The 288358-nt window shown below is 40.1% G+C and overlaps 5 protein-coding genes across 8 annotated transcripts; 4 read left to right on the top strand and 1 right to left on the bottom strand.

Moving 5' to 3' along the window:
- Window positions 1-98839: 98839 nt before the first annotated feature.
- On the top strand, window positions 98840-119072 carry HSF2 (heat shock transcription factor 2). Of its 2 annotated transcripts, XM_067466907.1 has the most exons (14): window positions 99006-99071; window positions 101189-101333; window positions 106738-106846; window positions 107523-107650; window positions 107814-107938; window positions 108181-108256; window positions 110594-110655; window positions 110768-110852; window positions 111599-111762; window positions 112098-112361; window positions 113913-114018; window positions 114923-114976; window positions 115611-115695; window positions 118398-119072. In XM_067466907.1, the coding sequence occupies exons 2-14, from the start codon at window positions 101259-101261 to the stop codon at window positions 118685-118687; spliced, it is 1623 nt and encodes a 540-aa protein (XP_067323008.1). In that variant the 5' UTR covers window positions 99006-99071; window positions 101189-101258; the 3' UTR covers window positions 118688-119072. The 2 variants fall into 2 exon arrangements, with proteins under 2 accessions (XP_060609249.2, XP_067323008.1); XM_060753266.2 differs by lacking the exon at window positions 101189-101333 and having other exon boundaries at window positions 98840-99071.
- A 2372-nt stretch (window positions 119073-121444) lies between these two features.
- On the bottom strand, window positions 121445-134227 carry SERINC1 (serine incorporator 1). Its single transcript, XM_060753269.2, has 10 exons — window positions 134068-134227; window positions 131288-131449; window positions 130222-130382; window positions 128779-128858; window positions 128284-128421; window positions 126723-126892; window positions 126539-126629; window positions 125507-125648; window positions 125179-125409; window positions 121445-124334 (listed from the first exon to the last, which is right to left on the bottom strand). Exons 1-10 carry the CDS (start codon window positions 134104-134106, stop codon window positions 124196-124198), a joined length of 1353 nt encoding a protein of 450 aa, XP_060609252.1. The 5' UTR covers window positions 134107-134227; the 3' UTR covers window positions 121445-124195.
- A 23381-nt stretch (window positions 134228-157608) lies between these two features.
- PKIB (cAMP-dependent protein kinase inhibitor beta) lies at window positions 157609-226321 on the top strand. Of its 3 annotated transcripts, none has more exons than XM_060753271.2 (3): window positions 157609-157887; window positions 223458-223632; window positions 224655-226321. In XM_060753271.2, exons 2-3 carry the CDS (start codon window positions 223485-223487, stop codon window positions 224738-224740), a joined length of 234 nt encoding a protein of 77 aa, XP_060609254.2. In that variant the 5' UTR covers window positions 157609-157887; window positions 223458-223484; the 3' UTR covers window positions 224741-226321. The 3 variants fall into 3 exon arrangements, with proteins under 3 accessions (XP_060609254.2, XP_060609253.2, XP_067323000.1); XM_060753270.2 differs by having other exon boundaries at window positions 223455-223632; XM_067466899.1 differs by lacking the exon at window positions 157609-157887 and adding an exon at window positions 163217-163234.
- Window positions 226322-239287: 12966 nt separating this feature from the next.
- Window positions 239288-245483, top strand: FABP7 (fatty acid binding protein 7). The gene is made up of 4 exons (XM_060753272.2): window positions 239288-239450; window positions 241246-241418; window positions 243081-243182; window positions 245236-245483. Exons 1-4 carry the CDS (start codon window positions 239378-239380, stop codon window positions 245284-245286), a joined length of 399 nt encoding a protein of 132 aa, XP_060609255.1. The 5' UTR covers window positions 239288-239377; the 3' UTR covers window positions 245287-245483.
- An 11100-nt stretch (window positions 245484-256583) lies between these two features.
- On the top strand, window positions 256584-283111 carry SMPDL3A (sphingomyelin phosphodiesterase acid like 3A). The gene is made up of 8 exons (XM_060753273.2): window positions 256584-256880; window positions 264789-265002; window positions 267106-267250; window positions 268490-268586; window positions 269494-269672; window positions 270349-270529; window positions 279433-279557; window positions 281610-283111. Exons 1-8 carry the CDS (start codon window positions 256784-256786, stop codon window positions 281925-281927), a joined length of 1356 nt encoding a protein of 451 aa, XP_060609256.2. The 5' UTR covers window positions 256584-256783; the 3' UTR covers window positions 281928-283111.
- Window positions 283112-288358: the final 5247 nt, after the last annotated feature.

Here is a 288358-nt window from a genome sequence, read left to right as displayed (position 1 = left end):
TAGTTTACCTGCCTCCTTGAAGACCAGAGCGGCCGGAGCAGAGGGTTCCTGCGAAGGCCGGAGCGGTGCCGGGTGGGCATGGCCAGCGGCGCCGGGTGGGCGTGGCCAGGGAACGCTGGCGTTCTCTGGCCACGCCCACCCGCCGCCGCTCTGACCATCGCAGGAACCCTCTGCTCTGGCCGCTCTGGTCTCCAAGGAGGCAGGTAAACTACAACTCCAAAACCAAAGGACACTGCCCACCAAACCCTTCCAATATTTTCTGTTGGCCATGGGAGAACTGTGTGCCAAGTTTGGTTCAATTCCACCTTAGATGGGGTTCAGAATGCTCTTTGATTGTAGGTGAACTATAAATCCCAGCAACTACAACTCCCAAACGTCAAGATTCTATTTCCCCCATACTCCACAAGTGTTCACATTTGGGCATATGGAATATCAGTGCCAAGTTTGGTCCAGATCTATCATTGAGTCCACAGTGATTGATGGAGGCAGGTGAACTACAACTCCAAAACCAAAGAACACTGCCCACCAAACCCTTCCATTATTTTCTGTTGGTCATGGGAGAACTGTGTGCCAAGTTTGGTTCAATTCCACCTTAGATGGGGTTCAGAATGCTCTTTGATTGTAGGTGAACTATAAATCCCAGCAACTACAACTCCCAAATGTTAAGATTTTATTTCCCCCATACTCCACAAGTGTTCACATTTGGGCATATTGAGTATTTGTGCCAAGTTTGATCCCGATCCATCATTGTTTGTGTCCACAATGATCTCTGAATGTAGGTGAACTACAACTCCAAAACCAAAGGACACTGCCCACCAAACCCTTCCACTATTTTCAGTTGGTCATGGGAGAAATGTGTGCCAAGTTTGGTTCAATTCCATCGTTGGTGGAGTTCAGAATACTCTTTGATTGTAGGTGAACTATAAATCCCAGCAACTACAACTCCCAAATGACAAAATCATTTTTGTGTGAAGGACATACATTGGGTTGTTAGGTGTCTTGTGTCTAAAATTGGTGTCAATTCGTCCAGTGGTTTTTGAGTTCTGTTAATCCCACAAACGAACATTACATTTTTATTTATATAGAAGTGTGGGTCTTTGTTTTTTGATTTTTTTTTGGGGGGGGGGGTTGCACTGCAAATAATATATGTGCAGAGTGCATAGGAATTCATTCATTTTTTTTTCAAATTATAATCCGCCCCCCCCCCCCCAACAGTTTGTGGGACTGCGACCCGGCCCTCTGTTCAAAACGTTTGGGGACCCCTGCTCTAGGTGTTTAGGCTTCCAACAGAATTTCTGACCATTTAACAGCTGGAAGGACACAGCTTGAGGATGCCTGGTGTAGATGAACCCCAAGTCATTGTATTCTTTTGATATCTCGACTATAGCCTCCATCTTGTTTAATCACTCACCTAAGATGTAGAAAATAAATACCTTAATTATCATGAGAACCTCCTCTCTCTTCAATTTATCTCTCTAATTTCACCATGTGCAGAATGTCTAATGTTCTTTAAAGTTCTGTAACTCATCTATGGTCATTATTTTGATGAGATCTGTCAGGTTTTAGATATATAAATTTGGGGTGGGATGTATAAGAGGAGATTGAAATGTTTGGGAGAAATTATCTACTTCCTCGGATGTGTGACATTTGCAATGAAAATAACATACATCACAGAACTCTTTTTAGGTAACTCACAAAATTTCAAAGGAATGGATGCAAAACAGAACTCATAAAAGTTACTTTGTTAGAATAAAACTCCCAGAGACTCAGCCAATATGGCCAAAAAAATCTTTAAATTCTGCAGGAAAGGGAATAACTCAGGCCAGATACCATATATGCCTCTAGCAAGTAACCTATAAACTTTCAGAAGGACATGTACAAGGGTGAAAGAATCCTGATAAATGAAAAACAGGTGGAGGTTTGTTTTCTTCCCAATTGACATCAGCGTAATTGTTTTTTTTTTTTTCCATAGCTCTCCAAAGCACTGCTACTCTTAAGTATGAAAGAGAGCTCCAAAAAGATTTTTCCCTTCTCTCCAGAATGGGAGCTATAGTTGGTAGTTGCACTATGAGTATTATATGCTACATGGAACTCTAACTGTTGTTGCGTGTCTCCAACCTATGGCAGCCCTAAGGCCATTCTATCAAAAGGTTTTCTTGATAAGTTTTGTTCAAAAGGAGTTTCCAACTGCCTTCCTTTAAATTCCTTTTCCAATTATCTCCCAGTGGGTTCCCAGGCCCTCTAGAAATTGCACTTGCCTTGGCCTGGCCTTTTTAAATTGCCTGAACAATTTTGAACAAGGTAGGATTTTGTGTGTATATATATATATGCTGTTGTGATTTTTATGCTCATATTGCTTTGTTAATTTTATGTTTATGTTGTTCACTCTGTATGTTTTGATGATGTTACTTGGAAACCGCTCTGAGTCCCCTCAGGGAGATAGAGCGATATATAAATAAAGTTTTGTTGTTGTTGTTGTTGTTGTTGTTGTTGTTGTTATTGTTGTTGTTTATAGCTGAGCAGGACTTCAAACCCTTGTCTCTGGAGTCATAGTCCAATGCTCAAACCACTGTGGTGGTTAATAGTGGGCCCTGCAAACCCCACTTACCAATAAGCACGTGCTGTGATCAACAAGACTTTATTTTCTTGTCCATCATGATACAGCTGCATGATGTTCCTGCTCCCTCCTGTGAATTATCTCTTGGACAACAGTTAGAGAAAGAACTCTTGTCACAAATTCCCACTGCACTGGAAATCACCCATGCAAGGTGGGGGGGGGGGGGAGTGGGAATATCAGGAAGTTGCTTCTTGATCAACAAAGAAACAGATCCCTGACAATTCCAGTGTCTGTTTACTGGCAAATGGTAAAATAGGGGGCAAATAGAGATTATGAATCCATAGCTGTTACAAATGCATAAATGGCCCATAATGCAAGAAGATTTCCAGATGTAATTATTACACTTTGTACTCCCCAAGAATCGTTTAATTGCTTTTCTATCAACTGAAATCTAGCCAACTCTTGTTTCAGAGGAACTAAAACTATTTTGTTTGCATTCCCTAAATCTCCAAGGCCATGGAATAGCTTTAGTTTTCTTCAAGCTACTGTGCAGGTTCTTTTTTTCATCTCACATAAAGGACAAATTGTTTCAAAGCAGTCTTCCAGTCTGAATTTGGGCTTGCAATAAATGTCAGCCATAATGTATCTCTATAGTCCTGACAAGCACTTTTCAGAGCCTTGTTCAAAAACCATCAGTTTCCCAAAGTACTCAGTTTTGGTTAGAAGTTTTCAATGAAATGGAAACTAGTAAATAAGTGAATATAAATATTTCACAAGTGTTGAAATAGTTCTCTTTGATCGTTAGAGGAAACAAAATCTTTAAAATAACCTTTTTGCCATCAGTTTGTATAGTGATTGCTCAAAAATAGAAAGGCCAACACAATTTATCTTTGGGCTGCTGACATACAAAGTGGTTCTCTCTTCCGTGTTGTTCAAAAACTGGCACAAGATGTTATGTTCACAGTTCAAAAATTGAACACTTCGTTTTTTTTACTATGGATTAATTTCCATTTATTTTATTTTTTATTAATAGAAACAGAGTTAACCTTGATCCACCTTGTTCTCATGTTGGTTTTTGGGATGATACTTTAAATTGAAGACGAGGAAAACAAATGTGTGTTTAGGCAGGCATTTCATGTCTTCATGTGATTTTGATTTGTTCTGTTGAATTTTGTAAGGTCTTGTTTTCAGTCATAACAATTATGATCATAGAAAGGTTTAAGTACAATTCAATGACCTATACCATTAGGAACAGCACCAATCTGAAAGTGAAGAATTGACATCTCTGTTTGAAAAGTTTTGTGTGTTTTGGAAAAAACTAAAGAATTTCTGTTCTCTAGTTGCAATGGCTCATTGTCAATAGAATAAAAAAGCACCAGATTCATTCCTCAACATTTCCAAGTATGGTTGAAGTCTGATATCTGAAAACCTAGAAATCGACTGTCCATCAGTGTAGACCAAGTGATTTCCAGATCTTAACATCTACTCTCAGACTGTGACATATCCTTCGAAGCAAACCCAACCCCAGTTCTCCTTCCATTGACAGTCAAAGATATTTTTATTTGGCTAAGTTTCTCACAACTGAATGATTCCTAATGAAGGAACGTTTCACAGATGTAAGATGGAGGTGGCAATGTATGTCCTTATTACTTATCTGCTTTTGAAACAGCTTTTAATGTTGCTGTTGTTTTAATAATACATACGGTGTATTTTTTATTTTTTATTGTAAGTCATGGGGAGGCTTTATTTGTGTATGTTTAAAACCTTATTGTGAACCACTTTGAGTCTCACTTTAAGGCAGAAAGTGATAGCACTAGTGCTTTGAAGAAATATGAATGGCTAAGAAATATGTTTTTGTCAACATAATATAGTGTATAGACATAATAAGCAAAAGCTATAAACAAACGGAATAAGGCTAAATTATAACATTTGGAAGAAAGCAAGGCAACCAAGATCCATATCTAAAGAAATGCCACCATATGTTCTTAGACATGCCTTTCACATCTCCTTATATTTGCATTCTTCTTCTTCTTCTTCTCCTTCCTTCATTTATCATGACTGGATTTTTTTTTCCTGGCTGTGCATTCATCTGTACCATTTCTCTCAATGATCTCTCAAGGTTCTTTGCTTTCCTTCATCTGTGTCTCAGTTTTGGCATTCAGTGAGACATTCCAAACTCTGGAACTTAGCCTAAGAACTAAAATAAGCCTCATTTGACTGTAAGAATTAAAAACAGTCCTGTGGCCATAACAGTGAATAAAGCCAGCTCCATCTCTGGAAAGTCCTTGTGCACCACACCCTCAATGGCTCCCTCACCACCACCTTCAGCAAGTCTAGCTGCTCACTCCCACCAACTGCTTCTACTCAGCTTCCCCTTCTTAATCATTATGACTACTAGCTGCCTTGACATGTAGAAAACCTGTGAGCTGGTGAACAGTGGTCCTTGTCCTGTTCTTGCCAGGGCCTGCACTAGAACAAGAGGCAGGTAAACATGAAAGTGTAATGGTGAAGAGGAGAAGTGTCATGCCTTACTTTGTGGATGAAGAAGACAGCTGGGAGCATAGGCTTCAACAACAGGAACTTGAGGGAGAACTGGAAGCTCCGATTTCTACACCTCTGCCTTCCTTAAGGCTATTGCATACAAAAGCAGGGATGGGACTCAACCATGAGGCTTCAAAGGGGCATGGTCGGAATTTAAAATGGGGAGTATTTTTTCTTTAGTCACATTTTTACTATTGTTTTGGAATACCTTTTGTGTTTGAACTTGTATTGTACTATACTCCTTTAACCAATGATGTCTTGTGATTTCCAGTGCTTGATTCTGGATTGGTACCCCTTGGTTCGTCCTTGCATTGTATTTGGGTGCTTGCTGCCCAAAACTGGGTACTTGCTTCCTAAAACCAGAAAAAGGAACCGGTCCAAAGGCTCCTTGTCCATGGGTCCCTAGTAGGATTTGGACCCTCAGCAAATATCCAACCATGTTAGCCTTGGTGCTGCCTCTGTGGTTGAACAACACTATGGGCCACAATTCTGATTTCAACTTGTATAGGAAGAGAGCATGTTAACAAGAAGGAATCAGGTAAAAGTGTCTCTTTTGCTTCCATGCTACATTTACACAAGGCAAGCAACATGCATGCATTTGAAGATGTTGAAAGAAATGTGATACACATGTGGTTGTTTAATAAACAGAAGCTATGAAAACCTGAAAATTAAATTATTTTTCATTCCCTACCTCATAAAACAGTGTGCCTTTCAGTCTAAGCCTGTCAATTAAGCTTGCCTTCAACTGATCAAAGAACTAAGGCTTCCGCTTATTAAATCTACCAATTACACTAAGGGCATAAACCAAAAATGGAACATAATGAAACCAAATAAAGCAAGGAAGTGAAATAATGGAAGAGATCTTATGAAGGAAAATGAAAATTCAGAGGCAAAATAATCCAAAGCCCTTTCTATCTATTAGCAATTGTTTCATTGTGATCCAGTTGGATGAAATGTTCCTTCAAGGAAGTAAAGGGTGGGTGTGAGGGGGTTCAATAAAAGACAACCATTTCCTTAAATTGACATGGCCATAATAAAGCAATAACAAACCAATGGCATGCTGTTTCAGGAACAACAGAGGAAAGAGGAGTTGTGTCGTGGAAAATTTTAAAGAGCAATTTTCCATTGCATACAGCACATTTGAGTATTTTAGAAATATAAACCACCTGTAGCAGAAGCCCTAAGGGATTAGCAGCAGTACAAGCTAGCCATTAATGTCTTGGCCTCTCTCCGGTTTTCAATACATCTCAGACAATTTTTTTTCTTATGAACGTTTCATGATCTCCTGAAATAATTACATGGAATTCATTTGTAATAAATGCCTTATGTTTCTCTATAAAGAGGCATACACACCGAGTTTTCATATCCCTTTGTGTTGCCAGAGCATTACATTAAGAGTTCTATATAAACACAATAAACATTGAGTCTGTTTATTTTAGCTCAGGAGATAAAATAAGAAATGTTTATTATGAGTATCTAACAGGCCTTTTTCACTTCATTAAAAAATTAACAAAATTTTAAAATTGTTCTTGGATGGGCTGAAATTGTCCTTGATCAAAAAAGTTAAATGTACCAAAAATAAAAGGAGGAGAATAATTATAAAAATGGCTGGTGCCTTTAATGTTTATTTCTATTTTGCAAAAACAATTGTAAATCGTGATAATTGTGTTTAAAAAAGAAAACTCCCAGTTGAGGCCCAGAATTAGAAATACTAGAATGCTCTTAAATACATTGTGCAAGCTACATGAAAATGTAATTCTGTATCAGATAGGGTAATTAGTAATATAGACATCATTTGTGTCTACCTGCCAGCCAGAGACCATGACTCCAGTCCTATCCTCTTTGATGACAAATGGCAACAATAATGAACTACTTCAGTAGACTTTGTTGACAGTTCATATCATTACAGAAGGAGGATTTATGCAAAACCTATTTGTTTCCTAGTTATTGTCACTGACCTTATAGAACTGATTTAGGAGGCATGTGTGATAATGTCCTTAGAGAAACAAACAGACCTTAATGTCATCACTTCCCTTTTTCCTTGTATACCTTTTTGTAACCCCTTTTTCTAATAAAAATGAGTGTTTTGAAAACATACAAAACACATTTTGTGTATTTTTGGTTGGATTGATTGAGATATTAACACAATAGCAAGCATAACAGTTTAATACATCTTGCCTCTCTTGCTAGTTGGAAGGGGATTTAGGGATTTGGTGAGGGATGTTGCAAACAGTAGGTTCAGTAGGTAATAGCTATTAGCTCCATGCTAAGAGCTATTATCAGCCGCCCTAAACACTTAATAGTAGCCCTGCATATTTAAGCTACCTGATAATGGCTGATGTATTGTCATCGTACTGTGGTGAGGGAGCATATGTGTTCCAATGAACCTGTGCGGGAAGCCGTCAGAGTCATGTGCTCTCAAGAAGGTCTCCCAGATGACAAGGTCACAGGGGAGAAAACAGACCAAGTTCCAGACAATCTGAAGTTCTCAATGGTGGAACAGGTGGGTGATAAAACGGTACTTGTTACAATGGCTGTGAGGGCAGAATAAGGCTATAACAAATGAGAAGCCACCATCTTCTCATCATTAATCATGCCACTGCATATGAACCTCTCTCTGTGAATACTATGTGTTGATTGAGTGTGCACTGATCTCCACACATAAAACAAATTCACACACAGGTGTCTTCCAAGAAAAAGAAAAGAAAATCAACAAAAGTTACATGGCGATCAGCAAGTGGCAATGGGGACAGGACTGTAAAATCTGGAAGCCCCTAGCCACAGACTGGCACATGTGCAGTGGCTATGGACTGAGTCATTCTACCTCAAGGTCTGACGCAGTTGAGCAGTCTGGCAGCTGTATCTATGATTGAGCAGCCTATTTAGGTCTGCTTACCCCATATGGGAAAGGGGCTAGGCTCTTATCCCTGAATGGACTGCCTTGCGGTCAAAAAAGAAAAATGAATTTTGGAACATGGAACATATGGACACTGTAGGACAGGGATCCTCAAACTAAGGCCCGGGGGCCGGATGCGGCCCTCCAAGGTCATTTACCTGGCCCTCGGGTCAACCTAAGTCTGAAATGACTTGAAAGCACACCACCACAACAACAAACCAATCTCATCAGCCAAAAGCAGGCCCACACTGCCCCTTGAAATACTAATAAGTTTATATTTGTTAAAGTTGTTCTTAATTTTAATTACTGTATCGTTTTAAAGTGTTTTTGCACTACAAAAAAGGTATGTGCCATGTGCATAGGAATTAATTCATTTCATTTTTTTTCAAATTATAATCCGGCCCTCCAACAGTTTGAGGGACTGTGACCTGGCCCTCTGTTTAAAAAGTTTGAGGACCCCTGCTGTAGGATATCACAGAGAATGAAACCCCTGAGTGCAAGGGAGCTGAGGAACTTTAACAGTGATATAAGCAATCCAAGAGACCAAGAGAGCAGGAGAGAGACAGCTGAAGGAAGAAAAAGGAGGCTGCACCTTCTTCTGGGAGGGTCTGCTTGAATAAGAATAAAGAATACATGGAGTCAACTTAGCTATCAGAAAAGACCTGGTGAAGCATCTGTGTGAAGCACCCATCGGCATTAACAAATTACTCACAATACTCCAAATTAATCTTGCCAACAACCAGTAGGCAACTATCATAAGTCTTTATGCACCAACACTAGATGCTGATGAAGACATCAAGGACAAAATTTAATGTCAGCTGGACAGACCACAGGTTAATTTGATCCACAATAGCCATCAAGTTTGCCCCCAAATTCAGACTCCAAGGAAGAAAGATAAGATGTAAAATAAACCCCAAGCCCTTCAAAAGCCTTCTAAATGAGCCCTTCTCTGAATGAGCCCTTCTCACTGAAAGATCATCTACCCATGAAACACCCTGAAAATGTGGAGGAACATTGGAATAAACTAAAGATCTCTATCATTACAGCATTTGAAAAACACGTTGGATACCAAACTAAGAAATACCAAGGCTGGTTTGATGCAAATGATAACAAGATCCAACAATTAATCAATAAGAAAAGGAAAGCCTTCCAAATATGACAGAGACACAAACTGTGTTATTAAGAAAAAAGATCTACACTAGTGCAAAAGCCGAAGTTCAAAGGACAAAGAGTTCAAGAACATCTGGTAGACAAAAAAGGCTCAAGAAATCTAACACCTCGCAGATGTCCATGACACACAGGCATACTTTAATGACACAAAGATCATCTAATGTGGATTTTGCTTTTGCATCATGCTTTTGATTAGATGGTTACCCCAGAAAATTTTGGCTCCTAGTTTGTCCCAATTTTCAATCCCTGCACTTTACTACTGCCCCCTGTTTAGAGATATAGTGTTCCAGATTATATTGCCTGTTGGCAGGCATGTAGCCACGGGGGGGGGGGGGGGGGGGCTTGAGGGGCATCACCCCCCCCCCCGAAATTCTCATGGTGGTTCGCGAAAAGGTCTTACTGGTGCATTATTTAAACTGCTATGTTTATTCATATCATGATCTGATCACCATACTCAATATATCCCATATGCATGGGGGTATTGGGGTAATGATAGAAAAGGTTTGCTAGGGTAGACCCTCTTTCACTCAGACTCAGCCCCCCCGAAACTCAGCCCCCCCGAACCCCCCCTGAAAAAAACTCAGCCCCCCCCCCCCCCCAAATCGAAATCCTGGCTACGGGCCTGCCTGTTGGCTTCATTTTTTGTCTTCTGGCACTTGCGCTTTATCTATCACCCCTTCCTTACAACTGATTGTATTGGCCTCTCACACATTCCCAGACTGCATTACTATGTCAGGTTACTAGTTGTCTGTTTGATGGTTGTTTTATATTGTGTTATGCTATTGTTGTTTTATTTCGCTTGTTGCTGTTTTTATGAATTTTAATGTGTTATTTTAACTATGTCGATTGGGATTGTCCCAATGTAAGTTGCCTTGACTCCCATCAGGGAGATGGAGGCGGAGTACAAAAATTAAGTTGTTGTTGTTTTTGTTAGAAGACATCGTTTTTGTAATTTTTATTGTTTATTGCTTTTATGGTTTTAAATGTATTATGATGTGATTTTTTTTTTGTTTTTAACCAATGCATGTATTTATATATGGCATCTAATTATGCTGATTTGTACGCTGCCCTGAATCGCCTTCGGGCTGATATGGGTGGGATAAAAGTAATGTAAATAAAAAAAAATATTATTATTATCTATTGCCCCAAAATCATGGCATTCACCCACTACATTCATCAGTTGGAACTACCAAAGGAAAAAAAATATCAGTTGCACTACACTGGAAAGAGCATTACCATAATGTCCTTAGCTGCAGCTCTAACATAGTTGAAGAAGTCCTCTTGCAAATCCTGTAATAACAAATCAGGGATGAGCTTGCAGAATTGCCTAGCTTGACCCTCGAGCATTCTAACTGGAGGTCAGCTGTTACCAACAGTGCTGTGGAATTGGATGAGGCAAAAATGGAGGGAGAAAGGGAGAAAAGCATCAAAAGGAAGGCACCCCAAACATGAACCAAGGAACATGAAAGGCACTGCAGACTACTTCAACCAGAGAAGTCAGCCATAGCAGAGCACCTGATGAACCAACCTGGACACAGCATATTATTCGAGAACACAGAAATGCTGGGCCACTCTCACAACCACCATGCCAGACTACACAGAGAGGCCATTGAAATCCACAAGCATGTGTACAATTTCAACAGAAAGGAGGAAACCATGAATATAAATAAAATCTGGCTACCAGGATTAAAAAACTCTAAAATCACAACAGCAAAACAGCAGGGAGGAAACAATCAGGGACAACTAATCACCTCTCAACAAAAGATTCCCCCAGGCACTAATAAGCCACACCAAAAAAACTGCCAGGCCATCAAATGCTAATCAACGTGGTCAGTTGAAACATTCACACCTAGCTCCAACAAACAAGAGTTCTTTGTCCCACCCTGGTCATTCCACAGATATATAAACCAAATTTTCCCAGTTCCGACAGACCTCACTACCTCTGAGGATGCTTGCCATAGATGCAGGTGAAACATCAGGAAAGAATGCCTCTAGAACATGGCCATATAGCCCAAAAAAACTTACAACAGGTTTACTCCCATCACCCCCTGACTCCTTCAGTAAACTCCCAAATACCCTAAAATGGAGGGAAAGTAATCATTCCACAACAAAACTTGAAACAATGCAACATCACTTCTTATTGTAATGGGGATGACAGTGCTACCAGTCATGGGGAAATATTCATCTCTTTCACAGCTGCCTTCCTGACTACATATTATGCAAAATTATGTAAAACGGTCATAATGCCCCTCAAAGTAAATAAGCAAACCATTTTCTCAGTTGAAGAAAGAAGAAATATTTGGTCTTGCTATCTCCTTGATTTCTCACCAGTTCCTGATTCCTGATCTAGCCTTTTCGAATCAGAATCATAAAGTTGGAAGAGACCTCATGGGTCATCCAGTCCAACCCCCTACCAAGCAGCAGGAAAATCACATTCAAAGCACCATTCAGCTTCTATTTAAAAGCCTCCAAAGAAGGAGTCTCTATCACACTCCAGGGCAGAGAGTTCCACTGAGGAACAGCTCTCACAGTTACGAAATTCTTCCTAATGTTCAGGTGGAATCTCTTTTCCTGTAGTTTGAAGTCATTTTTCCGTGTCCTAGTCTCCAGTGTAGCAGAAAACAAGCTTGAACCCTCCTCCCTATGACTCCCCCTCACATATTTATACATGGCATCATGTCTCCTCTTAGCCTTCTCTTCTGAAGATTGAACATGCCCAGCTCTTTAAGCTGCTCCTCATAGGGCTTATTCTCCAGACTCTTGATCATTTTAGTCGTCCTCCTCTGGACACATTCCAACTTGTCAACATTTCCCTTCAATTGTGGTGCCCAGAATTGGACACAGTATTACAGATGTTGTATGACCAAGGCAGAAGAGAGGGGTAGCATATTAGGGACATACATTTTCTTGAGTTTCTTCTTAGAACAAGCAGCAAGTGATCTTATCAATTTTCTCCCTATCCTGAAAAAGTCTTCCAAAACTACAGTTTTCAAAGACTGTTCAAAATTCAGTCTTTATTCTGCACATAATTCATATGTGGGTGTTTTGAAAGAAAAGTACAATTTGCTCTGCTTTAAATATTTTCTGTGCTCAGAAATATTATTTTCTGCACTGAAAATGCTGTTGCTTGCACAGAAAATGCTATTTTCTATGAATGAATTTTGTATAGAATAAATCCTAAATGCCAAAAGATCTTGCCAGTCCAGGATTCTTTTGTTTATCAACACTTGAAAAGCATACTTTTTGAACATTTTAAAACTATTTTGAATATTTCATATTTATGTATGGCTGAGATATTCCAGACATAATAATTAAGATGCCAAGCTTACTTTAAAAGGGATCCATCATTGGGAAACAGCAGACATCTAAGAGTAATTATAGCAAATGTGGGCAGCCTTCTTTTCAGTTTACAATTTTAAATGGTGAAATGATTTATGAGAAAATAGACTTTGGAAACAAAACACCCCCAGCGCTATTGCTCTTCCATAGCAAAGTCAGTTCAGTGATGCCTCCTTGACAATTTAATTTTAACAAATTGAATTACCTCTTTTCCAGCATATTCTGCTGTAACTGAGAAGCTAAAACTAAAATGTTTGGGACTAGCAACAGGTGAACTTTCCTTATTATTTTAATCATTTATTATCTTCTGGAGGTGATCACCAGGAAATTTACACTGACAGAATAAGTCAGTAAAGCAGGCTTACTATATCAAACATGGGTCTACTTCAAAGTCAAATGTACAATCCCAAAAAATAGCCAAAATATTAAAAACATAACTGATATTATGGTAGTTTTAGATAGTTACATAACTAGACACACTCATGCAGGAGATAAGGCAGTGCTGATGCAGATCACACACGTTTATATTATGATGATTTATTCTAAGCACTTTATCTGCAGTTCAGCATCATAAACACGAGATAAAAGCAAAATCATGAAAAAAGAAGAACTGAAGCCACACATGCATGTTTAAAAACCTTTTGTGACTAGTATAATGCCACTTTCCCAGCTGAAATTAAGAAGGGTTAACAGATTATTATTATTATTTACTATATTTATACCCCACCCTGAAGGGGACTCAGAGAGGCTTACAAACTATGGCAAAAATACAAAACACATTTTGTGCATTTTTGGCTGGATTGATTACTTATTTACTTATTTATTTCTGACATTTTTGTGCTTTACTCTCTCCTTCCTACTTGATCCTCAGGGCGGCCCTGTGAGGTACATCAGGCTGAGAGAACTTAAATGGCCCAAGTGAACCCCAAATAGGAGTATCTACACTGTTACGTTAGAGCTCCATTCAGTCAAGCAAAGGCAAACTGATTCCCCTGGATTCCAATAGAAGGGTGAAGGATGTGTTTGAAACTTTCTCAGTTCTCTGCTACTGTGAAAGTGTTACATTCAGTCATTCCTACTGAACAATACATGTCTCACACTGATAAACTTGCACTGTCAAAATCTTTCTTTTGGCACCAGGGGCCCTTTCACACTACACAATTATATCACTATGACTCAATTTCAACTGGCATGACTCCATCCTATAGAATCCTTGGGTTTGTTGTTTGGTGAGGCACAAGAGTCTCTGGCTGAGAATTTTAAATGCCATTTCCTAAACTACAAATCCCAGGATTCCACATAATGTTGTAAAAGTAGTTAAAGGGAAATCATAACACAATAACTGTATCATGTGAAAGGTCCCATGCTAAGTCAATGCAGGGTTGAAGTTAAAAGATAGCAAGGGATGCTGAATATTGATACAGTGCCAACCTACCAACTCTTGTCTTGGTGTTTGCTTAGTAAAAATATATTTCAAGGGAGGTACTAGAGAAAAGGGGCAATGCCAATCATCAGATTGTCACTGTTCCTTTCACATTGACTAGAGAGGTTATCCGAGGCTGGAAAGCTAGAGGAGGGAGGAGTTCACAGAAACTGCCAAGCAGATTCATAAGGGACATAATTGGGATTAAATTACATATTTGTTACAAAAATTGAGTTCCAATAGTGTTTATTGGGAACAAGCAAAAAACTTAATGCTGATCACTTTTGAGACTTCTTAATAGATAAATACTGCTTTGCTCCAAGGCAGCTACTGCTCCATTTAAAAGAATGTTTGCCATGGGAACATTTATGTGGTAAAGGTTAAAATATCTTTAAACCAATTTAATAGGAATTGCAAACAGAAGAAATAAGTAGTCAAATATGATATAAAGCTCCTGAAGTTGTCCAAGAACAGCCTGGACACTTATTCCTTCAGTATTTTGGAAAATGCAAACAGACATGTTGAACTTGTGTTTCAATGCCAATCATATTCCCAAAAGAGGACTCTGAGTAAGTGTTGGACAAACGTGGCAGAAGGCTGCTAAGTCATCCTATGGCAAATAAAATGAGATCGTAGCCAATTTTCCGCTAATAATTTTCTAAGTTTATTCTGTTGGTATGTATGTGTGTGTATACATATACACACACACATTGCTGAATTAGTTTTTGTGGATTTCTACTTTTAATTTTGTAAAGTTAATGTGATATAAAAAGCTACTACAATTTTTTAGATAATTGTTGCCTAATGAAGTGTCTGAATGTGTCTCTTAGGACTGGATGTTCTCATGTGCTTGGAAGTCTTTCTTTTATGTGGTGATCCTTTTCCAACTACTTGACATGGAGGGAGCCCAACTGAGAGTTGTGTGTCAAAAATAAGAGGGGGAAATAGGTATGAAAGGGTGACTGGAATTGGGAAATTGTTTCATTCTTTTTTTTGTTCTATGTTGTTTTCATTAATTTTCTGTGTTGTTTTGGTTTCACTTTTTTACCCTGCTTGCTTTGACTGTAGCAAGGAGAAAACTGAAAGGTCTGCTTAAAATTTTAGCCATTTTCCTCTTAAGTCATTTTAGTCTAGATCTATTTCAGTCTACTTTCAGACCTAGAGATGAGTCAGAAACCACTTTGGTTAGGCCAGGAACTGGACATAGGGAGTGTGTCCCTCTTTACCTCTCAGTGGTTTTCAATGTCATCAACTATATTATACAGTGGCTCCATTCTTCCCAAAGAGGTGCAAACCCAAATGACCATGATTGGGGGGGGGGGGGGGGTCCTGCTTAATTCCCTGACTGTGAATTTCATAGGGTTTTTCAGTGTCTGTTTACCAGTGGAATAGCATCCAGTAGCAACACAGCTTATTCTTCTTGAAACATTGTATGCAGCCCAGCAGAAAAAGATGCATTTTTCGTCTCGGACTTACACTGCTACTTCTTTTATGGGCTTCACTTTTTAAAAGCAAAGCAAAACCGCTAGAGTGCTGGGAAATTAAGAGTTGTTATCAAAAGTCTAAGAAACATAATTGGAATGAATTCATTTGCTTCCCCTTGGAATGTGTTCATATGAAGTGATTCAATGTAGGAGGGTTAATATACACACAGAGACTCATATATATATATATATATGTGTGTGTGTGTGTGTGTGTGTGTGTGTGTCATTTTACAACTTTAGCATATATATATATATATATATATATATATATATATATATATATGCTAAGCTTGTAAAATGACTTAGTTTATGACATAAATAATATATTGCTCCATTCATGAAATGGGCTAAATGCCCCTTTAAAAGGTACTGTTTACCTTTACAAGCCAGCTCTAGTTACATATTGGTATTTATTGAAATGAACTGATATTTCTTCTGATCTGAGTATAGGTCGGTCAACAAACAGGCCACTTCTCTGATACTACAAATAAAAAGGCCAAACTGGAATTCTAATAAACACAGTGAAAGTTGGGTGGGGTGTATATATGGTATATTCTTACCATCTTCTGAGAAAATAGGCATAAAATTGCACTGTGGAGACCACAACCCAACTAAAACTGAGCAGGACCAAAACTGCAGTCTTGGGTCCATTTATCATGCAATAAGCCTCATTGAACTCAGTGAGACTTTCTTCTGAGGAGAATAGAATAACACTAACAGATACAGTGCTTTCAGTGCAAAGGTTTAAGATGTGCTTACAGTGTTTTAAAGAAGTTTTATGCCTCTATGACTTTTCCAGATTTTGTTATGTGACAACCTGCATTTGGATATTTGGCAACTTCACAGGTGCCAATTCTCTCACACCAGAAACAACTTGCAGTTTCTTAAGTTGCTCCTGACATGCACGCACACACAGACACACACACACCCACACACACAAACCTTCACAGTGTTGAGTATTCTGTGTACATCAAATGGTAGCAATGCCATTTAAATTCATTTCAGTCACAGGTTGTTAACTAAACACTGTGTAAAAAAATTCAAAGGGCTGGGATGTGTTTGTGTGAGATGGTACTATACATTTCTTCCTTGACATTGATGGGACTTAGAAGTGAAGGGGTGACATTCCTAAATCAGGTAGAAAAGCAAAACTACCACTACCCCGCTGCTAGGAGGGCACTCCTATTCTTCGGACTGTGTGGATTGTGTCCTAAAAGCATTTGTCCATGTCTTTTTAAAATTAGGATAGACTTTCCACAAACTCAGGTTTCTCTTAATTTTAAATAATCGATAAGGATCCAAGCTGGGAAAATTCTTACTTTAAACACCACCTTGGCCTCAGAGTCATTCAGCTGCATTGGACAAGCTACTATTATCTCCTCTGCAAAACAGAGATAACGATAACTTTGGCTCACACTGCAGGACTAAATGTAAAGATGAAAGAGATTATACACATGAAGTGCTTAGAATACACATAAGACATAATCTAAATGCTGGGCATCAATATGACTAACTGCTTATGTGTAATATTAACCCAATGAAACCCAAACTAAAACACCATATGTAAAGAGTTTATACTTTTTCCACTCCTAATTTAGTGCACAATATGGTTAATAGTCTAAGCTCTGTCTATACAATGGGGATGGAAGCTATGCATTTGCAACATTAGACTGTTAAGATATCATTACCACATAATCACACAAATATGTCAGAGTTTACAGAGGTAAACAGGTCAAACAATGTATTATATATAACATACGGTAGTAGTTTAGTTGAATGGTAACAAGCAAAACACATTGTATAAATGAAATCAGTTTCATGCTACTGGTAATGGCTATATATTTATTTATTCATAAGAAATAATATCTCTATAAGTAAAACTTGGAAATTTCTGTCCATTGAAGGGCAATTTGCTTTTTGCTTCTCCATCCTTTTTTATTTTGTCAACATGAAATCCCATCAAGTAATTATAACACTATGACAGAATCATATTTCTAAGCGCTAGACAAATTTTGAAAAAAATAATGCTGGGATCCCCAGGTACACATGATCATAATCATGAAATAAATGCAAAAGGCAAGATAAAAGAGCAGCTACAGCAATGTGAGAGAGAAAAGGCAGGAGTTTTGAAACTCTTACACTATTTGAATGTTTAAAAATGCATTAAACGTTTCCTATAGATCTTGGAGTTGTTATTCTTGTTGGAGTTGTTGCATGACACACTGTGTTGCTCACCACTGTTGTGTTGTACAGCTGCATTGAGCACAATCGTTTTTCCCATCAATAAAGCTCCCTTGTGAGAAAGAATATATGCATCCATTGAAGACAAAATGAAGGTGTGAGAAAAAGAGCTAGTCATCCTAAAGTTAACTACCTGCAAAGTCTTAAGATTGTGAAACTTCATACTGTAGGTTCTCTATAACTGAATCTCCATTCTTTTCATCAGATGACTGGACAAACTCAAATAGCAGAAGGGACAGAGGGATGAAATGTTGTATAAATTATGTATTCAAGGCAGTAGCTGTGGTAGTCTGCATCAGTGTGGGAAAGGATATTGTAATGTCTTTGTAGCAAAAACTAGTTACAAATAGTTTTCCTCTCCCCAAGCAGTGGGGAGAGAAGAAAACAGTTTGTCTGCCTCCCACGAGGGAGGGAGGGGTCACGTGATCCCTCCAGGAGGCAGAGGGCGTGGCCTGCTATGCAGGCGTGAGCCCAACAGGCGCATTCCGCGCTTGGAAGCTGGTGAAGTCAGACGTGCGCGGGAGACGGGACCAGGGTCCGAGGAGCAAGAAGAGTCGGGAAGCAGAGGAAGAAGAGAGAGAGCCGAAGATCCAAGGGAAGAGGAAGAGAGAAGAGCTCGGGAAAGGAAGAAAAGCGGAGTGGAGAAAGAAGGGAAAGAAGAGCCAGCGCCAGACGTCGAGGATACCCGCAGGTCTGTTGCGGGGATGGGGGGCTGGGGGTTTCGCCGCCTTCCCCCTCCCCCCCCCCTTATCTCATCCATGGGAGCCGGCGTTGGTCGGGGACTTTAGGGACGGGTGTTGGGCCCAATTTTTTCCCCTTCGCTCACCCAGCTCCTGACTTGGCGGAGGCTGGGTGGGCGCTCGACCGCGGGCTGGGGGTTTATTCGGGGGTGCGCGGGCAGGCTTCGCCCCCATATCGCCCAATCCCCCCCCCTCCGCCTCCTCCGCCTTGGGAGCTGCCGCTTGCCGCGGCAGGGCCTTCGCGGCTGGCGGTGGCGCTCGGCTCCGGCGGGGTTTTTTGGTGGGCGGTCCGGCCTTAATGTTTGAGCTTTGAGCCCGGGGCCTGCCAGGGTGCGGCGCCGGGTTCGGACCCCTATCCCTCCCCCCCTCCTTTCGGAGTGCACGGCGGGGAGTTTTTTCCCCCCACCTCTGCTCATCGCGACACGTGCGGCGGCCCATTTGCGGGCCAGGTCGCTGCTCGTGTGTTGGGCATTTACCAGACTAGCTAGGCGGCGCCGCTGCGGCTTTGCTCGCGAGGTTCTGCCCGGCGAGCTTTAGGCCGCGTGAGGGTCGAATAATTAAGTTAGCCGCGTCGATTGGGCCGGCTGTTTGGTGCGAACGGGCGCCAGTTATTGGGCGCGAACGGGCGCTTTTTTGGTCTTGGCCCAAACGAGCGCTATTTCGTTCCAGCGCGAACGGCCGCCAGTTATTGGGCGCCACTTTGTTTTTGGCGCGAACGGGCGCCATTTTGTTTCGGCGCGAACAGGCGCCATTTTGGGTCACTCTTTAGTATGGTGCGAACGGGCGCCATTTTGTTGGCGCGAGCGGCCGCCACTTTGGCTGCTATTTTGTTTGGGCGCGAATGGGCGCCATTTCTTTTTGGCGCGAACGGGCGCCATTTTGTTTCACCCGCGCCAGCGGTCGACACGCGCTGGCGCCATTTTGTTGCGGCGCAAGCGGGCGCCATTTTGCAACGCACTCGCAGCCGCCTGTGCTATATTAATTCATCTAAGACTGTTATTTGCTCGAAGGTTTTTACTATAAGAAGACGCTAATAGATAAAAAATATATATATATAAAAAAAAAAAAGGAAAGAGAGAAGCCAGGATAAATTGGCCTGGGATAGAGGAGCTTTGCAGGTGCGGATATAAATTTATACATGTACGCATATATATATATAATAACATTAATAAAAAAAATGTATATATATTTATATATATATATATATATATATATATATATATATATATATGCTGAGACTAAACCCACAAGGCTTTTGATATCCAGCTGCCGATGTGAACTGCGGCGTTAAGCCAATAAATACATAGACATATATAGATATATATATATTTACATTGGTAGACTGCAGTTTATCAAGTTCAGAGCGAAACTTAAAATGCAAATGTGAATAGATCAATAGTCCCATGGGGCATGGGTTATGTTACACAGTTTTGGTTAAACGCAAGGAGGAACCTAAAATGTAAATGTGAGTAGTTCAATAGACCCCAAGGGGAGCGGGTTATATACGGACAGGTGCGCATACCACTTGCTGGGCTTGCGAGGATCCTAAATTACAGGTGTGTACCAGCTGACAGTCAGGGTCGGCTTGCAAAGTCAGTGTCATAGTAAAGCGATGCGGAATTATGCCGGCTATAAAGGACACTACTTGGCATGTTCTTGTGGATGACGAAGCCAATTTTAATTTTCTTGCAGGAATGGCGCCTAAGAAGAATGTGGGCGGCCCTAAAGGAAAGGGACCCGCAAAGAAGACTTCGGCGAAGCGCCCCATTTCGCCGCGCGCCTCGTCATCTGAGGATGAGGGCATTTCGGCAGAAGACCTTGATGCCTTAATTGCTAGAATGGACAAATTTGAAAGGGAGAGGGGGTTGGCGGTGTGGGAGGCTGGGCCGCGCCCGGCGCGGAGGGCCAGCAGGAAGCTAATCTTTAACAACTTGCTTTCCCGCATGTCTGTTTTAGAGGCCGGAAAAGGAGCCGAGGCTCAACGAAGAGACCAGGCCGGCTCATCAGAGACCATTCAGAGCGAGCAAGACCCCCCTGCTCCAGAGTCACCTCTACCACGAGCTGTCGAGGGCCAAGAGGGTTCCCTTGCTCCTGTTTTACCCCAGTCACAAGCTGGCGAAGGGCAAGAGGCCACGGCCGGTGGTGCATCAGTCTTACCTGGCCCAGTCCAGGTGGCGTCGCGGCGTCAAGCAGCCAGGGCGGTACAACAGCCCATGGCTGTGACAACGCCAGCCGAGTTGCCAGCTCATATTGCACCAGCGGGCGGGAGCGCGGCAGCTACGTCAGGCCATGCAGCACCTCAAGCCGTGACTCAGGACGGACCTTCTACGTCCTCAGGTAACAGCACCACACTGGTCTGGCCTTGGGGCAGAGACCAGACACAAAACATTACACTTACTGGCGCTGAGGTGCCCGCAGTTTCAGCCGGAGGGTCAGCCGCAAAAGCTGGGCTTTGGGAAGCCACTTTGGCCCCTATATCATTAGAAACAGCGAGGACAGGCGAATCGAACCAATTCTGGGGAACCGATAAATGGGTGCTGCCGGTAATCACAACAGCGGCCTCAGCTTCCCTGGGTTCCCATTTGTCCCAAAAGACCATAGATAAGATTCTTAGAAACGAATACATTGACATCTTTTCGCTATATTTTAGGGAGTTAGAAAAGAAAGAAAAAGAGGACTTGGACGAGGAAAGAAAAGAAAAACTTAAAAAAAGGAGGGTAGAGCAAAATTGGAGGAATTGGATAGCGTGCTACACGATATATGCTTCATTGCTGGTAGAAGCTCACCCTTACAGGGCCAAGTCCCTTTTCAAGTATCAAAACATAATATATGGGGCTTACGTCAATTACTCAGGACAGGCGTGGCTAGTATATGACAGCCGTTTTCGTGCTGAGGCCGCCACAAAGCCCAATAAGCGTTGGGACCTCATCGACAGCCAGCTGTGGATGGAGGTAATGAATTCAACCAGATCAGTATCTGGTGAGAAGGCCGATAGCGGCCACACCATCCAGAATGCAAAATCATTGCAGCCCTTTCGGCAGGGAAGCCCAGCACAGCAGATGCAAAAGCAAAAAAGTATGTGCTGGGAATTTGCGGCCCAGGGAGTCTGCGCACGCAAGAATTGCAAATTCCAACATGCCTGCACCATTCGTCAGGGAAAGCACTCAGCTAAGAGTTGTTTCAAGGGAAAACCCTCACGAACAACGCCAAGAGAGGCCCAGTTCAGCCGAAAGAATCCGGCCCAACTTAACGTTCCAAAAGGGCCCCAGTCCAATTAAACTGGGGCCCCTTAGCTGGTGGCTAAAAAAGTACCCTAATAGAGCCGCTGCAGCTTATTTGCTTCACGGATTTATGGAAGGGTTTAGAATCCCGGCCCATGGGCCACGTTTCCCCGGTTTATCACCCAACTTAAAGTCATTGCTTGGTTTTGAAAACATAGTTAAACAGAAGATCGAGAAAGAGCTAAAAGAGGGTAGGGTGGCTGGTCCTTTTACTGCACCACCCACGGCTCAATTTAAGGTTTCCCCGTTGGGAATAGTCCCCAAAAAAGCCATTGGAGAATACCGCCTCATTCACCATTTGTCCTATCCCAAAGGGACATCGGTGAACGACGCCATTCCCGATGAGCAATGCTCGGTTAGCTACACTTCATTTGATGCAGCCGTACAACTGGTGCGGCGTTACGGGCCGGGAGCTGAGTTAGCCAAATGCGATATTAAATCGGCATTTAGGCTGCTCCCGGTACATCCGGCTGACTTTGAATTGTTGGGCTTTCAGTTTCAAGGTTCGTTCTACTTCGATAGGGCGCTGCCCATGGGGTGCGAGGTGTCCTGCGCAACCTTTGAAGCGTTCAGTACGTTTCTTGAATGGGCAGTAAAAACAAAATCGGGCCTTAGAGGTGTCGTACATTATTTGGACGACTTTCTTTTTGTAGGGGAAGGCAATTCAGGTGACTGCCTCACCCTACTACACGCCTTTCAGCAGTTAGCGCACTCCTTGGGTGTGCCTTTAGCGGAAGAAAAGACTGAGGGTCCCCTCACAGCGTTGACATTTCTAGGAATAGAACTGGATACTGTTAATCAGTTTTCCAGGTTGCCGGTCGAAAAAGTGATAGCTTTAATCGACAAAATAGAACAATTTATGTTACAGCGAAAAGCCACCCTCAGAGAATTCCAACAAATAATTGGCCATTTAAATTTCGCTTGTAAAGTTGTTGCACCAGGGCGGGCTTTCCTTCGGAGGCTGTGCGACGCCATCTCTGGCATAGCATTGCCCCACCATCGCATCAGGCTGACGTTAGAAATAAAAGCAGATTTGGACATCTGGCTACAATTCCTGCGCCACTTTAACGGAGTTTCCTTCTGGCGCCAGGAGTTGCTGATACATAACGCCTTACAAGTCGCCTCAGATGCCTCGGGCGCAATTGGATTCGGAGTTTATTTTGAAGGACGCTGGTGCGCTCAGAAGTGGCCCGAGGAGTGGCACACTCTAGGCATTACATCTGATCTGACCTTTTTGGAATTTTTTCCCATTTTGGTAGCGGTCTACCTTTGGGCGGATAGGTTTGCCAATTCCACGGTCCACTTCTGGTGCGATAACATGGCCACAGTACAAGTTATCAACACACTCACATCCAAATCACGTAGGGTTATGGGCGCTGTTCGGCCATTTGTGCTGCAATGTCTTAAATTTAATGTCTTGTTTCGCGCATTCCATGTCGCGGGGCTTAACAACGCCTTGGCTGACGCTCTGTCTCGTATGCAGATGGAGCGGTTCAGACTGCTGGCACCCGCCGCGGACGCCTTCCCGGAACGCATGCCAGACCATCTCTGGAAGGCTGGAGTGACGAAGCGGCATTAGGTATGAATTTGGCGCTAGCCCCTAGTTCGCGAAAATCATATGCCAGGGCGGTACAGGAGTTTTTAGATTTTAGGAAGCATTACAACTTACCTGAAATCATGCCGGTACCTTATGATCAGTTGACCCAGTTTTGTGTATATCACAAGAGGAGGGGCTTGGCAGCACAATCTATTAGATCGAAGTTGTCGGCGCTTGCATACTGGTTTAAGGCCCAGGGGATTTGCGACAGCACCGACGACTTTCGCCTACAAAAAATTTTAACCGGATGGGCCAGACAGCGCGGGCATCCCAGGGATGAACGACAGCCCTTCACGCCGGTAATTCTGAGGGGTCTTAAACAACTTTGGCCCAGTTTGTGCACAACACACTATGAGCAGCTTTTATTCCATGCGGCGGCGTTGACTGCATTTTTTGCAGCTCTTCGGGTGAGCGAATTGGTGGCGTTATCCAAAAAAGATACCTCACACCGCGCGCTCTTAGCTTCAGATGTCAAGATTTTTCAAGAGTCTATGGAAATCAGAATTAGATCTTCCAAGACTGACCAGGGCTCGAAAGGCCAGGTGCTCAGGCTCCTGAAATGCGGGGAGGAAGATCTCTGCCCCGTGTTGGCCATGACGCGTTTCACGGCACTTCGGGGCAATGGCGGAGGTTACTTGTTTTGTCACCAGGATGGAAAACCGTTGACAAAGTTTCAGTTTTGGGCGATCACAGCCAAGGCCCTTGACCTTCTGGGTTTGGGTCACCTTAAGTTTGGGACCCACTCATTTAGGATTGGAGCAGCCTCCGCAGCAGCAGTGATGGGATACAAGAGTGAGGAAATAAAGGCCCTGGGCAGATGGAAATCTGGTGCTTTTAAAGGCTACATACGGGTAGTTTCCTCATAACTTGTTGTTATCGTTGCAGGTCGAGTAGGGCTGGTTCATAGAAGAAAGGTCCTGGTTTGCGGACACAGTTATGTGTTCTGGGCAAGGAGAGAGGCCCAGAGGACTGCCTTTGGCCAGCACTTGAGCCTCGCGGCTACTGCAACCGTGGAATGGAGAGGCGTAAGAGGCCTTCGTTGGGACGGTTTGTGCCCCTTGTTGTTTAGTGCCAGGAGCGGGCCCCCTCCTGATGTTTTGGTTATCCACCTCGGTGGGAACGATTTGGGCCTTTTAACAGGCAAAGCCCTCTTTGTGCAAGCGCGGGCTGACATTAGAAAGATTTGGCGGACATGGCCCCGGGTACACGTCGTGTGGTCTGCTATTATACCACGTCGTAGATGGCTAGATGGAGGCGACGTGCGTAGGCTGGAAAAAGCCAGAAAGCGGGTGAACCGGGCCATGCGTGTTTTCATGATCCATCAGAGGGGTCATTACATTGAGCACCCAGGCATCATACGTGATGACGAATCGCAATACCGTGCTGACGGGGTGCACCTTTCTGAAGTGGGCAACCAACAGTTTCTGTTGAATTTGCGAGAAGGTATCCAGAGGGTGTTGGAGGAATTGGTGGGGGATGGGGTCGAAATAGACATTTGACCCCAATCCGTGGCATAAATAGTTAGGGAAATTCCTGTTAGTCGGTGTGCACCTAGGGCACCCCTTTAAGGGGTGACAGGTCATTAAGTTGAACATTCACCTCCGTTAAAGGGTGAAGTGTTGTTAAATGGCCTTGAATGAGATGAGTCGGGAGGCGAAAGCTGGGAAAACAGACTCCTCATTCATTTCCCTTCATGGTGTCTGGTTTTAAGACCAGATAACCCAGGTGCTTCGCCCGGAAATTATCATTGGCGGGTAGCGTGGCTACCTGGGTTAGTTTTTCACCAGTTCCTGGCACCCTTAAGTTAGTTAAGAAGTTAAATAGGTAACGTTAAATAAAAGTTGCCCAATTTCAATCCAAATATTGGTGTTGTGTCGTTTATTCTCGCGTTTTACTTCGGGGGTTGGTAGACAATAGTTTTCCTCTCCCCAAGCAGTGGGGAGAGAAGAAAACAGTTTGTCTGCCTCCCACGAGGGAGGGAGGGGTCACGTGATCCCTCCAGGAGGCAGAGGGCGTGGCCTGCTATGCAGGCGTGAGCCCAACAGGCGCATTCCGCGCTTGGAAGCTGGCCCACCACTCCCGCCCATTAACAGTATAATTTGCGGTTGCCTGCGGAACCGGGTGGGAATTTTTTCCCCCTTCTTGATTTTTAAGGGGGGGGGGGTTTGCCTACCCTATACTGTTTAGGGGCTAGACAGAGCGGTGCGGTATTTGCTAAATAGGTTAGGCATAAATAGTTAGGGAAATTCCTGTTAGTCGGTGTGCACCTAGGGCACCCCTTTAAGGGGTGACAGGTCATTAAGTTGAACATTCACCTCCGTTAAAGGGTGAAGTGTTGTTAAATGGCCTTGAATGAGATGAGTCGGGAGGCGAAAGCTGGGAAAACAGACTCCTCATTCATTTCCCTTCATGGTGTCTGGTTTTAAGACCAGATAACCCAGGTGCTTCGCCCGGAAATTATCATTGGCGGGTAGCGTGGCTACCTGGGTTAGTTTTTCACCAGTTCCTGGCACCCTTAAGTTAGTTAAGAAGTTAAATAGGTAACGTTAAATAAAAGTTGCCCAATTTCAATCCAAATATTGGTGTTGTGTCGTTTATTCTCGCGTTTTACTTCGGGGGTTGGTAGACAAACCTGGATGACCTTTTTCACACACAAAATTGAGGGGTTTTTTGTTTTGTTTTGCTTTGCTTTGTTTTGCTTTGCTTTTTTGTTTTATGCTGGTAAAATATTGGAGAGCAGTTCAATTGTACCACAGGACAATGGTATGGGCTACAGTTAGGCCTAGTCAGCAACTACAACCAACAACAATAACAACAACAACACACCCACAGGTATTGCATTTCCTTTACAGCCTTATCACACGGGGCAAAAGAAGCATCCATCACACAACATAAGGAAAATTCTAATGTGGCTCTGTGGGAAAACTGGGGTGCAGCATAGTGGGACACCAAGATGGAAGCTGCCCCGTGTTCTGTTAGGATCAACAGGGCTTCAGCAGAATGGGAATGTATCACATGGCGTCCAGGGCACTGGGATTGCCTGACTGGTGAATCACAACGCTGGACCTCATCAATTTGATGAGGTCCTTACTCACACACACACAGAGAGAGAGAGAGAGAGAAAGAGAGAAAGAGAGAGCGAGACCACAATCTATTCATTGGTATACATTTTTGTCCATTCTTTATTTATTTCGCATTTATGATCCTGTTCTTCTCACCCCCTAGGAGGGACTCAGGAAGTCATACAGCAGGCAACCATTTGATGCCATCAAACAAAGTCATAAATAACAATTACAGTTAAAACAGCAATTAAAGCATGAATTATTAAACATTCATTTAAAATCAAACAATTTCAAATCATAGTCCAGGTCAAACCATTGTCCATAGACACTTTATCCTTGCATCTGGTAAAGTAGACCTTGTTTGCAAAGGCTAACACTACAACCCTCTTTCTTTTCAGTCTCAAAGGTGCATAGCGCAGATTAAGCCTCCATAACCTGGAAATATAAAAATCTCCAAAACCCAAAACATTTGGCTTCCACCTTCCTTTTTCCTTCTGCAACTGCCTTTGACACAAGGATGAATGGATGAAGGAAGGAGGGCAGAAGCACCACAACTGTTTCTGTGGACGTCACCATTGTCACCTTCTCAGCATAATTGGTGGCAGTGACCCCATGAAGTCACCAAACCAGTAGTAGCAAGAGAAGAAGGATGATTCTTCTCTTGATCTCATCTGCCAAGGTGATGGTGGCAGCAACAACATTGGTCCAAAACCAACCACTTTGCTTTTTTGATTGTTATCCCACCAGGACTCCTCCTCTTTCATCACTACTTCTTCCTCCCTTCTGGGGGATGTGACACCCCCAGCAAGACCTGCTAAAAGTATGAGGATGTAGAATATGTGTGTGTGGAGTGAGAAGAGAGAGTGAGCCAGAACAGCAACAGTGTCAATGCCAGTGATGCTGGTGATGCTGCTATCATTATCAAACAAGTCAGGAGCAGTTTAGACAGGAAAGTGGCTTCTGTTCACACTCATCTTTCTTGCACTTCACATTTTCATTTCCCAACTTCCCCCATCCACCTGTAACCACCCCCTTCCCCCCAGGTATGCAAGCAAGTAGGTTCTGAGTGGAGCACAGCTATGACTGTGAGGGGCCTACAGGGGTACAAGTGGGCCTGTGCAATGTAACCTGGTGGATGAAGCACACGGAAGATTTTTTTAGTTATATGAAAATGCTGGTATTGCACCCTCCCAGTCCAAAATGATTCTTATTCCAAACACTTCATATAAGGAATGAGTATTTTCAGGATTAGATAGGAAGGACATGCTCCTTGCCGAATTTATTGTAGAACTGGTAGGATGAGGAAAAAAGCTTTCCCACCCATCTATTATACAAGGGCAACTTCCCTTAGTTAGGTTTCTCTGAGACACAATTTTTTTTCAGTGGTGCAAAAATACTGGATCTAGCACAAAGGATTGTATTGGTATGGTTTTCACTAATTTCCATATTTTTAGAGCTCTGCAAGCATAGATTGATTGAAATCAAGACAACTGAATCATGATTTAATCATCAAGAAAAATACAAGTTTAAACTACTAATATCTTTCTAATGTTCTCCAGTTTCAATTCATGCATTTTCTAACCAACTGCCATCTAGTAATTTGCTATAGTACTTAAAACAAGTGAATTTGCATCCAGTTAAATTAATTAAAGTTACTAGGGATTCAATTTGGATAGTAGGGGAAAGGATAAATCTGCTGTCTCCATGACCTCCCCACCTAACAAAATCTGTGAAAATCTCCTGCATGTAAAGGGAAAGCATTTGATTTGTGTCATGTGTACCTTTGCTCTTAGAGAGATAAAGAGAGTAACTGTATTGTTTGTGTAATATCATTTGGTCCTGTGTTTAATTCAAAGGTGTTAAACATAACCACTCACTTGAAGACTATCAGGTTGTAGTATTAACTATGATGGATTATAAAACACATTTTTAAATCTTTTTTTTAAAAAAACGAACAAACATGGCAATTGTCAACAAGACAGAGATTTACTTGTACTATAGAAAGAAATGACCATGTTGTTGGTTAATATTTGTAAGTTATATAATGTGGCAGAATAACATATACAATATGTCACCTCTTGTTTTAAAAAATGCAATGCTTGCTTGAAAAGATAATTATTTAGTTCCCATACATGTTTTTCTTTCTTCAGCATAGCAGTCTGTATAGCTAAGTCCTGTACATGTCTCCTCAGAAGTAAGACCAATTGACCTATGGTTGGATATGTATTTTTTAATGATTCTGGTATAACATTTTTCGGGTAAGCAAATATAGGATTGTAACCTAAAGTCTTATATTTCACAGGGGTCATGAATTTAGTTTTCAAAGAATTTAATACATTTGCTTTTGTTACGTTCACATTTCATTTTAAGTCAATTATTGTTTAAAACTGACACTTAAGATAACTGCATTTGTTGTTAACTTACTTACTTTTAAAAAGCTGATATATACAAAGTTTGGTTTTTCATTTTTACAAACAAAATAAATAATCCAGCTTGGCCACAACACAATGGCACTCTATGGCATGCAGTTTGCTGTTTTCTTGTATTACATACCATGGCTAATATTTCTGTAGGAACTTAGTGTTCATTAAAGTCAGGAAGTATTAGTTCTGGCAAATGTCAAATCTCTAGAACAGTAAAATATTTTTTAAAACAATATTTGTCCATAATGATCTTAAGGTTCACTCACAATTATCCTCAGTGTTGTTGGATCCTGCATTCAAAAACTAACTCCTTCACCTGTTTGTACAGTGAAATCCTACTCAGTGAAAGCATTGTTCATCACTTCAAGGAAGTCAGCAACTCCACTGGCAGGAAAGACCAATGAAAACATAGATCATTCCAAGATGCACAATATGGGTTCACTAATACTTCTAAGTTCACTTCTTATAACAATAATAATGTTTTGTGTCATCCACCTCTTTTAATTTAATTAAAAATAACACAGAAAATGGCATGCCAGATTTCAAAAGAAATGCTAAAGAAATGTATATATTTACAGCATTTTCTCCTTCCAACCAAAGCAAAGGAACAGAAACTAATCTTACAATCTAGATGTCTCAGGGCCCGTCCAGACAGTATCTTTATCCCAGGAGCTTCCACAGCAAACAGGAGGGTGACCAGATGCCATTCCCCATAAACTCAGAAGCAATTGCTACAAACAGCAGGAAAAAAAAACGCGAGATTTTCAGGTGTGAGAATATCCCAGTTCTGAGCTGGAAATCTGCATCTTCAAATGTCTGTATGTCCCTGCAATCAAAACACACATGATTTTTTTTTATCTAGATTTGTTCTCGGGTTTTATATGTTTGTTCCTGATTGGTCAGTTCCTAAAAAGAAGGTGACAGTTGAGTAGAATACGAAAACTTTGTTTGTGTGGCAAAAACTTCATGAAATGTGTAGAGGGAACATTTTCTCTGGTCAGGGCAAAGTTTTGGCCTCCTCATCATCTTGTACATCTTTTCACAATAAGAGCAATCGGGAACAGACATGTATAACCTAGGAGCAACACCCTGTCTGCAAAGATGGCCCTGAAACCCAGGAATGAAACTTATAAAATGATTTGCATCTTCACATCTTGAGTTTCTTTTTTAAAAAATAACCAGACATCCTGCAGCAACCATCTTGGGATCCTCTAAATCCGGCAATGAAGCAGCAACTGTGGACAATGGAGGCAGAAATCACGGGACCAACAGGTCAGTATATGGAGCTCTTCTGAAGTCCCAGGATTTTTTGCCGCTGATTAAAATCAGCAATTTGCTGCTGTCTGAAGCACCCTCAATACTAAAGGAAAGAAATGGACAGATAATGTGGGGTAGGATACACTCTATTTTGTAAAAACCACCTAGAATCACAGACTCATCAAGCTATAAAGCACCCCAATGTCAATCTTGCCTATCACTCTGCCACTGCAGGAGTTCATAGATATAGCATCCTTTAGAGATGTCCCTCCAAACTGCATTTCAAAACTTTTAGTGGACAATCTGCCACTTTCCAAGGTAGTCTATTTGACTGCTGACCAACTCTTCCCATAAGGAAGTAGTTTCTAATGTTTAGTGTGGTTTCCTTTCTTTGAATTTGAATCCATTGCTCCAGTCCCATCATCCACATCATAGACCTTCAGACAGTCTTGATTTTACAACTGCCCCACCTATAGGTCCAAGCTGCACAGGGCTTCTGAAACTGGATCCTTTCCACATGTTTTCATTGTGGAGCAAATAGTGGTAAAATCAAGAATTATTTCTGTACCCCTGCAAGGGAGAATCCACCTGCTTACCTACATTCAAATATTTTTAAAACAACTATTACATAACCTGGTTCAACTAGAAGTTGCTCCTGGGTGTCCACTCCAGATAACATTCAATTACTTCAAGTCCCTAATACAGGGGGAAATTAGTTAACTTGATTTTACCCTATGTTAGAAAAAGTTGGGAAATGCTCCACACTCTGATGTGTGAGAACAGCTGGGACAGTGTTGCCATCCCACTTCTCCCATGCTCCACAGAATCACAAAACCATAAGGTTGGAAGAGACCACTAGGGCCACCCAGTCCAACCCCCTGCCATGAAGGAACAGCTAGTCAAATCACTCCTGGCAGATGGTCATCCAGCCTCTGTTTAAAAACCTCCAGGGAGAGAGCCTCCACCACATTCCAAGCAGCATATTCCAAAACAGCTTCATGTTGTGGGGAAAACAGGGTGGCATTTATCTGTGCCATTTTTCATCATTTCAATGAAGGGCATGGAGCTCCAGAAAGCTCCTGGCCAGTGCTCAGTGCCTTTGGCAAGGTCAGCAAAGGTGCCCAAGTGACTTTCCTCCCTCTCCTCTCCAAACCATGCAGGCACTTTGCTGACATCAGCAGAGCTTTCTGGCCACTGCTGTCATGGTGAAAACCGATATAGTTAAGGGTAACTGTCCAATGGGGCCAGGATTGCCCGACCGAATAGTAAGGACTCTGCCTCCACCACTGCCATAGTTTGGGACCAAGATTATGAAAATACCATGTCAGAATGTGGGACTAGTTCAAAGCATGAATGCTTCTGACCTGCCCTGGAATTTGTGATCTATGTAGATGGGCCCTTTGTCTGATATGCAGACAAAGGGCCCATCTGTAGGTTAGGAAAAGTGAAAGATAAAGACATTTGTCCATTCTGGATATCTATTAATCAACTTTTCTGGTCAGAAATGAACAATTAGAGCATATTCGGTATCCAATGTTCTGCTCTAGAGTTCCAAAATGACAAAACAAAGTGATTAAAGGTTCACTTCTGCTTTTGAAAAGCAGGCATGCTTGTATTTTCAACCCTGTGATCTGTGTCCATGTAGCCCCAGAGTTGTACTTTTTTCATCACTGCTATAGGTAAAATCCACCTTTACTTTCAGCCAAGGTAGAGGTCAAAAACTGTCCAATTCCCTGTAAAGCTTCCTCACTGTACAAATCCTATGCATACTTACTCAAAAGCAAGTCACAATTTATTCAATGAAGTTTAGTTCTATATGTATAAGCATACATAGGATTGCAACTTCAGTTTGTTTGCCAGAATATCAAATGAGCTGGTTACTTATTTAGTCAAAGAAAGTTTTTGACATATGAATACTTTCACTTAGTTGGAGGGAAATTAACCCAAAGTTTTAGATCCCCTTTGATTCCACAACTCATTTGACTATCATTTTCAATTTTGTACATTGCTTCAATAGCAGGATTCATTTTCCTTGCAAACATCAAAGCTTCCCTAACTACATACATACAGAGAGAGAGAGAGTTAATTTACTACTGAATGTCCAAAGCAGGGCACAGTGCCTAGAACTTGCCCAGAAGCAGTTCCCCTATATGTGAGTGGCAGAGCTCCCTGGAGAGAAGGATAGGGAGGCCTGCATTATTAGCTCTCCCAAACATTCAACTTAGCAACTGCTTTGTTGCTGAGAAAGTCATTCAGCCTGCATTCCCCCAATGAATGATTCAGAGGGGACTGGGAGTACCACAGAACAATAGTTTCTTGCCAATTGTGGATGCTAAGTTACATAAGACAACCCCAAAAGCATGATGCTACTTCTTGCAGTAAACAGCTATTCTTTCAGTAAGCTTTGGAGAATGTTTTCTTCTTCATCCCTGCTGTAACGAAAGTTTCATTGGGGTTGTAAAAAAATAAATCAGCCTCATTCAAAGGTCTTGCCTCATCTGGCTTGGAAAAATATTGCAAGTTATTTAAGGACAGAACAGTGACATCCCATACACACAGAACAGCTGGGCATTACTTCCATCAGGCTAATTTGGTTTTTACAAGGCAAGGGTTCACCCACACAGTGGCACAATAGTGACCCCTTACGGAACATTTGTTTGTGATCCTGGATTTGTGTATTTGTGACACACACTCATTTTCTTTGGCAATCTCTTTTCACTTTAGTTCATATGACTAAAGCCCTATGGAGTAAGAAACTGTGTATGTCAATAGTTATGGTGGTTAGATTGCATGTCAGTTTAATCTTTCTCTGTTCTTTTGGGTCTCATCTGCTCTGACACCTCTCTCTGTCTTCCATAAAACATATGTGACAAGAGCTTCTCTAGAAGGGATGCTCCAACTCTGTTGATTCCATGCTCTGATACCAGCTTTCAAGATGAACATGTATTTATTATGCACAGTTATTCATGAGTAAAACCACTTTCATCTCATTTACAAAAAATATTAGGTTTTGTGTATTTATTTGAAAAACTGTGTGTTGAAATGGGGAAGGCTAGTCAATTGTTCAGCTTAGAATAATAGAATTATACAGTTGAAAGAGACTGCATGGATCATCTAATCCAACCCCCTGCCATGCAGGAAAAGCACAATCAATGCAACCCAACAAATGGCCATCCAGCCTCTGTTTAAAAGCCTCCAAAGAAGGAGCCTTCATTACACTCCAAGGCAGAGAGTTCAACTATTGAACAGCTCTCACAATTAGGAAGTTCTTCCTAATGTTCAGGTGGAATCTCCTTTCCTGTAATTTCCACCCATTGTTCTGCATCCTCGTCTCCAGGGCAGCAGAAAACAAGCTTGCTCCCTCCTCTTATGACATCCTTGCACATATGTATACATGGCCATCATCAGGCCCGTAGCCAGGATTTCGATTCGGTGGGGGGGGGGGGCTGAGCCTGAGTGAAAGAGGGTCTACCCTAGCAAACCTTTTGTATCATTACCCCAAATACCCCCATGCATACGGGATATATTGAGTATGGTGATCAGATCATGATATGAATAAACATAAGTTTAAATAATGCACCAGTAAGGCCTTTTCGCAAACCACCATGAGAATTTCAGGGGAGGGCTGAAGCCCCTCAAGCCCCCCCCCCAGCCCCCCCCCCCCCCCCCCCCCGGCTACATGCCTGGCCATCATGTCTCCTCTCAACCTTCTCTTCTGCAGGCTAAACAGACCCAGCTCCCTAACCCACTCTTCATAGGACATGGTCTCTAGACCTTTGATTAGTTCAGTCACTCTCCTCTGGATCTGTTCCAGCTTGTTGATATCTCTTCTAAAATTGTGGTGCCAGAATTAGACATAGTATTCCAGATAAGACCTGAAATCCTGTGTCCAATTCTTTGAACCACAATTTAGAATAAGACAATCATGCACTAATGCACTTCTGTCCAGTGCATTAGTTACTGAGCTTACTACAATCGCTCATATTTCCCAATAGTCAGTTCTTCAGACAGTTAGGATTTTGTGTTTTGTTTTTGGACTATAACTCCAGGAATTCCCCACTCGATACTGAGAAGTACAAAGAAGTAACCTAAGCAGTGTTTTCAACAAATATGTTGGGCTAATCTGCAGGATACTTCAAAATAGCACCTATGCTAGTACATCATCAGCATTAAATCAAAGCTCGACAATGACAGTATGGCAATGCAAGTTGTACTACTAGCATATTGACAGAGCTACATTATGTTGAAGCTTTCTAGAATGTGAGGGTCATTACACCACTATGGACCACTTCACACATCCTTCCCCCCATGCCTTTTCGTCAGCAGTTGTGCGGGGGTGCCCCGCAATGCCCTGCACTCCCTTCCCCCATCCCATTGGGGGAATTGGATGAGACATGTTGCTGCACTGATCAGATGAGGAAAAGGGTAGAAAAATGCAGCAGTATTGCTTTAACTTTCATTGTGTTTGAGGAAGTGTCTTGCAATGTTTCCTTGGCACTTCAAGCCTCAATGAGATGGGGCCTGCTGAGCGTCATGTTATGGCACTCGGCAGGCCCCATCCCCAAAGTATTGTAAAGAGGCAATTTACCCCAATGTGATAAGGTGGTATATCTTTCCTTTCCAATTCAATCCAGGGAAACTGTGAAGAATAAGGGAAGCTTCCGTAAAATTAAGGGAAGTCCTCTTCGGGATTGAGAAGGGCAGGATATAAATATAGTAAATAAATAATACTTACCTACCAATAAAACAGATTCCCTTTTATTTATTTTAAGCCAATCAGTATGTGTTCTTCATTTTATTTTTGATATCATCCTTACACAAGGGTAAAGATATGTATTTTGTTACTTAATTAGTTATTTTGTGCTGCTTTTGGGCTGTAAAAAGGACCGAAATGCAAATGGTTCATACATAATGGGAATCCTTTTTCCTCTTTTCCATCCTTCTGTGTTTTCACTCTGTTTCTTACTTTCAGGTGGGGGAGGGGGGTCATAAAATGTATCCAATCACTCTTAAGGCTTTCAAGTGTGAAGTCTCACTTTGCAATAACTCCAGTCTCCAATTTCCTCCTTTTTGGAAGGGAAACCATAACATGGCCTACTTTTGCCTTCTGTGGTTTCTGAAGAACTGTCATTATTTATAGATTAATTTCAAGATTTGGCATTGTATCTGTGAGTAAATCTGATTTCCAGGACTATGAAAACTAGATATTATAATTTATTCTGACAGTCAATGTTAAATAAAAAAAACAAATTGATGTTTAAAATGTCCTGCAGTGACAAGTCTTATTTTCAAATACAGCTGTTCAGCTCTTTGTTGCACTGACACTTCCAGTACCTTCAGGAATAAACGGCAATGTTCAAGTGTATGGAAACAAAGCAAGAAGCTGAGGAACTCAGTGAAATGCCCTAAAAGGGCCCAGCTGTACCATTACACAAAGGCCAGCTCTAGCATTTATTTCCTTTAGCAGGTGCTGCAATGTTGAGATGCTGGAAATGTATGTAACCTAGATGTGCTAAGGTAGCTGCCACCTTCAGATATGATAGAAAAATGCATTCAGAGCATCAGTATTCAACTCACAGTCTCGTCAGCTATGTCGGTGGACAACAAAAAAGATTTAAATATGGGTTTAAAGCTAACCTTAAACATTTGGTATAAACACTAGGAACTGGGAAGCCCTGGGACACAAGAATTATAACTGGAGGTCAGCTGTTATGGATTTGTGTCATGGATTTTGAAGATTGAATAGAGAGTGAAAGGAAGAAACGTGCAAAGAAGGCATGTCATGCATACCCTTGATGCAACTGCTTTCTATCTGAAAATCTATGTCTTCAGTGTGAAAGACCACGTTGTTCCCTCTGGGAAACAATCATACCCAGCCACAGGTGACTGTCCATGATGATGATGATGATGATGATGATGATGATAGAATGGGAAGCAAGTAATGTTTTTTCCCCCTGTTTTGCCCCCAGCACTGGCAGAAATATAACTTAGGCCACTCTAGAAGAGCTGTTTCAGGCAACAGGTAGGACAGAATTCTGTCTCCCAGGCAATGTGGCTGGCTGCATGCCCCAAACATGCTTACTGTCCTCAGGTATGTTGGAGTAGACCAATGAAATAAGGTTCACATTCACATCTGTACAGGGATACCTCAGGGGATGTAGACACAATAGTAATTTCCGGCTCAGAGAATTAAATGCATGTTATAAGGGACTGTGGCAGTCATGTGCTAAAACAAACCATGTTACTTGGGTCCCAAATGCAGCTTCTCCTTTTGGTTGTCATCCTTGGTGGGATGGGTGAACTACTGCAGATCAATGGAAACACCATAGAATGATTTGATATGATGAAACCACCAGAGAAGAAAGTCGAAACTCAGATCAAACATATCTATATAAGTAAAGATAGTGGAGGTGATCCTTGTGAAGACTGGTCAACAACTTTAACTATGTTAGGCCAGATTGCACTATTTCAAATCTCTTTTCCTCTCATTGATCCCTGGGCCTATTCCTAGAGTCATTGCACATTACTCACTTATGGCAATAGTCTATAGAATCCTGGAATCTGCAGTTGAGACAAACATAGGGGGGTGAAATGAGGGCATTGCATCTGTAAATAAGATTCCACTCTCATGAATTAAAGAGAAAGTCCTTAGTGAATAAAGAATCAGCAAATGTGTGGTAGGAGAATTTTTCCACCATGTGGGTCTCATTATAAATGATCAAAGAATGACATGAAATACAAAGAAGGGAAATAAACCCACATAGGTCTTTGATTTATTAAATTCACCCTTAATGTTGCAGTTTGTCTGCTTTTAATAGTCTGCAATTTATATGGATGAAAGCAAACATGGTCCATTCTCTTTTTTTTAATTTCTTGTAGTGTAATGTCATGGCCAGCTACAGATGAACCGGACAAGAGCCATTCACAAACCCATTTAGCAAACGTGCTGTACTAGACAATACAGAAAGTGCTAAGTGAAGACAATTTTAAAGGGTTATACATGAGAATAGGTATTTATATTCTTTTAGTGTCTTTAAAAACATACACACACACACAAGGCTTAAATTATTGAGCCTGATCTACAGTTATGTGGGAAAGGCCATGTAATAAATGCTCAAAAATTGCATGTTCTGAAGATTATGAGGTGGTAATTACATCTGAAGTCACCGAAAGGCACAAGCAGTGATTAGTGGGATGGCAGGAGTTTTGAATCACCAGGTTTCACTTTAGGAAGAACCACTTAATTACCTGACTCTTATGTGGTCCCTGAATACCCTATAATTACCAGCACTTTAAAAGAACCCTACTGAAAGGATAGGTTTGCTGAGTACAATGGGAATGCTTCAAACAGACTTGATCTTTTAATGTGTGTTTACTGAAACTCATGAGAAATAGTTCCTATTATTATTTCTCCAAGGAACCTAAGCTGGCTCTTGATTTCACAAGATGAGCTACTGAGTTAAATTTAAGGAAGAACAATATTCCAAAAGATGAGCAGCAAAAAGGGCGGCAGAACCAACTTTGGTAGAAAGAACACATACACATGCCCAGTTACAGTATCTCTTAATGAGAAAAACATCTAAAACACAAAGCAAATTATGTTCTTTATTTGGAAATACATTTACATTTCATACTTTTTGTACACACAAGAAATTATTCATAAAATGCATAATCACTTATTCGACTTTTCATATATCTAATCTGAAAAAGAAGAAAAATAACAAGATTTACTTGTTATTTTAACCAGAAGTAACATAATTCTCAAACTTTTCCTCCACTCCTCAGATCAAACATATCATCTATATAAGTAAAGATAGTGGAGGTGATCCTTGTGAAGACTGGTCAACAACTTTAACTATGTTAGGCCAGATTGCACTATTTCAAATCTCTTTTCCTCTCATTGATCCCTGGGCCTATTCCTAGAGTCATTGCACATTACTCACTTATGGCAATAGTCTATAGAATCCTGGAATCTGCAGTTGAGACAAACATAGGGGGGGGGGGGGTGTGAAATGAGGGCATTGCATCTGTAAATAAGATTCCACTCTCATGAATTTTGCCCTCAATCCTCAAATTTATGGGGGTTCTTCCACACAGCCCTGTATCTCAGAATATCAAGGCAGAAAATCCCACAATGTCTGCTTTGAACTGGGTTATCTGAGTCCACACTCAGATAATGTAGGATTTTCTTTCTGTGTGGAAGGGCCCTGGCATTACAATAGCTGAAAACTTCAAGTGATCACTAAGTTTAAGCAACCAGATTAAAGGGGTAGGCATTGTGATCAAGTTAAGGTGAACACAGTAATTTAAAGGCAGAAGGAAAATTTTGTGTGAGGAGGGTTTTTTTGATTTCCGCTCCCATAACTACAGTTCTGAGTTTGGAGATAGTTATTTAGTATTCTCAGCCAGAAATCTCTAGAGGCCACCCCACTTATGCTCAGTCAAGAAAAACCGACTGACATGAGGAGGAAGTTAGACAGTTTTGCAAGAATATTACATCTCCATCTATATCTATAAATTTCCTACTGGCGTCCAACGGGGAAGCAAAACTCTAAAACCCCTCCACAAAACTCCACCAAAATTGCCATGCCCCAAGGACAACCCACTAGGTACAAACTAATCCAGTCAGAAATCAAAACAACACAACCACACACAGAAAAAACGGCAAAACTGAGCATGCACACTGGCGCAAAGTCCCCAGCACGCGCGCACACATGGCCGAACGGCCAACGCACTTCCCTTGCTCCCTCGCCCCGCCCAGCATGAACACATCAACGCACTTCCCCACGGCACACACACACACACAAACAACGCAACTTCCCCCCGCCCCCTTCCCTCCACCCCCTCCTTCCTCTTACTCCTCCCACGCTGCCTCCAAGCCCCGCTCCGCGCACACCAAGCCTCACCGTGCCGCATCCCCACTGGAAAGACACGCCCCCTCCCTTCGCCCCACCCCTTCCCTCCCTGAGACACTCCTGGAAGGAAAGGGGTGGGGCGAAGGTGGGGGCGTGTCTAACCGGAGAGGGAGGGAGGAGGGAAGGAGTGAGTCACAGAGGAAAGGGGTGGGGCGAAGGGAGGGGGCGTGTCTTCAAAGTCGCCCCCTCCCTTCTCCCCACCCCTTCCCTCTCTGAATCACTCCTTCCCTCCTCCCACCCCCTCTGGAAAGACACGCCCCCTCCCTTCGCCCCACCCCTTCCCTCCCTGATTGACTCCTGGAAGGAAAGGGGTGGGGCGAAGGGAGGGGGCGTGTCTTCAAAGTCACCCCCTCCCTTCTTCCCACCCCTTCCCTCCCTGAGTCACTCCTTCCCTCCTCCCACCCCTCCTTCCAGGAGTCAATCAGGGAGGGAAGGGGTGGGGCGAAGGGAGGGGGCATGTCTTTCCGGAGGGGGTGGGAGGAGGGAAGGAGTGACTCAGGGAGGGAAGAGGTGGGAAGAAGGGAGGGGGCGACTTTGAAGACACAATGATGGATCCGGACCAAAGCATTCAATACGCCCAAATATCCACACAGATGGAGTTTGAGGGAAATAGACCTTGAGATTTGGGAGTTGTAGTCACTGGGATTCAGAGTTCACCAAGACTCAAAGAGCATCCTGAACCCCACCAACGACACAATTGGGGCAAACATGCCACACTGAACCCCTATGACCAACAGAAGATACTCAAGTTTACACACAAGCATAAAGAAGGGGGAGGAAGGAGGGATGCCAGAGAGAGAGAGAGAGAGAGAGAGAAAGAGGGGAAAGGAAGGAGTGTGAGAGAGAGAAAGAGGGAAAGAGGGCGAGTGAAGGAAGGAAGAGAGGCCAGGCAGAGACTTCAAAACTCTTACTAAAGGCCACAGCAACGCGTGGCAGGGCACAGCTAGTTCCCTCTAAAAAGCTACATGTGAGAAGACACTTGGGAGGATTTTGGAGACATAGAGTGAGGAGAGAAACAAGCAAAATGTCAGCTTCCAGGCTTAGTTACCATTGGCTGAAACTTCTGTATCTGGCATTTTGGATAACTGTGATTGAACAGTATTTAAACCAATCCATGTTTAGCATGCTACTTCCTTACCCATAAGCCAGTGGTTCTCAACCTGCGGGTCCCCAGAGGTTTTGGCCTTCAACTCCCAGAAATCCCAACAGCTGGTAAACTGGCTGGGAATTCTGGGAGTTGTAGGCCAATACACCTGGGGCCCCACAGGTTGAGAACCACTGCCATACATAAAACTGCAGAACCACATTATCTGAGGGATTAAATACAAGGATTGTCTCATATTAGTTGGGCTTTATTTGCAAGTTAGCTTTATATTAGCAACCAGCTTTAAATCCTCAGAATAAGAGATGAAACATTTCAATAAACCAGTAAATATGCCAAAAATGTTCATTTGTAGCTTCTGATTCTGCTACATATTTGGTAAACCTTATCCAAAATATCATGAAACAAAAGCACATTTTTTGAATATTTACATATACATCATAAGATATCTTGGAGATGTAACTAAGTCTAAACACAAAATTTATTTTTGTTTCATATATGGCTTGTACCCATAGCTTGAAAACAATTTTATGCACAATACTTTTAAAAATAATTTTGGGTATGAAACAAAGTGTGTGTGTCTCAGCCATCTGTGTGGACAGTTCTGGATTTTGGACTATTCTGGATGTCTGAATACAACATACTCAACCTGCATTAGATCATCTTCAGACAGGTTGCTACTTGGACTGATGATCAAATATGGTCTCTGCTCCATCATGAAAGATGGTGGTTTGAAGCCATTTGGTTAAAAAAAAAAGTATGCAATGCTTTAAAGAGCAGCCAATTGTCATTATAATGTTTGTGAGTGGAGATTGCCTTCTTTTGTTCAGGAAAACACCAAAACAGGGCAACTGTCTTCTTTGTATGAGACCTGTTCATACAGCAGACTTCTGACACAAACCTTTAGACATTAAATGTTTGCTTATTCAGTTATAATGATGATATCATTCATAAATCCTTTAAATCAAAGAGATGTGGGAGATGGGCTTTCTTCCTTTTTAATATCGGTGTCTTTCCATTTGATTTCTTTTCATACGTTTTGTGTCTTATTAAACAAAAATAACATAGGAAATTACATTAAATTAGAGGAAATTAAATTAAGCAAAATCAAATTAAGTAAACCTGTTTCAGTGATTCTGAATATGTGACTGAAACCAGGCTTTGGGTTTCAAAATGATTCAGGCATCTCCAATTTAATTGAGCATTACAGAGAACTAAGGTGTTCAAAGAGAGCATTACTCTGTGTGGTTTTCCTTTGAGTCCCTCGGTGACATTCTGGCTGGACTAAAAGTGTCCTGGATGGTAACTTCCTACATGTAAGAAAGAGAGTTGGTGGTGGGGCAATGAATAGCAATTGTGCAAAACTTCTGTTTTATGTACTTATAGATAACATACAAAGCAGATGAACTTGGCAAACTGTTGTAAGAAAATGATACATTTTCCCTCTCTGAAGCTTATCCGCTAAACACATTCTTTCCAGTTCCTGCTTTTGAATAGGACTTCATAGTGAGGTCCAGCCAAATTTAATGCAGCTAATCTAACATGTGCATTTACAGTTCAATCTTATATTCAGAAATAAGTCATGGAGAGTTCAGTAATTATAGCAGGAGCAAGGAATGTATGGTGCTCCAGATATTATTGGATTGCCATTTGCATCATCCCACACCTCTGACCAATAATATTGGAGGTATCAGAACCTGTCTACTACTGATAAAAAAGGACTTCAGTTATACAATTAATAATAGCCAATGACTCTGATATCAGTGGGGCAATTAAAGTGGTACTCATGTTGGGGATAGGTCCAGTACCTTGGATAGCGCTAGAAATTCAAATATATTTCCTCACTGATATTAGAATCACCTACTGTTTCCAATGGAATCCTATGGACTTTTTCCCTCAGAAATGGGCTCACTGTATGCAATGCTACTTAGTTGTGGGCTTATTTCAATTAGATTGAAGACTGAATGTGATAAAACAAATATTTTTGGCAACATAGGTTGATGCCTCAAATACTTTGTTTCAGTGGTGCCATTAGTCCTTCTGGCAATACAGACTGCAACTATTTTATATCGACCATAATGGCTCTGGTCAAAGATAACCTTGTAACAAATCTTCTTACAAAGAAACTCTCCATACTTAAACTACTGTATATGTCATAAGGCAAACATATAAACAACCTCTAAGGGCATATTCCAAAAACTTACCAGGTTGTAGGCCTGGGTAACAACGGAAAAAATTGTTTCTAAAATCTATTTATATTTGGGGGTTTTTTTGTTTCGATATTTAAAATAATTACAAAATTTTCCTTTTAAAAAGTTCGATATTTACGAAATTTCGTAAATGGTAAAAAATTAACGAATCGATTTCCGAAACAATAACGAATCAATTCGTTAATGGCGGACGCGACCGCGAAATACGCTAAAAAACCTCCAAAACCTTCTGAAGCTTCCCTCTCCCTCTGTTGTTGACTGTTGGTGTGATATTATAATTTTTTTTCACTAATTAAACCATAAAACTGGCCCAGACATGTGGAAATAATAACGAAACGGCCTCAAAACAATAACGAAACGAATACAATATCGAAATACGAAACATTTACAAAACATTTTTGAAAATTGGTTTTTTTTAATAATTGCTCCAGAATGGTTCGTTATCGTTTTGTAATTGAAAAAAATAACGAATTATTAACGAATTACGAATTAACGAAACGAAACCGCCCAGCCCTACCAGGTTGGTATAGTCTTACAGAACTTGCCCACCATTGACCACCTCAATACCAGACAAGACTCATCTCTTTAATAAAAATAGAGTAGAATACCATTTCTCTCTCACTGTCAATAGCTGGCATTTTTCCAGCTAGAACTGATTACAATAAACCAATCTGTTTCAATACCACATTTGACGTATTTTTTGTTGATCTTAGAATCTTTACTGTGACCTATATTAAAAAGTATTTGAAGCATCCTGTTCATCTCTAGCTTTACAAAGAATTACAACCTTCTGCCACAGTGAATATCTTCCTTCAAATACAAGCATTTAGGTGACAGAGTAGGATTCTATAGAAGACAAAAGTTATGTTCAAGATGTAAATGCTATAAGTAGGTATGCAAGTTTGTTTAGATTGATTATAACTCAGTTGATCAGTTTGATCATTTCCATATAAAGCTTTAGAACAAATCTCTATAAAAAAATTCATGTCAGGAGCGACTCGAGAAACTGCTAGTGACTTTTGGTGTGAGAGATTTGGCTGTCTTGAAGGATGTTGCTCAGAGGACACCTGGATGTCTGATGTTTTACCCTCCTTTGGGAGGCTTCTCTCATATCCCACATGGGAAGCTAGAGCTGTAATGGGAACTCACCCCGCTCCTCAGATTCAAACCACCAACTTGTTGATCAGCAGTCCTGCTGGCACAAGGGTTCAACCCATTGGGCCACTGGGGGCTCCATCTGTATAAATGGAATTGGGTTGTAAAAGTTAATCCACTGATCAGATTGATTAAAGATGACAATTCTGTTTGAGACACTTTCTCTGAATTAAGTCCAGCTATTGTATAAAAAATATTTATCTACAGATGGGTTTAGACTGCAGCCTTATTTGATTATTTACTGCATCAGTAAATCAGGCCTTTCTTTTGCTTTCAAGAGAAACTACTTGGATTATGGTATATTGTAGAATAGAACCACACAATCATTTTCAGCCAGTACTGTGCTGCAGAAATGTGATTCCTGGTGGTTCTTTCAATCCAAATGTATTTACATTGACAATGTATCATTGTTAGAAATGTTCTAATGAGAAGGGATAACTGCAGTTTTAAATTTAGGACATCTTAGATGAGGATTTTTTTGTTTTGGGTTTTTTGAATTTTTTGTTTGTTTGTTTGTTTGTTTGTTTTGCATCCTATTGCTTCTTTAATGAGCTCCACACAAGTGCTATCCATTTATCTTAGGAAATTATATTGCTAAAGCTTCTTCCCCTGGGATAGTTGCTGTAAATCTGTTACTTAAAGAGCAGCAGGAAATAAGGTGATGAGATTATATAAGGGAAGGAAAAGGGGAAAGCAAGAAATTGGATTTTTGTGTGTGTGGAGTATACAAGAAAGATGTCTTTCATTTTGGTCAATAAAGCCTACCTGCTTTGGGGGGGGGGGGGATCATGCAGCTATTTCTTTCTCTCCCAAGATCAACACAGGGACAAGAAACCAGGGCATAAAATAAAAGGTAGCATTCTCATTTAGATATAAACTATACAAATTTTCACCCAGCATGGAATCCAAGTTGTCTTACAAAGGATTCATTCTTGTCAGGCTTTTAGTGCAGGCTTTCATCTTAAAGTTGAATGGAAATTTGACATCAGCATAATAGTTAACCTTCATCCCTTCTAATGCAAATGAAATTGAATTAGATTTTTATGGAATTCAGTATCTTAATATTTTAATGGAGTCAAGCATCCTTTATTAAAAGAGCTATAAAACAAATCAATGAGCATACCACATAAGATGTGACAGTTTGCAATGCTCAAGAGCTAAGCATTACTAGCATACTATCTGTAGTGATTTTTTAGAGCTAAAAATACAACACTATCTTCCCTACTATTTTGTTTCCATGCAATGCACACACATACAAAACACCACACAGAAAAAAGTTTGATTGTATCCAGCTGAAAAGGAGACAGATCATGGTCAGACTGGTTTGGGTGAGCCAATTCAAAGCTGGCTTCCTTTCTGTTTCTCAATGGCACAAACATGGTTCTAATCAAGGAGAAGATATCCCTAAAATCTACCTTTGTGATTTCAATTAAAGGGTGGCTTTTTAAAAACCCCACAAATGAAAACACAACAAAATAGAAATCTGTTGAATAATACAATTTTTCTTCAAATGATTTTTTCCACTTTGGTTGCCAAAGCAAACACATGGTCCATGTTAAGCAGTTGGGTCGACATCAATTCATCAGCTGAATGAATTGCACTAGTTCAACTGCCAGACTTGTTACACTAAATCCCACTGTTTTTAAAGCCTAACTCCTAACATCCTTTTTGCCTTGTAGAGAATTCTGAGTACAGCACACACATGCTGTATTTCTGAAAATTCAGAGGGAATTGTTCTTCCTTACCCTTTTTTCTTGTTTTTTCCTCAGAATAGATTTACCAAATAGTCCACTAAATTAAACACTGAAATTGAGCCCAAGTTACTTAACAATTACCAGTAGGGGAAAAAATCACCAGTTCCGAGAAGTTCATTTTCCCTCCCTTTCAGGAATTTCTCAGCATTCTTGGCTTGCATGTTTCCTTATTTGTTTATTCACAGGGTAAGCATGTTTCCTTATTTGTTTACCCCCTACCCACAGAGAGTCATTACACAGCCCTGATGAAGATGTGATCTTTCATTGGGTGGGAACACTCATGTGACTCATTAAGGAAAGAGGAAGTTGTGGTAGGCAAGGAAGTAAATGACTCTGAAGCAAAAGCAGCAGGAGGAACCAAGAAATACAGTGGTTCCATATGAAATGTTATTATTCATATGGCTTAAGTTTGGAAGTTTCTTATTTCTACATGAGGCTCATTGGTACAGTCCTTGTTGCAATTAGAGGAGATACAGCTTAGAGTAGATTTTGAGGTGAGAAAATTAGACAATAAAATCAATATACATTATATTGCATATAGTATAGAGAGAAAAACAATCTTGGGGTAATGTTTAATTAAGATGTACAGGTATGGTTGATCACAGTGACTAAACAAAGGATACTCAATGATATGATGATTTTGAAGGCACTGATAAAGTATATACATTCACTCACAGAAAATTAGAACTACCTATTTAACAAACCATGCATTGTCCTAGGCTTTCAGAGAGTATAAATAAAGTGGCAATAGGAAAGAGGACCAGGACAATTAGTTTTGACGCGGATGACTAGGACAGTTTTAAATGGTGTATTTTAATATTTTGATAAATGTTTTTTAAAGTTTATGTATTGTATGTGAATTTGTGTCCTGGCATTGAATGTTTGCTGTGTATATGCTGTGCTCTGCCTTGAGTCCCCTTCAGGGTGAGAAGGGCGGAATATAAATGTTTTAAATAAATACATACATACATACATACATACATTTTTCCTAAAATTTCAATCAACTGATGCATGTACTAGTCTCCAGAGCAGCAGAAAACAAGCTTGTTCCCTCTTCAGTGTGACATCCTTTTAAATATTTAAAACAGTCACATTGACTGTGAAGGAAGGATTCCTCTGCAGCAGACAAAACAAAGCTTATGTATTTTCTATGGGAGGTTTATAACAGAAAGAGTGTTAAATGCGCCACATGTAAGACTGGGAAATGAACACTCTGCCAAAATAGTTATCAATTTAGTCTAATACTTCTGAGCTCTTTTTACCTGTTCTTACAAATATTACAACTCAAACAAACATGCATGAGTTCAGAAGCATGTTCTTCTGTGTGTCGATGAACCCAAACTCTGCAAATAGTTTTGCTTTCTAGATGCTTTGCCCTCCAAGCATGCTGGGTGGCCTCTTGAATTGCAATTATTATCAGATGGTTCCTGATTTTTATTTTTATTTTAAATTCCTTGCATTTCGGCATGCATCCTTGAGTATGCTGTTTATCCCATTGTGTTGCTCAGTTTGACCACAAAAAGGCATTCCTTCTGAAGAAATGACAAAATGAATTATCAATACAAATGTTTGCTTAGAGATCCAGGATCACAAATAAAAGCACAATTGAACAATGCAGAGGGGAAGCCACAAAATGAATACAACATGACTCTGCAGATAATGGAACAAGTCCGGAAAATAATTCACTTCGGAAATTCAACCAAATGACTTCATAATTGGCTTTTATAAGTTCTACATTTTTGTTAAGTTGTCCCTTTACAGAAAAATCTAAGGAATTAGAGAGGGAGGAAAACACATTCCCACAGATTAATCCCCACCTGAGCCCAGCCCACCATTTGACTTGCACTCATTGGTAGTTTCCTTGCCCTCAAAAAGTCCTTCCTCTTGGTTTCAGTTGGATGGGGTGGAATTGGTGTACCAACTAGTGTAATTCTTTTGCAATGTCTTTTTTTTTCTGGAGATGTATTTTTGATAATGGCGAGTACTTAGCAGATAAAGGGGCTCTCTTGACCTCCCTCAGCATGCCCTCTTTTCAGTTATTTGCAGCACTCATATGAAGGCCCACCATTAGAGAAATGTTTGCATGCTGCTCAAAGGTATGGACCACTAGAGAATTTCCATGAAAGAAATAAGCAATTGTATCCAATAAATACAAATATAGCTCTATTCCATGACACATTTAAGCAAAATACTTGTCAGTTCCCCTAAATCAGATGACATAAGAAGCATTCTTCCGTAGCATTTTAGGTGCCTGGGATTATGCTCTCTCTCACACAATTACATTGATTATACTGATTCTATTATTGCACAAGCAAAATCTCATGTGTGACACAGACCTCTGTATTTCTCATTGTTCCATGCTTTAAAAGGCACTCACACTGCTTTCTCCAAAAACCTGTCACAATTGAATATTTTTTCTCCACAATATTTCTACTAAAGTCATTTTGGTTAGACCATCACATATGTAAAATGATAATGCATGTTTTATCATTGAAAAGGAAACATTTACTGTTGGAAAATACTGTGATTTTGGCACACATTTTTCTATCACTTTCTATTCCTTTTGGTTGCTCATACCCAAGTGGTGTCTCTTTCTAACAGGTGGCTACATCAGGTTACAGCTAGAATAATAAATGCAATTTTGGCTTTTTTTTCCTTACTTCAGTGTTATTATCTAAAATGTTTATACCTTTAAATATTCTGAAGGGAAAAATACATCATATCCACTTAGACATTTGGCTGTACTCCATTCACAGTTTAGTAAAACATAAATTATAGCAACTGGAGTCCACAACGTGGCAAAACTTTGGATATGGATAACATTGCCTCTGTTTCTCCTGTATTTAGACTATTAATTAACACTTCATTTTACAGGATTCTAACACTGTAGAGTGCGTTTCAGACCTATTCCTATGATAGACTTACATAGAAATTCATTATGAATAGTAATTTTTGCTTGGCTGACATAAAGAGCATCACTTAACAACAAGGAACATTGGGTGGACATTATAAACAGGTTTCCACAGAAATATGGAAACCACCAGTCATGAGCCTGTAACATATGAAGCATTGAGATTCTTCAGAATTCCTCAAGAAATTGATCCCAGTAAGCACACATTTCTGATTTCTTCTGATAGGCAAAAAGTTAGAACAAGGACAATTGTAACCTATGCTATAGTTTATTGCTTATTAAAGAACTACTATTACTCAACATTTCCCTGAGAAGGATCCTGAAATTCCTCTTTCCCAGAGGACATGGAACTCTTTATTATTTTCATTTATTATGCATCCTAGTTGATATGTCACATCATTACAGGTAGGATTTGCATTCAATATAAAGACCTCATATATTTGTGCACTATTATTGCTATCTAATGCATCTAATAGACACTAGGTTGGGAAAGACTTACTATGGCCTCATCACAAAGGCCAGGCGAAGCATCCCATTTTGCCTGGCATCGCAGCAAAAGAAGAAGGGAAGTGAGGCAAATCTGTCACCCTGCACACAGCTCCCTCTTAGCGACGCTTTCCCCATCACACAGGGGAAGTACTACCCTCCCAGAGACCTGTGCTGGCTCCATTGGATCTATTACAACATGGGAAGCTTTCTGTGTTGTGGGGAAAGCCTTTGGCAAAGCTTTCACCCCGGTTGGGGGCAGGACCTCTGCCAGAAGTCACATGACATTGTGTAATGGCCAGCATGGAGCTTTGTCCAGAAGATAGGGTGAAAGTGTCCTAGGATGCTAAATTCCCTTCATCTGATAAGGTCATAAATGTTATGTTGGGTGCATGGGGAAACAGTATATATTATGTGTTTCATATCTGTAAGTGCTATTAAGAATATTTAATGATGATGATGATGATGATGATGATGATGATGATAATAAACATCAGTTGAAGACCCCTCCCCCCCCCCCACACCTACTGTTGCTCTGGGCCAGAGTGAAGAGGGGGAGGCCAGAGGACATTTCCATCTTGTCTCCTAGATATGCCATCAGCTGGAAACCCCTCTCCCCAGCACCAACTGTCGCTCTGGGCCAGAGTGAAGAGAGAGGGGATCAGGGGACAGTTCCACCTTGTCTCCTGTGCTATTCTAATGATATAAAATAATATAATATATTGTATATACATATAATATTTATAATATTATAATGTAATGCAATATAATAATAATATGATATTATAATTATATATTTATATTACATGTAATATTACTAATAATATTACAATATAGTGGTATGATGCAATATAACAACAACAACAACATTTTTTATTGATTAGCCAGTTGGCCTTATCAAAAACAAACAGTGCAGACAGAACATACAACATAAACAATATAGCAATGTTTAATGCTGATATTGTACTATGCTAATAATATAATATATTGTATGTAATATGTACCTTGTAAGCCGCTCTGAGTCCCCTTCAGGGTAAGAAGGGCGGCATACAAATGTCGTAAATAAATAAATAAATAATACCTTTTTTCTAGACCATCCTCTCTCCTGAAGGGACTCAGGGCAGTTTGCAGACACAAAACAAAAGGCAACCATTCAGTGCCTCAAATGAAGACAAACCCATCAAAATAATCAAAATAATTCATTTGAGACGTATGTCCTATCATCATAGTATGCTGTGAAGTTGCTAGGAAATCAGGTTAAACACTTTTATTATACATTATTTATTTTATACTTATTTATACACTGTAAGACACTGATGGGAAATGTGCCCAGGCTCCCACATCTCCAACACCTTCTACAGGACAGAGGGGACTTTGCCTCCTTTTGGCCACCTTTTTTGACCATTTTATTCTAATAGGGGATCCTTTTCAACATAAACAGTGAAATGCAGTCATTTGCTGTTGTTAAAAAAAAGTCTTTTCCGGGTCCAAAACAGATTTGGGAGGGGGGTGTTGCAGTATTACTCCCAATATTTCTGGAAAGGTACTTATATCATTTGGGTTAATTTTTCATTTTTTTCTAAATGTTTTGCTTTCCAAATTTGAGTGAAGGGTGCATATAATCCATATAATCTCAGCAAACCAAATAAGTTATTAGTTAATGCACCAATTGTCATTAATAGCCTTGAAAAATGTTTTCCACAGACTCGTATGAACCTCTTCATTATATCCACCTATTTCCCCCCATTCAACACTTGGGTTTTCTATGTCACTGAAACAGGAATTGTCATATTGACTGCAGGTGTCTGTTACAGAGACAAGGCAATAAAGAGGGTTTTTTTTCTTCTCTTTTTGAAACAGTACACCCTCACATGTTTATTTCTATTGATGGCGATACAGTTTTGCCCTTTATTATCACAAAAGTGTCCATAAAGGATTTCTAACACTCCATACTGGCAATGCACATATCCCTGCTCTCCCTGTTTCTTGTCTACAACAAAGGAATATGCCAGATTCAACAGAGCAAAATGAAACCAGATCACTATTTATTAACACTGTTCAGCTGGGATTACTTTGATGACTAAAAAGCAAACCTTTTGTAGCAGCCCAGTTCTATTCACATTAATTTAGGCTGGCAGTTTCTGCTTTTGTGTTCTTCAAGAGCAAAGCATTAAAACACATTTAAGATACTGGCTGAGAGCCAGGATTTGTCTGCTGGTGCCAGAAGGACACTGCTAACAGAAGCTGCTTCTACCCAATTCTCAGAGATGCCTTCATCTCTGGGATACTCCCCCTCCCCCTCCCTGCATCACAGCTCAACCTATTTATCATGATCTCTTTCCCCTTTTATTTGTAACATGGGGGGGGGGGACTGGAAGGGTCATTGCAGGAAGGAAAGGAGCTAGACAACTATCCCTCTAACAGGGATTAATTATGAGGAAAAACTAAGGGAGTTCGGTATGTTTAGCTTAGAGATTGGATTAGACTACATCTACACTGTAGAATTAATGCAATTTGATACCACTTTAATTACCGTGGCTCAATTCTGTGGAATCATAGGAGTTGTGGTTTGATGAGGCACCAACCCTTTTTGACAGAGAAGGCTAGAGAATGACCTTATAAAGCTACAACTCTCATGATTCCATAGCATTGAGCCATGGCAATTAAAGTGGTGTCAAACTACATTAATTCTGCAGTATAGATACAACCTAAGATGTAACATGATATCTGTCTTTAAATATCTGAAGGTCACATAGAAAATGAAAAGATTTCACTTTAACCTCTGAAAAAAAACCCTTTTTTTTTACTGTAAAAGCTTTTCAACAGTGGGATAGATTATCTCAGAGACTCTCATCTTTGAAGCTCCTTAAACAGAGGTTTAAAGGACCCCCCCCCCCCCCCGTGGCACAATGGGTTAAACAGGACTGAAGACTGACTGGTTGGAGATGTGAATCCAGGGAGAGCATAGATGAGCTACCCCTGTCAGCTCCAACTCCCCATGTGAGGACATGAGCGAAGCCTCCCACAAGGATGGTTAAAACATCAAAACATCCGAATGTCCCCTGGGCAATGTCCTTGCAGACGGCCAATTATCTCACACCAGAAGCAACTTCCAGTTTCTCAAGTCACTCACTCTGACATGGAAAAAAACCCAGAGGTTGATGGATCATCTTTCACAAGTGCTTTTGTTGTGTTTTTTCTGCATGGCAGGGGGGTTAATATCCTTATGGTCTTTTCCAACTCTAGAGTTCTGTCTATAATTCTATTTGTAAATATTTTTAGATATCAAAGCAAAACAAATTTTGTCATACTCTGACCACATTGCAACTTTTTTTTTACATTATTACTTTCTCTAGTGTGTATTTTAAATTTGTTTGTCTTATAACTCTTTTTCCACTGTTCATCTCTCTGCCAAATTCATAAAGCACATGAAAGCATGCTACTTTGTTTTGATCACTACCAAGACACCATCAAAGTTTCTACAGAAACTGTTGATTTAAAATAAATTGCTAAATCATTACCTAAAATCAAATTCCAGTGTAAAGCATTCTTCCTAAAATTACATGTTTGCCTATCACAGGTTACTAAACTGCTTTTATGAATTGTTTTGATACTAATATAATTATGTTGTACTTATTGTTGTCAATATTGTTGTTATTTCTTCCATGTCTTGTTGCCTTTGCAAGTACCTTACAACAAAATGAAAAACAAATTATCAAAAATTCACAAGGTACAAAAGTTAAAAGGCATCTAAACACTCATATTAAAAGCCATATTAAAATATACATCATTAAATGTGCACGCGAGCACACACACACCCAGCATGAAAATTGGCATGGTCCAACTTTGGTGAGACAAGCTTTATACAGTCACTGCTTGAATACTTGTCAAAATAGATATCTGTACTTGTCCAAGGACGAGGAAGGAAGCAGATGTCAGTTTAAATTCTCTGGGAAAGGAGTTTAAGCATTATTTGTAAAAATGCTTTAAAAAACAAAAAAACACTTCTGGAATAAAATCTGGATGTCCTATTATAACATCAATCTAAAGATTGGGTTTCTTATGCTTATTTTGCTCTTGGTATCCACCTGGGTTTAGTTTCAGGACCCTCTATGAATGCCTAACTCTGTGGATGCTCATCCTATTATGTATACAATGGCATGGTAAGATGGTGTCCTATATAAAAAATGGCAAAATCAAGGTTTGCCTTTTGGATTAGTTGCCTATGCTAACAACTCTGCAAAAGGACAAACTAATTAAAAGCATGTTAGCGTTACTGTAAATAATTTGGGTTGGGTGAGAGTGTAGCTTGTAATAAGCCACTTGAGAATGACAAACTTTTCTTATTTCAAGGAATGTTACTGATAGAGCTGAAGTGTTATGTTTATATTGTTGGGTTACATAGCATTGACATTTGGAGCAGCATTAGAGATAGAAGGTAGTGCATTACAAATGCTATCTAATGCACTCCCACTGTGTATAGGCCTCACTTCACCTAAAGAACATGACACATGTTAATTTACCCACTTCCACAAGTCTGAAAGATCTGGCAAAACCACCTCTAAGTATTCCTTGCCTAAGAACACCCTATGAAATTCACAGACTCTTCATAAGCCTACAGGTGATTTGAAGACAAATTTATACATGGAAGCCTGGAATGAAAGAAACTGTTTAGCTTTTCCAAGTAGCTCCCATTGTCATCTACATACTTATTTTGTTCATCTTGTTAATTTTCCTGTGTCAAAGGACAAATAATGTTAGGGGGTTCCATTATTGTTATTGTAGTTTTCCAGGTTGTTCCAGAATGAAATATTCTACCACTCAGGAATAGTATCAGCATCATTAGTGTCTCAAGGCACTTCCAGACAGGCCCTTTATCCCAGGATCTTATCCCAGATTTTCTGCTTTAAACTGGATTATATGAGTCTACACTACCAGATAACCTGGGATAAACAGAAAACCTGGGATCAGATCCTGGGATAAAGGGCCTGTCTGGAAAGGCCCTCACTGTAATATATTATTCCATCTTTAAGTGGGGTTCTTTCTAATTCCAAAACTCTGTGTAATGACTGGCCATTGTAGACACCCTGTTCTGACATCAATAGAGGTTCTTGTGTGACCAGGAAGAAGAAAGGGGTCAATCTCTCCACCTTCTTCCTAGCAATGCAGGGAAAAGGTGATAGTATCAGCCTCTCAACTAGACAGTGAACTGGTCCGAATCGGTTGTCACATTGTCCTGAAGCCATGGGGTACGCTGGAGTTTCAAGCAAACTCTTTAGCACCCCTTGACTTTGTCAAAAATGGTGCAAAGCCAGTTTCACACATGATAAGCCATGATACTCACCAGAAGTACAGGAACATCATGAGGATAGCTAGAAGTCAATTTAGGATGAGTCTGAGTTTTTATACTCATGTGCAGATACAAGAAATTATTACAAACAACCTCGGGGAGGGGGGGGGTGTGATGAGTGGATGCAGAGGAAACACTGGGAAAACACTTCTTGTGAGAACTCTCATTTCATTAGATCTACCTGTAATAGTCCAAAGAACCAACAAGCAAAGTGTGCCATTGATTAGAAAGGAAGAGATAATTCAGCATACTTTATTTACCAATAGAAATTAGCAGAAGATAAATTTACTTAAAAGGGGGGGGGTTGCTCTTTATTTTGTAACATAGATGCACAAAATACACACATTACAGCTATACAGAAGTACATTTTAACAACAAATTGTTGTTACTAGATTCAAAACTTAACAGACTGTAAAACTTTTGCAAAAATGAATTATTTTTTTTTAAATTCCCCACATAGTAGGAACAAGTTTAATATACATTCCAATTATGAGCAATTTCATTTATAGTCATCTTATTAACTGGGTTTTGAGATTAGCCAGAATCTGCAGGCATGTTTTTGTAGCGATATCTGGCACCTTTTTATTGCCTAAACATTCATTTTATTCCTAATAAACTCTGCAGGGCACTATGAACAATGGCAAAGGACTGTCAAACTCACTGTGTAAATACCTCAGAGATGTATGGCCACAACAATTTCATGGTCATATTCCACCAGCTTAGACTCAAACATGTTCATTTTTATCAAGACCCCTCAGCGGTGAAAGGCTCCTGATTGTGAAACAACGAACATGATTGCATAGTGATTAAATCTTAAAATATAATGTAGCCTGGCCAGACCAATTCACCACTTAATGAAAATGAGCCCAACATGGTTGCCCAGCCATAAAGATCCGGCAGGTATGCTTTGTCTCACTAATGTTGTAGGTTTTTCCTAAGCAATAGCAACCCATTTGTGATGGCTATCAGTAAAGTATATGCCCTGCAGATATTTTATTGGTCCAGAAACGTAAGTTTACCTATAACTTTCCACAAAAAGGGCCATTATAGGTCTTCTGTTAGAATAGTTTTGCATTTTAAAAGCCATTTCCCAGATTCATGACTCCTATATCAACCTGCAGAGTGCTCAATAAAGCATTCTCTTTAGCTTCCCCCTGGTCCTGGCCTCAAAAATGTGGGGTGCCAAATGGATAAAAACACTTTCTGCTTTGCACATGTTTGGGGAACTCTTTTTATGATTCACATGTTGTGGGTCAAAGTTTTCAGAAAGACATCCCACTACTTATATTAAGCCTTCAAGTTAAATAAGTTACATGTTAATCTGTGTTGATGTTTTCCAAATTTCTCAATGGTTATCTCTATATGATTCTAAACACAGTGTGTGTATCCATATATATCCATATATAAGTCTATAAAAATCTCATTCATTAGTTGCATATTCTACCTTAACTATTATAAAAAACCATACCCTTCTCTCTGAGAAGATTGGTGAAAGGCGAGAGTTTAGTTCATTCTGGAAGAACTATAATAAGTATCAACTTCCTCTAATCTATCCATCTTCCTCTAATAGTCCAGGATGGCACTGGTACTTTTGCCTCTCAAGAATGGATCTTCATTTTCTTAACTCCATCTGCACCTGGCATCCTCCCACACACATCAAACAACCATCATTTGCTATAGTTTCCCCTTTATCATCCAGCCCTTAAAGTCAGCATAAACAATTAAGCCTACAAGAATTTTGTAAATTCTTCGGCATTATTTTCTTTTGCTCCACGCACCTGTTTTATCCTTGACTTCTCCATTGCCCATATTGAAATCTACATTGTTGGCCTCAAAATATTTCCTTAACATATACATGGAACTGACTTATACACACATATATATGGTATGTTTGAACTACTTGTAGTAGAGCATGTTTGTCATAACTGGATATTGTCGGATTGAGAGATCAACTATTAAACTGGATTGTTATTGTTTCTTATCGAGCCCCTGGTTGCACAATGGGTTAAATCCTTTTGCTAGCAGGACTGCTGACCAAACGGTTGGCAGTTTGACTCCAGGGAGTGGGGTGAGCTTTCACCTGTCAGCTCCAGCTTTCCATGTGGGGACCTGAGAGCAGCAAAGTTGTTTTCAAATGTATTTGGCTAAGAATGTTAGGGCCATACCCTTTTCATCGTTCCAACTGTAATTCTACAAGGGATTAAATCTGCAGGTTAGAGGGCAGGAATTCTGAGCACCAAATACCTTGGCGGTTTTGAAATAGCACTTTGTTGTAATAAAAGACTAGACAAAAAAGCCTAAATATCACCAAGAACATTAAAAAAACCACAAATGAACTAAACTGTTTCTTGGTGCTTTTGATGAGATGTTAGCAGTGCATGTCAGCTTGGCAGATTTCACACTTTTCTGTGGAATTTATATTATTTTTCTGGGAAATTATGTGTGCTTCTCAATTGATCAGAGGACTTGCCAGGAGCCATAGCATTCACTTAACGTCAGAATAACAGAGCTTTATTGTTCACAAGAGGAATCCTCTTCTAATTCACCTCAGTTGTACAATGTGCCTAGTCACATTTGAACGAATGTGGCAAAATGAACAGTATCTATTGTAAGATCTTTTGGCATGGAAGAATCTCCAAGTAGTAGTATGTTTCATTGATTAACCTATTGGCTGTATCAAAAACATTTGACAAACACATTCTTCTGAAGAATTTGGTTTATATCAACATTTTTTAATAAGACAAAGAATGTCCTTTGATTTTTGACAGAAGGAAAGAGGTTGTAATTCAAGGATTTGTCTCCTTTGAAAGGGATGGTGTTCTCTTGCTTCACTTTTCAAAACATAGTAACCAAACTATCTGAAGTTTATGTTACCAAGAATTCACAGACAAATTAAAATAATTCAGGATGTCATGTTATCCTAGTGAGAAAAGAAGTGACAAAAAAAACGAGGAAAGGGAATCTAAACTTTAAAACGACAAAGTTAATGATCCAACTCACTTGGAATTCACTACCTCAATAAAACAGAGATGTGTATTTCAGCAACAGTCTATTCATATTTATTCACCAATTAGTCCTTGCGTTACTAGCTGTTTGTCTTAATTTCATCTCATTTGTCTGAATAAAAGCTTCTGGTTTTATGCAACTGATTTGTCATTTTTTCATCGATTTAGTAAGGTGCCTTGCATCTCCCCAATGAGACAGATGATCAAGGGATAAATCATATCAACCATGTTTGATTGCTTGAAAACAGGGTGTAATTGTTGTTGATGTGTTTTTCAATAACAGCAGAATGGAAGGGATTAAAACCAGCAAGGTTACATTCAACAACCTCTTCTCTTTCACAAGCCCCATTCAAGAAGTGTTATGTAGATAAGAGCAGTGGACCTTACTGTATTATATAAGTTAATCCTTTCAAGAAAGAGCGTGAGCAAGAGAGAGAGAGAGTGAGTGAGAGAGAGAGAGAGAGAGAGAGAGAGAGGGGTTTGGACTTCTAGAAACTAAAAAACACTATCAACATCAGGAAATGATTCAAAAAATTAATAAAAATAGAAACCAACTAGAAATTATTGACTATAAAACTGTTAAATACCTCTTTAGAGAACAATCAGGAATTATTGTTTCAGTTGTGGAAATCATCTATGTGTGTGAGAGAGAAGGGGGGGATTTGCCAGGTGAAATAATTGTTATGTAGAAGAGAGAATTTCAGCAGATGTTGCTTCTACACAACAGCTAAAGATCTTAAAGACCCTTATTTAATTGGATAACCAGGATGCGTGTGTTTATGTTCACGTGTGAATGAGTGAGGCCCCTTCAACACTACCATATAAAATCCAGATTATCTGCTTTGAACTGGACTATATGGCAGTGGAGACTCATATAATCCAGTTCAAAGGAGATAATGTAGATTATCTGATTTGATAATCTGGATAATGTGGTGTAGAAGGGGTCTGAGTGTGTGTTCTGTCTTCTAGGAACTTGGTTTGCATTGCCCCTTGGTTGCATGAAACAGCATCCTTTTGCATTTCTCCCAGTCTCAGCAGCACCCTGAAAGTTAACAATTAACAGGGGCTTAAAGCCAGCCTGCAAAAGCCTTTTGCTGTTATTGGTTTTAAAAAGTATATTTTGGTCTAGAGACCGCCCTTTTTCCTGGGGATGAGATCTCTATTTTGGAGAAGCTCTACTGCCTTCTTCAGTTTAGAAAAAGCCTCAGATGTGCTTGTGGTCAAGCTAGGCAGCTTGGACAGGCCATAGTGAGTACTTGCCCTCTTGCTTTTGAAACTGGTGCTGAGCTCAGATAGGGGAAGACCTGCTCTTTCTAAACATAGCAGCTCAGGGTTAGGATAAAGAATCCCAGGATTTTTCTGCCGTTGGGGGAAGTTAACTCAGCAGCTGAAGGAAAAAGGAAGGAAAGAACATCTATATGATTTCACAAGTTGACTGTTTGTGTTTGTAACTTCAACAAGCTGTGCCAAGTCTGTCAAGGACTTTGAGAAATAAATATTCTGTTTGATGTTCAAATCTGGAGTGGCCTCAGTTGCTGAGAATCCTAAGCTTCTAAGTAAGACACCCGCAGTTCACCCGGATAAAGAGAGAAGCACATCTTAGTTTTAACTTTATGGTGTCTGGATGTGATGGCACAGTGTGTGTGAGAGAGATTTAGTACATAGTTCTTGTTCCATGTAAATTTAATACTAAAAGCCTTGATCTATCAATAAAATTAATAAAATTAGAATGGGCTGTCTAAGAGATTGTATTTATGAGCTAGAAACAAATACTCCCTCTCCAGATCAAAATGATGACAACAGTAATGAATACGAGCACTAACAACATTGAAACATCTAAGTAACTGGCTTCTCCTTCTGAATTTATCTTCTTGATTTGAGACTGAATGTGTGTGTGTTTCATGCAATGTCAAAATCAACAACAAAGCTTTTATCAATTTCTATTAAAGTGATTAGTTTAATAAAACTCCAAAAACTGTATAAAAACGAAATTTTGGAAAAGTAGTCATACTAGCCCTTTGTAACAAAAGGAGTAACTACTGGGCATCTTAGACTAACATAGTGCCAAAATATAGCAAAGTATTTATCACTTTCACTGTTAATCAAGGTAACCGATTGTGACATTCACACTTGCCTTAAGCAGACAAGAGTTCTTTCTCCCACTCAGGATATTCCACAGATATATAAACCCCACTTGCCTAGTTTACAACAGACCTCACAACCTCTGATGATGTCTGCCATAGATGCAGGTGAAATGCCAGGAGAGAATGCTTCTGGAACATGGCCATACAGCCCAGAAAACTCATAGCAACCCAGCGATTCTGGCCATGAAAGTCTTCAACAACATATTCATCATTTTCTTTGTCAAATTCCAATGAAGTAGGATGCCCATGAAACGTAGTTCCAGTAATGTATGCGTAGCCTAGTTAAACAGAGTACATCAAAACTTTGCTACTTTGAAGAAGATATCCCATGTCAATTTAAAAGCAACATTTCCAATTTTACTTGGCAGCAGATAAAGAAGGAAATGTCAGGGAAGCTTATCTTTACACCCATAACAATGAACATTATGCTGGTTGCAGATTCTCCAGATTCCAATTGTGGTGTTTGGCATCTCTGCAGTCAAAACATTTTCTAGAAGAATTCACTCAGGAATCTTAACTTTATCAAGCCTGGTCACCCTGTGCCTTCAATAGGATGCCCTGCCTTCAACAAAATGAGTAACATCAATATTTAAGGAGTCTCTATATCTCAAAAGCAGTATTACTGACACATTCTCCACCCCTTCCAAATATATTTTTCGAATCACTTTATCTTTTTTACAGAAGCAGCCATTGTTTCATATATGGTATTGTTAGCATTGTTAGAATCTCTTTAAAAACAACAAAATTTAATTGTTAGGAGGATTCTCATTTAAGTCTCTTGAAAGTTGTGGTGAATGGCTGTAGGGCTGTCTGTTGGTGACATGGGGATGTAAAATCACTCCTGATTTTGGTTGCAACTTCAGTAGTTGAAGGAGTCAGTCTAGAATCATGGACCCTTTACATGCAGAGATGGGTGCAGAATACCTCCCACATAGCTTTTATTAACTTTCTCCACAAAACATTCATTGTAATAGAAACTGAGAACATGCCAATGATTCAGAATCAACTGTTGGCACCTTGAGGCAGGGCTAGGAAGGAATATTGCCTCAAAACCTAGCAATGATTTAGCAAATGCTATTGTGATGCAGTTTTTAGACTAGACTGTGGGATATCCATGTTCAAGTCTCCACTAAGCCATAAACTCCACTGTGTGGGCTAGGGCCAGCTACTTTCTCTTTTTCTCTCCTTCTCTGACCTAACTCAAAGTTTTGTTGTGAAGATAAAATTATAAGAGTGAGAGGCATGTATTCCACCTTGAATTCATTTAAAAGAAAGGCAGGATATGAACTTAACAGAGGCATAAACATGATGCAATGGAGTTACCATTGCTCTGTTGGCCCAATGTAGCCAGACCATTCGCCTTACATAAAAACTCTCCTGTTTTCCACCTGGGATTATTCACAGTTAATCCTCTCTCAATCCCCTGGGGTATGTATCACTTAAAAAAGAAGTATAGCTATAGACTTTGGGGAGACTGAGCCGGACAGCCGGTAAATAAATTTTGAATCTCCCTGCACACATGGACTCCCTGCTCCCTGCATATTGCATCCCCTGCACACATGGGGATGCAATATTGTTAGCAGAAAGGTGCCTAGTAGAGCCGCAGAACTTCAGTAACTTAGTAATAGAGAACTGTATAGACAGATCACATATTTTGCATGCGGAAAGTTTAGGTTTGATCTTTGGCATCTCAAGATAAGAATAAGAAGCCAACCATGGGCTAGACAGGGATACAATACAGATCCCTATTATATGCAAACTTTTAGGGAGCTTCTACACACATTACTCCCTGCACACATGGGGATGCAATATTGAAACCTTTGTCCTTTTGAGTACTTTTCATTGTTTTTTTAAATATATTGCTTCATTGGACTTTCACACAAATATGTTCATCATTTCCTTTGCCATTTCCACTAAACTATAATAGGGAACTCAGGTAATACATTCTTTCACAAAGAGTCAGGTATGACAGGAGTACTTGTATCTTAACTCCCTGTGGGTAAAATGGGTCTGATTACATTTTACCCAAAGATAATATAACAACCTTGCATTGCCATTTAGAGAACTCCAGAGAGGAATGCCCTTCATTTACAGCATATGAAAAATGGGAAGAAAGTTAATAAATGCTGCTGAGCAGCAATATAGATCTTCTGAGTAGTGAATAAAACATGGGCCCTAAACTTTTTCTTAAAGTAACTGGTTCATACACTTGGGAAATTCTTTAGGGCTGATATACTTTTAAAAAAGAAAAATCATTTTTCTCACTACTGCTTTTATGTCTGGTACAAGCGAATCAAACCTTGACTGGAAACAAAGGAAGCATCTGCAATACTCCTGGAGTACCATTTGGGCACTTCAATACTCCTGGAGATGTAATGGATCTAGTTTCATCTTTAAATAAGAACTCAGTATCTTGATGTCCATTGATAAATGTGATGGCACAAAGGATGATAGAGGATAAGGAGCAACATTTCCATCATGCATACTTGCAGCATGATGGAAATGTTGCTCCTTATTCTATAAAGATGACTTTAAAGTTGTGCAGACCGTGGTAATGGAACTGCATCATATGGATAATATGTCGTGTTAGTAGAGAGAGAACTCCCTGCACACATGGGGATGCAATATTGAAACCCTTACCCTTACAACCTTCCCTATCCCGTTTTCCTAACTTTTAGTGTGTTTATCTTTTGGTGTTGTAGAGGTGGTTGGTTTGGGGTTAGATGAGGGGGTTAAGTGCCCATGTCTTTGTATAACCATTTTTTTTTTGTCATTTTAGCCTATGTATGCTTAAAAGTTAATAAACACATTTAAAAGACAGACACACACACAGAGAGAGAACGAGAACAGACACTGATTTCCACCAAGTATGTGTTTAGTCAAGCACTGTTTTGGGTTGTTCTCAAGTAAATGTTCCAGTGTGGAAAGTCCACTTGGCTCCCTCCCTGCCCTCTTTTGATTGGCAGAATGAAGGTCTTTTTATTCAGGTAGACCTTTGAATTTTAAATGTAAAGCAATACTATGTCTGTGTAAAGTGGTGTGCTGTATTTTAATATTTTATTGACAATTATGTTTTAAATATGTTCTAGCGTTTTAACTGTTTTAAAACATTTTTAAAATACTGTTTTTAAAATTCATGTTTAACTTTCACAAAGTAATGGTTTAAATTATTACTTTTAAAATTATTAACTGCCCTGAATTCCATCTTGGGGGAAAGGCAGAATATAAATTCAATGAATACATAGAATGTGTATTCATATAAATAAACTGTAATTATTCTTCTCAGTCCAAGTGCCATCTTGTAAAAGTTGCCCAGTACTCAAGAAACAAATTTTAGACAAATTTTGAATATTTTTTGTATCCCCAGAAAATCTGTGCAGGATTAAACTTGAATCCCTAGCCTAGTCTGGAAGCACCCTCATGTAACTTGAGGGACAATTTAGAATTCATTTCAGCCAGTGATAATCAATCTTAAATACTTGGCTTTTATACAAATGATGTTAATTATGACTGAAGCTCCTCTTTCCTCCCGACTTCTACTATCAGAGGAATATTTTTATGTGGACTTTACATTTTTTTTTCTGTCTCTCCATTTGAAAGCAAATAATTAGAAGTGGATAACTAAGTGTGTGCCGGCATAAATGTTTTAAACCAAGCTTTTAAAGTGTCAAATTAAGACAACTGTTTGCTAAAAGGAATTCCATGTAGTTAGCAGGAAATCTGTAAGAAAAAAAAACATGCTTAAATTAGCCTTAAGGCAGCACATATTTGGGGATAGAAATAATATTTTTAAATAAGCAAATGTTTTGATGTTAATGTTGAATAATTCCTCTAAGTTTTTCCATTGCTATCCAATTCTTAATTTAACTGAGGTTTTGTATCTGTATGTTTTTAAGATCTTGTGTACATATTCTTTCCTGCAAATACTTTGCTTATAGCCATTGCCTTTCTACATTAGAGTGAATCTACACTTTAACTGCTATGGTTCAATGGTATGGAATCATGGGAGTTGTAGCTTTACAAGGTATTTGACTGTCTCTGACAAAGAGTCCTGATGCCTTTCCAAACTACATCTCCCATGATTTCATAGGATTGAGCCATGTCAGCTCATGGTGTCAAACTGTATTAATTCTACAGTGTAGATTCACTCTTAGACTACTACTGAAATTGTTTTTCTCCCAGGAAATAGTTGCATTGCCATATAGACATCAGCTCTACATGATGTCAGAGTGAGAGTAACGCTATCCTTATTGCATGATGGGTCAAATATTGGGTATATGCAGTCAGTCCGACTTAACATGCAATGACACAAATACATTCTGTTTAGAGTGTGAGGTGGGCTGATTTTTTTCAAGGTGAAGCATATACACTAAAGTGCCTATTTATATTTTCAAGTAATTTTTATTGCACATATAAGATAGTTTGTCAGTTTATTTTACTCCTTTTATGCCAGATGGAGACACGGTCTCTTTAATAATGTAAGAGAATAGAAGTACATAAGCTCTGCACCTATCCAGAGACTCTCCCCCTGTCAAAAAAAGGAATGCAAAGTTAGCCTTCCTCGTGGGATTTCACTGAAAATTGGAAAAAAAATAGCTTGCTTTCAAAGAGCTTAAATGTTGAAAGGGGGTTTGGAACTATTAAACTTGTAATGAAAAGATCTGTGGTTTAAATAAATTTTATTTGTGAAAACTGTGTTCTGTCACATTTGGGACCCCACAATATAGCATTAGATGCTAAAATTTCCAAAGGGATCTTGAAACTTCAGGATTTCTGAAAAACTTACAGTTCCTGCAGTAATGGGGATATGGTGAAACCCATATACAATCATGCTCCCCAAACAATCTATGAAATAGAGATACATTAACTCCGGTTGGCATTTCACCTTAACCAATTACACTAATACATTTATTTATTTATTTCCTATATTTATACCTGCCCTTCTCACCCCCGAGGGTAAGTCTATAGAGAGGTTCCACCCACATGAACATGAGTAACCTCTGTGTGACCAGGAACATTAGGCTATAAAGGTTCCAAAAGGTTCTATTCATGGCCAAGTAAACATACCAGGTCCTCTATAAATTTCCTTTCCCAACATCAAGAAGTCAGTTTCTTAAAGAGCATATAAGTATGGCAACATAATAAAGTGCTGGAAACTTTGCTAATATTTATTCATTATCTGCAATTAATAAATATTAGCAGCTTTCAGCTACAAGTTTGTAGTGAAGGAAGCTTCAAGCCAAAAGGCTCGATCTACTGAAAAACAAGTACAGTATATATCTTGGCTGGCTTCTCATCCAAGTATACAGGCAATATTCAAAATAGAAGTCATTACTGCAGAAGACTGCTGCCACCTACAGATCAGAATAATGAATTGGGTTACAATTACAGATTAAGTATCCCTAATCTGAAATGCTTGATTTTTTAAAAATATCTTATCCTGGATTGTAAAATTTGAAATACAGCAAAATTCAAAATTATCCACAATGCGATAGTGACATCTTTCTTTTTCATGGTTCAGTGCACACAGATCTTGTTTCATAACCGAAATTACAAAAAAAAAAACCCCAAAAAACCATTGTTTATAAAATTACCTTCAGGCTAGCTGTATAAGATGTATGTGAAACATTTATGGTCTCAAACATTTTGGATGAAGGATACCTAACCTGTACTAAAACATGTTGGGAGTCATCATTAAAAAGTGGCATCTTCATGAACAAACAATGGACAGAATCCTGAATTTTGGGGTCTGTTACTTGAATTAGTTGTCTTATGAACACCCTTCTTGAGGAATCTGTCCACAATGATATATGAAGAAGTGGTACTTAATTAGAAGAGTTTGCACAGTTAATTCCAGTGGTCATGGATATAGGGATATGTTTTTATTGAAAGTGTGTAATATCTGTCAACTATAAGGTAATATCTTACATGTTAACATGTACATTTGTAAGAGATTAAATAAAGTGTTCCAAGATTCAAAAAGCATGTTGGCAGGAATAGAGAGATCAGCACATCTCAAATATTTCTTTGTTTCCAATGCTGTCAAAATAACCAACTAATTCTACAGTAAACTAATAATGAAGTCTGATGACACTCCTGTGTCAATGACATTAATATTAGAACCAAACCTCTGGAACCGGAACAAGAGTTTTGTCACTCATTATAGTCCCAGCTAATTACTATTACCCTTCATTGTCACAGCGGTCAAACGGTCTTGATTGAATTCAAAAGGAACCCCGCATTTACTTCTGCAGACCAATGGCTACAGAAATATAATTTTGTATGATCATCACACAAAGTTCAGACAGTTCCCTTTATCATATGTGCATAAGTCATCTGTAAACCACAGAGCTTTAGCTGCAGATGTTTGGCTTAGCAGAAGATTACTTCATTGCTTGTCTGTTCTGCATATTGCCAGCATCTATCAACGCCCCTTCCCACCAACGTCACACAAATCCTTCGATCCATGGAGACAGGAAAATACGAGTGACAAACAGTTATGGTATTCTGGATCTCTTCCATTCAAAAGAGGCAGAAGTCACCATATGTTGGGGAGGAGCCTTTGATGAATATTTCAGGGTACTTTGTCTATACACCTAAACCTCAATTGTGTCCTGACTGCTTTCCTAGCAAGGATTACCATTACTGCTTATCTGTTTTCTGCACATAGCTATATTCCAAAATGTGGACTGGTACTTAGTTTTAACATTTTCATTTATTAGTTTCTATTGCTATATTCCAGACCCTAAACCTTAAAGGATTTTGCCCCCCGCCCTTCATCTCCTCCTCATCCACTTCAACAACAACTGTGCTAAAAGGTCCTTTATCTAATAAATCAACTGTTTACTGAAAGTAAGTTAAAGTGTATGCACACCAAATGGAGGACAGCTGTAGATGTGCAGCCTAGAAATTTGGACAGTTGCACAAGCCCAGAAAATAAATTTGGTCATTTATAATAGAAGTCAACAGTATATAGCTGTAACTGACTACTGTCTCTATTTTGCTCCCAGCGTGCACACACTGCTTTTCCTAGTATGCTTGTTCAACTAAATTGTTTAAGTATTTTCATCTGAGTAATGTGTTTTATCTAAAAATAATTCATCAAATGAACCAAGTTTTAAAAATCAGAAGAGGAGCTTTTAATAATTAATGTTTAATTGTATGGTTTTAATTGTATTGGTTTATTTTTACATTTATATGTATTAGCATCAAATTGTTGCTTGCTGCAAGACCACCCTGAGTCCCCTTTTAGAGTCAGAAAGTGGGATACAAATATGTGCAATAAATAATTAATAAATAATAAATACATTACAGCAACATGAACATATCTTGCCATAGGAATAGAGCAACTGCAAAACCAAAGTCTAAATTTGTGTTGGAATCAAAAGCAAGGTAAAACTGAGTTCAATCAAAATGGGTTTAAAAAGTAGCCTAGCTCCTGTTTACCACTCATGTTGGTCCATTCCATATATCTAGCAGTTAGCTATTTGTTTCTGACTAAATAAATACATCCATGGAAAATGGCAATGCTAGCTATACCTGACCCTACTCTTGTTACTTTTCTCCAGTCAGCATTTTTGCAACAATGTCAGATCCAGGGCAAGTTGTATTGTATTGTTCACCTTGTCTGATAGAATAGTGGGCTCCAAACTGAAAAAAAGAGACATGGATGTTGAAGAACATACACAGTGCTTGCCAAGTGGTCCCTCTGCAAAACAAACTTTTCAAATTAATCCAAAGTAATTACAGATGTACACCATAATTTTATAGTGTTTCATGATTTATTATTACTAAAAGAACAGTAAATATTATACCAGAAGAGGAATAAGAACAATATTAATTGCACAATACTCTTGCCTATCATACCAGTGCGTAGCAAATAAAGAAAATTGTTAAAAATGTAGAAATTTCAGCCAGTACATTTTGTTCATTGGTGGTTTTTCTAAAAAAAAACCAAAAACTGCCTTGCTCTTTATAGAATAATTGATACTAATTAGTTTCATAATGTCCTCTAACTCTCTCTGGGTTCAGTGAACCAACTCAGTCAGGACAGGAGAAGGAAAAAGCACGAGGTACTACTTTTAAAAAGCAAAACACAAAAGCATCCAAGAACACCTGTCTTGTTCCACTTGAAATTTTCCACTTGAAGACACCTGCCTTATTCAACTTGAAAATGTAGCTTATTTCAGTTGAAGACCTGTCTTATTCCACTTGTTTTTCCTTCCTGATAACAAGATTCAATATGGCAGCTTGTTTCAAACAAGGCAGGAGTCAGTATTGGGAGCCATTGAGTCTACATCAGTAAGCCTGAAATCTGTGCTTTGCTCCTCTGTGTTTGCTAAACTGTGTTCCTAACTTTTAGTGCTAGAAAATTATAATATCAATGCACAGCAAGTGAAGCCTGGTTCAAGAATAGGGTGGGACTGGATAGGGTAAGGACCACTATGTGCTAGGTATCTCAAAGTGTCTGGAGAAGAGGCATATATGCCCTTATGTGGACATGGTGGATTGGGGACCAATCCACCATGCACAGGCTGAGTGGACCTGTGCTGAAATCCTACCCTCAAAGAAATGTGCTTACTAAAACAATATTGCTATACTAAGATTAGTCCACATTCCCAGTCTTTATGCAACCCCACCACCACTATTAGTCTACATTTTCTTTTTTATGCAAAATATTCCAACAACACAAGAAATGGTAGGGATGTAGCTACTAGGAAGGGCAAAATGAGGAGTTCTTCTCAATGCCTCCTGCCCCAGAATGAAAATTTCTTTCAATCACTACATTTCTACCATTGCAGTAATTTAAAACATCAGCCGAGCATGTAAAAATACAGATTAGGCACCCAAGAAAAGAAATAGGCAAGGATTTCAGGGGAATGTGAATAGACCGAAAGAAGAGTTAGAAATGTGGATTATTCTCAGTGTCTCACTCTCTGTAATGCTAGAAATTTGGGGACCTAACATGTTATTCTGAGGGAATACAGTCCTCAATAAACAAACAAAAATAGTTGACCTCCCCACATTTTAAATTTTAAATATAGCTCCTAGGGCAATGTTTGGCTGGTGGTGGCAAGCCAAAATGTTATCCTCATCTCTTGAGGTTTACAGGGGAATTAAGAATGGCACTGTATTTGGAGGCAAATAAATTGGTAGAAACCAAGTCATGTGGCAATAGATTGCACCCCAGTGGGGGAAAATCTTGAACACTGATTCAATAGAAACTTAAAATGTGGCTTGCACCTTTATCACAAAGAATCATACTGTTGCTGGTTGACATAGCATCAAAAATATGCAGGACTGGCATACAAATCTGTTTTATTCTTTTAAAATGTGAACTGAAGCTGACCTTCCATGTTCCCTTAGCTGGTCCACTTCAGAATCAAAGAGCAAGGTAATTATTGCCATTTGAACTTCATTTTTGAAGCCCTTTGATGTAATATCCCATTCATTTCTAATTAACTGTACACATGTCTTGCAACATTTTAAATGAACTTTTGGTGTATATCAATATGCAAGGGTGGACTGGACACAATCATTATGATTAGACAGCTGTTATTTTTTTTAATGAGCCCGAGAAAGCCATAGTGATCACAAGTGAAGAAAAAATTAGCCAAACCCTTTCAGCTAATTCCATGTGAAATAGATACTACTTTTCTGTTGGTTAATACCTTCAAGTTGACTTCAACACATGATAACCCTAATGAGAAACCTCCAAGTCACCCTCTGAGATATTGCAGACTCAGAGTCGTTGCCTCCCTGGTTGAATCTATCCATCTGGAATGTGATCTTCCTCATTTCATACTACCCTCCAGTTTACCAAACATTATCATTGCTGAGTACACATTTGTTTTCTGGAAGTGGCTTTGGGTGGGTGAACTTGCACAAAAGAATCTGTGCCAAACATTTGGGAAATAACGTAAGTCCTTCTGCAGCTTCATCTCCAAGTTTGGACATTACCTATGCAGGGAGTTCTTTTCCATCTCAGCTGGTCCATGCTTGTGCTCTAAATGAAAAAATAAATAAATTACTGTTCCTGTATTTCATAAGTTTTAACCTTTTTCATTTATAAAGATCCATGTGCAGTCAAGCACAACGTGTGCACATCTCTCTCCCTGGCCTTTGCAAGACCTTTTCCAGTACCATCTTTAATGCCTACAAAATGGAAGCAACGTTGTCTTTGACCGGCAAGTAGTTTGTATTAAGAATTTGCCATCTTCTTCCCATACCTGGCAACATAATATATTAGGCAGCATGTAAGTGTCACGTTTCTCTGGGATGACTCATAGACTATAAAATGATTCAGTTTGACTCGTGAATATTTCAGTATCTACTAACAAATTGAAAATGTTAGGATATAAATGTTCAAGCATAAAAATGTCAGCATGTATTTGGACTAGCCCAATTGCCCTCCCCATGTGCCAGATAATCGCATGAACCAGATGAATCTAAAAAAAGAGCAATTATGTAACATGAACTTTAATGATCTGAAGGTATAGTTTGTATGTAGCATGCATTGAAGCTGTAACATATCACACAGCACTGTCAAGAGCCAAAACAAGATATCATCCAAACAAACAGAACCTTTGAAACAGAATTTGTAGATTGATCCAAGTATTTCTACAATGAGCCCTGTAGCCAACTTAAAAAAACAAAACCTTGAAGGGCCTATTAGACAAGTGCATGCAAGAACTAATCAGAAACACGTGTAAAGTCTATTTTATTAGAACCTGTCACAGAAGCATTACCAGACTCTAAATCCATGCCTGCATTAGCAACACTAATAACAGCAGTAATGGGAATATTGGTGGAGTGTGGCCAAAGCTGTGTTTCTTTTAAAAATGTAATTCAGATGCTAAGTTCTTATCAAAATTCACCAGTTTCAAGGGAGTTGACATAAGAGCTATGGTGGAGTTAGAGTGTAATGTGCAACAAAAATATGGAAGACTAAATCTAAATACATATTAGAAGTCCAATTATCAAAGTTTAGCCGAAATGGCCCAGAGCTCAGCTATCGTGAATATGAAAATCTTTTTAGATTTTACATTTAGAATTTGAAGCAATTTAAAAAGAAACAGCTATGAAGGATGGGTATCTTCCCTATAAATTGTGCTTCTTCTTTGTTTTATATTGTAAACTGGGGTCCCTGTAGAAATGTTATTTGTCTTGGTATTTGAGTGGCTGACCATTAATATGCTGGGAAGGTCTGGCATCTGACTGGAAAAGCATAGTAAGGTTGTCCCCTATCAGTAAGATTCTTAATCCAAACTGTTTCCTCTGGGCATTTAGCGTGTTACTAATGGAGATCTGAGTTTTCAGTTCGTTTACCCCAGGCCTTTCTCAATATTATGCTTGTACACCAGGCCGTCTCTTAAATGGAAAATTATCTAAGTATAATGTGTTTTTCCCATGTAAGTGGACTTTCATACATTTTACATAGGTCTGTCTATCTATTTGATCAGAGCTTGAAGGCTTAAATATCTTTTATCCTGCGTTTCCCTAAAGTAATATTTTGTTTTTCTTCAATTGGAATATATGTTTGTTTCCACTCTCCTGGTTTAGTTGTATCTGAGTACATCATTTGTAAAACTTTTAAGTGTTTCAAACTGTTTGCGAGGATCCACTGTTTTGTTCTGGTTCTGTTGTTGTTATATTTGTCATTTCTTCCTTTAGTGTTGGTTATTTTCCTTGGTCAATTTGCTGTACTGTGATACCTTTTCATTGTCCAATTTGTTCAATCTGTTTAATGGCTCTTATGGCTTGTTTGAATTAAATTATTAAATTCTTAAGATTCTGCTCAATGCTGGTTGCAATTTGAATTGACTCTTCCTTAAATTGTAAAAGTAATGAGAAAACCTGGAGTTGTGGCATCTTTTGGTATTTTCCTTTAACAGCAAAAGAGGAAAATACTAAATTTTACTTTCCATCAGCAAAGATAATAAATTATGCACTTGTTGAAACTGGTTTATATCTTATCTCTATATGGAATGTGGACTATTTTCTTAGGGGAAGATTGTCACTCCCAAAACTCTTCCCCTGAAGCATCATTCTTCAGACTATGTAAGCAACTATGCCACTTCCTATTCAGGAAATTGATGCAGCTTTTTACAACACCATCCTGTTTTCCCCAGGTAGCCCAGGAGCAGCCCAGGGACAGGGGACATCATCTGTCTTGCTCCTGGACATGAAAATTGCACTAGATGCTCAGCACCCAGAATTATAGCATCCAAAAGGGAAGAGCAAAGAAGGGATCCCCTCCCCCACACAAACACTCTCCCTTTTGGTGTCACTGTATTGTTCTGGGTGTCATCACTCCAGGCACCAAGCCGTGCCCAGTGTCACTTTCATGCCCAATGTGCACTGCAAATGTCAAATCAATGGAGCAATGTAAGGGTTGCAGTTGTGCAGCACCGAACCCCTTCCACTGCTGCTCAGTCATGCAGACACTATCCATCCAACAAGGTCAGTTCATAGCTGCCATCCAGCTCCAAAGCCAGATCAGGTGTGTGCAGTGTATTCTCCAACAATGCTGATATGGAGTACCCCACTCCAGATTAGTATAGCCTTTTCTGGCCAGTAAAGATGCACCCTCGGAGAAGTTTGCTTTATTTGTGTGACATATGGCCTCTAGTCATTCATAGACTAAAAGTGTTTCAATTCTCTCAAAATGGGAGTGGTTGGCAACCTAAATAACCCACTGTGATGACCCTTTGAGTTTATTACAAACTGTGTGATGCCTTACTATCCTGATGCAACTCCTTTTATTCATAATAAAATGCTTCTTTGCATACGTAGTTTTTATTGTTCATGCACAAAGCGTGCACTTTTTCCACGTGGGTAGAAGGAAAGCTTGCTTTGCTTCATCTTATTCATCATTCAGTTTCCCACAAAGGAAAAAGAGGGAGAAGGCACATGTGGTAGGGGCCAGGAATTCCTTGTTAACAAGACTTTCCATCTCTCCCTAGATGTTATTCTGCTACCCAGAACATGAAGAAACGGGATTCAAAACAACTTCAAAAACTCTTGTTGAGGAATTCACCTCGCCGTCTAGGACAGTGGTTCTCAACCTGTGGGTCTCCAGGTGTTTTGGCCTACAACTCCCAGAAATCCCAGCCAGTTTAACAGTTGTTAGGATTTCTGGGAGTTGAAGGACAAAACATTTGGGGACCCACAGGTTGAGAACCACTGGCATAGTAGCTGATCTCTTAGTAATGAGGTAAAAAAAAGTATGCATGTAAACACAAAATAGTCCAGCTTTCTTGTTCTGCTTTCTAGAAGACCAACAGAAACCTCAATCACCTCCCTAAAGAGATGATTTTCAAAGATCCCTTTGGGGGAAAAGTACGAGGATTGAATGAAAAGTAATGCCTCCACCTTCGTAACTCCTCAACAGATGGCAGTACTGGTATGCAAGTACCAGTAGACTCTCCTCTACAGTTCCATTTTGGCAGGAAACCTTAGCATTGAACAGTTGTGTTGTTAAAGTGTGAAGTATGGAACCCTGTGCAAACAGTTGGTCAATGCGACAAGCAACGTGCAGTCATTGAATTCTTGACAGTAGAAGGTGCCACTCCAAAAGAAATTAATCAGAGAATGCAAGCTGTTTATGGTGGTTGTGTTGATGTGAGTACTGTGAATCGTTGGATGAGAAAGTTTAAAGATGTTGAGGTGGGAACATATGACTTGCATGACAAACAAAGAGTTGGATGTTCTGTGACAGCAACCACAAAGTTTCACTAGCAAAAGGTTGACAGATTGATTCAGGATGATCGTCATATTACTGAGAGAAATTTCAAGCACAATCGGCATTTCACAAGAACGTGTGGGTCACATTCTTGCTGTGCTTGGCTATCGGAAGATCTGTGCACGATGGGTTGCAGAAACAGTGTCGGCTTCTTCCATGACAGATTCAGAAAGCTTGTTCATTGTTGGCAGAAATGTATCCAATTGTTTGGTGATTATGTGGAAACACGAATAGTGGTAGTTAAAGAGCACATTCTAAGGATTATTTCTATGCTAGATTTATTAAAATATTCCCGTCCAAACCCAAGTAATGAAGGTGGAGGCATTACTTTTCATTCAATGCTTGTAGTATTTACTCTCTGGCAGTACTTACCCTTTAGGAAATCCATCAGATAAAATTTCTTGCATGCAGGTATGTCATCTGGGAGTAAGGAAAGCATGAACAATCTTGTTTAGCATTTCTTTTATGCATTTTTTTTTTAAAAAAATGCTATTGAAGTTAAACTTATGCAGAACTGAAGTAGGTAAAATATATGGTATCAACTAAGTATTTGTGATTAAAATACCAGAGAAAACATTTTTAACTATGGAATAACATATGTTTTTTTGGTATTGTAGCAAGGCAGGTACCAGATTTGTTTTCATTTCATTTCTATTTATTTCTCTTTTTTGTGCAATAAAAATTGTGAACAATAAACTTGCCATTGCCAATGTCTGGGAACCATTAAGGAGCAGTAGTTCCATTTCGAAACCCTGTAGCCAGTTAGACTTAGAATAAAAGTATATAGCCAACCACAAAAATTAGCTTTGTCCTCATAAAATCTCAGAAAAAAATGTTGATGGAGGAAAATATGTGCCTGAAACCGTTTTACACAGAAATGGTTTTGTTTAGCGCCTCATTATAACCTTGCCTTTGTACCAGCACTTCAGATTTATACAGTACCTTCAGTGGCAAATGACTCTAAAGTTCTTGCCAAACAGGAATTGCTTCACCACTGAATTGCTGCCTGGATAGGATGGAGGAAGGCAGCAATTGACAAGAAGTCATAACATTATACTGCTCTTAATACAAAGCCGCCCTTCAGCCTGGCCAAGGTCCCCATGCCAAGGCAATTTACATTAGGTTGCAAATTTACATCCATCTAAACACATTAAGATTGTTCAGATTTGAACAAGGTATGTGGGGAGGGTATATCTTGTTGGCAAAATTAACCATATTTTAGGGGGCTTCTGGGAGCACAAATGTTCTTTATAGCATGTTGTGCACTCACTTCAGATCTTGTTTTAGCACAAAATTTGAAAGGGAATTAATGTCAACTTGTATATTGGGAAATTAAGTGATAAGGGCTGCAAACATGGGTATGGGCCAAACATTTTCCACCTGTGTTCTGTATAATTTTATGTGGCAGGTTGAGATGTGAATACAGTAAGAGGGTCCAGTGCAAATATGCAGAAAAAGACATTGCCCACTACAACCAACCTTCATGGTAGCTTTGCATGTTCTGGAGACATTCCAGTTTTCAGCTTGTAAAGTTCTAAGTTAGATGTCAACCAGGAAAAGGAACCTCATCTTTTTCAGTGCTCTGTTTTGTTTTGTTACAGACAGATGGACAGAAATAAATAAATGGGTAGAGCAACAATATTTTCCAAAGGTCAACTCAGAAGTCTTTGAAGTTTCAGTTTAATAACCAAATAACATCTGCCGCCAACATCATAGTGATCAACAGCAAACATACCTGCTGTTCTCTACCACATGACACATTTCTGCAATATCCCCCAATTTCCAGGGGAAAATGACTTGGTTATGGTTTTCTTTAAATATGGGTCAAACAATTCCTTGTTCAATATATTCAAGTTTTCTAAAGCTTATTTATTTATTTTATCTATATCCCTCTCTTTTTTCAGTCTGAGAGTATGACTATACTGACAAAAAAATCATACTCACCTTGTAGCTTCCATGATCCTAATACATGATACATGGCCCCTTTAGCAGCAAAAACACTTCTTTTTGAATGCAATATAATAAAATTAATTTCTTGCTCTGCAGTTTCCAGAAAAATCTGGTCTATTGCAGTGTTTTGCTTTGAGTGTACATTCCAGATCTAGGTTGCTTCAGGAGAAAGAAGAGGGCATTGCTAGATGGCAATCATCACCATTTTGTTCCCTCAGTCCCCTCCAGTGAGCAGCACTAAGCCTTTCCTCCCATTCTGACCATTCACAGCCACATTTCAAAGCACAATTCAGATCCCCACCTCAATTTTTCTGTTCCAGGGAATGGGACAACAAAGTAGTGCTGATCTCAGTTTGGCAATATTAATTCAATGCAGAGTATTATGTAGGTATTGCAGTCAGAGTGAATCTGGGGTAAATCCGACGGTAATTAATCTGAATTGCAGATGGATTATTTTGGTGGTGTAGACAAGCCCAACAACAGCTTCCAGGTAAAAGGCAATTTGAGTGATCTTGTCTGTAAAGGGTGTGCATTATTCATGGTTGGCATTCTGTTCTAGTTGGGCAGAGAGTAGTGGTTTAAGCATTGGACTATGACACTAGAGGACAAGATTCTTTCCACACTTAGCCATGAAGATCCAATGTGTGACTTAAGGCAAATCATACACTCTTTGCCTCAGAATAGTTAATGACAGGTTCATCTTAGGGTTTCCATAAGTCAGAAATGATTTGAAGGTATACAATAACAATGTCACTTGAGTTGTTGTAAGTTTTTTTAGGTGTATGGCCATGTTCCAGAAGCATTCTCTCCTGATGTTTCACCTGCATCTATGGCAGGCATGCTCAGAGGTTGTGAGGATGCCTGCCATAGATGTAGGTGAAACATCAGGAGAGAATACTTCTGGAACTAGCCATACAACCCGAAAAACTTACAACGACCCTGTGATTCAAGCCATGAAAACCTTTGACATACAATGTCACTTCAGACAGCTCTGCAACACTAGTGGAGAAGCCACAACATAGGTTTTCCAATGAGCCCATTTTCAGTCAGGTCCATTCCACATTTTTACACCACGGATACTATTGTTGGGGCTCATTGCTATGTCCCTCTTTCTTTCTGGCTCAAAAACATCTAGGATATCTATCCATTCAGACACTAGGAGCAAGGAGATCATTCAACAGGTTTATTTAGCCAAACCTTCCAGGCGGATGAAGCAAAAGAAGAAAAGTGCCACACCAAAACTAAGGGCCCTTCCACACAGCCTTATATCCCAGAATATCAAGGCAGAAAATCCCACATTATCTGAATGTGGACTCAGATAATCCAGTTCAAAACAGATATTGTGGGATTTTCTGCCTTGATATTCTGGGATATAGGTGTGGACGGACCCCAAGACACAGCTTAGCTTTGTAGTCACAACTTTGAGCATACTTTGAGCATGTACACACGAAGTATTTCATTCACTTCTCCTTCTCCTTTGTTCTCTTCTGGCGCCTCTTGTATCAGTGTTGTCTCAGCAGTCATATTTCTTTTTGCGTCTGCAGGTTATTCAGCAGCCCAATTTCCCTCTCCTCCTTTTGCATTCTCCCTTAAATGATTCCTTTGCCTATGCTCTCTGCTTTCAGCTGCTAAATTTCCACTTCCACTTTTTCTCTCTCATCAGCCCTTCCTCTTCATGACTGATATTTTTTCATCACTAGTTCCCTTCACTTTTGTACCAATCTCATTTATTAAACGATTAGCAGCTTCTTACTGACTAGTGGATTTGCATGGGCAAGGCCTCATTCCAGGGATCCATTAAGCCATTTCAGAGATCTCCCAGGATCACCTACCAGGGAAACAGGAAACTTCCCAAGAGCTATTTGGAGACCATTTGGATGATCAGCCTCTTGGAGTGACCCATCCGAACTGCTCCATCCCCACCCTTGCAGAGGCTCCAAAACCCAGCAAGTCTATTACACACTACATACTGGAAATGATTTTGATGTTACACTGCAGTCTAAATATCACAGGCAAAGACCAATGTGTTTTTTTACATATCCTAACCTCATCAAAATTAGGTATAATGTTTTTGACAAGATTCTCAGTTTATGGTTCTAATTCTTTCTTCAATATGTTTCCCAATTTTCACTCCAATACTTCAATATCCAAGGCACACATTGGATTATTCTACATCTTCATCCTTAATGGGTGGGGAGTGAGTCCAGGGATCAAGCTGGTGTTAGAACTGAAAATGTAGATTTTTATTTCAAGCAACCATATAAAGTTTCATTCTAACATCCAAGTAGATAAATATTGTATTACTTACACATGTCTGGAATGTAGAACAAGTTAAATCTTACTTTGCTAACAAGGCATCACAAGATCACAAATGATGGCAAAGTGATATCATTTACATTTTGTAATATACTTGAAACAGTATATCAATATTCATTAAACAGGTTGCAATTCCAAGTTGTGGGGGTTGGATTGTTTGTTTTTCATTAATGCCAGATAAAGGAGTTGTTTGCACATGTATATACATGTGGTGAGAATCAGTACACTTGGGCAGATTTTCATGTGAATAGCCATTTTTATTATTTTGCAAATAATTTTTTAAATGTAAGGCTAGAACCTAAAAGTGCTGAAAATACCATGGCCTGAATTCAAAGGTTGTTGTTGTTCATTCGTTCAGTCGTCTCCGACTCTTCGTGACCTCATGGACCAGCCCACGCCAGAGCTCCCTGTCGGCCGTTACCACCCCCAGCTCCCTCAAGGTCAGTCCAGTCACTTCAAGGATGCCATCCATCCATCTTGCCCTTGGTCGGCCCCTCTTCCTTTTGCCTTCCACTTTCCCCAGCATAATTGTCTTCTCTAGGCTTTCCTGTCTCCTCATGATGTGGCCAAAGTACTTCAACTTTGTCTCTAGTATCTTTCCCTCCAGTGAGCAGTCGGGCTTTATTTCCTGGGAATTCAAAGGTAGAGAAACACAATGATTGAGAAACACTAATATAAAACACTAGCTGTGCCCTGCCACGCGTTGCTGTGGCCTATAGTAAAACTTATCAAAGTTGAGGTAGATATCTGGACTATTATGAAAGAGAGGTCCGTACCTATTCCTTCCCCCTTTTCCTCCCCCTTTCTCTCCTTTCTTCCTTCTCTACCTCTTTCTTTCTTTCACTACTTGGTTTCATCCTTCTCTCTTTCTTTCCTTCATTCCCTCCCCCTTTCTTCCTTCTTCCTCCCTGTTCGCTTCCTTCTTTCACTTTTTATTTCCTTTTATTTTACCACCATCATAACAATAACAATAATGCAATGCATTGCCTCTGGGACCTGACACCTCTCCCATTCCCCCAGGGTCTCATAGGAACAATAGCATAATAATAATAATAATAATAATAATAATAATAATAATAGAAATAACAACCTTTACCCACCACGTGTTGCTGTGGCCAATCTTCCCTCTTTCTCTCCTTCTTTCCCTCCTTCCTTCCCTCCCATCTTTCCTTCTCCTCTTCTTTCTCTATCTCTTTCCTTCCTTCCCCCTTTTTCTTTCTTTTCTGCTGTCTCTCTTTCCTTTCCTTCCATCTTTCCTTTTCTTTCCTTTTCTTCTTCCTTCTTTCTCTAACTTTCCTTCCTTCCCCCTTTTTCTTTACCTCCCTTTTTCTTCCTTCCTTCTTTCCTTCCTTCCTGTCTTTCCTAGATTTTGACAGGGCAGGAAGGGGCGGGGTGGGGTTTGGAGGTGGTGTGAAGTAAAAGGAGGTAAGATTGGGGCGGGGGAGTGATGGAGCGTGGGGTTGCGTGTGTGTGTGCGGCGGCGGGGGGAGTGATGGAGCGTGGGGTTGCGTATGTGTGTGCGGCGGCGGAGGGGTGGGGTTGCGTGTGTGCGTGCGGCGGCGGGGGGAGTGATGGAGCGTGGGGTTGCATGTGTGTGTGTGGCGGCGGGGGGAGTGGGGTTGCATGTGTGCGTGCGGCAGCGGGGGGAGTGATGGAGTGTGGGGTTGCGTGTGTGTGTGGCGGCGGGGGGAGTGGGGTTGCGTGTGTGTGTGCGGCAGGGTGTGTGTGTGTGCGGGAAGCGGCGCGGTGGGGCTTGGAGTGGGCATGGTTTCCGCAGAGGGAACGTTGGCCGGAAGGCCATGTGCGCGCGCCAGGGAACTTGCGGCTGGGCGCCAATGCGCATGCTCAGTTGTTTTGCCATTTTGTGAGTGTGTTGTTGTGTTGTTTTTCATTTTGAGTAGATATGTTTGTACCTTGTGGGTTGTGTTATGGGCATGGGAATTTTGGTTAAGTTTCGTTGGGGGGTTTTTTTGAGTTTTGTTTTTTTGCCGTTTTGAGTGTGTTGTCGTGTTGTTTTTCATTTTGAGTAGATATGTTTGTACCTTGTGGGTTGTGTTATGAGCATGGGAATTTTGGTTAAGTTTCGTTGGGGTTTTTTGGAGTTTTATTCTTTTGCCGTTTTGTGAGTGTGTTTTTGTGTTGTTTTTCATTTTGAGTAGATATGTTTGTACCTTGTGGGTTCTGTTATGGGCATGGGAATTTTGGTTAAGTTTCGTTGGGGGATTTTTGAGTTTTGTTGTTTTGCCATTTTGTGAGAGTGTTGTTGTGTTGTTTTTCATTTTGAGTAGATATGTTTGTACCTTGTGGGTTGTGTTATGGGCGTGGGAATTTTGGTTAAGTTTCGTTGGGGGATTTTTGAGTTTTGTTGTTTTACCGTTTTGTGAGTGTGTTGTCGTGTTGTTTTTCATTTTGAGTAGATATGTTTGTACCTTGTGGGTTGTGTTATGGGCATGGGAATTTTGGTTAAGTTTTGTTGGGGTTTTTTTGAGTTTTGTTGTTTTGCCGTTTTGTGAGTGTGTTGTTGTGTTGTTTTTCATTTTGAGTAGATATGTTTGTACCTTGTGGGTTGTGTTATGGGCACGGGAATTTTGGTTAAGTTTCGTTGGGGGATTTTTGAGTTTTGTTGTTTTGCCGTTTTGTGAGTGTGTTGTTGTGTTGGTTTTCATTTTGAGTAGATATGTTTGTACCTTGTGGGTTGTGTTATGGGCATGGGAATTTTGGTTAAGTTTCGTTGGGGGGTTTTTGAGTTTTGTTTCTCCGTTGGATGCCCCTAACAAATTTATATATATAGATTTGTACAACGTGGAACCAGACAGTAAAGTGAAGGAAATATTAATACCTAAGTGAATAACAGAAACTAGGCACCCCCAACTTGCATGAGAAAATTGCTTTTCACTAGATGCAACCCAATAGATGCAACCCACTGAGAGAGCCATCTTTTTCCTACCCAACTTAAAAACAAAGGTTATGTGACTTTTACATGACTTGTGGCTAGGAAAAATTCTTGCTCTGAGCCTGTACCTCAGCAGGAATTTGGAATTTAAAAGACATAAAACCCCAACCAGCGACATTCTAGTCTAAAGGAAGGAAAACCAAGAAAGAAAAAGTTGACTTAAAGTAGTTTCCATAACATAGAGCCAATTCTGAATATTTGCGGGATGAGAACCATTGGTAGATAAAATGAGAATTAGCTGAGAAGGGTCAGAAAATCTTTCCTGGCAAATAAGAACAAGTCAAGAGCAGGACTGTATGAAAGTTTTTGAAATTCCATTGCTAATTCCAGGTTTTTCAGCCCCAAGCAACACATTTCTGTGGAAAATCTATTGCTTGGAATACACATTAGCCAGGTTACTTTGAGACTGTGTTTTACTTTTAACAAAATGATTTGTGTACATTTTGTTTTTGCTCACTGATGAAATGCATCACAAATGGCATACACATTTTTACTCTGCCTATGCATATCTGCCCAAAAGTCAGCTGTACTGAACTCATTGGATGAATCCAAACTAGTATAGTATCTAAGCTCAATAATACACAAGTTGTTCCAGATTTAAGTTTGCAATTCATGTGACAAATACAAACTATTGTAGTACCATTGGAAACCATTATCAAGGTCTTGAGGTACCAACAGCTTTTTTTTCCTTGGCAAGATAAAAAGCAAGTATTATTACTTCTTACAATGTATTGTTGAAGGCTTTCACGGCCGGAATCACTGGGTGTTGTGTGGTTTCCAGGCCATATGGTTGCATTCTAGCTTGAACATAGTCGTACAGCCTGCAAACCACACAACACCCAAATACTTGTTACAATTCCTATAATTTTTATGTGGCCCGTGTTTTGCACTCTGTGGCATTCTGATTCCCTCACCCCTTTTTGTTTCCCCACCTATATTGATGATGTCTGCCTCATTGGTTCATTCCCCAAGCTACATTTGGCCAGATTTTCTGCCTGATATTTGCAGAAGACTGTACCATGTCACAGAAGCTGTTACACAGAAGCATTGGCACTTCTTGATTCTTCCTACCATGACCTTCTCAAGCTTCAAAGTGCAAGATTTTTTTAATTTTAAAAATAACAACACAATAATCAAGCATTTGGAAGGGAAATACAGAAGAGGGTGTTCTTTTTCTAAATAAGACAATTTCATAAGACTAGAAGTTCAATGACACTAGTAAGGCACCATAGAATCATAGAATCACAGAGTTGGAAGAGACCACATGGGCCATCCAGTCCAATCCCCTGCCAAGAAGCAGGAATATTGCATTCAAATCACCCCTGACAGATGGCCACCCAGCCTCTGTTTAAAAGCTTCCAAAGAAGGAGCCTCCACCACACTCCGGGGCAGAGAGTTCCACTGCTGAACGGCTCTCACAGTCAGGAAGTTCTTCCTCATATTCAGATGGAATCTCCTCTCTTGTAGTTTGAAGCCATTGTTCCACATCCTAGTCTCCAGGGAAGCAGAAACAAGCTTGCTCCCTCCTCCCTGTGACTTCTTCTCACATAATTATACATGGCTATCATATCTTCTCTCAGCCTTCTCATCTTCAGACTAAACATGCCCAGCTCCTTAAGCTGCTCCTCAATTCAGCTTTGTGATTATTTGGTAGGGAAACGATGAGCATCCTTACATATCACACACTGAAATTTTCCAATAACTTTGAGAGAACAAAGACAAACTGAAAGAAGGTGTGAAAGATTGGCCAGAAACAGAACTTTTCTGAAAAGTAATTTTGCTAGTTTAAAAGTTAATGTCGCAACTTAAACATTGAGAAGTGTGTGTGTGTGTGTGTGTTTGGAGTGTCGCAGTGAGACATAGGGCACGCCTATGCCGACCTTTTATCCAGGGAGAGGGGAGGGGGAAGCAGCTCCATGGCAGTTGCAGAACACACAGAGCTGACTTGGGTTAACACAGAACTGAATCTCATTAACAAAAGTCACAGGCTGATCTAAATTCTGCCCAAGAATCTGAGGAAACAATGACTTTAGAGCCATGTAACAAGTTGGACTGGTTCCAAGACAAAACTGGTTACAACTATTTACATAGTCATCCCATAGTTCAGAGCTTGAGCAGCTCAGGGACATGAATGTTACTCACTAGGCCTGTTTGATCAAGAAAAAATTTGTTTCTAAATTCGATTCGTAATTGGGGTGTTTTTTTGTTTCGATATTTAAAATATTTACAAAACTTTCCAAAAAAATGTTTTGTTATTTACGAAATTTCGTAAATATTTACAAAACATTTTAGAAACAAATTTTTTCTTGATCAAACAGGCCTAGTAAGTGTGAATGTTGCAGTAATGGTCACCTTGATTAGCATTGAATGGCTTTCTCCCACCCTGGACATTCCATAGATAATATTAGATGATATAACTCTCCATTTGCCTAGTTTCCAACAGACCTCTGAGGATGCCTGCCATAGATGTGGGCAAAATGTCAGGAGAGAATGCTTCTGGAACATGGTCATACATACAGCCCTGAAAACTCACACAAGCGGCCTCCGCGCGCCATCCGGCTCCGGCTCCTGCGCCCTCCTCCTCCTCCTCCTCGGGTGAGCGCGCGCGCGCCATCCAATCGGCTCCGGCTTCTGCGCCCCCCTCCTCCTCCTCCTCCTCCCAGCTGTGTTGCAGGAAGTGCTAGGAGGAGGAGGAGGAGGAGGAGGAGGGCGCAGAAGCCGGAGCCGGATGGCGCGCGGAGGCCGCTTGTGAGCGCGCGCACGCCATCCAATCGGCTCCGGCTTCTGCGCCCCCCTCCTCCTCCTCCTCCTCCTCCTAGCACTTCCTGCAACACAGCTGGGAGGAGGAGGAGGAGGAGGGGGGCGCAGGAGCCCGAGCCGATTGGATGGCGCGCGCGCCATCCAATCGGCTCCGGCTTCTGCCACGGTGCACTGCTGGGGTGCTTGGGAGCGCCGGATTGGCTCCCAGGCACCAGCAGCAGCACTCAGTCAGCACAGCAGCCTCCATCCCATTAACGACACGAGCTGAAGCTCGTAAAATATATGGGGCTGCTGTTTCGATATTTTTAAACCCTTCCGGGTTTGAAAATGTGTTTTGAAATCGCTTCGAAAATGGTAAAAATAACGATTTAATTACGAAATAACGAATTAACGAACTAAAACCGACAGGCCTATTACTCACCACTCCCCTCCCATTCTTGTCATAGCAGTTATCAGTGGGTGTGGGGTAGCTCTACACAGTCCCTTTATCTCAGGCCAAACCAGAGTGGTAAATGCAAGATTGGCCCAGAGATTATTCCAATCCACCCTCTCCCCCCCCCCCCCCCCGGAACTCCAGTCACATTTTGGAGACAGGAGAGTGTTCTGACAAGCCAGCACCAGTGAACCTGGCTCGCATCATCCTTCTCCTATTCTCATTGTAGGGATGGTCAGTGAGCACAACATGGCTAGGGACTATTGCTTGTTTCCTAGAGTGATCCTGGCTGGAGCAATAAGGTGATCAGAAAAGGGAGGGGAGAAAGGGGTGCAGCCTCCCCACTCATGCATTACTCTGGCACCCCAGCCAACATCACTGACACTAGCCATATCCTGCTCACTGGTCACCCCTATGACAAGAATGGGAGAGGGGGTGGTAAGGATCCCTCTACTTGACTCCACAGCAGTCTAGGGGCTGGGCAGGAAGAATGCCATACCATTGCATTGGAGGACCTAGAAGTGATCATAAACACTTCCAGGGAAATGCTTTTGGAGTGTGGATGGGTAAGTAGTTTTGTGGTTATTGAGTCTGTGGACAAGGAGGTTGTACTGTATCTCTAACACATCTCCCCTTCCTTGAACAGCTTCACATATAATAACCATGTTTTACCTAGGAATTGCTTCAGCCCCATGATCATTCTCTGCATCCCAATCATCGCTATAAAGAGTGTTTTTTTTTAGTTGTTGTGGACAGACTCAAGAAACATATTCCAGATGTGCTTGTAATGACACCACGATCTTGGTTGTTTTATTTGGGGCTCCTTTATAGTTATGCTTAACATGGAACTTGCCTTTTCTTTTTACACAGCTAAGACATACTGGGCTGCCATCTTCCTCAAGCTACATACAACAGCACCAAAACCTCTGTCTTGGTCTTCCTATGAATAACCCAGAAACATTAGATCAATCAAACGAGCTTGCCACAAAGGTTTCCTTTACCTGCCATTTAAAACTTTGGAATGACGCTGGCACCACCTACAGGTTGAAGTTAACAGCATATTGAGAATTTACATTTCTTCCACAAACATTTTTAACTCTGAAAGTTTTTACAACTTTACTCTAAATCAGCAAACATCATCGACATTGGGTTGTTGTAGGTTTTTTGGGCTATATGGCCATGCTCTAGAAGCATTCTCTCCTGATGTTTTGCCTGTGTCTATGGCAGACATCCTCAGAGGTTGTGAGGTCTGTTGGAAACTAGGAAAATTGGATTGGACAGCTAAATTGAATTGGACACCTAAATACTGTCAGGCCATCAAATTCTAATCAAGGTGGATAATTGAAACATTCACACCTAGCTCCAACAGACAAGAGTTCTTTCTCCCAGCCTGGATATTCAACAGATATATAAATTTATGCCTCTTTGGCAAGCTGAGGGGTTGCTTGTGATTTAGACCTGTTTGCTTTCTCCTTTCCTCTCTGTTTTGATATGCACGTGCTTAGTAAGGGATTCTGGAGGCAGCTGCAATTTACCTTGCCTTTTGTAGGACAGCATAAACTACAGTAGGGTCAGCGGAAGTAACCTTGGTGCTTCTAAGTGCAAGCTTTATTGCACTGTTTACTGCAGCCACACTACAGTAATACTGGAAGTCTGTGTTCTCCAGCCCCCTTCATCATACTCCCAAAACTGTACAGATAAATTGTATAGATAAGCAGGGGATGAAGAGGGAAAAGGTGACTGGGCAGGTATAAAAAAATAAAAAAGAACTGCTTTGTCCAAGGCTTTGCTAACTGATGAATTCCTGTATACAGTTGGTGATTTTATATAGCTCTTTATAGAAAGTACTTAAAACACTGGTGTGTCAAAATGCATAGTTCAATCACATGTGCATTTTGTGCATATAAAATCCCGGATTACAGTATTTTATGTGCAGGAAACAGCAGTTTCTACATGAGAAAAATCCTTCTGTGTGTAGATATTTTTATGGGCAGAAAATTCTCCTCCAAAAGAATGGTGGCCCTAAGGGAAATTATCTTTCAGTTATCCTGGTCCCGAATTGTTTAAAGTTTCATACATTAAGATCAGCATTTTGGAGGCAAACTGGAAAGTGGTGTATCTTTCAAAGAAGAAACTCTTAGTTTCCTGCTGAATTTTTTAAAAAAGAGAGGGTGAGAAGGAGAAAAAATATGCAAGTACCTTTAAGATGAATTGGTTTTTATTTTGTGTGTGAATGTTTGTGGATATAAATTCACTTCTTTGGATGCTTCATTATAAACAATATTTACATAGTTTGAAACCAGCATGGTATAGTGTTTACAGTGTTGGACTAGGACACTGGGAGACTACAAACTGAATTCCCACTCAGCCACATTAATCCACCAAGTGGCCTTGGGCAAGTCACACACTCTCAACCCTATATAAACAAATCTTATAATAAAACCTCATGATAATTTCCCTTAGGGTCACCGTAAGTTGGAAACAACATGAAGACGCACAACAACAAAGTAGTCAGGCACAGGGAGGTTAAAGCGATCAAAGGCTGTTTGGCCGACCATATCCCCTTGTACACACCTGCCCGGGCCCTAATATCTTCAGGAGAGATCTTCAGGAGAGTCAAACACAATGAGTATGTATATCTGAGTCTAAACAGCAGGGACAGACTGAGGATTCTCATAGTGTAATTATCACTCCATTGACTGGGACTGTCTAGCCAAGTTTATGGAAATGGGTTTGGAGTCGGCGTAGGAGTTACCCAGACATTTGGTTTGGCCAACTTCAACATTCTATTTGAGACAAGTTTACAGGGTGCAGCTCAGAAGTTCGTGACATCTATGACAACAAAGGGCCTATCCCAACTAGTCTTTGGGTGCACACATTCAACAAGTCACACTCTTCGTGCTATTTTAAACTCTGAGCATAGGGATGAATGGGTGGAGATTATACCTCTGTATTGTTATGGACAGATCATTTTCTGTTCAGAGTTAGTATCATGATTATTCAGTTCCTAAATGGTGATGGGCCTATTAAAAGGGTCTACTAATGAGCCTGTGAAGCTCTGGTCAATTTATGGGATCAAGACCTGACTAGGGTTACTGATATGATAGTGCTCAAAGTCTCTCTGGTCCATTACTAAATAGGTGCCTTGGTATACAGAGGACCTCAGGGAACTGAAACAAGGATGATTATTGGAGCACAGGTGGTAGAAAACTCAAATTATATTTGACATAACATGATATAGGGAACACAATTCTTAGAAAGTGGCAATATGTGCAGCAAAGAAAACCTCAGAATGTATTGTATTTGTGAATTTGCATCTAGCTGAACTAGAGCCTCCAACAGTTCTCTATCATACTTCACAGATAAAATATCTCAGATAAGAACCAATTTAGTTGCTGTCATTATGGCAGTAGTTGATAATGGGGTGTCCAGTAGGTCCATGCATAGGATCACACTGGATCCATTCAGTTGGAATCACACCTGTGGACATTATGCTAGGATAAGTAAGGAAGACAATTTGTTCTCTCATTCTCTGCTCTTCTTCTCTGATTATATAGGAAGGATACATAATTCAATTTCTGTTACAAGATTTTATTAATGCATTTCTCTGAAGGAAAGTTTTCCATCTAATTTAAAGTAGTGGTACAATCCTTTCTTAGAAAACCCTTCCTAGATTTTAAAAATGATAGAGCAGTATCAAATTTCCTTTTCTTGGCAAGGTGGTTGAGAGGCAGGCCTGTAGCGAGGGGGTGGTTTTAGGGGTTCAACCCCCCCCCCCGAAATGTTTCAGATTTTTTTTAAAAAACCCGTTTTACTCGTGAATTTTATTTGGTTAACCAAATCCCCATGCTAAGTCTATGAGATGCAAAGAATTAAGAGTCATAGAATCATAGAATCATAGAATCAAAGAGTTGGAAGAGACCTCATGGGCCATCCAGTCCAACCCCCTGCCAAGAAGCAGGAATATTGCATTCAAATCACCCCTGACAGATAGCCATCCAGCCTCTGCTTAAAAGCTTCCAAAGAAGGAGCCTCCACCACACTCCGGGGCAGAGAGTTCCACTGCTGAACGGCTCTCACAGTCAGGAAGTTCTTCCTAATGTTCAGATGGAATCTCCTCTCTTGTAGTTTGAAGCCATTGTTCCGCGTCCTAGTCTCCAAGGAAGCAGAAAACAAGCTTGCTCCCTCCTCCCTGTGGCTTCCTCTCACATATTTATACATGGCTATCATATCTCCTCTCAGCCTTCTCTTCTTCAGGCTAAACATGCCCAGTTCCCTAAGCCGCTCCTCATAGGGCTTGTTCTCCAGACCCTTGATCATTTTAGTCGCCCTCCTCTGGACACATTCCAGCTTGTCAATATCTCTCTTGAATTGTGGTGCCCAGAATTGGACACAATATTCCAGATGTGGTCTAACCAAAGCAGAATAGAGGGGTAGCATTACTTCCTTAGATCTAGACACTATGCTCGTATTGATGGAGGCCAAAATCCCATTGGCTTTTTTTGCCGCCACATCACATTGTTGGCTCATGTTTAACTTGTTGTCCACGAGGACTCCAAGATCTTTTTCACACGTACTGCTCTCGAGCCAGGCGTCCCCCATTCTGTATCTTTGCATTTCATTTTTTCTGCCAAAGTGGAGTATCTTGCATTTGTCACTGTTGAACTTCATTTTGTTAGTTTTGGCCCATCTCTCTAATCTGTCAAGATCGTTTATAATTCTGCTCCTGTCCTCTGGACTATTGGCTATCCCTCCCAATTTGGTGTCGTCTGCAAACTTGATGATCATGCCTTCTAGCCCTTCATCTAAGTCATTAATAAAGATGTTGAACAGGACCGGGCCCAGGACGGAACCCTGCAGCACTCTGCTCGTCACTTCTTTCCAAGATGAAGAGGAAGCATTAGTGAGCACTCTCTGTGTTCGTCCACTTAACCAATTACAGATCCACCTCACCGTAGTTTTGCCTAGCCCACATTGGACTAGTTTCCTTGCCAGAAGGTCATGGGGGACCTTGTCGAAGGCCTTACTGAAATCCAGGTATGCTACATCCATGGCATTCCCCGCATCTACCCAGCTTGTAGCTCTATCGAAGAAAGAGATCAGATTAGTCTGGCATGACTTGTTTTTGATAAATCCATGTTGACTATTAGCGATGACTGCATTTGTTTCTAAGTGTTTGCAGACCGCTTCCTTAACAATCTTTTCCAGAATCTTGCCCGGTATCGACGTGAGGCTGACGACGGTAGTTGTTTGGGTCATCCTTTTTTCCCTTCTTGAAGATTGGGACCACATTGGCCCTCCTCCAATCTGCTGGAACTTCTCCCGTTCTCCAAGAACTCTCAAAGATGGTTGCCAATGGTTCCGAAATGACTTCCGCTAGTTCCTTCAATACTCTGGGGTGTAGTTGATCTGGCCCTGGGGACTTGAACTCATTAAGAGCGGCCAGGTATTCCTGGACGACTTCTTTCCCAATTTGGGGTTGGATGTCCTCCAATCCCTCATCCACTCCCTCTTGCTGAGGTTGAAGACTCTCTTTTTGTGAGAAGACCGAGGCAAAGAAGGCATTAAGTAGTTCTGCCTTTTCCCTATCCCCTGTCAGCATTGCCCCATCTTCTCCTCGAAGAGGTCCTATCGCCTCCTTGTTTTTCCTTTTTCTACCGACATAAGAATAGAAGCCCTTTTTATTGTTTTTAATGTCCCTGGCAAGTCTGAGCTCGTTTTTTGCTTTAGCTTTGCGGACCTTTTCCCTACAGGTGTTGGCTATTTGTTTGAATTCTTCTTTGGTGATTTCTCCCTTTTTCCACTTCTTGTGCATGTCTCTTTTGTGTCTTAGCACAGTTAGAAGTTCTTTGGACATCCATTCTGGCTTCTTTGCACTTGTCCTATTTTTTCTCTTTGTTGGCACGGTTTGCAATTGCGCTTTGAGTATTTCACTCTTGAGAAATTCCCATCCATCCGTAGCTCCCTTGTCTTTTAGTATCTGTGTCCACGGAATGCTGCTCAGCGTTTCCTTCATTTTTTGGAAATCAGCTCTCCTAAAGTCCAAAATGCGGGTTTGACTTGTCTTAGTTTCGGCCTTCCTTTGTACCTCAAATTGCAGGAGCACATGGTCACTTGCCCCTAAGGATCCTACCACTTCGACCGCATCGATCAGGTCCTCCGCATTTGTTAGGATGAGATCAAGAGTAGCCAATCCCCTTGTTGCCTCTTCTACCTTCTGGACCATGAAATTGTCTGCAAGGCAAGCGAGGAATTTGTTGGACCTTGTACTCTTGGCCGAGTTTGTTTTCCAGCAAATATCGGGATAGTTGAAATCGCCCATGACTACTACATCTCTTTTCTGTGCCTGTTTGGTCAACTGTTGGCAGAAGACTTCATCAAGATCTTCCTCCTGGCTTGGGGGTCTGTAGTAGACGCCTACAACGACATCTTTTTGAGTCCCAGTTCCCTTGATTCTTATCCAGATGATTTCAAGCTGGTTTCCCAGATTGCTGTCTTGAATTTCTTCTGCAGCATAAGAGTTTTTGACATATAAGGCTACTCTGCCTCCTCTCCCCTTTGTTCGGTTTCTGTGAAAGAGGTTATACCCCTCGATATCTACATTCCAGCGATAGGAGTCATCCCACCAGGTTTCAGTGATGGCTATGATATCATATTTGTGGTGTTGTGCTAGAAGTTGTCCCTCCAGAACTGCAAGCACTATCTCAGGCAAATATTGACAATTTATTCACACTGTCATTACTTGCAGCAATAGCCGATGTAGTGAAGCAACCAAGTTGGGGATGTGTGTGTTGAATGCTCTCATTAAGGAGGCCAGACTTGGTGGAGGTGGTTGACAGGGGCAGAGCTGCAGGCTACTGAAGGCTGCTCTGCCCCCTGCTGTGCTCTTTGATTCAGCGTGAGCAAGGAGGCAGGTTTCAACCCCCCCCCCCCCCCGTGAAATTTTCACACACCCCCCCCCCCCCGAAAATTTCAACCCCTCCCGAATTTTTTTTCTGGCTACGGCCCTGTTGAGAGGACAGTCATCTTGCAATTCTAGGAAGTCTATGATGATCCATATTTCCTTGACCCATTTCAAACTGCTTGGAGAGAAGGAAACAGAGTTCAGATTGCAATGGTCACCTGACTGGATGATCTTTTTCTGAGAATTGATGGAAGAGCGTGTTCAAGCACCAGCATTGACCATGGAATCCTTCTTACATGCCTGATGAGTTTGAGAATCAGAGCAACTGTGAGTCCATGGTTATAGTCCTATCTTTCAGGTAGTTTCCAGCTTATGCCACAAGATGCCATTCTATATCCAATGCTATTGTGTAAAAGCTACATAAAACTGTTGTGAGAAATCATCTGGAATCATTTTGGTTATATTAGTGTGGTAAAATAATAATAGTGTATCAGTGAACAAATGCAAAATATTTTCCATAAAAACTACAGTCTGAAAACAGCCTGATAGGGCATGAACGGTGATGCTGAATTGGAATTGTGCATCCTGGGAGCAGTATGGGATCCACCTAGATATGCTCAGCACACAGAAATCTAGCTTGCTAATTGCACCTTTTATACCTGTTTAACAGATAATGATTTTGTTTCTCCCACCCTGGACATTCCACAGATATATATATATATACTCTACTTGCTTTACTACTACAAGATCTTCTGAAGATGCCAGCGAGAGATGCAGGTGAAACATCAGGAGAAAATGCTGCTAGAACACAGCCATACAGCCCAGAAATCACACAACACCCCAGTGTTTCTGGCCATGAAAGCCTTTGACAATGTGGTAATTTCTTGTCTATACATATATTCCCAATTCTTCTTCCTGATATTCTATATAATCATCATCATCATCATCAACTTTATTTATACCCCACCACCATCTCCCCCAACGGGGACTCGGAGCTGCTTACATGGGGCCAAGCCCTAACAACAAATTACAATACAAAAATACAAATTGCAGTAAAATAAACAACAACATAATAAAGTATAAAACATCAAAGCATATAAACAATATACACAAAACATAGAAACCAAACATAATGACAGAGAGCGGGCCGCATGTACATAAAATGATTTAAAAACTCAGGGTGAGATAAAGGAGCAGAACTATTTGTAAGGGAGAACTCAAAGAGAGACAGAGAAACAAACAAACCTTCATACAAGGGGGGGGGGGGGGGAGAGAACTCCTGGGACAAGAACGTTGATGGAGCAATCGCATAAAATGATGTGACTACTCTCCGAAAGCGCAATGGCAGAGCCAGATCTTGAGACTCTTTTGGAAGGTTTCTAAAGTAGGGGCTTTCCTAATATGTCAATATTATCCTGTTCCTATCTCATTTTAAGACTGTGCATGCTCATTTCTGACAACCTCATTTCTGAATTTGGTTATAATTGGTTTCTGATCAATTGGATACAAATGCAACAAAGTTTTTTGTTCCTTTATCTAGGGATATCCTACGAGGTCTGGGCTAAGTAGTAGCACAGAGAGGTGTGGTGAGAACTATTGTGCGCTCAATACACATTCATATAGGCCTTGATGGGTTTAATTGTAAAAGATCTCTTCTGACATTGAGCAAGAGTGCTCTGTTCTTCTCCCAACAGTCCACTAGATGGCGAAGGCGCTATGGAGAAAAATGCAGTGCTGGCTTTGTAGGGCTCTGGCTTTGCCCACACTTGGCTCCAGCCAGGATTGTGTAGTTGGTATTTATTTATTTATTTATTTATTTGCTTCACTTTTATACCGCATATTTCAGCCCTTGACAGGCGACTCAATGCGATTTACAGTGCAATTAAAAACGGCAATACAACAACCGGGACGACAACGTCGCTCCACAACAATTAACATAGACAGACAAATCGACAAACAACATATATAGCGCCTCCGTTAAAGTCAGATCCATTCTCATAGTCATTGTGCCGTTCCTATGTTCAGTTACCGTCTTCCTTAGTTAGTTGCATTGCTTAGCCGAACGCTTGTTCGTAAAGCCAGGTCTTGACCATTCTCCGAAACGCCAGCAACGAAGGTGCCTGCCTGATGTCAGCTGGCAAGGCATTCCATAGCCGAGGGGCCACCACTGAGAAGGCCCTGTCTCTCGTCCCCGCCAAGCGTACCTGTGACGCAGGCGGGATCGAGAGCAGGGCCTCCCCAGATGATCTTAATGTTCTAGTCAGTTCGTAGGCGGAAATGCGTTCGGAGAGGTAAGCGGGGCCAGAACCGTTTAGGGCTTTATAGGCTAAGGCCAGCACCTTGAATTGAGCCCGGTAGCGGATTGGCAGCCAGTGGAGCTGGCTCAACAGAGGAGTGGTGTGCTCCCTGAGTGCCGCTCCAGTTAGCAACCTGGCTGCCGAGCGCTGGACCATCTGAAGCTTCCGGGCTGTCTTCAAGGGCAACCCCACGTAGAGCGCATTGCAGTAATCAATCCGGGATGTGACCAGAGCGTGGACCACCGTGGCCAAGTCCGACTTCCCAAGGTACGGGCGCAGCTGGCGCACAAGTTTGAGTTGTGCAAATGCTCCCCTGGACACCGCCGAAACCTGGGGTTCCAAGCTTAGCGAGGAGTCCAGGATCACACCCAAGCTGCGAACCTGCGTCTTCAGGGGGAGTGTAACCCCGTCCAACACAGGCTGTAACCCTATACCCTGTTCGGCCTTCCGACTGACCAGGAGTGCCTCTGTCTTATCTGGATTCAATTTCAATTTGTTCGCCCTCATCCAGTCCGATACAGCGGCCAAGCAACGGTTCAGGACCTGAACAGCCTCCTTAGTAGTAGGTGGGAAGGAGTGACAGAGTTGGACGTCATCTGCGTACAGATAACACCGCACCCCGAAACTCCGGATGATTTCTCCCAACGGCTTCATGTAGATGTTAAATAACATGGGGGACAATATTGAGCCCTGCGGGACCCCACAAGTCAATGGTTGTGGGGTAGAGCAGTTGTCCCCCAGCAACACCTTCTGAGTACGATCCTCTAGGAAGGACCTGAGCCACTGCAGAGCAGTGCCACCAAGGCCCATTCCCGCGAGGCGTCTCAGAAGGATACCGTGGTCGACGGTATCGAAGGCCGCTGAGAGGTCCAGCAGAACTAACAGGGACACACTCCCCCTGTCTAGCTCCCTGCGCAGATCATCCACTAAGGCGACCAAGGCTGTCTCGGTACCATGTCCCGGCCTGAAACCAGACTGTGCCGGATCTAGATAATCAGTGTCTACCAAGAATACCTGGAGTTGTGAGGCCACCACACGTTCCAGGACTTTGCCCAAGAAGGGAAGATTGGAAACAGGCCGAAAGTTGACGAATTGAGTGGGATCCAGTGATGGTTTCTTCAACAGCGGTTTTATCACAGCTTGTTTTAAGCTGGCTGGAATTTTGCCTTCCCGAAGGGAGGCATTAACCACCACCTCCACCCACTCGGCCAATCCCCCTCTGGCCTCCTTTAGAAGCCAGGATGGGCAGGGGTCTAGGATGCATGTGGTAGCCCTCATTCCTCCAAGCATCTTGTCCACATCCTCAGGTTTCACCAATTGAAATGAATCCAACGAAATCGGATAAGCAGATGCTCGTGTTACATCCTCTGAGACTGCCGTTAACATGGTGTCCAGGTCAGAACGGATCGAAGCGACTTTGTCCGCAAAGAACCGAGCAAAAGCTTCACAGCGGGCCGTCGAGTTGTCAGGGTTCCCATCCGACTTGGTGGGATTTAATAGACCTCTGACAACTCGAAACAGCTCAGCCGGACGGTTCTTTGCGGACGCAATATTGGCCGCAAAGAAAGATTTCTTTGCCGCCTTTATTGCCACGGCATATGCCCTGAGAAGGGCGACATACCGTGTTCGATTTGACTCGCTCGGGTCCGAACGCCACACGCGCTCTAGTCTCCTCTTCCTTCGCTTCATTGCTGCCAGCTCCTCGGTGAACCAAGGAGCTGGTTTAGCTCGGCTACTTGAGAGGGGACGTTCCGGAGCAATCGTGTCTATTGCCCTAGTCATCTCCCTATTCCAGTGAGACACCAGGGCATCAACAGGATCACCAACCAAAGAAGCGGGAAAATCCCCAAGAGCCGTCAGGAATCCATTCGGATCCATAAGCCTCCTGGGGCGGACCAACTTAATGGGTCCCCCACCTCTGCAGAGGTTGGGAGGTGCAGTAAGTCTAAAGCTGACCAGATAGTGGTCGGTCCATGGCAACGGAGAGATGGATAACTCCTCAACACCGCCACTCTGCTCCCATCCCTGACAGAAAACCAAGTCCAATGTGTGTCCAGCACTGTGAGTGGGGCCAGATATCTGTTGGGACAGCCCCATGGTTGCCATGGAAGACATGAAGTCCTGAGCCGCTCCTACTAGGGTAGTCTCAGCATGTACATTGAAGTCCCCCAGCACAAGGAGCCGTTGGGACTCCAATGCCAGGCCCGAGACCACCCCTGCTAGCTCAGGTAGGGAGACCGTAGTGCAGCGAGGTGGGCGGTACACTAACAGAATCCCTATTCTGTCCCGGTCACCCACCTTCAGGTAGACACATTCAAAATTAGTTGACTGCGGGATGGGGCCTCTGGTCAGGGGAATGGAATTCTTATAGACAACCGCAACTCCGCCTCCCCGCCCTCCAGGTCTCGACTGGTACTGTACGGAGAAGCCTGGTGGACAAAGGTATGCCCCACCTTTGACTCTTGACTCCAATGCTTTAATAAATTCAAAATTTCTAGGATTGCAGACAGCAAAACAGTGAATTTTTTTCATTCTTAGAACTTATATTTACTGTGTTTGCATTTTGTAGCTTTGCCTGCTGTGCAGGTACAGCTGTACCAGGAGCTCCAATTTTTTTTGCTTTGCATTGAATGGTTGTTCCAGTCCTGAGTTTCAGGGACTCTGCAGAAAGGTGGCTTCTTTAGGCTGCAATCATAGGGCAAGCCATGTGTCAATTATAGTTAGGTTCCCTGGTCCCGCCCCCTTTTTGGGGTTTTGGAGGGAATAGGAGCCTTTTTTGGGTTCAGTCCACACAGAGCAGCTTTCCATGCAGGACATAATACCAAGAGCTCCTGTAGAAAGCTTCGTCTTATACAGCTTGGCCGGGGAGATACAGGCTCACAGCTTGGCCGAGGATCATACAGCCTTACAGCTCCTTTGCTGAAGGACTTCATTCAGCCATCACGGAAACCTGAGTTCTTTCCCCCTGGAAGTCTACAAAGCTCTGCTTGGTAAGGGTCTCTCACGGAAGCCAGAAGCAGTTGGTACCGGGTGTAGGGGCTCCACGCCAACAGAGGCAGACTGCCCAGATTAGAAGTTAAGGATTTCCCCATTAGTTACAGTTAAGAAAATAGTGCCTGTTCCCTGTGGACAAGATTGAAAGAGCCAATAGACTGTTAAGAAAGCCTTAAAGTACCTGTTTGTTTTCATTAATAAAGAACTTTGTTGAACCTTTAAGTATTCTAAAGACTGTGTTTTAAGGAAATCCAAAGGCCTTTAATCTGAGGCAGCCCCGGCGTCCCATTGGGCACACAAAATTTATGTGCTGTGTACAGTCTGATGCACAGGTCCAGCATGCGACAGCACACCTGCCCTTTTTCCTAGTTGTCTACACTCTATTTTTACACTTTCAACTGAAGTTTTAAGTTACAGTAATACTAGAAATCTGGAGACTGGAAAAAAATCAGGGAGTAGAGTTTTTATTGACTGTCATGACTAAAGTGAAAATGGGTTATAACAAAAATGGTTGCATGCATCCAATTTACTATATTTCAGTTTCTACTGTCATCAGCATACGAAACAAAATAGATGTATGATGACATGTACATGATTTCAAGTCACCTGTCAACTTATGGCAACCCCATGAATTTCAGAGGGTATTCTTTGGCAAAGGATACTCAAAAGGTGGTTTGCTCAATTATTCAGACTTCACACAGAGAACCTGCAACTCAAATTCAATATCATTGAGCCATGGCAGCTTAAGTGATGTCAAAGTGCATTAATTCTAGAGTATAGAAACATCCTTAGTGCTCAAGCCTTCAAATAGCCCAAAATAGGGTATTTAATTTATCAGTATAGCCTTTAGATAGCCTGTGCCATGAACTGTGTATACTTTATTATCATGAAACAAGTAACCGAAGAAGTTACTTTTTGGGCTTTGCATGGATATGTGAAAGCACAATTAATTCCTATTATTTTCAATGGGACAAATCATCATCATAGGCTATCACTTGTGGCCAAATATAGTTGTCTTTCAAGTGTAGAGTTTTGGCAGTGGGTCCATTTATTTATTTGCGACATTTCTCACCCCCGAGGGGGCTCAAGGAGGCTTTACATACAGCTAATGATTTGATGCCTTAAAACACAATGTACACTTAAATAAATAAAATAGAATTTTAAAATACAATTAAAACATTTTAAAACAATACATTCAGAGTTAAACACATAATCCATGAGTGTAATCTGGGCTGCTCCAATGGTCATTGCACATTGTTCCAAGTTTATCTATTGCACAAGTTCTCTAAAGGCTTGGACACAAAGCCACATTTTGACTCTCTTGTGGAACAGTGTTGTATTTCAGTGTTGACTTTTGTGGTGAGGTGGCTGCGAAGGTAGTGGAAATTGTCAATGTTTTCTAATGTGACACCATTAAGCTGTATTTCTAGCATTGCAGAGAAATTGGCTGGTGCCTGCTGATAGAGAGGTCTTGAGAAGAGGATGCAGCTTGTAAAGGAGGTCTGAGGCTTAAGTGGATAAGTGACTGACTCTTAACAGTGGGCCAAACTCTAACTCTTAACAGGCCTTGGCCTGCTCACTCTCTTCAGGATGACACTAGCTTTGGCCCACTGCCTCTAACAGGCTTCGGCCTACTTTTTCAGTGCTTGACTCACTTTTGTGATCAAAAATACCCAGTTAATTTTTAATATTTCTGCCAGGGTATAGGGTGGCAACCTGTGTTGCACGGGGTTGCACTCCCCCTGAAACCACAGGTCCGTAGCTTGGGAGTCCTCCTGGATTCATCGCTCACGCTTGAGGCTCAGGCGTCGGCAGTGGCCGGGAGGGCTTTTGCACAACTGAGACTTGTGCGCCAGCTACGACCGTACCTCGCTAAGGCTGATCTGGCCGGGGTGGTCCACGCCTTAGTCACCTCCAGACTGGATTACTGCAATGCGCTCTACGTGGGGCTGCCCTTGAAAACGGCTCGGAAACTCCAGTTGGTCCAACAGGCAGCAGCCAGGATGTTAACGGGGGCCCACTACAGAGAGAAGTCAACCCTTCTGTTTAAGGAGCTCCACTGGCTGCCGTTTATTTTCCGAGCCCAATTTAAGGTGCAGGTGCTTACCTACAAAGCCCTGAACAGTTTGGGACCACCCTACCTGCGTGACCGTATCGTTGTCTACGAACCCACACGTTCACTCCGGTCATCTGGAGAGACCCTGCTCGTGATCCCGCCCGCATCACAAGCCTGTTTGGTGGGGACGCGAGACAGGGCCTTCTCTGTGGTGGCCCCCCGCCTCTGGAATGCCCTCCCGAAAGACCTCAGACAAGCCCCTACATTGGCAGTCTTCAGAGGGAATTTGAAAACCTGGCTGTTCCAATGTGCCTTTTCAGACTAGGAACCCCAGTACCAAATCCCAGAAGCACTTTAGTCAGAACCAAGATCACCGCACACCGCACACCACACTTATATTATAACCCCATATTCCTCCAACACATCAGCACTTTTAACCCTGTACCCCTACTCTGGCCGGCTCAGTTTTAATAATGTCTTGTTGTACTGCTATTGTTATTGTTTTTTGCTTAACTGTTTATTTGCTAGGTACTGTATTGTTGTATTGTGTGGGCTTCGGCCTGTTGTAAGCCGCATCAAATCCCTTGGGAGATGCTAGCGGGGTACAAATAAAGTTATAATAATAATAATAATAAGTCTTACACTATGTGCATGCATGCTTTAACGTTGCCTGTCGACTTATGGTGACCTCATAAATTTCATAGGGTTTGCTGAGGTAATAGTCAAGAGGTTGTTTTGCCAGTTCCTTCCTCTGCAATAGTCTACACCAGGAGACATTTTATGGACTCACCAGAACTGATCCTGCTTAGTTTCCAAGATCAGACAAGATTTGGTGCCTTTAGGGATTTTAGGCCTGGGGAAGTGGAAGGCACGAAATTGGGGAAATAAATCCAGTGTACAAATTGTGTTACTTTACATCTTAGCACGGGGGGGGGGGGTGAAAATGTATAGTACAATCTCATGGATAGTGGGGTTTCACAGGACTGAGAAACACACATGAAACGACAGCTTCAACGCTTCTCATCGTGGACGTCAGAGAAACTCTCAACTTCCTCTCCGCCAGGCCTGTCCCGCGTTGCCATGGCGACTGCCTCTTCTCCCACGTGACCCTTAGCCCAACACGCGCGCACGCACGGCAGTCCACCTCCCCGCGTCTCCCATTCTTATTAGGAGAACCTTTCCCCGATTGGTTAAGCCGGCAAGGCTACTTTGCATCCCACCTCGGTGGAAATTTCCGTCTCCCTTCGCCGGCAGCCAATGAGCACCCTCGGCGCCGCCTCCAAAGAAAGCGGGGAGGGAGCGCTGTTGTGGCACGTGAGGGGCCGAGCACGTGGGGCCGTTATGTAAAGGGCGGGGCGAGAAGGGTGAGCTCGCGGCTCTGCGCGTGTCGCGCTCGCTGCGCAGGCGCGGGCTCGCGAAGGAGGCGGGGCCAGCAACAGCGCCACTACCACCAATACTACTCGGCCTCGGTTCGTTCCAGTCAGGCACCATGAAGCAGCAGCCGGTTGCCTCCTCGGCGGCGGCCAACGCGGGCGGCAACACCGCTGTCCCGGCCTTCCTGAGTAAGCTGTGGGCCCTGGTGGGCGACGCGCCGAGCAATCAGCTCATCACCTGGAGCCAGGTAAGGCGCTACTCCCGCGGGAGCCCGAGGCGGGAGGCCTCCTTATGTCTTCCCCTGAGTGGCACCGCCATGACTTGGCGCTGCCCGTCCCCTTTCATTTCCCCTTGGTACCGTCCATTTCTCATCAGTGTCCCTTTTGTTTTGCCCCCATTACGCCCCCCCCCCAAAAAAGCCCATAATGGTTCTTCCCTTCGGTCGCACAAAAGGCCCTGAGGGGAAAGAGGAGGGGGCGTGGCCTGGCCTTCGGGGGGGGGAAGGGGCGGGGACAAGCCTCGGTCAGTCACGTGTTTTTGTTTTCTAACGGGGAGGAGGTCTTCGGCTTCTGTTGGCAAAGAGAGTCAAGGCCTTTTCGCCCCCCAACAGCATTGACCACAACTCCAAGACAGCCTCTCCCCATGAGCCCGCCTCCTTTTGCGGGATCAGGTGCCGGAGGGAGGGCGCCTGCCATAGAAAGTGACACTCCGGACGTGACTGGCCTGGCCCTGGGTACACTCGGTGCGGAAATGAAGAACACGTGTCTAACCTATCCCCCCGACACATTTTCTTGCACCCTGCCTCATCCATTGCAGGGGAAAGGCAGAGGTTATTCGCGTGTCGGGAAATGTCATTTCCGAGCCCTCCCAGATTGTCTCTTCTTTCTGGAAATGACTGTTGGGTCTACGCGCAAAGTTAGAAATAATATTAAAAAGCACGTGTCACTTTAGTCCTGAATGTTTGATGCAGAAGCTCAAACCCTCATCTTGGGACTTTGCTGAACATGTCAGTTCTGAAGTTTCTGGTTCATGCATCTCATCCGTACTCTTTTTAGCAAACTAGGTCTTCTTAAAGACACGCCTCAGTAGTGCCATCAGTTGGTGGCCCCTCCCCTCAGCAAGAATATAATAATATTGTGCTATGATAATAATATATGTTGTATATACATATAATATTGATGATAATATTATAACGTATTGCAATGTATTACTACTAATAATACAATATAGTAATATTTATTATATATTACATGTAATATTACTAATACTATTACAGTATAGTGATATAGTATAATATAGTAATATATAATGGTAGCACATCTGATTAATCACTAGCAGCAATAAATCACTGCCAACCAAAAGGTTGCAAGTTTGAAGCCTGAGTCAGGGTTGAGCTCCCAACTGTTAAATAGCCCAGCTTTCTGTTCACCTAAGCAGTTCGAAAACAGCTGTGCTGTGAGTAGAGAAATTAGGGACCACTTAAATTGGGGAGGTTAATTTATGACACCATAAAAACGCCGTAGAGCAGTGTTCCTCAACCTGGAGTCCCCAGATGTTTTTGGCCTACAACTCCCAGAAATCCTAACAGCTGGTAAACTGGCTGGGATTTCTGGGAGTTGTAGGCCCAAAACATCTGAGGACCCCAGTTTGAGAAACACTGCCGTAGAGCAAGGAGGAAATACTATGATAAAAAAGCTTGGCATCATAGTGGATGAAGCGATAGCTCGCCCTGTGACCGGAGTTGAGCAGCCTCCAGGATCTGAAGTGGAAGAACTGCTGAATGACTTCAATCTGTCTGTTATGTCTTGTATGTCAAAAACGGCATTGAATGTTTGCCATGTATGTGTGCATTGTGATCTGCCCTGAGTCCCCTTCAGGGTGAGAGGGGCGGAATATAAATACTGTAAATAAATAAATAATGCTAATGAGCTGTGCTAATAGTATAATCTATATAAATAAAAATGTAATGTTCGTTTGTGGGATTAACATAACTCAAAAACCGCTGGGTGAATTGAAACCAAATTTGGACACAAGACACCAACGAGTGACCACTCTCAGAAACATTGGAAAACACAGCAGAAGAGACTTAAAAAGCCAAAAAACAAAAAATACATTACAGAGCATGCACAAAACCACATATATACACAAACACACATATAGATACACACACACACACACACAAAACACATTTACACAGACTGGGCCACAGCAATGTGTGGCAAGGGATGGCTAATATATTATATATACATATAACTTGTAAGTTGCTCTGAGATCCCTTCGGGGTGAGAGAGGCCAGGGTATAAATGTAGTAAATAAATAAATATAAATAATAATAAATTCGATGAGGATTTTTTTTTGTGTCAGGAACGACGAGAAATTTCAAGTCGCTTCTGGTGTGAGAGAATTGGCTGTCTGCAGAGTCATTTCCCAGGGGATGCCTATGAGAGACTTCTCTCATGTTGCTGCATGGGAAGCTGGAGCTGACAGATGGGAGCTCACCCCATCTCAGGTCAGCAGTTCAGCCGACACAAGATATTTCTTGTGGAATGAATGCAGAGTAGGACTCATTTCATCAGATATTATAAGTCTAGTTAAAATACTATATAACATTTTAAATATAAAAATGATATATAGTTCTATAGGTTCATATTTTATAGTTCCATTTGAGTATAGTTTACATGTTGGGTGGGGTATTAGGTGGACCAAAATGTGGCTTTGGGGGTGGGTAGAAGAGATTATAGGTATATGAATATTCGGTTTATTATTTTTGCATCAATGTCATTTCTCCAAGTCCCCAAAATATTAACATGAAAACATTTTTAACTATATTTTTAACTATGTCAAGGATTGGCATAGCTTCTGTGTAATCAGTCTTTTTTCAGTGCTGCTTTGGTTGCAGGAGCACAAGATATATCCACATGAGCAAAATATGTATTCCAAAATCATTACATCATATTCTTTCTCCTTGCTTCTAATATAATATCAAATACTGTGTTTGTGATAATAGCATCTTGTTTGTCTTGTGTTTTGTTCAGGTTAGAACAGTGTGATAGGAATGTCTGGGTGGTAAATTTTCAAACATAGCCTTTGCATGACTAAGGCAAATAGTATCCAGATATTAGAGGCGCTCATTTCTCACATTGTCCTAGTGTCACACTCCCTACCATTCTAACAGTCACACTTTATTTTTAGTATATGGTGATCTATTATGTTTATAGATTTTATTTTTTCCTAATACTTTGTTCTGAATAGGTTAAAATAGATTCTTTATTCATTTGAAAATATCAGAAAATAGATTTATACTGCAGTCTTCCCAACCCTCCCCATCCTGTTTCTATCAAGTTAGTATAGGATTGCTACTAAATCACTTTGCTAGTACAGCAGAAGATACAGTAATGAAATGAATATACATCAGTGCAGCATTATATCTTTATCAGTAGTTGGCTCCAGTAGAAGGACATTACTGGTACACGAGACTGAATAAGAGTTGAGAATGTGTTAAGCACTGAGTTGGATTATCCTATGTCCCATGTGTTAATATTCATTGCTCTTATTCTTTTGTCAAGTTAGTATGTTTATAAAAAGGGTTGTTGCAAAAGAAAATGCTCCCAGTGACTGGTGCTCCCCCCCCCCCCCCCCACACACACACACTCACGCTTCATGTATAGGTAAGTGAGAACTTTTTGATAGGGATTATCACATGCCTTCAAGACATTTCCCATTTATGGTGATCCTGAAACAAACCTATCATAGGGGTTTCTTCGCAAAATTTGTTCATAGGGGGTTTGTCTGTGCCTTGTCTCTGAGCCTGAGAAAGTGTGGCTTCTTGAAGGTTTCTGTGGATGAACAAAGCCCAAAAATGGTCTTCATAGTCATAGCCTAACAAGCAAATGACTAAGCTATATAAAACTAGTTTTATTGTGGTGTAGCAATGACCTGCATAATAAGATGATAGACTCTTGGATTGTATTGGCTAAGGCTGAGGAATGAACCAAGAACTAACCAGGTTTTGGCTCACCTTATAAACCTATTGTCATATAGATCAGTGCACCCATTCTTACATGTTTTACCATTACTGTTGTCCAATCCAATATCAGCCAGGATTCTGCAGTACATCTTGCAGAACAGCCATGGTCTCCAAGATAACAGAGGGCAAGCCCCTTTATGGTGATTGTCAAAAATCAAAGGAAAGTGTGGCCTTAGAGATGTGATTGGACTGTAATTACATCAGACCACACAACTGGCTCAGCTGGCTGGATGTGATGGAAATTGATGTCAGCTAATATCTGGATACCAGCACTTCTCAACCCCTGCCTCCGTGTCTCCCTTTCACAATCCTGAAACAATGGAAGCTACAAGTGGTAGGATGTAATACTGCTAAAGGTACAACATCACTTTCAGCTCTAGGACTGTCAGCTGGGGGTGTTGTACTGTGGCTTTCAGTTTTCTTGAACCTTTGCCAGAGTCATGTATTCATCTTTTCTCCATTTCTCATTGTTTCCCAAGCCCAGATTTCTAGCCCATTACATGTTATTTTAGCTTCCTTTGCTAGTATTCCCACCTTTCCCATGATGTCACAGTTTACATATAAGTCCCTTTCTCTGACTTTTCGGTTTCATGTTTCTTGGTCGTCCATTTCTTCAAAGTTCACTTTTTTTCTTTTCTTGCTGTTTCTCATTTCTTGAGCTATACCTAGCCCACTGTTCCGATATCTTACCCCCAAGCTTCTTCATGGAACTGCTTCAAATATAAGAAACTCCAGAGAGCTTCACAATAGAATGAAGATGGCTGACAAAGTGAAATAAAATGAGTCAATCACAAGGACATAATTCTGTCAGTAGGGCCCATGTGGGATTTTAATTCCAAGCAAACTAGCCATTTTTTCTTGCCTCACAAAAACTGATAACATTATTTTACTAGCTGAAATAGCTGCACTAACTCAATGAATCTTTATTTCCTATATTAGACAAATTAGAATGAAAGTACCACGTATACTGAAGTACAAATTATCTCTCTCTATATGTGTGTGTGTGTGTGTGTGTGTGCATGCCAAGGGCAGGATTTGGGGCCAAAATCATGGATTTCAATATGACTCATGGATATATATCAAAAATCATTCTGTGCAGGGGTGGAAATGCCAAAGCCACCTCAGATGATCAGCCGCCCCTGATCGCCAGCATTTCTCCCTCCAAGTGGCACCCTGGTGGAGGGAGTAGAGAGCGCCAGTACTTTTATGGCACAGACTAAATTCATACCTTTCACCATTCTTTTCAGAGAAGAGAATGGTCCTTTCTTTAAAAAGAAGGTGTGGTACACCCAATGACTGGTGGATAAGTCAACTCGCATATAGGTCTAAGCAAGCAGCTATAATGTAATTTTAATTAGTAAGGGCTATAGAACAGCAACTAACCATTGTAGGTGCATGTATCTTCAAGTTGTATGTCGATCTACAGTGATCCCATAAATTTCATAGAGTTTTCTTAGTCAAGGAATACTGAGATGTGCTTTTGCTAGTTCCTTCCTTGCCTATTCAAAAATATAAATTAGTGGGACCTGAATTTAGTTGGTTAGACAACTATTGCTCATGAGTGATACAAATCTCTTCTGCCAATGGTTGTAGCCACCATTAATAATGAATATAGTCAGACACACATTTCTACTTTTATTACTGCTTATTTCATATGACATAAAATAATGCTTACCCTTGATTTTGTCCCTAGGTAACTGGCTGCCAACAGAAGATATTTTTAAAAAACCTCTTCCCTCTAAGATAATTAAATTAACAACAGAATGTTGTATTTATGCTCAGTAGCAACTGTAGCACTGTATTTTGAAGTCTAATCCTTACTGTACAACGTCTCTTTGATTTGTTCTGTCTCAGGAGGATGGGAAGTAGAAAGAGAAGAAAATCTTAGGACGATAGGCCCCATTTTATTGATTCCACATCTAGTGGACCCAGAGTGGTGTCATTTTGCTGAATATGATTAGACACCAAGCTGAAGAAATAAAGTATATGTTTGGTGGGACTTTTAGAGACTAAAAATCACCTTGTTTCTTTAGGAACATAAAATTCCTTATGCAGTATATAATTTTGGTTAGTGTTGAAGTATTTTGTTTGGTATATAGAAATAGTTTTGTTAGAAAATACAAATTGAATTTGCTTTTGATTTACACGTGCAGCTAGAAGGCCTTGAACTTTAAGAAACAACTGAACTATAATGAACCACTTAGGTTGCCCATTTATCAGGTACAGTCAACCCCCCCCCCCAAAAAAAAACCCCTAATAAATAGAGTAAGATTTTAATTCAGTCAATCAGAATGAGTTGATTTGTCATTCTAGTAGTAAAGCAGAATTAATTTGTGAAGGCATTCAGGAAATGTACCGGCTCTAGGTGATCATTATATTTTTGACATGATACACCAGAATCACAAAGAAAATTTTAAATTGAACTAATAAAATTGTTTGTCCTTATAGTTCATTTTCTTTAACGAGCACATTTTTACAATCATGTATATGGGTTAAACTGAAACATTAGATAAATGTAAAATTCTTACTTTAATTTTTTTAAAAATAGGCAATTTCATCCGAGCCAACTTGAGTGACAGAAAATATTGGAAAGTTTCAAGTTGGTTTCAAGGGGAAATGCTTTCATTTGAATCAGACAAGCATTACCATATATACTTAACTCAAAAACCATGAGTAGACATATACTTGGGTCAATGGGGCACTTCTGTCTGCTGCATCACCACAACTGCATATATTTTATATACACAGCCTACAGAATAAAAATGGATCAGATTAATTCCTGTCTCCATCAACTCCTGTTAACATATTCATAAAATCTAATTAGATGTTGTATAATTAGCATTTATGATAAAATCTTTACTATGGGTTCTTCTTCGGTTTTACTTGTCATCTTGGCAGAATATTAAAAATTTCACGAAAGAGATTACCATTAACATTTTCTATTGAGGTGGTGCCATCACCATATTGATAGCATATCTTCTCAAAGCCCTGGATTGACTTGTTCATGGTTATTGACATTTCAGATGCTCTGAAAAAGGAGACCTGCAAGACCTCACTGAAAAGATTAGAAATATGTGAAATACTTTCAAATGTATTCAGATATTAAACTAAAAGTTTATGTTTTTCTCTCTGTAGCAAATTGTATCTTTCCATATCTGTGTTATAAAGGACATATCTTGAAGCAGATGATGACCAAACTGTCTTTACGGCAAGCAGTTCAGAATTTATTCAGTGACTTGTTGGAAGTCAAACTAGATATCTGTGTGATAGCATAAACTTCTAAGAAAGAGCAGGAAGTAGATGTGATAAATCTCCACAGATATAGTAATTTCGTTTTTGTGTTTATAACCATCAGTTTTCTAGTACAGGCAGTCCCCATGTTAAGAACAAGATAGGTTCTCTGTCTCACAACCCTCCCAGACACATGTGGTGGGTACTAGAAAGAGGGTCTTCTCAGTGCCTGCTTCCAAACTTCAAGGTTCTCTCCCTAGAAATGCCATCATGGTCCTGTTCTTGACTCCTCCCCTGAGCAAATCAAACACTTTTATCCTGTTAGTCTTTCACAAACTGACTCGGGGTGGACTTCTTATGCCACATGGTGCTATTTTAAAGATTTATATAAAAGCCCATGAGAGTTCACCTTGAGAGGTACCATAACTAGGAAATGACTTGAAAACACACAACAGCAACAGTCTTTGAATGGATTTTTAATATCTAATGTTTTAACTTTAGAAATGATTCAATTGCTCTTTAAATCTTATATTTATAGTTCTATCAATGGTTTTGTATAGTTTTATTTTTATTGTCTTAAATCTGTTATTAGCCATGTGAAGTTCCATAATTGGGAGAAAGGCAGAATGTAAATGAATATGTTCTTCAATTTCAGAATGGCCAGAGTTTCCTTGTGTTGGATGAACAAAGATTTTCCAAAGAGATTCTTCCAAAGTATTTCAAGCACAACAACATGGCAAGCTTTGTGAGACAACTGAATATGTGTGAGTTTTATGGCAGTGTATAAAATTGCTTCCAGTATTATAATCTAAATTTCTAATTTAGAACTTTTAGTGTAAATTAGTCCATAAATGGATTCCTGCCTTTATGTCAGCAAAATGTTTTACTTGTTGCTTAGATTTGATAATCTGGGTACAAGCAGTGTTGTATGGCATGCAGCTGCAGTTCTTTGGCAAAAATAGTATGTGAGGGAAGCAATCGGTAAACATTTTGCATATTTTCAGTAACCACAAAAAGAACATTTGATTCTGAAAATGGTTTTCAAGCAGAGAGTAATTTCCATGGTTGACTACATGAATATATGGTTTGTCTGAGCTTTAGCCATGTCTGTCACCTATACATAAAATTAGTTTTATAAGGAATTTTAGAATAAAAGCATGTGCTTAATTGTTTTGAGGAGTGAAACCCATGTTGGTAATGGCTAAAATTATTTAAAATACAGAAATTTAGATTTTTATAGCAGTGTCAGCACTTCCGTGTCATACCAAGAACATCTAACTGTATACATATTGGATTTAATTCAACGAGCCTCTGTCCAAATAAAAGAGATTTGTTACTTTGTTGTAAATTTTGGAAGTTTTCACTTTACTATTTCTGATTTGTAGCCTTCACTATTCCAGTAGTTTTTGCATATTTTATTTTATTTTTTCCTTCTTCCAGATGGCTTTCGTAAGGTAGTCCATATTGACTCAGGCATTGTTAAATTGGAAAAAGATGGTCCTATTGAGTTTCAGCATCCCTACTTCAAGCAAGGACAGGAAGATTTACTGGAGCACATTAAAAGAAAGGCAAGTGAGACGTTTTGTAGAACCTTTCAAAATGTGTGTCTCATAGCATCGGTTTCTGAAAAAGATTATATCAGTTTGTAGTCTGGCTATTTATTAATAGTTTATAGGAAGTAATAACATCATTTCCATTAAAAAACATCCATTTCTGATGTTAATTTTATAGGTTTCTTCTTCAAGGCCTGAAGAAAATAAAATTCGTCAGGAAGACCTGTCTAAAATCATAAGTAATGCACAAAAGGTTCAAATTAAACAAGAGACGATTGAATCTAGGCTCTCTGCTTTGAAGAGGTAAATATTATGATAATGCAGTGTAATATGATTTACAGAAGCAGAGGAGAGCATTGAAATAGGGAAAGCTCGCAAGCTAGTGTCTAGAATCGGTTGTTTTCCAAGCCTTCTTGCTTTGTCCTAAAATGGTCAGTCACTTTTCCTGTTGTTAATACCACTACATTGTTATAGCTACATTGCCAAGTGTTTTATTGTGTTAACTGTTCTAACTCATTACACTGACTGTAAATGTTTTGAAACAGAGAAAATGAATCTCTTTGGAGGGAAGTAGCAGAACTGAGAGCAAAACACCTGCAGCAACAACAAGTTATTCGCAAGGTAATTATGTAACTATTCAAGTTCATTTATAATTTTTTTAAACTCTTTAGCATGTGGTGTAAAACTGAGGGTGGGAAGCAGTTAAGTTTTATTATACAGGCAATCCCCAAGTTACGAGCAAGATAGGTCCTGTAGGTTTGCTCTTAAGTTGAATTTGCATGTAAGTTTTTAAAAAGTTAACTCCAGGGGATATATATATATATATATATATATATATATATATATATATATATAGGCACACATGCATGCTTTGGATAACATAGGAAGGATTAACACCCCTGTAACATTTGTTTTGCTGCCTGTGCCCCAGTTCAGAAGATTTCACCTCACTTTGCTTTTAACTTGTATTTATACATTGATTATGGGGGACCTTCGACAAGGTCCCCCATAACCTTCTGACAAGGAAACTAGTCCAATGTGGGCTAGGCAAAACTACGGTGAGGTGGATCTGTAATTGGTTAAGTGGACGAACACAGAGAGTGCGCACTAATGCTTCCTCTTCATCTTGGAAAGAAGTGACAAGTGGAGTGCCGCAGGGTTCCGTCCTGGGCCCGGTCCTGTTCAACATCTTTATTAACGACTTAGATGAAGGGCTAGAAGACATGATCATCAAGTTTGCAGACACCAAATTGGGAGGGATAGCCAATACTCCAGAGGACAGGAGCAGGATTCAAAACAATCTTGACAGATTAGAGAGATGGGCCAAAACTAACAAAATGAAGTTCAACAGTGACAAATGCAAGATACTCCACTTTGGCAGAAAAAATGAAATGCAAAGATACAGAATGGGTGACGCCTGGCTCGAGAGCAGTACGTGTGAAAAAGATCTTGGAGTCCTCGTGGACAACAAGTTAAACATGAGCCAACAATGTGATGTGGCGGCAAAAAAAGCCAATGGGATTTTGGCCTGCATCAATAGGAGCATAGTGTCTAGATCTAAGGAAGTAATGCTACCCCTCTATTCTGCTTTGGTTAGACCACATCTGGAATATTGTGACCAATTCTGGGCACCACAATTCAAGAGAGATATTGACAAGCTGGAATGTGTCCAGAGGAGGGTGACTAAAATGATCAAGGGTCTGGAGAACAAACCCTATGAGGAGCGGCTTAGGGAACTGGGCATGTTTAGCCTGAAGAAGAGAAGGCTGAGAGGAGATATGATAGCCATGTATAAATATGTGAGAGGAAGCCACAGGGAGGAGGGAGCAAGCTTGTTTTCTGCTTCCTTGGAGACTAGGACGCGGAACAATGGCTTCAAACTACAAGAGAGGAGATTCCATCTGAACATGAGGAAGAACTTCCTGACTGTGAGAGCCGTTCAGCAGTGGAATTCTCTGCCCCGGAGTGTGGTGGAGGCTCCTTCTTTGGAAGCTTTTAAGCAGAGGCTGGATGGCCATCTGTCAGGGGTGATTTGAATGCAATATTCCTGCTTCTTGGCAGGGGGTTGGACTGGATGGCCCATGAGGTCTCTTCCAACTCTTTGATTCTATGATTAGTTCGTTGGAAAAATTATAATTAAAATTATAGTTGTTGATGTATGTGGGGTATATTGTAGGTTTGCCTTAAGATGCCCCCTATAAGTCATTCTCTTGGCAAAAAGGTCACCTAATTCCCTTTAATATTGAATATTGTATAAAGACATTCCAAGTTCTCTTTAAATTCATACCCTATTTGGTGTCACCAGTGCTGGTGAGCTTTAACTATAGAGAGAGATTAATTTTATCAATTTACTACTGGCCTCAGAGTATTTCTAAGCAAAGGAATTTAGGAGTTAGTCCCACTGAACTCAGTGGGATTTGTTTCTGAATGTGAAAAAAGCATGCTGGCATGATTTTTTTCTTTCACTTCTATTGGGATTTTCATTTTATTGGCAAAACTGCAGGTGCAGATCTGGATTTTTAAAAATATATTGGTGGTAATAGATGGGGCTGTTCTCCACTTTTGTATTGTTCTGGGTCATGCATGCCCAGTAAGTGATTCTGCTGCTCCTTTTTTTGACCATTGGTGGTAGGCTGCACATAGCTACTGCAGGATTGTCTAAAGTAGAATCCCATTTTTCCAGCTCAAGCTGTATTGAATAATTTATTGCAGATATGCTGTTGTATGCTAAGACTAAAATCTGTGTTTTTCCAGCCATGCTTCACCACCCTCTGAATGCTGATGCTACCATGGAGGGGTGTGGGGGGGAGGCGCACAACCTTCCAGCTAGTCAGAAAACAAGGAAAGATGGAGTCCAGGTGGCCATAAAAACACTTGACAATAGCCCTTTTTTGCTAGCTGCGGAGTACCATTTATTTAGGATTGTAGTCTGAGACAACATTCTGTTTTCCTTTCCAGATTGTACAGTTCATTGTTACCCTAGTTCAGAATAACCAGCTTGTGAGTCTGAAACGCAAACGGTAAATATGCTGAGAATTTTGAAAATATCATACAGTTTGCTGTAGTGGGGGTATATTATTCTTAACTTGATTCAAACATTTACATTATGTTTATATTTATTTTGCGATTTAGTCCGTTGCTTCTGAATACCAATGGAACTGCAAAGTCAAACCTATTCCAACAGATAGTCAAAGAACCAACAGAAAGCAAACACCACGTGAGTTAATTCTGAAAGATACTTTCATAGGATAGATAAGGATGTGAATCCTGGGTTAAAGAGAGAGACAAGAAAAAATAAAGACGCTTAAAATGAGGACATGGCGAAACAACAGTGTTACAATGGTATTTGTGGTGTAGGCGAGGAGACAGTGGTCTATATTTTCTTGTTATTCCTAGTTAGAGGAGCTCTTTTCTATCAGTGCAACTTATCTGTGTGTTGATTCATCATTCAACAAGTCCATTGAATCAGTCTGTTAGGGTTGTGACTCAGCAACAGGGTGCCAGCCAATCAGTGCAATTCAAAATGGAAATTTCTGTCATAATTTTCAGACAGTTTGTACATATATGCTTCTGACAAAATGTTTCCATCCTATGTTCTGAAATGAACTACAGAAGCACTCCTTATTTTGTTACTGTGACAAATTGTTGTATAACAGGAAAACCTAACTCATATTTCACTCCCCCACACTTAGGATACCATACAACACCTTACAGCTATGTGTAGCCCATTTTAATTTGTTATATAGTGAGGTTATATGCACGAATGTCTTTGTGTTCATTTGAAAACCAGATTTCCACTCTAATTGTAATCTGTTTGTAATATCATATTTAATATTTGTAATTCCAACTTTAATCCAGTTTAACTTGAACTTACTAAATTCGGTATCTTGAAATTTTGATCTTTTCTAAGAGAAGTCTAGCTATTTCAAAAAAAAACCCTTGATGACTTTATTCCTTTTACAGCTTGTAAATGGTCAGGTACCTCACAACAGGACTGATGGTTTAAAGCAGAGAGAACAGATGTCTGAAGATATTATTATTTATGATATCACTGATGATGATATTGGTGATGAAGAAAAGGCTCCAGTTACTCCAGAAACCAGTGAAGACATTGCTTCAGATTCCAAGTAAGATTCTTCTTTAGGTTAGGTATTAAATGTGCTTGATTACTACATGCATTCCTCTGCTGTGTCTCATTGTCTGCTCATGGCAGATACTTGTCAAATGTTTATTTCAAAGATATAAATTATTTTCTAGTGTATTATGTAATAAATGAAAATATTTTGGTTCAAATCTTCCATCAGCTTTAAAAATAGCTAATTGAAAATATCTGTTCTTAGTATCAGCAATAATTAGAAAGAATTTTAATGGAAACAATTTCTGATTATTGTCTTCACCAGAGCTTCAGAAGAAAGGTTATCACGACTTGATCTTTACTTGTAACCTTACATTTGTATTGCAGCTACAGTCCTGACATTGTAATAGTAGAAGATGACTGTGATGATGACTACGTACCTGTTATTCAAGAAAATGCAAATGCTGAACCAGTCACCATTCCATCACCTGAGGGTGTCAGTCCTTCCACAGATGATACAAGCCCATTAATGTCCAGTGCAGTTCAGTTAAACAGCCAGTCAGTCTTAACAGCAGAAGACCCGGTTTCAATGATGGACTCTATACTCAACGAGAATGGAGTGATTTCACAGAATATCAATCTTCTTGGAAAGTTAGTCAATTTCTTGAACCCATGTTTAAACATTTTTGTACTTTTTCCCTTAATATTTTGGCTTTCACTGGCATGAGTGTTTTAAATTACACTTGATCTCCTATAATACTAGTTTCTGAAATGAGTATGATGAATGAGATTGAGATCTGACTTCAGTATTCACCTGAGCTCTGAATTTTAGTAGCAGTTTTGAAGATCTTCAGTAATGTCAGTTGTGTGGCTATTACCTGGGATTGACCGTTTTCAGAAGTTTAGAAATATATTGTGCCTGTTACCCATTAAATTTCAAATAGTTTTATTGATTGTCCTTGGGTTTACATGGTGCCTTTTATACCATTCTGTGAGGAGCTTGGAATTGTAAGAGCTGAAGAGAACTCTTTTTCTTTTTAAACACCTTTTTATTAATATTTTACATAGCATAATAGCAAATTATCCCCTCCCCATCCTTCCCAAAACAGAAAACATTCCCTGATTCAAATAAATTCTTCAAATAATCAATTACTATTTAAAAAAAACCATCCAGATGCAAATAGTACACATCATGCCTTTCAGAATACCATGTTTCAGCAGTGGGCCATGTCTTGAATTTACATGTGTCATATTATTATAAATCTGCAATCTCAAAAATGTCTTCAGTTTTTTTTTCACCTAGTTGAGGTGGAATTTGTGTGTCAACTTTTCTAACAATAGAAAGGCTCCAGACCCTTGACTAACCAATGATTAATGGATAAACTTCGTAAATTCTTCAGAGTCATTGCAATCTCCATATTTACATGGGGAAATTTTATTTTCTTTATCATAAATTGATAAAATCCATATTTTGAAAATATGTTTTGATAAGCTATTTTGTTAATCCAATGAAGAACTAAAATGCAATTATTTTAAGGTAGCCCATACATATTTCAGTGTACAAACATTATTACAACAAATTGTTACTGCTTCTATGTGATTTTTACGGGGTGCAGATACCAATGATCTCCTTTACCATTACAGACAACAACTTATATGGGAAAGATCACCAAATCCTATCCATCTTTATTTTTCAGTGATTTGTACTCCAGGCTTAGCTTTCCATGCCTTTATTGAACCCATATGTATTGCTGTGATTGTTATATTAATCTTAGAGGCCAGTTTCTTAATTCTGTAAAATGTATCAAGGGGATTTTTCGTAAAGGTTGTAATGGTGGAGCTATATCTTTGAAGTAATTCATGTTCACCTCTAAGTTATATAATCAGGTAGTGATATATTATTCCACTTTTTCTGGTAGCTGTCCTTCTGATACTCCTCTTCTGATATTCCTCCTCATATACAGGCAGTTGTCTGAATCTATAGAAATCCTTCAAAACACTTTAAGATTTGAAGTAGTAATTTGGGCATCAGGATAAAGAATAATCTTGTGTTCATTTTTTATCATGCCCCACAAGGAATTGTTTTTCTTGTGATTTGAAAAGTTTAAAATGGCATGCAAGGTTTTGTACCTTATTTTATTCAGTTGTACATTAAATTCCTCCAAAAAACAGACTTAATTTATTGTTTTTACATTACTTTAGGGTGGAACTCCTGGATTACCTTGAGAGCATTGATTGCAGTTTAGAGGATTTCCAGGCTATGCTCTCAGGACGGCAGTTCAGCATCGATCCAGAACTTCTGGTTGATGTAAATATTCACAGTATATATATATTTGGCTTCTGTTTTCTATTTTATTAAGATTTTGTGGAAGAAGACTATATGCTTTCATTTTTCCCCCTGAGAAATTGCTGTATATAAGACTTTACCACCTCAGTCCAACATTTTTTTTTATTTGTGTGACACACATAAATGGATTATGTTTGCCTAACCCTTTGACTAGGGTCAGTAGCTTGCTAGTCATACACTTGTGTGTCAGAGACCACAGAGAACAAGGACAGGTTGCACACCTGTAATTGGTAGTTCTTTGAGTGGTCATCTGTGAACTCACACAATCCCCTCTTCCTCCTCTTACTGTGCTCTGCTTCTCCCTAGATACTTGGCTACTGCTGCTTTGGTGTCCACAGAACAAGGTTTAGGCAGGAAGTAAGAGGGTGAGGTGCCTAAGAGTGGGTGAGGCTACTGCCGAAAACCTTATGTAATAGTTCTTGAAGGTTCTCAATGATGCACTCCATAAGTGCAAATAACACATTTGTGAGAGTTCACAGATGACCATTCAAAGAACTAGTTACAGGTATAACATAACTTGTCCTTTCACTTTGCTGATAGAAGTAGTTTCCACAGCAGAACTGGGAGGTATACAATTATCTCCCTCCTCCCCAGTTGTTCTTAAAATCTGCTCTGAAAGTTAAGGAGTCTCTCAGAGGCATTTAGAGTGACTGCAGCAAGAAGAGAAAGCCCTTCTGCATTAGCAAGTATGATATTGGATTTAATCCTAAAGTTCAGAAACATCCAATAAAGTAGAAATGTGTACTCAAATGTTTCTGTAGAGAATTTTTACTATAGATAGAAAACTCCAATTTACAGTTTAAAAATCACTGACTCCATATTGTGAACACAGAATTTTAAATCGATGTATTTTTTTCTCATTCAGCTTTTTTCAAGTTCTGTGCAGATGAGTCCTACTGGTCATATCAATACTACAAAAGTAAGTTTTAACTTACAATAGCAATGGCAAATATTATGACCAATTATTCAGTTAACAGATAGGATGTTGCTATATTAAATTTTTGTCTTTGTCTTGGCAAAAATGAAATGTTCATTTTTTATGATCTTGCAATTTACTGTTTGCATTTGTCTGTAACATAGAAATATGTTGCATTTACATGTCTGTGCTAGCCCATCTTGTCTGAAATTTGTTAAAGACTAACATCAATGTTTCTAACACCAAAAAGTACACTGTTGACAAATAAAAAAACACTCAAGCTGCGAGCTGACTAAAACTGAATAATTTAATAATAATGCTTCACATGCATCATTTTACATATATTAAATGCACAATTACTTAATTTAAAAATGTTTCACAGGAAATTAAGTATATGCTGGTAGTCAGACAAGAATAATTGTTTACTGGGAGTTGTGAGTATAGAAGTATTATGATCTAGAGTTCAAGCATTGCTTCATCCTAACTTCTAGTGTTTAGAAAGTGGCACTGTTCCTCTAGAAAAATCACTGTGTCTTCTAGACATACAGTCCATGTTGTTTTAAAAGTCATTTCACAATATTTTAATGTTACCAATTTAATAAGTCAAATTTGTATAAATCATGCAATCTTGTCATAGGTAGAAACAAAGGGAATTGAAACTATGAAGGCTAATGGTACTCAACGGACAACACAAGATGTGCCTAATTCTAAGCTCAAAGCAGGTTAGTACATGAATATAAGCAAATCATAGAGTTGGACGAGACCCCAAGGGTCAAGCCCCTGCCATGCAGGAGCACACAAAGCAGTCCCAAGAGATGCCTATCCAGCTGATGCTTAAAAATCTCTGAGATAGCATATCATATACTCAAGCCACTCTTACAATCAGGAAGTTTTTCCTGATGTTTAGATGCAATCTCTTTTCCTACAATTAGAATCTATTTCTCTGTTTCCTGGTCTCTAGAGCAGCAGAAAACAAACTTGTCCCCTCTCAGTCACCTTTTCCCCAATCTAGAAATACCCAGGTCCCTCAGACATTCTCCATTGGACTTGCTTTCTACACCTTTGATCATTTTAGTTGCCTTTCTCTGGACACCATCTTGTCAAAATCCTTCTTGAATTGTGGTCAGACAGATAGTCTGACCAAAGCAGAATACAGTGGGACTATGACTTCCCTTGATCTAGACACTATACCCATGTTTTGTTTTGTTTTAATATTAACTACACTATACCCATGTTGATGCAGCTTAGAATAGCATTGGCTTTTTTTGCTACCGCATCATACTGTTGACTCATGTTCAGCTTGTGGTCTACTAAGATTCCTAGATACCTTTTACATGGACTGTTTTCAAGCTAAATGCCACCCATCCTATATCTGTGCATTTCAGTTTTAATGCCAAAGTGTAGTACCTTGGTCGGTCTTGGACGGTCTTGGTCGCCTTAGTGGATGATCTCCGCCGGGAGCTAGACAGGGGGAGTGTGTCCCTGTTGGTGCTCCTGGACCTCTCAGCGGCCTTCGATACCGCCGACCACGGTATTCTTCTGGGACGCCTTGCAGAGATGGGCCTTGGGGGCACCGCTTTGCGGTGGCTCCAGTCATTTCTGGAGGGTCGTACCCAGAAGGTGTTATTGGGGGACTCCTGCTCAACGCCACAGCCTTTGACCTGTGGTGTTCCGCAGGGCTCCATACTGTCCCCCATGCTGTTTAACATCTACATGAAGCCGCTGGGTGAGATCATCCGGAGTTTCGGGGTGCGGTGTCACCTGTACGCAGATGACGTCCAACTCTGTCACTCCTTCCCACCTGTTACTAAGGAGGCTGTCGAAGTCCTGAACCGGTGCCTGGCCGCTGTAACGGTCTGGATGAGGGCGAACAAACTGAAATTAAATCCAGACAAGACAGAGGTACTCCTGGTCAGTCGCAAGGCCGAGCAGGGTATAGGGTTACAGCCTGTGCTGGACGGGGTCGCACTCCCCTTGAAGGCGCAGGTTCGCAGCTTGGGTGTGACCCTGGACTCATCGCTGAGCCTGGATCCCCAGGTTTCAGCGGTGACCAGGGGAGCATTTGCACAGCTTCGGCTTGTGCGCCAGCTGCGCCCGTATCTTGTGAAGTCTGACTTGGCCACGGTGGTACACGCTTTGGTCACATCCCGCCTCGACTACTGCAACGCTCTCTACGTGGGGCTGCCCTTGAAGACGGCCCGGAAGCTCCAGCTAGTCCAGCGCGCGGCAGCCATGTTGTTAACCGGAGCGGGACGCAGGGAGCACACAACGCCCTTGCTGTCCCAGCTCCACTGGCTGCCGATTTGCTACCGGGCCCAATTTAAGGTGCTGGTGTTATCCTACAAAGCCCTAAACGGTTCCGGCCCAAAATACCTTGCGAACCGCATCTCGGCCTACGAGCCCACGAGGACCTTGAGATCATCTGGGGAGGCCCTTCTCTCGGTCCCGCCTGCCTCACAGGCATGCCTGGCGGGGACGAGAGAGCGGGCCTTCTCGGTGGTGGCCCCCCGGCTATGGAACTCCCTCCCTGCTGAAATCAGACAGGCGCCTTCCCTCATGGCCTTCCGCAGGGGCCTGAAAACCTGGCTCTTCGAAAAGGCCTTCAACTAAGTGCTATGTTTTTGGAATGACCACCGGAATGGACTATGACTACGAGATTGATTATGACCCCAAACTAGACGAAGCGGATTTTTAGTTTAATTAGTTGTTGTATTAGTAAGATGTTGTGTTGTGGTCTTGATCTATTGTAAATTGTTGTCCTTTCTATGTTCTGTACACCGCCACGAGTCGCCCTCGGGCTGAGAGTGGCGGTTAACAAGTGCAAATAATAAATAAATAATAAATAAATAATAGTACCATACATTTCTCCCTGTTGATATTCATTTTGTTAGTTTTGGTCCAACTCTGCAATCTGTTGTTTTTGGATTCTGACCCTGCCCCTGGGAGCTATCCCTACCAATTTGATGCCATCTGCAAAATTGATAAGCATACTTTCTAACCTGCCATCCAAGTCATGGATAGAGATCTTGAGTAGCGCTGGGGCCAGGACAAAACCCTTGTGTCACCCCCACCTGTCACTTCTTTCTAAGAGGAGAAGGAGTAATTGGTGGATTTGGCCAGTCAACCAATTTCCAATCTACCTAACAGTAGCATTATCCAGGTCACATTTTACTGGTGTTGTAAAAATGCTAACTTGGGCATAATTCAGCCTACTTAAAAGTTATTTCTGGTGAAACATGAATAAGATGACAGAATAAAATGAATAAACATACTCTTGTATTTCATGTATCTCCGAGTAGCAAATTGTACACTGTAAAGCATATTTTCAAAATAATTTTTGCTCAGTCTTATTTCTGTAGGAATAGGCAAATGCCCTTGCAAGGAAGAGTGTTGATCTCTTTTGGTTTTCTTTCTTCATCCATAGATAAACAGCTCATTCAGTACACTGCTTTCCCCCTCCTTGCACTCCTTGATGGTAGTCCAGGCTCAGCAGTGGAAAGTGCAAATGTGGCAACCGAACCCGTGTCATCCTTAGAGAAACCATTGGAAGTAGATGAACTGCTGGAAAGCAGTCTTGATCCTCAGCCGACCCAAAGCAAGCTTGTTCGCCTGGAACCGTTGACAGAAGCAGAAGCCAGTGAAGCTACATTATTTTATTTGTGTGAACTTGCCCCAGTGCCCATGGACACAGATATGCCATTGTTAAATAACTAATTTATTTATTTAGGGTGTTGTTTTGGATTTATCTTTTGTAAATTGCATTTTGTGAGAACTACTAATGTGGAACCTAAAACAGTTTGGTCACTTTCCTCACAAAATCAGCGATTGAAACATTTATCCAGGCCATCAACGTTATATCCACACTAGTTCATTACATTCTAGTGCTGTCATGTTTGGAATTATATGTATTCAGAATATAGCAGGTAATCAAATGCTCTGTATTAACCATTAACGGTTTTTCTTGTTCACTTTTGGTCCTGATGTATGACTGATGAAAGTAATTCTGGATGGAGGTTATAGCACTCCAAAGTTTTATTCTTCTGTACTTTGTTTTCTATTTTTACAACTTTGTTTAAATAAAACTGTTAAGGGACCAGAACAGGATGCATGGTGTGTTATTTACCTGCTATTGAATTTATCTAAGTTCAACTGTTACATTTCCTTATGGATTTAAAAAATCAAAATAAGATTCTCGCTATAAGATTTAATAGAATCAGAGTTGGAGGGTGCCTCGTAGACTATAGAGTCCAAGCCTTGCTGAATGTGAGATCTTACGCTAAAGCATCCTCAGCTGGAAATCCCAAACTGAGCAGGAAATTGGACTTGATGAGGCAGGCATCTTCCAAGTCCATTCTGCTCAATCTTACTTTTGTTTGTTATAGAAAAAGAAATGTCATTTTTTGTTCCCCAAATCCTGAAGCCCATATTTGCTGAAGGATTCAACATTTGTCCATGGCAAGGACATTTTTGGCTAAAAAGTAGGCACAGATATTTCAAAAAGGGAAGAAGAAAAAAGGTATTCGGGCACCAATTCTTAATAGTTCATATAATGACCATCTGGAAATAGTCAAGAGAGCCTAATGGAGCTGGACTTTCTACAGCAATGGTTCTTAACTTGTGGGCCACAAGGACGAAAATCTGCTCCGCAAGCTTCTTTCCTCTTTATTTTACTTCCGCTCCTTTCAGGCCATCTGCCACTTCTTCCCTGTCACTGACCATGGCATATGTTCTGTATCAGAAACTAGAGCTGAAGTGGTCTCTCCAATGCCGTTTTCTGAATCCACACCCCAAATCGAATCTAAAATTGACAAAACACTGATTTGTAACACTTTTAGTATGAATGTTGGAGAGTGGCCCTTGTTTAAAAAAAAAAGGTTGGGAACCACTATTCTACAGAGATGCTTATACAACACCGCTGTTTGATTTGTATTTTCTGCTTTCTGGCAATGGGAGCCTGGTAGCTCACAGCTGCAACTTCAGGTGTGTTGGCCATGAAATAATGAATTGAGTAGGTTCCATGCAACAACTCTCTACTCTGGCAAAGAACAAGTTCAAAAGGTGCATTTTTTGTGTACATTGGTACACCAGTCAGAAGAGAGAGTGTAGAGTCAGAAAAGGCAGTGTACCAGCACACAATAATACATATATTCCCCGTGTGACCAAGAAGGGAGTGGCCCGTCTGCATTGAGGTCCCTCTGAACTGCAAGAGAAAAAAATATCTAGTGGAAAATGTAGACCTGTGACTTTAGCATTGTCATTTTTTCTTCTGTATTATTTTTAACATACTTACCTAATGAAGTCAGTGGAAATGTGATGTTTTCTGGACAACAGTAATACAATGCAAATTATAAAATATATAAATAAAACAGCAAAACAAGCATCCAGATAGGGAAGTTTTTTTTAAAGGCCTAAATCAGTTATTTCCCAGTTGCCATTTCTCTCCAGCTCAAGATGCTCACTAAAAAGTGCGGCATGTTAACATAGTAAAAGAAAAGTATGCTGTGGCCACTACTCTGTTCAACAGGATTGTGCAAAAGGTACAGAGGCAATCCCTCACCATTGGCTATGCTTCCTTGGGCTGCTGGGACTTGCAGTGCAAGATTGTCTGGATTTCCATGGAAAGGATTACCGTTATACCAGTTCAATTGAAATACTTTCACTATGTGTAAATCTTAATGACTCTGATTACAGTTGAATGTGTTATGATCCTTGTAAGGGAAATTTAACTGTGTTTAGACCTTTACTGTGCTCAGAATGAACCTAGAAAAAGCTCATGTAAGTATTCGCTCTACTGGAATGGATGAGTGACTTTATTTTTCTAAAGTATGTCAAAAGATGAACTTCTCTCTGGCAACTCTTTGAGCCACTCTGTCTTGCATCTCATGTCCATGTCTGGCAGCAACAAAGAATCAAATTTTAGGGATTGAGCTAAAGTACTTCTTCCATAAACAGAATTTCTCCCATTTGCAGAAGAGAGTGGATTCATCAGAGGTTCCTGCTAATACAAGTTGTGATTCCTCCACACCATGATGTAAATTTAGTGGGTTGCAGTAGTAAGGAATGCCTAAATGCCATTTCAGTTCACCAGAAACAACATAAGCAGAAATTAATTACACCTGTTGTCTGTTTTTGCATGCTGTGTGCATTTTGTTACCCAGCATAAAATAAAATAAAGTTGTACTACATCACTGCTATTGTAGTTGAACAAAATGTGTCAGAAGTTGGTTGAGGTGTGAATTTGTATTGCTTAAATAGCTTCTGATAACTTATTTTGAAAATGAGAAATACAGTGAAATATAGGTATGCTCCAGTCTCCTTTGGTGATCTTCATTATTTCCAAATGGTTGTATTCTTTCACATTTAACTGTTTTGTAATATTGTAATATTGAGCTAAATATCAGAATTGCTTCTCCAGTACAGGCCAATGACATGAAACTTACTGGTGCAGCAGACACATTAAGATTAAAGAGCCATGTTGTGTGAATGTTTATTGACAGTATACAGCATACACAATCTTATATGACTAAATATTAAAATTATTTCCACATTTCATTCATAATGATCCTAGCCTTTCAGTATATATTACAATGATTTTGAATAGACATGGAAATATTAATACTCATAAAATGCACACCAGGGTAAAGAATGCTGAAGTTAAAACATCTGTTTTATCCCACTTTTGACAATTTTCAGTTGGAGCAAGCTATAATTATATTTCCAGTTAAAGCAGTAAACACAATTTTACAAAATACACTAAGCTACAAAACAGACCTAGAGGTTTCCAGGTATTGTAGACAAAGGATTTTCTGAGTAAAATCGACTGCTGGCAATGGACACAAAAAGGACTAGCAGCAGTACTAGATTACACTGAAAATAAAATGGCATCGGACAAAAGTATCAGTTACAACCTTGTAATGGTCAGCTGTAGAATACAGCTGCTCAACTAAAAACAATACTTGGCAATGTATCCAGAATGGTTTAAGTGAAAAAAAGGCATAGCTATCTTTGACTTTCAAACAAAGCTCAGCAATCCCCAAAAAGTATATCTGAGCCACAAGGGTGCATGAAAGCATAATTTACTGCCCTTCTGCTTAAAACCACTGGCTTCTCAAGCCAACTTCATCTTTCAAGTTCTTGCAATTATTACTAATGCTAAATATTTTCAAGGAGTGATTAAGTTAAAAAAATAAAACTCATAGTATCAAAGGAATACAAAAACAAAGCATCTAAGAACATGCACTATTAGATTGCACTAATTGTACACTGCACGTAAAAGTAAAACCAGGCAAAATGACAACTAATATTCATGGTGCACATCCATGCAAGTTTCTCACAATTCCAAATGTAACCTTAAAAAGAAATGTTCCTTTTCTTTTTAGTAAAGACCCTAAGCTTAGAACAGAAATTCGATCCTTCAACAGGCAGAGTGCATCCAACCAAATCTCTTTACACCTCTCCATCTGAAATAAATAAAACAAGAGCAGTCTGACACTAGAATTCAGCAACTCAAACCATAACTAGAGTAACACCTTGATGTTGAAGGGATACCCTCTATAGCCCAAAATGAAAAGTAGGAGGAAGAAAAGCCACTGTCAGCAGTTGGCTCTGCTGCCTATAGCCAGTTGTTTTCTGAATGTCTGAATTTGGAGTCAGGCTCTTTGAGGGGGCAAGTGTGATGAGGAATTTGTGCTGTAAATACAAACTTACAAGTTCCACCACCCACCCACCTCAGCCACAGTTGTTCTGCAGGATGCAAGAGGCTGTTGTTTTCTTGGATGCTCAAAGCAGTTGCACAACCAACTCCATCAGTCAACTAAAATATTATTTCATTGATTATTTCATTCAATTATTTCAGTTTCATGGCTATAACCACTGAAGCACAAATACATTATTTCCCTCTCTATTAGTCCTGCTCCTTCCTCCATTATTGTATTCTCTGAAACTTGTTCAACTATGGCTCATGAGCTTATTGACAAATCTGAGACTCCTTTGCTTCTGCACTGCTTATTTAGCCAAGTTCCCAACTCCCATAGGCCAGTTAATCTTAACCTAGGTAATCAATTCATATTCTGCATCAGAGGTTTCCAAACAATCATCCACAATGCAATAACCTCAGAAGTTCCTTTCTTCCATAGCCTCAATTCCCTCTTTTCTATGGCACACATCATGAATGCAAAAGTAATAAATTTTAGTATTCCATCTTAGAACAAGGCTAATATTATACCAACAAGAACATTATAATGTAAAAATTATTACTAAAATTAACTTCTGCAATCAAGTTCAAAGGCTGATAGAGACAACCCTAGCTTATTTCGAACACTGTTTGTACCTCCACCCCATCAGATTATAACATGAAATATTTTCCCAATTTACAGTCATTAAAATACTTTTGAGGACACATGCCAAGATGCAGGAGTCTCCAGTAGCTGGGTCATCTGTGGGAACTTTGTATTAAAGTATAACATTTCCCACCAACACATGGCAGGTGGCTCTGTAGATACTACCAAAAAGGAGAGAAAACATTAATTTTCAACTGCTTCTCTGAAAGATTACTGACTTAAGTGAGGGAAGCCCTTTGTGTGAATAGTTTAATGAAAAGAAACATCTCATTCTGACTCAGCCTTAGTATACAATAGCAGACATCAAAATGGGTAGGAACTTCTAGCATTTGTGTCAAAGTGGAAAGTAGCAGCAGGGGATACTGTTTTAAATGTGCCACAGATGATATCCAAAGCTGTTATTCTGCTACAGCAAAGCTATCACTTGTAGAAACAGCATTTTCAGTCTTGCAAAAGTGTCAAATACAATATTGATCTATCACAGAAATGCTTTCATCATACGCCTTCACAAGTTGATTAGGTGTCATTTGTCTAGGTAGTTTACTATCATTCGCACCACCGCTAGGCTAGTGCAACATTAAATCACCAACAGAACACCACCACCTCATCTATGTTTTCTACAAGCATTATGTTGCATGTAACTCACAAAAGCATTACTACCATGTGTTTTGGCCCTGTAACTAGTACACGTCATCAAGCTCACCTAGAAAAGAATAATCGAAATGGCAATATGGTATGATTTAAAAGCAAACATGCAGAATTAAGACAGACTAATGCACACTGATACTACACACATGTATGTACAGTTACATCCTAGTGCGAAATACTGTCAGCTTCAATAAGCAACAAAAGGTAAGCAAAGCTTATAGATATGATGCCTGGCTTAGTCAAATTCGCGGTTTGTAAGAACAAGTGGAGCCACCAGAGTCCACACATAGAGAACAATCCCAATCCAGCTGGAAGAAATCTTCACCCAGACGGATGGCCATGTACTGGTCATTGATGCAGAAGTAGGGTCAGGGCTATGAAAGATGAGGAAAGGAAACAAGATGAGTTTACTGCATCATTTACAGAACCTTTATCCAAAAATAATTACTTATTTTTTTTTCCTCTTAAAAAAGGGAAAGGCTTACAGAAGTTGTCTCCGCCCAATTTTCAGATAACACTTTCAGTTTATACTTCCATGGTATAGTCTATGCCAAGGAAACTCAAACTATGGCTGGATCCAGCCCACCAAAGTCATTTTTTTCAGCCCCTGCTGCTGCTACCACCACGCATTTACTCATAGACTGTTGGAGGACTGGACTATAGTTGCACGTGTAAGTGCATTTAGGAAACAGGGAAAGGAAAGTTAGTCACTGCCTATGTGTTGGAGAGCTGGCTGGTCCAGCCCCTGCACCCTATGCCTGAAGAGGAAAACTTCCTGCTCCAGCGCTTGGGGTGTGATGTGCAGGAACAGAAAAGCGGCAGGGTGGGGGGCTTTGAAGTACCAAGAGGGCTGGGGGGATCAAGCAAGGAGAAGTAACTAGAGAGGAGGGAGCCTCCTTCCTTCCTACATGCATGTACAGATGGGGGGAGGGGGAAGAGGACCATAGTTGCATGTGTGCGGTGATCGTACACATGCAACTATAGTCTCCCCCCACCCCCAAAACAGCCTGAAGGACCATGAACTGGCCCTCCAATTCAAAAGTTTGAGGAGCCCTGGTATATGCAACTGAATCCTTATTGTTAAAATTTTGGTGAGGAAAGGGGCAGGGCCCCATTTCTTTGTAGAGGTCCTATCTTCAGTCCTTGACTTGCTTCTCCACCCCATACCCAACCTTTGCTGAGATCAGCACTACCAAAACCAATCTACAAATCTCATACCTGTACCAGTTGGTGAGAGTCATCATGATATAAAGTGAAGCAAGGAAAAGCATAAAGTGGAAGAATGAGTAACTGTAGGTAACTCCATCTCTCTCGTTGTCAACAGCACGATTGTAATCATCCCCATCATCAAGAGAGCCTTCACTCCTCGGAAGTCCATCTTCGATCAAGGTTGACTCATCACTGGTCAGAGTCAGTTTATTTACTTGACTGTTATTGGATGTCCGGATGCTGCCATCAGAAAAAGAAACAAGTGTCATTGGATGCACGATTTGGATATTTTTCAAACATTGATAAATGTAAAAGCATTTCCAGAAGTTCTACTCACCTCGAGTACAGAACACAGAGTAAAAACAGGATCAGCCCTACAATTCCTTGAGCATCCCACCAGTGGACAAATCCAGTCTTACTTGGAGTGCTTGTGGAATTATAGCCAATTATGTTGAGCAAGCTTGGATTGCACTCTCGGTCTAGATTGGTAAAGACAGAAGTGGAAGTCAGAAGGCCTCAACCTACTCCAGACATGTGTTTCTAATGAAAGGCAAATCTCAGCTTTGGACCTTACAAACAGGAAAAATATGAAATTTTGGGCACACAACATTTAACCATCAAAGTTTGGGTGGGGAGTCGAGAAGCAACACGTAACACAGGAGCGGGTGATGTGTGGCCTGCAGGAGGCTTTCATGCCTTTTTTTTTTTTTTGCACCAACACACACACCATGCTTCAAGGAGTTTACTATCTACAGCTTATATATATATATATATATATATATATATATATATATATATATATATATATTTTCTTTATTATTATTATTCCTTTTCAGTATTTTTAATGTACTACTGTTTTGTAAATAAACTTGTCTCATAAGTTTGCATGTTCTCAGTTTGGATATCCTCACAACAGATCTAGCACTGCTCAGGCTGCTCAGTTCATTGTTAGTATTTACTGGTTTCTGGTTTAGAACTCTGGGAATAGAAGGTAAAGTTTTTGCTTTTGGTTGGTTTTGATCAGGCATGGGCAAACTTCAGCCCTCCAGGTGTTTTGGACTTCAACTCCCTCAATTCCTAACAGCCAGTAAGCTGGCTGGGGTTTCTAGGAGCTAAAGTCCAAAACACCCAGAGGGGCAAAGTTTGCCCATGCCTGCTTTAGGTCCTAGGTATATCTATGATTCTTCTGTTCCAAAGAAGCCGAAGATCTGTTGATTTTACATCCACTGATATAACGTGAATATTCTTCACAAGGGGCCATCTGAAAGCTTAGTAATATATCAACAGGCTAAGCTTATTTCAGCAGTTATCTCTCCCCTATAGTGAAATTTAGCTCAGAGGATTTGGCTTATAAATGAATGCCTCTTACCTGGTTCATTGGTCATTGCTGCCCAAGTTAGATACATTGTGTAAACTGTAATCACAGATGACTGCAACAAGCCAGATCTTGGCTGTGATTCCTATGCACAAAAAGCAGGCAAAACAGTATTGCATTAACTGGACAAAGCATTCATCAGGTTTTCAACAACATTTTACTAAATGTAACCTCATACCTGGATCTTAGGCAAAATTGATATTATAGATGCTCCAATACACAGCAGCATATTGACACTGATGAATGCCTTGTTATTAGAACAGCCTTCTGGATGAGTATAATAAACATAAAAGAGGACCACTGCCACCAGAGACAGAAGATAGTTCAGGGCTGTGGCAGACAGCAAAGCTGAAAGCAAGGGGGAAATTTAACTTTATTGGTACATTTGAACAAGTTATACTAAAGTGCACCATTAACCAAATCCTAGGGCTGAGTAGAATGCAATCTATAAACTCCTGCAAGGTAATTCCATTACTGTTGTCCAAGGAGAACAGGCAAAACTGCAACATTTCTCCACAGTTAATTCATCACAGTACCAAATAGTTAGGCATGAAAGCTAGATTCATCAGACAGACAACCCCACAATGAGCACCCAATTTGTAGACCGAGAGTCTTTCATATTAGAGCAGGATGGAGAATATTTGATGGGGAATTGAGATGCAGGGACATTTTTCTTTCTTGTTCTAAAGCCCTTTTTCTGGAAAACAGGGGAAATTAAAATCAAAAAGCTTGAGTCATGGAATATTTTTGATAAGATGGAGAATAAAATGTTTAAAACAACATATTTACTTCATCAAAGTTAATATTATTCCTAAAACTGGAATAGCAATATGTACAGCAATGTATAATATCCAGTCATTGCAGTTCCGGGCTTTTGTATTCTTTCTTCAGTTCTTTTCATGAGGATGAATGCTTTTTATCTCCTTGACATTAGGGAATACTAAAGGAGATGAAGCCATTTTCTGTCTTATTAATGATGATGGTTTTCCTGGGTGTTGTGAGAGGAAGGTGGGGTGTGTGTGTGTATGTATGTGTGTGTGTGTGTGTGTGTATATATATATATATATATATATATATATATATATATATATCTGTTCCCAAAGAAGAATCCCACTTGTAACTATTGTATGAATAAACCTGACTTCTTATACACCAGACATGATAATTTTATTCCAAACAACATTAAATAATTGTATTTTTTTATGTATACAACTTATGTCCCTGAACTAACAAAGGGCAATTCAATCTTCAAAAGAGTGTATTATCACATTTTTATCAACTTTAAAAAAAAATCTCCCCATCCCCCAATGGCTTCAATATTTCTTAAAAAATTACATCTCTAATGGGGAACCTGCATCTCACAATATGCAGCAGCACTTATACAAGCTCTTTCCTCTGTGTACTGCAGGTTTAGGAGCCTAAGAGAGAGCTTTTGCAGACTGGGTTAGGAAAGCTTAATGTGCCACATGAGGTCCATGGGCCAGAAGCTACCCAACAAGTCAGAAGCAACCTGAATTCATAATATCGGAGGATTAGTACTGGGAGAGCTCTGGAAATAAGAGCCTTATATTATCTTTTATTGGGGATGTAAGGAAGATGTGAGGGTATGCAAGGGCAGATTATTCACTCCTGCAAACAACTTAGACACAAACAGTAGCAACAGTATTTGAAATTTATTTTAAATGTAGGTATCGTACATCTCAAGTTTGTTTTAAAAAATTAAAAATGACATTGCATACCTGCATACCAGCATCTCGAGTTGCCTTCCTCCATTTTTTCCACCCAAGACTCATTCCAGGAATGGGCAAAGTCAATAAGTAAAACCAGCTGGATAAGAATGAAGCAGAAACCGCCTGCCATGCCTACATAAAACCAAACTGAGAAGAAAAATAAACAAGAACATATTAACTTTGTATAAAAAAATTGGTTTCATGGGCTAAGATTTTTTATTACTGATTAAGAGCCAAAGCATACTTTTTGTTTTAAAACATTTAATTGGAAGAAGCAGGCAAATCTGTGGCACACAGATTTAAAACCAACCATGGAAAGGTACACAGAAAAAAGAGTGGGAGAGGCAAAAAGGACAACCATTGGCAAATGCAGTTACATAACGCTAGATTAAGAGGGAGAAATTAAGGGGTTCAGCCAAAGGTCTATCTACTTCTTTCACTAAGAAGACTCAGAACTTTTGTAGACTTTCTGTTTTAAATAAACAACTTATGATGCAGTTTTACCTGTTGTAAAGGGTCCTTCAGGAATGAAAAATGCACCAACTGTAATAGCAACTGCTGCAGCAAATTTAAAGAACCAGAATCTGGAGGGGAAATCACCAAGTTAGGGTTATAATAATATTTTTGAATGTGTATTTGCAAGTAATCAATATTGTAAAGTTCACAATCATTTTTATTACTTAAAACAACCGTATTTAAACAATGCAATTTATACAGCTTGTGCAGGAAATGGTAAAACCCAACATTTCTGAAAACATTCAGCAGATATTGGTAGATGTAGATCATACCTGCCTTTTTATATTGTAATTCTATTCAAATATCTGGGTTCTAGTATTAACATCCAAAACTGTAAAGATATTGGACTTAAGTATCTCAACTAAGCTATGGATTCCACAGAATGACAGCCTTGGGTATTAGCCTCAGTTGCATTTTCCCACTGCTAAATGGAAATTTATTATAAAAGAATTTCTGAATGGTTGGAGTGATTATAGAGCCTCCTAGAGAAAAGGTGGTCAGTAATTTGATTGTGTGGTATATATATATATATATAGACACAGGGAATTTAAATTTTAAAACCATATTATTACCCTACAAATTGTAGAACAAAAAAAATATTTCAAAACAAGGTATGAAGCAAACTAATATACTTAAAAGACTGAAGGTGCCATGAGAGAGAGAGAAAGTGCACAACAGGCAGAAAGCAATTGCAAACCTCATCAGTTTAGTCTGACCTGGCTGATTAGTGAAAGACAGCATTCTGACCTATAAAAATTCACACACAGTTTCAGATTAAAATAACTACTAGGCCAGCATTCCATATCTATATCATGATACTCACAATTTGGAAAAATCTGTTGGGACAACGATTTTCAGAATTCTCTCTTACTAGCATGCTCTACAGAAGATTCTGAGAGCGGCCATGAAAAGATCTATTTTTTGCACTGAAGTTTTACTCCTAGCTACAGAAAAACTTATGTTCCTAACATGTTTAACAGCATATTTAGAACTGAAGTATATCACTGTGAATAAATACATTTTGTATTTTTCGAAACTCCAATCATGTTTGCTTAAGAATTTCTAAGAGATTCTGTTTTAAGGAAAAATATGTTTATCTCAGATCCAATGATGTTGTCCTAGCCCTCAAAAAAGTTTGCACATCAGCTGGCATTCTAAAACGCTTTCTAGTTCTGATGGACCAAAACCATTAATATCTTCCAGAAGCAGTTTCAAATAATTTCATTCAGGACTTAGTAGTCACAATTATTAAACTAGCATACAAAGAGCTTTTATACTTGGCAAAAATTTTATACAGTTTTATACAGAAATATCTTTTGCTTTTCACATGAATGGTGGTTCTGAACATCAAGTATTTTCTTTTCAACAGAGCTACTCATAAAGGTAAGAGCGTCCAGCAACACATTATAAAATTAATTATCGTCTTCTTACCCATTGTGCACTGATGCTCTTGGATCACTGCTACTCTTCACCTTGATCATCAATAAGGAGAACAGGAGGAAAAACATGGCCAAACCAAAGCAGACCCGATACACAGCTTTGTACCCCACTAGAACATCACAGTGCACAGAATGATCACAAAATCCAGGAATCTGTAAGAAATAGCACTAATCATATTAACATGAATAAATGAAAACCCCTAACCTTCAAATTCTTATGGTTACAACAGTATCATTTCACTGTCTGTTCATCACTTGGTATTTGTGCAGATAACCCTACTTGATTTTTCCCCATGCTAATTATTAGAATACTATAACGAAAGACTCATAAAAAAGAAAAGGTTGAAAACTAGGTGGCAACCTATATTCACAATGCCAGTAAGTAAAATATCTCCCAAAGGCTGTTTTTGTGGCTCCTAGGGATACCCCACTCAAACCCCAAAGTTCCCCTCAAGGAATCCCATTCTCTTAAAATTTCCCTCACATCCCCTTGATGATGTGGGAATCAATGTTCCATGTTTGGCTCTGACCAGGCTAGTTCAGGCCTGTGGCACCTTTTCAAAAGCAAATGTGACTTCCACTTCACTTTCAGATTTGGAAAGGGGTTTTTCCTGGCCTAAAACAGCCTCAACAGTGAGAAGGGGACAAGATAAAATTGCCAGAGTGTTCCCTAGAAGACAAAGTGTGAGGGATGAAGCAACCTTTAGGTCAGTGGTTCGCAACCTGTGGGTCTCCAGATGTTTTGGCCTTCAAGTTCCAAAAATCCTAACAGCTGGTAAACTGGCTGGGATTCTGGAAGTTATAGGCCAAAACACCAGGGGACTCACAGGTTGAGAACCACTGCTTTAGATGCTTGTTGTGCAGCCCACAGACACTGGGTAGTCACTCACTCCTGATATATAGACAAAAAGTATTCCAGAAATTTCCTAAACAGAAATGGCAGATATGAAGTTCTACAGCAAGTGATTCTCTGGATCACATAAGGGAGTCTAAGTAAATTCCAGGCAACAGCATTTATGTCAACAAAATCAATCTTGTTGCCTCAGAAGTAAACTGACCTTCATCAGCTGTTCTTCCATTCCTGGTATCAGCATCACGCATGCCACAGCGACTCCAAGAAGCAAAAACAGTGCATATATCAGCCTTGTTACAGTGGAGTTATTTCCACTGGGGCAGCATCGGCACAGTAAACATGGGGCACTGCCACATAAACATGGAATCTATGAAAAAAATAGTGGAAAAAGAACAAGAAAAAAATTAGGAATCAGGACTGGTTTCTGCAGTATTTCAGAATAACCTCATAACAAAGGTATTTTTCAGTAGCAAGTCTTATCCTATGTCATCCATTTTGGCCATTATTTGAGGTACAAAGTTTCTACATGAAAACATAGACAAATATGAACAGTGTTCCTGAGTCATTATTCTAACAAGCCAAATACAAGGAATAAATACTCTGATACAGCAGAAACAATATCACATTTCCATTACTCAAGTGATTGTGATTGTCCTTAAGTAAAGAAAGCCAATAATTTTAAAAGCTCCTAATCATCCCTCTCCTCTTTTGAAAGCAGTAGCCTGCATGATGCACAGTGCCAGTCAACTAAAAGCTAAAACACCAGCATTTTCCAACTTTCAGTTTTGCGCAGATATATTCTGCTGTGAAAAATAAATCCTTAATTCCCCAAGTTGCATTTAAACCTTACATACTTAGTTGATGGTAAACCCAATTTGACATGATATAATTGACTGCAATCCTAAAGAAAACAAATTCCCATGAACTTTTCCTTCCTTAACTCTATTACTCAATATGGTTTGGAATGGATACATGGACATTTGGAAAGTACATTTTTGTATTCTTCAGTCCCAGGTTAAACTCCTACCTGACTAGCTTTCCAGATTTCACCACAAAATTCAATCAATTCTTTATTATGCAGTTAAAAATCCAAAGAATACTGCAACATTAAAGCCAGAAAAACCTTTAAAAATGTTCTACTGGGTTCTACTTTTCCTAGTATGACAGCATTATTTTCCTATCCCACATCTACTACAAAAGAGATGCACCCCAGAGAACAAAATTCCTTTCAGATCTATTTCAGTCCAGTCAATAAGTGTGCCAATTTTGTATGATACTTCCCAATGCCCAGATACATTATGTATTGTTCTGTCTCTCTCTCATAGATGACATTCTTTTAATGTGGGGCTTGTCAGAACCACAATGAATTTGTCCTTCATAATTATTTCTGCACCTAGCATACATTATTAAAAAATGATGAGCTCCTATCTACATATAAATAGTGTCATGGGACTAAAAATTCAAAAAGATTATTTCTTGAGATGCCTTCAAACTCTGGTAGCTCCTGCACTACAGAGACTCTCTTAATGTTATTGGTTGAGATTCTTTTAGTTACCAAGCTTAGCTGACTGCTATCAATAGATGGTTGACAATCATTAAGAAATGACTAGCCACAGCTCGATGAATAGTGAGTCATTTTAAATGAATCCATGTCTTCCTTTCCCATCCAAGTTATTCGCTGACTAAGTATGCAGTTTGGCACCACTTTAACTGCCATAGCTCAAGGCTATAGAATATGTATGGACAAACTTCAGTCCTATTTTGTCATTCTGGGCACAATTCAAAGTACAGGTCATGGCCTATAAAGCCCAACATATGCATTGGTGCACACTGTCTGGAGGACCATTTCTCCCTTTGGATCTAGAGCAGGCATGGGCAAACTTCGGCCCTCCAGGTGCTTTGGTTTTCAACTCCCAGAAATCCCAGCCAGTAAACGGCTGTTAGGAATTGTTGGAGTTGAAGTCCAAAACACCTGGAGGGCCAAAATTGCCCATGCCTGCTATAGAATCATAGGAGTTGTAATTTTACAGTCTTTAATCTTCTTTGCCAAAGACTGCTGGGGTCTCACTAAACTGCAACTCCCATGATTGTAGCGAGCTGTGGCAGTTAAAGTGGTGTCAAACTGCATTAACTCTACAATGTAGACACACCCTTAGCATTGTATTATCAAGGTGAGAGAGAAAAGAAGAACTGCTAGATGTATTTTACTCGTATCTTAATTTAAGGGCTGATTGGGTAGGAACCCTCAGCATGTCTTGAAGATGCTGGATATTCCTCTCTAGATAACTGGTGCAGACAGACATCTGAGACATTTCTTTGCCATTGTAAAAGAATTGGCAACATGCTCCCCTCCTTTTTTTCTACAACGCCCTTCCTATATTGCCTCCAAATCTGCTGCTGCTGCTTCACTAACCTTTAGCAGCAGCAGCAGAAAAAAATATGTATTGAAAAGCATATGTGAGTTAAAAAGACAAACAATTATGATTTAAAACAGAAGGGCATTTATACAACGCCTCCTCTTTCCCAAAGGAATTTCTGGCGTCTTTGCCAAGATGTTGTATCAAGGGGTTGCTGGAGATGGGAAGTCGAGTATTTCAAAATGCTACAATCCACCTTCATGTACCATTGAACCCTTTCAAAGCTGAGAAATAAAGTGTACAAGATACTTATTATTATCCTTAATATTTCCACATATGCTGCTGATCCCCATGCTTTTAAAATTACACGAGAGAGCTATTCTGCTTTCTTAGAACAAAGGGAAAAGATTGTAGGCGGTGCCAAGAAAAGGCTGCCTTAGAAAAGACCGGGGGGGGGGGGGAGAAAAGCCTTGGAGGCCCTCACTGCGCATGCGCCTGGGGAGAAGCCTCTGATTCTGGTAGTTCTGGCCCTTCGGCGCAGCCACCTCCCCCTTTCCCCTTTCCGTAATGGGTTCGCGAAGAAAGAAAGAAAGAAAGAAAGGCGAAAAGGAAAGGTTCGGCACATTACCCAGCTCGCCATGGAGCAGAGGCCCAGCACGGCCCCCATCTTGCTCTTGGCCGAGACCTTTAAAGACGGAGATGGCGACGCAAAGCTTGTTTACTCTCCGGACCTTCTGACTCGCTGCTGACGGACTGGGAGCTTTGACAGCGCATTGCGTCACTTCCGGTAAGCGGATAGACCGCTCCCCCCACCCCACCGTTCGGCAAAGAGATATGAATGTTATAGAGTCACGCAAGCTCATGACTCAGGTAAAGATCTCGTTGCTGGTAAAAGATGAGTCCACAGTGACCATATAATGCTGTTTCAAACTGCATTTAGGGCTTAGAAAGACCGTAGTTTCTATTATTTGTTTGTTTCTCATTCTAAAGGTTTCAGTCCAATCACAGAAAGGAGGGGAAAGTGGATCTAAAGAAACCCGGAAGTCTCACATTCAAACAGCGATATATTCTTTTCTTATCTCTATGGGTCGTGATGGAGGAAGGCGGGCCTGATTAGGGAGGCATTGGGTGGGCGTGGCTTCCTCAGCAGTGGGGAGGGGGGACTCTGCACTCATTTCAGAAGCGAAGCCGAGGAGGCAGCAGGAGGATCATCGCAGCTCTTGTTCCTTTATGTACTGTGTTGAACCCAAGAGGGAGGTGGATGAAAAAGACAGGCCTTCCCACTGTCCTGACCTGGCAGGGTCAAACACCACTAATCCCTTGTGGCCCTTTTTAGACTGCTTTTAAAAATGTCCCAGTTTCTCTCTCCTCCCGTTTTCCCCCTCTATCATCAGCTTATTTCAATTGCTCTAAACTGAATTCAAAATATAGAAGTAGTTTGTACTCACTCAGCTCAAGAAGAGGAAAGGAAAAGATAGGAAGAAATATTCATGTCTTTTAGACTCAGGCAGAAGCAACCTGCTGCAGCCTCATTTCTTTTCTTTTCTTTTTTTTTTTTTTTTTTTTTTTTTTTTTTTTTTTTGTCTGCTTGGTTATCCTCATTAACATTAACTTTTGCCAGGTCGATCTATTGGACGAGTGAGTTTAATAACAAAAGACTTTCCCCATCGATGTATAGCAGAGTAACTTATTAGCAGCAACATGACCCAGCACCAGTTGCCACAAGTGATAAAAGGAACAAAAAGTTATGTCTTCCATAACTTTCTTTCCATTTCTTTCTTTGTAGTAAAATAATACGGTTACCCAATTTGCAAGAACAAGGTTTCCATAACACAAATATTTTTTATATTTTTAATAATATTTTTTCTTTGTTTCCAAGCTGGGCTTCTTTCTTATGCAGATAAATGGCATCACTCTCACAAAGCCTCCTCTCACACCAAAGTACACAGGAGCTTTTTACACACAGCAGTCTTCACACTGGAGCTTCCTCGTGCAATGACCTTCAACCTGGAGCTTCTTTCATTAAAGCTTCTCACGCTAGGCCTTTCTCCCACTGAGGGCTCTCTCAGACTGACATCTCTCACATACTGAGGCGGACTACCACTGAGGCCTACTAACACACTGAGGCCCTTCTCCCAGAGATACTTCTCACAGACTGAAGGCTACTAAGCTTCAGCTACACCTGCTTATATTGAACTGCAGCTTTTGCTGAGTCATTGCATCCATTTAACCCTTTCAGTGCTTGACTCATATTTTTGTAATTAAAAATACCTCTTTAATTTTTAATGTTTCTGGCATGAGTTTAATCTGATATTGCTTGGCCACTTGCATCCCAGTCTTGGGGTGGATCTATACTTTAGAATGAATGACACCACTTTTAACTTCTCTGGCTCAGTGCTACGGAAGCCTGGGAGTTGTAGTTTGGCATAGACTGGCATTCTTGGTCAGAGAAGGCAGAAGATCTTGTAAAACTACAGCTTCCTTGATTGCACAACATTGAGTCGTGACAGTCAAAGTGGTGTCAAACTGCATGAATTCTAGCTTCAGCTCTCACAATTCCTAACAGTCGCAAGCCCCATCTTTTCCCCCCTCATCTGATTAAAGCTGTAGTCACGCTTTATCCATTAAATGTTAGAAGGCAACATAGATTCATCCATTACACTAACATGATTTTTGTTCCTGAGTTATAAATGTCATTTCCTAATTGCTTCTGTCATAAATACATGGGGAAAGTTTATTAAACTGCAAAAAATTGTTTTTGTGGAACATCCTGCAGCACAATTTGCTATAGTTTTTCAATGAATATCTCATCGAACCACAACCAATTCAGCATAGTTTGCAACAGCCACAGAAACAATGTTTCTGGAGCATGACAAGTACTTTCAAAGTAAGTACTGTACAATTAAAGAGTAAATAACACTTTTGAACCAGTAACATATTTTTTTCCAGATTTTGTTACAAAGTGTTATCTGTGAAGTGTTATAAGGCAACTACAGGAGAAAAAGTAGTTTCCCTCTGCTTATGGTATAATTCTGGCCTAGCTCCTTGAGGTCCCTCAAAGCCACTGTAATGACTAAGTTGCCAGTCTAAAACATTTTTTTTCTGTTCAGAAGGATGTTCATGAAAAAGGGTGAAATACATAAACAGATCTCTGTCCAGTCAGCCCTGTGTATCCACAGATTGTTTCTATTGATCAAATCATACACAGCTTGACAATATTATTTTGTTGAAGTTCCAAAAAGCAAACTTTGATTTTGCAATTATAGATATGGAACACCATTTCACTGCACCATTGTATATAATGGGACTTAGTCCACCAGAGATATTGGACCGCTACCTGTTGGTAGCACTTTCTGTCATAGCTCCTTTCCTTGCTGGAGGTTTGAAGCCAAAAGGTGGTGCTAGAGGACTCCAGTTTAACCCATAGATGTTGGACTGTAGGATTTGGTTTCCAGTGTTCCATATATATATATATATGTAAAGTGCAGCAGCTTGGTGAAGCAGATTAGTATTTAGATTTTAGATCCATTTCAAACTGATTTCAGGCCTGGCCATAGAAGAGAAAGCACGTTGGTCATGCTATTGGACAACTGGATATGGGTAGTGTGTCATTGCTTCTTCTTTTAGGTCTCTCAGCAGTTTTCAGTGCCATCAGTCATGGCTTCATTCTGGATCTCACAGATGAGATCAGATGTGGATGCACTTTCTGTCATAGCTCCTTTCCTTGCTGGAGGTTTGAAGCCAAAAGGTGGTGCTAGAGGACTCCAGTTTAACCCATAGATGTTGGACTGTAGGATTTGGTTTTTGCCTACCATTCTATTTAACATATATATGAAAACAGTAGTACTGTAGAGATAGTCCAGAGTCCAGTGGCATTACTATGGGGACGACACCTAGCTCTTTTGCTTCTTTCTTTTTCAATCCAAGGATATATGGAGAAATATATACAGGTACCTGTCATCAGTAACAGTCTGGATGAAGACAAATAAATTGTAACTTAACCCTGACAAGACTGAGATATCCCCAGTCAGTTAAAGGGCAGATTAGGAAATAGGAACTCATCCTGTGATGGAAGATGTTGCATTCCCTTCTAAACACAGGTTTGCAGCTTGGATTTACTTATGGATTCTACCCTGAGCATGGAAGATCAGTTTTCTGCATGAGACAGGAATATGTTTGGATTGTTAAGGCTCGGGTGCAAACTGGCCTTAGTCATAGAAATGGCCATAGTGACTGTAGAGATGTGTTTATTATAAAGTGTTATTTATAATGTGTTTAAACTGTATTTATAATGTTTATTATAAAGTGTTATTTATAATGTGTTTAAAACTGTATTTGTGGTTTACATTTGTTGCCATGGCCTAGCTGTGAGGGATAGGTTGCCATGGTGACAAGACAAGGCAGCAGAGGAGGTGGGCGGAGCTAAAGGAGTAAAAGGTTTGAAAGTGGCAGTTAAGCTCCAGTCCGGTGGATGAGACCCGGGGAAGAGTTCAGATGTCAGTTAGGGCTCTGGGTTGTGAAGCTGTGAGAATTCAGTAGTTCTTAGGATTTGTGAATATTTCTTCAGCAAGAGAGCTGAAGGTGTTACCTTGTTAGATTGCTTAGGTTAAAGAATCTAACAGAGGGGGTTTAAAGGATCGCCAGTAAGGAAAGACTGGTGATCAGTGGTTTGTTCCGAGTATAGGGCAAACAGTGTGGATATTCACAATAGGGAACTCTGAAGTAGTATAAGCACTTCACTAAAGAAGGGGTTTGTGGAATTGTAACATCAGAAGTCTGAATGTATCTCAAACCAGCCATTTTGTAACATCAAGCCTTGTGCCCAGTTCAAACTCTCAAAACTGCAACAATTACGTTCTGTTAACAATAAAACTTGTTCTCTTTATATTTCAAACCTGCCTCCTCCATCGCTTTTATGCTTGGTGCATTCCACACTACCAAAGTCACCTCACAACACAACTAAAGATAAACAGAAACATAAACCAGCGTCTCTAAACATATTGGTGGCAGCTTAATTGATATCTAAAAGAAGGTTCCTCACAGAATATTGGCGGCATTAAAGAAGATTAATACTTCCTCACATAATTTTGTTGACAAGCGGTGGGATTAGTGCTTCTTTACAGTGACATACTGCATCCATTAGTTCCATCTCATTTGGACTACTATATAATACTGTATAATGCATTTAGTGTGGGGCTGCCTTCGAATTTTTTTTGGAATTTTCAACTGGTCCTAAAAACTTCATTTAGATCGTTAACTGGGACTGGCTCCCATAAAATCATACAGTTGGAAAAGACCACAAGGCCTATCAAGTTCAACCTCCCTGCCATGCACAAAAATACAATCAAAATACTCCAGATTGCTGGACATCCAGCCTCTGCTTAAAAACCTTCAGAGATATTCCATTGTAGCATATTCCATTGCTGAAAAGCTCTTACCTGTTGCAACAGATCCACTGAATTCAGAGTATCAGGGCCCTTCCACACAGTTGTATAAAATCTACATTGAACTGGATTATAATATAGTATGGACTCAGATAACCCAGTTCAAAGCAGATATTGTGGATTATCTGCCTTGATATTCCGGATTATATGGCTGTGTTGGAGGGCACTCAGTGATGACCTAAAAAGCTCTTGGCATCAGGTCCAGGCTATCATAAAAATTATATTTCCCCATATGAGCCTGATTGTGTTTTGAAGTCTTCAGGGAGACGTTTCTCTCTGTCTCACTACTTTCAGGGTTATATTTCGAAGGAACAGGGGAAGACGGACTTATTGGTGGTTGCCCCCAAACTCTGGGACTCCTTTCATAGGACCCTTCCACAGAGGCATGTGACACAGAATATCAAAGCAGATAATCCACAATGTTTGCTTTGAACTGGATTATCTGAGCCCACACTACCATATAATCCAGTTCAATGTAGATTTTATACAGCTGTGTAGAAGGGGCCACAGATAGTGGGTGGTTGCCCTCCTTTCTATTCTTCAATAGTCAGGTGAAGACTAATTTGTTTCAGCAGGCCTTTTAAAGGTACTATTTACTTGTTGTTTCCTTTAATGGTCATTCTCTTAATTGCTTTTAATTCTATTGTTAGTTTGTTTATGTTTATTTATTTCTTCAGTGGATACCCTGCTTATCTCTCAGGGTGGATTTTTTAAACTCTGTCAGTTTTAACCTTTGTGTGCTACCTTAAGTTCCAGGCTTGGATGAAACTTAAAAAGTAGTTAATAAATACCAAGAACATGAGGGCCATTCCAGCCATATACAAAAGGAAGCTCCACGGAAATCAACAGGGATTGCTTCTGACAGGAGATGTATAGGACTGGTCTGTAAGAAAACAAATGTTTCTGCTAAAATATAGATGAAGTCATAGTTGAGTGAAATGAAATAGTTCAAATGCTGTATGTTTCATTTCAGTGCTGCAGTACATAGAAGAACAGTTTATACAGTACAAGGATATAACCTTGAAAAGAAGAATGCTTTATGGATTACTATGCTTGAAAGTATATTCCTTTATTCTCTGAGTACAGAACTACATGGGAATGCAAGTAGTTATATCAAATGAAAAGGATTCAAATTATATCTCAGTGAGCATTGCAATCATAGCTATGAGCAATATATCATAAAAGTATATATTTTGCAAAGATTTCCAAATAGAAGTTGCATTCCTCTGTTCAGTCTCTGCAAGATTTAGAGTATAATCCTTTATGCGCTTAACTTGGAGTCAGTCCCACTGAGCTCAAGAGGATATGTATGGATTTGTGCTGTTTGGCTATCACACTGTAGTTCCTTACCTGCAAGGAGGTGCATTTGAATTCTGTGGAATTATATGAATTTTTTTGATATGGGAGGGGGTGCTCATATGGCACGTGCTGCATGTAAGGGTACATATTGAGGCACCAAGCCTCAATATTTCTCAAGACTCAACAGCTGAATAAATTGTCTGAATCTGAAACAGCATTAAAGACCAGTCTCTTCTGACAGGCCTAACCAAATGATTTTTATATTATGAATTTTAAAATTATGAACTCTAAGCCAACTGATTGTTTTAATATATATTGTTCTTATATGGTCTTTTGAGCCAATGTCATGTGTTAAACTGTTTATGTGTTTTTAACTGTTATGAGTTGTATTTTAATATGATGTTGTTGTTCTTCCATGGGGAGAGATAAATATGAAATGGTGATGATGATGCATGCACAGCCTACCATTTCACCCAGGTATATTTTCAATGGCAGTGCCATGGGACAGTGAATCTGCTCTGGAGTTTACTTCATATAGTGGATATTCACCAGGATTTGGTTCCACAATGCTCAAGTCTTGTTGTACACAATGGCATAGCATAATGAGGCCCATTATATAAAATGGCAAAATCAAGATTTGTTTTTTGGAATTTTTATTTTGGGGAAAGTTTTCAAGCAATGGATGGTTGAATTTGTGGATATTGAGGGTGACTGTACTGTAAAGGAGAGATCCATGGTGCTGAATCTTTCTCCCAAAAACAAATTCAGTACTTTGGATAGCTCATGTAAAGTTCTAATTATTAAATCTCTCAATGCTTCCACCAGCACACTAACATGGAGGCCACTAGCTGCCAGAATAGTGATAACATGATAACCCCCTCAAGGACCTCATATCACATTTACAATCCCCCCAAAAGGCCAAGGACATTTTTTACCCTTCCCATTCTGTATTCAATCTGTACCTAAAGAACTTTGTGTCTTGTGAGGGGTGAGGGAAGGGTATAAAAAGAAGGGCTGAAACACTATGAGAGAGAGATGGGAAGTGTGGGGGAGAGAAGGGGTCTACGTTGTTAATTGCAGCAATAATATGTTTCCTGCTTATGTCTATGTTTGATGTTTTTATAGTTTTAATGGTTTAAATCTACAGTTATATGTTATTGAGATATATATATATATATATATATATATATATATATATATATAGGCATTGAATTTGCCATTTATTATGTTGTAAACCACTTTGAGTCCTCCCAGGGGTGGGAAAAACAATATAGAAATGCAGTTAATAAATAAATAATCATCATAATAAAACTTTGGGTTGTTGTAGGTTTTTTCGGGCTATATGGCCATGTTCTAGGGACATTCTCTCCTGATGTTTTGCCTGCATCTATGGCAAGCATCCTCAAAGGTAGTGAGGTAGTAAAACCTTTTTAATATTCCGCCTTCTCTCCCCAAGAGGACTCTGGGTGGATTACAACAAAAGACGGCAAATATTGAATGCCAAATCCAATACATAAATAGAAACACAAAGCAGTAAATTAATCTACATCTAGCATAATAGACATTAAATATAAATTATATAAACAACACTTAACATTCATTTAAAATCATTATTAAAATGTAATACAGCCAATGTTATCTTGTGTTTTAGACCAAAGGAAAGTAGAGTATTGAAAAGACAAGGTATTCAAGGCTTCAACAATATGCCATGTTAACAATAGGAAGGCCTTGTGGAATAATTCCTGTAATAACAATACCCAGGTTTCAAGTCCTGTTTTCAGGTAGAGTAGTTAGTTAGCATCAATTCTGATACACACAGAAACTCTCCTTGGTCATAATATTAACCTAAATAAAATTCACATTCTGAAAAAAGTTGCTTTTTATCTCAACTATGTCTAAAGTTGAAAGTTACATCTGAAAGATTTGTGTAAATATGCTCTGGAGTTGTTTAGGGAATTTTTTTTTTGCCTTTATCTTTTAATCTGATACCTTAAGTGGGGCTTACTAACCTACTTAAATGGGTTTCCTTAGCTTTATCACTATAACTGAGATTAGTTTAAAATATTTTTACAGATTAGTGGGTGCTTCGATTCCCTGGTTTAATACAGTTGTAGTATCTTGGGGGAAGATATTAAACTGGAGTATTGCATTTCCACTCTGCCAGCTCCCAATGACTACTGCACCAACTACCCTGTAATATTGACATATGTTAACAAAATGTAAAGTACAGTGATTATGGATTCATCCAGATCTGAACATGTTAGATCATCTTTTCAAAACATGTATTAATAATATTACTTCGGTGTCAGTTAAATAAATAAATGCACTTTTCTCTCTCTAATTTCTTAAATAACTAAATTCATAAACTTCAGTACCACATTGCAATACAAACTATATAAAATACAACACATTAAAAATCAACAGAAACATATGAATACATAAGCTGTTAAAAACTCTAAAAACCATCTACTTAAAACTATAGTCATCCTTCATGTTGCTGCATATCAGTTCTGAGTTGCAGTATTCCCGAATGTCTGATCCCAGAGCCAGGGCTTAACTTTTTTTTTCTAAAGGCAAGGAGGGAGGGAGCCAATAGTTAGGGAGGGAGATCCATAGCTGAGGGGCCACCACTGAGAAGGCCCTGTCTCTCATCCCCACTAACCACGCTGAACCAGTGAACATACACATATACAGACAAAATTGCCATGGGCCTTCAAATCTCACATCTGAAGAAATAAGGAAGGGGGGACTATGCCTATTTCAATACTTCAACTGAAGTATTCAAATCCTGTCCTGGGCTATTGTGCAAAATACCGCTTTACAGCACTTTTCATCAGAGGAAAGTAAAATGGAAGGCAGAGCTGCTAAAGACATGAAGGCTTTTTACTCTAGTGCAGAAAGAGACAACTGTAGGGGATGTAAAAGTTGCATCTAGTTCATTCCTGGGTGATCCTAGACCAGAAATGGTCAGAAAATCAATACTGTTTTTCCAAATCTACTAGTTGCCAACTCCAAAAGACCAGGGCCCCTTCTACATAGCTGAATAAAACCCCACATTTTCTGCTTTGAATTGGAATATGTGGCAGTGTGGGCTCAAATAACCCAGTTCTAAGCAAATATTGTGGGCTTTTCTGTTTTGATATTCTGGATTATATGTCTGTATGGAAGGGCCCCAGGTGGGTGATTTCACAAGGCAGGGATTTTTCACTAGCAGCACCTCAGTGCTGAAATTTCCACCCATAGCAAACCCGTCTGGCTCTTATTTCATCTGTATTTCTAATAGGCAACCACAACTGTGTTGTTCTGTAAGGCCTTTGGCCCTTAAAACCAAGATTGTCTTTGGAGAGTGTTGGAATTGAATTGCTTTTAAAAAATGTTTTGTTTATATTTTATGGTATGTTTTATTTGCAGTGCATTGCTCAGCATTTCTAGTGGAATAGAAGGTAATAAGAGAATAATTGGATACTCTTTGAAACCAAAATATGATATGTGAGAGATACTATGTAATATGTGGAAGAATTGTCCTTTCTGAAGCCATGAGTTTTCTTTTTTATTATTTGTTATCCTGGCAATGATAAGGTATATCTAGGGGACACATAAAAAGCATTGGTGGGTTGCATAATTCTCACCCCAATCTGCCGTCATGTTCAGTATCCATTCTGACAGGCTGCAACAAAGGCAGAGGAGCCAAGAAGCAGGGACCTTCCACCAGTTCTACTGAAAGACTCTGTTCTGTTACTGTCACCAGCAACCTCTTTCATTCTGCTCAAATATAACATGCGGATACTATTGTTAACTTCTGTAGCGGCATCCTATTGAATTCTGGGACTTGTAGTTTGGTGAAGCACTGCATATTTTGGCAGAAATCTCTAAATACCTCATGAAATGATATATCCTAGGATTCCAAAGGATGAAGCCGTAGCAGTTAATCTGGTATGCAAGTTCACACTGTCAAATTTATGTAAACAGTTTCAGGGATTTTTCCAATCAAGGAGCAGGATAAAAATGAATGAAAGGAAGGCGGGACTGAAAGAAAGGAAAGGACAGAAAGAATATTCCAATCAGAAATTATCGATCCGTTGTCTGTAGCATGCCTCTGTAAGTATGGTACCATTTTTGAGAAGTCAAATTATTAGATTCTGTGGTTAATAACATTCCAACTGGCATCTATGGCAATGACTCATCCTTGCATTACCAGTTGGCATATCTTTGGCAGGATACTTCTCCTTATTTATCCTAGCTGAAAGTCTAGCAATTTGTGTGTGGTAACATATGCTGAGAGATTAGTTGTATCTTCTGTACAAACAGGCTCTTTATTTGACAAAAGGATGCACCTAAAAATAGGCTGTGGAATCTGGATATTTTGGGCTGTAGCTTAATAGGTCAAATTGTAGCAGAGACATTTTAATTCTAAATAGTGTTGCAGTTTTGTGCCTGTTCATCAGAGCTGCGCTTACCATCAGGTCCAGATGGCACTCGAATTAATCTGTGTTCTGGATACTTCCGCTGTTCCAGCTGACCAATTACATTCTTATTTCACTCCTTATCACATGCATATATTTAAAAATAGACCTACCCAGAATCTATGTCTGCCAGTCACGGGAACATTATGAACAGCATTTTCACATTTCAAGCAAAGTCAAAAGGTTAAACCTGTAAAGATTTGACGTCTGCTTTTAGAATTCCCTGCTACCAGTTTACAACTGAAACCCAAAAAAGAAAAAGTTCCAAAAGCAACTTGCCATGTGGCACAGATGGTGGAAGAGCAGAGTGAAGAGAGAGTCAAATGATTTCCTGAGGCAAATTATTGAACAGATCTTTGTCCTGTGGCCTTTCTTTAGTTTCACTGAATTATAAAATATGGAATTGAAATACATTTGAATTGTTAATTCCAAATTCCTAGATACAAACTTCATTTATTTATATCCCACCTTTGGATGTCGTAATAGCACAGAGAGAAATAGAAGCAGGGACACAGTCCAACCATCAATCTACACAACCAAGCAGTCACCCAAGTCAATGGATGGGGCAAAGTTTTGTAGTTGTATCTGCATGTTTGTAGCTAGTAGTTGTATCTGCATGTTTCTTCTGACAGCAGGAACAAGGGAGGAAATTCACTCCAGTTAATTGGCATTCTCTGATGAATAGCCAAACATGCATGCTATAATCTTTCTGATGGGTGAGGGTGGAGCTTCCCATTGTCTCTTGGCATCTTGGTGGGTGGCACAGGCCAGATTGTATTCCTTTCAGCACAGATTGATTCTCAGAGGCAAAATGCCTCTGAGACTTAAGGTACTCATCTGCGAGCTTTCATGAAACATCTGCCTCAGAAACAGATCCTGTACTCTCAGTGCATTTCTTGCTTTCTGGCACAGTTCATGAATACCTTGATATACGGCAACCAATGAGTCATAAAGCTGCGAGTCTCCTTTTTCTCCCTCAAAGATGTAGAGGAAGTAATTGATTGTGTCAGGGATTGACAAGTAGTGACAGATGATGAAGTCTCTTACTGCAGCAGCTAATCTATGGATAAAGCCATACTGCCCCATCAGCCAGCTTCACCAGTACTGATCACATGACTCATGTTGTGGATGAGAAACTTCACAAATAAATCTATATGATCAAGTGAAATATATTTCCCACCAAGGCAAGAAGCAAAGCTGAACATTTTGTCCTCCCTTGCCTAAGCTGTCCTCAAATGGTCACACTTCCAGTCCAATACTCAGCTTTAAGACTACCTCTCTTCTGGATACCAGAGGAAGACAGCTGTGCTCCCTTTCTGTGATGCATAATTGATGGTAAGTGGCACAAGAGAGATGTTGTTTTCTTCTCACATCCCATATTTGAGTCTAGGATAGAGAGTGAAGCCACTGTGTTGAATCTTATGAAGAAATTATCAGATGGGAGGGGATGGAACTGAGCCTTTTTGGTTGGTTGCAAAGGAAAGAGGGGTATTACATCAGTCAGAGAGGACAACTGAGAGAGCGGGAAAGGCAGTGAGAGGCATAATAAAATGGGAGCTAGTATTTAAGCTGCTTGTGTCACACTGAATTGTGTTCTTTTCCCTTGCTCTCCTAAAATATTGTTAACCTGCCACCTGCAATAAAATCCAGTCATTTATGAAAAAAGTGAAGTTGGCATTTTTTTCTAGACTGACCCACCCATGTTAATAGGACACAAATATCTGTTCTGCACCAATACATCACTAAAATATTGATTTAACACTTTTCCTTTCTCCAAGGACAGTTAATTCCTCCCACGAACAACCTGAACGCCTGCATAGGACTAGCATTGCTAACTCAAGGGTGAATAAACAGGCACTAAAATGAAGATCACAAACTCTAGGGAGTTGGAGAGGCTTAGAAAAAAAAGAAGACATCTCCTGAAAGGGACTCACAAGACAGTTTAGAATGAAACTCCAAGAAAAGGAGCTTGAGGCATGATTCAAATCTCAGTTATCCAGAAGCAATTTCAGCCCAGTTCAATTAGACTTGTTTTCTAGTAGAGTTGGCCCCAAGATTTTAAGGATCATTGTTTGTCACATAAATTGTAAGGCATGGAATGTGAGCACACTGACCCTGTGTGCACAATGAGTATGGCAGAGTGTTGGAGATATTACTATATTACTATATTGGGTGCATTTACAATGTTGCATTAATGCAGTTTGACACCACTTTAACTGTCATGGCTCAATGTTATGAGGCAAATAAATGTTGTAAAGTCTTCTCTGCTAAAGAATGCTGGTGCCTCACCAAACAACAAATCCCAGGGTTCTATAGCATTGAGCCATAGCCATTAACATGGTGCCAAACTGCATTAATTGAGCAGTGTAGATGCACCCTTAGTGCCCAAAGATTTGTTGCTGATAAAAATTATAGTGACACCTAAAATATACCAATCAATGGGATAATGAACCACAAGCTTGCAAAAAGTAAGCACATTTTGTTTCAGATACTAATTTTTAAAAAGTTGTTTTTCCCCAATAAAATGTTGTTCAAAGGTCCTATCCCCATCCCAGGCTTGTCTCTGCTCATTGGTGAGAATATAGCAGAGCACTTTCTTAATGACTGCCACTGGACTGTGGCTGCCTCCCTGTTTTTTCCCCTCCTGGTTTTTCCCTGTTGTGTCCTCACTAATGAGCAGGAGAAAGTCCGAGATGAGGACAGAACATATTTTTTCATTCAGATTTTGGACTGCCAATTGGCTGATGTGGAAGGGCTTTGGAACTGTGTTTGTGTGTCTAAGAAACTTCAAGCCTGGTTTGATGAAAATGATAACACCTTTGCAGAAGCATACAAAAAGCTTGACCTCTCACTGAATATTGAGAAAACCAAAGTGCTCTTTTAGCAGATACCAGCAAATCCCTCAGCAATGCCAGAAATGCAGCTTAATGGTGTAATGTTAGAAAATGTTGACCATTTCCACTATCTTGGCAGCCACCTCTCCACAAAAGTCAACACTGATATACAACACTGTCTGAGCTCTGTGAGTGCAGCTTTTTTTCCCAAATGAAGCAAAGTGTTTGAGAATCGGAGCATTCATAGGGAGACCAAGATGCTTGTTTATAAACCCACTGTCCTCCCAACCCTGTTACATTGCCTACTAAATGTGGACTGTCTACAGATGTCACACTCAACTACTGGAATGATTCCATCAGTGTTGCCTCTGTAAAATACTTCAAATCTCTTGAGAAGACAGGCAGACAAATGCCAGCGTGCTGGAAGAAGCAAAAGCCACCAGCACTGAAGTGATGATCCTCCGCCATCAACTTGGCTGGACATGTATGAATGCCTGATCATTGCATCCAAAAGTAGTTACGATACCCCAACTCAAGAAAGGAAAATGGGATGTTGGTGGACAGGAAAAGAGATTTAAAGATGGGCTTAAAACCAATCTTAAAAACTGTGGCATAGATATTGAGAACTGGGAAACCCTGGCCCTAGAGCATTCAAGCTTAAATTTAGTATAGACATCGAATCTCTTTTTTTTATTAGTGCCCTGACAAAGATGTTTTGGAAGACAAAGGGCAAGTGGTGTATTAGAGTCCTCTCACTTTTTCCCCTCCCCCAGATATTTATGGAGACACTTACTCCTTGAGTATAATAGGAGCAGGAAGAGCAGGAATCAGCAGGGAAAATGGGCACTACAGCAGCAAATAGGGAATTCAATTTTGTGCTTATTATTGTGATTTAGCTTTCACACTTTTGAAAGAGAAATAAAGCTCTTTTTGTGTTTTCCCATTTGTGGATATTTTTTAAATCACTTCAACAAAGTAGAAGTCAGCTGAGAAACACGAACAATTCAGCATGTCATGTCACATGACAGCTTACACATATTACCCGAGGAAAACCACATCTGGCAATCATGCACATTTGTTGAATTAACTTTGACTTTAATACTGTTTTACCCAGCAGATTTGATAACAGATTCATGAATATATTTAAATATATTTATTTCAGATTATCTGACACCTTGCTTATTGTCAAAAACAATCAAGCAATATGCAGCCATTTTTAATAGAGTACTCATCTTGCAGGCCTACACTTGTAGTTAATTAATCCCAGTTGGTTTTACATTCATCAGCTTTCAATGGGATGAAAGTAATAAGGGCAAAACACAAAAACCCCACACTGCACTTTGTGATCTCCTTACTTTGTCAGTACAGCTGAACTAAGGCTGTGATTATATTAATTATCAAAGGATCTGTTTGGTTCTTCATTATAGTCATCATTTAAAGTGCATGTCTTTTTCTCTAATTGTACTTCCAAATGACATTGTAATTGGCTGCTCGCTGTTGGGAGCGTGTTTGCATGCCGCTGTAGGCATGCTGAGGAAATGATGACTACTAACACATGGCCCCTGATCATCCAGTTCAGGTCCAGGTTCATTCCATAAATAATCATTAGCACACAGATCCTCTGATCCAGCTGAAATAAATTGCTGCCAAATCCCATCGAAAGCGACAAACTGGTTTGAATGGCATATGCAGGCCTGGATCAGGTTGGTTATCCCTCATTAGAATAGACCTCCATTCTGTTTATTGGTAGGTCAACACATTGCTGTGTTGAAAGAAGAAATAAACTATGTGCTCTCCGGGAGGTTAATCCCAATGAGTAGCTTTTCAAAACTCTGTTTTATCAGGGACTCACTCCAGCTTAGAGCTTGCCATGCACTAAAAATACGTTTTCATAATAGAAGACATTTACTTCTTGGAAGAAGAGGAATGACCAATCTCAATAAACAGTGAAGAGTAGAGACATCACACTGGCAATGAAGATCCACATAGTTAAAGCAATGGTGTTCCCAATAGTAACCTATGGATGCGAGAGATGGACCATAAGGAAGGCTGAGCTTTTGAACTGTGGTGTTGGAGGAAAATTCTGAGAGTGCCTTGGACCGCAAGAAGATCACACTTGTCCATATTGCAGGAAATAATGGCTGAATGCTCACTGGAGGGAAGGATATTAGAGGTAAAGATGAAATACTTTGGCCACATAATGAGAAGATAGGAAAGCTTGGAGAAGATATTGATGCTGGGGAAAATGGAAGGAAAAAGGAAGAGGGGCCGACCAAGGACAAGATGGGTGGATGGTATCCTTGAAGGGACTAGCTTGACCTTGAAGGAGCTGGGGGTGGCCACAGCCGACAGGGAACTCTGGTGTGGGCTGGTCCATGAGGTCATGAAGAGTCAGAAGCAACTGAATAAATAAACAACAGCAACAATCGAACAAACTGAGAAAAAAGCTAAATGTGATGCCAACCAAACTAGGATAGATATATTGTCTCACCATAAAGAGAGAGTCAGTAATGTGACAATAGCCTTATGATATTTGTGCCTCATCATAAATTGATTACCAAACTTTCCTTCCCCTTCTACTCTTGCTGACATATATTCTGCTCTGCATAAGCAGCTGGTCAAAATGTGGTTGTTTTCTGGAAATTGTTCCCCCTGTAACTCTAGTTTCTGACTCTTCATACATTTCTTTGCAAAAAACAAAAAAACAAAAACAAAACTTGCATATGAAACACAAGCTGGGATGGGAACTTATGGAAATTAGTGAGTGAAGGAACATCTCTACAAGAACATTAATATATTTGAGGAGAGGAGGGGGAACATTAAATAGGATTGAAGTCAGCTTGTCACCAATTGTTTTTTAAATGGCTTTGCAAATGAATTAGAACAGAAGTTAAATGAGGCAAGAATTGAGGTGATTCAGATAGCAATAAGTGTTTCTATAATGTGGTACTACCCTTTTTTAGTTGTGTTTCCAACATTCAGAGAGCTAAATCCAATTTTAGTCCAATTAAAGAAGCCTTGTTGAATCAATGGGAAATGGGTAAGTAAACACTTCCTTTACTTCTATAGATCCAGTGGATTACATTAGCTGTTTTACAGTTGCATTTATCTTCTAATGCCTGCTAGAGACAACCAAATCTTTCAAATAGCACAGTAACTCTTATGACTCCATACAGCAGAATCTTGGAAGTCTGAGATGTAGAGTGCAGAGCTGCCATGGAGAAATCCCAGGATTCTGTAGGATGGCAGTTAAAGAAGCATCACATTGCTGTAATTGTGCAGAGTACAACCAAGGACAGTCTTGGAAAGCAGACACATTTTCCCTTGCTGAGTAGCTTGTCAAGAAAAGCAAGTCTCAGATAAGAGCTAAAGAAAACTGGGATGTTATTAATTGTGAGGGGAAAAACCCTAGTATTATAAAAAGGTGTCCTGATTTCACTGCAGCTTTATAATGCTAGTCCATTTTGTACTCTGATCGTTCCAGAAATATGTATAGAACCATGGAAGAGAGAATGAGCTAATTTTGGAAATGTATGCTTTGAACAGATGCTAAAATAAAAGAAATGCAGTCTCTTTCCCTTGGAGCTGTCAACTTTGTTTAATTGCCTCTCCCTGATTCTGTTCACCTGACACTTAAAGGCTGGTAGATCAAAGGAGAACACCTTACAAGATTCGGGTTTCTGTGCAAATGAAAGCTTTAATCGTTGGGACTTTTACTTGGAAGTAAGCTCCATGAAACTTGATGGGCCTTCTTTTTTAGAGAGGAACAGGATAAACTGAGGTTTTCTATTTTGGATGGTGCATCTTCGTCCTTGTTAAGAGAGATCACCTTCACTTGTGGTTAGCTTGTGTATTTGTGCATAAAGTGTTACCAAGATGGTATAAGAGCCTGTGTTCTTTTCTTCAACTGATACTAAGGCTTCAGCATTTTATCCCTTTCTTCAGACTCTTTGCCTCCTTGAACTTAAAGAGAATAATTCAAAATAGATACGTATTGAGTTGTTCTAGGACAGGTGAGTAACAATATAAAAATAAAAAATGAAGGTAAGTCTAATAACATTCATGTTATATGCTTTGTTTCTTCAACAAGAATATTTGTCAATACTCACAGCTGCATGGAAGTTATAGCATTTGATCAGGAACCCCCTACTTCTTAATTGTAGCCAGAATCCCATTGGTGCATTCTGGTAATGGTTGCATTCCACCCCCACCATCTCCACAGAATGCACCAGTGAAGCATAATCAACCCTCCATACTCAAAAACTCTGCACCTACAACCAATCATGGGTCGAAAATATTCAGGGGAAAAAATCCTAAAAGTAAACATTTTCTCACATGCCAGATATTACATTGATATATAGGCAGGCATATCCTGCCGCAGCCTCCCCCCACCCTCCAAATAATTTCACAGGCTCTCTCTGTCACTACTTTGAGTAATTTGACATATGATATAAGAGATGCCATATTATTATTCTATTGTATATAATGGGACTTGAGCAACCATGGATTTTGGTATTTATAGGGAGTCCCGGAACCAAACCCAAGTGGAGACCAATAATAATAATAATGACAATAGCTTTATTTTTGTTTCCTGTCACCATCTCCCCAAAGGAACTCGGGGTGGCTTACACACGGAACAGAGTGCCCACAAGACACAAAAGCATAAAACGATCTATAAAACATCATTCATTTAAATAAAAGCATTGTAAAATATAGCAATCCAGATAAAAACATACTAACATTAAAGAGTACAAAATAGATCGCATCAACGCCCATTAGGCCAGGTTCAACAAAAATCAATGGCCAGGATTACTAACATGGGCATCATCAAGCTATAAAGGGCTGGGCAAGGGATAGCGCAAACAGCGTACATAGGGACAGGGAAGTGGATGAAGTACAAAACAGAGTACTATCTAGCGACCTAGGGAATGGGCCTATATCACTAGGGACTAATCCTACTCAAATGCTTACTGCAACATCCAGGTTTTCAGAACCCTTTGAAAGGGGGACAGTGTGGGGGCTTACCTAATCTCCCTGGGAAGGATGTTCCAAAATCAGGAGGCCACCACCAAGAAGGCCCCCTCCCTTGTCCCCACCAGCCTTACTTGCAATGGTGATGGAAGTGAGAGGAGGGCCTCCCCAGTGGATTTTAGAGCCTGTGTCAGTTCATAGGGGGAGAAGTGGTCATGAAGATAAGTGGGGCCTGAACCGTTTAGGGCTTTGTAGGTCATAATCTGCACCTTGAATTGGGACTGGAAACCTACCAGCAGCCTGTGGAGCTGCTTTAATAGGGGTGAAGTACACTCCCTACAATTAGCTCCAGTTAGAAGCCTGGCTACCAAGCTTTGCACCAGTTGCAGTTTCTGGGATGTCTTCAAAGGCAGCCACATGTAGAGATCCATTGTATACAAACAGGATTCTGATCCCTGAGTGCTGAGGATGGGAAGTAGCATGATGAACCAGTAACAAATAGCTGAGCAGTTAAATCATCTTAGAACATGACCTCAATGCATCCATGAGGAATTTCTAGCCTTCAGGCCTAACCTGTACTGCACAGCTCCTTGATTCTATTTTCAGGATACACCTTTTTACAGGTCTTTCTCCATAACTTTGATCTCCCTCTTGATTTGTCATGAGGAGAACCACTTGGAGGCATGCATCATGAGGCTGTGTGGCTCAGTTGGTGCTCCTTGCCTTCACTAATTATGATCTGAACTCAAGGAACTCAGAGTGAGAGGGATCAAGGCTAGCCTTTTCCATTTTCTTCCTAATCCTTAAAAAGGTACAGCTTTCATTCAGCTTGTGGCATTCCTACATATGCATTGCCCCTAGAGAGGGATCTGTGAAGCCTGGCAAAAAGCAGGCACAATTCCTTGATGCCACATGGCTTCACATGCCTCATGTTCTAAAGAGGAAGGATCCCATATGTAATCTAATCAGTTGGTGAAAGCCTATAGTGAAAAAGGTTGGTCCCTGACTATTTATTTATTTATGGCATTTATATGCTGCCCTTCTCACCCCGAAGGGGACTCAGAGCAGCTTACAAGATATATATATATTATTAGCATAGCACAATATCAGTTTTATATATTACTATATTGTACTATGCCATTATATTGTAATATTGTTAGTAATATTACGTGTAATATAAAATATATAATTATAATATTGTATTATTATAATATTGTATTACATTATAATATTATAAGTATTATATGAATCTCTCTCTCTCTCTCTCTCTCTCTCTATATATATATATATTGTGTGTGTGTGTGTGTATACATACTATGACGTTGGTAATGTACCCAATACTTCTGAATGCCCCAGTATCCTGATTATGATGTACCTGGCACCCTGGCCTCACCTGCCCCATAGAAAGATCTGGGGTGAGGAGGAATCCAGTCCCCTACCTATAAAAGATTCCTAACTCAAGGCTTAATGGCATTCCAGCTCTTTGGGTGGTAATGTGTATTACTTTACTTTCTTCAAGAATTTAGAAAGTTATTAGGACTGCATTGTAGGTCTTACCTATTCATTTTGTCAAGTTGGGCCCTACACTTAATCTGTCTTTTTATTGGAACAAAGAAGAAAATTAATTCAATAAAACTGTGCCTAAAACTGCAGTCAGGCACCAGTCTTCAAAGAGCTAGTGCTCATCTCTAATGAAACTTGCTGCAGAGTAGACATGCATATATAATGTGGAAAAAAACCCACGTTCCCCTCCTTCAGAGGTATTGTTTGACTCACATAAGAAGAAAATTAATTAAGTGATCAGAATGTAATCTTATGCATGTTTACTCAGATATAAATGCCCTTAGCTAGGAGGTGAAAGCAGTAGCAAAAATACGTTCTTGAGCATTATGCAAAGTGTATCCAGTATCCCCCTATACATTACCTTTTGCCAGTTGCATTAACAGCAACCAGAGTGCACCTGGGTGGGTACAACTCCATCCCTCACCCAAATGGGGTGCCACCCATCACTTCCTCTGAAATAAGAGAATGCATAAAAAGTATAAAAATTCTACAAAAGGGACAAAACTTTCAATTCATGAGTAGACTAAGGGCCCTTCCACACAGTCATATAACCCAGAATATCAAGGCAGAAAATCCCACAGTATCTGCTTTGAACTGGGTTATCTGAGTCCATACTGCCATTTATTCCAGTTCAAAGCATATAATGTGGGATTTTATTCAATGGGATTATCTGGCAGTATGGACTCACATAATCCAGTTCAAAGCAGATATTGTGGATTATATGCTTGATATTCTGGGTTATATGGCTGTGAGGAAATGCTCAAATATTAGAAACACTGGGGAAGGCAGATTCGTACAGCACAACATCTATGGACATTTCCTTTCCACACACTGCACCCAGTCACCATGAAGTGGACATTATCCAGTGCAGGGCAAAGGAGGAGACTTCACCCATCAGATCTCCAGTGTTAAGTACAACACTGAGCTCTCTATGCTGCCAGAATCCTATCAGATGGTGCCCAGAAACATAATGGGATTTATTACTGAGCATGGCATAGTTGGTTTGACCATTGGACTGCAACTATAAAGACTAGAATTCGATTCCCCACTTGGCCAAGGAAACCCACTGGATGATCTTGGGTAAGTCATACTCTATCAGCCCCGGAAAACCCCATGCCAGTGTCTTCATAAGTCAAAAAACTTATTGAAAGCACACAATAACAACAGAGAACAGGACAGCACAAAGTTTGCCAATGGAATGAAAAATTGTCATAGTCTCGACGTTTTCTATTGCAGTCCTCCTGCTGAATATAGGTTGTGTGTCTGAATCATGTTATGCCTTGGGTTTTGGACACCGCATGCCTGCTTCAGAAACAACACCCACGCACACATGGGGCTAGCTGAAGATGTTTGCTGCTTGAGGCAGAACAGCAAATGGCATCCTCATTCATCCAAAGGAAGGGGTGTGTATGGGTGGGTATAACACGCACAGCTAGTCCATTTATTGTGGTACATCATGGAAAAAACCTCTGCAAAAACCACCTCCCTCTCTCCTCTGCAGTAAAAATAACCATTTGCTTCCCTGGCATGACAGGCCCCAATTAGGCTGCCTGAGGCTATAGCTTCTTACTTTGCCAAAATGTTGTTGAGCCACGATAGCGCCCCCACTTTCCAGAAGATTTCTAGTTCATCAAGGGCTTAGAAATAAACACAGTATATGATTTTTCCTTTTTTTTAAAGAGCCAATCATCATCATCATCATCTTTATTTATACCCCACCACCATCTTGTACAGGTTTATGGTAGGAGATGCACTCACAAAGGTAGGTGGGTCCCAAACCATTCAGGGCTTTATAGATGATAACCTGCACCTTGAATTGGGACCAGAAGATGAACAGCAGCCAATGGAGCTCCTTGAACAGGGAGGTTGATTGCTCCCTGTAATTTGCCCCAGTGAGTAGTCTGGCTGCCAAACGTTGGATCAATTGGAGTTTCTGGACAATCTTCAAGGGAAGCCCCATGTAAAGTGCATTGCAATAGTCCAGTCTAGAGGTAACTAAGGTGTGAACCACTGTGGTCAAGTCAGACTTCACAGCTGGCGCACGAGTTTTAATTGTGTAAAGGCCCTCCTAGCCACCGTTGACACCTGCACATCAAGCATCAGTGCTGAGTCTAGGAGGAGCCCCAAGCTGCGGACCTGTGTCTTCAGGGGAAGTGCAACCCTGTCAAGCACAAGTTGGCACCCTATATCCAAGTCAGATGTGTGACTGACCTGGAGGACCTCTGTCTTGTCGGGAGAAATATTCAGATTGTTTGCCCTCAACCAAATAGACAAAGCAGCCAGGCACTGGCCCAGCATCTGAGGGGCTTCCTTGGATTCCAGTGGAAAAGAGTAGTGGAGTTGGGAGTAATTTGTGCAAGATTTGCGCAAGTTCAACGTTTCAGAAGATTGAGACTGAGCTCCCACCAGCTGTAAACCCCTAAACTTTATCATTTCTAATCCTTTAATAAATTTTATCTATTTTTCATGACTCTTGAATAGAAAATGTATAAACTGCTTTATAAAATGTATCAAGGCATAGCCCAGAGACATTCAGCTCTCCAGGACCCAGCAAAGATAATCCCCTGAGAACAGGAAGGCTGGGCAAACCCTTCCAGCTGTTTCCCAAGCCTGGTAATCATCGGACCCATGGTTTATGTGTAGGCAAAGATAGGTGTCAGGCCAAAGAAACCCAAAACTATTTGTCTTGCGATATGGTTCACCTGAAGCTGATTTGCAGGATTTATTTTCATTCACTGGACCAAATTTTGGCCTAAATCCCTGATATGCCCAAATTTAAATACTGGTGGGGTTGGGGGTGGGGTGGGGTTGATTTTGTCATATGGGAGTTGTTGTTGGGATTTAGAGTTAACCTGCAATCAAAGACCATTCTGAACTCCACCAATGATGGAATTAAACCAAACTTGGCACACAGAACTCCCATGACCAACAGAAAATAATAGAAGGATTTGGTGGGCATTGACCTTGAGTTGTAGTTCACCTACATCCAGAGAGCACTGTGGACTCAAACAAGGATGGATCTGGACCAAACTTGGCACGAATACTCAATATGTCCAAATGTGAACACTGGTGGAGTTTGGGGAAAATAGACCTTGACATTTGGGAGTTGTAGTTGCTGGGATTTATAGTTCACCTACAATCAAAGAGCATTCTGAATCCCACCAAGGATAGAATTGGGCCAAACTTCCCCCATGGCCAACAGAAAATACTGTGTTCTCTGATGGTCTTTGGCGACCCCTCTGACACTCCCTCACAACCCGCCTAGCCCTAGGGGTCCCGACCCCCAGGTTGAGCAACACTGACCTAGAGGCACCCTCTGTATCCACGGATCCCTCCAGGCGTGTGTAGATGTGATGGACGAGACCTCCCTCCCCCGCTTCCCTGCTGCTTGTGCTGCTGCTTTTGCGGCGCAGCGGGCTTTAATCCCATGTTTGTGTCCCTGCCCAGCGGCGCCTCTCAAGGCAGGATGGGCCCGGGGACAGCCCGCCAGGCACCCTTTCTCCCTCTCCTCCTTCTCCTCCTCTTTCTTCTTCCTCCCCGGGGACGGCGGGAGGGGAGGGCTTCGCCGGAGCTCCTCAAGAAGCCTCCCGAGTTCCCGCCTCCTCCTCTCCCTCCTCTCCCTCCTCCTGGCCTTCCTCTCTCCTCTCCCTCCGCCAGCTGGAGCAGCTGGTGCCTTACGCGCGGCGGCGGCGCCTCCTTCGCCAGGTTGCCTCTTCGGACGCAGTGAAAGAGGGAAGGAAGGAAAGGAAGGAAGGAAGGAAGGAAGGAGAGGCGGCAAGGCTGCTGCTGCTGCTGCCTCTTCTCTCCCCCGCCCTCCTCCTCCGCTTCCTTCTCCGTCGCTCCATTCTTTCCTGGGTTTCCTTTTCCAAAAGGGGTAAGTCCTGCAGGCAAAGTTTCCTCCTCGGGGCGCGGGGCAGAGGCAGGCGCTCCCGAGCTGAGCGCGCCTCCTTGCCTTCCTCCTTTCCTGCCTCCTTTCCTGCCTTCTTCCCTTCCTTCTTTCCTTGCTTCCTTCCTTCCTTTGGGAGCCGCTCTTATGCAACCTCTTCGCGCGCCTCCGCTCGGGCGCCTCTACACCGGAGGACGAAGGCAGCTTGACACCACTATCTGCTTGCCCAGGGCTCCAGGCTAAGGGAATGCCCAGGAGCAGGACTTTGACGAGGGCAGAGAGGGTGAAAAGACCTTGCAAAACTACAACTCCATGGGTTCCGTAGCGTAGAGCCGCGGCAATGTCAGAGCTGCATTCCTTCTACTGTGTTGATGCTCCCACAGTCAGGTGGCTGCTCATGGCTGAGAGGTGGCCCGTCTCGTTTTGGGAAATTGGGGAAGGGGGGGGGGGGAGGAGAGGGACCTTCCAAAACTACAACTCCATAGGTTTCATAGCATGGAACCGTGGCAATGTCATAGCTCTATTTCTTCCACTGTGTAGATGCGTCCACAGTCAGGTGGCTGTTCATGGCTGAGAGGTGGTTGGCCTCGTTTTAGGTAATTGGGGAAGTGGGGGGACCTTGCAAAACTACAACTCCATGGGTTCCATAGCATGGAACCGCGGCAGTGGCAAAGCTGCATTCCTTCCACTGTTTAGATGCGCCCACAGTCAGGTGGCTGAGAGGTAGCCGGCCTGGGAAATTGGGAAGGAGGACAGGACGACTCTGGATGCCTCCACACAGTAGAATGAGGGCACTTTGACACTACTTTCCCTTCCCTGGTGCCTCACCAAGCTACAAACCCCAGGATTGTATAGCATTGAACAACAGCAGGTATTGCGGTGTCAAGCTGTATCACTTCCACAGTCTAGATCAGTGTTTCTCAGCCTTCCTAATGCCCTGACCCCTTAATACAGTTCCTCATGTTGTGGTGACCCCCAACCATAACATTGTTTTTGTTGCTTCTTCATAACAGCAATGTTGCTCCTGTTATGAATCATCATGTAAATATCTGATATGCAGGATGTATTTTCATTCACTGGAGCAAATTTGGGACAAATTCCCGATACACTCAAAATTGAATACTTGTGGGGTTGAGGGGGGGGGGGGGTTGATTTTGTCATTTGGGAGTTGTAGCTGCTGAGATTTATAGTTCACCTACAATCAAAGAGCATTCTGAACTCCACCAACGATAGAATTGAACCAAACTTGGCACACAGAACTCCTAAGGCCTATAGAAAATATTGGAAGGGTATGGCGGGCATTGACCTTGAGTTTTGGAGCTGTAGTTCACCTACATCCAGAGAACACTATGGACTCAAATAATGATAGATCTGTACCAAATTTGGCACGAGCACTCAATATGCCCAAATGTGAACACTGGTGGCATTTGGGGAAAATAGACCGTGACATTTGGGAGTTGTAGCTGTTGGGATTTATAGTTCACCTACAATCAAAGAGCATTCTGAACCCCACCAACAACAGAATTGGGCCAAACTTTCCACACAGAACCCCCCTGGCCAGCAGAAAATACTGTGTTTTCCGATGGTATTTGGTGTCCCCTCTGACACCCCCCATGACCCACCCAGAGGTTGAGAAACAGTGGTAGATGCACCTTCCATCCTTTAGAAAGCCAGGGAAGGCACTTACCCAGGTAGAATTTTGTTGGTACAGGTTGAGTCCCCCTTATGCAAAATGTTTGCTCCACTCTGCTACTTAGGCCCTGGGTTCAAGTTCTCAGGAGTCAATGGGAATTGAGTTGGCATCTCTGGCTTTCTCCAAAGCAGGCTAAAGGGGTCACTTGCTCAAGAGGAAGAGATGTCAAGGCCTACATATGCATCTACACCAGGCATGGACAAACTTTGGCCCTACAGGTGTTTTGGACTCCGACTCCCACCATTCTCTGCTTAAGTAGCTGAGGGGGAAAAGGAAGGGACCTGAGGCTGTTAGGAATGATGAGAGTTGAAGTCCAAACACCTGGAGGGTAAAGTTTACCCATGCCTGATCTACATTGTAGAACTAATGCAGGCAGACACCACTTTAACTGCCTTCTCAATGCTGTGGAATCCCAGGAGTTAGAGTCTTACAAGATCTGTAGCCTTCTCTGCCTCACCAAACTACAAATTCCAGCATTCCACAGCATTGAATGATGGCAGTTAAACTGCATTTATTCTACATCTAGATGCTTCCTACAGTTCAAGGTGGTCCGGAGCCCCGGAGAGAGGGTTGGGAAGAGTAAGAATAGTACTATGCCTCGCCTTGGTACTAGTTTTACTCACATCTGAATGTTTTGGATGGTGGGTGGCCAAAGGAAAAAGCTGTCTGGACAGGCATTTCTCCTGCTGGAAGGGTTATCATTTTAAGCAGGTGGGTGAGAAGGAGGAGGAATGTTAATTTATGACACCCTGTCGCTGTTGTACTAGCTCTATGTACAAATGTTTTTATGGATCAGTGGCAAACGAAAGAGCTGTTTGCATACTACTCAGTGGGAGGATTATAATTTTAGGTACTGGAACTGCAAATACACTTGGAGCACCCCTTATTCGGATATCCAAAACATTCTCAAATTGTCCACATAAAGGATACAATTGCTTTCTGATAGTTCAGTACACACAAATGTCATTTCATGAACAAATTCATGCTTCAAAAGTGTATAAAATTACCTTCATGCTTTGTGTGTAGGTGTGTAGGAAACATAAATGAATTTCATAAAGCTGGGTTACTGTGAGCTTTCTGGACTGTATGGCCATTCCCAGAAGCATTCTTTCCTGACATTTCGCTTGCATCTATGGCAGACATCCTCAGAAATAGTGAGGTCTGTTGAAAACTAGGCAAGCAGTGTTTATGTCCAGGGTGGGAGAAAGAACTCTAGTCTGTTTGAGGTAAGTGTGAATGGTGCAATTGGCCATTCTGATGAGCACTGAATAGCCTTGTGGCTTCAAGGTCTGGCTGCGTACCACCTGGGAGAATCTTTGTTGGTAGGTGTTAGCTGGCCCTGATTGTTCATGAAAATGAACCAAATCTGGCTACCAGTATTTAAAAAAGACAGTAAATGTAGAGGAACACTCAAACAACAGGGGAATTCCAGACAGGAAACAATCAAGGCCAGCTAACACCTACCAACAAAGGAGTATGCCAGGCAAGAAGCAGCCAGACCTTGAAGCTTCAAGGCTATTCAGTGATAGCATTCACACTTGCCTCCAACCGAAAAGAGTTCTTTCTCCCACCCTGGACATTCCACAGATATATAAACCCCACTTGCCTAGTTTCCAACAGGCCCCTCAACCTCTGAGGATGCCTGCCATAGATGCAGGTGAAACATCAGGAGAGAATACTTCTGGAACATGGCCATACAGCCCGGAAAACTCACAGCAGCCCCGTGATTCCGGCCATGAAAGCCTTCGATTTCATAAAGCTCTTGCTGCCTGGATTGAAGTCTGAAATGCACTCCAGCTTTTTGAATTGGAAAAGAAACCTGGATGAAGCTGGAAAACCACCCAACAGTGGTTTCTATAGGGACGGAGCACAGCTAGTTAAGCAGAGAGCCAGATTTGGCACCAAGGTCTGGGCTGTCCTTGATGTCTTCTATACAGTCAGACCTCCATTTGCACAAATCTTGTACCCAGATCCCTCCATTCCTGTTTTACCTGAGATGCCCCCATCTGGGGGCTTTTACCCAGGTAGAATTTTGTTGGTACAGGTTGAGTCCCCCTTATGCAAAATGTTTTATCCAAAACTGTTTTGGATTTTTTTAAATACCTGTATTTGTACTGTGAAATCCCAAACTCTCCTGGATAAAACATTAATAGAGGTTGGAGGTACTCAACCTGTATCAACAAAATTCTACCAGGGTAAAAGCCCCAGATGGAGGCATCTCAGGCAGATATGTGGGGTTTAGTTTTCAAAGAGGTAGTTCTGTCAACTGTTTCAATATGAAAAGGAAAGGTGGAAGAGCTACCTAGTGTCATCTTTCAAGTTAATCCATTTATTTTAGCACAGGCTTTCCTAGATCTCAGCCTGCTTCTTCCGATGCTTTGATTACAGTGGGATGTCCTGAGTTGACATCAGTGGAATTTCACTATCAACACTATCTTTTCGAAGGAGCTAATTGTTTATTCCTGTTCATTCCAGTTAAAAATGCTTTCTAGTACAACTCCCCCTCCAACAATCGTGAGAGGTAAATTAAACTGTGAGGAAGTGACTTGTATGTGGCCGTGCAGTGAGACTTGAACACTTATTTGTAGGCAGATAATTCTTGCAAATTACAACATATACATTGGCAATGTTTCTCAGCTGAGCTGTTTGGCTGTAAAATGTAATGGACTTTGGACATGTTCAGAGACACTCCTTTTAATTATTACACATGTACACTGAAAAGACACTTCCTAGTGGAGTCCAACTGAACACACCAGATCACAACGTTGCTTGTGATGGGATGATGCTGGATGTCACCTTATCAGTCTCTTTGGATGCATCTACCCCAGTGGTTCCCAACCGTTTTTTGATCGGGGACCACTCTCCAACATTAGTACTGAAAGGGTTACAAATCAGTTTTTGGTCAACTTTGGATTTGGTTTGGTTGTTTGGGGTGCTGATTCAGAAAACGTCATTGGATAGACCACATCAGCTCTAGTTTCTGATACAGAACATATGCCATGCAGTAGTTACCGTCTGCTCACCCACAGAAAACCACATTTAATAATCTAGAGCTGATGTGGCAGTAGTAATCTTTCGTGGGTACTAGTCAGCCTCTCCCCTCCCAACATCCCTGTTGCCTCTGCACTATAAGTGGGTTTTACAAGACCAGTCACTTTCATTGCCATGTGGTTTCGAGGCAACGGTGTAGTAATAGTGAGGCCACAGACCATATTTTCATTCTTTGAGACAACTGGTGGTCCACGGACCACAGGTTGGGATCCACTGATCTACAGTGTAGAATTAATGCTGTATAACACCACCAGCACCAGTACTCTTTGACAGAGAAGGCTAAAGCCCTTATAAAACTACAGTTCCCTTGATTCCATAGCCTTGAGCCATTGCAGTTAAATTCTACCAAACTGTATTCATTCTACAGTGTAGATGCACCCTTAGTTAGGGTAAACCATGTTCATTTTCTTCTCACTTGCTTCTATTATACAGTATAGAGATGGTGAACATGTTCTGCATTGCAGGGTTGTTGTTGCAAGATGTACTGAGTTGGTTATCAAGAAGGAATGGGGCTTCCTTTCATCTAGGTCTGGGCTACGCTTCATATCTTCTATACTGTCAGCCCTCTATATCCACAAATCTTGTACCCAGGTACTCAATCATTCATGGCTTGAAAATGACTCATCCCCAATTACAAAAGGCAGTTTTTGCTATTGTATGTAAGGGACAGCATTTTACTATATCATTGTATGTGTATGTATATATGGGACTTGAGCATCCATAGATTTTGGCCCATTGTATTCCTAAATACTGTTTTCACTGGCTGGTTGTTATGTTGATATACTATCCAAAACTGAGGGTTGACGCTCCAATATTTTCCCATCACCCCTGATCCATGTTGTTGTTGTTTTAAAAAGTCATGGCCTGTCTAGATTTAAGTTACAGGTGCTGGTGGATTGTTATGGTTTTAGGTAAAGCAGGATTAGAGAAACCTTATTCCTTAGTGACAGATCTGGCCCTTTGCTTAACTCCCTACAGAAACCACTTTTGGCAGCTTCTCAGCTTCCATACAAGTTTTCTTTCCCATTCCAGAAGTTGAAGTGCTTCTCAGAAGGCTTCATTACTGGCAGGAAGGGCTTTACAATAAAATTGCCAGTAATTTTGGTTCCCCTGTTTTGGCTTTATTCACTATTGGAATGAAGCCCCTGGAAATTTCTCTGAAAGTGAAAATGGCCCTGGAGGCTGAAAGCGGTTCTTCACACTTGGGAGAAAAGAATATCTTTCCATGGAGAAACAGCTCTCTCATCTCTCTTGAGGTGGGAAAGCAGTTATCACAAATATTAATGGTGCTGACACATGCTTTGTTAGCCCAGAAGTAAAGAAGGCAGTCACTGGGAAGAATGTGTGCCTCCAAGTTGCCTACTGACTTATGCCGACCCCATGAATTTCACAGGGTTTTCTTAGAGCTTGAGGTGGCTTCACCAGTTCCTGTCTCTGAAATAAATATAACCTACATCACTTGAAATTCATTGACAGATTCCTATCCAAGTCCTAATCAGGGTTGACCCTAATTTTCAAGATTGGATGGAATCTATTTCCTTTATATTGTTTAGGCTTCAAGAAGAAAATAGAATTTTGTTATGTTGATATGTTAGATTGTCCTGGAATAGTCCACCGGAGAAGAGAAAGAATTGCTATAATAAACATAAACAGGGCAATTTCACCTGATCCTCCTTCAGTGGGGTATGGGGAAGTGCTGTGGTTTGCTGCCATTGTTTTTGTGGTCAGAGCTGGGGATCCTGTTTACCAGCAAAGCCAATTGTGAAGGCTGATGGGAGTTGCGGTCCAACATCCAGATGGCCACATGAATCATTTGACCCTTTTGGAAGCTGCTTTGTAATTAGGAACATTTCTGTTCTTCTTTGGACAATCATTGTGACTCTTATGTATGAGTGGAGGCCTGCTTTATTTACTGAGATGCAAGGGAATGTCAATTTCTTCCTGTTTCAAAAATATTTCCTCCTACTTTGCTTGATATCACTCACTGAACTATTCTAAGCTGACCATATATACTGGCATAATACTACTTGATTTAATGTCAAGTTTTCCCTTGACATTAAGTCTAGTCCTGTCTGACTCTGGGGGTGGTACTCATCTCCATTTCTAAGCTGAAGAGCTGGTGTTGTCCATAGATGCCTCCAAGGCCATGTAGCTGGTATGACTGCATGGAGTGCAGTTACATTCCCACCAGAGCAGTACTTATTGATCTACTCACATTTGCATGATTTCGAACTGCTAGGTTGGCAGAAGCAGGGGCTAACAGTGGGAGCTCACTTCACTCCCCAGGTTCAAACCACTGACCTTTTGGTCAGCAAGTTTGGCCGCTCAGCAGTTTAACCCACTGCACCACTGGGGGCTCGATTATACAGTCAAAATTAGAGGTAGTAGCAGGCTTGAGAACTATCCGGTTCTAGTATCTCCCACAAGTGGGAGATAAAGGTGGAATAGGCAAGGTTAAGAAAATAATATTTGATATGTATTTTGAAATGGTGATGGATTGTGATATTATTCTACCCGTGTCTTGAAAAAATATATATTGTGGGGGGAAAAGAGAAAAATCTAGGAAAAGGATTCCCCTAAAACCAGGGAAGAAATCATAAGTGGGGCGAAGACCTGAAAATAGTTCACGCTTAGAGGTCTCCCAGAATGCTGTCATTTGTGACTTTATAAAAGGGGAGAGGGAAACGCAATGGAATATATTGGGAAAGGGCATGGCTAACTAACTGGTTGGAATCCTGAACCAAAGTGCTCTAGATCAAATCACTTTCTTGTAAGTCCAGCTTGGACTTTTAAAATTGCTTTTGTAATAACTAATATATGTTGTTCTATAGATAATATGTGTCTTACAAAATAAGGAGCTTTGCCTCAATCAGCTGTCTTGAGCCACTCTTTCTTCCTGAGTGATTTAGATCATGTATTATTTAGATCCCCAAAATGGAAGCTGAGTCCACCCCGATGTGCGCACACAGGGAGATAGATCTGGTGCTTCATACAAGCTTTCCTTGCTCAGTGAGGAAATGTGTACTCAGACATTCCTTTCAAAAAACAACTTTGGAGGAAAAAAGGAGTTGTTTGCTCAGCAAAGTGCAAATCATAATGAGCCTTTTCTTTTGTCAAAATGGTAATGATCTCATCACTTGATCTCTTATTCATCTGAAATGCACATTCGTGCCATTTTGCGATTTGTAGAAGCAGAGAAAGTACATACTTGCTTCTGCTTTCTTTAAATTCAGCAATAAAATAATTCCATGCAGTACAACCCACTTATCCACAGATTTTATGTTCATGTTTCACTTACTCATGCTCCAAAAAATGTTCCCCCAGGAAGTGTTTGTTGGCCTCTCTAGGTCCTCCAATGCAATTCTATGCAAAGCTTCTGGCCCAAGTATATTCAAAATACAGGGTGTGTAATGTTCATGGTTTCAGGTGCCCATGGGAGATGGGGGTTTTACTTTAGGCATTTCAGTCTGTTGTAGATAAGGCACTCCTTTATGAATCCCCCAACATAGTCATTTCCAACCTGGCTCCCTACAGATGAGTTAGACTACAATACCCACTACCCCCCATTTTTGGCTAATGACAACACACACCTGGGAGACATCAGGGTGAAGGTTCCTGTGGGGTATAGCAGAACTCTTGTGTCCTTTAGTTTTTTTCCCCATTTGGGGAAACCAGACCATTATAGGGAATAAGGAACTTGGAATCAGGAAAGCAAGTAAGAGGTCTGAGAAGACATATGCACTGTTTTGCTTCCTTAATGGCATGCTGACTCTGTGAATACTGAAAGACTAAACAGGAGCTTATAGAATGGGTCTAGCACAATGTATTTCTCAGAAATAGATTTTACTGTGGCAATTTGGCGGTGTGTTTTTTTCTTCCTGAGCAAGTGAACATTAGGCTGAAATCATCCAGTGCTGTTTTTGGTGACCTGAAATGTATCTGTCTTTGCCAGCTTAATAGGTAGATTCACATGACAGCCGTGTCATGTCTTTTTAGTGCTATATGACGAGATAGAAATGTTGACTGATGCAGTATGATTGGGTGTGGAGATATAGTGGTTGCAGAAATGTTGCAGCTGTTCAATTTCTTTCTTTGCAGCTGAAGCACTGATCTTTCTTTCTTTCTTTTAGCAATCTGGATACAACTCAATTCTTTCCTCTCAATGCAATCCTTTTCCCCCACCTGTTGTACAAAATACCAACCTTTTTTTATTTTTTTTATTTGCCCAAGATGTTCAGATAAATGGAAAACTGCTAATTCCTTTCTTTGCTATGCCATAGAGAACATAGTCTTCTGTATTAAACTTTAATATTGTGCATTGATTTTTCCATTTTTAATCACAAAAAAATGATCCTGGTACTTTGCGGAATATATTTGAACGCATACTTCATGCTTGAGCCACACTGCAAGGTATACAGTACAAATGTGTTTATTAAGTTCATTTAAGCATTGTATGAAAATTCCATGAATTCCATTATGAGTAACTTGTTAATCTTCAGAGGCTGTTGCTAGTTATGCAATATCCTGAGAATCTGGGGATTGGATGTGTGTGTGTGTTCTGCTCACTACAGATACCGTGGGGATCAAACTTCCCCAGACTTCATGTTTTTATTTGAATTGCTAATATTCCTTTTGAAATCTCTGCCAGTCACTGAAATTTCTCTTTCTATTTTGACATGAACCAAAAAGCAGGATTGCACCAGACACAAGTTCTTTGAAATGCATTTTGAAAAAGTTTTCTCAGCTTCAAATCCCACCAACCCAAAACAATTCTCTGTCCAGAGTAAAAAGAATTGGCTTTGTTTTGTAACGAATATTTTTTAAAGGGGATGATAGTGAAATATAGTTTCAGAAATTTCACACCGTTTTAATCTTAAGGAAGTGACAAGCATGAAACTTTCAAAAACTGTTGTTGTTTGTCCTAAATCTAGACACGTAATAAAAGTGAAAAATGTGAATGTGTGTATGTGGCAGAAGTGTCCACTTACACAAACAGCCTCTGGCCACCACTAACAGGCTATATTTTGAAGTGCTGAGAAGCCTCCAAGGGCACTCTCTCAATGACATTGCAGGTTACAGTGAGCACCATTAACATGTAGCCCAAGCTCTTGCAATGTCCTCCCCAAATACTACAGTCCACCACCAAAGGAATGCTTTCATTCGGAGATAATTTCATCCTAGATTTGATATGTTTCCTCCATTACAGGCAGGCATCCCAGGGTTCCTTGTGTGGGATTTGCATGAACCCACCCACTGCCTCTCCCTTAACCCTTTCCTACACTTTCCTATGGTACACAGAAAACATAGAGGAATTGATCAGCAAATGAACAGACTGGAGAGGTTTGGGGGACTGACTCAACAGGTTGGAAGTTGTGTTCACCTTGCATCAAGGTAGAGCACTGTGACCCTGTTTGATAATGGACCTGGACCACATCTGGCACGCAGAACCTCCATGACCAGGTTTGGAGGAATTGATGCTGTAGTTCACCCTTATCCAGAGAACACTAAACCCAGCCAACGACAGATCTGGACCAAACTTGGTACACAGAACCAACATGGGAACCTGTGAATACTGGCTGGGTTTGTGGGTGATTGCTTTGGGAATCTGGGAATTGTAGTTCACCATTATACAGAGAGCACAGAATATACAGAGAGGAAAAGGAGAGCTTTTGATATACAGTAGAAGGCCATTGTGTTTCTGAACCTAGACGTTTTGCTGTATCCACCATAAAGACTTTTGGGCATTTATGGACTTAGCTTTTGTGAGCCCCCCCCCCCCCCAATTCCCATTTAGTGTACTTGTCATCAATGCTTGTGTTCAGTGGGAAAGGGGCATAAGGGTACTGCTTTCTGAGAGCTCTGGATCAAGGCTATGAGGAAGGGACCCATAGTGTGCGTTTTTTGGTAGCAATCCCCTGCTATTAGTAAATAACTTTTTGCTCAAGGCTCCCAAAGTAACTGAAAAATAAAAAAGACATAAACCATAGTTTTAAAAAAGACTAAAAGTTTAAAAGCTAAAATCCTAACAAATATACTTTTAATCATCTGTCAAAAGTTCCATAAAGGATGGATGCAGCAGCTTACCTTTCTTGGGAACGTTGTTCCATAATTGTATTACTACAGAGTGTGTCTGCACTTGTTTGATCCCACATTTAATTGCCATGGCTTCATGCTGTAGAATCTTGGGATTTATAGTTTGTTGAGCTAAAAATGTTAGGATTCTTTGCTCAAAAGCTCCAGTCCTGTAATGTAGGGCAGGGCTTCCTAAACTTTTCCACTTGGGATCCCTTTTGGCCCTAAAATATTTTTATGTGACTCCAGGTAAATTTTTATGTGACTCCAGGTAAATAGGTGGAAAAAGGTAGAGGGCGACCGAAAGCAGGCCTGGCCATTCTGCTGTCTACATCTCTTGGGGCTAAAGTTAAACCACTCGACAACTGCAGCCATAGAGCTATGGCTTGTCACATAGAATATGGTCCTACACAGATACTCCTGGTTAATGTATATATATTTCTCCCAGCCACAAAAGGGCAGAGCTAATTCGTACTTGGGAGGAACTAGAAGATTATATAGTAATGTTAGAATCACACTTTCCAAAATCTGACTTAATTGTTACAAGAGATTTTAATGCTCGCCTGGGCCCAGATAATCCAACTTTACTAGCCTCTAAGTTTTGGCATTTAGAAGATATGGACAACCACTTAAACAAGATTGATAGGAAATCTAAGGATAACAAGATCAACTTTGTAGGTACATGCTTAGCGCAGATGACAACAAGACTAGCTTTAAACATAATAAATGGTGACCCTAAATTTGAGAATTGTGGGGAATTTACCTATATATCAGGATGCGGAAGCAGTGTAATTGATTACGTGCTAGTAGCAAATCACACTTATAAACATGCACAAGAACTGGAAAAAGGGAGAAATCACCAAAGAAGAATTCAAACAAATAGCCAACACCTGTAGGAAAAGGTCCGCAAGGCTAAAGCACAAAACAAGCTCAGGCTTGCCAGGGACATTAAAAACAATAAAAAGGGATTCTTTTCTTATGTCAGTAGAAAAAGGAAAAAACAAGGAGGCGATAGGGCCTCTTCGAGGAGAAGATGGGGCAATGCTGACAGGGGATAGGGAAAAGGCAGAATTACTTAATACCTTCTTTGCCTCGGTCTTCTCACAAAAAGAAAGTCATCTTCAATCTCAGCAAGATGGAGTGGATGAGGGATTTGAGGACATCCAACCCCAAATTGGGAAACAAGTCGTACAGGAATACCTGGCCGCTCTAAATGAGTTCAAGTCCCCAGGGCCAGATCAACTACACCCAAGAGTATTGAAGGAACTAGCGGAAGTCATTTCAGAACCATTGGCAACCATCTTTGAGAGTTCTTGGAGAACGGGAGAAGTTCCAGCAGATTCGAGGAGGGCCAATGTGGTCCCAATCTTCAAGAAGGGAAAAAAGGATGACCCAAACAACTACCGTCCGGTCAGCCTCACATCAATACCAGGCAAGATTCTGGAAAAGATTGTTAAGGAAGTGGTCTGCAAACACTTAGAAACAAATGCGGTCATTGCTAATAGTCAACATGGATTTATCAAAAACAAGTCATGCCAAACTAATCTGATCTCTTTTTTCGATAGAGTTACAAGCTGGGTAGATGCCGTGGATGTAGCACACCTGGATTTCAGTAAGGCCTTCGACAAGGTCCCCCGTGACCTTCTGGCAAGGAAACTAGTCCAATGTGGGCTAGGCAAAACTACAGTGAGGTAGATCTGTAATTGGTTAAATGGATGAACCCAGAGGGTGCTCACCACTGCTTCCTCTTCATCCTGGAAAGAAGTGATGAGCGGAGTGCCGCAGGGTTCCGTCCTGGGCCCGGTCCTGTTCAACATCTTTATTAATGACTTAGATGAAGGCCTAGAAGGCAGGATCATCAAGTTTGCAGACGACACCAAATTGGGAGGGATAGCCAATACTCCAGAGGACAGGAGCAGGATTCAAAACGATCCCGACAGATTAGAGAGATGGGCCAAAACTAACAAAATGAAGTTCAACAGTGACAAATGCAAGATACTCCACTTTGGCAGGAAAAACGAAATGCAAAGATACAGAATGGGGAATGCCTGGCTCGAGAGCAGTACGTGTGAAAAAGATCTTGGAGTCCTCGTGGACAACAAGTTAAACATGAGCCAACAATGTGATGTGGCGGCAAAAAAAGCCAATGGGATTTTGGCCTGCATCAATAGGAGCATAGTGTCTAGATCTAGGGAAGTAATGCTACCCCTCTATTCTGCTTTCATTAGACCACACCTGGAATATTGTGTCCAATTCTGGGCACCACAATTCAAGAGAGATATTGACAAGCTGGAATGTGTCCAGAGGAGAGCGACTAAAATGATAAAAGGCCTGGAGAACAAGCCCTATGAGGAGCGGCTTAAGGAGCTGGACATGTTTAGCCTGAAGAAGAGAAGGCTGAGAGGGGATATGATAGCCATGTATAAATATGCGAGAGGAAGCCACAGGGAGGAGGGAGCAAGCTTGTTTTCTGCTTCCCTGGAGACTAGGGCGCGGAACAATGGCTTCAAACTACAAGAGAGGAGATTCCATCTGAACATGAGGAAGAACTTCCTGACTGTGAGAGCCGTTCAGCAGTGGAACTCTCTGCCCGGATTGTGGTGGAGGCTCCTTCTTTGGAAGCTTTTAAACAGAGGCTGGATGGCCATCTGTAAGGGGTGATTTGAATGCAATATTCCTGCTTCTTGGCAGGGGGTTGGACTGGATGGCCCATGAGGTCTCTTCCAACTCTTTGATTCTATGATTCTATATATAGAGAATTTCACCATAGTACCCAGAACAGAGAGTGACCATATAAAACAGGTTGAAAACCTAACATTTACTGATGACATGTCAGCATTTGCAAGGCTTGCTAAAAAGGCTGATTTACCTTTTTATAAAGTTCAGCTGAAGCATCTTCTGCAGAGTCCACTATAAACACTGCCCAGTGGATCTATGTAAATCTCTAAAACAGCCAAAATGGGTGGTATTGAAGTTATAGCTCAAAATGTGAGAGCAATATTTCATAATTCACTTTGAGAGTAGCAGTTTAGTGAGACTGTATTGAAGACTTTCTACTTAGTCACACTATAGAATGAATCCATTTTTATCCGGTTTCTGCCTCCTGCAGAATTCTGAAGTTTGTAGTTTAGGGAGGCTGATAAAGGTTCATCTCTAAACGACAAACCTCGGAATTCTGCAAGAGGCAGAAACCGGATTTAAAGTGGATTCATTCTCTAGTGTGATGAGGTCTTTAAACTTTCATTTTACTACTTCAGTACACCAGTCTTCTAACCAAAGTTAGAATAATCCACTTTATATATCCTCAAAATACTGTAAAACCCTACCAGGAAAACCTATTCAAAGCTAAAGATAAATAAATAAAATGAGTGCTAGCAACTCCTCCTGCCTTCCCTCTACTTGCCCTTTAATTTGAAATGTCATGTCCCTTGGGGCAATTCTGTAAATATTGAGTTCTTTAATGGGCAGTGAGTCTAAAGTACACTGCATTACCTTTTTGACTTCCACTTTCCTGTAGTCATTTACATTGGGGTGTGTGCATTGTCCCCTGGTGATAGCACCTTTTAGAGCTTTTAATTCCGAGAGCCGTGCCTCTTACAGGATCATTCTGCCTTGCCATCATCATTTGCCAATTTCCTTTTAGTGGAAGGATAAGTAAAGAAAGAGACAAGACCAACCTTTAGAGAGATTCTTGCTTCCTCTGTTATGACGTATAGCCTTCTGATCAGGGCCTTTTGTTTATGATCCATCAGCCAGGTTACAATCCATGTGACAGCGGTTGTGCAGCCAAGCTGATTATAACTGGATTTGGAGAATGGCTTTTACAAGGAACTGAATGAGACTTAACTGGAGTAAAGTACAGTTTATCTCCCACTTTCCTATCTCCTACTAATATGTTGGACTCAGAGAAATGTGTCAGATTTGTCTGGGCAGATTTGTTATCTCAAAATCCATTTTGTTATCTTGGATGGTTTTGAAATCCCAGATACTGGGATATTTTTTTCCCCTTTAACATCATTTGAAAAGAAGGATTTCCCCGCTTCAGGTGCTGTGCTTTACAATTAACACTGTTTGCCCTTTATTTTTCACCTTCTGTTGTTAAACAGTTCACTTTCACTGTTTATTTCATAACCCTTTGTTTTCCTTATCAAGTGGCATTTTATGATACCATGTTGGAGTATGCAAATAGAAGAATCTTTCAATTTGCTGAATTGTATAGGGGCCTTTTTACACTGCATAATTATACCCCGGGCACGTCTAATGCATGACTAAAAATTCCTGACATGATTATGTTCCTGGTAGACTATGTTTGGAGTATAGGAGGGAGGAATCAATTAGGGCCCTTTCTCACTGCACAGTTTATACCACTATGGTTCCACTTTAACTGCCATGGCTGCATCCTGTGAATTTGTAGTTTGCTGAGGCACAGGAACATTCTGTTGAAATTCCAAATGTTCATTCCTAAACTGCAGAACTCAGGATTCCATAGGTTTGGTCATGGTAGTTAAAGTGAAATCATAGGACTGTAGCTGTCCACTGTGAAAAAGTCCCAGCTGATCCATTCCTCCCACCATAAAATCCATACATTTTATGCCTGGATAAAATGCACATTAGGGGTTTTTGGCTGTGCATTAGGCATGTCTTGGATATAGTTCCATGGTGCTCTTTTCACTTAAAATTGGAAATGTTTGTCTGTAATGGCAGGGATATTCTGTGAGTTTCAGTCCAGAAAGCTGAAGTCTCCAACCTCTAGAACAGGGACTATTTTTCTCTCTGATTTGCCATGGACCAGTATTTGTGCTCAATGGCTACAGTTGCTTTTCTTGGAAATTCACCAGAAGATCAGGGCCCTTCCACACAGCCATATAGCCTAAAATATCAAGGCAGAAACTCCACAATATCTGCTTTGAAACTGGATTATCTGAGTCCACACTGCCATATAATACAGTTCAATGTGGATTTTATACAACTGTGTGGAATGGGGGCCCCAGGCCCCATCTACACTGCCAGATAAAATTACGGTTATCTGATATGAACTGGATTATATGGCAGTGTAGACACATACCCATTTCAAAGCAGATAATCTGGATTTTATCTGGCAATGTAGATGGGGCTTCAGAGGTTGGTGCTGGCCCATAGTAACACTTTTGTGAAACATAGGACACTAAGAAAACAGAGTTAAGAAGGTATCTCCCAAAAACCTTTCTCCTCAATCTCTTTCTCATAGCTCTCCCCTCCCCTCCCCCCCCACCACAAACGAAGCAGGTGTCCATCCCCACGGGTGGAAAGTAATTCTGGGAAGTGATTTAAATGCAAACATGTGAAAAAATGAAGATTTCTCAACTGCTAATTGTTTCTGACTTCTTGTTTATAACTGTCCAACCAAAGTGAGCATTCTAGTAAGTGGTGCCATTTTCATATAGGGATAGAGAAAATGTGATCCTACAAGACCTGTTGAACTTCTAGTCTTATCATTTGTGACATTGACCCTGCTGTCTAGGGCTGATGGGAATTGAAGTCCAACATCTTGAGAGTCATTGGTTGCTCAACCTTCATTTAAATCCAGATAGTACTCTGCTGATGGTCCTTATTCCTTTGATGGACAAAAGTTGGATGAATTGTGACTCAGTATTCTTTACTATTCGATGTGTGATTAGGGCTGATGAAAGTTATGATCCAACCACATTTGGAGATGTACATAGCTTTCCACTCCTGATGTAGAGAAAGAATACTAGATTGATCCTAGTTATCCATTAGGTTTTCTATCTAAAGGATAACAACTCGGGGCAGCACCCCAGTTGTGGAAATAAATACTGTGCAGTTTGACAGGTGCTAAGCTTTTTTTGTTGTTGTTGAAAGAAATCACTTTCCAAAGTTCTGTGCTTGAGATTATGCCAATAGCAGATGTATTTGCAAGGGATACTCATTTATATGGACTCAGTATTAACTGTATATCCTTTTTCTGAGAAGCAAAGTATAATGCATGTGGGAAAACACAAATCCTTCTAAATGCTAAATTCAGGAAGTGAACCTAAAATACTCCTTTTTCGGCTTCCCGTGTTCCTGATGAATATTCATTTAGCATCACATTTAAATTCCATAAAATAAAATAAATTCGTTTGCATTTAAAATCTGCACTTAGAGTGTGTTTCCTGACACACCTCAGAGTAGAACTGAGAACTTGTGACTGAACTGGTGATAAGCTGTTTACCTTGTGAGGTGAAAATGGAAAAGGGAGCCTAGTTTCTCTTCTCACACTTGGTTTAACTTAGACAAGAAAGGATAATATCCTTAAGTGGCTAGTTACCAAAGTTTGGCAAATGAACCCAAAAGCAATAGTGCCAGGTTCTCATGTCTCCCTGCATTTCCTTGTTGGCTAAAGTGCTTTCCAGTGTTCAAGGCTATAAAATTAAAATTACGGGGTCTTAAATTTTACAGTTTGGGGACTTGGCAGAATTCAGCTCTTTATATGAGCTGTGAACGCCTTAGCAGCATTCACTACTTGGCTTCATCTTGCGAGATCTGTATCGGATTCACAGAAAAGGAAAATCACGATTTTTTTCTTTCCTAAGGTGCATCCGGATAGATTGTTCAGAAGGTATTATGTATCTTCTATTTCCCCAATAAACAGTATTTTATTTTATTTTGTTATGAGATCAAAGTTTCATGCAGCAGTGGGAAAACCTGAAAGGCTTGCGGAAGAAATTCTGCATTCTTTAAAATTCCAAGGGCCCTTTCAGATAGGCACTATATCCCAGGATCTGATCCCAGATTTTCTGTTTATGCCAGATTATCTGGCAGTGGGGATTCATAAAATCCAGGTTAAAACAGAAAATTTTGGATCAGATACTGGGATATAGAACTAGTCTGGAAGGGCCCCATGACTTCTAGTTAGAGCAATGGAACAAGCTAGGATTTGAGTGAATGCACACTTCATTGTTTTTTGTTTTTAAAAAGGAAAGGTTTATTTTGGTTTTGAATTATTCTCAAGTCTTTCATTACATATTAAAAGAAATTAGGATAGAAAAAAAATTTAAAACATGTTTTGTTTTCTTCATATAGTCTGATCTTTCCTCCTTCAAAATACAAGTTGCTAGAAGAGATTATATGTAATCCAAAGAGTTCCTTTAGGTCAGTGTTTCCCAAACTCTGGTTCTCCAGTGTTTTGGACTTCAGTTCCTGAAATTCCTGACCATTAGCCAAGGCAACAGGCTTCAGGAAGTTGAGGTCCAAAATGCATGGATAGAGAACCACAGTATGGGAATCACTGCTTTAGGTCATTGTTGGTAATTGTGTGGCATGGTTTAATCCCTATGATGTTCTGGGATTAAAACTGGCTCTCCAAGCCCTGGAGTGTGTCCATCTCTGCTTTAGGGCACAGGTGGCCTTCCGGTTGTGTTTAGACTAAGGACCTCATTATATGGAAGTCTCTAATGCAAGCAACAGTGGGGGATTCACTGGGCAGCATGGCAAATCCATGGGGTTTGCTTTGTGCCCCACATCACCACTTTCCCCATCACACAGAGAAATGCATTGCTGCCTGGCTTCTGCCTGTGGTGTCCCATTCTATGCAATGAGAATGCAGGAAGCCTCCCATGTTCTCAGGGCTCCTTCCTAGGATGCTTCCACGACAGAGCTAGGATGGAGCACTGCCAGAAGGAGCCCTGTGTCATGTGATGGGCTCCATCGGGCTCTGTCTTGACTCTGTCCTGGAAGCATCCTAGGAGCTGGAGCCCAATGTGATGAGGTCCTATGATTCCAATAAGCTCTTGTTGTTGGCTATGCTGGTGTGAATTGTAGGCTGCCAACATCTGAAGGACCACAGTTAGCCATCCCTATTTTAGGTGCTCCTAAATGCTGCCAAAAAGAGAAATAATTGGGTCTCAGAATAAATCAAGCTTGAACTCTCAGTAGAAGAGAAAATGACTAATCTGTACTTTGGACAAGTAATGACACAACATGATTTATTGCAGAAGACAATAGTGCTTGGTAAAATGGGAAGCAGTAGGAGAAGAGGGAGACATATTACAGGTAAATTGATTCAGTGAAAGAAGTTACAGCCTTGGGTTTGCAAAACCTGAGTGGGACAGGATGACCAGGGTTCTTGGATTTCTATTATGTATAGGGTTGCCATAAGACAAAACTGATTTCATGGTGATTAACAATTAAAAAATGTTTACACATGCTTTAAACAGTTTCCTTCAGCTTCCTTTCAAATAATATTAGAGAGTTTTAAAACTCTGTTATCTGTTAATAGGGTGACTATAGTAATTGTAGAGATAGCAGCAGCTGATTATTAAGTAAAGGGAAAATATTTTCTGAGAACTTGGAATGGAATTGACAGCCCAACCGTACGTTTGCTCATTGAGAAATAAGTATCATGATTTTTCAGGATCTATGAGCACAAATTTGCACATTTCCTTACCAGTCATTCCAGTGATATTCAGTAGGACTTACTCAAAGGTAAATATACAGCATTTGTCAGTTGGAACATTGTGCCAATCACAATGGTAATGCTACTCAAAGTTGTATAGAATTGCACAGTAAATCTTATAATTCTCTGAACTGCAACCTCATTTTAGAATTTGGTTTCATTGACTCAGACAGAACACACATAACCAAAATCACGAATTAAGGATCTTGTGGTAGCTGCACACTTCACAACTTATGCAAATTGGAATGTATGGTAGTTTTACAAAATATTGCAGTCATCAGCAGTATCTTTTGCAATATCAACAGTACTTTTCAATTGTTCAAAATCTATGATGCTCATAAGGGTGCTACTCTTATCTGTTTGTTTTCCTCTTATCTGTTGCTCCGGTTTGTTAAGTATTGCACTTATCGGTTTGTCCCCCCCCCCCCCCCCACTGCATTGTGTAACAAAGAAAATGCATGAAACTCATGAACTGGAAAATTTATTTAGTTCTATTTTTGATTTTGTCTAATAAGTTACTTTTTTTTAAAAAAAACAACTTGAATATGATTTTAATACAACACACAGGTTAACTTGTCTGCAAATAAACAGAAACCAGAGGCTTAGGTTTGAGTAAAAATGTAACACTTTTGAAGTTCCCTTGCCCTAAATATGACCATTGGCTCAGTATTTTTAACTTTGGCATATATCTAAAGGTCAGTGTAGATGTTCCCCAAAACAGACCAAGATGGACAGCTAGAATTCTGAATAGGTCAGTCCCATTGGGACATATAAACATTGGGAGGAAAGTGGCATATAAACTAAATAAATATCAATAGTAGTAAAAAAAAATTCTGGGCTCATGTGCTTGGTTTCTACAATAAAGCAGAGTACTCTTGTTTATACATTTGCTGTATCCCTTGTTTTAAGGTATTGTGATCTTACTCAGTAGAGTTGGCCTTGAGCATTCCTCAAAAACAATCCCAATATGTGAAGGATTTCCTTCTCCTCCCCTTCTTTTGCCTATGGATTGTGCATACAGTCAAGTGTTTGCCCTTTGATGTGGAGATATCCAAAACAAACCCCATTGTCCTGAATAATAGAACACATAAGGCATAATGGAGCCTTATCTCTTTATTTTGAAAAGACCTTTCCTTTATAAAATTAGATATTTTCTTTAAAAAGATATCAGCCAGATGGTTTTGTTCTCTGAGAAGAGCAAATATAAAAAATTCAGCAGCACTGGTGTTCGTATTCTTTGCTCTTAACTTTAAATGGCTTTTCAGGAGTAGGACAGTGCGCTGAAAGCTCCTGCTAATGAAGTCTCCAGAGGAGACGGGAGTTCTCCGCTAATCTGCTGTTGGGATTTATTTAAGGCTGCCGGAAAGATGGATTGTCTCATATTACTGATCTGGCCACACTTATGTAAACAGGTAGAAAGCTCTTCTCTATGACTTTAGACTTGTAAGAAGCAACCAGGAATCAGAATGGACGGGGGGGGGGGGGGGGGAGTTGGCTTCTTCAAATGAAGTTATGATGTTCTTGGAGATGTGTATAGAAAATCCCCATCTCCATGAAGCACATTTCTTTCCTTGTCATTGCTTAGAAATGTCACCCCTATTTACTATCCTTGGAGTTTAAATGCTTAAAAGGATTTGGAAGTGGGATGTGTGTGTGAATATGTATACACACACATGCATCTTGAATAAACAGTGACTTGCATCATCTTGTCTCAGCAAAAATCTGAATTATTTTTTAAAGAATAACTGTGCTAAAGAGGGGATGTGAAGAACTTGAGTGCTTCTGATTTTCTCCTTTCATTCTGTGTGTTTGCTTATTGTTAGGCATCCAAACAAGGCATTTGAGTAGACTACCAAGGAACACCTGCAACACACAATGATGTGGCTGTGATTAGGATGTCTAAGAGAAAACACCCTTCCTACCACACCCATTGCTGTTATCTTTGTTATTTGCTTTTGAGGCTGAATTCACATTGGATGCTGGAATAAAGATCTGATATAGAATCCATTCCATTCCAAATAAATGGCTCCAAGAATTCTTGCAACAAAAGGCAGAAGAATTTACAGTGAATAGAAAACACAGAAATAGTAAGAACAAGGTGGTGTTGAACTACGGGAATCAGAATAAACAAATGAAAAATCACTGCACAATTTGAAGGAGGAAAAATTCCCTCCTCTCTCTCTATATATAAAAAGGTAATTGTACATTTTATTTTAGAACACTGTTCAAAGTCACATATATGACTAGCCAGCCCATCTCACACTCAGAATAATTTATGTGCATACTTAGGAACTAAGTTTATAAAAGATCTTTCAATACATCTCTTCTCTGGGTGTTTCATCCAGGAATCCAAATCTGGGATTCCAAGTGTTGTACTCCTACAAGATGGTGGGAAAGCACATAATCCACCAATTCTTCTGTCTTCTCTCATCTGCTTCAAATACTTTCATTTTCTGTGGCATATGAGTGGTCTGTATTTAGAAATACACTAAACCTAGAGTTTGGCTAATATGTGAAAGGAGAGTGAAGCGTGTCTTTATCCACTTAGACATTAATGAAAATAATAAAGAGGAGAAGAAGAAACAGACTACTGATAGCCATAATGCAGAAAATGTAGCAAAATTAGTGTTCAGCGAAACTATGGCTTCTTTCTTTTCCCTTGATATTTCCTCCTTGCAGTTAAGTGCTTTTGGTGTCTTTTTTGAAAGGAGTTTAAATTTAGAACACGTAAGAAATTTCCATACATACATCTTGATTTTAGTCTTTTGCCTGTATTTCACAAACTGGCCAAAATGCTAGATTACTGGCAGTGTCATGTTATAGCTCCACTTGCAATAAAAGTCTAACATTTTAAAAATTCAGATCAATTAATAAATTTATAATTAATGTCTGAATAAATTGTATTTTTTTATTTGATATACCCAAAATGAGGCAATTTTATGAGATGGCCAGGATTTATAGCATAATAATATGCAAAGTTCCCAAAGTAGCCAAGTGACTTCAGATCTATAAAGGGAGCTTAAAATATTTGCATATTTTTAAAATTCTCTCCCAAGCCCAGGTTTCTTTCCTGAAAAAATAATTCTATAAGATGGGGCATTTTCCTCATCACTTTAACATTTCCTGAATGTTACATCTCCAGTGCTGATGTTAAATAGCCATCCATTTTTCTGCAATAAAGACTCCACATTGGAACTAAGGTCTAAAAAAGGAAGTCTAGAAAATCAGCCAAGGAGAGAAGTACAACTTGCTATTTTTTCATGTCAGGAGCAACTTGTAAAAATGCAAGTTGCTTCTGGTGTGAGAGAATTGGCTATCCGCAAGGACATTGCCCAGGGGATGCCCAGATGTTTGGGTGTTTTTATCATCCTTATGGAAGGCTTCTCTCATGTCCCTGCATGGAAAGCTGGAGCTGACAGAGGCAGCTCATCCGCGCTCTCCCCAGATTCAAACCTCTGACCTGTCGGTCTTCAGTCCTACCAGCACAAGGGTTTAACCTACTGCACCCCGGGGCTCCACTTGCTAATACTTCCTCTGCATGGGCATAATGTTGTATAGTGTCAATTGCATAATGTACTATCATAATAACTGGTGGAGGCAGAGAAAAGTTTAGTTCCTATCATTTTGTTATATTGTGGTCAACAGTTAGCAAAATGAGACATGTATTTTCAAGTTATTTCAAAACCTGCCTGAGGTATAGAATTGGACCATCTAATCTGGCCCATGTAGGCATTCATAGTGAAAAGACTCCCCAACACATATGCTTCTAAAAATATAATTTATTTAGACAACTGTACTGATTGAACTTACCTTTAAGCAAGCAATAGTGCTAGCCATTTTTAAATATCCAAAGAGATGCCCTGCAGAAGATGGGGCAAGCTTGCTTTTTTCTGTTTCAGGGACTAGAATATTAACCAATGGATTCAAACTACCAGAAAGGAGGTTTTGCCTATACATTAGAAAGAACTTCTTGACTGTAAGAGCTGTTCATGAGCGGAGTAGTCAACCTCTCCCAAAAGCGCTTTATCAGTATATTTCTGCACAGCAGGTGGATGAAGTTGCTGCCACTCAGAATCCTTTCCAACTCAGTGAATCCAGGATACAAAGATAGTGAGTCCCTACCGCTGCAGAAAAGAGTCTTATCTTCTCCTTTGCTCCAAAAGCAGCAGAAAGAGGATAGTTTGGAGATGTTTTTTTTCAACTAATGAATTATTCTAACTAAGAAAGGGTAGAGTTAAGCTTTTCTCTTAAGAAAAATATGTGGTCTATAACAGGAGTGAGCAGACATAAGGTCCAGGATTTGCATGGTCGCACACTTGCTAAGCACCCATACCCCAGCTAGAAGCCTATTGACAACAAAACCTGTTCCTTCTTCACCATTGTGACCTGTAGTGTTTACCCTGCTTTGGCCCAGACCAGTGGTTCGCAACCTGGGGTCCCCAGATGTTTTTGGCCTACAACTCCCAGAAATCCCAGCCAGTTTACCAGCTGTTAGGATTTCTGGGAGTTGTAGGCCAAAAACATCTGAGGACCCCAGGTTGAGAACCACTGGCCCAGGCAATAGTAGGATGAAAAGTACAACATGCTTCTCTCTGCTTTCTCAGGGGACCTCTGTTTGGTAAGGAGGGAGAACAGGAGAGTATTCAACAATGATGTTGGATATTTATTATTTATTTACTGTATTTATACACCACCTTTCTCACTCTTGGAGGGTCTCAAGGTGGTTTACAACATACTAATGGCAAAAATTCAATGCCAACATACAGTACACATAATTAATTAACTATGAACTTAAAATCAATTAAAACAATTAAACATAAGACATACATAAAATTTAAACATTCAGACAAGCCTAAAATCATCCTAGTATAAACATTAAAATTCAATGATCCAGAAATCCTATACCATAGCCATTCTGAATTGTCAATGCACACGTTCCTAAAGTATTCTTTGTACTGCATTATTTATTAGCCAAAGGCTTGATCCCACAACTACATCTTTGTTCTCTTTCTAAAGGCCAGGAGGGAGGGTGCTGATCTGATCTCTCTGGGAAGGTAGTTCCAGAGCTGAGAAGCCACCACTGAGAAGGCCCCATCTCTCATCTCCATCAATCGCATTTGCAACACAGGTGGGACCGAGAGAAGAGCCTCCCCAGATGATATTAACCTCCATGACGGTTTATATAGGGAGATACGTTTGGATAGGTAAGCTGGGCCGGAACTGTTTAGGGCTTTATAGGCTAAAGGCAGCACTTTGAATTGTGCTCAGTAGCAGACTGGCAGCCAGTGGAGCTGGCATAATGGGGGGGGGGGGGTTGAATGCTCCTTGTACCCCACTCTGGTGAGTAATCTGGCTGCTGCCTGTTGGACCAGTTGAAGTTTCTGAACAGTCTTCAAAGGCAACCCCATGTAGAGCGTGTTGCAGTAGTCTATACGGGACTACCACGGCAAGTCTGACTTCCCAAGGAATGGGTGCAACTGGTGCACAGAATAGGTCACTAAGAAGGTAGAATTCTTAGTGACCTATTTTTGTCCAAAAGCCTTCAAAACCCTGGAGCTGACAATGCCTTTGCTCTTTAGTACTAGAAAGGGAAGCCTATCCATGTTCTTAATCTTCAGTATTTTCGTTAGGCGCATGACACAGGTTAGACTTGTAGAAATTACTTTGTTTTTCTTACTAAACCAGCAGCTGAGTGATGTGCAGACTAATGATACAAGAAAGTGGGCATAGAATGGTGAAACAAGTTGCCTCTAATCACATGCTGAATCTTACTATTTGAGTATCAGACCTGAACTAAGCCGTAATTTCATATCCAAATTATTTCTATCCTACCCATGCATGCACCAAACCTTTCTTGATCTAAGATACATGTTCTTCAAGGGAATATTCCCACACTGAATTGTTAGGGCTTTAACTGAAATGGTTAGGAAGAATACATTCTTTCTCAGTAGGCTGGGAGTCAGCATGATGTAGTGGTTTGAGCACTGGACTGCGACTCTGGAGACCAGAGTTTGAATACCCACTTATCTTTGGAAACTTATTGGATGACTTTAGACAAGTCATACTCGTCTCAATCTCAGAGGAAGGCAAAGGCAAACCCACTCTGAACAAATATTGCCAAGAAAAGCCTGTGATGGTTTCACCTCATGCTCAATAGGTAACGATTTCAAAGCACACAACAAACAAGGCTGGGAGCCACAACAGAGCATGCCCACCTCAAATTCCTAACAGAAAGGAGAACTGAAAGAAATATACACTTCCTCCTTCTTTTTGTTTTTTTGCACATCTGTTCTTGTTCATTGCACTAATTTTAGAAACAAACTCATGATTTCTTTTTAAAAGGCAATTAAGATTGGGGGTGGGGGGGGGGGAGTGTGTGAGAGAATTTTAACCAGAAGCCTGTGGCAAGACAGTGAAAGATTTAAATACAGTGGCCAAACCTACAACAAAAAGTAGTTTTAAAGTAAAATTAGAAAATGTTCTTCGCACACATATTAGGTAAAGAAGTGGAAAGCCGTAGTGTTTGAAGAAAAATCCTTTCAGAAGATAGAACGGAATTTGAAATATCACATTACTGAGATTTTATAAATCCCGAAGACACCATTGAGGAGGGATTCTGGCAACTATCTATAGAAAAGAAATCTCAAATGCACTACATAGGGCTCCACTTTAGCAAAGAAAGGGACCAAAGTGGCCAGAATGGCATACGTAGGTAGAAAAAGGCTGGAGAAGGCTTCACAAGTCAAAACTTGATGTTTTGGGAGAAAGGGCTAAGAACAAACACTATATTCTCCAACACAGTGATTTACCAAAGCAAGGGATGTCTTTCATAATCATAGTGTTTTGGGCAGAACTGGAGGACAGGATGCCATGAACAACTAGAGTGAAAGTAGCAGAATGACAGGGCACTGCAACATAGTATTTTTGAAATTTGAAATGATTTTAGCTGGTTGCATGCTTGCCTCAAAAAGACTGGGCAAAAACGTGGGATTTAGCTTCAATGTAGATTAACAATAGGCTCAATAGGATGGATTCTAAAGTTAGAATTAATCAGAATGAGGATACTTCTGTAGCACTTGCAAATGTTGCTGCAGAACAGTTTGAAGGGGTCCTCTTACCAAGGTAATTCATATTGCCTGTTAGGTGGTTCTCAGATATAATAACTGCTGTGAGGATTTTTAATAGTAGCTCACTGGACTGGTGTTGCCAATTTCTGAAGTACACTCTCTGTATTCAGTTTTCTTGGATTGTATCCTTTGCATCTGTTGATGCCCACTGTTACCACTTTTGTGTTAGACAAATTGGGACAAGTCATAAGCTGTTCCTGGCATCAGAACACATGAGTGTGTGCCTGCAAACCAATGGAAGAATGTGAGGCTCTTGTGGGTATAGCATCCTGTTAAGAAATAGTGAAGCAGTCCCAACCATTGTGAGTTATCTATTCTTCTGCTGCCTCTTTTTTGGTTGCTGTGAAGTAGAACCGAGGGACCCGAGGAAAGTGTTTGGCTAGTGCTCATAGAAAACCTGGAGAGTTATTCTTAAAAGAAAGGAGATTGAAAAGTTCTGATTAGTAAACTGCTTTTTTGAACTCGTGTTCAATAATGCAAGTTCCCTGCTACATTTCAGTGTGTGTATTGAGGATGGTATTAACCTCAGACTATTTCATTGTAATCCTAAAATCTACTGACAGTGTTCTTATTCCATCCACTAAGCACACAGTGAAGTTATTCATGAATCTAATTCAGTATGCATTGTTGTTAATATAGGCCTTCTGCTTGTCATGGTAGCTTTATCTCAGAACTCGGAGAATGAAAATACAGTCATCTCTCTACATCTGCAGTACTAACTTTTGGAAGACCTAGAATTTCCTAGAGAGGTGTTCTCTAAGGTCAAAATAAAAAAAATCATTCACAGGGGTTAGGGCATTTTATGAGGGCTCTGCGCCCCTAACTTCAGTGAATGTGGAAAGCTGACTGTAGTAAAATCACTCTTAACCTCTCTTTTGCCTTTTGACTTCATTGCAAGCACAACACGGAGCCAGCATAATACAGGCAGGCTCTTGTGTTTGGAGGAAAGCTTCCTAGGACAGTTCCACTCAGGTTGTGTGTGGGGCCTCCACCAGAAGTCCAGTGACATTGTGTAACGAGCAGTGTGCCCATTTGTTGCTGGACTGGTGGAGAAGTGTACTAGGTGCTAAAAAAACCCTGTGTGATGAAGTGGTTAGTGACAGAAAGCAAGGTTCACACCCAATTAAGCATGTGTACATCTCATAATAATGAGTGGAAAGGGATAGGAGGTAAAGTTACTTCAAGGTGTATCTATGCTGTAGAATGAATGCATTTTGACACCTCTTTCACTACCATGGCTCGGTGCTATGGAATTCTGGTGAGATTGTTTGGCAGAGAAAAATGAAGACTTGTAAAACTACAGCTCCTGTGATTCCATAGCTTGTCCATTACAGTTAAAGTGGTGTCAAACTGTATTCATTCTTCAGTGTAGATGCATGTCTTCTTGCCTTGAGTCTACACTTTGAAACTTTCTGTATACTTTCCAATTCTTGCTGGCTAACTCATTTCCATAAGAAGTTAGGGTTTTGTTTTGTTTTTTGTAATGAATCTTCATCCTTTCCCTGCTTCTGTTTTCATCATCACCTGATCCTCCAGTGGCACAATGGGTTAAACGTTTATGCCAGCAGGACTGCTGACCAACAGGTCAGTGGTTCAAACCTGGGGAGAGTGGGTTGTGCTCCCTCTATCAGCTCCAGCTCCCATATGGGGACATGAGAGAAGCCTCCAACAAAACATCCTGGCGTCCTCTGGGCAACATCCCTGCAGACAGTCAATTCTCTCACACCAGAAGCAACTTGCAGTTTCTCAAGTCACTCCTGACATTTAAAAAATCCTTCCCCTGCCTCCGTTTCTCTCTTCATCGTGGTTGTCTTCAATAGAAATGCTTATAGTACTTGATGCATTTAGGAATCAAGGTAGAGAGCATCACTCTTTCTCCAAACATAGTTGAAATAATAAAACTTTTTTTATAAGAGAGTTCCATAAATCACTCCATTATTCTTCTAGATTGCAACTGATTAATGATTGTTTGCAAAACCTTTTGCTCTCAAGAGCATTAATCGTAGATGTAAAAGAAAACTATATAATGAAGAATTTACACTATAATGAGAGCAGGAAAATTGCCTATTACCTGCAACCTTGATTGACTCTTCTCCCTGGAAAACTCATTTTTCTTTTATATAAATGTCAAGTGTTTGTAAAAATTAGTCTGTAAGATTACACAGCCCCCTTTGGTTGAGGCACAATACAAACTTTAATAAAAATGTCTCCTTTAGAGGAGAATTGGGCTTTGGGCTTTCAAAAGCTATTATGTCAAGCTGAGTGTGCCAACAACAATAAACAGGGAACTTAAACTTTTAAATAGAGAATAAAACTTTGACTTTTGTTTGGACCTTAAAGCAGTGAGGTCACTAGAAGCTGTGTCTGTGTGTGGGGGGGAGGGAGGGTGTTGCGGACTGTACAAAGAAGATCTGGACCTTTGCAGAAATGGAGGCAGTGGGAACTGCCTCTGGGGATCACCATTCACAATCCCAAAAGGCATCACCACAGCCATATCTCTTCCTGCCCCTCATTTATCTCTTAAAAATAGGGACAAAGCTTCTGTACAGAGGCACAAGGCTTGTTTATCTCCCTGGGGCTTGAAAATAAAACTTAATAATTTTGGAGAGGGCAGAAGGCTAAACAGAGATGGGGCAGACAGGAATTATCATCCCCACCCATGCCAATCACGAATTGGCACAGGTGGAATCTGTCGTCCCCTCCCCCCACCAAAATGGTGGTGTTTTGCTCTCCATCTGGCTCCCAAAATGAGAGAGGAATTGCTGTGTAAAACTCTGATTACTCTCACATTTTGGGCAGTGTGGAAGGGCCCTCAATTTTATATGAGTGTACAGGGAAATGCAAGATTCTGCTTCTTTTGCTCTTCTCTTCCTTACTAAAATAACGGAGTGAAACCTACTGGTGCACTTTGAACTCAATTTGCACCTGCTGAAGTAAGCTGAGGACAAAGGAGGAAAGTGGAAGTAACAGGTAGAAACTTGAGAATGTTTTAAAACAGCTGAAAAAGTGGAGTCAGGACTGTCCCATCCAAACTGGACAGTTCAATGTTATGTGTTAAAGGCCAAAGTTTAGAAGCACTGCTTGTCTACAATACACCAAGGTTTCCATATATCTTTTTTATTATAATGTATGAACTGGACCTGTGGGCATTCAAGGGCAATGTGCTTGGCTGTCAGTCTTCTATTTCATAAGCAAGAATTATTTCAGAATTCTTCTCCCTATTGGCTAAAAGTATGATGATTTTTAGCATTCTCCAATTTTTGTGCATGTCAATACTTTTTTAAAAAAACAACAACAACTTTTGTTTGTGTAAGATATACTGTACTGTTTTCTGTGCAAAAATATGGACCATGGTTGATTTGTATAAAAACAAGGTTTTTGCACAAATAGATTTTTCGTTTTAAAAATGGCCAAAAGCTTTCAGCATTTAGCCATTTTTCTCGTCAGGGTATGGCAAGATGTGCTTACTTCTTGAAGATGAGGAAGTTCTGTGAGATTCCTTACTTCCTCATTGGCTAGCCAACTGAAACCTTTATCAAGATCCCCTTTTAAAATTCCATTTAGCTTTTTCTTGCCACATCAGATTTTTTCTGGCATTGTTAAAGACAGAAGTAGTAGAAACAAATATAATTAAGTAACTCATGGAACAGTAACAAGAAAGAAAGAAGAAAATAAGTGTTGAATATCTAGTAAGAGTTTTCATCATAGCAATAAAAGCTGCTAATTGCGATCGTCAGCCCATTACACGAAATTCTTTGGGGAGCACATTCTTGCTATCAAGATTTCTGCTTATTATAGTGGCTTTGAGGTTGGACTAAATGCCATCTTCTTACTTATTCACAACTTGCCTGCTAAGCATTGTCCTTCAGTTCCATGTACACAGATATGACGCAACTAGGGGACAGACAGTAAATCTCTGGCTGGATCAATATTTTTTGAAAAGTTTAATGGAACCATACAAATCTGACTCAGAGCATGGCACTGTGGAAGTTCCTTTTTCTCCAGGAAAATATATATTTCTCCAACACAGAATCCTGCAATTTGTTCCTCTGAGCACAATATACAGACCAGTGGCCACGTCCTATCTCTACACCTTGACCTATTGGGCAGTATCTTCAGGAAGTGTCTCCTGATTTTAGAAATGAAGCTGTAACTGTTTGCAAATTGAAGCTACATATTGGATCCCATCCAACTATCCATTCCCTTGTGCAAAGCAGTAGCATACCAGGGTAGGAGAGAGCCTTGTGATTAAGATGAATTAAGCACTCATACCATGTAACTGTTTGCAAATTGAAGCTGCAGAAACACTTCTGCACGAATAAGTGCAGCTTCCTTAATTATATGTCAGTGGAGGACTGTCACTTAGCAAGAGAAGTTTCAAAAGCCAGAACTTTTGAATGAAAGACACTACAGAAGGGATAGCAAGTAAATGTTTTTAAAGGAGAAATGTTTTAATTGCAATGAAGGAAAAAAAGACCGCACAGCAAGTGGTGGACCAGACCTTTGTTTTGATAATGTCAACTGAGAACAAAACAATTAAATTAACAAATATACTACCACTATTTGAAGGCTCCTGTGGAGCTGTCCAAAGAAGCTGTGACTTAAGAAAGCCAAGCACATTAAGAAGAGATGTTAACTGTCCTTGCAAAGACCATTACTGTCTTGCCAAAATAATGCATATCTATTTCCTTCCAGACCCATTTCAGCTTTTAGGATGTAAACAACCAATCGATAATTTTTTCAATGATTGTTTTCCTCTGTGTATTGTGGAGCCACCTCTGAAACTTGGGCACCCATACTCAGATCTGAGTCTAGAAAAAACATCTAAGAGAGTTTGGCAGGAGTGTAACCCCACCAACCACTGGCTGAATCCCATTTTCTGTTATTTTTGAGTAAGCACTTCTGTCTTTTCTGGAGTAAATTTTGATTTATTTGCCTTTATCCAGCAGATATTTCTTTAATACAGTACAAAGACAGCTTCCTTGGATGTAAAGGAGGGATAGAGTTGGGTGTCATCAGCTTGCCAGTAACATTCAACTGATATGGCTTCCTCTTCAGTGACAATCCTGTTGGTGGCAAGCCTATTGCCCCAGGCAAGTGCATGCTGAAATGTGCAATGCCTACTTGGCACCCCATGTGACAAGTGACCAGTTGGGTTAATTTATCAGGTCTTCTAATAGAAAACAGGTAACAAACCTGTTTTAGATAGTTGGACAAACTGGAACCAAATAACTGTTCTCTTTCTGCATCATGGGTGTGAAACATTTGTTAGCTTCACCCAACATGGACATTGGAAAAAGAAATATAGGGAAGTCCAAAGGTTCCCAGGCTTGTCCTGCTGAAAGCATAGAAGAGAATCTAGGGCAATGAAGAAAAGGAATTCACAAAGCAATCAGGCTTTTCAGAAGTCTATTTGTCTCCATTTAGGAATGTAATATACTGCTTGGAAATGTCCAGTCACAATATCTACCGAAGGTGTTTTAATAAAGATTTACCTCCCAGTTATAACACACACATGGTTTTTAAAACTGTAAGTTTTATGTTATACATTTTATTGTTAATTATATAGCATGCAAAATAACTTGCACCACTCTGAGTATAGAGAACAGCATCCTCTGGGAGATTCTTTTAGACAGGTATCCGGTTTGAAGCTCTGTGTGTACAGTGGGTCAATGGCATCCGCTGGGGGTTGGTGCCAGGACCCCTATGAATATCAAAATCCTTTGATGTTGAAGTCCCATTATGTACAATGACCTAGTAAAATGGTACCACTTATGCAAAATGTCCAAATCAAGGTTTGTTTTGTGGAATTTTTTGGCAAAATTTTCAAGCCATGGATGGTTGAATCCATGCATTCAGTGGACCAACTGTACATCTGTTTCTAATTCTACTGTCACCCCTATACAGAATGCTTCCTTGTGTACCTTTGGTTTGTGGATCATTCCATGGTTACAGGAGATAGGCATTTCCTCCTCTGTGCATTATTGTGCTTTACTGTGTAATATTGATGAATGTATGCAAACACAGGAGTGACTCACAGGATTTCAGGCCTGCCAAATGTGATATATGAATAAGCTAGCTTCACTGTTATGCTTGTTGTGGCATAATATATCGTATTCACAGGCTTTTAAAACAAAATAAAAGGGCTCTCTAAGCCTGAGCATCAGTTTGTTTGCTTCATTCCTACAGTGCTTGAAAGTGGGAAAAGATCTAAGTGTTTTGTTTTGACTGATGCTCCAAGTTTTATATCACTACAGAGAGATGGGGAGAACTACTTATTGGACTACAACTCCCAAAATTTCCCAGATGTGGGACCTAGAGATTTATTGTCCAAAAGGAAACTGTCCAACTCTGCTGAGGGCCATAATTTCAAATTTAGATTCCCTGGTTAGTGAGGTAGTATCTTTTTAAATAGCACTTGCATAAGTATGCTTGCTTGTGACTTTATTCACAGATCAAGTAGGTTTGTGTTAAATCACACCATAAACAGAAAAAATATTAGCTAGGTAGCTTAAGCATTAAGCTGACATGGACAACTTGTAATAATGTTTGCAAGATTGATTTAGAACAATGGCGGAGCCCGTCTTGTTTGCCCATCATGTTTGCTGTGAGCAAACATCAGTCCTGGCTCAGTAAAATAGCAGCTACATTCTCATCAGATGAATTTGTCTTAAGGCAGAATTTGAATCTTACCATTTTGATGTACTCATTTTCACTAAGGAGAAGCATAGTCTCCTACCTGCTTTGAGAAATGTTGCCATGTTGCATGGATTGTATTGTTGGCCTTTTCAGAATATGAGGATTTGGTCTCTACTGAGAAAGTACAGGTTGAGCATCCCTTATCCAGAATTCCAAAGTATCAACCCTAAAATTATCTATGTGGGTGACTGAGATACTTTCTGATGCTTCAATGTACACAAACTTCGTTTCATGCACAATTTTTTATAATATTGTGTATTAAATTGTCTTTAGGCTGTGTATAAGAGGTCTTTGAAACATAAATGACATTCATATTTAGACTTCCCATCTCCAAGATACATCATCATGTACATAAATACAAATATAAGCATTCCAAAATCCAAACACTCTGTCCTAAGCATTTAGGATAAGGAGTATTCAGCCTTTACAATTATTTAATAAATTTCGCCACAAGTATTTGCAATCTGTTCTGTAAAGATACGTCTTGCGATCAATCTTAGTAGAAAACAAATATCTTCAAAATTGAACAGAAATTTCTTTTTTAAAAACTTCAGATTGTTTTAGGTGGCATAGGATTCCCTTTAAATGCTATTTCAGCTTCTTTCTCTCCCAACAATCAGAAGACATTTAAGAAAGTGATTAGAAGTTACTTTCATCAGCCATAAATGGTTCCAGTGAAACCTATGTGGGATAGGTACTAAAACTGACCTTCTGATCCACTGCTTTAGACCAGAGTTTCTTAACCTGTAGGTTGTGACACAAAATGGACTCCCCTTTGCTCAATGTTGGAGTTGTGAAAGCCCCATCCCACCCCCACAGAGTAGGAGCAGCATCTGCTGCTACTTCAATCAAAGGAGGAAAAGAAGAAGCCCAGCTCAAGCTGTAAAGGAAGGGAAACAAGCCCAGGCGTGGCAGCTGGTCACATGGATGAATGAGAGATAAATAAATTACTGAGCAGTGGTGGTGGAGGAAAACAGGTAAAGGAGGTATGTAAGGGTGAAGAAGATGAAGGAACCTACTAGCCTCTCCAGGCATTTACTAGCCTTCCTTCTTACCACCCGTCCCTAATTATTTTGTTGACTTTTCCATTTAACATAGGAGACATCATTTTACTACACCATTGTATATCATGGGATTTCAGCATCCATAGCTTTTAGTATCCATTGCAAGTCCTGTAGCCACTGTATTTTACTTAAGGGGTTTGATTTTATGTACTTTGGAAGTTAGGCATGCCCTAATTGTTTTTGCTGTAGTACAATTGTTCCTCCATATCCACAAATTTAACCATCCCACATTCAAAACTTTTGAGTTGTATGCCAGTTTTATATACCTATACCTTGGGTCACATAAAAATTATCAAGAGGAAAGGGATCCCAAGTGGAAAAGTTGAAGAAGCCCTGCTTTGTCTATTTACACAACAACAACAACAACCACAACCACAACAACTTTATTCTTATACCCCACCACCATCTCCCCAAAGGAACTTGGGGCAGCTTACATATGGGACAAAATGCCCACAGACACAATACAAAGCAATCCATCATAGCAAAAACATAATTGAAATAAAAACATAGTTAAATATAAGAATCCAGATAAAAGCACCGTTCAATAAAACATAAGAGTATAAAACAGCCACGTTAAAACTTAATCATACAACAAAATATTGTTAGGGAACCTAGGGACTAGGCATTCTCAAATGCAAGCTGAAACATCCAGGTTGTCAGATCCCTGTGAAAGGAGGACAATGTTGGGCAACACAAGCAGATGTTGAACTGCCCATTGAAAATAGTGAAGAAATCCAGAATTTGGTTAAGTTGCCTCTGCCAGAATTCCCGAGGTCTTTATAGACTTGTATAGCAGAGAGTATTTTCCAGGCAAAGCACAGATAAACTATTTCCCTAAATCAGGCTATTTTTATACTATGGCTCCCAGAGAGGAATACAGAAACAAAGAACTATCACAGAAGCATATGACTACTATATATTCTGACAGCAATACTTCTCAGATAATTTAAAGCCATGGAAGTCAAAATGTGCAAAATGGAATGACCATCCATTCCTCTCTCCCTTTGTATATTAGGGCAAAATAACAACTTACTGTATCATGGTATCTCATTTTAGAAGATATGAGTAATAGGATTCTTTGATTTGAAATATGTAATTCTTGGGGAGGGTGGAGTATGAAGAAGATAAATGGACTATGGAAGTGTGTGCTGCCCTATTACACTCTAGTGTCTGAAGATTAAGATGCAAGCCAAGCTGAAGATATGAAGTGCCCTAAATTCAATTATATTGGGTTGATGTTGCTAAGCATATCACAATAAATGAGAGTTTTTGAGTGTATTAATAATATATTATCTAGCAGGCAAACATACTGCTACACAGTCCCTTTTACCTTTATTTGATGTATGGCAAAATATTGTCATTTCTCTTGATGTATTTCATATCTTTTCTAACAAGCAAGCCAACATTAGAGATGCACAAATATGCCTCTCCCCAAACAGGCACCTTTTTGTTGTTATCTCAGACTCTGAGAAATCAATACCTTCTTGTTTTCCATGTAGTTAAATATTTATATGTTGTATAGATGTATGTAGCATTAAATATATAATTAAAGAGTTGGAAGGGACTTCATGAGCCTTTCCATCCAACCCCCTACTCAGTGCAGGATCTCCAGCTAAAATTTCCCCAGCAGGTAGCCTTCCAACCTCCTTTTTAAGAGTACCAAATAGAATGCCAAGAAGAAGAATATATATATATTTAAAAATTTCTAAATCCTGGGGAAACCTTTCTAGGCCATTCTTGCATACTGTAACATAGCCTGATGAGACCAGCAGTAGGCAAAAATATCTCCCAGTAGAGCATTTCACACCATTAGTAGTTCTGGCTAGGGCTGGTGAGAGGTGCAATCATTTGGAGTGCCATCATTGACTAACATTTGTATGCTAGCTAGCTTTGTCTTCTTCCAACTCATAACATAAGGTTGGGTAAGCCTCCAGGCTCCAAGGCCAAAACATTGGCCACCCTGTGCTCACCACATGCTGCAACAGCATTCCTCTCATGGACTGCCTCTATCCAGGACAGTTGACAATTTTGTGGATTTGATTAATATGTTCTCTCCAAGAATCTCTAGGTTCACCAGTCCAACTGTAGTCAATGTCTGCCAGACGTTATCCATAAAGGCAAGCTATAGATCCTAGACATTCTTATTTAAAATTTGCAGCTTTTCATTTTTGTGAGGGTCATGTGCCTGTAACCTCAACAAATATGAAGGGCTAACTGCATTCAGATGGACATTAAAGGGCTTGTCCCTGATCTCCCTTCCACCACCTGTGGTTGAGGAATTTTCTCCAGGCAGCTTATCTAATCCCAACACTGTTTTGTTTATAACAAGCCATGAAAATACTATTGTTTCAGTGGAGAGGGAAACCTGGTTATTGCTTTGTTATTACCCTTCAAACTAATGTTTATGTGGTGCCATTTTCCAGGTTTTGCTGCTGTAACATGTTCTTTTTGGGCTGGGTAGCTTTTTAAAAAGGGCTTTATAATCCTTGCTTTTAAAATCTATTGTTACTATCTATTTTGGAAACCTTTCAATGGAAATATGAGGTAGAAATATATTTAATAAATACCTCCCTCTTTTCAGGACAACAGTAATTTTCTGTGAATGTTTATAAACCTGCAGTTTTCTACAACTGCAAACAAATGATGAAAGAAAGACTTAACTAGGTTTCCTGATATTTATGCTTCCAAAGCATTGACAGTTGAAGCAGGAAGGTGTTATAATTCTGATAAATATGACTTCTCTTTGATCCAAGATGTTGCAAGATGCTCTTTTTTGGCCATTTGTCTCAGCTTAATTTTTTCAGCAGATAAAAAATGATGACAAATTGTCAATTACATTCGATAGAGAGATGGGAAACTGTTGTCGTGAAGTTATGATTTAGGAAATGCTGGTGTTTTAACAAAACTTTTGTTCACATGGGTATTCCAAAAATGGTGCTGTGTGAAGAGGATCAATGTCGCCACAAGTCAAAGAATAAGGGAAGTAATGAAGAATATCCATCTCATAGAACCAGAACTTTTAAAAGTTAATCTTTGGACTATGGCTTCCAGAGTCCCCCAGCTGGATCGGGGAATCTAGGAACTATAGTCTTTAAAGTACAGTAATTTTTCAAAGCTCTGCATAGAATTGTGCCAAACGTTTGCCATAGTGTTGTCTTTTCACATCATGCTATTTCAAAAATAATAGTTAATAGAGTTAGAGTGATAACAGGTTGTAAACCTTGTCATCGGCTTCTTAGAAGGAAACCAGTTAGTATCCTGCTGTCAAAGCCAAGATTGTGAAGTGACTCCTGTTGGGTATAACCAAGGAAAGCTTGACTAAAAACCATTACAGTCCTTGTGTGACCTTGGGCCTTCAGGCTAATCTGCCACTCAGGGATGTATGTCAGGATAAACCCATGTGTGCTGCTCTGAGCTTCTTGGAGAATGAGGATATAAATAACTCTGCTTCTGAGAAGAGCAGGGATGATGTCAAGTGAATGGAGGTTTCTATTCATTCTTTTGAATGAGAGGATGAATAATACAGTTCCCAAGTGCCCATATGTATATGATGCTGAGTACCTTGTGGATGCAGAGTACAATGTTGTGTTCTGTTGGCCTTCAGCAATATAGTGCTGTGTAGTTTCTAGAGTTGACCTTGTGGATTTCTGCAGCATAACAAATTGGTCTACTGATGTGAAGCAGGTGGTGTTTATATTGAGGATCTGCTTGATACTCAGGTGCCTATATTTAATTGCATCCCCACTGGAATAACACAGCAGACTGCATGTGGGGTGGGGAAATGATTTATTACCTATGGATTCACAGGAAGCCAGAAATGCTAAATGTGGTGGTTCACAAATGTTACAGAATGCTGAGTGAGATGCTGTGCAGGTGTGCTTATTTGCAAAAGTGTTCATTTCTGATACAGAGACTCTCACAAAGGGAAACATATTTGTGAGGTTGGAGTTTGATCTAAAGGAGAGAGATTCTCCAATTCCTAGAAAAAATTGTTGCCCATATTATTATTATTTTTGTTGTTGTGGCAAGAGTATTCTGAACAATAAATATCCTGAAATAATGGTCATGAAATGGTGTTCGGGAAGAAAATTAAGGGAAATATGAATTGTCGACACTGGCTTAAGCCACTAAAGAGACTTTCGATGTGTGTATGGGGTGGGGAGAATGATAGGTAGGAGGCCTTGAATGTGTCTGAAATAGGAACATATAGGCACTCAGATCAAACAGCAGTTTTAATGCAATCTTTAGTAAGGAATGGGAGCATCCAGTTCCTTATAGCTTATAAACCAATTAACTTCAACATGTCCTGAGGTGCTTTCTGTCCTGTTGACTTTGGTACACATTTTCTGCTTTCACTGGCCCTAGTAGTCTTCTTCTCTGGTCATTGATCTACCATCCCTGGGGCTGTTTCTCTCCCAATGGAGCTAAGTGCTCTTTGGCTCTTGCTACTTTGTCGTTATTTATTTATTATTTAATATGTCACCATCCCAACAATAACAACAAAAAGCCATAATGTGTTCCCTTTTCCTTTCTTCTCTATTTTCACCACTCACTCCATGCTTTTCCTGTTCTTCCTGTATATATTTCAGATTTCAATATTAATGTCAAAAATACATAGTATGATTTTACATAGGATTTGTGCTACATTAGAACAGTCAAGACAAATATCACTTAAGTAAAATAAACACTAAATATTAAATAACCAGAAAAATAAAATAAGGGTAAACACAAAACTAATCTAGCTACACTGAAACCAAGTCTATGGAGAAACCAACTGGTCCTACTGAAGCCATTGAAATTCTCACCACATGAAACGTGGTAGAGATCAGTTTAGAAATCCAAAGTCATGGTTTCTGTTCAGGAGGATGTGCTAAGTCCCGAGAGCTGGAGACGGGGGACAAGGTGAGATCCAGGTCTTATCAGGTGTAGGCCCTGTGTGGATTGGACCCAGAGATCATGTCACGCAATTCCTAGGCCCAATCGACACAGCCATCTCAGTTTTTTGGGCTGAAAATAAAATTAAACTTATTTCCTTGCACCCTCATGGCATGAGGAAACAATGCGCCAGGAGATTTTGGGGGGTGGGGGTGGGGGGCAGAGGAGAATGTTTAGAGAGGCCATATTTTGTTGTAAGTGAATAAATGAAACTTTGTGCACCTGTCCCACAAATAAGGTGGTTGCACTTTACCTCTCTTCTAAATCATAGCTACATTTTGATGCCAATATTCATTGGGCTGTTTTTGGAATATCTCCCTTCTCCTGGGTTTGTTGCTTTGTTTTTCTTCTTCACCAAATTTTGAATTTTTCCTAAGAATGTCAAGAATGTCAATGTATCCCTCTAATATAGGATAGTACTGTTTTGATGACATAAAGTAATGCACCCAGGACCTTCCACACAGCCATATAACCCAGAATAATAAGGCAGATAATCTGCAATATCTGCTTTGAACTGGATTATCTGAGTCCATACTGCCAGATAATCCAGTTCAATGTGGATTTTATACAGCTGTGTGGAAGGGACTCTAAATAATGTGTTTCCAATTAGTGTGCAGAATAGCAACAGATTCATGAAAGAAAGAAAACTGAAGGTTGGAGAATGGATGTGTAATTTGCAGCCCTTCATTCTATCAAGTTCAGTACTTTTCACCCAGATAGTTTCATTCAGTTTTCCACATTACTTGTATGAATGAAATACTTTTTTGAACAAGATGTTCTTCCATTACTGGAAAGTTGAAAAAATATTTTAAAGAAAGATATTACAGTATATTCTGTCTGTATTTGATTTTTGGAAATCTGTCCTTTGTGAGCATAAGTAGTAAAAGGGAATGAGAGAGGAAGAAAGGGAGAAAAGAGAAGGAAAAAGAAGAGAAATGAAAATAGCAAAAAACAAAATGTGAATGTACAGAGGAATTGTTTGCATCCAGACTTTGCCTGATGCATTCTTACTAGAAACAAAATAAAAGAAGATTTTTTATATAAAAAAAAACACACCTGTATTTTACTTTGGAATGATGGGACTTTATAGAGGTATTCACAGTGTGTTGGGGAGGGGGGCATGTCTATAATTCTGTCTCTCCCTATATATCCTTAAGTCATTTTTTAAAGTTTAGTTGATGTCAAGTGCAGAACACAAAGTGATTTAAGAGTTGCTATGGTAACTTCTGTCTTCAATAAGAAGACAAAAGTAAATTTGTGCTAGAAAAGCATCCAAACCCAGGATAATAACTCACGAGTAAACAAGTACTCTATACTTCCTGTTCTGGCATTTTAAAAGTAATTTACACTTTTTTAAAGAAATGGCTTTAGATTGTATTCATGACTCCAGTCACCAGGAGAAAGTTAGAATAGCTATGACTAAGCAGCTAGTGATGATTGCCAAGACCCATCACTGAAGGCTATCTTAGTCTGACAAGGTTCACACAGCCAAAGATCCAGAGCTTCAATATTTTTTACTGTAATGTTTTAAGCATAACCTCAGTGGCCTCAGGACCAGGGATTTTAATGATAATGGTAAATGTCATTTTATTATACTTATTTTATATGGTTTATATAATATGTTTATGCAATGTGTTTTGCTTATTGTTTACTTGTTTTGGTTGTGGGGATGATGTGCTCTTGTATTATATATAATTTCTGTTTTTAACTCTCTGGTTGCTGTTTGGAGTCCCACCCATAGGAGAAAAGCAGGGGATATATATACCGTATATTCTGGTGTATAAGATTATTTTTAACCCAAGAAAATCTTCTCAGAAGTCAGGGGTTGTCTTATATGCGGGGTTGTCTTATACGTGGGAGTAGTCTTATACATGGGAGTAGTCTTATACACGGGAGTATTTATAGAGCGGGTGCTGAAACTTCCAATTGGCTTGGAGAATCTTTGGTTGCCACATATGGTGAGGGGAGCTCAAAAATGGCAATGGCCATGTCCCTGCCGTATGCATTAAGGGTGACACTGCACAAGTACGGTAGAAGAAAATCCATTTATCAGGATTCATGGAGTTAATGCGGTCCCAATGGTGAGGTAAAGGGGCACCTCACCAGGAAGGTGTAAGTGAAGGGCGGAGCAAGTTGCAGGCATCTGGGGAACCCGGGGTATGGAAAAAAGAGACAGAATGGCTCTGGGTCCAGACAAACACACCTCTTTTGCCTGTCTGACCTCCTCCTCTGCCTCTCAGATCTCGCTCCTGAAGACTGCAGTGAAGTGGTGCAGGTGTGCATGTGAGAGATCTGAGAGGCAGAGAAGGAGGTACAGTAATAGGAAAATTACCATATTGAAAGGAAATCTGATGCTTTTATAAAAAAAATTGGTGTGCGTTGGAAGAGGGGTAGTCTTATATGGCGAATATATCCCAAACTCTATATTTTAATTGGAAAAGTTGGGGGTCGTTTTATACGCCCAGTCGTCTTATATGCCGGAATATGCGGTGTGTGTATGTGTATATAGTTGGAGATAAATTAATCTCACCCTTTATGATGAATATGGGCCATCCTGACAGATTACAGAGTTTCAAAAACGGTTTTCTTGGTGTCTTGGATAGACCACGTCAGCTCTTGTTACTTAGATATGGTTATCATGGTTTTTATAGGCAAGCAGATGGCAATTGGTAGATGGTTTATATTCTGTATCTCAAAAACTAAAGTTGATGGGGAAAACTGGTGCTATTTTTGGAATCAGCAAGTCAAATATAACCAGGGCTCTTCCACACAGCCATATAACCCAGAATATCAAGGCAGAAAATCCCACAATATCTGCCATATCTGAATCCGCACTGTCATATAATCCAGTTCAATATGGATTTTATACAGCTGTGTGGAAGGGGTCCCAGAAGCAGGGTTAACATTTGAGGCACCAAAATGTGTGTTTGCCAGTTTTATCTAAGACACTTTGATACAACATAATTTCAGATTCCACCTTAACTTCTATGGCTGCAGTCTTTGAAACTGTAGGGTTTCTTGTTTGGTGAGGAATTAAAAGGGTGAACATTCCAAACTCCCTTCCTAAACTGCAATTCACAGAATACCATAGCGTGCTGTGGTAGTTAAAGTGAAATTATAGTGGTATAACTGTAGTCTGAAATAGTCCCTAGTATCAAGTATTAACGGCCATTACCGCAAACTCTATGGCCTGACCATTAAGACCTTTTCTACACTGCCATATAAACCAGATTATCAAAGTAGATAATCCAGAATATCTGCTTTGAACTGGATTATCTGAGTCTACACTGCTATATAATCCAGTTAAAAGTAAATCATCTGGATTTTATATGGCAGTGTACAAGGGGCCAGAGTTTGCAGAAAGGGATACCTTATAACACAGTCCCAGTGAAAGGCAACTGGGCATGATTGTTACCTTCCTTTATTAGTAAAACAGAAGAGAAGAGGTTACATTTACAGGACAGAACTTCTTTGCAACACTATGAAAATGTACTTACAATTCCTGATTGTGACTACACTGTAGAATGAATGCAGCTTGACACCACTTTAATTATCATGGATCAATGCTATGGAATCCTGGGAACTGTGGTTTAGTTGGTATCAAGCACAGAACAACACTCTTTAGTAGAGAAGGCTAATGATAATGTCAAACTACATCTCCCAGGATTCCATAGTGTTGAACCATGGCAGTTAGAGAGGTGTTAAATTGCATTAATTCTACAATGTAGATGCACCCCCTGAAAATGGGTGTGAAATAGAGCATGGGAGGCTGTAGACAGAGAGAGAAGCTGAACCCATTTATCTTTTACGTGAAATAAGAAACAATTTAGGATCCAATCCTCTATGTGTAATAATGGATATCAGACTGTGCAGCAGTGCACAATAACTCATTTTCATTGCTCTGATGAAAAGGTTATTTTTTTCTCTTGGTGATTTTTCTGTATTCAAAACCAATATATAGTGTTACTGGTTAACAACATGCTATTTTTAATTGCTTTTTTTTTGGCTTCCTTTAAAAAAAATTAAAAATACACCAAGAAATAGAAACATGTTCCCAAATGACCCTCTCCACAAAGGTAAAGTTTTAGAAGTTATGAGCAGATAGACCTTGTTCAGCTAAAACATTACTTTGTTACCAGTTGTTAATTAAAGGAGAGTGATTTACCTTTCATTGTTCCCCAAAATAACAAGTTACCAGGGTTACTTTCAAATGTTTTGTTATAATATATAGAAGGCATGCAATAACTAAATGACCAATAACAAAACAAAATTCATTTTGGTTGGATAGCTGAAAACATGTATTTACATAAACACCAAGAATGTCCTGCAAAACTGACAATAAAGTCAATGCAGGCGAAATGTCAGGAGAGAATGTATCTGGAACATGGCCATACAGCCTGGAAAATTCACAACACCCCAGTGACAATAAAGTGTTTGTGCCTTCAGGTTGCAAACACTTTATTGTTTGCAACGAAGGCACAAACAAGTTGGAATTTCTTAGACGATTTAGTGTGGATAGATAATGTGGAATATGGATACACGTCATTCAACATCATAAAATACTGGCTGTTACAGCTTTTAGGGCAACCTTCTCAGCTGAATTCATTTTTTCAAAATGTGACTCATTCTATTTTATCTGTGATATAGTGTGGACTCAACTAGGAAGCACCTATGAGGAAGTGATATTGCTGACATTAACATTGCATGGGAGATTATTGAAACAGCTCCAAAGTCTCAGTCCCCTTCCACACAGCTGACTAAAATGCCAGATTATCTGCTTCAAACTGTAAAATATGGCAGTGTGAACTCAGATAACCCAGTTCAAAGCAGATATTTTGGGATTTTCTGCCTTGATACTCTGGATTATATGGCTGTGTGGAAGGGCTCTCAATGAACTGGAAAAAAGCAAATTTGCACAAAGAAATAAAAAAAAAAGATATACATTGCTTTGTAAGTGAACAAAAAGATCTGATCCCCAGAAAGGCAGAATCAAAAGATAAAATTAAAAGTGCCACTGTTAATCTGCTGATGACATATTAGCATCATCCTCAAAATATTCTTGGCTTATATTTAGGGTCAAAACTCTTTCTGTGATCTGCACTCTTTAGCTAAGAAGACTTTGTAAAATTTTAACTCCTGTGATTCCATAGCAGTGAGCCATGGCAGTTCAAGTGGTATCAAACCACATTAATCATATAGTCTAGATGCATCTTTAGTTATACATCTGTCCCTACAATGGTATATACTGGAGCTTGGGAAACCTTTGGCTCTCCAAATGGTGCTGAATTGCAGTTTGGGGCCCCTTCTATACTGCCATATAAAACCTAGATTATCTGCTTTGAACTGGATTATATGGCAGTGTAGACTCACATAATCCAGTTCAAAGCAGATAATGTGCTTTGATAATCTAGATTATATGGCAGTGTAGAAGGGGCCTCAGTCATGCCAGACCATTGGGGTTCAATAGCATCAAGTGACTCATATGTTCGACATTCCTAATGCAGTGTGCTTTTCATCTAAGCCAATGTGACTATCTCTTACCTTTCTCCCAAATCCTATAAATGAGTATAGGGAAGAAATGTCAGGAACATCTAGCCATCTAGTAAAATTCAAAGTTCCAAGGACTGCTGTGAATGAGAAATTATTTTAGCAGAAAGGCAGGTGCCAGCAAAGAGAATTGTAAGAGTCAATTAGATTAGGACCAATTTAGATCATAGTACTGTATTGAAATTGGCTCCTTTTCTGTCTCTGGACCAGCACACAAGATAAATGATGAAAACACAAAGATGCCTTTTCCGCCTCACAGGTTTTATTGCATGCTAACAGGTAAAGAAATCTTTCCTTTGGCTAAATTTTAATGGAATCCACATGAGTGCAATAGAAAAGGATTTTGCATAATGCATTTTTGGAGAGCGAGCACATTTCTTGGGTGACCTTAAACATTAGATCTGAGGCAATAATGTAACTTTTTCCTAATGTACTCTTTCTGGTCTATTTTTGAATTCTTCTCTCTGTCATCCTAAAACATACACACATCTATCTTTTTGAGTACTATGATTGTGACAAGAGAAACCTTTCAGACTAGCTTAGGTGGTGCGAACAATCCAAAAGGCAGGTCTTCCAAACTGTGCATTAAACAATACTGGCTGTGTCTTCAGAGGAAAAAGAGAACAGAGGCAGAAAGAGGCTGTGAAGAAACTTCATAGCACTCAAGGTAAGAAGAAGCTGGAATGCAACAGGGATGGTTAGGAACAGTTTAGGTTTGTCAGGCTGAGAGACAACTCTCAGGATCCAGGCTACTGCTAGGCTCAGTCCAGGCAGAGGGAGAATCAGGACCAAAGGGACAGAGAAATCTGATAAAAAGATGGGCCAGTTGTCTGGATCAATGACATGTCTGATCAAGATTGGTTGCTCAACGCACATAATGTGGGAATGTGGTTCCCTGCTTGGTTCCACAATTTATTTATTTACTGCACTTATATCCCGCCCTTCTCAACCCTGCAGGGGACTCAAGGTGGCCTTAAAAAGGCAAAAAATTGATGCTGTGTGTGCACATATTATCGATAAACAAACAAACAGATTAAAACATTAAAACCAATCAGTTAAAACATCACATTAAACAACCATTTGAAATTACATCATCCAGATCATAATTCAGGGCCAGTCTGAGTCGTTAATATTAATTTATAGTCTCTTATTGTACTACTCCCATTACTGACCAAAGGCCTGATCCCAAAGCCATGTTTTTAGTTTCTTTCTGAAGGCCAGAAAGGAGGGTGCTGATCTAATTTCAATGGGGAGAGAGTCCATAGATGAGGGGCCACTACTGAGAAGGCCTTGTCTCTCATCCCCACCAGTTGTACTTGCGGTGGGGGTGGGACCAAGAGCAGGGCCTCCCCCAATGATCTTAGCCTCTGAGGTGGATCATAGAGGGAGATATGTTCGAACAGGTAAGCTGGGCCAGAACTCTTTAGGGTTATCCATGGCATACGTTCAGCATCTGTGCCGTAAACTAGTTAGACTTGAACCTTTATGATGTCTGGTAGGCCTGATTAAAACTGTGGGCTTAACCAGTTGGAAATAAAGCCTTGCTCCATAAAGGCATCAGATCTTGGGGCTAAGAAGAGCCATTTGGTTGGGTCCAGAATGTGTACATCCCATTTCTGGACTTTTTCTGCAGTCAGCTTCAAGAAAGATTTACAATGCACAAGGAAGTAGTTCAGGAACTGCAAGTGTCCCTCCCTATTAATTGTGGCCATTTAAAATCCAACTTGAAGAAGTGCACAGAACTTTACAATGAATTCCTTCAAGATACTGGCAAGCTGTGGTGTAGAAAATGGAAAGAGATTGCGCCTGCAGAAAAATCATCAAATGCACTAAAAGCATATCTTGTCTGTGATGGACAGTTTTTTCAGAATGTGAAGAAACTTCCTCAGATTTCTGCAGCATTGCCAGTGTCAACCATTACAAATGAAAGGTTGTTTTCAATTCTTAAACATTTGAAAACATACATAAGAATCACAATTGGGCAAGAAAGACTGATTGGGGTTGCACTCTTGAATGTTTGTTGACGTTTATCGATGTAGTCTGATTCCTATCAAAGTGTATTGACATAGTTTTGAAGTGTTTCAAACAGATGTGGTATTCTTTAGTAACCATTAATTACCAATTAAGAGTCATTTTCACTTTTTTTAAGGGACATGAGAGAAGCCTCCCAAAGGATGGTAAAACATCCGGGCATCCCCTGGGCAACATCCTTGCAGATGGCCAATTCTCTCACACCAGAAGTGACTTGCAGTTTCTCAAGTCGATCCTGACACACAAAAAAGAAAAGTTTTTTAAAGACTTGAAACTTTGTAACTAAAATAGAAATTTTGAGCCTATAGAGAAATATCGAATGAATCATAGAATTTAAATTATTTTGTATTATGGGCCTATGCTTCATGATTCGCAAAAATGTTTCAAGCACACACACACCCATTTATTTTCTGACTATGGCCCTGGGGAAAAGAGAACTCCCACATCAAATATCACTGAAAACATCATGAGAGGAGCTGTTTCAGGTGCTGAAAGTGGGATACTAGAGAGAAATGGTCAGTAAACTGATCTGTTTCACCCAGGAAAACGTAGTATTAAAATAAACCAATGCAGCCCCAAGTGCTAAGGAGAATATAGTAAGTGGATTTCTAAAATATATTTTAATGATTTCAGAAGAAATGAAACTATAAAAGCCACATCTCTTTCCTTGTTTATATATGAGTAATAAGTTTTATGGACAAACAGAAAGCAGAATAGCAGAAAAACTATAAGAATTGATCACAGTTTCTCTTCCCAACTTATCTCCAGTGCAGCATTATTTTCTAAGTCAGAAGTGGGATTTATGTGGTTCTCCAGGTTTTGTTGGAGCCCTGGCAGCATAGGTAATGGAAGGAAAAGTGTTATATACTTTGCTGCTGTTGTTGTTTATTATGCCCTGCTTTTTTCCTTAGGATTGAGACTCAAAGCAGCTTACACTTAAAGAGCAACACAATTAAAATGTACAAAAATAAATATTATCTTGGAATTAAACAGGGGCATACTTCCTCTGTGCAGTTTGCAATGTAGGTCATCTACCAAGGTGATCAAGGCTGTCGCTATCCGATAGTGAGGCCTGAAACCAGATTGAAATTAATCTAGATAATCTGTTTCATCCAGAAATCCCTGGAGCTGGGGCATAACCACACACTCCAATAGCTTGCCCAAAATTGGAAAGTTGGACACTGTAAATAGACTGGTCAGCAAATTTATCAGTTGGTTCTAATCCAGCACCGAAACATGTCTTATATGAATCATAGTTGAATCTCTAAACATGCTTTGTGTGGCTTCCATAATTTCTTATCTTTCTTGAGAATTTCCAGATGCCAAACAGGCCAAATAGTGGCCTATGGAATTACAATTATAAACCGTTTTCTGCTAATTCAGATAGAATGCCAAACTATTGTATTTTCAGTTTATTCAAATTATGATTTAGTGGCTTATGGGGATTAGGAATAATGTCAAACAGTGGTTAGTCCTGATGTCTGCACTTCCTTCATTTATTACTCAGTAGTACATAGCTTTAGTGCAACCAATAGTCCATTCCAGTTCTCCATTTCTTTGGTTCTGTGAGTTAGCAGCAACTTAGCCTTGTTGTTTGGAAGTTTTTTATTTGTCATAGGTAAACAGGCTACCAATCCACTATTAACAAGCATTCTGTGCATACAAAGTTAAAATAATAGTTTTGTACCTTGGGAAGCTATTATTAAGGGGAATTATTTTGAAGAAGTTGTGTATGGGAACTTGCAGGTCTTTGTGTAATTTAAGATCTTAGAAATGTCCTTGAGAGTGCACACTGCACAGATCCAGTTTGTAAATCAAAGCAGAAGTGTTAGATTACAGAAGGATTTACCGATTATTAAGAACACTCTCCTTACTTTTCCTTCCTGCTTTAATTTAATAAAATGCAATGTGATGCAATGTTGTGCTATGGAAACGACCCATCTCAGCAGAGCTGCCCATTAGTAATATGAGAAATCAATGTGCAGCCTTCCCTGTAAAATGGACCTGACAAAAACGCTAAAGATCATAAGCAGAGCAGGTGGGGAGAGCAACAGCTCCAATATCCAAGTGCTGTGCTGCTCTCCTCCCCTTTGCACAATTTACATTCCATGACTGCTCAAGTGTGTGTCTATGCTATGCAGCTGTTTGATACTACTTTAAGTGTCATGGCTTCATTCTAGAAAAGCCTGATATGTGTGGTTTCATGAAATACTTAGAATTCTCTGCAAAAACAGATAAGGGGGTGTTTATAAGTGCGCGTTAGTATCCTTGTGTCCGTAAACTCAGTACAGTGGGTGTGCTTTCCGATACGGTCTTGCAAATTAATGGAAGCTGATTTCCATTATATTCTTTGTGTTGAAATGAATTGAGAGGACACAAAAAGGGACCAAGCAGAAACTCAGGTTTTTTTGTGCTTATGAAAGTTCTTTGACCCTGTATACATTATTTTTTTTTCATTAGACCTTCATCAGTTACTTTTTACATACTGTTTTTCATGACTAACTAGTGGTTAAAGTTTGTCTGCTTTCAGCAAATCAAAAGGAAGTATGCTACATAGTCCTATAAAACCTGAAGCCACACCAACATTGTGCAAAAGCAATAATGTATGGTTTACATTCTATGAACTGAAATTCATTCAAACAACTGCGAAAAAATACTTTTGCTCATTAAAGATGAAAAGGAACAAATGGGCAATGGGAAGCTAAAAGCAGTGTAAACCAACTGCTACTCTTTTAAGGTCTCACATTAGTTTTTTGAATTGTTTTAATTGTCAATATTTTGGACTATTTAAAAATCATTTTAATCTCTCTTTTTAGAATAATGTTTTTAGCTGTTTCTATTTGTTGTGCATTACCCCAGGAGCCCTATGGGGCGATAAACAAATATAGATCGACAGCCACTGGCATAGATACAGATACTAGCAGATAAAACATATTACATCCTTCCTGGATCTGGGGTCAGCTCCTCCTGGGCAGCTGGGCAGCCTGCAAATTGACCCTTCCAAGCAGTAAGGATTACTAAACCAGCAGACAAGCTGATATTACTTGGGTATTACCCAGTCTTTTGATGATATGTGTTTGCCTTCTTAGTAGGGTGAAAGTCTATATATTACTTGTTTATCCTGTCCCAAGTTACTTTCATATCCTGTTAATTAAGTGCAGATTATGTAACCAGATATCATTCTACAGACCATAGTAATGAGTTTGCAAAGTCTTTGGACAGCACTTCACCTGAGATGTTATGCTTTGGAAAAAAATATTTTCTCTGCAAGAAAGAAATGTTAAATAAGCTCTTGGATGGGAAATGAGTGTTAGTTAGTGTTGGACTGGGGCATGAGAGATTCAGGCCCCCATTCACTTCCAAAATTCACTGGGTCACTTTTAAGTCTCTCTCTTTCACCCTGACCTTCCTCATACCATTATCACTAGGAAGCAGTGTGAGAGAGGAGGATCTGTATACACTACTTTAAGTTCACTGAAGGAAATATAGAATAGAAAAATATTTGTTGTTAATATATAAATTCATAGTCTACCAGGTGTTACCAACTGAAGGTTTGGACTATGAGTGTTTTGGATTTTATCCAAGTGTAGTCAGTTCCTGAGTTACAAACATCAGACTTACCAACAACCCATATTTAAGAATGGAGTGAGACAACAGGAAGTGAGAGTTATCATGGGGGAGAAGTGTCTCAGATGAAGCTTTATCACTAATCCTTGTTTCCACAACAAGCCAAATTTTCTAAAATCCAATTACTACAGGGGCAGAATTGAACAGGGGCACAGACAGCAAAACAAACACTACAGGGATGTTAACCCTTCCTTATGCTACCCAAAACTTGTGTGTGTGTATGGCTAGACCTACACTTAAAAATATACCTGTTCTGACTTACATACCATTTCAACTTAAGAATAAACCTACAGATCCTATCTTGTTCATAACTTGGGGACTGCTTGTATTTACGAATCTGTGAGTTATCATTGGAAAATGCAACATGTTTCAAGCAGTGTCACTGTTGCTATCCTGTTTACACAGTTCTCAAAGCTGATAGGCAGAGAGAATAGGGCACACTTAGACACTTTGATTTTCTTTATTTGTTTCTGACTATACAGCGTTTGAGACTCTATACTCCATTAGACTCAACCTGGGAGGAGTGAACCCTAGCCCAGGTATCTTATATACCTAGCAATGAGGAATCAGAGTGCCAGCTGGGGATAATTTTGGTAGAATTTGTTTGTGAGAGGCAGAAGAAGAAGAAGAAAAGAATTCCACCCTCATCAATAAAATGGCTGGAATTCTTCATTTCTCCTTTGTGTACCATCTGCTGTATCGTTTACCCCAACAAAGCGTATTTCATAGCAGTAGCACATATTAGTGTTTTTGTACTGAAATAACTCTCAAGGAGACCTGAAACTACAACCCAGTTCTGGAAGAGAAGACCATCAATCACTCAGGGAACCTATATTTGTCTATATATCTTATCTATTTATCCACCCATTTTTCCACTCTGGAATTCAAGGTGACTTGTAAAAGACAGGGATACAGCTAAAGAACTGGGCATACAAACATTAAAACTATATAATTAAACTACCAATAGAATTAAAAGTGTTTGAAAGCATGACCATTAAAAAGAAACATCAATAAGGGTATAGTCCAGTCAGTTCTGAAATGCTTTTTCCCTTGGACACTTGCCCAGACAAAGAGATCTGTGGAAAGGATAGTATAGAACAGTAGTTTCAACCTGTGGGTCCCCAGATGTTTGGCCGTCAACTGCCATAAAACCCTAATGGCTGGTAAACTGGCTGCGATTTCTGGGAGTTATAGGCCAAAACACTTGGGGACCCACAAGTTGATAACCACTGGTGTAGAAAGTACCAATGGAAACCATCTGAGAAGGGAGTTTCAAAGGTTGGGTGTAGCCACCTTCTCCCATATTCCTACCAGATGTACTTGTAAGGATGATGAGACAGAGAGGAAGGTCTCAGAAGATTTCAAAACATGATCATTTGGGTGAAAATGGCCCTTAGATGACCTGAAATTGAGCCTAGGATGCTAATTACCAAAGAGCCTGTGGGCAAGCATCATTTTTTCCCCATTCATATTTTTTTCATATTAAAAGTCCACCAGGTTTGGTGTTTAAATAGGCTGTGTAAAATATATTATTTTATTAGCAAGCTCTATGCTTGCATAAAAGATGATACCATTTTATTAGTAAGCTGTATATAGGTACTTTATGGCGAGGAAGATATAAATAGGAGGGCAAACAGACATGTTAATTAAGGAGGCTCTTAATCTGCATTCTGTAAAAGTAAACAACACTGATAAAAACATTTGACATTCATATATAGGACTAGCAAGTATATAGCAATGGTGCATTTTACTGCCAAGGCAGGAATATGGTCTGAAAGGAAACCACAGATGAAATAAAAAATGAGTATGAAGAAAAGTGGAAAACAGTGCTATAAATCCTGTTGGAAGCACGAGAAGCATAATTACAAACTGAGAAGAGAACTAATAGTCAAAGTGGGAAAGTGAATTACTTTTAATGACAGGAAGAGGAGAAAGATATAATTGAAATAATTGAGTCGAAAATCACATGCCAACTGTATGTTAATAACTGATTCTGCAAGCGCCGGATGAAGTAAATATGAGATTTGACTTTCAAGAGAAGACACCAGAGCAAGTTTCAGAGTCACTTGGAGGATAAACAAAAATTAATATGTTTGCCCAGTCTAACCTATTTGGTCAGGAGGAGAGAGAAATGCTTGATAGTTCCTACAGAAAGATCAAAATGGCAAAGCAGAGCTCCCAGAGGGGGTGTAATGACCAGGTTGTCTGCAGCATGTGGAAATATTACTTTTTAAAACTACAGTTCCCAGAATTTCTCCATCATCATGGTCAACAAAAATAGCACTGTTTTGCTTCTGTTCTCTAGGCTTCCCCAGAGATTCATTTTAAGGGCATACCAGTTTTAGCAAATTTCAAGAAATCTTAATCAAGACACTGACTATCTCAATTTTCCTTATGGCACTGCCATCAGAAAAAAAAAAACCCTAGCCTAACCTAAACAGTCAAGGACATTGGAACCTTTTTATGTTAAAGGTGGTTGACTATATACAATGGATTTTTTTTGCTGTTTATTCCAGTAAATGGGAAAGGGAGGTTTGAAGAACTTTTCCAGCATCAAGTACCAGTACCTTTGAAAGTGCAATGCATTCAATTATTTATTTTATATCTTATTTCTTAAGATTTCTTTCCCACCTGTTGTGAGGTCTCAGGGTGGGATACAATCAAAATATAAACAATTATATTTCCACCATCCAGCTCCTCAATGTTAGTCCTGCAAATACTCATACACACACGCACACATTTCTTGGGATGTTCAGATCCTCTAATCTGGTGTTTCTCAACCTGGGGGTTGGAACCCCTGGGGGGAGGGGTCACAAGGGGTGTTTCGGAGGGGTTGCCAAATACCATCAAAAACACATGTTTCTGATGGTCTTAGGAACCCTTATGGCAGAGAAGGCTGAAGATCTCTCCCCTTGTCCTTCTCTTCCTTTTTCAAAACAGTTGGCAAATGCTCCCACCAAAAGCCCTCCTCCCACTGTGATTGGCTGGCCTCTCAGCCAAGGGTAGGCTGTTCCTGAGAGCAAGTGTGCTTTCCCCTAAATGACTCTCAATTGCTCCCAAATCCCTCCAGTATGTTCTATTGGTCATGGGGGTTCTGTGGGAAATTTGGCCCAACTCTATCATTGGTGGGGTTCAAGGGGCTCTTTGATTGTAGGTGAACTATACATCCCTTCCAGTATTTTTTGTTGGTCATGGGAGTTCTGTATGCCAAGTTTGGTTCAATTCTATTGTTGAAGTTCAGAATGATCTTTAATTGTAGGTGAACTATAAAACCAAGTAACTACAACTTTACAATGACAAAATCAATCCCCCCCCCAACCCCACCAGTATTCAAATTTGGTTCTTTGTGCCAAATTTGGTTCAGTGAATGAAAATACATCCTGCATATCAGATAGTTACATTACAATTCATAACAGTAGGAAAATTACAGTTATGAAGTAGCAACGAAAATCATGTTATGGTTGGGGGTCACCATGACATGAGGAATTGGATTAAAGGTCGTGGCATTAGGAAGGCTGAGAACCACTGCTCTAATCAGTTATGGATAAGTGTAATAACATTAACTTATTGTGCATCTTGTAATCATTTTTTACTTATGGCAACCCTATTACAGGGTTTCCTTGGCAAGATTAATTCAAAGCCAAAAGAGTTCTACTTGCCGAAGGTCACCCCATGGCTGAATGGGGATTTGAATCCTGGTCTCGGGAGTCATAGCCCAATGCTCAAACCACTACACTTTGCTGGGTCTTAAGAATTAACTTACTATAAATAAAGCTTGCATTTCAAGCCATATGTTCTGTTTTGTCCTCGTAGTATGAGACAATTTTTATCCTGTTGGGAATTTCATTTAAAGCAGGGCAGCATTATGGAAATGAAACAAAAGATTCCTTATTAGAATAATACATAAAAACCGAGATTGTATATGATAACTCTTCCCTGACAGTAAAAAAAAAAAAAAAAAAAAATCAGAAAAAGCAACGGGAAGCCTTATTTTTTTAAAAAAGAGTGTAAATTTATAAGACCTTTCAGACTTACTGAATAAGATACTGAATACAAAGGGATTCAAATTACTTCAATATGCAGCTTGGGGATTCCTGTTAGATTTCCATATTACGTTTTCATAATTCAGTAATGTAAATCTTAGCGAGTTTCCAGTCATTTCACACCCAGAAGCAATGTTTGCTTTCTCCACATACACAGATGCTTGCATCTAGGTTCATGTTAATAAACCTCTCTGAGAACAACAGGGGAATCTCTGTGCATGTCTATTCAGATATTAGTTTTGCAGTGTTCAGTAAAAGTTCATTTCAAGTGATTACTCTGAGGGTAGTATCCAGTGTTGGGAAACCTGCTATACATATTGTATATAGGACTGAAGTCCAATCCTTTGCAAAAAGGTATCCAGACCACTTTTCACACTAGTAACTGCCTCTTTCCAGCTCATCGTAAGCCACAGAAATGGCAAAAGCTTCCTCAGTTAAAAAGATTTTATTGACACTAACATGTTATATGCTTCACAATATATCAAAGGACACAATGATTGTGTTAGTCAGTAGTTCTCAACTCCCAGAAATCCTAACAGTTGGTAAACTGGCTGGGATTTCTGGTAGTTGTAGGTCAAAACACCTGGGGACTCACAGGCTGAGAACCACTGTGTTGGATAGATGACAGAATAAGTACTGTATATTAGTGTGAACCAATTCTTAGGCTGCAGTTCTGTGTTTCATGTTTGTAAAGGGAGTAAGTCCTTTACACCTGACTTTTGAATACATGAGTTTAAAATAATGATATTTATTGCAGACTCCAAAATATATTGCTGATAAATTATTATTTATTTATTTACAGTATTTATATATTGCTTTTCTCACCCCTGGGGGGGACTCAAAGCGGTTTACACAAAAATAATGACAAAATTCAATGCCTTACATGCATAAACCAAAACTCAATCAACAACATATAACTAGCATAAAATAAATAGGACAATTCACAATAAAATAAGATGAAAGGACATTTAAAACATGAAATATAAGAATTAAAACACCTAATTAAAGCATAAATGTGTGCATGTTGTATTTTGAGAGTCAGTGTCTTGTAATTGTTTGAACATTGAACTTTGGAAATCAAAGTTTGATTCCCTGCTTTTCCATGGAAACTCACTGGATCAGCTTGGGCAAGTCACATACTTTCATCCCCCGAAAAATCCTCATAAGCCTGGAATGACTTGAAAGCCTACTACATCAACAAGTTTTAATTTTCTTGTTTTTTGCCACTGTCATGTACAAACTCTCCGCCATCTTGTACATTTCTGAAGTCCTTTAGGCAGTATGAATTGTGTATGGAAAAAGCAAACCTATTTGTAAGTCTTTTTCATACCTTTTATCTTTATGTGTTACTTAATGCATCTTAGCTATACGTCTGAACATCTGGAGTGTTATGCAAGCAAGACATGCTTGACAGAGACTTGCTCATTTGGGAGTAAGATTGACTACAGCTCCTTCTTAGCATCACTCAATAACAAGCCTTTAAGTAATGTGTCAAATTTCTCTCAGAAACTAAATAGTTCCAAAGAATGTTACCATGTACCAGCAAAGATGAACAGTAAACCAATTAGCATATTGAAACACAAAAACTTTTGTTCTTAAGATTGCTCAATTTCCAGTTCCCAAGCTACCAACCACTTATGCATTTGAATAAAAAATACAGGTGATGATAAAAATACCACCTGATTTATTCTGCAATTTTATTTTCACAGATTCTTAAAAAAACAGCAAAAAGCATTTTTAAATGGACACATGAAATAATATCAGTAATTTCAACATGAATATCCAAATGGGAGTCAGAGTGATAACTCAATCATAAATAACGTAAAGGGCAATCTTTCCAATTCAACCTCAGAGGATTTTGGGGCGTTTCCACACAGCCCTATATCCTAGAATATCAAGACAGAAAATTCCACATTATCTGAGTGTGGACTCAGATAAACCAGTTCAAAGCTGATATTGTGAGATTTTCTACCTTGATATTATGGGATATAGGGCTGTGTGGAGGGACCCTTAGAAGCAACTGCAGCAGAGATTGGTTGAACTCTGTATGTTGGGGCTTGAAAAAGAAGTACAAGGGGGGTGGTAATACCTCTTTTTTCTCAGTGGAATTATTGAGAAGCAGACATGAGTCAAGGTGCATTAATATGAAATGATGAGCCAATGGGTGAATGGCAGTTGAAAGATAAAATGTTTTGCCATTTTTCCTGTTCAGAAAAGGGCCTGATCTTTCTTTTACAGGACTAACTATACCACCAAGGTATGACAACCCTTCCTCCCTTCTATTTTTTCAACATAGATATCATAATAAGAGAAATATAATAGACGTAAAAACAACACTTGACATTTATAGAAAACAGAGCAACATCATTATCCAATTAAACACTAGAGAAATGTTCCATCTTAATCTAATTATTTCAAGGAAAATCTTGATATTTGTAAAGCTCAATAGCTCCACTGCCTATTCATTTCTTTCTAAGCCAAAATTGTTGGTCCCTTGCACACAGCTGTATAAAATCCACATTGAACTGCATTCTATGGCAGAGTGGATTAAGATAATCCAGTTTAAAGCAGATATTGTGAATTCTCTGCCTTGATATTCTAGGTTATATGGCTTTGTGGAAGGGCCCCTAGAACCCAGTGGCAGTGGTAACTTCCATTTCAATGAGGAAGTAATCTCCTCTGGGTTTTAGATTGAGATTTAAAGGAGCTGATTTAGGGTGCTGAAATACATTCAGCGTGCTGGATAGCTGCTTCATAGTTCAGACTAGTATCTAGAGTAGATCAAGTGTCCCAGTGCCACTGCTGGTGGAAGCAAGGCATTGCTGTCCAAAAATACATTTTCCATTATCTGCTCTTTGCCTGCAATTGTGATGAAATTGAAGAGGTAGGTAGTATTAATTTACCACTTGAGGCTGATTTAGGTCTAATATCTAATGTGGGTGCAATACTTACCTGTAACTCATGGCTTATATGTGCATAATGGATTCATGGCAGCAAGGCCACAGCCTGGGCCAAATTTGACCCAGGAAATAATATTTTGGACATTATAGTAACCAAAGTACCTGCTATCCCTACTTTAGAGTAATACTGTGTGCAACAAATAATGATGCAGCTTAAGGAAACCTCCCCCAACTTGCATGTTTAAATATGCTGGACTATATGTCTCATGGCCCATATGTGTGAAATGGCTGCATTGCAGCAAGGCCATAGCTTGGACCAAACTTTACTCAGGAAATAATCTATTGGACATTATGGTAGCCAAAGTACCTGCTATCCCTACTTTAGAGTAATGCTGTGTGCAACAAGTAATGGATTCAGCTTAAGGAAACCTTTCCCAGCTTGCATGTTTAAATATGCTGGACTTTATGTCTCTTTATCAGAAACTGGTCATGTCTATGGATGATAATAGTCGTAGCTTAAGTGGCTGTTCAGTTAAGTATGGTGCATTAGGGTGAATGAACCTATTGGTATCAGATACGTATTTATATTAAAAACAAAAAAAGTTGAGGGAGGTGACTATTTGATTTATGCCAATTACCAGGATCATCCCAAGATAATTTGTTGTTGAAGGAAAGGATAACATGGTAAGCTTCTCCATTCTGCACCCACAAGCCAATTAGAGTGATAGGCGAATCTTCCTTCATTAGTAACATTCACTGTCATACCTGAGGAAGCTTAGCTGTTTCAAAACAAGTTGCATAGCACCAATAATTCTGTTTTCGTTACTTGTTTGACGGTGTCTTAATTAATCTCATGGTTTTGCTGGTTTGCTTGATTACCTTACGGTCTTGATTACCTTACAATGTGGCACAACATATATTCAATAATGTGTGTTCTAAAATACTCTGCTCTTTTGGCAATATGAGCCTTTGGCCTGTGCTTGCAGTTGTGTCCCCTTTTCCAAGGAAATCTGAAATTTTATATAAATACATTGCCTAAATCCATCCTTTGTTTTATGTAACAGTGTGTCATCTTTAAAACCTAGTGAGAGTATTTCAGAAGGGTCCAAAACAATCTAAAAACAGCAAACAGTGATTTTTTTTTCCTTTCAGCATCCTGTGTAGAGTGGAAGCATTTTTTCTTGTGTCAGGAGCTACTTGAGAAACTGCAAGTTCCTTCTGGTGTGAGAGAATTGGCCATCTGTAAAGACGTTGCCCAGGGGATGCCCGGATGGTTTGATGTTTTATCATCCTTGTGGGGGGCTTCTCTCATGTCCCCGCATGGGGAGCCTCATCTGCGCTCTTCCCAGATTTGAACCTGCGACCGGGAAGAGTGCGGATGAGGCTCCCCATACGGGGACATGAGTGAACCCTCCCACAAGGATGGTAAAACATCAAAACATCCAGGTGCAATGACCCAGTGGAACATTTCTTAAGAAGCTTTCCCTAGTGAACCTTTAACATGCATTTGTATCAATCTTTTTCTATTAGTATTACACACAGAGAAGGGTATGGCCCCTTCTACACTGTTCTATATCCCAGGATCTGATCCCATATTATCTACTTTGAACTGGATTATATGAGTCTCCACTGCCAGATAATCTGGCATAAGCAGATAATCTAAAATCAGATTTTGGAATATAGGACAGTGTCAAAGGGGCTGAAGATGCAAGAGCATATGTGTGTAAATACGTCAATAATAATAATAATAATAATAATAATAATAATAATAATATAATAATTTATTACATTTATATGCCACCTTTCTCACCCCGAAGGGGACTCAGAGTGGCTTACAAGATATAATTGTTTCAGATTTGTGCGCTATTTTCTTTGGACTTCATTCTGGTCTTGATGTAATACAATTAAGAGACAAGGAGTCATTCAGTAGGTGTTGCTATGGCCGGGCAGCTAGGCCATTGAAGTACTCTTGGTGAGAGGCTGTGTGGCCATGGATGCGCCCTGCCCAGGAGCTGTAAATATCACCATAATGGAGGTGGAGTGATGGCATACTAAGAGTAACATCTTGGAGAGTTATTTATACAACATTTTAATCCTGTGCCCCTAACAATGAGCCCTGACTGACTCTTGGGGTTTCCAAGTGGAGGGTTTACAGCTTGGAAAGTAACTTTGGAGCTACAGCTCTGAGAATCTTCCAACAATCATGGGCATACAAGCTGTGAGTCTGATCCAAAATGACATAACCTTTCCATGCTGTATATTGATCCCTAGTATTTCAGTCAAAGAACACTGTCCTGATATTTTGTCCTAATAATGAATTTTCTTCAGTAAAGAAAAAGATTGAATAAGTGGTGGAAAAATACAATACATCATTCCCTACAAAATCTTGTAAAAAGTGGAGACAATTGCATGATAAAAGCCTTGCCCGAAAGTATAATTTATTTATTTCCCTATATGCTTAAAATGAACTCTCCTTCTTGCTTGTACCTTGTCTACATTGACATCGAGGAGAAGTTGCTGGCAAACCATTCAAAACTCTCTCCTTTCCTTCCCCTCTTTCTTTATTTGACTCAAAATAAATAAGCAGTCTCATTTCCTTTCCTGTCATAGTTTGGCCAAAGAATTTGAGCCACAGCTGGGTCAACATGAAATGATAACCTGCATTTGTATTAGACTTTATAGTGCTTATCTATTATTAACTGCTTTTGTAACATTCATTAACAGAAGTTGGAACAAGAGCCACAGTTTCCAGCCAAACGTTTCAAGCATCGTTTTCGGCCAACTGTTTCGTCTGAAAGCTTACACTGTGATGCAAGCATGCTCTTGCCAATACACTTTTATTTCTTTGAAATGAACTTCCATTAAACATACATATTATTATCAGATTGATTCAGGGCTTGAAGCAATGCAAAAGAGCTTAATAACTAGAAAAAAATAAAAATCTCACATCTGAAGTTGAATTCTTGGACTTGGACTTTTACGTCTCATAAGTTAGGAACCCTGGTGGCACAATGGATCAAACCCTTTTGCTGATAGGACTGATGACTGACAGGGCAGTGGTTCGAATCCAGGGAGAGTGGGTTGAGCTTCCTCTGTCAGCTCCAGCTCCCTATGCAGGGACATGAGAGAAGCTTCCCACAAGGATGGTAAAACATTAAAACATCTGGGTGTCCCCTGGACAAAGTCCTTGCAGATGGCCAATTCTCTCACACCAGAAGCAACTTGTAGCTTCTCAAGTCACTCCACACACACACACACACACAATCTAATTGGAAGAGAAAATAATCTGTTTTTTAAAAGTTTTTCTTGCTCTGAAAAATTCCCAGTGTGTAGCAAAAGACTTACAAAGCACTTGCATGGCAATGTAAATGGTATGATTTTGAAAGCTGAATCAATAGCTTAACTAACACTTTTAAAGATTGTGTCACTGTGTGTAAAGTAATTGTCACCAAAGTCATGTGATATGGAAATAATCTCTCTCTCTCTCTCTCAAAAAAAATGAACATGACAAAATCTGACCAAGTACAGCAAAAAAAAATAACGCCCAAGGGAAAATGAAATAAAAAGTCGCCCTCACAAACAGAATTTAACCACAAGCCAACCAATAGAATCAAGAAGATGAGAAAAACCACATCAAGTGACTAGAGTTTGGGAAAGTAACTTTTAAAAAACCACAACTCCCAGCATTTCCTAGTTATCTCGGTCTCTGCCTCTACTGTTGTGGAGATTCTGAGATTTACAGTCCGAAAGTACCTTTTCTGAGCTCTATAGCTAATAAATGTTAACAGCTTTGTAGCAAGCAAAGATCTGAGTAGCGTCACACCATTTCCTGATCCTATTTACAGATTCTCACTTCCTTTCTCCCATGAGAATGCTGAGTGCTTGGAATAGCAATGCAGTATTTAACAGTTCTGTCTTCACTTTGGTCTTTTAAAACTTGTCTTCAGCTCCCAAAGCACAGCTATTCCATATTTGACTATCAGTATTTTCCCAAGGTTTTGTCATTAGTCTTCAATTTTGCTTTTTAAAAAAGTGATTGACTATAAAATATATAGTTATCATAATCTACAACTTGGCTGGAAATGACTCAGAGTTACAAAAACTTTAGAGCCCCTCAGCTGAGATATTCATGGAGTTGCAATCCACAAAAAAGTAACTTTTTCAAGATGTGTCCCAAATGCTGAATGTTTATTGTATTATGCTGGTTCTATCTGAACAACTTATAAACTGGAAACCTCTTCACTTTCTTTCTAGAGCAACTTGTAAGGATTTGTGTGTCATTTTCTCCCTACTAATGTCATTTATTTATTTATTTATTTTGTCTTGTATACCGCTACTCCCAATTTGGCTCGGAGCGGTTTACAGCAGTAGATTAAAACAATACAACCAACTTTAAAATACATTAAAAGTGAGAACAGACATAGTCCCGAGATATTCACCCATCGAAAGCTTGTCGGAAAAGAAAGGTCTTACAGGCTTTCTGAAAAGCAAGTAGCTCTCGGATGGTTCGGGTTTCAACTGGCAAGGCATTCCATAAATAAGGGGCCACAATCGAGAAGGCTTTCTGCCTAGTAGAGGACAGATGGTAAGTCCGGATGTTGAGGACTTCAAGCAAATTTTGGTCTTCAGACCGAAGTAATCTCTGGGGTTGGTAGGGGGATAAGCGGGCCCTTAAACAATGATACCTGGAAATAAAAATCTAATTTTCCTTTCACAAATTGAAGTGAGTTCATGGTAAGAGAAATAGACTTTCCCACCCAGATCTCATACTGTAAATTGGGAAGACCCATTCACAACTTTTGGAATACCCTTGGGAATAGTGTGGGAGATAGTGCAGAGTGTCTCCAAAAAACAGTAGTTCAGAAGACATTCCAAGAATGGAGGAGTAACTTAGGAACTAAATAAAGTCTTGGAGTGTTGACACTAGTTTTAAATAAACTCAGCTGGTGAATGGCATCAAGATTGTGGCTGAAATGCAAAGCTTGAATGGACAAATAGTGTAGTTACTCACAGCATAACAAATTAACATCATCCATGGAGGTGAGAAATACAATCATACCTTAATTATCAAAGCTTCTAATAATGAGTCTCCATTTAAAAAAAGTTTTGTACAAACAGTCCCCAAGTTATGAACATGATAGGTTCTGTAGATTTGTTCTTCAGTTGAATTTGTATGTAAGTCGGAACAGGTACATTTTCAAATTGCAACTCCAACCGTGTGTGTGTGTGTGTGTGTACACATACATACATATATAGCTTTGGATATCATAGGGAAGAGTTAACACCTCTATGGTATTTGTTTTGATGTCTGTGCTCCTGTTCAGAAGATTATACCTCACTTTCTGTCCCTGTGACAATTGAATTTGAAAAATTGGCTTGTTGTGGAAACAAGATTTGATTATAAAGCTTCAGTGGAGGCACCTTTTCCTCATGACAACTCTTTCAGGAGTGAATTTCCCTTCTTAGAGTCAGATTTCTCTCACTTCCTGTTGTCTCACCCCATGCTTAACTATGAGGCTTGAGCTTCACTGCCCTATATCCCAGGATCTGATCTCAGATCATCTGCTTTGAACTGGATTATATGAGTCTACACTGTCAGATAATGTGGGATAAAAAGATAATATGAGATCAGATCCTGGAATATAGGGCAGAGTAGATCCAGTCTCAGTCGTTTGCAAGTCAGATGTTTATAACTCGGGGACTGCCTGTATACTCCAAGCCCTGTTTCACATTTCTCCTCTGCCAAGCTGCTAGGTTTTATTAGCATCATTGCCAGTGGAAACGTAGTTAAGGAGAGCTGGAGAAAGACAGACTTTTGGTGTTGAGTTGCAGAAGTGTGTCACAGTAAACAATGCAATAAAGCTTAAGCAAAGAAAGTGTAGCCAATCCTATTGTGTGCCAGTACGTGTCGCTGTATAACAAATTAGGCAGATAGCAGCTGCCCACAGAGTCCCTTACTTCAGCAAGTATAAATAGCAATAGAGAGAGAAAATGGGAGAGCTGATAGGCCTGCCTAGTTAGCAATCCCCTTTGTGCTAAAATTAATAGATTTATAAATCTGGACATCAGAATGGAAATCATAAAAAAGGAGCAGAGGATAGCGAAAGGGGAAAAATCACGAGATGCATTTTGGAAGAAGCCTTCTGGTGATCTCTGGAAAATTCAACATATTTTGCTCACCTGACCAGGTTGTTTCAGTTAACTGTTCATATTGAATAATAATAATTATTATTTTACTGACACAAAAACACAGTATTATTATTATTATTATTATTATTATTATTATTATCTCCATCTGGTGTGTATGTTTATGTGTGGGTGTATGCTTAGGGATGTATCTATTTGATTAACTTTGGTATACTAGTACTAGTATATTTTTAGTTGAATTGATCACATTTTATCATATCAATCCATGAGTAGATTATCAAAAAGTAATATTATGAAGCAAAGAATAAGAGGAGTTGTTTTTATAAAAGTGTAACATGTAGTGGTAACACCGTACTATAAAAAGCAATAAGAAGAAATTACCTTTAAAAAGTAAGTTTCTAAGATAGTCCAAAATGGGAAACTAGAATTGAGTTTTTGCATACTTGTGGATATGAATAATATTTAAAAACCAAAGAGACAATTAAGTAAATCAATGGGAATTGAGCATGATCATCAGTCATAGATAGCAGAGTGCAGATGGAAGATTTCACACATTTGGCAAAATGGACTCTAATCCACTTAATATTTTAAATGCTACACACAGAACATTGTTTGTTTGACAACCCAGTCCAGATCGCATCAAACAGTAGTTGTTTTTTTATTTGAAACTAGCTTGGGGACCCAGCGGTGCCCAGGTTATTTGAGAAAGGCATTGTTTGACTGTGCTCCAAGTTTAGTCTAGATCCAATGTCGTCTGGTTCAGTGGTGTGTGTGAACTACAATTCTCATAAGCAAGTCCCATGGTCCATCCTCCTCCAAATCACACCAGGATGTAGAGTGGGTCATGGGGGCTCTGTGTGCTACGTTTGGTCTTGATCAGTCATTGGTGTGGGTCACAGTGGGCTCTGGAAGTGAGTGAAGATATTGAAGATCCCATCATACATGGTCTGTCGTCCCCAAACCACACCAAGCCAAAGAGCTGTCATTGTCTGTAAACACCTTCAAGGTCATGTGGCCAGCGTGACAGCATGGAATGCTGCTATCTTCTTGCAGAAGCAGTATCTATTGGTCTACTCACACTTGTATGTTTTCGAACTGCTAGGTTGACAGAAGTTGGGCCTAACAGCAGGAGCTCATCTACTTCCCAGATTCACACCATCAACCTTTTGGTCAGCAAGTTCAGCAGCTTAGTGGTTTAACCTGTTGCACCACCAGGAGGCCCAAGTAGGGAAGACCAATTGATTCAGTAGAATTTGCATACATGTTGACTCAGTGGGTCAACTCTGGTTTGAACTTGAAACTATATTTAGGCCAATGTATTTAATGGTGTTAAAACTGTAAATTGGTTTATGTTTTTTCCATTTCCCCCAAATTTTCAACCCCCTGCTGCAAAGCCTGAGAAAAGTCCCACCCTTTCCCCAAGACTTCAGCATTTCTGGAAACCTCATATTTCCAATTGCGTAGCAAACAAAAGTGGAAGTTGAGAAATGGTTGATAATAGAGCTGTGATACTTTTTTCACTTAAAAATAAAGAAAAATTCTATCCTAGTTTATAGAGAAAGCATGTGATTTTGTATAGATACTTTTTAAAGTGTTCTATAGGGCGTGTCATCAATTCTCAACTCTATATTCACATAGCAACCTATTGTGCCTCCTGAGAACTTTCTACTAACTGCAGCTTTGTTTCCATGACAAGCATTTGAAACAAAGTTTTCTTTATGCAATTCTTTCACATTGTGGTGAAGTTTTCTTTCTGCCTAAAAAACAAACAAACACTGCACAAAATGTGCTTCTGACATAGGACAATAGGGTAGGATTCAGAGATCTTCCTATTGACTGGTAAATGTACCTAAAGAATATATAGTAAGAAATAGTTCACTCAAAGATGTATATTGCTAAGAAGTCTGAGTGCTTCATATTGCAATCCTCATGGTTGCTTGAAATTTGCTTTTATATCTGATCAGTATTGAAGTGAAGATGGGAAAAATTGAAATGAAAGGAATGAAGTTCCAGCAATGGTGTCTTGAAACCTCTGACATTTACTTAGGAACAGCTAGTTCAGTGCTTTCCTCAACCAACTGATATTTTGATTTTCAAAAGAAGAACAGCTATCTCCTATTAAATAAAAGAGTTGCTTCATCCTCTGATACTCGATCAAAAAGGGAATCTTCTTCTTTTCTCTCAGTAGATCTTGCTATGAAGAAAGAAAACAGAGATGACTGATGTGGAGCCTGTGGTCACAGATTTTGCCGCCTCGGGAAGGGCTGGCCGCCGAAACGCCTTGCCAGACATTCTGGGTTCTTCTGCTGGGGCAGGAACGTCAGACTTACCGCACAAGTTAGCTGAGCTCTCCATGTCAGACGGTAATGCCTTCCCATTAGTAAGAATCAGAAGCTACCTAATAATCATTTTACTCTCTGGCAGCATTGGGAAAAGCTCTTTCATACATACCACATAGATAAATGAGAGCTCACTTGGTTTAGTGCAGGCATGGGCAAACTTGGGCTCTCCGGGTGTTTTGGACTTCAACTCTCACAATTACCAACAACCAGTAATCTGTTAGGATTGTGGGAGTTGAAGTCCAAAACACTTTGAGGACCCAAATTTGCCCATGCCTGGTTTAGTGATTTGAGTGCTGGATTATAACTCTGAGGGAGCAGGGTTAAAATTCTCCTTTCAGTCATGAAACCCATTGGGTGACTTTGGGCAAGTTACATTCTCTCAGCCTCAGTAGGAGGCAATGACAAACCATCTTTGAATATATCTTGCCATGAAAAACCTATAGTAGAATTATCATAACTCAGTCAACTAACAATAATTTCCAAATGGGTGTGCCAACTCTGTAGGATGAAAGAGACAGAACAATGACCCAGTTGGCAACATTAAAAAAGGAAAATGAACACACTATGTTTCATGCAGTATGTACACACTTGAAGGCACATAGTTATATTGTGCCTTCAAGTTGCTTCCAACATTTCATGAACCTAAGGGAAACATTCTCTACTACCCATCTGCTGGATAGCATAGGACTCTCTTCCCCTTCTAGCCTTTTTCTCTGCCCCAAAAACCTGCTCTAAAGGATTCCCCAGCTCTCTGTAGCAAGTCTGGAGAGCACAGAGAAAACTATAAAGTCATTCTGTCAGTGCAACCTTGGTATTGGATCCATGGGTATGTGTGTGTTGATTTGTATGTTTTCAGTGAAATTAATATACAGCCCCAATCAGAACTTACTGTGTAATGTCAGCAATTCTCTGAACACTGTGTAGTCCCTTATAAACACAACATGCAGTGTTCCTTTTATCTAAACTCCTAATACCAAGACTGTTTTGACTATCTCATTCAACATGAATCTAATATGTTGACTCTCTTATACACCCTTCTTTAGCTGAAGGAGCTGAAGGCGGAGAAGCATCATCTTCTGGCACTACAATGGAAAATCAGGAAACAGAAGGAAAGAGCATGGATTCTTAATACCTATGAAATCCTTGGTTTGCACTGATCGTCAACAGATGGCACTTCCAGTCTGTGCAAGATACTGAAATATACCATACGTGTAGCTGGGTGACATGAATAAGGAGCTATTCAAAGACTTCAGCAGCGTGACCTAGTTCATCAGACAAGTTTTTCTGTGTCTAAATCTGCAGAATGCATGTAAAGTTCTAGCACTGTTTTCTGTCCTGTAGTAAAATCAGCTCCACCATGTCCTGTTGGATAAGGTAAATAATCAGATACAACAAGAACGTTGCTGCTTGGTCAGTCTCTTGGGACCTTTTCAGCATATAAATACAATATTTTTTGAACAGGTTACATAAATATTATTAAGCTCTTATCCAGAGTTGGCACAATATATAGCAACACGATGTATGTTTGGTTCAACAAGCTGCAGTCACTTTGCTCAGCTAAGGCCACTTAGATGTGTATATATGTGGAAATAAAAGAGAAGTGAGCACAATGCCCTGAAAAAACCTGTATATTTCATAATAGAGAAAAGCTTACAAAATAACAGGACAGTGATGCTAAAGGGGTGAAAAATAGCCTTGGGATTCAACACATATGTTTAGAGCAGTACTATCTGTACTATTAGGTAAAGTGAGGCAGTTGCCTGGAAGATTATGGGTGCTGAGGCCAAAGTTGTGCCCTGCACTCCTTGCAGTAGCTTAGCGCCCTCATGTGCAGTAGACAATGCCATTTCATCACAATTACTGAAATTCCTCTACCAGTTCAATTAGGATTTATTATTTTTAAATAATACAGATAGTTATCTTGTCCATCTAGCCTGTACTGTCTAGTTTTCAGAGTCAGTGACACATATCTTTAGCAGACATGCTACAGGTATACCAGTAGAGCAGTCTGGTAGGTGTCCACAATCCCCATGCAATGTTGCACACAGCAACAGGTTGATGGGAATCAATCCTTTTTTCTAGCAAGAGAATTAAAGACTAAATGTCAAGATGCTATAGACATCTGACTTCCCCATACCAACTGTACTTGTATTGTGCTGTTGTTTGGAGAAACCCTTCTTCAATAATTTTGAAGTTTTATTTTCTCATCTCTACTTAATGCACATCAAAGTTGAAGCTATACAAAGCCCAGAATATTTTTAACATTGCAGGATGCTTTGATCTTTAAAAGCAATTGAATGTCACCTGTCTATAACCTCAAGAACCCCTTTTTGAGGTCTGAATTCTATCCAAAGATGCACTGTGTACTGAGAAAAATGAAAACTGTCAGGAATCATTGAGAGCACCTTGGATTTTGAAATCGTTTTGTGAGTGTATACTATACTCCCCTTTCTTGAATCTGCCTCTGTCAGTGAGCTTTGCACTCTACTTAAACAGAAGTTTCTAAAATAAACTCATGGCATTTGTTAATGACTTAAACCATTACATTATTTTAGCAAATGCAGTGAAAATTCTCATTATCTCATTCAGTCTTTGGTATCTTTCATCAGTACTGTCTTTATCAAGACCTGTGACACAAGCTTTTCATTGAAGCTGACGGTGGATTTATTTTCTCTTAATTGATTTTATTAAAATCATTGTTGTGAATGCATTTTTCTTAATATATTTTCCCATATAAAATAATTGGTCCATGTTTTCTAATAAAAGTTGTATTGGTTAAAATAAGAGAATCTATGTATTCTTTGTGCAGCACTTCGATGGTTCAGCCATTGTTTCAGTTTTTGCATCAAGAACAAGGAACTGAATCTAGATTACAGAAAATTTTGAGTCATTACTGCTTTTCACAAATGTAATTGTGTCTACTCAGCTCTAGATTTTTAAACATGGTTTTCTGTGGGTGACCTAATGGTGACTACTGGAGGGCATATGTTGTGTATCAGAAATCAGAACTGATGTGGTATATCCAATTTTCTGAATCAGCACCCCAAATAACCAAACCGAATCTGAAGTTGACCAAAACCCAATTCATATCCCTTTTGGTATTAATGTTGGAGAGTAGTCCTTAGTCAAACTGGTCAAAAAAAAAAAAAGGTTGGGAACCACTTCTTTATACAGAATCACATCCCTGACACATGTGTTCTAATATCCTGTTGGTTAGTCCCAACTACAGTAGACCCATTCAATCAGGTGTTGAATGCTGAGTCAACAAATTATATTGAATCAGCCTACCCAATTGGTTCAATATATCTACTTTAGTTAAGACCAATAGAATATAAACCATAGTATGGACATATCTGATGCTGTTGTGTGCCTTCAAGTCATTTCCAACTTGTGACCCTAAGGAGAACCTGTCATAGTATTGGTAGAATTTGTTCAGAGGAGGGTTTTGCATTCGCCTCCTGCAACATACCCTGCCTTCATCCTCTACATTGGCCTTTACTTTCAGAGATGGGCAAGGTATGTCCTATGGGCTGTATGTAGCCCTTGGGATTTTAAGTGTGGACTACAGCATCCTCCAGAATCCCTCAAGAATCCCAGATCTCTACCAAATCTTTTTAAAAACAATTTGGCTGATTTGGTGACAAAGTTTTTCCCCCAAACTACCTTAAAACACATCAGTTTGCTCCGCTAAGCCTTCCTGGCCCTCAAACCAGACACAAAAAGGGAGGAAACCAAAAATTGACCAATATGACAGCTGGAAGTGACATCACATTACTCCAGCTGTACTGAAATGTATTGCTGCGGCTCATAGGTAAGTGCTGGAAGGAAAAATGGTTGTTGCTTGTTTGTAGTTACTCGATCATTACCAGACACATACTATCCTAAAAGAGGTATGGGCATCACCCATAACAAGTACATACCTTAAGTAGTATGCTATGTTATAATGTGACTTATGAGAGCCAATCACCAAATCAACATTTGATTTCAGGAATATTATAATATTGGCTTGCAGCCCTGGTAGACATGGCCAACTTTGCAGTCAAACATTGCCTTGCGGCAAGGGCAGGGTTTTGCTCTGTCCCTCTTGAACATAGGTGATGTACCAGACTTCTAAGTATACTGCTACAGATATAACCATTGGAGTTAAAGAAAGCAAGCCCACCATGACTTGCTTCATTTTTGTCCAAAAGGTAAAGAAGATGATGGTCTGGTCTTTTCTGAAATTCATTCAGCTCACATTTATTCAAGAAAAAAAATTCCAGATACATTCTGTGTAATTTAATCTGCTGCCCTACATGCCAGTTATCATTGTTACATATTTCCCAAGGCATATAGTTATATCGCATATAAGACTCTTAATATTGTTAAATATGAAAGTCATCATGGAAAGCTTTGTGCTTTGTTACTTTCTTTGTCCCATAGTTCATTAATGTCTGATTGAGCCAAGAAATGGGTAAATGTCTAACATAATACACTTGGCATTGCATGCTATGACCACTAGGGGGCAGTCTGCATCCATTTGAAGAAATTAAAACAGCTCTAACTCTGTTCATCTCTGGCACAGACTGATTCCTTCCAAGGTTTCTTCTCAGCTGAGATAAATAGGGTTCGTCCTAGCTGAGGAATTTTAATGAGCAGCATTCTGCAGATTTTTGACAGCATGAAGATCTTTGTGGAGCTTGTTTTCAAAAGGTACCAAACCCACCTGAACAAATTTCACAGATATCGTGGAAAACAACATGCTGAGGATATGCATTATTTTGCTATAAAATGAAAATTTCCAAATCCAGTACCAAAGGGATTTGATACATTTTGATAGTTTTGATCTATATATAATATTCTATGTCACTTATATCTCATCTTTTCAGGGGTTTTTAAATTCTATATGTACCATATATATACCAATGTAGTTGAATTAACAACATAAAAGTAATTTGTTTATAAATTGAAATTCTCTGCACTTGGAAGAAGTTAGCAAAAATTAAATTAGCACATTGAGATCAATGTGCTAAAACAAAAAGAGAATAATGCCCAGTCTTCTTTATCAGCTGCTTTGTTAAGAACGTTTAACAAACTGACCATTTTTGGCTCAACCAGCAGAATGGATCCCCTTTTCTCCATGTAGTTGATGCCCAATAAGGTCAATTGGGGCAAAGTTATAACTATAGCAATAGTGCTACAATTGTGACTAAGAAGTAATCGTGAAAATGGAATGCTTTGGATGGGTAAATCTAAGGCTGGATCTATACGGCCCCTTCTACACTGCCTTATATCCCAGGATTTGATCCTAGATTATCTACTCTGAACTGGATTATCGGAGTTCACACTGCCAGATAATCTGGGGTCACATCATAGGGTATAGGGCAGTATAGATCCAGCCTAAGTAGCTGGTCCACTCAAATACCACAAACATCAGAAGTTCAAAGAAATACATCCTGCTAACATCTGTCCTGGATTATAAAATAATACCCCCAAAATATCAGCAGAAAGCAATGAGGGAATTGTGTAACAAGTGCTAATGCTACAGGACAGACAAGAGTTCTTTCTCCCCCCCTGGACATTCCACAGATATATAAACCCCACTTGCCTTGTTTCCAACAAACCTCACGACCTCTGAGGATGCCTGCCATAGATGTGGGTGAAATGTCAGGAAAGAATGCTTCTGGAACATGGCCATACAGCCCGGAAAACTCACAGCAACCCAGCTGGATAGTTTTCTCTATTCTCAGTTTACTCACTCAGCAGTTATAACATCTGGGCACCACTTTCACTTCCATGGCTCCTTCCAATGGAATTGTGAAACATGTCTTTTTATGAGGTCGTTAGAGTTCATAAAAGAGCAGTAGTGCCTTATAAAACTACAAATCTCAGTATTCCACATGATGCAACCATAACAGTTAAAGTGGAATCAAAGCACTACACTTGTGCAGTGTCAAAGGGGCCCAGATCTGTCAGTGAAACAAACCCAAGGCATTTTAGTCTTCATTTTTCATAAAAATGAAAGATTTCTGTGAATTCCCCTGTCTGTAGAAGCACCTATACCTCACAGTTTTCTGGGTTTGTCTAATCTGTCACAATCTGTCACAAGAAATATGTAATGTACTTAAAAGAGAAAGCTTCTTGCAGTGCTCCAGGTGACCACAGCCCATGTTCCCAACAGAGTGGGAATGAAGATCCAAAAATAATTGGAGGAGAAAGAGTAAGCAGGATCACAGGGGGCCTCTCCACCTCCTGTTCTTGATGTACCCCCCATGACCAGGACAGTGTTGCAAATGTCCTTTCCCAGAGCCCTGTTCTGCAGTGCTTCGGAAACATTTCAATTGCAGTGTTGCCAGGCTAAAATGGTAGGGTTTTTTTCTTTGGGGGGGGGGGCATTGTCAGACGTAATAACAACTGACTCCCATAATTTTAGCTGCATCTGATGATCTTGGCCATAAAACCAAAACATTTCATTGTTTTCCTTTGGAATCCCCCCCCCCCCCCACTGAAATGCAGTAGTGTTACTGGCCAGCAGAGATTCCCAGCTTGTCATTCATAGCCTACTGTTCTCCCACTGCTAACTCTCATGATATCATTGCTCTTGTTTCCGAGTGGACTCAAACTTGGTGAGATTCTGAATTTTTCCATGTACACAAGAAAAAGAGCAGAAAATTGAGAACTATGGTATAGCCTCTCCTTTGTTATTGTGCACCTTCAAGTTTTTTCTCTCTTACGGTGATCCTAAGATGATCTTATCACAGGGTTTCCAAGTGTGGAATGAGTGTGCTCAAGGTCACCTGGTGAATTTCCATAGTCGAATGGAGAATTTAACCCTAGTCTCCAGAGTTGTAGTCCAATGCACAAACCAGTACACCATGCTGGCTCTATTATATAGTAATAAACGCCCTTGGCTGTGACTTACTGATAGAGCACATACTTAATATGCAAAAGTTCCTACATTCAATCCTCAGCAAACCTAGGTAGAGCTAGGAGTGCCTTCTGTTTCAAACTGTCACTGTCAACCAGTTTTGATAATATGGGTTAGATGGACCAGTCACCTGACTCTATAAAAGACACCTTCCAACACTCTTGAATTAAAGTATCAGGATATTGGCAGTTGCCTTTGGGGCTATGGAGAGGTGATGGAACTGGGTCAGTTGTGGTCTTTTCTTTGATATTTAATTGGAATTTCTTAATTGCTAGCTACTTTGTGTGTGGCTAATAGGCTATAAATTCAGTACATACACGTTCTGTTTGCATGAATACCCCTCATGTTTGAACAGATGCTGAAATCTACCTGTGAGTGCAAAGGTATCTGTGAGTTCCTCCCAATGCTGATGTTGCACTAGAAGATTTTTTAAATATGTTGTAAACCGCAATGAGTCGCCGCACAGGCTGAGATATTAGCGGTATACAAGTGTACCAAATAAATAAATAAAGATTGCTAGATTATTTGCACAAGACAAGACACTTCAAGGCCCCACACAGCTCCTGACTTTACCCTTCCAAAAGCTGTGCTGAGTGAATAATGCCCAGCTCTACTGAACCAGATGCATCAAGGGTTTGCACAAGGCAGTTTCTTTCTATATTTAATATTATCCAGAATTTCTAACTACGAGGGTTATCTGGAAAGTAAATGTACAAGGCATGTACTTCTCATGGGGAATTTTCTCAGGGGAAGGTCGTATCACTGCCATGTAATGGGAAGCCAGCAGAAGAGAACGAGCAGTGCAAGTCATCAGTAGCTCATCGACTGGCGTTGTGGTGAAGGTTAAAGATGAGCGTCCTCATTCCCTTTCCCTCTAAGTGTGAAGTTTGCACTGTCATATGCTACCTAAATGCTAAGGGCATCATCACGAAATCATTTCAGTGTATGGAGTGGGTATAATGTCAAGACCGCATGTGACAAAATGGGTACGGAATATATTGTGAGACCATAAAGAAACTTTACAGAGCCATGCAAAATAAACATTGTGTCATGCTGATGGCAGGAATATGTCTCCTTCATGAAAATACACATATACACACACTGCTCATGCAACCCAAGAGCTGTTGACTTCATTTGGTTGATATGTTTTAAGCCACCCCTATCACAGACTTGATCTCGCATGCAGTGACTATAATCTGTTCACTAAATTGAAGGAACACCTTGGTGGAAAACACTTTTCTGATGACGCTGAGGTGAAAATCAAAGTGATGAACTGGCAGAAATAGGCAGAGGGAAATATCTATGACACAGGCACCTAAAACTCATCCTACAGATGACAAAATGTATTGAACTGAATGTTGATTATGTGGAAAAATAATGTAATACCTATGATATAATCCATGTAAATTTTATTAAAATACATTCATTCTTTGTATTTAAAAAAATATTGTAACCTTACAAACAGGGAAAGATAATTGTGGAAAATGGTTGCAAACTATATACTAAATGCCCTGAACCTAAAAGGAGCATAGAATATAAACATTTTTGCTGCCAGTGGAGGCAATTACAGCTGTCACTGTTGGATGAGTACAAAGCAGATAGTGAGATTCAGAAGAAGAATGGGGAAAAAAACCTAGACATTAGCAGAACACACAAGATGGAAAGAAATATTGGAAACACATTGAAAATACCCTATTCCTTGTTTCAAGAGTTAAGCCATCTAAGGAGATAATCATCAGACTTGCACAATGGTATATTTCTTAGAACTCTTGAGATTATAGCTCATTATTATAGCATCACTTGTAGCCATTTGATTGAAGTCAAACAGAAGTAAAAGCAAGATGGAACAATGGGAGGACAGGCTCATTATTTCTCACAGGAGAGTTGGAAGGAGTTCGGTGGATTATGTGGCATAAGAATATGCAGAGTTCTAGCCTCGCTGGAACAAAAAGGCAATGTATTATTCCTTCATCTATAATGCTACTCCTGATATTTCCAGGCATGAACCTCATAGGTTTGTGATATAGTGATTTATAGTTTGGAGAAAAGACAGGGGTACATTTATGAGGCATGTAGCTCTCACAGGGAATTTTCTCAGGGAAAATTGGTATCACTGCGGTGTAGCAGGAAGCCATCGGAAGCAAACGAACAGTGCCAGTTGTCAGTAGCTCATCAACTGGTGCTATGGTGAAGGTTAGAGATGAGCGTCCTCATTCGATTTCCCTCCAAGTGTGAAGTTCACACTGTAATATGCTACCTAAATGTTAAGGGCATGAATGCTGCTGCGATTCATCATGAAATCATTTCAGTTTATGGAGAGGGTATAATGTTAAGACGGCATGTGACAAAATGGATATGGAATATATTGTGAGACCATGAAGAAACTTCACAGAGCCATCCAAAACAAATGACATGGGATGCTGATGGTGGGAGTCTGTCTCCTTCTTGACAATCCACGTCTGCACACTGCTCGTGCTTCATTTGGTTGAGATGTTTTAAGCCACCCCTCTCTCAGGCCTGATCTCATACCCAGTGACCATCATCTGTTCACTAAATTGAAGGAACACCTGGGTGGAAAACACTTTTCAGATGATGATGAGGTGAAAATCAGTGACAAAATGGCTGAAAAAGGCAAAGGGAAACTTCTATGACACAGGCGGCAAAAACCCGTCCCACAGATGACAAAATGTATTGAACTGAATGTTGATTATGTGGAAAAATAATTTAATACCGATGCTATAATCCATGTAAGTTTTATTAAAATATATTCATTCTTTGTATTTTTAAAAAATCTTGTAACTTTACTTTCCAGATAACCCTCGTACCTTTTGAAAACCCACACACACTCCTTAATTTTGCTAGCTTTGATTTTTAAAAACAGATAGCTGGAGTTTTGCCTCTCATAATATTTCTCTAACATGTCAGGTAAAATGCAATAAGTTTGGGCCTATATTATGCCTATATTATATATTATGCCCTAAAAGGAATTGGAGGTGAAAAAGAAACATCTTTAAAATATTCTCAGCACAAAAAAGGGCTAATGGTGTGCATCGTCATTGTGTCCACTCCTCCATTGTTGTAATTGTCTTAGGCTGGATTCACATTGGCATATAATCCATATGATCAAATCAGATAACCAAATAATGAGTCTAAACTGCCATATAACCCAGTTCAAATCAGATAATTTGGATTTTATATGGCAGTGTAGAAGGGGGCTAAGACGTAATCATGAATTGACACTATCAACAACTCAAGGTGCATCTACTCTGCAGAAATAATGCAGTTTGTTTATTTACAATATTTCTATCCTGCCTTTCTTGAGCCCGAAGGCAGCTCAAGGCGGCTTTGCAACATAGGCAGCTATTTGATGCCGTAACCATATACAGTATAAAATTTAAAACATTTAAACAATTTATAAAATCATACAATAAAAACCATTTTAAATCTATAAAACCAATGTCTTCGCTGTTCATCTCGTTGTCCAAAAAATATATCGGCTAACACCAATTTAACTGCCATGGCTCAATACTACAGAATTTGTGTACCATATTTATACCCCACCCTTCCCAACCCTATGGAGGACACAAGGCGGTTTACATATATTGGCAGCAATTTGATGCCATGCCAAAATACATAGTAAAATAAACATATAAACATATACATTACAACAATCATTGAAAACATACCTAGCCTTAAAACCACATATTTAAAATCATGTTATCCAGAAATCATAGCCCATGGCTATTCCAAATTATCAATGCACCATATTCCTTTGATCTTCCTTTGGCTGCATTAAAAATGCAGCAGTGGAATCTATAATGTACTGAAGAGTTCCGGATTAGGAATGCCTCATTTAAAGGGATTCTCAGGAAACAGACCTGAGATCTTGGAAAGATTGCTACATGACATCATGGAAAGTCAATGTTGACTCAGGGGGATTATTGATCTGTTTTAGTGTAAAGTATTCTGTTCTATTTAGTCTCCTATGTCAGAAATCTATCCTATTATTTATACAAGCCAGTTTGAACAATGAGACCTCTTGTCACGAACAAGTAAAGGTAAACAAGAGCTTATTTGGGGTCTTCAAAATTATTTGCTTCTTTTGACAATACTCTGGTTCACAATGCTTAGAAGTCCTTTGCTAAGCTAGGTAACATTGTTTGCCATGAGGTCAGTTTATCTTCATGGACAGAACCAGCTATTCACTTAAGCAATAGGAGGTTTGAGATTATGTTGGCCAAGGATATCTTTTCATGTGGCTCTTAAGGTTTTCCATTGTATATAGAGTTTTGGAAGTATCAGTTTTCAGTGGCAATTGTTCCTTTCCTAGGTTCTATGATTTGCAATGTATATGCAGAGAGGTGGGGTGCAATTGCTCACTTTCTTCAGACTTCTTGTTCTGGGAAAGCATAAGGACACTGATGAACTCTAGACTGACAATGGCAATAATTGGAATATTCCTGGTTGCTGGCTGTGTCACCCTTCCCTTCCCTTCCCAGTTTTGTGTCATCATCACAGGTGATCCCTCATGGCTGAGTATGATTGCCTTCCAAGTGTAGGTTCTTGGCGGTGAGTCAGAGCTTCACCGTTCTCGATGTCTATGCAACGGTTTTTAAGGTTGGCTTCAATCCCATCTTTAAATCTCTTTTCCTGCCCACCAACATTGTTTTCTGTTTTTGAGTTGAGAGTATAGTAACTACTTGGGAGATGACGACTGGGCATTTGGACTATGTGGACAGTCCAGCAAAGTTGATGGCAAAGGATCTTTGCTTCAATGCTGGTGGTCTTTTCTTCATCCAGCATGCTGACATTTGTCCACCTATCTTCCAAGAGATTTGCAGGATTGCTTGGAGGCAACATTGATGGAATCATTCCAGAAGTTGGTGTGACATCTGTACACAGTCCACATTTCACAGGTGTATAGCAGGGTTAGCAGGACAATAACTTTGTAAACATGCATCTTGGTATCCCTTACGAATGTTCAGATCCTCAAACACTCTGTTTCATTCTAAAAAAGCTGCACTTGCAGAGCTCAGACAGTGTTGTATTTCAGTTTTGTGTATACACTTAAGGTAAAGTAACCCACCTGTGGAATGCCTCCATGCGCTCACCCAGTAGTCACTGTATTATTGGGATCAATAAAAAAATCCACACCTATCTTTTCCTCTATGATTAAACAATTACACCGAGCAATTTTTTGTTCTTTCATTATTTTCAAGACAACGCAGCTGCTAATATGATTCTACATAGCCTTTCAAACTCTGTAGAGTTTGACCAACTCAATGAAGTGGAAAAATGAAATCAAAACTTTGAAACTGTTTTTCTGTTTAACAATGGATGGCATTTTGAAAAAAAAATCAAACAAATATGAAGGGGGAGAGATTTATTGTTTGAAGGGAAACGGACACCACTAGGAACATCCTAAAGGAAGCATGCAAGCAACAGGTGCTGTTTTGTGAATTGTTTACATGACTTGTCTGACTCATTGTCCTTTCTTATGGACTTTCCCACTCTTTCTCCAGGAAACTCACAAGCATGCCAATGCTATCCTGGGTCACTGCTCTTCCTCTGCAGTTATGACTAAATTTTAAAAACAATGATTATAAGCATGATTATAAGCATGCGTATAGTGGTTATACACATGGGTATAGTGGTTTGGTTATTGGACTTGGACTCTGGAAAATAATGGCTTAAATCCCTGCTTCATCATGGAAGTTTGATTAGTGACCCTAGATAAGTCACTTCCTCAGTCTAATAGGAAGGCAGTGGCCAATCTCTTTGAAATAAATATTTCCAATGAGAAGGTTGCCATAAGTCAGATCCAATTGGAAGATACATAACAACAGCAATAATAAGGGATCCTGAAGCTCAGTACATGGGCCTGGGAAATTGCAATATGGAGCTGGTTTGAAAGGAAGAAGTGATGAAGGCCCCCTCAGTTGTCTTTCTTAACTCTAAGGCCAAATAATTAGTCTCTGAAATACAAGAATCTGTTTCTCAACTGACTTTATCATCTTTTTTGCTTTCAGAGCAGAGAAATTGTAATCATGTTGAAAATCATAAAAAAATAGCCCTTGCCTAGTGATGAATCTATCAGAAGAGTCAAATTTCAAGCCCACTTTTCCTGTCATCAATGCAATGTTTTCCTCACTATATTATTGCCCTCTGAAATATATGTCACTTTTTGCATCCAAGTAATGTTAGCTTTTACTCCAGTCTGTTTCAATTTCTGTAAGCCACTTTGAACCACAAAGTTGGGAAACACTTAAGATTTAAATAGATAAATTTTAGATGCATTAGTAGAAATATGGGAGCTTAATTGACACAAAAAATGACTAGTGAGTTGTTACAAGATGCTTTTGAAATGGATAACAATTTTGATACTTTGTATTTTGCCTTTCCGTGTGTATTACTATATTTTCTGCTTTGCTGTTGGGAATAAAATGAAGCTTTGGTATCTGTTGGGGTGTGGTTCCAGGACCCTATGAATACCAAAATCTGTGGATGCTCAGGTCTCATTATATACAATGACATGGTAAAATAGTGATCCCTCTATAAAATCAAGAAAATTCAAGTTTTGTTTATTGCAATATTAAGAAACTATTTTCAAGCCATGGATGGTGGATTCCTTGGATGCAGAATTGGTGGATATGGAGGAAGGTCTGTAGTCATTTCCCGATCGGACTCTGTACCCGATTGTTTCCATCAGTGCCTCGAGGCCGTTACTGGATGGCTGCGTGCCAGCAGGTTGAGGGTGAATCCAACAAAGACGGAGCTCCTATGGCTGGGTGGACCGGGCAGTGGGGACATCCATCTGCCCACCCTGGATGGTGAGGCGTTATGCCCGTCATCATTGGTAAAGAGTCTGGGAGTCCTTTTGGACCCTCTGCTGACAATGGAGGCCCAGGTCTCCGCCGTGAGCAGAACCGCCTTCTTTCACCTGCGGCAGGCTAGACAGCTGGCCCCCTACCTGTCCAGGGACAACCTAGCTACGGTGATCCAGGCCACGGTCATCTCAAGACTGGACTACTGTAACGCCCTCTACATTGGCCTCCCTCTGTCGGTGATTCGGAAGCTCAAGTTGGTACAAAACGCAGCTGCTCGGCTTCTTGCGGGAATTCCGATGAGATGCCACATAACACCAATCTTACTACAGCTGCATTGGTTACCAATTGAGCACCGGATCACTTTCAAAATGATGGTACTCACCTTTAAGGCCTTGCATGGTCTGGGGCCAATGTATCTGAGGGATCGTCTCACCCCCTACCAACCCCAGAGATCCCTCCGTTCTGAGGACCAAGATCTATTGGAAGTCCCCAGTGTCAAGACCTTGCGTCTAACGGCACGCAGACGCAGAGCCTTCACAGCAGTGGTGCCATCAGTCTGGAATGCTCTGCCACCTGAAGTTCGTGCCCTGCGGGACTTACCAGCTTTCCGCAGGGCATGTAAGACATACCTGTTCCGACAGGCTTTTAATGTTTGATACTGTTGTTTTTAAATTGTTTTAAATTGCTTTTAAACTTTGTTAGATTTTAGCTATTCTTGTAAGCCGCTCCGAGCCCCAGGGGAGTGGCGGCATATAAGTTTAAATAATAAAATAAAAAATAAATAAAAAAAATAATAATGTATGACATTGGCTTCAGCATCAAGGAAGGTATTTCAAATGGAGCAGTCTATAATAACATTACATTTAGCCAGTTCTAAGTGTTCGGAACAAAGATGATATAGAGTAGAGAACTAGTGGAATATCCAGTATTTTGATTTCGAGACTGAGGGATAAAATCAAAACATGGAAATGACATACCACACAACAACTTATGTTTTTCAAACCAAGATATTAACTACCTATAAGTGCAGTGTGTCACACTGGGACAATGGCCACATTTATCTGGTTCTCTTAATTTCCTTTGAGTATTTGAGGAGAAACTTGTAGATTTATAATTGAAAGCTCTGTCAGCATTCACAGGATGTATCTAAGAGATGGGACTGGAATGAACAGTCTGCTTCATACTGTTATCCCATCACGTATCTTCTATTTGGCTAGTTCTTGTCTATCTAAGACGAAGGCAGTCACTGCTAACAAATTGCTAACCTTTGAGCCTGTTTCTGTTCACAGTGATAGAAACCACTATATTGTGTGCAACCACATTCAGTGTCCCATTTTATTTAATACAATACCCTTCTTTCTTAAAAAATCAGCCTCCATATTCCATGGGGAAGTAGTGTCTCAATAAACATCAAAGATTCAGTGTGCATAACTAACAATTGATCTTTCTCACCCTCCTTTTGGTGGTGGGGGTGGGAATACTCTGTCTCCCCTCTCTTTTTTCTTGTATACTCTTCTGCTTTGAGAGACAGAGGGTTAACACTTGTCTAAGTTGGAGGATAAGGGTTCAGTGTCTTTTAGAAAGTGTCACCAGTGTTGAGCTTTTGGCGGAAACAAGTCTGAATGTCTTATTGTGTGTGTCTCCCTTTGAGGCGGCAATGTCCCTTTGCCAAGTTTTCAAACAGGACTCAAAAGACCCTCACACATTTTCACATCTCCCTTCTCCCTCCCCCTTCTCCCTCCCCTAAATTTTGGACATAATGGGGAGACCAACCAACTCAGTTGACCTGGTGGCCTGATCCAATCAGCAAACCAAAAACCTTCCTCTCCCCCCACAAATCTCTCTTCTTTTGACTCAAAGAAGCAATAGGAGGCCCTGGGAGGAGTCTGTAACTTCAGTTATTTCCAGGGTTACATGCCTCTTCTATCACTCAAGAAGGGATTTTGCTGGAGTGAAGGTGAAGGATTTTAACACAGCCTTAGGAGTCTCCCACCAGTTTCGGACCTACTATTTGTCTTCTCCAACAGCTAAAATGGTTGAGGCATTCTGTGCTACTTGGAAGCTGATTGACAGCCAAAACTTTGATGAATACATGAAGGCACTGGGTATGTATAGAAAAGGCTGCATAAAATCATTCTTTCATTGGTAGAACCTTGATCATTTCTCTTTAGTAGTTTTAAGGGCCATAGAGTTTGAGATTTTGCAAAGGAGTAACTGGTTTCAGCAAGGGCAGACTGACTTTTTAAAACTAAACCATTCAAACATGAATGAGTAGATACAATATTTATGAATTAATTTTTACCCATAAGTAGCCAATCTGCTTGGATTTATGTTGATGTATAGAGAAAGATGAGAAGAATTTGTGTGTGCACCTTCATGCTGCATTTCTATTTACAGCACCCCATGAATTGCCTGGGATTTTCTTAGGCAAGGAATACACAGAAGTGGTTTTGACTATTGTTCTTATTGTGTGCTTTCAAGTCATTTCCAACATATGGCAACCCTAAGGCAAACCTATCATGAGTGTATGATTTGCTCAGGGTCACCCAGTAGGTTTTCATGGCTAAATAGGGATTTGAACTCTATTCTCCACTATGCACTTGATACTCATTGGAAGTCTCCCATCCGTTTAGTAAAAGTTGTATGACTTACTCAGAACTGGGAACCCTGGACATGCATACTAGAAATTAAGTTTTATTATAGTCAAGAAGCTGGTTTTGAAGTAAATATATTTAGGATAGAATTATGAATGTACTTATGAGTATATTCATGGCATAAGTTAGTACAAATTAAACAAATATTTTCAGGACTCAGTGTGTGCTAACACTAAGAGCCTAAGCACACACTTCCTTTAAATTTCCATTAAAATATTCAGTTGAAAATGACTTAACCACAGGGCTTGTCACTTTTAAGTACCTCAGTATAACTAAAATGAAAAGGAAGTGCTCTCTCGCTGTAGCAGACAGAATTTGCATAGGAAAAGGATTTTGTAGCCAAATGTAGAAACTGGCTGAGAGGAAGGAGAAAGTGTGCTGTACCAGTCTGTAAATGTCAGCACAATTACATATGGAAAATAATGGACATATGTGACATTAAGAAAATTAAAATTGGATTGGACAGAGCAAACATGTCATCTATGTAAGCTAAACGGTACTACCAATGTAGATGAGGCAAGTATATGCAGCACTGGCACCCCTTTATCTTCATTATTGCAATTTGGTAAGTTAAGTAAGCAGTATCAGAAGACAAGGAATGTCTATATATATAGCAAAGCTTAATATTATTTAAAATGTGGAAAATTAATTGTAGAGATAGCCGATGTAGTGTAGTGATTTGAGAATTGGATTACAACTCTGGAAACCAGAGTTCAAATCTCCGTTCAGCCAAGAAAACTCACTGAGTGATTGTGGGCAAGTCACACTCTCTCAGCCAAAACAAAGAAAAATGCCGCTGAAAAAATATTGCCAAGAAAATCCCATGATAGGTTTGCCCTAGGGTTGCTAGATGTTAGAATGGTCTTCAAAACTCAAAACAATAACAAATAGTTTGTAGGTTTACTTCCAAGTAAGTTAAGGATATTGTCCCATATGCTGTATAATGAGTTGCCTCTGGGCTGAGAGAGGTGGTATATAAATGTGGTAAATAAATAAATAACCAAACAACAGACTGCAGTGCAATCTTTGTTACACTCATTTTGATTTAACTCGGTGTCCTATTTGCTACAGTATTGATTTTCTTGGATATCTTGAACATACCTGTGGAATAATGAGATACAAATGAAATGAATAATCAGAAGAAAACATTGTTTCTTAGTGGGAACATTTGAAGAAATATTTATTTTATCTTTAGAATTCAGGATCTGTTATATACTTTCTAAAAAGTGTTAACATGTTTTTTAAGGTGTTGGCTATGCTACTCGCCAAGTGGGAAATGTCACCAAACCAACGGTGATCATCAGCCAGGAGGGAGACAAAGTGGTGATCAAGACCCAGAGCACTTTCAAGAACACAGAAATCAGTTTCAAACTGGGAGAGGAGTTTGATGAATGTACAGCAGATGATAGGAATTGCAAAGTAAGGAAGAAATGGTTCATACAATTGCAAGAGTTCTTTTGTCTTTATTTTAAATTCATCTTTCTTTTAAATCATTCACAGGAAGGAAACTATTTTGTGTTATTTGTAATGGAAACATTGACTGATAATAAGTGATGACAGTTTACTCAGAATGTTCAAATAATAAAATAAAGAGAGATTTATTTTCTTTGTGGATTGTTTTAGCCACTCTTTGAGTTGTGATATTGAATGCAACTGCAAGATATAGCTATTGGGAGGGGCAAAATTAGGGTTTCCCCTCTTATTAAAATTCTGCTCCTCAAGGACATTTTCCTTATGTCCTCAAAATTCAAGCATTGCAGAGAATTTGAAAAATAGTGTTTGCTGTGTTTTCATTGTTTTAGTAGCTTTGCTGCCTCGTTCTCTTTTGATGCCTGTACAACCGGTCCTTCATAACCACAGATTCTGCACCCTCGGATTCAACCAACCAACCATGGCAAACTTTGATTTGCCATTTGAGCATGCCATTGTATATAATGGGACTTCAGTATCCATGGATTTTTGTATCTGTGGGGGTCATGGAAGCAAATCTCTATAGATACCATGGACCCTAGAAGTTATAACTTAGGAGACTGAAGAAAAATACCATGACGGGAGGCAGAATTCTTATCTGAGAGTCCTTGGAGAGCTATTTAGTCCAATGGGACTCAGTTCTAAACAAATGCTTTGAACATATAAATGCCAATTATTTATTCTGTGTTTTTCCTATCTTCTCTAAATCCTCTCACAATTGCCACATTTTAACCCTCTCTGTAGATCAAAGGCCTGTGTGGAAGGCATATCTATAGTTCAACTTAGATATATGCTTGGTCTCATTATTATTGCTGGAAGTGTGTCATATTTTTTGAGTAATCGCAGGTATCAGTTCTTTTCTGATCTTGTGTTTGAGAAGCTTCACATGACTATTTAGCTGCATGACTTTGAATGTGTCTGCAACAAACAGTTGCACTTTAATTGCCATGGTTCCACCTATAGAATCCTGGGATGTGTAGTCTGATGAAGTACTTAGTATTATTTACTAGAGAACTGTACTGTGGTCCCCTGAAATCTAGAACTTTACAGGTTAGAATTTTAAGTTCCTCACAAAACTTCAAATCCATAATTTCAAAGGGTGGAGCCATGATAATTTACCTGGAATTATAATGCTATAACTCTGTAGTGCAGATGCTCTCTAGAAGTTATAGATTTATCCTAAGCATGGAATCCAATTTACTAAAAATGTTTTAAATGTCCCTGCATGAGGTCAAACATCAAATCACATACATTATAAATGTAATTTTATTTTCTCTAGCAACACAAATAAGAATAAATTTAGTGCCTTTTTGTGCACATCTCATAGACACTCCCCAACCAACTATGTCAGTTGGGAGATTCTAGGAGCTGTAGTACAAAATGTAACTATTTAAAGCTCTGAGGTGTTTATATGAGCTTTTAGAGTTTCCCTGTTTTAAATATATATCTAACAAATTCACTGGTTTAGTAAGCCAAACATTTCATATTTCAGAGATTTAAAGAAAAATTATCAATTCCCCAGATTGTACTCAGAATTATTTATATAATTTTCTTTGACATGGCCTACAATCTGATGTGAAGTCTCTGATGTGTGTGTTTTTGTGCTCACAGTCTGTGGTGTCCATGGATGGAGACAAATTAGTCCATGTGCAGAAGTGGGATGGCAAAGAAACAAACTTTGTTAGAGAAATTAAAGATGGAAAAATGGTCATGGTGAGTAAACTATAGTTTCTTACAGACACATATCTTTAAATCCTCAGCTTATTATGACTCAAATATTTTGACTGCACTGAACATTTAAAAAGTCTGAAGAACATGTTTTATAGTAAGAAAGTGTAACTCCAAGTGCCAGTCTCAGTTCCTACTAGAATCAAGGAAGTTGTGTAAGTATTGATTTACCAAGTTCCCATTGATTCAGCCAATCTATTTGAGCTAGAGTTAGATCTTGAGTTAGATCAATAATTTTAACCGAGGAGTTGCAGTACAAAATCTGATAATTATCCATTTTAGCTGGGAATGTTTCAATTAAACTATATTCTAATGAATTTTATTTTAGGAATGTTTTAATGCCATTTCCCTGTCAGCAATCTCAAACTGCCCCACAAGTCTTATATTTGCACAACAGTCACCCCTCTCTTCTTTAGGCATCAAAATAAAATTTAGCAACATATTCCTGAGAAGCTAAAAATCCTTCTTCTACATATTTTCTCTCCTTAGATTCCAATAAATTTGTAATTTGTTGCCTCTCTTCTATCAGAGATAAAATTTGCATTTAATTGTTTCAAATTATGACATGTTGATAATTCAATAGATGTTGAAGGGCACTTCTCCCCTAATTTGCACCTTCTGGACTGATTGTCTCTGAGTGTACAGCATTGACCTTTATCATGTCACTTGACTTTCATTCATGATTACAACCCACAGTCAGTCTATAAATCGCAGGAGATGCAACATTCCCCATAGATATACCCTGCATACTTTAGTCAGCATCAAAATTCATAATGGTCTTATTGGTGTGAAACCAACAGCAGCAATAGATAAGAAGGATGTATGCTTTTCTCTCATGGGTAACGCACGAAACTTTAAACCTATACTACCAGAATGCTAGGAGGAATTTTAATCCTTTGATAAGAATATATTATATGAAAGGAAAAAAAAAGACATTGTGCAATGTATACAAGGATAAAGAAGCCCCCAGTGGTGCAATGGGTTAAACCGCTGAGCTGCTGAGCTCATTGACCAAAAGGTCACAGGTTTGAATCAGGGCAGCGGTGTGAGCTTCCACTGTCAGCCCCAGCTTCTGCCAACCTAGCAGTTGGAAAACATGCAAATGTGAGTAGATCAATAGGTACCATTTCGGCAGGAAGGTAACTGTGCTCCATGCAGTCATACTGGCCACATGATGTTGGAGGTGTTTAAGGACAATGCTGGCTCTTTGGCTTAGAAATGGAGATGAGTATCACCCCCAGAGTCAGACATGACTGGACTTTATGTCGGAGGAAAACCTTTGCCTTTTAGATATACAAGAATAAAACAATGAAAAATTAACATTGTGCGAATTCATCTTCCTTCCTTCCTTCCTTCCTTCCTTCCTTTTTGTTCTGGGACAAACTTTGAAATACCAACATTGGTTTTCAGTATGATTTGATTTGAACTAAAGGAAAGTTAATGGCCAGCATGAATGATGTCAACAACACATCTCTAACAGTTTTCCAAGCATTTTGCAAGTCGAGTATTATTTTAATTCTGCAATTTTAGAAACACACAGATATAAAAGTACATAGATGCCTTGAACATGTTTTTAATACTAGAGAAGAGCTTCAGAGCTGGCAGGGCACTTGAGCCAGAGCGTACATTGTTGGCATGATCATATATAAGATAACTGCAGATTGAGATTATATTGTACATTAATGATCTTTTGTAATCTACTAATATATTATGTCTATCTTCATTCTTATGATAGTTTTTTTAAAGATTTATCAGACTAGATATACAAACTCCAAGCTACTATGAGCCAACACATGCTGAAGACTGTAAAGCAGAACTTAGGATGGTAGATACTTAGTATATTTTCAACTAGAAATGTTTGCTATGTTAGCAGTCCTTCCTTACTGGCATGATATTGTATGTTTTGTAACCACCAGTTTCACTTCCCCCCAACAATTTCTTAATTCTGCAACAATGATTCATTGGAGACTCAGAATCACAACATTTCCTGCATTCAATGGTACATATACTAATTGTTCTATTTTTGATCATTTTGCAGACCCTCACCTTTGGTGATATTGTTTCTGTTCGCCAATACGAAAAGGCATAGAATTTTTGGATCTCTTGAGTTTTTTATACTTCGGGATGAAATGAAGAGCTGTCTTCAGTTGACTACATCTGAAATGAAAGTCATGGAAAGAAAATGAAGTGCTAGTTAGTGTTTCAACTGCATGCCACCAAATTCACAAAATTTTGCTTTGTAAATTGTTGCAAGTAAAACTTTTCAATAAATTCCTGAAATTCTTATTTGTCTGCTATTATTTGTCAACAATATTATCAGTCAGTCATCAGATGCCAAGATCTTTGAGGATGTGCCACATTGTCTGGATTATACATACATGGAAATAATGTACTGAGAATTATCATTATGGACAACAATATCTGAATGGCCCAGATCAGGGTATTCTTAGCAATGGATATTCCATCAACCAGTCTCAGCCTTTAAAACAAAATGTTTGAGGTGAAGGTTTGCATCATCTAAGAAAATGACTGCTCCTAAGAGGCTCCCATTGCAAGGATGCCCCTCACCATATGAAAGGGGGGGGGGAAGGAGTATGGTCCTCATGTATAGTGGTCAATGGGGCACTTTAAGAACTATATCAACTCTGTACTAATTTTTGTAAGAGTAAGGACTTTGCCCTAGCCCCTATTTCCCCATTCTGAAAGCCCACACTTAGACACGTTCACTTCAAAAAAGAGATTTCGTGTTAATGGATCTCATGTTAGCACAACTCCAGTTCACTCAGTTTGTTCTTTTCAAAACTAAAAATGACACACTGGGGCCCCAGATACTAAATATTCATCAAGAATGCTATGACTAGAAAAAAACATCTATATAAAATTATCATTCTTTGATATCTACCAAAACTCAAAATGTATACGATGCTCATTTATATTGATAAATTGTGTTTCTATTGTATTGTTTCTATTATAACAGCACTCCATGTAGTCATGTTGGATTATACATACATGGAAATAATGTACATGACCTTGGAGGTGTCTAGGGACAACACTGGTTCTTCAACTTAGAAATGGAGATGAGCACCACCCCCCTGAGTTGGACACGACTAGACTTAATATCAAAGGAAACCTTTACCTATTGTACATGGTTTATCTCTCAACTTTGAATTTGTTGCTAACTGCCATCAAGTTGACTTTGACCTATGGCGACCCTATAAATGAGAGATCTTAAAGTTTCAGGGCCATGGGTTCCTTGCTTGAGTCTAACCATCTGTAATGCAGTCTTCCTCTTTTCTTTTCTTTTTTTCTTCTTTTTTTGGTGAGTCATGTCTTCTCATGATAAGTACAACGGTATCAGTTTAGTCATCTTGGCTTGCATGAGTTTAAAACAATCCACAACTTTGAAAAACAAACAAAGACTTAATACTATGGAACTTGCTTCCAATAGATAGATGGATGGATGGATAGATAGATAGATAGATAGATAGATAGATAGATAGATAGAAATATATAGGGAGGGTGGCCAATGGATCCATCAACACAGGGCAGTGGATTTATATTTGGCTCAAAAGCTACAGTCCCTATAGCTTTTCTGAGTTGCATAAATGTTCCCCCAATCCTGGATCCTATCCCAAAAAAAGGTCTGCTAATGGAAGAATTCCCATACAGCTTTCAGCAGCTGTGGGAGGAATGGCAACAGATGCCTTGATTACCCCCGTACAAAGACTGTGGTGAACAACAAGAAATGTCAGTCGTCTTTATGATGGTGACTACTGCAAAATATTCAGCTATGATCAGAAAGATGGCTGCTGGTTCTAATGTGTACAGGCAAGGTCATACTAGCTTTCCTCCACTTGATCATCTATGAGACATGCCATTGTAGGAGGTGGTGGGGAAACTGTAGGGAGAAAATGGCTATTGCTAAGATATAACTAATTCATCAATTTCATGAATGCGGACAATATCCCAGATTATAGTGATATATTTTTTTAAAGTTGCTGGCATCCTATTAGTAAATTCAGCTTATATCTGTGTAATTCATATTTTATAGTTGCAGAGCTCATAATCCTCTACTTGAAAGTGCAATGATCACCACCCCAAATCCACCTTTTAGCAGCTACAGTCCCTGCCACACCATGTTCGTTCACTGTGGAGAAGAAAAATGTCAAAGCATTTAGCTATACTACTATAACTGGAATCACAGCATGGACACCCAGTGGTGGATTCAGTGGTGAATGAGGCCCTGTGTTAGTTAAGTTATGAGGCCCCTTATTTGGGCCCTGGAAAATATACATCCAATAGGTTTACACTGCCTGCTTTGTGGCATACTCCCATAGGCTATCAACTCTATCATTATGTCTGGAGTCACTCTGAAACAGTCAAATTTAGAATTTTACCACATAAGCAAAATCCACTGTAAATAAAAAATGGCAGGAAGATGACCTCTCCACCCACTCCCCAGCCCACAGCACACCTAAGCACAGTGGTAAATCCGACACTGTCAGGACATTGTCCTTCCCAGAAAATGTCTTCCATCCAGCTCTCCATTCTCCATTCACCCATAAATGGGCATGTTGGGGATGGGCTATGAAGCAGATAAAAAGAGGGTTTGAGATGGTGGTGATAAGGAGGCATGGCATGTTTCCATCTGTATGGAACATTAAATGCATATCACTATTGCAGGTTCCGAACCAAGTTTTGGTTCAAATTCTACTCCAGCACTCAATATCACAGTCAACATTGTATAACTATATGTAGCAGAGGCACAATATCCTGAGTCCAGAGAACAATCTCCTTTTGGAAAGTCCAAATCTTAGTTTATTTTCCCACTGATAATTATGGGGAAATCAACTAGTGTCTACAGCTTGAATCCTATTGGTTAGTTTCAGATGTAGTAGATTAATTCAATCTGCTGTTGAATGGCGTTTCAACATCTAGGTGAAACCCATTGACTCAATGAGTCTTTTCTAGTGCTGAGCATCACAAGAGGATTTTAGCAAAATCAAATGAAATGTATGGGCCCAGAAGGCCATTTTAAGAGGATGAAGACTGCCAAATTTCTGAGAAGTTCAGAGAAGGGTAGAGATAAGTATTTTAAAAGTGAAGATTATTTAATTAAAATCTTCAGACATAATAGCACTGTCTAAAACATACCCCAGAAAATTTCAGAAAAGCAGGACCAGCAGTTTCTGTGCCAGAAGATGTTTTTAAAACTGTAAGAAAGGGGCTCAAATGAGTTGGTTTATACTAATTTTCTTTTTCTTTTTAGTGTGTGCACACAAACTAAAATTAATGGTGAGTTAGGTTATCTAATAAAAGTAAGTCTTGAGGCAAAAGGTAAGAACTGCAACAAATTAAATTCATATTTTGGAGGAGGTGGGCAAAAATAGAAATCAAGCACACACACAACACATAATATGAAACAATGACACACTGTGATACTTCACTATAACTCATAGCACACATAGCAGTGAACTTCAACCTAGAGCCAGAATGGAGTGGGGCAGATTGTATGTGACTGGCATAGTTAACAAGCACTCAGAGCAGAAGAATCACTGGCAAATCTCCAGTTGCTTTGTTCTAATGCATTAATTTAATGCCTTCCTCAACCCAATGTAGTTGGAGAGAACCTTGGAAAAGTTTCCTCTGCTTGGTGTTTCTCTTTTTACTGTGAGTTTGTGTATGTAGTAGGATCAGGGAGGTACACAGTGATTTTCTACTGTCTTTTAATTTTTTTTTTTAACCACAAGGTTTTAAATTATAGTCCATGTGGCATAATTTTCTGCATGCTTAGCTACATGACGGAAGTACTGTGAAGCTCTCCTGGTGAATTGCAAAGATTTAAATTATATATCCAAGTATAAACCGACCTCATGTATAAATTGAAGGCAGATTTGGGGGGCCAAAAGTATGAATTTTGATATTACCCATGGATAAGTTGGGGGTCATTCCATGGAGAGAAGAAAGCATTAATTTGATTCAGAGGGTCAGCCATCCCTGGCTGCCACTACCATTTCTATACCCAGGCATTAAAAAAAAGCCAGGGGTAGCAGAGAAAATGGCAGAGACAAAAGAGGGGGGTCTGTGCTTCTTTTAGGTTCACCCAGGAATGCCTTTTGCTACTCCACTCAGAGCAAAGAATGGTTCCTTTTATGGTATGGTACAGTTTTGTACTCACTCTGAGTCAAGAATAAGTCAACCCAGTTTTTCGGGGTAATTTTTTGCCTAAAATTTCTAGAATTATACATGAGCATATAGGATGTATTCAGGGAACCAGCAATAGTGCCCTAATATGCATTAGACTGTATCAATGTGCATCAGCACTTCCTAGAGTGTCTTGATACACATCCAGTATCCTAAATGGGGTCTATCCAGAAAACAACCAAGGACTGCTGATGCACATTGGTCCATTGTACCTCAGTCCCAATGCACAATGGTCTCTTCTTTCATTCTCCTTCATATTAATGTTTCATAGGGTCTTGCCAAACAAAGGCACTATGAAACTGCTCAGTTCTATTTCTCACAAATGTAACTCCACTTATGAAGATACAAATCTACTCAATTGCAGCCAATGTCTTCTGTATTCATTACCAAGTTATGCTGGTAATACTTTGCCTACAGTATCAGAAACACCATGTTTATCAGTTGTTGAGCCCCCAGTGGTGCATTGAGTTAAAGCACTGAGTTGCTGAAGTTGCTGACTGAAAGGTTGCAGATTCAAATCTGAGGAGCGGCGTGAACTCCCACTGTTAGCCCCAGCTTCTGCCAACTTAGAAGTTCAAAAACATGCAAATGTGAGTAGATCAATAGGTACCGCTCCGGTGGAAAGGTAATGGCACTCCATGCAGTCATGCCAGCCACGTGACCTTGGAGATGTCTACGGACAATGCCAGCTCTTTGGCTTAGAAATGGAGATGAGTCAAACATGACTAGTCTTTACCTATCAGTTGTAAGGGGAAAAGAACCAGAAGGAAGAGCAATAATATGTGGACATTGTGTAAAATTCCAGGAATGATTCAGGGTAACTACACACATCCAAAAACCTGTCTGAAAACACCTATGAACAACATGGAGACATGTAAATTGAATCCTTGGCAGGGGAGATGACTGAGTTGAAGATAATCTTGTTAGGGGGTTTTACAATGGGATTGCATTTATCCTTTAATGGCACTGTGGATCTTATATGTCATGTGGATGGGGCTCAGTCCAGAGCACTTAAAGATCATGAAGGGATGTGAACCTTGCCTAAAAGAACGTACGGTGACTATCAGATTTCTTGTGGTTTGCCACTGGGACTGGTGGATTGAATGTGCTGAGCACAATGTTGTGATGCAGGAGAGTGTGCTTTGAGCACATTAAAATTGTCATGAGTTATTTGGCCTCCTCTGTATGCATGGTATGTACCACAGGTTTTGCCAGAGTCAGAAAATGATTGATGGTTTTGATGGTATTTCCAGTTATACCGGCAGAGTATCTGCTGCTATAAGTTATTTTGGATTTACTGGCTTGTTTTCCCCTTCACGAAGTAGTAAAGTAAGCATTATGATTTAGGAGTACACTAGTTTGAATACTCACCCTGGTATGCACTTATTTTGTGGTTGAAATCAAGCCAATGTCTTTCAGTTGCAGTTTCATATCTGCAATATGATAATAATTTTGTAGGCTTTGTAAGGATTACTGTGATAATATAACAGAAGCAGTTCCAACATGCTGAAGTGCCACACGAGTGCTAAATATTCATGCACTGCAGTAAACAGTGAAGAAGACCCCTACAGTACTATATATTACACCTGCGGGGAAAAATCGTATGGGTACAAGGATATAATTCAACATACATTCAATAAATATAAATCTACCCAGGCTGCAGCTCGACCTCACTGTGCATAATATTTGGTGTTACAGTGGGAGCTGGCATTGCCGGTGGAACTGGAAAGTATTAACAGGGCTGATATTGAAGTGCCCGTAATACTAGCATTTATTCAAGAAATGGTATACAATTCTGATACAGGAAGTGCTGGAAGGACTGATATAAATGTAGAATCATGTTGTGTGTGTGTGAATCTTTGCAAGACTATAGCCTATTTGTGCAAGCTCATAATACTCCTCTCCATGGCCTGCAATGTTTTGTGACTGTGGTATGGTAATACACATTGTGCCTGTAATCCATTAATACAGCTCACATCACTGCTGTCTGGTTTGTGGGCTCAAAGCAGAGGACTGCCTTTCCCATGCCTCCTCTTCCCAGAGATGTGAGAACAAGGTTGTTGACTTCATCTCCATGGAAAAAGCTATCATTTGAATGGAGTTAATTTCCATGGCAACTGATTTATGGTGGTACCAAGTGAAAGAAAAAGGCAATTAGGTTCCAGGTGGGAAGGAGAGAAGAAGCAGCAGAAATGTGCACTGGGTTTAAATGATACATATTCAAAATGCACACACTTCTTCTGTGCTGTGATATCCATTCGCATCCCAGGTATACTTAAAATGAATTATTCTTCCTCCCTTTCCTACCGACATACTTCCCTTTATGCATAGCAACAGCCAAAATAAAATTTTATTGACTTGCTACTGACGATGCAAGCAAGAGAAGTGAACATCAAAGTACTAAGAATAATGCTGTTTCTAAAATCTTTCAGAATGTTTTATATTGAGAACAAAGCACAGAGTGGATTTTTCTTTAAAATGCAAAATAATTTAAAACACAGATGAGGGAAAATTACATCTATTCACGGACATTTCATCAAAGGTATAAGCAAATATATGAGATGCAAGTATAAAAGGCAATTAAGGTGAGCCTCCAAACATCCTCCACTAGATCACGGTTGTTTTCCCTCCATTCTGCAAACTTTTTGTTATTAGGCTTCTGTATGTAAGCTACATAAATGGCAATAGATTTAGGTACAGGGTTTCTAAGTATGAAGACAAACAAATTAAAAAAGGTTCAAAATATCTGACTCTATAGAATTTAGTTTGCATCAATGGAAGTAAACAGGATGAAGGTGGAATGCGGGGAAGGAGAAAGAAACTGGGACATTTTTAAAAAGGCTCAAAAGTGGAAAGATAGAGAATTAATCTGGATAATCTGGACTGGTGCAGCTAGTTAGTAGCCAGCTGTATTAAATAACTACTGATGAGAGGTCATGAATTCGAAGCCAGTCCGGTTCAGAGTAAGCTCCCGGCCATTAATAGTCTAGCTTGCTGTTGACCTATGCAGTCTGAAAGACAGTTGCATCTGTCAAGTAGGAAATTTAGGTACCACCTTATGCGGGAGGCTAATTTAACTAATTTACGATGCCATAAAACCTTCTAGCAGCATGCAGAAGAATGAGGAAGTACTCCATCGAAGGACTCGGCATCACAAGTGGACGGTGAAGCGGCAACTCCCCCTGTGGCCAAACTTATGCACTCATGATGCCGGAAAAGCTGGAATGTTAAATGCCTCTGTGTCTGTCTATATATGTTATATGTCTAAATGGCATTGAATGTTTGCCATGTATATGTGCATTGTTATCCACCCTGAGTTCCCTGCACAGTGAGAAGGATGGAATATAAATACTATAAATAAAATAAGTAAGAATAATAAATAATAATCCCTGCCAAACCAGGACTGTTGGAGGGTATCAAATCATCAGTTCCTTTCTTCATCCCATTCCCAAACTTGTTGTAGTTGCTGTTATAAGGCTAAAGGGCAGTGTTTCTGTATCTCATATTTGTTTTATGGACATTATGCATCTACAGAGGTACCACATATGCTCAAGTATAAGTCGAAGACAGGTTTGAGGACCCAAATTATGGATTTTTATATGACCTGTGGATTAGTTAAGGGCCATTCTGTGGAGAGGGGGAAGCATAAATCCTTCCCAGACTGCCACCACCATTTTTTCCACCTAAGCACTCAAAAAGGCCAGCAGCAGCACCATGCCAGAGGAAGAATAAGGGGTCAATGCTCTTTTAGGTTCTCCTGGGAAGCACTACATTCTGCCTTTCACCACTCCACTCAGAAAAGGGGGTTGTTAGGATACAGTGCTCACATTGACCTGTGGATATGCTGACATAAGGTTTTGGGGTTAATATTTTAGTGAAATATCTAGACCGGTGGTTCCCAAGCTATGGTCCGTGGACTATCGCTGGCCCCCAAGAGTAGCTTCACCATTACTACACTGTTGCCTTGAAACCATACAGCAACAAGTGTGATTACTACACTGAAACTCTCGTGAAACTCTCTTAGGCAATGGGGATGTTGGGAGGGGAGAGGGTGACTACCCACGAAAGATTGTTACTACCATATCAGTCCTAGATTATTAAATATGGTTTTCTATGGACAAGCAGATGGAGACTACTGGATGGCATATGTTCTTTATCAGAAACTAGGGCTGATGTAGTCTATTTAATGCAATTTTCTGAATCAACATCCTAAATAACCAAACCAAATCTAAAGTTGACCAAAAAGTGATTTTGGTACTAATGCTGGAGAGTGGTCCCTAGTCAAAGTGGTCCCTGTTCAAGTGTTCCCTGGCCAAAAAAAAGAAAAAGAAAAAAAAATTGGGAACCACTGATCTAGACCAACATATTTATTTAGTTATTTATTTACTATGCTTATATACCGCTGTATCTCAAGCCCGAGGGCGACTCACAGCGGTTCACAAACAGTAAAGACAATAAAAACAGCAATAGTTCCATACAACAATGACAGTTAACTTACACATTTTCCATTAATAACTAATAAGCAATACCAATACACAACTATTACAAAAAAACCCCATACCCAATCGCCTCATCATCCATGCATGATCCAAGTTCGTCGTCCATTGTTCCATTCCTATGTTCGGTTACCAGATTGCACTAAATTACTCAAACACCTGCACAAACATCCAGGTCTTCAACTTTTTTTCGGAATGCTATGAGAGATGGTGCCAACCTAATGTCTGTAGGAAGGGCGTTCCACAGCCGAGGAGCCACCACCGAGAAGGCCCTATCTCTCATCCCCGCCAACCGTGTTTGGGAGGCCGGCGGGATCGAGAGCAGGGCCTCCCCGGAAGATCTCAAAGTCCTGGTGGGTTCATAGGCCGAGATGCGGTCAGATAGGTATCTTGGGCCGGAACCGTTTAGGGCTTTATAGGCCAATACCAACACCTTGAATTGAGCCCGGTAGCAAATTGGCAGCCAGTGGAGCTGGCGCAACAGGGGGGTTGTGTGCTCCCTGCGCTCCTGTTAGAATCATGGCTGCCGCGCGTTGGACTAATTGCAGCTTCCGGGCCATCTTCAGGGGCAGCCCCATGTAGAGAGCATTGCAGTAGTCTAGGCGGGATGTGACAAGAGCATGGACTACTGTGGCCAAGTCAGACCTCCCAAGGTACGGGCGCAGCTGGCGCACGAGTTTTAACTGTGCAAATGCTCCCCTGGTCACCGCTGAAACCTGGGGCTCCAGGCTCAGCGATGACTCCAGGATCACACCCAAGCTGCGAACCTGTGTCTTCAGAGGGAGTGTGACCCCGTCCAACACAGGCTGTAACCCTATGCCCTGTTCGGCCTTGCGACTGACCAGGAGTACCTCTGTCTTGTCTGGATTCAATTTCAATTTGTTCGCCCTCATCCAGACCGTCACAGCGGCCAGTCACCGGTTCAGGACCTCAACAGCCTCCTTAGTAGCAAGTGGAAAGGAGTGACAGAGTTGGACATCATCTGCGTACAGATGACACCGTACCCCGAAACTCCGGATGATCTCACCCAGCTGCTTCATGTAGATGTTGAACAACATGGGAGACAGTATTGAGCCCTGAGGAACCCCACAAGACAATGGTTGTGAGGTTGAACAGGTGTCACCCAATAACACCTTCTGGGAACGATAATTACTTTTAATATGGTTCAACACTGACCTTACAATGTAGTTCAATTTGCAATATATGGCAATGTAGAATCAACCTCAAAGCATGACAGTTGCCTGTCTTTGAACTGGGGCCCAGACTGGATCCATCCTGTCCTACATCCTAGGATCTCATGCCAGATTATTTTCTTGTCCCAGATTATCTGGGAATGTAGATTCATATAATCCAGTTCAAATCAGATAATCCAGGATCAGCTCCTGGAATGTAGGGCAGTGTAGAAGGGATGCCAGAGCTCTAACAGTTGAGTGTCTGCCATTGGGGCCCTAAGGAGAGAAGCCTTTTCCTTTTCAGCCTGGATCTACACTGCCCTATATCCCAGGATTATCTGCTTTGAACTGGATTTTATGAGTCTACATTGGTAGATATTCTGGAATAAGAAGATAATCTGGGATCAGATCCTAGGATATACAACAATATAGTCCCTGGGCCCTTCCACACAGCCTTATATCCCAGAATAGCAAGGCAGGAAATCCCACATTATCTGAGTGTGGACTCAGATAACCCAATTCAAAGCAGATATTGTGGGATTTTCTGCCCCAATATTCTAAGATATAGGGCTGGGTGGAAGGCCCCCCAGGGCCCTTCCACATAGTCTTATAGCCCAGAATATCAAGGCAGAAAATCCAACAATATCTGTTTTGAACTGGGGGGCCCTTCCAGACAGGCCCTATATTCCAGGACTGATCCCAGGTTTTGTTTATCCCAGGTTATCTGGTGGTGCGGACTCATATAATCCATTTTAAAGCAGAAAACCTGGGATCAGATCCTGTGATATAGGGCCTGTCTGGAACAGTCCTAGATTATCTGAGGGCCACACGCAGATAATGAGTCCACACATAGATAATGTGGGATTTCTTGCCTTGATGTCCTGGGATACAGGGCTGTGTGGAAGGGCCCTATAATTCTATGACCCTTCCGCAGCTCAGATGCCTGAGCCACAGATGCCACAGGCTTGGGCCCCTTCTACACAGCTGAATAAAATCCCACATTATCTGATTTGATAATGGAATATATGGCAATGTGGACTGAGGGACCTTCCACACAGCCCTATATCCCAGAATAGCAGGAAATAGCAGGAAATCCCACATTATCTGTGTGGACTCAGATAACCCAGTTCAAAGCAGATATTGTGGGGTATTCTGCCTTGATATTCTGGGATACAGGGCTGTGTGGAAGGGCCCTCAGATAACCCAGTTCAAAGCAGATATTGCGAGATCTCCTGCCTTGACATTCTGGGATATAGGGCTGTGTGGGAGGCCCCACTGAATCACAGAGCTGGAAGAGACCTCGTGGGCCATCCAGTCCAACCCCCTGCCAAGAAGCAGGAAAATCGCAGATGGCCATCCAGCCTCTGCTGAAAAGGTCCTTCCCCTGCCCTTATCCTGATTGATGTATTGGACAGCATTCAGATAACAAAATACAAAGGCTGGCCAACAAAAACACAACCTGCAGGTAAAACTTGAGCGACGAGAAGGAACGGAAGGAAGGAGGGAGGGAGGGAGGGAGAAGGGGGAAGGGATCAAGGATTCAGTGTCAGGGCTTCCGTGGGCGAAGAAAGAGAAAGTAAGCCCTGCAGTGCAAGAGAAGGAAGGAAGGAAGGAGGGAAGGAAGGAAGGAAGGGGCCGCGCTTGTCCTCCTCCTCCTCCTGAAGGCGTCACAAGAGAGAGCTTCTCCCGGGACGGAGGCGAGGCTGCGACGGGTATGGCGAGCCCTTGCCTGTGGCTGTCCCTTTGGGGGCGGATGCTCCTGCTCCTCCTGTGCGCCCTGCCCCTCCGCGCCGCGCCGGCCCTCCGCCCGGGTGAGTGACGCCCCCACCCCTCTCTCTCCCTCCTTCCTTCCTCCTTCCCTCCCCCTCCCCCCCGCAGGCCAAAGGCCGCTCCAGGACAGGCAGGGTCACCTCCGGCCCGCGACGTCCAGGCGAGCCAAGGAAGAGGACGAAGAGGAAGGGAGGGAGGGAGGGAAGGAGGGAGGCCGGGCTGGAAGTGGCCCCAGGGAACCTCGCTTCTGCAAAAGCCTGGCGCGCCGGCCGGAGGTTTCCTTGGCTGCGCCTACGCTGTGGAACTAATGCAGTCTGACACGGCTGGAGCTGTCAACAAGGGAACCCTGGGAGCTGGGTTTGGGGAGGCCCCAGCACTCTCCCGCAGAGAAGGCTTACGGGTCTTGCCAAACTACAACTCCCTGCCATGGCAGTCCCAAGTGCTGTCAGACTAAAGTGTAGAGCAGTGGTTCTCAGCCAGTGGGTCCCCAGATGTTTTGGCTTTCAACCCCCAGAAATCCTCACAGATGGTAAACTGGCTGGGATTTCTGGGAGTTGCAAGGCCAAAACACCTAGGGACCCACAGGTTGAGAACCACTGGTGTAGAGGCACCCCTTGGCTTGGCACAACTTCTAACATGCCTATCCAAATGCTTTTTACATTATGACTAGCAGCCCCCCGCCAGGCGTTGCTGTGGCCCAGTCTAGTGATCTGGAAAATAAAGTTACGAGAAAGTGTTGGTTTCTAATATATGTAATTTCTTGGCTTGTGGGTAAATAGTATTTCTGGCTGTTTCTTTGTCAGTGTTGATGTGGAGATTGTCTGGTTTGCCTACTCTGGAACATGCAACATATAATTGTCCTTCTTTAGGGGTCCCTTTCAAATCTGTGATACTATATGTGTGTCTGTGTGTGAATCATATGTTTATCTATCTATATTCTATGTCTGGATGGCTCTTTGTCAGGAGGGCTTGGATTATGCATTCTTGCCCTGGTGAAGGAAGTTGGACTGGATGGCCTTAAGTATTTTCTGTTGGTCATGGGCAGGCATGTAGCCGGGGGGGGGGGGGGGACGGGGGGACTCGGGGGGGGGGGGTTCAGCCCCCCCCCCCCCGAAATTTTCATGGTGGTTCGCGAAAAGGCCTTAATGGTGCATTATTTAAACTGTTATGTTTATTCATATCATGATCTGATCACCATACTCAATATATCCCATATGAATGGGGGTATTGGGTAATGATACAAAAGGTTTGCTAGGCTAGACCCTCTTTCACTCAGACTCAGCCCCCCCCCCCGAAACTCACCCCCCCCTGAAAAAAAATCAGCCACCCCCCCCCCCCAAACGAAATCCTGGCTACGGGCCTGGTCATGGGGGTTCTGTGTGGGAAGTTTGCCCCAATTCTGTCGTTCATGGGCGCCAGAATGCTCTTTGATTGTAGCTGAACTATAAATCCCAGTAACTACAAATCCTAAATGTCAAGGTCTATTTTCCCCAAACTCCATTTGTGTGCATATTTGGGCATATGGAATATTTGTGCCAAGTTTGGTCCAGATCCATCATTGTTTGAGTCCACAGTGCTCTCTGGATGTAGGTGAACTACAACTCCCAAACTCAAGGTCAATGCCCACTAATCCCTTCTAGTGTTTTCTGTTGGTCATGGGTGTCCTGTGTGCCACGTTTGGTTCAATTCCATCATTGGTGGAGTTCAGGATGCTCTTTGATTGTAGGCTAACTATAAATCCCAGCAATTACAACTCCCAAATGACAAAATCAATTTTTTTTTAGTGATGGTCACTGCTTGAGTTAGTAGGTATCTTGTGGTTTTTGAGTTATGTTAATCCCACAAATGAACATTACATTTTTATTTCTATACATTGATGCCCTGATCATTTTAATATGTTTTGCATGTACGGTATATCATCTTTCAAATGGCTGTTTTAGGGGCCTACATTATCTGAGTGTAGACTCAGATAACCCAGTTCAAAACATGAACTAGGTTATCTGAGTCTACACTGCCATATATTCAAACGTGGGATTTTCTATCTTGATATTCTGGGTTATATGGTCGTGTGGAAGGGCCAGCTATTGTAGAATTAATGCAGTTGGATACCTGTCATGGCTCAAAGCTATGGAATCATAGGAGTTGCAGTTTGATGGTGCACCAGCACTCTTTGGTGGATACAACTCCCATAATTCCACAGCATTGAGCCTCCTCTTCCCTTCTTGTTCTCTTGTCTTGGGACCCTTCTGCATTGCCGGATAATCCAGGTTATCAAAGCAGAAAATCCACATTGTCTAATTTGAACTGGATTATCTAAGGACCTCATCACACTTGAGCATGGATACCCTTTCTGCCTCCTGCGGAATTCTGGGGCTTTTAGTTTAAGGAGGGGCCTTTAAACTGCTCAACCAGAGAGGTCCTGGGCCTCACTAAACTATAAGTCCTAGAATTCTGGAGGAGGCAGAACCCGGATTCAAGGTGGATCCATGCTCTGGTGTGATGGGCTATTCATCCACACTGCCATATAATACAGTTTAAAGCAGATAATGTGAATTTTATAGAGCTATTCATCCACACAGCCATATAACCCAAAATATCAAGACAGAAAATCCCACAATATCTGCTTTGAACTGGGTTATCTGAGGGCCCTTCCACACAGTCCTATATCCCAGAATATCAAGGCAGAAAATATCTGCTTTGAACTGGTTATCTGAGTCCACACTCAGATAATGTGGGATTTTCTGCCTTAATATTCCGGGATATAGAGCTGTGTGGAAGGGCCCTGAGTCCACACTGTGATATATTCCAGTTCGGATAATGTGGGATTTTATTCAGCTATGTGGAAGGGGCCTCTAAGGAGCCTAGGTTAAGGGGTTTTAACCCAACCAACATTTAGGCCATTGTGAAGGAGGGTTGGGGGAATAACCAGATTTTCAGGTTGCATCAACATTCCTGTGGTAAACTGCTGTGCAAAAATGAGCTAGGAAATAATGGGATTCTTCTCCAGCCCGTCTAGAGTGAGGCTGAATCCAGACAGACCTTTATCCCAGGAGAATCTGTGTTTAAAAAACATGGATTTTCCTGGCGGCCTGTCTTTTTGAGGTGGGTGTCCAGACGTTCTCTTGGGACTAGCCCAAGAGAAAGTCTGGAGGCCCTCCCTCCCCCAAGCCCCCAGTAATAAAAACTTACCAGACCTCCATTACAAGCCTCGGCAGGCTTTCCCAGCACGTAGAGATGACGTGCCAGGAGACTGGGGGGTGGGGGGGGGAGAGCGATTTTCCTCCCCTCCACCCTCTCCTGGTGCATCATTTCTATGCGCTGGAAGAGCCTGCTTATTTAGCCTGGTAAACTGTTGGAATAAGGAGCGGAAATAGTGGATTTATCCCACACCTTCCAAGAAGGCATGGAATAAATCTACTATCAAATTAATTTGCTACAAACCAGGGTTTTTGGAGGGGTATTTGGACAGCCCTTCCTTTATTGCGGGAGTTACTGCAATAAAGGTCCTGTCTTGATGGGCCCAGAGTAGTTTAAGTACTGGTATCCTGGAGACCAAGGTTTGTATTGCACCCAGCCATGGAAGCCCACTGGATGACCTTGGGCAAGCCCAACACTCTCAGCCTCAATTTACTGCAGGTTTTCTGTTCTTGACTGGTACCACAAAATAAAAACATGCTTTTAAAGCAGGGGTCCTCAAACTTTTTAAGCATGGTCCCTCAGACTGTTGGGGGGGGGGGGGGGTGAAGGGCAGACGGTGGTTTGAGAAAAAAAAAACCCATGAACGAATTCCTAAGCACAATGCACATATCCTATTAGTAATGCAAAAAATGAAGGAACAATACATTATTTAAAATGAAGTACAGTTTTAACTAACATAACCTTACCAGTATTTCATTGGGAAGTTTGGGCCTACTTTTGGCTGATGAGAGAGTCAAGTTAATCGGAGTTGTTGTTGTTGTGTGCCTTCAAGTGTTTAGGACTTAGGGCAACCCTAAGGCTAAAGTTTAGGGCAGAGGCCAATTCAATGGTTTTGGAGGGCTGCATCCAGCCCACGAGTCTTAGTTTGGGGATCCCTGTTATAAAGGATGGGGTTATACAGCAACACAGTATAGTAGGTTCTGCTTGCAACAACAGTCCAAAGAGCTGTAACAATTAATGTCAGACTTCTGTGCATAAAAGTTTTGCTGTATAGGAGCATTCAACAGAACTAAGGCAACTTCTTCCATTCCTTCCTTCCGTGTCCCCAGTCTGGCCTGCACTTTCTAAGGCCCCTTCTACACAGCTGTATAAAATCCCACATTTTCTGCTTTAACCTGGAATATATGGCAGTGTGGACTCAGATAGCCCAGTTCAAAGCAGATATTGTGGGGTTTCCTGTCTTTATATTCTGGAATATATGGTTGTGTGGAAGGGCCCTAAATCATCCTGCTATCTTCAGATGCATTGAAGACTTCACTTCAGTTGCCAGTGTTGGTGTAAGATTAATTTACCAGTGCATTTGGCTTCTGTATATGGTTTTGAGGAGAAGAGATTCATCTGGTCCATTGTCCCAAGCAGCAAAATGTCTTGAGTTGGCATATGTTATATGCTGTATGAAGAGATACAATTCAGGAATGGTTTTACCGTCTAATCTGTTCTATTTAGAATAAGGTTATGGCTTCAGGGCAGACATGACAATCAAGCTTCAGTTGAATTTCAACTTGTCACACAGATGCTAAAAGGACAAGATATTTTTGTGGAGACAACAAGGGAGGTTTTCAGAGAATGTGACAGGGATCATTTGAATAAGCTAAAGTTGCCTTGCTGTCATCTGGATATACGTATTTAGTCCTAATCCGGGTTACATTGTTTAGAAACATGACCTCTCTTGATAGAGCAAAACAGACCATTTTATAAGCTCACCTCACTGGAGGTAGATACAAAGTGTACTGATGATATCTGGCGCATAATCGAGAAGGATACATTTTTAAAGCTCAGTGTGCTGAAAATGACTAGAAAAGATCCCAGTGATGTCTGGCACACAATGCACCAAAAAGCCATTTCGTCTAGTGCAGCTTGGGCTGGGGGACTTTTCTTTCTCTAAAATGCTAGGGACTGAACCCATTGACTAGAATTGTTTTTTTACTGAAAGGTCAGCACAAATTGGTAGCACCAGTCCTTGGGCCACCACTTTAAGCGCTATAGAGATAGCAGAGTGTTTATCTCCACCTTTGTTCTCTGATGCTTCCATGTACTCAAACTTTATTTCAGGCACAAAATTATAAAAGATTATGTATAATATGTATATGAAACATAAAATATTTTATGTTTAGACTTGGGCCCCATCCTTAAGATTATGTACACATGTGCAAATACAGGTGTATGCAAATTCAGAAAAAAAGCATTTTGGATAAGGGATACTCAACTTGTATTTAATTAATACTCTTTCTCAGTCCACAGACTCTGAATATATAACCTTTACATCTCTTTGTGCCCATTAAATTATATGGTGTTAATCTTCTGTGTCCTTTAGTAGTTCTTACTATCAGGACTGTTGTACTATACACAATGCAACACATACCAAGCAAATAACTACTCAAAGGATAATAAAGAAGGTTGCTGTTGCTGAAGGTATGCAGTGTTTTGAGTTTATAGAACAGAACAAGGACTTTGAACTCTCCCTCAGTTTTATGTTCCCTTCCTTTATGTTATCCAGTTCCTAAAGAGTTGTATAGTGTCAGGCTGTTTCTTCCTTTTCCCATCAGGGTCTAAAACCATTTTACCCACCTCTATTCCAATATGTAATTATCACAAGGTTGGAAGGTATCTTAATAACAGAGTGAGTTAGGACATTATCCCACCAAGGGTGGGGGAGGAGAGTGTCATATTACTGTGGCATTATGTCCCGTTGCATTATAAAATAAATCGTATCATTTCTCAGATCCCATCATATGTTGTTCTTTCTTGCCTTTTCTCCCAAAATCATCCATTTGCAGTTCCCACCCACTCCATTTTTTTAAAAAAAGAAAACCTTGGGGGGAAATTTTTTTTGAGGATACTTGGCTTTTCCCACCAATCCTGCTACTCTGGAGTAGACCTGAAGTAGATCTTAACTAGACACCACTTTAGGAATAGTGGATTTTCCTCTCAATCTCAGTACTCTCCATTGCAAAAGTCTGAAACTTAAAAAACGTGCAGTACCACAACTTGAATAGTTAACAATAATATGAAGGCAAAATGATAAGAAAAACAAAAACATTTTGAAATTTTGATATTTCTAATAATTCAATAAATTTTTTAAAAAATTACCAAACCAGATTCATGAAGCAGGATTTTGGGACAGAAATGTCAGTACTTGGTAGGGGACCACCCTTACAAAGCAATTAAATACGAGAAAATTTGACACATCCTATCTCTCGTGTCCCCCCCCCCCCCCCCGGTTACTCCAGTTACATAGTGATTCCTGAGCTCCCGGCCACATTTCCTGACATGTAAGAAACACTTTTCTAAGGCGGCATGACAGACGCATGCAAGAATCCCCCCTACATCATGAGATGGGCTCGGCCATACATTGTTTTCAAAGTGTCTAGAAATGAGAGGGTACTGTGTGGGATAATGCCCTTAATTTTGTCTTAGCTCTCAAATTCTCTCAAAATGCACAAGCCAAATTTGAACTTTTAAAAATCTCTTCTTTCCTATTGCAACCTTTTGTGTTGTTGTTGCTAGGGTCTAAAGCAGCCTCATTGGTCATCACTTATGGAAGGTGCAATGATTGATTGAGTCTCCTGGCAATTTCAGTTAGGGTTGACCTACACTATAGAATTTATGTACTTTGACACCACTTTAGCTGCCATAATTCCAGTATCTAAATAATTTGATTAAAAATCCAGGAGGGCGTGCATTTTCCACTCTGTGTGGATGCACCCCGAGTCCACACTGCCATATAATCCAGTTCAAAGCAGATAATGTGGGATTTTATATAGCTATGTGGAAGGGGCCTAAGATAATCTAGTTCAAATCAGATAATGTAGATTTTCTGCTTTGATAGCCTAAATTATCTGGCATGTAGGAGGGGCCTTTGTGTAACTACTTTTTCTTGCTTTTCCCAATTCTTCTAAAGCAGAGCTTTTCAAACTATATGCCATGACATGTTAGTATGTTAGCTGCAGTGTGTATGCATGTTGCACAGACATAACAAGAAACCTGTGAGTTCATGTGAAATAATCAATAAAGCATATATTTTAAAAATGTAAATGAAAGATTTTCATGAGTTATGTTGTGTCTCAGTACATTTCATTATTACAATTTATGTATGAGTCTGTATCTCTTTAAAGGGGTTGGTTTAAATTCCAGTTTGCTAGTAAAACTGGATTACTGTTTCACGAAATGATACATGTTTCAAAAGTGTGCCGCCAATATAACATGTTTGGAAAGTTTGAGGTAAAGGTTTTGAAACAGCAAGGTTTTTCCTTTAAACCGTTCCCAATTTTTAGAATATCAAGGACTGGCTGTTTTTTTCTTCTTACTAGATCATTTATTACTATAAATAATTGCTAGAAGTGATTGCAGGCCCACAATTCAAACTTTATGTTGGTTAAAGTTGTTCTTAATTTTAAACTGGATTATATGAATCTGCAGTGTCAAATGACCTGGGATAAGTAGATAATCTGGGATCAGATCCTGTGATATAGGGTTGGGTGGCTCCAGCCTAAATTATAGAAATATAATATTTCATATTTTCCATTCATAAAATTGGTAAATCCAATGGAGTACAACATTTTGTGGTTAATAAATTTTGTAGTTGCATCCTTTTTACTTGCTGGCAACATACTGGTCTAATGAATATGTTCTAAGTAGTGTTTATTTACCCTGACTTTTAATTTTAGGGTTGCAGTATTCAGTAGCTCTGCCTTTTTTACAGTAGGAAAAAGTTATATTTAACTTCTGTTATTTTTCCCCTCTAAAAACAGGGAAGTTCTGGCATATCACTGATTTACACCTGGACCCCACCTACCACGTTGCAAGGAATCACACTCGGGTTTGTGCCTCTTCCAAAGGGGAAAATGCTTCCAACCCTGGCCTATATGGAGATTTTATGTGTGATTCTCCATATCAACTTATTTTATCAGCTTTGCAGTACATAAAGGATTCTGATCAACAGGCATCTTTCATGATATGGACAGGGTAAGTAAAGCTTGAAACATCACAACAAATTTATATAAGCGAATTACATCTTCTTCTTCTTTTTTTGTTACAAAAACTTTAGGAAAGAAATATGTATTCTTATGGTTTTAAAGCCCTGAGGTATGAAGGTGTTGTTGTTTATTTGTTCAGTCACTTCCAACTCTTCGTGACCTCATGGACCAGCCCACGCCAGAGCTCCCTGTCGGCCGTGGCCACCCCCAGCTCCCCAGTCAAGCCAGTCACTCCAAAGATGCCATCCATCCATCTTGCCCTTGGTTGGCCCCTCTTCCTTTTTCCTTCCATTTTCCCAAGCATCATTGTCTTTTCTAAGCTTTCCTGCCTTCTCATGATGTGGCCAAAGTACTTTATCTTTGCCTCTAATATCCTTCCCTCCAATGAGCAGTCGGGCTTTATTTCCTGAAGTATGGACTGCTTGGTCTTCTTGGGGTCCAAGACATTCTCAGAATTTTCAGAGGTATGAAGGTATTACAATATTTTCCCAAAGGTATTGCAGAAATGTTACTTCTGTAGTTTGTTTTTTTTTTGTCGTGTCTGGAGCGACGTGAGAAACTGCAAGTCGCTTCTGGTGTGAGAGAATTGGCCGTCTGCAAGGACGTTGCCCAGTGGACACCCGGATGATTTGATGTTTTTATCATCCTTGTGGAAGGCTTCTCTCATGTCCCCGCATGAGGAGCTGGAGCTGGTAGAGGGAGCTCATCCGCCTCTCCCCGGATTTGAACTTGCGACCTGTCGGTCTTCTGTCCTGCCGGCACAGGGGTTTAACCCACTGTGCCACCGGGGGCTCCATAAAAGGGCTCCATAAAAGGGCTGATTCCCCATCTCTCGAGTGTTAAGTTAGGATGTACTGTATTGCAGTCTCTTCTCTGGGTTGTTGTAGGTTTTTCGGGCTGTATGGACATGTTCTAGAAGCATTCTCTCCTGACGTTTCACCTGCATCTATGGCAGGCATCCTCAGAGGTTGTGAGGTCTTCTTCTCTTTCTCCAGATCTCACATGGAAACAAATGAAAGCATTAGTAAAGTTCCTTTTTCTAGACAAGTTGGACAGGAATACTGGAAACTGAAAGTTGCACATGCTGCTATTCTTTTTAATTGTGCAATTGGTACTAAAACAATATCTATGACACATGAAATCCTTTCATATTTGTTTATTGGTTGTCCTGACATGACAAATACAAATATTTGTTTATTTCAAATTGTTGACATATGTTAATTATAGTATATGGGCAGTCCCCAAGTTACAGACATTCAATTTACAAATGACTCACAGTTTAAAAAGTGGGTAAGACAACAGGAAGTGAGAGAAATCTGCCCCTCAAAAGGGAAATTATCATGGGGAAAAGACATCTCAACTGAGGACCCTTCCAGACAGGTCCTATTTCCCAGGATCTGATCAGAGGTTTTCTGCTTTAAACTGGATTATATGAGTCTGCACTGCCAGATAATCTGGGATAAACAGAAAACTTGGGATAAGATTCTGGGATAAAGGGCTGTGTGAAAGGGTCCCGAGGCCCCTTCCACACAGTTGCATAAAATCCACATTGAACTGGATTATATGGTAGTGTGGACTGAGATAACCCAGTTCAAAGGAAATTTTGTGGATTATCTGCTTTGATATTCTGGATTATATGGCTGTGTGGAAGAGCCCTGAAACTTTCTCTCTAATACTTGTTTCCACAACAAACCATTTTTTTTAAAAAAAAAATCAAATTATCACCGGGACAGAATGCGAGGTGAAATATTTTGAACAGAGGCATAGACAGGAAAACCAGCACCACAGGGGTATTTATCCTTCCCTATGCCATCCAAAGCACACACACACACAGAGACACACAGACACAGACACACAGACACACACACAGACACACACATGGCTGGGGTTATCCTTTAAAATGTACCTGTTCTGACTTACACACAAATCCAATTTAAGAACAAGTTTACAGAATCTGTTTTGCTCATAACTTGGGGACTGCCTTTATATTGTTCTTTATACGTCACACTGTACAAAACAAATTAGTTTAATTTCTAAAACCACAAACTAGTATGCAATTTTTTTAACTTCTGCTTTTCCTGTTTCCTTAAAGAGACAGTCCCCCTCATGTTCCAGTGAAAGAGCTGTCTACAAAAATAGTCATTGATATTATTGGTAACTTGACTTCTACCATAAGAAGCTTTCTCCCAGATCTCCAGGTTTTTCCTGCATTGGGAAATCATGACTATTGGCCACAGGTAAAACATGTTTCTCAAGTATGTTAATTGTATATTAGCCTGATACTCTGTTAACTTACTCATGCTGAATTAAGTGGCATTTATTCACAAGTAAATGTATATAACACTGTTTTAAAACTTGATATGATATATATGATTCAGCAATTCTTTACTTGCTTGCAGTTTTTTTAAGAAGAATTTTTTTTACAGGGCCTACATTTCAATACAGGAAATACAACGGTACTATTATTATTTTTCTTGCGTGTCAGTGTGGACATGGTTTTGGTCACTTGATTATGTCCCAAACGTTATGGACTCCAAGATTTGAAAATGCCCTTGAATTTCAAGACCCCCCCCCCCCTCCCCAGGAGAGAAAGGTGGCACATATGGCAAATTTTTAAGTTGTGTCTTTACACAGGACTGTTTGGACCTGCTGGTATTGAACTGACATATAGATCTTGAAATTCAGCTGAATTTTAATTGCTAAAATAATTAGAAGTTTGGAATATTAACTGATAATGTCTAGTGGAAAGATCAGCTGAAACATCTACTATTATATATTAGTGCATTTGAGCCTCAAATTGTTTTAAATGCATTGGTCTTTTTTGTTTTTTAAGTCTAGTAATATCTTTGGCTTATAACCAGACTTTCACTGCTTGTATTTTTACATCATGATTCTTTGCAACTGTGGTTCATAGTAAAAGAATAAACATTCTGGAAGTCAACACTATGCAATTGTTCCTAGTTAGTTCTTCTTAATAGCATGGGTAAACAAACCATGGTTTTGCTGTCTGTGATTTGTTCTGCCTGACATCTTAACTGGGATTTCTTCTTTGTTGTTGTCTGAACAAGTCAGAAACTAAGAAACAAAGGAATAGCATAACTATTGTTATGTTATTGCTGAATCAGCTTTTCTAGGGCCTTTACTATAGCAGGGTGCACTTGTGGATATCTTAGCAATGCAATAGGTTTTACAATGGCTTTCTCAAAAATATTCCATGTTATCTGTGATTCCATCAAAAAGTCAGGCTTCCGCATGGAGCAGAATGAGATAATTGAATTAAAGGTGAAAAAATCGATGTACACTTTTAAGCCCAATTGACCAGCCTGAGAACACATTCCCTGCAGATATGGGTGCCATACTGCCTATTGTAGATCCCATTGTATTAGTTAAGTTATACCTTTGTAAGTTATATTTGGCCATGTTTCATCGGTTGCATTTGAAGTCTCAGGTCTAAGGAGAGATGTCTGTATTTAAAGGACCAGATGCCTGTGTCAGCCAATGAAGTTTATAATGCTGCAGCAGATTTCTGGAGACCTTGGCTTACTGATGAAGCTGTCAGTACCCTAAAAAAAGGTAACAGTGTTCATTTAATCAATTTCCTGGGTTGTTGTAGGTTTTTTGGGCTGTGTGACCTCTGAGGATGCCTGCCTCAGATGCAGGTGAAACATCAGGAGAGAATACTTCTAGAATATGGCCATACAGCCCATAAAATCTACAACAACCCAGTAATTCTGGCCATGAAAGCCTTCGACAATAAATTGATTTCCTATTTTTAATTTCCTGTGTTAATACAAATTACATTGGAATGCTAAACACAAGTTTGAAACTTGGATTCTCTCCTTTCTGTTGCTGAACTATCAGAAAAGCTGATCATTCTTCCTTGCTGATGGAATACAACATTTTGTGACAACACCCACCATGTTAAATGTTTTCATGATAGATGTGGCTTTTCTCAGTAGTGTTTACATGTTTGTGTTAAACAAATTATTTCAGGAAATCTTCTAACTTCCTTTTATAATGCAATATAAATTGTTACTTTTGTGCTTTGATTTTTTTTTACTTCTGTACTGTTACTGTTGAACAGTAATATTCAGAAAGTGTTTTACAAATCAGTAGTTTCTCTAGTGTGATAAACTTCTAAATCTTAAAAGTAACTTTGAAGCATAACCTGATTATATAAAAGGAAAGCAAATATACTTTCTATCCTATCTTCCTATCTAAATCCTTTAGAACTTGAAGGGTAAAGTGAACCCTGTATTTACAAAATAAAAATGCAGGAAATAAAAACCAAAATGACTAAATCTATTTTTAGTTCAAAAAACATTGTAAATTTGCAATTATGTGAATGTAGAAGATGAACAATGGATGGATGATTATTTCAGAGTAAAATCATTGACTGTATTTTAATCCTAAAATGTTTGCTTTTTCCAACTGATTTGATTGAGAACAAAAGACATAAATTTGGTCTTTTCCTCTACAGGTGGCTTTTATACACAGATATTTCATCTCAACCCATCTGCTCAGCCTCTTAGGATAATAAGTTTGAATACAGTCTTATACTATTCTCCTGACAACATGACTCTGAATATGACAGATCCAGCAAACCAGTTTGAATGGCTGGAAAATGTACTAGAAACAGCAGAACAGAACAAGGAAAAGGTAGGCATTATTCAGATGAAACAGTAATAGTGAGATAATTCAGCAGGAAGGCTGTCTTCATGGACTTTTGCCTGCTTTGCAGGGGAACCATGCCAAATACATGTCTGATGATGCAGCTCCCTGCTTCTTATGTGGGTTAAATCTTTGTGTCATCAGGACTGCTGACCGATAGTGGTTCAAATCCAGGGAGAGTCGGTTGAGCTCCCTCTGACAGCTCACGCTCCACATGCGAGGACATGAGAGAAGCCTCCCACAAGGATGGTAAAGCATCAAACATCAGGGCATCCCCTGGGCAATGTCCTTGGAGACGGCCAATTCTCTCACACCAGAAGCTACATGCAGTTTCTCAAGTCGCTCCTGACACACACACACAAAAATGTGGCAGTGGATATCCACAAACAATCATCCATACATAAAATTTAAGTGCAAATGTAAAATCCCAAGAATTGATGTGGTGAAGACAAATTGGACATTGGAGATATTTTTTTGTCTAAACATGTGATAGAGCTGAAATAATACCCATTATTGGCACTTTAGGGACTAAAACATTTCCATAAAGGAAATGTAACTTGTTGAGTTTGGGATCTCATAGCATAAAAATCAGACATAGCCAATTAAATACAGGAAATAATTGATCAAGTGAATTCCCAGTGATGCTTGCATTCTGATTCCCTAGGTGTATGTGATAGGACATGTACCAGTAGGCTACATTCCTTATATGAGAAATACTACTGCCATGAGGAAACACCACAACGAGAGGTTGATAGAAATCTTTCGGAGACATGGCAGTGTTATCGCTGGACAGTTTTTTGGACACACTCACAGAGACAGTATCATGGTTCTCCTTGATGAAAAGGGTAAGGACATTTGTGGGCAATGATGTGTTTAGCTGGTTTTGTGGGATAGTGGATTCTGACACTGTTGTTTGCAACCTGAGATTATACTGCCTATAAGTCAATATTCAGGTTCACAATGTTTTAAACAAATACACAGTACACTTCATTTGTTCTTTCCCTCCTTTTAAACATTTTTAATTTATTAACAACATGCATTGTATATTATTTTCTGCAAAAAAAGAAGAGAGTTTTTCAGTATTTAGGTGGAATCACTTGTTCTTATGGTAATAATTTACTCACTCTGACATTTCTTAATTCTTAATATCAGATTCTCAAAACTACCTCATGAGATAAGTTAAATCTTTGACATATTTGAACCACTCTTTTAGATACATAGAGTGGAGTACAGTAGGGAAATAGTTAAAGATTTCCAGCACTTTATTGCATGTTTATAGTGTGCTCCTAAAGTATTTTAATCTAAACATATTAAATGAGAAGAGTCACAAACAAGAACTAAAGCAGAAATTTAGTATACAGTAATTCTGATTTTAATAGCTTTGCGGGCCAGCCACATAATACTGATCAGCCATTCAGTATGAACAAACAGATGGTTAAAGGTGTAGGGGTAACTATTCCTAGTAAATGAATGCCTTACAAGCTACTTTGAAATCCTCACTGTATAATATATTTGATATTTTCCCACTTAACCATTATATTGCCAATTCTACTGTTTGCCATTTTCAAGAAGCTTGGGCCTTACATTTCTACAGAATCTGGAAATGCTAGGTATACATTTTGCACTTGAACACTGAATACAGTGTTGGCCTTCTTGCAGAAATCTGAAGTCTTTCCTACCTATATTTTCAGTGACGATAGAAAAGTACACTGGCTAGTTCCTATTGTATAATATGTCAAAGGCAATGTTCTCAAACTAACTCAACATATTCAGTTTTCTTGTGTGCTTCCTGCATTGTTATTGTCCTTCTGCACTGGATTTCCTGCTGCTTCAAAGTTAATTAAGCCAGGAGAAGAGTGTGAGGGTCAAAACGGGGTGGGATGTGGAACATATTCATAACTATATGCATCTTACACAGTGCTGGGATAAGATAGCTCCCTCCTTTCAAATGTATACGTTTGTGCTTGAAAAGAGAAATGTAAATTATTTAAATGTAAAATCCTTCAGCTAAGTATTTTGTTTCCCTGCAGAATTATTAGTTTAGTATCAGTGTGCATTTTCTCTTCTTAATAACTCTCTGTAATGGTGGGAATCTGGAATGAATTGCATTAGAAAGGAATTGGTGCACAAAGGGGGATTCATTTGCGTTCTCTTCTCAGCTTCTCTTTCTTTCGCTCCCTAGAGTTAGCTGAAGAAAGAAAAGCTTAGAGGCACAAATGTAATACGTTTTAAGGGGGGGGGGGGGAGTCTACTTCTGGTCCTTAGTAGGTTGAGTTTATTCCAGGAAAATCTAGGTTGAAATGTCAACTTATTCAATAAGCACACTGGCTAGAAACAGATGCAGGCCTCGTAGTTCCTGTGAATTTGTTGTATAGATTATAATGTGCCATAACACTGCACATTATTTCAATGTCTCACTGATATTTTTTTTGTATTGATTTTGTAACTTTCTACTAGGATATGATATAAGCTATGAAACGCCCAATAATGAGAAATAAATCATAATAGCATTTAGAACAGTATTAATGCTATCCTTTGAAGTTGCACTGAATAAAGTAGGATTTACTTCCAGGTAAAGTTTTGTGGCTGAGAGTAAGGTACAGACCACTGCACAGCAGTTTGCAGATGACTATTGCAACCCACTCTATGTGGGGCTGCCTCTGATGACTACCCGGAAACTTCAATTAGTCCAATGATTGGCAGCCAGGTTGCTCACCCGAGCTGCGTACAGGGAGCACACAACCCCTCTGTTACACCAGCTCCACTGGCTGCCGGTCTGCTTCTAAGCACAAGTCAAAGTGCTGGTTTTAACCTTTAAAGCCCTAAACGGTTCTGGCCTAGTTTACCTGTCTGAACGTATCTCCTGTTACGAACCATCCCGAAGTCTAAGATCATCTGGAGAGGCCCTGCTCTCGATCCCACCGCTATCGCAATCACGATTGATGGGGATGAGGGACAGGGCCTTCTCAGCAGTGGTCCTCCGGTCTGTGGAATTCCCTCCCCAGAGACATCAGACTGGCCACCTCCCTCCTGTCTTTTGGAAGGAAACTCAAGACTTGGCTATGAGACCAAGCGTTCGACCATTGAATAGCAGCAATGTGGAAAGAAGATTTAAGCAACTCGTAATAATAAATTGACCCAGATCTAGATTTGGATTTTAATTGGCATGTTTAATCGATTGTTTAACTGACTGTTTTTTAAATAATTGTTTTTAATTAACTGTTTTAATTAATTGTTCAATGCATATAATGGTATTGTTGAATGTTTATAATTGTGACAGCAACAGATGGTGCTTGCTGTGAGGCCTCCCTGAGTCCCCCCTCAGGGGTGAGAAGGGCAGGTTAAAAATGCAGGAAAAAAATAATGAAGCCACTCAGATCTACTCAGACATAGATGCTATAGTTGATACACTTCCAGTAGATGTAACCTTGGCTCCAGTTTGTCCACTGTTATTGGGTACTTTTTGATTTATGCAGACCAAGGACAGGATCTTTGGAGAGGTGAGAACCACAACATGTGTTCTAGATCCTTGCCCTTTCTGGTTTATCAAATAGGATAGAGGGGGCTGGCAGAGTGGATGAAGTAAGTTGTCAATGTCTTCATAGAACAAGGCAGCATTTCAAGTTGCATAAATGAGGCAAATAATGAAGCAATTTTTTTTGAAAGAGCCATCCTTGAATCTCTTCATAACAGTGATTGGCCTCTATCCAATCTACCATTTTTTGGGTAACTTACTGGAGCATGTGGTAGTTTCCCAATTCCAAGTGTTTCTAGATGCAACTGATTATCTAGATCTATTTCAGTCTGGTTTCATACCTGGCTATCGGAAGCAAAAGCTTTGCTTACCTTTGTGGATGGCTTACGGAGGGAGCTGGATGGGGTGAGAGTGTCTGTATTGATTCTGCTGGGTGTTTCGGCAGCTTTCTACACTGTTGTCCATGACAAACTTCTTGATCACTTCACTGGAATGGGTCTTGTAGGTACTGATGTGTTGTCGAAGGCTTTCATGGCCAGAATCACTGGGTTGATACAAGTTTTTTGGGCTGTATGGCCATGTTCCAGAAGCATTCTCTCGTGATGTTTCGCCTTCATCTATGGCAGGCATTCTCAGAGGTTGTGAGGTCACAACTTCTGAGGATGCCTGCCATAGATTCAGGTGAAACATCACGAGAGAATGCTTCTGGAACATGGCCATTCAGACCAAAAAACTTACAGAAACCTTGGAAGCATTGTTTTACAGTTGGCCCATTGCTTCCTGGAAGGTGAACCTAGATGGTGATGCTGGGGACTCTTGCTCAATTCCTTGGCTGTTGGGGTCTCTGTTTTGTTACTCATGGTATTTAACACAGACATGAAACTACTAGGAGAAGTCTTCCAAAATTTTGAAGAGCAGTGTTTTGAATATGCAGATGGCACTCAACTGTACTACTCCTTTCCACTCCAAGCCAAAGAGGCTATCCTGCTCCTAAGCCAATGTCTCTCAACAGTAATGGACTGAGAGAGGGCAAACATCAATAGTTAATTCAGGTAAGACAGTGATTCTTGTAGTCATTTGGAGGGCAGCTTGGGTGTATTCCTGGACTCAACTTTGAACCTAGAAGCCCAGATTTCTATGGAAGCCTAGAGTGCTTTTGCACATTTAAAACACATTAGTATACCAACCACACCCATTCCTTGCAAGGCCACTGTATCCTACCTGGAACTGCCTTCAAAGAGTTTTTGGAAACTGCAGTTAAGAGCTGCACCCAGATTGTTAACTAGGGCAGATTACAGAGTCTATACCGTGCCCCTGTTGAAACAATTCCAATGGCTGCCAGTATGTTGTTCCCAGGCACAATTTAAAGAACTGGTTTTGATCTATGAAACCCAGTGTGGCTCAGGTTCGGGCAAACTGTGCCTCCCTGTATGAATCAGTCTGGGCTCTCAGATCACCAGAACCTCTTCTCTTCATCCAACCACCATCAAAAGTGATGGGGACCTTTTTGGTGGCTGTCTCTGGATTCTGGAACTCCCTTCCCAGGGAGGCCAGAATGGTTACCTCCTTGTTGTCCTTCCATCAGAAGGCCAAAACTTTTATATTTATACAGGCTTTTAAAACAGAGTTTTCACATAGGTTCTAAAAATAATACAACACCTACTAGCCCATTCTTTTAAATCAGATTTTTTTAAAAAAAAACAGGCTTGTGAGTGTTGTATGTTTTAACAGAACTGTTTTACAGTTTCACAGTTATTACATGGGGAAAAAATCAAGCAGTCTGTTTTGAGATAATCTTAAAGAAACTGAGAAAGTTTGCAGAAGGTCCACTGTTCATAGGAGATGATACTAACTGCATAATTGACAAGAAATTAGATAGTTCTGCCACAAAAAAAGAAAAGATAAGGAAGAAAGTAAAATTCTCTCTCTACTCAACAAAACAGCTTAATAGATGCGTGGAGAAAACTATATCCCAAGGAAAGAGATCATACATTTTATTCATGAAGACATGCCTGTTATTCAAGTACTGATAATATTTTAACAACAGAAAACATTTTTCCTGAAATAATAGATATATCTTTTGTGCAAATTCCATGTTCAGACTATTTTTAATACTAATAAGATGGGAATCAGAATTAAGATCATGGAGGCTTAACAATGCTCACCTCCTGAATAAACAAGTAATTAAAAATGTGAAGCAACAGAACAAATTTTGAGTGGAACAATAAAACTAAAATCGGTGCTTTACTAGCTTTAAAGAATCTTATGAGTAATTAGGCAGTTAATGGCTCTGGATACCCACTTAACTAACAACTGACACAAAATAGTATGTGATCTTGCTTAAGAGAAAGAAGGTCAAAATTGGTCTAATAGCAAAGAAGATTTTAAAAATTAAGTGAAAATTAAACAATAGTGGCTTATCCGCAAGCCCCCTCCCCCCCAAAAAAAATCAGGTTAAAAAAGCAACCTGGTTTACTCATGAATTTTAACTAGTTAATCAAATCCCAATGCTAAGTCTATGAGAAGCAAAAACAGTTCCTCCAGAACTGCAAGCACATCTCAACCAAATTTTGATAATTTATTCACACTATCATTATCTACTTTTCCACCAATTTACATTGCAGTAGCAACAATAGCTCACATAGTGGAAGCAACCAAGTTTTGATGTAGTGGATGTTTAGGCAGCATTTTAGACATAAAGACAAAGTAATCCACCAAAACTGACACCAGAATCAGACTCCACAGGTTAAACTTCATAATAAAAACTCGAGTTTAAATACAATTTATGATGTTTTCAGGTACATAACAACTATGATAATTTGTGCTTTCTTTAAAAGTGTATACTTTTATTTCAAGTATTTTTGAATAACTAGATACAAAATGAAAGGCATTTTAATAGTTTTAAAAATATAATAATGTGTGTGGGTCATAGATCTTGATTTTTAGGTATTCCAATTTAAAGTGAATATATATGTGTGTGTGTGTGTGTGAGAGAGAGAGAGAGAGGGAGAGAGAGAGGGAGAGATATCTTACAAAATGCTGTATCTCTGATTTTAATCAACATTTTTTCATGAAATTGAATGCAATGATAGATGTTATTATGTAGTTGCATTTGTTTTTTACTCCATGTAAACATCATTAATATTTTTGAAATATTACTTTTAAAACTTGAAAGTAGTCACATCACTGCTCTCTTTATCTCCCCCCTTTCAGAGCTCTCTCTTACATTCCACCTTCATGCTTCTTCCACTGGGATATAGAAGGAAGGCATGAAAGTAGATATGGGTCATTCCAAACATAGTTGTCTTACTAGGCAATTGTCTGCTAACTTGAGTTGCTGTTCTGAGACTGAAAGCCCTGTTAGTTGCTGCTAGTGTTTCCTTTCACCCAGCTGACTCCAGAAGATGCCTAATCATTTATCAAAGCAACTGAACATTTTTAAGTTTTGCATTTTGTTGAGCTGTACAGTATGGTAGTGAGAACACTTAAAGAACTAAAAGAGAGTCCTCTATACAACAGGGAGACTTCTTCCCAAGCTGGACACCTTATAGCTGTTCTGAATGCTGAATTTGTAATAACCATACACATCCTTAGAAAGCTTATGTGAGCATCCCTTCAGCTTAGCAAAACATTACAAAGAGTAGATATGGACATTTTCTGTAGTCTGCAACATGGTGACAGTCTCTTAGAAAAAGCCAGGGAGATGTGCACAGAATATGTGAATGAAAATAATAATAATAATAATAATAATAATAATAATAATCTTTATTTATACCCTGCTATCTTCTCCCCAATGGGGACTCGGGGCGGCTTACATGAGGCCAAGCCCAAACAACTAATTACAGCAGAATAAAACCAAAAACACAAACAATAAACAACAACATCATAATTACATAAAACATATGAATGCATAACAACATAAAATTACAATAAACACAATCACAGTGACAATGGGCAGGCTACATGTAATGATTAAAAGAGAAACTAATTAAAACTGATTAAAAACTCAGGTGAGATAAAGGAAAAGCAGGTTATTCGCAGAGGGGGGCTCATTAAAATGGGGGTTGTGGAATTCTTAATGCAGTTTTGAAACAGTTCAGTTTCTTCAGTTAATAGTCACCATGTGAAGAAACCTCTAACTCAGCCATAATAATAATATTTTCAGTTTTTGTGTAATTTTAAATGAAAGATGGGCCAGATGTGAGGTCCAGAGGTGAATTTGCTGTAAAGCCCTCCACAGCAAGCCCAAATATCTATGTTGATATCTGCAGCCCCTCTCAAACTACTGAGCAATGGTGACATCATATCACTCCATGTTGCTGTTTTGAATGGGATTGCAAGGGAAATGGAGATATTTGGAGTGGTGAAAGGCTCAGGGGCATTATTTGGGTTGGGTGTTTCCACATTTGATGGTTTTCTGTGCAGTTTTCAGATGAATTTGCCTGGAAATTGCACCAAAGTTTGGGAGGTTCAGGGTCTGGAAAAGTGATATCATGTAGCCTGGGGATTGCATTTTCTCCACTCCAGAGGCCCTTCGAGACAGGGCAAAAACCTGGGAGAAAGTGGGTGATTTTAATTCACTTCCTCCTGGGTTTGTGTGTCCCTACCCCTAACCCAAACTCTGGGCTTTCCCTTGAGGGGTGGCTAAATGTCATCTCAGATCAACCAAAGGTTGTCCTGGGATGGCATCCAGTCCCCCTCCCCATTTTCCTCCAAAAAGCTTATTACAGAGGTGGGGGGAGGGGAGGAGGGATTTCTAGGAACCCAAACAACTGAGATGGCTATGGGGGTGAATTAGTCCTGGTAATCAATCCCCAAAGGACTTACCAGAAAATATCTGGACCTTAAATCAAGGTCTGGATCTTTCCAGGTGTTTTATTAATCCAAAGCAAACTGGGAAATCACAGTTTTCTCTGGATTATTTTGGTTTTACCCGAGGCATCATTTGGACGCTTCGGGTAAAAGCATTTTATGCCTGTCTGGAAGGGTCCTAGGTTTAAACCATTTAATAAAACTTTATTTAATATAATGTAACATATGACTTTTCACATTGTGGGTTCTTTTCAGATTCTAATTGTAGAAACTGACAAAAGTGGGTTAGGCAAGTCAGGGAAATGGAGCATCAAATTTCAGTTAAATAACCCACAAAATCTCCTTCAGTTAACAGCAGGTTACACTATTTGAAGGGAATGCATAATACTTTCAGCCAGAAAAGCTGGCTGTGTAGTAATTTGGGATCTCCGAAGCATTAACAAGTCCAGTATGCTTGCCTAGCTGATCTTTAAGCATCTGCAGTCCCACTGCCACTTCTTTTTGTTTGCATGTAAATTAATAGACAATTAAAGCTTCAATTGATTAGTGCTGTTAATTGGTGTTCATTTGGAAGTAAGCATGACAAGCTGATTTCTATGGGATTTATTCCAAAATACATGTAGAACTGCAGCCAAAAACTTGGGACCTTAAGTAGAATGACGAGAAATGGTGATGTGATGAGTTGAAATAGAGTTTAGTGATGTGAATTCTGATACAGTTTGAATTATTTTTAGGATGAGTAGTTTGCTTCTGTACCCCCCCCCACCCAAAAAAAATCAATATATTTTAAAAAGCACATGAAATAGCTTTTCACACCCACATAGTTCAAGCTTATAAAGTTTACTTACATCATGTTAGTGACATTCAGTAGTGTAACATAGGCCTATGCATGATCTGACCATTGTGGAGGGAGGAATTCACTATCTCAACTGCCACCTCCTGAAAATCCATCTCTGTCTTGCTGACCTTTTCCCCAACATGGTCACATAATTAGTGACTAGTGAAAAGCAGCCCAAAAACACTGTCCAAAGTACATATAATCTGTAGAATTAATGTAGTTTCACATCACTTTAACTTCCATTGCTCAATGCTATGGAATCCTGGGATTTGTAGTTTGGTCAGGCTCCAATACTTCGGCAGGGAAGGTGAAAGACCTTTTAAAATGAACACTCCCATGATTCTATAGCATTTTGGAGGCCAAGTTGGATGGTTTTTTTTAAGATTTTAAATTAGAGTAAAATATATTTGGCATTACCTTATTAAATCTTATTAAATATGATGAATCAGTGCATGAATAATTAGTTTCCATGTGTGGTTCTTGCATTAAAACTTTTCACAATGTACAAAGGAACTAGCATAATAAATACTGTATAGACACCCATTTTACCACCAGTACAGTTTAATTAAGATCTTCCCCACATTCATTTTTTTCATCCTCAACCTTTTTTTTTAATTGTTCAGGAAAACCTATAAACTCCTTGTTTGTGGCACCTGCCGTGACACCAGTGAAGGCTAACTGGGAATCAGACACAAACAACCCAGGAGTGAGACTATACCAATATGATCCTTCTTCATATAGTCTACTGGTAAGTCTAAATAGAACATATTGATGTTGTGTGAATTTCAGCAGTTAACATTCACCTTTCATGATATGTGCAGAAGCAGAAAAAAATCTGAATATAAAGCTTAACACTATGATAATTGAGACACTGGAATTTTTTCCCCATGTCAGGAGCGGCTTGAAAAACTGCAAGTTGCTGCTGGTGTGAAAGAATTGGCCATCTGCAAGGATGTTGCTCAAGGGATGCCCAGATGCTTTGATGTTTTATCATCCTAGTGGGAGGCTTCTCTCATCTCCATGCATGGGGAGCTGGAGCTGACAGAGGGAGCTCAACCTGCTCTCCCTGGATTCGAACCACTGACCTGTCAGTCAGCAGTCCTGCCAGCACAGGGGTTTAACCCATTGCACCACTGGAGGCTCAACACAGGAATATAAGTTCCAGATTTAGAACTGCTCCATTTTTTCCAGACCTTGTTCTTTGGGCTGTTTGATACATTTATTGTTTTTTTTTTCTTTCCTCACCATATATTTCTAAATCTTACTAGTATTCCAAACCTGATTTCACTTTCTTCCTTCTGCTTCTGTGAGAAAAGGAGAAAAGACAGTGTTGTGCAATTATGTACCTTAGTACTGAGTATTAATGCAAGCAAGAAGAAAGCACAGTTTTGACGTTTATCACAAGAGGCAGGCAAATTGCCATTACAGCAGGACAGCAGCATCTTTGCCTTGGACTTTCATATGACCCTCTTCCGTAGCTCCATTGGAAGGTCTTTCTTTTACAAAAGGAGGCCATTCATGGATTATTTGTACTTGTCAAAGTAAAACTTTGTAGGTTGTTTCCCACTAGAGACCAGTGGGGGGAAAAGCAACGCCGTGTGATATGTTCAAGGCAAAGATGCTGCTGTATTGCAATTAATAATAATAATAATTTTATTTCTTACCTGCCTCTCCTTGTGGCTTGAGGCAGGTTATAGAATAATTAAAACACATAAACATTGTTAAACTACCAGAAATACACATATTAAAATATGTTTCTATAAAAGATATATTAAAACATATTTCTATAAAATACATATTAAAGTACACAAAACTGACTAAACAAAAGACATGAGTTTGAAATTCATGCTTAAAACTGGCTGGGATTTGCTTGCTTTGTGTGATAAACTCCTTGGCTGAGAACATTACAGTATGTAGCTCGATCCTACTTGGAAGTTAATCTTTTTCAACAAAGTGTTGCTTCTGGATCATTGAGAAAGGTACAAGAATGGTCTTGGAAGGCACGGGATAAACTCACATTCCCAAAGTTCTCCAGACTAAATTACAGAGCTACGTCCTGGAGCTCTCCCTGCACATAGAAATGACATTTTGGGAGAATGGGGGGTGGGGAGGGGATCAGTTGTCGCCCCGCTCTCCTGGCACATCATTTCTATGTACAGGGAGAGCTCCATCAACACTGTAATGGAGGCCGAGTAAATTTATTTTACTTTTAAAAGGGGGTTGGGTCTTTGGGGGAGGGGGTAGAGGCTCCAGATGTTTTCCCAGGCCAGTCCTGGAAGAATGTCTGGACACCCACCCCAGAAAGCATGCGCTTTCTGATGTGAGTGTGGACAGGCCCCGCGTTTTTTAAACATGGATGCTCCTGGGATAATGCCTGTCTGGAAAGGCCCTTGATATGCTTATTGTAGTCTTAGGAGAAATGAACTATTTGAAACTTGTTTTCCTTTTCCAAAAGAAGAAAACTTGATTTACATGAAACTGTTTGGTGCCCAAAACTACATAAGGAGTATTTTAACAGCCATTGGATACATTGGTGTGAATTTTCTTTATATTGCTTTCCTTATGTAAAGGCTATAGCCATGAGTATTGCTTTTGTTTCTGGTCATCTTTTGCCTCCCCCTACCCCACCCACCCAATATTACTGTATGACAAAACTGATTTGATTTCTGTGGTGGGACATGACTCTTCTCTTCACTTGTGAATAATAGGCAGTGATGGCTTCTTAATCAATACATCACTCTAGAAATGCAATGAAGCAGATAAAAGCTTTGTGTACTCTTTTGTTTCTTTTAAATTCTAGGATCTTTGGCAGTTCTATTTGAATCTCACAGAAGCCAACATGAAAAATGAATCAGTCTGGAAGCTTGAATATGTTATGACCAAAGCTTATGGAATGGAGGACTTAATCCCAGAAAGCCTTTATGAAATGACAAATCGATTGAGTGCACCACATAGCACATTATTTCAAAAATATTACTACTATTATTATGTGAGTTATGATGATCCACATTTGTTCTGTGAAAAGCACTGTAGAATCAGCCAGTTGTGTGCAATCAAACATTTAGACTTCCCTTCCTATATAGATTGTATTGAACATGAAGAAAAATTGCAACTTTGAGAATAGGAACTATTCAATCTTAAGGAATTGTGCACTCTAAACTCAGTTCAGATGTAACCAGTAAATTGTATTTATCAGGCTGAGAACAAGTATTGTGTCCTTGTTAATTCCCTCCCTTTCATGTGCCAGCTTGGAAACTTTCGTTGTGCTTTGACCACAGTCTTCTGTTACATTCGACTGATCCTGATTAAGACTACATGACAACTTTCCATTTTAGATATAACAAAAAACTAATTTCAACAAGAAGATGTTAGAAGTCTGAATCCTGTGTGCATAAAGAGAAACATGTAGGCACAACATTAGTTCTTTATGTAATACATAATGATTTATTAAGCTGAATGAATCAGACCTAAACATTAATATTTTATTAATTCCTTGTGCTGGGATGTCAATTTAAAGACCTAAACATAATCAAATGAAACATCATACAGTATAAGTATCTAGGTAACTTAGTTTTTGATGTTGTTAAACAACACAAACAGTAATTCAGGCAGCAAGAACAATCATAGTGTATTCAGGGTGCCTTATGTAACCATTGCAACATTTGTGTCAGCATTTACTCTCACACATACTGCATTCAGATGAGTGAAGATTGTAGATCCGCAGACATCACAGACTGGGTTGCAGGTAGCACAGTTGTCAAGGGAAATTGTGTACCATCATTGTTTAAAATATCTATTTGTGTGTAGCCATGGGTGCTAATGACGAGCCATATAGTTCCACCCTTCAGTATATTGGAGGAGCTTTGCAAAAACTGTGGAAAACTTTGGAGAGAAAAAAACCAGAATTGTGAACTGTTTATGAAATTATAGTTTTGATTCTCTTGTCTTAAAACTTTGGTCAAGGATACTGGTGGATACAGTGCCACTGGTGCCATGATATAGTTGTTTCTTCTGGTCTCTCCCTTGACTCCATATTTCTTTTAATCTATGATTGTCATGTGACTTAAACTTCTTCCAGTATATTGTTTGGTGCACCATCTTTTATTTTGTTTATAATGTTATATTTCAAATTCTGTTTTTCCCCCTTTTGCTGATAACTTGAACACTTTCATCAAGCTGTTGTTTGAGTTTCAAATCAAAATTGTTTTCTTTTTGTGGAAGGGGGAATTAGCTGATTGTCTCCATCTCAGGAACTCACACAATCTTTTAAATTGTGTTAAAATAAACCCTGTTCGTGAAAAATACACATCTGTCATTATTCACAAGTTTTACTGCTGCTCAGTATGACAATTCTATAACTGATGGTAGTTTAGAGCAAATTACTAGATATTTTTAAAGGTTTTCTGGGGAAAACTCAAAAGCAGCAACAGCAGAGACTGAAAAAAGGAGTAGCTTGCTAGCACTTTCCATCTCCCACTTCAACCCTATATCAGTGAATTCCCAAAACACTGTTCTATCAGAAAATCTTTTGTACACTGACTACAATTGCAGGAGATTCTGGCATGATTGTTTCATTGGGTTCCTTGCAGTGGAAAAAATACCACTGGCAAATCAAATTCCTCCACTGCATCATGCCAGGTTTACTTTTGAGAATTGTCAGGCCAGTCCAAATAAAAGTTAGTAAATGGTAGGTATAAAGGAAATTTGTTTTAGTAGAAATCATTGGTCAACATTGTGTGCAACCCATAAGATCATAGAGTAAGATAGTATTTTGTAGACTGTCCAGCCCAGCTCTGGGTGTTTCAGGACCTCCAAGGCTAGTGTTTCCAAGTAGGTGACAACCTCTGCTTGAAGATTTCCAGTAGAGGAGAATCCAACTACTAATCTACTAAATTGATTCTACTGTTGAACTGTCACTATCAAAAAATTTCTCCTAACATAAAATCTACAAGTCTACCTCCTTTTAAGTTAAGACAAACAGATCTACTTCAATTCTCTACATATAGGTAGAATAAGGGACGGAGCAATATCTGTTGAAATTCTCTCTTTGATACAACCACCAAAAAGATAAAACCTAATTTCACCTTTAAACCTATCTTCATAAGATGATAATTTAGAATAAAGCAGTGGTTCTTGACCTGTGAGCCTCAGACCACCAGTAGGACATGAGGATGAAAATCTGGTCAACGAGCCTCCTTATTTTATTTTATTTCCACTTCTTTCATGCCACCTGCCACTCCTTCCCTATCACTAACCAGCCCTGTCCCCTTGGATAGACCACATCAGCTCTAGATTATTTAATATGGTTTTCTGTGAGTCAGGAGATGGCAACTAATTGATGGCATATGTTCTCTACCAGAAACTAGAGCTGATGTGGTCTATCCAATGCAAATTCCTGAATCAGCACCCCAAATACCCAAACCAAATCTAAAGTTGACCAGAAACTTATTAATAACCGTTTTGGTACTAATGTTGGAGAGTGGTCCCTGTCAAAGTGACCCCTGGTCAAGTGGTCCGTGGTCAAGAAAAGATTGGGAACCACTGGAATAAAGTAACTGTTTACGTACCTATGCTTCTTGGGAACATATGCTTAAAGACCACAGCTTTTCAGCAAAGCAAAGAAAGAATAACTGGTACCGGATATTCCTGCTTCAATGAAGTCCAGGCTAAGCAGTAATTCACACTGAAAAAAAAATGGATGCATACTGTGCCAGGATAATCACACCACTTGCATAGTTGTAGTATGAACACAGATTTAATTTGCCACCAAGACTTTGTAGGACTACAATTTCACTTAATCCTTCAAATAGCTATAAAGGAACAGTCAGTCAGAAAATTCTTTAAGCAGGCTGTTGCATTCATTCTGTAATGTTAAGATTCAAATCATTTCCTACAGCCAGAATATCCTCATTGATTGGAAACCAAAGCAGAATGCTTATGAGGGTGCACCTTGTAATATTTTCATTTTTGCTCAAACAAAAATTCAATTTCTGCTTATTTTAAAAAGCAAAGAGGAGAAAACCCTGCTTTGTGCCAAAGTAATTTGTCTGCTGTGTAGATAGAACTGGGGATCGCACTGCACCACTTCCAATCTCCATCTACACATCTGTCTTGGGTTTCTTGGGCTCCTGGATGACCCCAGACAGCCCCCACTCTTCCCAACCCCCCTCCAACCCCCAGATAAGGCTTTAAAATAAAATAACTTACCCGGCCGCAATTAGACTGTTGCCAAAGTGATTTTACTCCTCTTCCTTTTCCTAGTACATAATTCCTATGCACCAGGACATCACCAGCAGCATCACCAGCAGCTTTTAAAGGGGTTTTGGGAGGGGGCGGGGGTTGTCTCCCTGTCCTCCCAAAAGGTTCCAAGAGGGCATCTGGACACACAGCCCCCCCCCCAGGAAAAACACATGTTTTCTCGGGGGGGGGGGAGTGTGGATTGTAACCCAAGGCAATTACGTTTAACAAATGCAATTGCTCCTAGGTTAAAGGGCTGTCTAGAACCGCCCTTAGTTCTCAGGCTCAGGGTACAAAACCCAGAAGATAGGGAAAGAAGCAAAGATGGTTAGATGTTGTAGCCACAAAGTCTTTGAATTCAGTCACAAGGAAGAGACTTTTGGTGGCACTTGTAGGTGTGCAATTTATCAGATTTCACCTAGCAAAACATACTTGGATGGTGATGCAATAAAATGAAAAAAGGAACTCTGAAATGACCCACACACAGTTTATAAAAGGGCTCATTTCCTTCACTAAAAGAAAATGTTCATATTTACAGGGGATATGCTTGACTTTTGTTTAGGTCCATGAAGGCCCTTATGCATGAAATGCCACTTTGGGCAGATGCACACATGGCCTAGCTGACAGATGCAACAAATGGCACTGAATATAGTGCAAAAATAGAATAACAAGTTTGTAAGTGGCCAGTGGTGCATACATTTTTAGCTACGTTCAGACATATATTCCAGACTCTAAATTAAATGTGCGCAGTGGAGCCAATCTTCCACATACAGATGAAGCATTTATTTGGGGATCCTGTAATCAGAATCTTTCCTTAAAAATAATATTTCAAAAATTGACAATGATTCTGTATCAGAGAAGTTACTTTATCACATACTAATGTTTAGGAATAATTTTCAGCCGAAGAACTCTAAAAAAATTGCATTGGCAGAAATTGATGTGATTAATGGCCCATCTATTGTCGAACAAAAACTACTCAGGATTGTCACAAGATAGTTGCTATGGTTTCTTGAGGTCACTTGGCTGCAATTTGAGGCTTTGCAGGGAGGGAAGAAAATCACACAAAAGAATAGAAGAGAGTTCCATTGACTGCTCACACTTGTTCCAATATGTCCTCGAAGATAGATTTTTATACATATTAAAAAAAACCACACAAAATGTTTGTTAACAACATATTCAAATATACCACATAGGAAACATTTTTAAATAGACAAGGGCCATTATTTTATATGCCTTCTAATATTCCAGAAATGTCTTAAGCTGCATTCCTTGAGTTTGCAATAGTTTTTACATCTTTATAACTTCTGTTTACTTTCAAAATTCTTACAACCCATAGAATTAGATACAGTTAACTAACTTGCATTTTACCATGTAACATTATCGGATTTCAAGGACCAAATTCTAGCCCTGCAATCCAATTGAATCAAAGCAGTTTGGCACCACTTTAACGGCAGTGACTCAATACTTTGGATTTGTGGGAGTTGCAGTGTTACAAGGTCTTTAGCCTTCTCGGCCAAAAAGTGCAAGGGCCCCACCAAACTACAAATCCCAGGATTCCATACCTCTTTTTAAACTTAGGTGATCCCTCGTCTGAGCATGATGGCCTTCCAAGTGTAATGTCTTGGCAGTGGAAAACATATCCACCGCCCATGTGCCAGTCTGTGATTAGGGGCTTCCAGATTTTACAGTCCTGCCCCTGTTGCCACTTGCTGATTGCCATGGGACTTTTGTTGGTTTGGCTTTATTCTTCTTGGAAGATGCCTGTGTGAGAGGTTTTTTTTAATGTGTGGGGGTCAGTGCACAGCTGATCAACACACAGTCTTCACAGTTCCAACCAGTAGTATGGTTAATACAATGACAGTGGCTTCTCAAACTGTTGCAGCCTTCTCCCACTGTCACAGCTGTCGTAACATGTACTGTCAGGAACCGGTTTCCTGGCCTTGGACGTTGGCGCAAAAAACCAGAATCCTGACATGGAGAACTGATAAGGATATGCAGCTGGTGGCCTTGGGGGGGGGGGAGCAGTTGGTATTTGGCGGGGAATATTGCGCGGGATTCTCGGTCGGCGGGAAAGGGAATTCAATTGTGAGGGAGGGTATATAAGGGTTGACCTGCAGCTGTATGCCAATCCTGGCTTTCTCCGTGTATGAATGTCCAGCAGTAAATGTTCCTGATTGATAACGGATTGGCGTCCTGTGTCGTTATTGGGGCGGCTGCTGTGAGCTTACATTAAGCCAGGATTGTTTGTACCATCCCGCGGCTGTGGTGAGGTACCCTTATGGAACAGGAGGAAATTCCAGTGGAGGGGGAAGAGCCAGAATCGCCCTTTGAGAATGCGGAGGAGGAGTTGGAGAGAGTGGCTGCTTTGGCTTCATCGACCGCTTATGCCCGACCCAATGGAGTAACCCAGAGATTGGAATATCTGGAGGAAAAGGTGGCGGCCATGGAAACCACACTCACGGTGATGTCGAGGGTGATGGAGCGGCTGGCCCCCTTGACAGAGGAACCCCAACCCCGAGGGGGATCGGTGTGGAGTGCAGAGGAGAGGAGTGACCGGGAACCCGGGGCACGACCAAAATTGCAGGCGAGTTGGAGAGCTGCGCCAGAGAGTGAGGAGGAGGAAGGACGACCCCGGGGCCTGCCGCTGACGTCCCAGCAGGCGCTTCTAGTGCCCCCGGCAGGAGCCGGGTGTGGCACAGGGCGGCACGGACTGCCCTCGGGCCAGCATGGGCTCCAAGGAGGGCTGCTGGGAGCGGAGAGCCAGGAGAGGCAGCCCCTTCTTCACCAACCGAGGAGGGAGGAACTGAGAGTCGAGTTTGGAGGCGAAGCCGGGAGCCTCGATTATTTCCTAACCATGGTGAGAGGATACCTAGAGGACAACGCACGCACCTTTGGATCGGAAGCGAGCAGAGTGCGGGCAGTGGGCGCAGCGCTGAGGAGGGGAGCAGCGGAGTGGTATGTCCAGCTCCACGCCAGGCACGACCCATGCTTGGGATCCACGAGGCGGTTCCTGGCAGCGATGGAAGCACGTTTCAGGGATCCGCTTGAGAGGGTGCGAGCGAGGGAGAAGCTGCAGACGATAACCCAAGGCCAGCGTTCCGTGTCCGAATACGTGGAAGAGTTCCAGTTGCGGGCTGAAAAGGTGCCGGAATGGTCCAATACCACTAAGGTCCAGATATTCAAGGAAGGCCTGCGGAAGGAGATCTTGGCTTGGGCACTTCATCGCGATGATCCGGAGGAGATAGGCGGATGGATCGAGCTGGCAGGCCGCATCGAGACGACCCTAGCCCAGGTCAGGAGACATCGTGGGGC

This window comes from Anolis sagrei, chromosome 1, assembly GCF_037176765.1.
Source record: "Anolis sagrei isolate rAnoSag1 chromosome 1, rAnoSag1.mat, whole genome shotgun sequence".
Lineage (NCBI taxonomy): Eukaryota > Metazoa > Chordata > Lepidosauria > Squamata > Dactyloidae > Anolis > Anolis sagrei.
This window is presented reverse-complemented; position numbering and strand designations above follow the sequence as displayed.

Bases quoted from the DNA above. Each gene is read 5' to 3' on its own strand.
- SERINC1 (XM_060753269.2), bottom strand. From the start codon at position 134,106: ATGGGGGCCGTGCTGGGCCTCTGCTCCATGGCGAGCTGG. The intron at 131,450-134,067 runs GTAATGTGCCGA...TTTTTTTCATAG, and splicing joins TCTGCTCCATGGCGAGCTGG to ATTCCATGTTTATGTGGCAG. The intron at 125,410-125,506 runs GTGAGTAGAACT...TTCTGATGGCAG, and splicing joins CTCTGTGTTCTGTACTCGAG to CATCCGGACATCCAATAACA.
- PKIB (XM_060753271.2), top strand. From the start codon at position 223,485: ATGACTGATGTGGAGCCTGTGGTCACAGATTTTGCCGCCTCGGGAAGG. The intron at 223,633-224,654 runs GTAATGCCTTCC...ACCCTTCTTTAG, and splicing joins TGAGCTCTCCATGTCAGACG to CTGAAGGAGCTGAAGGCGGA.
- SMPDL3A (XM_060753273.2), top strand. From the start codon at position 256,784: ATGGCGAGCCCTTGCCTGTGGCTGTCCCTTTGGGGGCGGATGCTCCTG. The intron at 256,881-264,788 runs GTGAGTGACGCC...CTCTAAAAACAG, and splicing joins CGCGCCGGCCCTCCGCCCGG to GGAAGTTCTGGCATATCACT. The intron at 267,251-268,489 runs GTAAAACATGTT...CTGTATTTAAAG, and splicing joins ATCATGACTATTGGCCACAG to GACCAGATGCCTGTGTCAGC.
- HSF2 (XM_060753266.2), top strand. From the start codon at position 98,940: ATGAAGCAGCAGCCGGTTGCCTCCTCGGCGGCGGCCAACGCGGGCGGC. The intron at 110,656-110,767 runs GTAAATATGCTG...TTTGCGATTTAG, and splicing joins GTGAGTCTGAAACGCAAACG to TCCGTTGCTTCTGAATACCA. The intron at 111,763-112,097 runs GTAAGATTCTTC...TTTGTATTGCAG, and splicing joins GACATTGCTTCAGATTCCAA to CTACAGTCCTGACATTGTAA.
- FABP7 (XM_060753272.2), top strand. From the start codon at position 239,378: ATGGTTGAGGCATTCTGTGCTACTTGGAAGCTGATTGACAGCCAAAAC. The intron at 241,419-243,080 runs GTAAGGAAGAAA...TTGTGCTCACAG, and splicing joins CAGATGATAGGAATTGCAAA to TCTGTGGTGTCCATGGATGG. The intron at 243,183-245,235 runs GTGAGTAAACTA...ATCATTTTGCAG, and splicing joins AAGATGGAAAAATGGTCATG to ACCCTCACCTTTGGTGATAT.